This window comes from Schistocerca piceifrons, chromosome 10, assembly GCF_021461385.2.
Source record: "Schistocerca piceifrons isolate TAMUIC-IGC-003096 chromosome 10, iqSchPice1.1, whole genome shotgun sequence".
NCBI lineage: Eukaryota > Metazoa > Arthropoda > Insecta > Orthoptera > Acrididae > Schistocerca > Schistocerca piceifrons.
The window spans coordinates 110042797-110331154 of NC_060147.1; the positions used below are offsets into that span (position 1 = coordinate 110042797).

At 44.1% G+C, this 288358-nt stretch overlaps 2 protein-coding genes across 2 annotated transcripts; both read right to left on the minus strand.

Moving 5' to 3' along the window:
- Positions 1–13377: 13377 nt before the first annotated feature.
- On the minus strand, positions 13378–41591 carry LOC124718730. Its single transcript, XM_047244347.1, has 6 exons — positions 41553–41591; positions 36952–37184; positions 31227–31391; positions 22254–22564; positions 15052–15194; positions 13378–13386 (listed from the first exon to the last, which is right to left on the minus strand). The coding sequence occupies exons 1-6, from the start codon at positions 41589–41591 to the stop codon at positions 13378–13380; spliced, it is 900 nt and encodes a 299-aa protein (XP_047100303.1).
- Positions 41592–84985: 43394 nt separating this feature from the next.
- Positions 84986–238246, minus strand: LOC124718731 (synaptic vesicle glycoprotein 2A-like). The gene is made up of 12 exons (XM_047244348.1): positions 238237–238246; positions 237977–238150; positions 215777–215938; positions 212589–212751; positions 206811–206932; positions 199851–200125; positions 150460–150629; positions 133653–133817; positions 110881–111191; positions 103676–103835; positions 99863–99990; positions 84986–85082 (listed from the first exon to the last, which is right to left on the minus strand). The coding sequence occupies exons 1-12, from the start codon at positions 238244–238246 to the stop codon at positions 85021–85023; spliced, it is 1902 nt and encodes a 633-aa protein (XP_047100304.1). The 3' UTR covers positions 84986–85020.
- Between the last annotated feature and the right edge of the window lie 50112 nt (positions 238247–288358).

Consider the following 288358-nt stretch of genomic DNA (forward strand, 5'->3'; position numbering starts at 1 on the left):
TAATAAACTAACAAACACTGTTGTGCACAGTAATTCATTGTTGTGCAAGTCACTTCTACTTGAATGACTAGATGCCAGAAGGGGGCCATATTACTGAGACGCCTAATCATTGAGGGCAAGATTAGTGAGAGTTCAGTGCATTCTAATACTAATTTTATGTAAATATCTGTATATCTTTTTTAAGTATGAGAGTATATGCTGGCTCTATGGTGTAATCTAAAGGCCAACAAATTCAATCAAAACAAATGTCTCATCAAATGAAGGTAGTAGCTTTTGTTAATTTCAATAATTTTTATTTATTTTTGGATTATTTTAGTCAAAGTGTGAAAGAGTTTCAACATGCCATTGGCAGCCAGTGTCCCTAGAGGGGAGCATAAATAACAACTGATTTCAAAAGTACCCAGAGATACCCAGTTGGAGCCATGTTTTTCTTTCTCAATTTCTTTGTCTATTAACTGTTTTAATCCCATCCCAGCAAATTTTTGAACATCTTTGTAACTACTACACCCAACATCATCTTGTTTCTGTACTAAATATTCTACTATCCATCCACCCCAACTGTTTTCTCCTCTACTGTTCCTTCCAGTGGCGTATCAACTATTGCTGGATGCTGAAGCAGATGTCCGGTTAACATGTCCTTTCATTCTTATTTTTATTTTTATTTTTAATCTGACCATTTAATTTTTAACATTCTTCAATGGCCTATCTTTCAAATGCTTCTGGTTTCTTCTCCTCTGGATTTCCGATGGTCCACACAACACTGTGCAGCAGGTGTACATTTTCAGGCAATTCTTCCTCATTTCTATATGTGACGTGTGCTAATCTACATCTGACATCTTTCTTGCTTCAAACCACTATGTGTGATCATGTACCATGTACAGGAAAATTCTTTCACTCCTTCCACTACTGTGTTGTTCACAGTCACGATTTTAAACGAGTCACTGCTCTGCTTTCTACCTCTCTTCGCCTCATTCGTCTTTGCTTTGTTTCTTATGAGGCTATGTTCTACACTTAGCATTTTGTAAGTTCCTTTATGCACGTCTGCTTAATGTTCCATACATTCATCCACATTGGCTATGCCATTTATGATCATCAGCACTGGTATCTTTTCCCTGCTTTTTCTTATTGCTCTTCCAAAATTTCCTTTCACTTCCCCTGTTGCTCCTTCCATGTCAAAGTTTTGTTACTTGGACAGCTAATTTATGTTGATTACTTTCATTAGTTATAACAAAAAGCTCTTCACTGCAGCATTTGCAATCAATAACAAATAAAAGATCTGCACTTATGAAAATAGAGTATGTTACAATCTTTTTTTCTTTCAACCAAAAATTCTATGCGGGACAACAGATTTACTGATTGCAGTTAATCTTTAAAAGCTGCAACCGTGAACCCTTGATTCAATAATAATGTCACAAGGGGAGGGTCTGACATGTGTGTCACTGATTTTGGCCACGTTTTGCAAGGGTGTTCTATATCGAAAATAATCATACATGTGTTTTTGAAGAAAATCAAAGTCAAAGTCTATCATGGAAAATTCTATTTTCAGTGCATAGCATGGAAGGATAATCTAAGAACAAACATATTGTATTAATATACAAGGTGACCCAACAAGGACTTTACAGCTGTAGAATCATATAGAAATTTACTGAGATAACTGACAGAATTGGTAAATGTGTCATTTTCTAGCAAACAACCCAAGCTTCACATGAAAATGTCAAGCGTCATTTTGGATCGATGTGACTACCATTTGTGATGCAGCAAACATCCCATTGGTAATCAATTTATTCCCACATTCATTGCAGCAAGCTGGGTGTAACTTGTGCAGCAGCAGCATAGATTCGATTTTTCAGGTTGGCTAAATTGTTTGGCAAGGGAGGAACATACTCATGGTCTTTAATTAAACCTGAGTGAAAGAAGTCCAGTGGTGTCAAGTCTGAGGAGCAAGGTGGCCATGCAATTGGCTCTCCACGGGCAATCCAGCAATCTGGGAGCGATTACTGAGAAAACTTCAAACTTTCCCAAGAAAATTAGATGGTGCATCATCTTGCTAATAGTAAACCATACCATCTCATTCATCTTCATCGATCTATGGAATTAAAAAGTTTTCAAGCATATCCAGATACCCAAAATATGCACCAGCAAAGGTAGCCATTTTGACAGTGCAGTATGCTCGCATCCCTGGTGGTGGAATGGGGTACTGATGCACTACGCTAATCAAACTTTAGTTTGTTTGCTACAAAATGAGATGTCTACTAATTATGGAACTAATCTACAGGTGTTGTACTACAAAACTGCTGGTCTGTATTTGATTCATGGGTGCTATCCCTTTCTTTTTTCTTTTCCTTTTTTTCCCCCAGTGTACCTGATAATCGGACGACTTTTCTTTGCAATTTTTTTTTAAGTAAAACATTGGGATATACATTTAATAATCAAGCAAGTATATGTAATGTATTGACTGATTGCTTAATCCTCACTAACTGTCTCATTGTGAATGTTCTCACAATCAGTGGGGTGAACCTTATCATAGAAATATATTTCTCACACCATGCACAACACACAGACCAAATCTCACAGCACTGACATGTTTTATGATACAATTTTCATGGAAAAACGCATGTTTCACACTGTTAGAGTCAGATCTATTAATGATCAATTTGAATGTGTACAGACCAATGCATGAATTTAGATAGCATCCACTCTGTCTTGAAATTCTATGCTTTGCTGTGATATCACCTAACTTTGAAGCTGTGCAATGAAATTCTTTACCTGTTGAAAAATGAACGTCACACATTTGACAAAGAGAGGTACATTTCTGTGGTATCGTTTTCACAGTTAGGTCGGTTGAGCATCATTAGCTACAAAAGTCCTATCATAGTGCATCATGTAGCGTGATGAAAATAACTTATTTGATGTCATGTGACTAGGGCCTCCTGTCTGGTAGACCGTTTGCCGGGTGCAAGTCTTTCAATTTGATGCCACTTTGGCAACTTGCACGTCGATGGGGATGAAATGATGATGATTAGCACAACACAACACCCAGTCCCTGAGCAGAGAAAATCTCTGACCCAGCTGGGAATCTAACCCGAGCCCTTAAGATTCATTCTGTCATGCTGACGACTCAGCTACAGGGGGCAGACACTTATTAGATTATTAATGACACCTGATGATGTTTTATTTAAAGAAAGGGAAAGAAAGGTATTCTCATTATCAGAATATTATCAGACACACCAAAAAAAAAAAAAAAAAATATCGAATGAAAATAAATGCCATGACCAAGAATCAAACACAGACCAGTGGTTTGGTAGCCTAATGCCCTGAGAACTTTTTTTATTTTTTTATCTCATTTTGTATGTTATTGTTCGTTGCATTTGTTGTTGGCAGCATTTCCAGATGCTGCAATGGATGGGTTACTTAACAGACATATACAACCACTCGTCCGGCGAAAGATCCGTACTCAAAGACTGGAAAGGTGCACAGGTCACACTAATATTCAAGAAAGGCAGAATGAGTAATCCATTAAATTACAGGCCCATATAATTTAATGTCAATATGCAGCATGATTTTGGAACATACTTTGTGTTTGAACACTGCCAGACACTTAAGTACGATTTGCAGAGTATCCGCATACATGCGGATTATGGATTACCTCAAAGAGAACAGTCTATTAACAAATAATCAACACGGGCTTAGAAAACACCATTCTCGTGAAAGAGAAATAGCTCTTTACTCACACGAAGTGTTGAGTGCTATCGACAAGGTATGCATTTCCAGAAGGCTTTTGAAACTGTACCTCACAAGTGGCTTGTAATCAAAGTGGTGCTTATGGAATATCATCTCAGTTATCCAATTGGATTAATGATTTACTATCAGAGAGGTCACAGTTCACAGTAACTGACAGAAAGTCGTTGAGTAAAACAGAAGCGATTTCTGGAGTTCCCCAAGATAGTGTTATAGGCCCTCTGTTGTTGTTTATCAACATAAATCATTAAGGAGACAATCTGAGCAGCTGTCTTGGGCTGTTTACAGAGGATGTTGACATTTATTGTCTAGCAAAGTAATCAGAAAATCAAAACCAAATGCAAAATGATTAAGATATGATATCTGTATGGCCTGGAAATTGGCAGTTGATGCTAAATAATGAAAAGTGTGAGGTAACCACATGAGTGCTAGAAGGAATCCATTAAACTACAGTTACATGATTAATCAATCAAATCTAAAGCCCATAAATTCAGCTAAATACCTGGGCATTACAATTACAAATAATTTAATTGGAAAGGACACACAGAAAATGTTGTGTGGGAGGCAAACTGAAGACTACATTTTATTGGCAGAACACTTAGAAAATATAACAGATCCGCTATAGAGAGTGCCTACACTATACTTGTCCATCCTCTTTTGGAATACTGATGCGCGGGCTTGGATCCTTACCAGACAGGTTCGTTGGTTGTTTTAGAGAGGGGGCAGAGGGGGGGGGGGCAAACAAAAAAAATGAGGTCATCAGTCCCTTCGGATTAGGGAAGGAAGTCGGGCATGCTCTTTCAAAGGCACCACCCCAGCATTTACCTGAGGTGATTTACGGAAACCACAGAAAATCTAAATGAGGATGGCCGGACACGGGTTTGAACCATCATCCTCCCAAGTGTGAGCCCAGTGTGCTAACCACTGCACCACCCCACTCACTTTAGCAGATAATGAAGTACACTGAGAAAGTTCAAAGAAAAGCATCATGTTTTGTATTATCACAAAATACAGAAGAGAGTGTCACTGATATGATGCAGGGTTTGGGGTGGACATCATTAAAACAAAGATGTGTCTTGTTGTGGCAGGATCTTCTCACAGAATTTCAGTCACCAACTTTCTTCTCCAAATGTGAAAGTATTTCATTGATACCAGCATACATTGGGAGAAACAATCATCACAATAAAATAAGAAAAATCAGAGCTCACACCGGAAAGACATAGGTATTTGTTTTTTCTGCACACTGTTTGAGAATGTAATAATAGAGAATTATTGCTAAGTAGCTTCAGTGACTCCTATGTCAGCCACTTACGTGTGATTTGCAGAGTATCGATGTAGATGTATTAGACAGGGCCTGAATGCAAACAACTAACCAATGGTCGTCATTTACAAGTAAAACTCCCCCCCCTCACCCCTCCTTAACACACACTCAACTCTCTAGCATGGATGTCTCAAATGATGCTAAAATAGTTTTGTGAAGTCCTTACAGTGTCTGCTTTGCTGACAATGCAAGTGTTATAACCAAGCCTAACTGAGTAATTTCAACACACAAATATGTAAATAATATTCCTTTGAAAATTAATGACTGGTCCACTACAAGTGGACTGCCACTGAACTTAGATAATAAACAATACATGCAGTTCAATACTGCACAGGGCCTTACCACATTGTGAGAAATGTAAGTCATTAAATGAAACTGAGTACTCTAAGATCTTAGGTGCTTGCATTGCTAATAATGTCAACTGGAAGTCAAATGTTACAGATCATCTTAAATATGCAAGCTCTGCAACTTTCGCGCTATAGGTGATATCAGATTTTGGAGATCAAAATGTAAGTACATAGACTTAGTTCTCCTATTTTCATCCACTACTGTCATATGGCACTATATTTTGTGGTAACTCGTAATTTAGAAAAAAATGTGTTTCTTAGATAAAAGAATTTAATGAGGACATGGAATGTAGCAGAGGAGGGTAATATTTACTGTACCTACTGACACCATGTCAAATAACATATTCAATACCATAACCATATATTCTATGTGTATGTTGTGTGCACTGACTGATTTAAGTATTCATATTTTTACTGTTGTGTGGATTTTAATTCAACTTCTGTTTCTCACTTGTGCAACTTTTATACAATTATTTAATTTTGTTATCCAAATCGCCAACATGTTAATAGTGCTAAAATCTACAATTAACATTTTCTCATACCAGAAGAAATGCTTGCAACAGAACATAGTTCATACACATACAATGGAATTATGATAGTAATAAAATGTACAACGTACACTGAGGTGACAAAAGTCATGGGATACCTCCTAATATTGTGTTGGACCTCCTTTTACCTGGCATAGTGCCAGGTCTTGTGACACGACACATTGTCATCCATAAAAATTCCATTTTAGCTCGGGAACATGAAGTCCATGAACTGCTGAAAATGGTCACCAGGTAACTGAATATAGCAATTTCCAATCAATGACCAATCCAGTCGAACCAGAGGACTTAGTTCATTCCATGTAAACACAGCCCACACCATTATGGAGCCACCACCAGACTGCACAGTGCCTTGTGGACAGCTTGGGTCCATGGCTTTGTGGGGTCTGCATCACACTAGAACTCTACCATCAACTCTTACCAACTGAATTCGGGACTCATCTGACCAGCCCACAGATTTCCGGTCATCTAGGGTTCAAGCGATATCGTCAGGAGAGCAAGAGAAGCATTCCAGGCAATGTCATGCTTTAGGAAAGGCACTTGAGTCAGTCACCCACTGCCACAGCCCATTAAAACCGAACTTTGCAGCACTGCCCTAACAGATATGTTCGTCATTCATCCCACTTCGATATCTGCATTTATATCATGCAGTGGTGACTGTCTTTTAGCACTCACAACTCTACGCAAGTACTGCTGCATTGACCATGGTGAGAGATAATGCCTGAAATTTGGTATTCTCGGCACACTCTCGACTTTGTGGATCTCATAATACTCAATATCCTAGCGACTTCCAAAAATGGAATGTCCCAGGCATCTAGCTACAACGAATGTTCCATGTTCTGTTAATTCCATTCTTGTGGCCATAATCTTGTCAGAAACCTTTTCACATGAATCAGCTGAGTACAAATGACAGCTCCGCCAATGCACAACCCTTTTATACCTTGTGTAATCAATAGTACCACCATCTGGATATGTGCATATCACTACCCCATCATTTTTGTCATCTCAATGTAAGTAAGCTGTAATGTTGCTTAAAAGTACTGTTAATGAGTGCTTCAAAATATAATTTCTCACGAAATTGTAACATACGTCAAACTCAGATTATAACAATAAAAACTTAATAATTTACTGTAATTCATGATATACATAATTTTTTGCAAAACTTTAATTTTAATTTGTAATTTTGTCAATATCATCTTTTCAGTAATGTAAAAAGTACATATGATTATTGTGAAGGTATTTAATATGGCTTGGCAGAGACCACACAAGCAGTCTTTGTAAGGACACTCTTCGTACAGTCGTATTTGGAGTATGATCTGTGCCAGTCAGTATAATTTAGTTCAGTGTGAATGATTTTCTCTTGGTTTTGTCACTATATTCAAAGCTGGAAACAAATATGTCGAGTACTTAGTAGATGGACACTGTGTTCCATCACATGAGTGTTATGCCCAATTATGAGAGTTACAATTACAGTGAAGTGAGTCTATTGAGTTACATTCCTGTGACAACACATCAAATTCAAAATTAGGTTGAATTCAATTTAACAGAATTGTTAAAGACAGTGTGTAAGGTTCATGTATAAACCTCTTATAAAAGGTCTTTAAACAGTCATATGTACTGACAACAGCCTAGCAGTACATAAACTGCTTTATGAAGTTTGTTTTAATGTTGAATTGTAGGCAGAAAACAACAGTAGTGTTCATAAATATAATACTTGAAGCAGAAATGATTAATACTATGCCTCATTTAGCCTTAAAGTGGCTCAGAAAGGAGTGAGGTATTCAGCCATAAAAATCTTTGGCCATCTACCAATGATGTAAAGAATTTTGGAGATACAAACTCAAATTGCATCTGCTTTACAACTACCTGCACTCCAGTGAAGGATTTATGAACGTGAAGTAGTATGTTGTTTTGTGTGTGTGTGTGTGTGTGTGTGTGTGTGTGTGTGTGTGTGTGTGTGTGTGTGTGTGTGTATGTGTTTAAGACAGGGAGAGATGGTACATTGAACATAGTTAAGTATAAATCACCGTCTGTGTACACAAGGTCAACATTAATAAAACTGATGAACTGCCGGAATGGGTTCCTGACTGTGAGTGGAGGAAAATAGATCCTATGAACATGTGTCTGGAAAAGGATGGTGAGCATGCAATGACAACAGACCATCCTGGTACACAGTACAGAGCTGTGTCGCATCCTTGTCACAAGAGATGTTCATAGTGAGCTCTACGGGATGCAATGAACATGTTCACACATTCATTCATGGATGCTGCACTTTTTCGCATGTTCCAGTCTCTAGTATGACACATGTCACGAATGTGCAGCTGAAGGGTCTGTACACCAGGAACTAGTTCACCATACACAGCACTTTTCAGATGCCTCCAGAGGTAAAAATCCAGAGGGTTTAGAACCGGTGATCTGGCTGGCCAAACTACAGGGTTTCCGTGTCCTATCCTGTGTCTGGGGAAGATGTTGTTGACGTGCTTGCGAGCGATAATGCAGACGTGGGTGGATCTCCACCATGCAGAAACCACGTAAACTGTCCCATTGCCAAAGGCACATTCTCTAGCAGCCCAGACAGAGTATTCTGCAGCAACTCCAGGTACGTTCCTCCACCGAGGCATTGTGGAATAATAACTGGTCCAAGTATGTGGTCGCCAAGATTCCCTGCCCACACATTGTAGCTGAACCGATGCTCATAAGATGTCTCATCATTCCCCTAGGATTGTCTGTAGTCCACAAATGACGATTATGCAGATTGATGATAACAGTTCTGGTTAAGGTTACTTCGACAGTAAAGAGGATTGATGGCACAAATCCAACTATTGTGATCGCCTGGCAAAAAAACTATCGACAAAAACCCTTCCGTAGAATGAAATCGGCTGCTGATAAACCTTGCACTCATTGCATGTGATAGGGATAGTAGCGGTTGTCATGCAGGATACACATAATCGTACTTTGACTTAAAGCATGTCGGCAGGCCACTTGCCAGCAGATTGTACTGTGGTTCATCTCAATATTCTGTACAATCTGGTCCTCCAAAACTGTTGTACACACAGTCCACTGCCTCCCTTCATGTTCGTTTATCTGAAAGGACTCATGATCACACAAGTGTCCAAAAAGGGCTTGAAATGTTATCCGATGTGGTTGATGTCTTTGAGGGTACTTGTTTTGATACAATTGTGCTGCATCTCGAACGTTTCCACCTGCTGGGCCATACACAAACACCATCTCGGCTTATTTCTGACATGGATACTGGACCATTCTGCTATTTACAGTACGCTCTGCCAATCACACAGTCTGCAACACACGAGGAACACATGGCACACGGTCAGAGGAACTTGTATCCGTCAGCACCATCTACCGTGGCAATCACACATTTCCAGACAGATGTTCACACGACCATTGTTCCTCCATTTCCAGCCAGGAATTCGTCCCAGCAGTTCGTCGATTAGCCGGCCGTTGTGGCCGTCGTAAAAATTGCTGTTTTGAAGAGCACGCTGCAGTGCGTAGTGTAAAGCAGTCTCCCTCAGTTTCTGGCGGTGGCGCCGCTGTGGCAATCGCAGCTTTGGTGTCTCCGTCTGGTGTGAAAGGGGAAAGGTTGCCTGTTCACGTGCATTTAAGGGGCGCTATGAGCTCGGAAGGGGGCCCCAGGGCTCCCTTTTTTCCTCTTCCCTCCTTCTCCCACCCAGAGCGGATTTTCCTCCTTCCCCCCCCCCCCCCCACTCCCCCTGAGACCCTGCACCCCATACTTGCCTCTCTCCTTCCCACATCCCTCCCTACCTGGCCCTCTTCAGTGCGCCCCCCGCTCATCTCCCCCATCTCTTCCCCTCCCTCCCTTCTTCAGATCTCCCTCATCTCCTTGCGCCTGGCAGATCCTCTGTCTTGATCATCGTCAGTGTGCCACATCAATGTTGTGTTTAGTGCTGTTTCTCCTGTGCGTCAAGAGGTGTGATTTTAATTGTGTACTGCCTTGAGGTTCGCCATCAGTGTTTGTTATGTGCTACACCATCCATCAATACCTTTCATGCTCCAGTCATACTGTGCCTTGTGTTCTTTTAATTGTCGCAGTGTGTGGCTTTTTGTGTCTGCTACTTTTAAACAGTTTTATATCTCCATTTTACGGTCACCCCGTTTTTTGTCTATTGCCTTCCATGATGTTCCCCCTTTTTTATATCTATGTTCACCATATTCTCTCCTTTGTTCTTTTTAAATGTCTTCTACTGTTTGTTCTATGTCTTTTGGCTGAAGAGCAGTGCATATGCTGTTGCCAGCCCGCCCCGATGGGGAATTGAAATACAATAAAGAAAAAAAAATCGGAAGGGAGTCAGTCAGTCGGAGGCAGTTGGTCAGCCAGTGTAGTCTGTCAGTCTCGGCGAGTCTAGTCGGTTGGTCAGGCGGAGAGTGTCTGGGTCAGTTACTCGTCACCGGTTGCTGGTCTGTCACTCGTTCGCATTTGTGCGGCAGTCAGTGTCTGTTTTTCGTCCGGAGTGCTAGTATGTGTTAGGCCACCAGTCTACTCGAGTTGCTCAGGCAATGGTCATTGTCGGTTGGATCGGTCGGTTGGTCGGTCGCGCACTGAGACACGAGATGACGTGTCCGTCTTGAGTGTCGGCGCATGTGAGGTCCCCACGTGAGTCCAGTGGGCAGCGCCGTATAGAAAGGGGTAGTGGCTTCGCTGTTCACACGAGAGCAACAGGAGCGAAACCACGACATCGGGCTGGCCGGTGCGAGCTGCGACGCCGTGAGACGGGAGATCGGCGCGCCTTCCTGTGTCCGTTGAAGCGGCTGGAAGTGACGGTTCGGGAGAGCGTTGGGGGTGCTGCGCCATGTCTTCGCCAGAAATCGCAGTTTATTAGAAGTTAAGTGATTGGAGATATGTTGTTTCATTTACTTGTTAAACACTACTTGTTTTAAACCCCCCCTCCCCACCCCACTGTCGGCCAGGGTTGCCGAGCGGTTCTAGGCGCTATAGTCTGGAACCGCGCGACCGCTACGGTCGCAGGTTCGAATCCTGCCTCGGGCATGGATGTGTGTGATGTCCTTAGGTTAGTTAGGTTTAAGTAGTTCTAAGTTATAGGGGACTGATGACCTCAGAAGTTAAGTCCCATAGTGCTCAGAGCCATTTGAACCATTTTGAACCCCACCCCACTGTCGGTCTGCCGTACCTTAAAAGCTGCCTCTGTCAGGTCGGATTCGGTGTTAACGAATTTATTGCTTAAAGGCCGAATTCTTGAAATATGTTTTTATCTTGCCTATCATCTTGCGAGGTGGTATATGTGTAATGTAGAGCATGTTGTACATTTTATGTAAGTTTGCATTTATGGGATATATTTAAATAGTCATTTTAGGTTATAAGGTTGCCACCCTTCCACCGTAAGAGTCCTTCAAATAAAAAATAAAAAAAATAAAAAAAACAAATTGCACTTTCGGTGGCAAATAATTTGAATGTTGTACCATTTCCATCCCTCTTATGGGGCGCCTAGTTTAGGTGTTTGTGTGAGTTGTTACAATTTTTTTGTTTAAAGTAATCTGGTGTGCTGCAGATTTGCACCAGTGTACTCTTTCAGAGGTTGTTGTGAGTGGTCATGACTACGGCCGTGTTAAAAGGGAGCAGGCAAGCTTCTCAGCCCGAAGGCTCCTACTCTTAATATTGTTCTTTCTGCCTCTAAATAAAATTCTAAACTGATATTTCGAGGTTGCTTTTCTGCTTATAATTTTAAATCTGTTTTTGAAAAAGCTTTTAGGAATAAAATTCACATTTGTTAAAAGTAATTTCATTTTCCATCAGTTACTTCCTGGCAACTACTTCCACGCTCCCCTAGTGTGATTAATTGTGTTAATGTTCTTGATGAATCGCTAGTAAATACAGTAAATTCTTTAAGAAAATATTTTGGAACACAATTTACTTCAGTCTGGAACTGCGCTGCTGCTACGGTCGCAAGTTCGAATCCGCCTAGGGTAGGGATGTGAGTGATGTCCTTAGGTTAGTTAGGTTCAAGTAATTCTGAGTCTAGGGGACTGATGACCTCAGATGTTAAGTCCCATACTGCTCACAGCCATTTGAACCAAGTTTGACGATTTTGTTAATGGTCATACTGTACGTGAAAATATAAATAAACACTTTGGTAAACATGTTGCGTTATTTTCTTCTGAGAACATGTACTATATATAATTGTGAAACTAACTCATTCTCTGTTATAGTGAGAGGACACTTTTATGGTCCAAAGGACATCCAAATACTCAACTAACGTCTACATACCAACGACGTATCCTCCAAGGATGGCGATGGCGTGGACGCAGTTGGAGTCTATGAGGGCACCCAGCATGAGGGACGTGATAAAGGTGCCCAGGCGGCCGAAACACAGCGACAGGCACACCGCCATGGCTCTGCAATAAGAAAATGCACACCAACAGCTCTATAATTTTGGTAATTGAGAGGTAAAACATGTTCACTCGGTGATACGCGATAATCAGTAGAGAGAGAGGGCTGTTTATGCAGGGGAAGGCAGAAGAGGGGAGTACAAAAGGACTCGAAGGGGGGGGTGGAAGGAGATAGGGAGAGAGTAGGCGGGGAGAAAACACAGGATGGAAGGGGGGAGGAAGAGGGAGCCCAGGGAAAGGAGAGGGGTGAGGATCAGAGTTGATAGGAGGGATAAATGGAGGGAGAGAGGGCACCATCCGGGAGGGGGAGTTGATGGAAGCCACCTTGGGAAAGGAGGTGTAGGGTGTAGAGATGGAGGGTAGGGGGGATACAACAGTGAAGACGTGGCAGGGGGCGGTGATAGGGGAGGAGCAACCAGGGGGTGAGGGGGATCAAGGCGGCGGGAGGTGTAGAGGATGCGGATATGATCGAGGAAGAGGAGCAGATGGGGGAAAGGAATGAGATCATAGAAGATCCGCGTGGGGGACGGGAGGCGTATATGGAAGGCAAGGTGGAGTGCGTGACGCTCAAGGATCTGGAGGGACTTATAGAATTTGGGGGAGGGGGGGGGCCTTCCGAGCTGGCATAAAAACCTTACCGTGCGCCACTCTGACCAACCTACGTCCCACTTGCCGAATAGAGAGGCCTTATATTAAAGTCAAGTCTGTAAACTAGAACAGCTGGTCTCTAGTATTAACTTACCTTGCTATCGATTCGATAGGAGAAAGTGTATGTGCCTTTATTGCCTGCATAGGCTCAGCTTGAATTTGCAATACGATCAGTTTGTCCGATTTGCAGACTTTGACATACTGCAGTTTTAAACGATAAAATTTATGTTTGGGGCAGTATGCCGGTGCCAGCCCCATCATACAGGTCACATACGAGTAAGTATCCAAATTCCTCAAAATTTCAGTTTTGTGTTAAAATGGTTACGCAAACATCAGAATACCAGTGGTGCTCTACCCATACATGCCTCTTGCATTGGTGTGGCTAGTGGTGGCAGGCTTAGTGGTACTGAAAATACACTAATCAGCCAAAACTTAATGATCGCTGTCCACCATGACGTTGGATGCCGCATGGTGGCCTTCCAAGCACGTGACTCAGTAACGAAAGTACATAAGCAAAGCAGACATGGATAGGCATCAGCCTAGCGGAGGTATGGGCTGCAAATGGATAAATAAATTGAGCTCAGTGGCTTTGAGAAAGGGTGGGTTATTATTGTGCATAGCTCGTGAATGAGTATCTCGACAACAGCGAAGGTGGTCGAACGTTCATGTGCTGGTGTCGTGAGCATGTATAGAAAGACGTAGAACAACACTGAAACTACCACTAGACGCTAAATAGTAGGACGCCCCTGAATCTTCACGGAATTTGATGTTCGGAGAATTGTCTGCTCTGTAAAGTAGGGTAGATGGCGATCTGTAGCGTCTCTGTGGAAAGAGCACAATGCTGGTGGATGCACAAGTGTTTCAGAGCACATTTTTCATCGCACATTGTTGAACACGGACCTGCGCAGGAGACCACCCTTACATGTTCACATGCTGACTCAACGAGATCATCAATTATGACTGCAGTGGGCACAAGAACATCGGGATCCGTCCATAGATCAATGGAAACGTGTTGGCTTTTCGCATGAATTACATAATTTTGCTACACAAGTCTATCGTCGCATCCATAAACTCCGTCATCAAGGTGAACGGTGGTTCGAAACATGCATGGATGCAGGCGGGTGGGAGCAGTATTGTGCTACTGGGGACGTTTTCTGCACTTGCAAGGGACTTGTGGTAGTAATCAAAGACATGCTGACAGCTGTGCATACCTGCATCCCCTCATGCTTGATGTCTTCTCTGAAGGCGATGTCATCTTTCAGCAGTATAATTGTCCATGTTTCAGATACAGAATCGTGCTACAGTGGTCTGAGGAGCATTTCAGTGAACGCACATTGATGTCTCGGCGAGCAAATTCGCCCAATGTAAATCCTTCTGCGTGGCTATTGGGAGCCATCACCATGTACGCAAATTGGTAGCCCATTATTTACGTGAATTACATCAACTGTGCGTAGACATCTTATATTACACACCTTCAGAAACCTACCAATGGACTGTCGGCCACAGCGATGTCGCAGATTTGATGTTTTATCGGTTTGCTGATATTCACGGTACACGCGTGAAATGGTCGAACGGGAAAGTCCCCACTTCATCGCTACCTCGGAGACGATGTGTCCCATCGCTCGTTGCGCCGACTATAGCACCACGTACAAACTCCCTTAAATCTTGATAACCTGCCATTGTAGCAGCAGTAACCGATCTAACAACTGCGCCAGGCACTTGTTGCCTTATTTAGGCGTTGCTGACCGCAGCGCTGTATTCTGCCTTTTTACATAACTCTGTATTTCAATACGCATGCCAATACCAGTTACTCTGGCGCTTCAGTGTAAAGGACTTGACAATATTTATGATTAATTCCTTCCACGTTTCAGCCTTCTCTCCTTTGCTTAGTACTGCCTTTAACTCTTATTTTTCAAATGGTGATCACCGTACAGATACTTGTAAACGTACACAAAACAGTTCCTCAGTGCTTGTTGGACTGACCCCGTTCGTGTCGCTCATATGCACTCGAAGAGAAAATGAAATCTGTGCACCACATTTGGAAGTGCTGGCAAGAACTGTGGTGGCTTACCTGAGATAGGTGGGGACGGTTGACGACGGACACGCACATCCTGGAGAGCACGATGAAGGCCATCGGCAGCAGCAGCACCTCCAGGTCGGTCTGCGCCCACAGAACGGCCACGCCGCACGCCCCGGACACCGTCAGGCACACCGCTGTAACGGCAGCGGCACCCGTCAGTAGTTCTGGGGAATGGTCTGGGTGGGTCTACACCTAAACTTGTACATCACTGTGCAGCTTCCAAAGAATGAAATAATAGTGGTCCCACAATACGATGGCAGGGGGGGGGGGCGGGAGCGGCGGGGAGGGAGGCAAAAGTAATGGGAACTGGGCTGCGGTGGAGAGTAAGAGGGGGGGAACCCATTGTTCGACCAGGTGTCCGTTACCGTCACGGCACGTGAGTGTGTGTGCGCACCTGTGTCACTGTGCCTGCATTGGTTCGCCCGTGAGAGATTTTTAGTAAAGCAACTTTCTCCATTTCGGCAAAAACGTGATGGCAGATTGTCGAGAGCAACGCGTGGCTGTTGAAATTTTGTTTCCTTTTGGGGAAATCCGCCTTGGAAACTATTGTAATGCTTAAGACTGCTTGAGAGGATGCTGCCCTAAGTAAAACCAGAGTCTAAGAGCGGTTTTCAAATTTTAAAAATGGACAAATGGCAGTTGTAAACCATCCCCGTTCAGGAAGCCAGTCAGTGTCAAGAAGTGACCAAAAAGTCGTCAAAATGAATCCCCTCGTTCGTGAAGACCGTTGCCGAACCATTAATCAACTCTGTGAGATGTCTAGATTATCATGGAGTTCAACTCAAAGGATTTTGTCTGAAGATTTGCACATGAGAAGTGTTGCAGCCAAATTTGTCCCTCACCTTCTCGCAGACGAACAAAGCGAGCATCGACTTCAGGCACGTTTTGGGCTTCACTATCAGCTCAAAGAGGACCCTGAATTTTTTTTCGAAGCCACTGTAAGACAAGTGACTCTTCTCGTCCCAAAGAAGCTCGCCAATTGAAGTCAATCATCAAGAGGTTGCTCATTTGTTTCTTCGATTGCAGGGGTGTTGTGCAAGTGGACTTCATTCTCCTGGGTCAAACTGTCAACCAGGAGCTCTACTTGGAGATTTTGGAAAGGTTGAGGGCGAGTATCTGGAAGAGAAGGATAGATCTTTGGCGCACAGGCGACTGGTTCTTCCATCATGATAACACGTTGGCCCACACCGCCCCCTCCGTACAGCTGTTTTTGACCAAAAACAGCATGACACCGATTGTCAACCCCTCCCCCCCCCCCCCTACTTACCGGATCTAGCCCTCTGTGATTTTTTTTTTTTTTTTTTTTTTTTTGTTCTTCAGATTCAAAAGGGATACGAAACAAAAGCATTTTGCCACTGTGGAAGACATAATGAACATCCCAATAAGTGAATTAAAAAACTGTTCTGAATAATCGAAGCATCGTTTGAAGAAGTGCATTTTGATTGGAGAATACTTTGAAGGTGAACAAAATTTGGTGTAAAAATATTAAGAAATAAAGACGTCATGAGGAATTTCCACTCTGGTAGCCTCCTGAAGAACCGTATTATTGCTCTCCATGAAACAATGCACATGGCATCGCAAACTCAGAGGTGAGGTTTATTTTACTTAATGTGTATGTATATTCAGTCTACAGCTAAACTGACACATCAGTTGACAAACTGCCTATTGGCTTCTGTCTCGTGTTCTTTGGTCAATGCTTGTTTGATGATTTTCCTGTCGTTGTGGTCTTCAGTCTAAAGTCTGGTTTGCAGTTCTCCTCACTACTCTATCCTCTGCAAGTCTCTTTATCTCCGAGTAACTACTGCATCCTACGTCTTTCTGAATCTGCTTACTGTACTCATCTCTTGGTCTCCCTCTATGATTTTTAACACCCAAATTTCCCTCCGACCTCCAATACTAAACTAGTGATCCCTTGATGCCTCAGAATGTGTCCTGCCAACCGATCCCTTCTTGTAGTCAAGTTGAGCCACAAATTCCTCTTTTTCCCAATTCTATTTTATACCTCCTCATTAGTTATGTGATCCAGCAAGCTAATCCTCAGCATTCTTCTGTAGCACCACATTTCGAAAGCTTCTATTCTCTTCTTGTCTAAACTATTTAGGGTCCACGTTTCACTTCCATACATGGCTACACTCCATACAAATACTTTCAGAAAGGACTTTCTGACATATCTGTACTCGATGTCTTCTTCAGAAACGCTTTTCTTGCTATCGCCAGTCTACATTTTATATCCTCTCTACATCGATCATCATCAGTTATTTTGCTGCCCAAACAGAGAAACGCACTTACTATTTGAAGTGTTTCATTTCCTAATCTAATTCCCTCAGCATTACCTGATTTAATTCGACTACATTCCAATATCCTTGTTTTGATTTTGTTGATGTTCATCTTATATCCTCTTTCAAGACCCTGTCCATTCCATTAAACTGTTCTTCCAAGTCCTTTGCTGTCTCCGACTGAATTATAATGTCATCAGCAAACCAAAAAGTTTTTATTTCTTCTATCTGGACTTTATTTCCTACTCCAAATTATTCTTTTGTTTCCTTTACTGCTTGCTTAACACACAAGTTGAGTAACATCAGGGATAGCTACAACCCTGTCTCACACCCTTCTCAACCATTTCTTCCCTTTTCTGCCCCTCGACTTTTATAACTGCCATGTGGCTTCCGTACAAATTGTAAATAGCCTCCACTCCCTATCTTTCACCCCTGCCACGTTCAGAATTTGGAAGAGAATGTTCCAATCAACATTGCCAAAAGCTTACTCTAAGTCTGCAAATGCTATAAACGTTGGTTTGCCTTTCCTTAACCTATCCTCTATAAGAAGTTGTAGGCCAGGTACCTACAGAGTTACAATTATTGAACCACATGAAAATCGTCATAACTTCTGAACGGTTTGCATTAGAACGTTCAAACTGCACAGTTGGTCACGGGGCATGATGGGAATTAGTATGCACATATTTGGTTTCGCTTAGCGACGAAGCTCACTTTCAGTTGGATCCGTTTGTCAATAAGGAAAGTTGACGCATTTAGGGGACTGAAAATCCGCATTCCGCGATCGAGAATTCTCTTCGCCCTCAACGGGTGACTGTCTGGTGTTCAATGTCCAGTCACGGAGTACTCGGTGCGTGATTCCTTGAAGACGTGGTGACTACCGAACGGCCGGTGAAGGTTTTGGAAGATGGTTTCATCCCCATTAGCCAAAGTGACTCTGATCTCGACAAGATGTGGTTCGTGCAAGACAGAGCTCGACCCCATCGAAGTAGGGGAGTGTTCGATGTCCTGGAGCAGCATTTTGGGAATCGCATTCTGGCTTTGGGGTACCCAGAGGCCACTGGCATGAGACTCGATTGGCCACCATATTCTCTGGAGCTGAACACATGCGACTACTTTTTGTGGGGCTATATTAAAGACAAGGTGTACAGCAACAACCCAAATCTGTTGCTTAGCTGAGAACAGCTATTCAGCAGGTCATCGACAACTTCGATGTTATGACACTTCAACGGGTCAAGCAGAATTTCGCTGTTAGTGTGCGCCACATCATCGCCAATGATGGCAGGCATATCAACAAGACATAACCTAAATCCAAATATCTGTACTGACGTTTACATCTACATCTACATCCATACTCCGCAAGTCACCTGACGGTTGGGCTCTAATCACTCTCTAATTTTATCCTCATGGTCTCTTCGCGAGATATACGTAGGAGGGAGCAATATACTGCTTGACTCCTCGGTGACTGTATGTTCTCGAAGCTTCAACAAAAGCCTGTACCGAGCTTCTGAGCGTCTCTCTTGCAGAGTCTTGCACTGGAGTTTATCTATCATCTCCGTAACGCTTTCGCGACTACTAAATGATCCTTAACGAAGCGCGCTGCTCTCCGTTAGATTTTCTGTATCTCTTCTATCAACCCTATCTGGTACGGATCCCACACTGGTGAGCAGCATTCAAGCAGTGGGCGAACAAGTGTACTGTAACCTACTTCCTTTGTTTTCGGACTGCATTTCCTTAGGAGTCTTCCAATGAATCTCAGTCTGGCATCTGCTTTGCTGTAGATTAATTTTATATGGTCATTCCATTTTAAATCACTCCTAATGCCTAATTTCAGATAATTTATGGAATTAACTGCTTCCAACTGCTGATCTGCTATATTGTAGCTAAATGATAAAGAATCTTTCTTTCTTTCTATGTATTTGCAGCACATTACACTTGTCTACATTGAGATTCAATGGCCATTCCCTGCACCTTGACATCCCATCTGTCATTCGCCCTGTGGCTCATAGCGAAGGATTGCCAGTTCATGTTCCCCCACATGTACCACATTCAAATAGTGGTTGCGATGGAGCTGAGTCGGCACATACAGCCGAAACAGTGCTGTCATCTGCACACTGGCCCTACTTTTACGCCAACATTGTCACCTGGAGAACCACGCAGAATCACACAGTGTGAACTCAAAGCTCTGCTCTGGTTAGGGATTTACGTCGTTCAAAGCTGACCTCTTGCCTTCACGACTAGAGAAGTGGAATCTCCTCACTGACATGGCAAGGTTGAGTGTCAGTTTGATACTGAAGGTCACATTACATTCTGTAGTGACACTGACAGTTTGTTGGAAGACCTGAACCTTACATACAAACCAGACAAGTGGAGACTCATTATAGATGGCTCCTTATCTAAAGAAAGTTATACTATGTTGAAATCCATTGTAAACAGTGTTAATTATAATAAGCATGAATGGGTGGTGTGTGGAGATTCCAAAGTCATTGTGATGCTGTTGGGTTTGCAAGGAGGTTACACCAACAATAAGTATTGCTGCTGCCTGTGTGAGTGGGACAGTCGTGCAAAAGAAGACCACTACACACAAGGGAATGGCCTTCACAGACAGATCTGGGGACAGGGTAAAATATTGCCAATGAAGCTCTAGTGAATCTGAACAAAATAGTTCTCCTGCCACTGCACATTAAGTTGGTACTCATGACACCATTTGTTAAGGCTGCGCACAGAAATGGAGCAACATTTCATAATGTGTGTAAGAACTTTTCAGAACAGAAAAAATTACTAAGGCGATTTTCATTGCTGGGGCAACGGCCTTGCCGCGGTGGATACACCGGTTCCCGTGAGATCACCGAAGTTAAGCGCTGTTGGGCGTGGCCGGCGCTTGAATGGGCGACCATCCAGCCGCCATCCGCTGTTGCCATTTTTCGGGGTGCACTCAGCCTCGTGATGCCAATTGAGGAGCTACTCGACCGAATAGTAGCGGCTTCGGTCAAGAATACCTTCGTAACGACCGGGAGAGCGGTGTGCTGACCCTACGCCCCTCCTATCCGCATCCTCCACTGAGGATGACTTGGCGGTCGGATGGTCCCGGTAGGTCACTCGTGGCCTGAAGACGGAGTGTTTTTGATTTTCATTGGTCGACAGATATGCCTATTGTTGGGGGACACACACTTTTCAGTCCTCTCTCTACTCTGATGAGCTGCAGTTGTGCCATTGTTTTCGTAATGTGACAACATTATACACTTTTCTACATAGCTTCCGAAATTTTGTAGGCACTTGTCATAGCGTGGCACAAGTTTTTGTATGCCTTCTTCATAGTAGGTTGCCTCCTGTGTATTCAACCATGTGGTAACATGTTCTTTCAGCTCATCATCATCGTTCAAGTGTTGAATACCAAGGACAGATTTAAGTCTAAGAAGAGATGATAGTCGCTAGGAGCGAGTTCTGGGCTGTATGGAGGATGATCAAACGCGTCCCAGTGAAATTCCCGAAAGAGTTGTTTGGTCACATTCGACCTGTGAGATCGGGCATTATCGCGAAAAAAAAGCACCTTTTGACAGTAATTCTCGGTGCTTGTTCTGTATTGCACGGCGCAATTTCTTAATGGTCTCGCAGTAACCACGTGCATTGATTGTTTGGCCTCCTGGTAAGAAATCAAGCAGCAAATTGCCTTTTCTGTCTCAAAAAACGGTGCACATGATTTTGCGACATGTCAAAATTTACTTAGGCTTAACTTTCTTTCGGGATGAAGTGTGCCTCCATTCCAATGACTGCTGTTTTGTTTCAGGGGTGTCGAATGATACCCAAGTTTCATCTCCCATGACTATCCGAGAAAGAAAACCATCGCCTTCTTCCCTGTAGCGTTTCAAAAACTGAAGTGCACTGCCCATCCATTGTTTTTATGTTGTTCAGTAATAATTTTGGGTACCCAATGTGAGCAAAGTTTTCGAAATTTCAGTTTTTCAGTAACAATTTCATGAATTAGTGATCATGAGATTTGCGGAACTTACATAGCAAGGGCACAAAGTGTAAACTTACGGTTGTGCTTAATCTTCTGTCCAATTGTGTGAACCAGTTCATCAGTAACCACAGATGGGCGTCCACTTCGTTCTTCATCGTGCATTTGATCACGTCCTTCACTGAATAGTCTGACCCATCTTCTAACCATTGAATCACTCATAGCATTTTGTCCGTAAACCTCGCACATTTGCTGTTGAAATGCCTTTGGTTTAACTTTCTTTGCATTTAGATCTGATTTCACACGCAGCGGCATTTTCAATTACGGCTGACATTATAAAGAAGCACTACAAAGCACACGTCGGCAGCAGCGATCTGAAAAATGGCGTACATGTCTTCTCCTTGGGTCAGAGTAACAGCCGCGCATGCTCGGAACTGCGATCGTAGCGCTGCCGCGGATAGAAATAGAATATTGTTAAATAAACAGGATATATGAAAAAAGTTGTAATGGTGGGTCCTCCCTTCCACGTTTTCCTTAAGTCCAGTGATTACCGCGTCTCAGGTAGCGCTACACTGTTCATTCATTAACCAAAACCAGTCGCTACCCAGACTTTACAGACGATGTCAGTTGACATCAGGACCGTGACGACAGTGTTTTGTTACCATTTCGTCTACCACAATTAATCACTGGCTTGTGTGAAAAACTGAGTCAACATTCCTCTCTAATGAGAGGGATGTTGAGCTCAGATTGAGGATAAGATAGGTAGATATACCTTTTGCCATGCACTTCACAGTGATTCATAGATTACAGATATAGATTCAGGAGTGAACGCAGTTATCAAATAGAAGAAATACGAGACACACCAACGAAATGTACATTTGCCGTCTTGCATACCACATGGTAGAATCTTTGGTCGAAAGCTGACCGTAAGCGGGGAGTCCTGAATGGTGCGTGAAGCTTACCGAGGATGGTCTTCTTGCTGACGACTTTGATAATGGGGCTGATGGCGATGTAGCTGACAGCAAAGCCCGCGCCCGTGATGAGCGTATTCTGGAAGCTCACTGGGTTCACTGTGGCGACGCACACCTCCAGTGCTGGAGGCAGTTCCAGGGAAGCAGCCCCAGTGGTGACGTCCCCGACCCAGCTGGTCAGGTTGCTCGCCATCGCGTCCGGCACGGTGGTAGTCCAGTTGGCTCCAGGCTCTGCGCTCAGGAGCTCTACTTTCCAGTTGCTGACTATCACATCCTCAGCTGCTGTGGAGCTCTCCATCAAACTGAAATTTATTTATTATTTTCCTCATAATATTAACTAAAAAGGCTCTTATTCTAATTTTCGAGAAAACACTCTTATATAGTTTTCTTTGTTTTCCCAAAATATCACAAATAGCATACCCAAAAATTGATGACTGCCGTGAAGATTGTGTATGAGTAACCTGTGGGAGTAGTTCGTATTGATGGTGACAAATCAAGAAAATTCCCAAGGAAGAAAGGCGGTAATCTCTAACCCATATTCTTTAACGACCTTTAGATAAAATAATAAAGATATGCAAGTGTTGAACAGAACTCCACGATGGTGAGTGTTCATCGGAGGTGAGGGTATCATCTGGAGTGCCCCAGGGAAGTGTGGTAGGTCCGCTGTTGTTTTCTATCTACATAAATGATCTTTTGGATAAGGTGGATAGTAATGTGCGGCTATTTGCTGATGATGCTGTGGTATACGGGAAGGTGTCGTCGTTGAGTGACTGTAGGAGGATACAAGATGACTTGGACAAGATCTGTGATTGGTGTAAAGAATGGCAGCTATCTCTAAATATAGATAAATGTCAATTAATGCAGATGAATAGGAAAAAGAATCCTATAATGTTTGAATACTTCATTAGTAGTGTAGCGCTTGACACAGTCACGTCGATTAAGTATTTGGGCGTAACATTGCAGAGCGATATGAAGTGGGACAAGCATGTAATGGCAGTTGTGGGGAAGGCGGATAGTCGTCTTCGGTTCATTGGTAGAATTTTGAGAAGATGTGGTTCATCTGTAAAGGAGACTGCTTATAAAACATTAATACGACCTATTCTTGAGTACTGCTCGAGCGTTTGGGATCCCTATCAGGTCGGATTGAGGGAGGACATAGAAGCGATTCAGAGGCGGGCTGCTAGATTTGTTACTGGTATGTTTGATCATCACGCGAGTGTTACGGAAATGCTTCAGGAACTCGGGTGGGAGTCTCTAGAGGAAAGAAGGCATTCTTTTCGTGAATCGCTACTGAGGAAATTTAGAGAAACAGCATTTGAGGCTGACTGCAGTACAATTTTACTGCCACCAACTTATATTTCACGGAAAGACCACAAAGATAAGAGAGATTAGGGCTCGTACAGCGGCATATAGGCAGTCATTTTTCCCTCGTTCTGTTTGGGAGTGGAACAGCGAGAGAAGATGCTAGTTGTGATACGAGGTACCCTCCACCACCCACCGTATGGTAGATTGCAGAGTATGTATGTAGAAGTAGATGTAACAGAAGAAGCTTCGAATGTGGATAATGAGCTAAAGCTGCTCTATGCTGGAAATATAGCTGTAGTGTAACATCCCATTTCGTTGGGAACTGCCAAGGAGTACTCTTAGGATCTTCCGAAAATGGAAGATATTCATGTGAGTATAGAGAGGAGAACTACACTACTGGTCATTAAAATTGCTACACCACGAAGATGACGTGCTACAGACGCGAAATTTAACCGACAGGAAGAAGATGCTGTGATATGCAAATGACTAGCTTTTCAAAGCATTCACACAAGGTTGGCGCCGGTGGCGACACCTACAACGTGTTGACATGAGGATAGTTTCCAACCGATTACTCATACACAAACAGCAGTTGACCGGCTTTGCCTGGTGAAACGTTGTTGTGGTGCCTCTTGTAAGGAGGCGAAATGCGTACCATCACGTTTCCGACTTTGATAAAGGTCGGATTGTAGCCTATTGCAATTGCGGTTTACCGTATCGCGACATTACTGCTCGCGTTGGTCGAGATCCAATGACTGTTAGTAGAATGTGGAATCGGTGACTTCAGGAGGGTAATACGGAACGCCGTGCTGGATCCCAACGGCTTCGTATCACTAGCAGTCGAGATGACAGGCATCTTATCCGCATGGCTGTAACGGATCGTGCAGCCACGTCTCGATCCCTGATGGGGACGCTTGCAAGACAACTACCATCTGCACGAACAGTTCGACGACGTTTGCAGCAGCATGGACTATCAGCTCGGAGACCATGCCTGCGCTTACCCGTGACGCTGCATCACAGACAGGAGCGCCTGCGATGGTGTACTCAACGACGAACCTGGGTGCACGAATGGCAAAACGTCATTTTTTCGGGTGAATCCAGGTTCTGTTTACAGCACCGTGATGATCGCATCCGTGTTTGGCGACATCGCGGTGAACGCACATTGGAAACGTGTATTCGTCATCGCCATACTGGCGTATCACCCAGCGTGATGGTATGGGGTGCCATTGGTTACACGACTCAGTCACCTCTTGTTCGCATTGACGGCACATTGAACAGTGGACGTTACATTTGAGATGTGTTACGACCCGTGGCTCTACCCTTCATTCGTTCCCTGCAAACCTCTACATTTCAGCAGGATTATGCACGATCGCATGTTAAAGGTCCAGTACGGGCCTTTCTGGATACAGAAAATGTTCGAAAACTGCTCTGGCCAGCACATTCTCCAGATCTCTCACCAATTGAAAACGTCCGGTCAATGGTGGCCGAGCAACTTCTCGTCACAATACGCCAGTCACTACTCTTGAAGAACTGTGGTATCGTGTTGAAGCTGCATGGGGAGCTGTACCTGTACACGCCATCCAAGCTCTGTTTGACTCAATGCTCTGACGTATCAAGGCTATTATTACGGCCAGAGGTGCTTTTCTGGGAACTGATTTCTCAGGATCTATGCACCCAAATTGCGCGAAAATTTAATCACATGTCAGTTATAGTATAATATATTGGTCCAATGAATCCCGTTTATCATCTGCATTTCTTCTTGGTGTAGCAATTTTAATGGCCAGTAGTGTGTTATTTTAAGTTAATTGAGCTACAGTAGAGCAAAACCCTGTTGCCACGTTTCCGTTTGTGCAGAGCCAAGAATAAAGGTAGGAGCTGTAGCTCCTGTGAGCATTTGCCGAGGTGGGCATACTATCCTGTGCAGCCACTGATGGAAGGTGTTATGGTGGCCCGCCAAGGAATAACCAAAGAGTCTGCATTAGCAACGAACGTTATGTAAAAAGTAATTTAATGGACTTACTCTACTGTATACGGACCAGAGAGAAGGAGGAACCGTATGCTCATTGTAAAGTACATTGCGTTAATGGTTAATCTGACAATATGTGGTTGGAGTGATGGAACTCTGACTATGATGCTTTACATTGTTTAGGCAGCAAAATAAACTCTTTTTCCAGCTAATTAATGAAATCTTCAGGGAAGAGGATCCGAGCACAGTGAAGAAGATTATTAACTGGAACTGAGTAGCAGGATCAGCTCTATAAAATAGATTTACAGGCGACTGTAGTATCCAGAAGATATTAACAAACAAATCGAATCTAAAAAAGAGTTTTGTGCTATTCTGGGAGGATGTATGTATGTGGTAGGTTTGACATCTCCCTGTGGACGCTTGGTACGTGGTGGCTGGCACTCCAAAAAGACTTTAATGGTTTGTAGTGGAATGGTATGAGGAAACTGAAAAGAAGTGATAACGAATGAACACAAAAGAAAATTAATGTGAGCTTCAAAACATGACAGACAAGAAGAAAAACTCAATACACTCTTAAAAAAGTGGACAGTTTTGAACATCTTCACATCATACTAAGTAACTAATGCGAGTATAGAACAAGAGCTACTAAACAGAACTAAGAAAGAGATAAGTATGAATATTAAAATGTGTATTTAGATTGCATTTAAGGTACCAGATACAGTATATGGTATGGACGGATCAGCACCACAAAAGAAATATGTACGTAGGATTATTGCCACATAAAAGAAGTTTATGAGGAGAGCAGTAGGAAAAACCAGGAAATATGGAGCTAAAAATGAAATGACTCGAAAAAAACTGAGCAAAATAAAGCAATGAATGTGTTGGTTGAGAAGCATCAGTTGTTATCAATCAGCCACCATACGGTTCAGACTGGACCCCATCCTATTTTCATCTGTTCCCAAAACTTAAAGAACACCTTTGAGGACTTCATTTTCGTAGTGATGAAGTGGTGCAAGCAGAGGTGGTGGAACTTTGTTCATGGACAAGATGACTATGTCGAGAAATATATGTAGACAAGAAGAAAAAATATATGGAATGTTAATACAGTTTGTTTTATTTACAAAGCTTTAAAAATCTTCACGTGAGAAATTCTAAGCTATTTCTTTTAGCAAGCCGTCGTAATATTATTACATTGTAACGACAGAACTGCTGAAATGAGCCGGCCGGGGTGGCCGAGCGGTTCTAGGAGCTACATTCTGGAACTGCGCGACCGCTATGGTCGCAGGTTCGAATCCTGCCTTGGGCAAGGATGTGTGTGATGTCCTTAGGTTATTTAGGTTTAACTAGTTCTAAGTTCTAGGGGACTAATGACCTCAGAAGTTGATTCCCATAGTGCTCAGAGCCATTTAGAGAAGTTTCTGTCCATGCATCAGCACGGCTTTAGAAAGCATTGCTCCTGCGAAACGCAACTAGCCCTTTTTCCACATGATATCTTGCGAACCATCGATGAAGGGTATCAGACGGATGCCATATTCCTTGACTTCCGGAAAGCGTTTGACTCGGTGCCCCACTGCGGACTCCTAACTAAGGTACAAGCATATGGGATTGGTTCCCAAGTATGTGAGGGGCTCGAAGACTTCTTAAGTAATAGAACCCAGTACGTTGTCCTCGATGGTGAGTGTTCATCGGAGGTGATGGTATCATCTGGAGTGCCCCAGGGAAGTGTGGTAGGTCCGCTGTTGTTTTCTATCTACATAAATGATCTTTTGGATAAGGTGGATAGTAATGTGCGGCTGTTTGCTGATGATCCTGTGGTGTACGGGAAGGTGTCGTCGTTGAGTGACTGTAGGAGGATACAAGATGACTTGGTCAGGATTTGTGATTGGTGTAAAGAATGGCAGCTAACTCTAAATATAGATAAATGTCAATTAATGCGGATGAATAGGAAAAAGAATCCCATAACGTTTGAATACTCCATTAGTAATGTAGCACCTCACACAGTCACGTCGATTAAATATTTGGGAGTAACATTGCAGAGCGATATGAAGTGGGACAAGCATGTAATGGCAGTTGTGGGGAAGGCTGATAGTCGTCTTCGCTTCATTGGTAGAATTTTGGGAAGATGTGGTTCATCTGTAAAGGAGACCGCTTATAAAACACTAATACGACCTATTCTTGACTACTGTTCGAGCGTTTGGGATCCCTATCAGGTCGAATTGAGGGAGGACATAGAAGCAATTCAGAGGCGGTCTGCTATATTTGTTGTAGATTTGATCATCGAGCGAGTATTACAGAGATGCTTCAGGAACTCGGGTGGGAGTCTCTAGAGGAAAGGAGGCGTTCTTTTCGTGAATCGCTACTGAGGAGATTTAGAGAACCAGCATTTGAGGCTGACTGCAGTACAATTTTACTGCCGCCAACTTATATTTCGCGGAAAGACCACAATGATAAGATAAGAGAGATTAGGGGTCGTACAGAGGCATATAGGCAGTCACTTTTCCCTCGTTCTGTTTGGGAGTGGAACAGGGAGATAAGACGCTAGGTGTGGTACGAGGTACCCTCCGCCACTCACCGTATGGTGGATTGCGGAATATGTATGTCGATGTAGATCTGGTGGTGCACAGGCACTGCAGCAGCTGCTACCACGGCTGAGGACAACAGGCGTCACTGGGTGTGACTTAGGCATTGTTGCATTGTGACGTCAGCTGTGTTTATACACACAGTGTGCCTTGAGACCAGCCAGGGTACCCTATAAGGCTGCTTGATTAAACATCTGTCAATGCTACCACTGTTTCACTGCACGCACTCCCTCAACATTTCTCTCGCCCATCATGAGGCATAGTGACTCAGAAAGGCGAGCGCCAAAGGAGCATAAAACACGATTCATCTGCAAAGGCCAACTGTCGCCAGTCAGTGGATATCCAGTTGTGGTATTGCTGCGCAAATTCCAGCCTTCATCATTGAAGAATAGCTGTCAGCATGGTTGCATGGACCAGGCACCTGCTGCTGAGACCCATACGAAGCAACGGTTGCTCAACGGTGATTGAGGAGACACTGCTGGCATCCCTTAGGTTCATCTGGATGGCACTTGCTCAACAGTTGCGTATCTATTCGCACACACACATCTCCACAGCCGTCATTCACCTGTCGTGGCTCGCCAATTTCCTTGAACCCAGTTTTGGATAGTGCCATTTTGCCGTGCATGGTATTCTTTAACCGTGGTGACACGTGAACACTTTACAAACCAAGCCATTTCGGAAACATCTCCAACCTCGGCCAAAACGTCAACGAAGAAGCCCTTCTGGACATCAGAGAAGCCGGCCGGAGTGGCCGAGCGGTCCTAGGCGCTACAGTCTGAAACCGCGCGACCGCTACGGTCGCAGGTTCCAATCTAGCCTTGATCATATATGTGTGTGATAGGTTGGTTAGGTTTAAGTAGTTATAAGTTCTAGGGGACTGATGACCTCAGCAGTTAAGTCCCATAGTGCTCAGAGCCATTTGAACCATTTTTGAAAATCAGAGAAATCGCTGCATTTCTGCATTACATCAACAACTGCACTGTTTTCCACACAGTCCACCTGACTCCGTTTATTGACCCTCCACTGCTATTTTTGCCATCTGTGAGTTGTTATTGTACATTAACAGCAAATATAGGTGGTGGTCATGTCAGTGTGACTGGACCGTGTAGGTCGAACAAGGGATATTGAATGTATCCAGAGAAGGGCAGCATGAATGTTAACAGGTTCGTTTGGCTTTCAGAGATGCTGGAAGAACTGAACTGACATGTGCTTGAGGATTCAGTTATCCTACAACAGCCAACTTATAACCAGTTCTACGTGTATAATCTAGGAATTAGTAAAAATCCCTACATATCTTTCTCATAGCGACCATAAAAATAAGATTAAACTAATTACAGTACGCACAGAGGCATTTAAACAGCAACTCACCGAGTAATGCACAGTATTGATTTAGATACCGAAAATAATGAAAATGCTGAAACGCACCTTTGTTATGGGGTTAAGAGATTTAATATGGGGACAGGCTTCCGTACACAATGGCTAATTAATGAAGAGTGATTGTACCATACCAACTGTCAATGACCAATGACCTCAGCAGTTTGGTCCCATAGGAACTTACCACCACCAACTGTCAATTTAGAGCTGGTGTGGGACTGTAAATTTCTCTTACATGACCTGTACTTGGTCTTTTTCGTACTTACCATTTTTCAGTGCACATCGATTTGGCTGAAATCTGGATAGTTATTCGCAGAAGCTAAATTATTAACATTGTAATTACAAATGTTACTCACAACTTTTAAAAGATACAACACTGTGTTTTAGTTTACGACATCTGTAGAGCTGCTCAAATAATGTAATCTATATAAAACAGTCATTCCAGAATGAATTTTCACTCTGCACCGGTATGTACGCTGATATGAAACTGAGAGGGGAATGGAGTCAGAAGCAATGGAATCAAAAGACAGAGCACATAGTGGAAATGAAAAATACAGAGAGTGGAGACCATACATAGATTGGGGAGGCGGGGAGGGAGGTTTTGACCCTTCCAGACCTGCGAACTATAACACATAGGTATAGGGGAGGTCGTATTTTGGAGCAAAATTTTAAATACATATGTGTAGGGGTAAAAGTAAGTTGAACCTCCCAGAATTTTTGATCTCCCAAGATATGGTGGAGGCAGTGGCATTGAGAGTGAAAGACAAAAAGAGACAGGGTATGTGGGAGAGGAAACAGTGGCAGTGGGATACACTGCGAATAAATGGGAGAAAAAGGAGACTGTGGGTAAAAGATACATATAGACAGGGAGATGCTGAGTATGAAAGCGTAACTACAAAGAGAGACTGGGTAAAAGAATTTACAACAAAGTGCGGATTGTTCGCTTGCCAAAATATTTGTTAAGCAAGACGCAATCAGTAGTGAGTGAGGTAACTGGTTCCCCATGTTTCTGTCGAAGTCTTTTAAAGAGGAATATTCGCATTTTTTGTGCTCCAGCAGAAGTATTTTTCCAGTGGTAATTGATTACTTGGGTAACTTATAGCCAAATTGGGTAGGATATAAAATGCAGACTGGTAACAGCTAGAAAAGTTTTTGTATAAAGGTGATGTTTGACAACATCTATTACAGGTGTGTTAGCAAGTCTTTTTAAAACTTTTTCTGGAGTGTAGCCTTATATGGGAGGCCAACGGTTCATATGAATAGAGAAGTAGAGAATACAAGCGTTTGAAATGCGGTGCTACAGAAGGTTGCTAAAGATTTGATAGGTAGAAGAGAACGAAGAGGTTCAGTATCGAATTCGAGAAGGAAATAAATTTATGGCCCAACTTGACTAAAAATGGGTTCAACTGATAATACACATTGTGAGAGATGAAGAAATAGCCCACTTGATGGTAGAGAAAGTGTATGGGACAAAACTTGTAGAAGGAGCCCAAGGTTTGACTGTGGGTGTCAAGTTCAAATGTATATACTTTGCAGTATCTATTTAGAGATGAAGAGGCTTGCACAGGGCAGGGGAGAACTGCATCAAGCCAATATTCAGACTGATGACTACAATGTCGAGGAGATTTATGGAATACCTCAGTGGGACACTAACAGACGAGGGCCGAGCAGACACCCAACAGCTCCACTAGGGATGGCTTCTGAGCTCCTGCCTTCACCCTACGCAACGCACGCTGAGCTTACCTGGAGTAGTTGGCCTGGAGCAGTTCCACAGTGACTGGTGGTGGCAGCTGGCCCGCCAGCACGGCGATGACGTCACACACAGTGGCAGGGTGGTTGGGGTAAGCCTCACCGTACTGGCCCATGCGGTTCAGCAACTCTGGCAGCCAGATAACGAAGCCGTTGGAACTGCAGGATAGTGCACAGGTGAGAAATGATTCGTGAATGAGTACCTGCTTGTTTCTAGCTCACACTTTTCACAACTTGCTTTTATGAAGAATGGGTCAATATGAGCAGCCAGTCATGAATTATGAACTCGAAAAAATGAAAATTGTGTAATGAATCTCTTGTTTATTTGGGTGGTACACATCTGTAGTGCTGGTATGCAGTGATATCCCTGCACATTGCAAGTGGAACTGAAACCAAACACAGCAGACAAAGTTAAATTGCTGAGGCGAGAGGCTATGGTCGATGTATTAAAGTATTCCTAGATGTTTTGTCTTTGACTGCGAGAGATACCTTCAGAGTAAAACAGTGACTAGACTGTTTTACCTCTGAAGAGGTCTCCCGCAGTTAAAGATGAAATGTCAGAGAATATTATACCTTTATACGTGTTATACGTGAATCATGGTCTCTTAGCCTGGAAGTTTCACCAGATAAATATAACTTACTAAATCAGGAGGCACAGTCGCTACTCTGAAAAAAATTCTGGTTCCTAACCTATATTAAACACCTTGTGTTGTGGTAGCTTAATACTTACTTATGAAACTTCCTGGCAGATTAAAACTGTGTGCCCGACCGAGACTCGAACTCGGGACCTTTGCCTTTCGCGGGCAAGTGCTCTACCATCTGAGCTACCGAAACACAACTCACGCCCGGTCCTCACAGCTTCACTTCTGCCAGTACCTCGTCTCCTACCTTCCAAACTTTACAGGAGCTCTCCTGCGAACCATGCAGAACTAGCACTCCTGAAAGAAAGGATATTGTGGAGACACGGCTTAGCCACAGTCTGGGGGATGTTTCCAGAATGAGATTTTCACTCTGCAGCGGAGTGTGCGCTGATATGAAACTTCCTGGCAGATTAAAACTGTGTGCCCGACTGAGACTCGAACTCGGGAACTTTGCCTTTCGCGGGCAAGTGCTCTACCATCTGAGCTACCTCAGGCTGTGGCTAAGCCGTGTATCCACAATATCCTTTCTTTCAGGAGTGCTAGTTCTGCACGGTTCGCAGGAGAGCTCCTGTAAAGTTTGGAAGGTAGGAGACGAGGTACTGGCAGAAGTGAAGCTGTGAGGACCGGGCGTGAGTCATGCTTCGGTAGCTCAGATGGTAGAGCACTTGCCTGCGAAAGGCAAAGGTCCCGAGTTCGAGTCTCGGTCGGGCACACAGTTTTAATCTGCCAGGAAGTCTCATATCAGCGCACACTCCGCTCAGAGTGAAAATCTCATTCTGGTAATATTTACTTGATTATAATGGTATTTTTGAAGCAAAAAGAAACAGTATCACATTTTCGTGCCCACAGGCTACAATCTGAAAACGGAAACTCTGATGCAGAATAGAAAGGACTGCCAGGAACCGCAGATTTGTCTGTCTCTGCCTTCGTTCCAAACAGAACATTGTCTCGACTCAACATCATACAAATTTAAAAATCGCTGACATTCAGTTCTTGTGTGATCACTGTACTGGAATGTTGCACCTAAAGATCTCGCCGAAGAATTCTCTCAACACTTTGCTCCCATCATTGCACAGCAGCTGCAGCTGTAGATTTTGATGCAAAGCGCTCTGAATTTGGTTCAGGTGAATCTCTCGCATCAGCTACATTTCTCAGTTCTGTGATGATGAAGGAACAGTCAGAAGATTTAAGTTTAAATGCAAACCTGTTTGCCTGTCGATTGGAGCCAAAGTGTGAACCATTTTGTGATGTGAGAGTGCATCGTCACATCATGTGAAATCTGACACAAAGCGAACACTGCAACAGTATCAGCCAATAGCCATTTCAACAAACTCCTCGGAACTGAAACGATGACCCTTCAAAGGCCAAGGTGTGGCTGCCAGAGAAAATCGTATGTATACGTCAGATCAGTATTATTGCTGGTATCACGGTATTCCCTGTTATGCATAGCTGTGACACTTGAAGATTGGAAAGATTGGGGACATTATTGTGCTCCAACAAGAATATATGTACCGGCAGAAGTAGAGCTGTGAGGACTGGACGTGAGTCGTGCTTGGGTAGCTCAGTTGGTAGAGCACTTGCCCGCGAAAGGCAAAGGTCCTGAGTTCGAGTCTTGGCCCGGCACACAGTTTTAATCTGCCAGGAAGTTTCATAACAGCGCACACTCCGATGCAGAGTGAAAATATTCTGGAAACATCCCCAAGGCTGTGGCTAAACCATGTCTCTGCAATACCCTTTCTTTCAGGAGTGCTAGTTCTGCAAGCTTCTGTAAAGTTTGGAAGGTAGGAGACGAGGTACCAGCAGAAGTAGAGCTGTGAGGACTGGGCGTGAGTCGTGCTTGGGTAGCTCAGTTGGTAGAGCACTTGCCCGTGAAAGGCAAAGGTCCAGAGTCTTGGCCTGGCACACAGTTTTAATCTGCCAGGAAGTTTCAAGAATATATGTGTTTAACGTCCAAAACTGTTGCTGGTAGACAGGGGCTATTAGCAGGAACCTGTGCTTACAGATCCAGTGTTCACCATATGATATGAACGGTTCAATTCAGGATGGGAAGTTGTAGGGCCGAGATGCTCCATTCTTCTGGTGTGCTGGACACTAAGAAATGATTGAGTCTTGCGTTTTCTTCTGGCAGTGTCAATGTAGATGTACATGAAAGACCCTCAAGGACCACGCTCATTGATATATGTGAATACTGAGTGAATGCAGTGTTAGTGATTCTCTAGTTATGGTTATCAGCGATCAGAAGGGCTACCTGTGACCCCTTCTGTTTTCACTCTACAGGCTGTAACTGCCAATGTTTAGAGATGAGTAGTGTTTGCATCATTCACGCTAGGGTAGAGCCATGCACTGGCGACGAGTAAGAAACACTGGCAAATGTGTCACTTGCTGTGTAATCATAACCATTAAGTGCTGTCTGGTAGCAGGACTGATCACACATTCCTCTGGCCAGCCTATATGCAAGAGGACTCTGGTCATGCATTCCTCTGGCCAGCCTATATGCAACAGGACTCTGATCATGCATTCCTCTGGCCAGCCTATATGCCACAGGACTCTGATCATGCATTCCTCTGGCCAGCCTATATGCAACAGGACTCTGATCATGCATTCCTCTGGCCAGCCTATATGCAACAGGACTCTGATCATGTATTCCTCTGGCCAGCCTATATGCCACAGGACTCTGATCACGCATTCCTCTGGCCAGCCTATATGCAACAGGACTCTGATCATGCATTCCTCTGGCCAGCCTATATGCAACAGGACTCTGATCATGCATTCCTCTGGCCAGCCTATATGCCACAGGACTCTGATGACACATTCCTCTGGCCAGCCTATATGCAACAGGACTCTGATCATGCATTCCTCTGGCCAGCCTACATGCCACAGGACTCTGATCATGCATTCCTCTGGCCAGCCTATATGCCACAGGACTCTGATCATGCTTTCCCCTGGCCAGCCTATATGCAATAGGACTCTGATCATGCATTCCTCTGCCCAACCTATACGCAATAGGACTCTGATCATGCATTACTCTGGCCGACCTATCACAAGGATATCGCCGGGCACAGCTACTCTCTTATCATGAAAGAGTCAACTGGAGAATGTCATGTTGCTCTGTTGTCTTGAACGATGAGAGTAGGTTCTGCTTGTATGCGAACAGTGGATGTACACATGTATTGGGTATACCTGGGGAGCTGCCTATTCCAGAGTGCACAATGTGCAGGTTCCACACCAGGTTTCATGGTTTTACAAGTCACAGTGAGAAATGGTGTTTTCGTACGGCAAAGAAAAAATGGTAGAGATATGGTGTGAAAGTGAATCAATGAATCCTCCGCCACGCAATAATGAGTGAATTGTGGAATAGTCATATAGATATAAACTACTGGCCATTAAAATTACTACACCAAGAAGAAATGCAGCTGATAAACGGGTATTCATTGGACAAATATATTATACTAGAACTGACATGTTCATGCAGTTTGGGTTCATAGGTCCTGAGAAATCAGTACCCAGAACAACCACCTCTGGCCGTAATAACGGCCTTGATACGCCTGGTAATTGAGTCAAACAGAGCTTGGATGGCGTGTACAGGTACAGCTGCCCATGCAGCTTCAACACGATACCTCAGTTCTTCAAGAGTAGTGACCTGCGTATTGTGACGAGCCAGTTGCTAGGCTACCAGTGACCAGACGTTTTCAATTGGTGAGAGATCTGGAGAATGTGCTGCCCAGGGCAGCAGCTGAACATTTTCTGTATCCAGAAAGGACTTACAGCACCCGCAACATGTGGTCGTGCATTATCCTGTTGAAATGTAGCGTTTCGCAGGGATCGAATGAAGGGTAGAGCCACAGGTAGTAACACATCTGAAATGTAACGTCCACTGTTCAAATTGCCGTCAATGCGAACAAGAGGTGACCGAGATGTATAAACAATGGCACCCCGTACCATCACGCCGAGTGACACGCCTGTATGGCGATGACAAATACACGCTTCCAATGTGCGTTCACCGCGATGTCGCCAAACACGGATGCGACCATCATGATGCTGTAAAAAGAACCTGGATTCATCCGAAAAATGACGTTTTGCCATTCGTGCATCCAGGTTCATCGTTGAGTACACCATCACAGGCGCTCCTGTCTGTGATGCAGCGTCAATGGTCTCCGAGCTGATAGTCCATGCTGCTACAAACGTCGTCGAACTGTTCGTGCAGATGGTTGTTGTCTTGCAAACGTCCCCATCTGTTGACTCAGGGATCGAGACGTGGCTGCACGATTCGTTACAGCCATGCGGATAAGATGCTTGTGATCTCGACTGCTAGTGATACGAGGCCGTTGGGATCCAGCACGGCATTCCGTATTACCCTCCTGAACCCACCATGTTCTGCTAACAGTCATTGGATGTCGGCCAACGCGAGCAGCAATGTCACGATACGATAAAGCGCAATCGCGATAGGCTACAATCCGACCTTTATCAAAGTTGGAAACGTGATTGTACGCATTTCTCCTGCTTACACGAGGCATCACAACCACGTTTCACCAGGCAACGCCGGTCAACTGCTTTTTGTGTATGAGAAATAGGTTGGAAACGTTCCTCACGTCAGCGCGCTGAAGGTGTCGCCACCGGCGGCATCCTTGTGTGAATGCTCTGAAAAGCTAATCATTTGCGTATCACAGCATCTTCTTCCTGTCGGTTAAATTTCACGTCAGTAGCACGTCATGTTCGTGGTGTAGCAATTTTAATAGCCAATAGTGTAGATGTACTGGCTTGTGTCATAAAACGAGCGTTTGAGTCAGTGAGACACGTGAGAACATGTTCCATAATCTTGGACTCTGGAATTGCGTGCACACAGGGCTTATCACATTTGAATGAAACGTCAATGGGACACTAATATCGACCAGGTCTTCAAACTGTACTGGAGCGTAATGCACGCTACTCTTACAGACTCGAATAGTCGAGTAGCTTAAAGCCGTGACATTTACGACAAAAATTGATGAAGTCTTCGTGATGCAATAGGGCCTGTTAGTTACCTGCCCCCTGGACTGGATCATACACTTACGACTACGTTAACTGGAGGCGACACCCACCTGGCGTAGAGCCCGAACTGAATGAAGCAGGCGACGACGGTGTAGAGCAGGTACGGCGGCTTGAACAGCGGGAACGTCTGCCTCCACATGTGGCGCGCGATGGCCAGCGGCGACTTGGTGTTGACGCCCACTGGCGATGACGTCAGCGCGTCCCCCTGCAGGGCCGCCACCTGGACACAGGCACGGGCGGCGAGGTCAGAGGCGTCCCAGCGACACACGACTTCGTCTACCGGCTGATCAAAAAGTCAGTATAAATTTGAGAACTGAATAAATCACGGAATAATGCAGATAGAGAGGTACAAATTGACACACATGCTTGGAATGACATGGGGGTTTATTAGAACCAAAAAATACAAACGTTCAAAAAATATCCGACAGATGGCGCTTCATCTGATCAGAATAGCAATAATTAGCATAACAAAGTAAGACAAAGCAAAGATGATGTTCTTTACAGGAAATGCTCAATATGTCCACCATCATTTATCAACAATAGCTGTAGTCGAGGAATAATGTTGTGAACAGCACTGTAAAGCATGTCCGGAGTCATGGTGAGGCATTGGCGTCGGATATTGTATTTCAGCATCCCCAGAGATGTCAGTCGATCACGATACACCTGCGACTTCAGGTAACCCCAAAGCCAATAATCGCACAGACTGAGGTCTGGGGACCTGGGAGGCCAAGCATGACGAAAGTGGCGGCTGAGCACACGATCATCACCAAACGAAGCGCGAAAGAGATCTTTCACGCGTCTAGCAGTACTTTTTTTTTTTTTGTTCTAATAAAATCCCATGTCATTCCAAGCATGTGTGTCAATTTTTACCTCTCTGTCTACATTATTCCATGGTTTATTAATTTTTCAAATATATACTGACTTCTTGATCACGCGGTACATCTACACTCCGCGAGCCACCTTACGGTGTATGGCGGAGGGTACTTCTAGTACCAATATCTCTTCCCCTCCTTCTCTGCTCCATTCGTGAATGCTGTATTGGGAGATCGACTGTCAATAATCTCTAGTACAGTGGTTCCCAACCTGGGGCCTGATTACCTCTCCGGCCGGAGTGGCCGAGCGGTTCTAGGCGCTACAGTCTGGAACCGCGCGACCGCCACAGTCGCCGGTTCGAGTCTCGCCTCGGGCATGGATGTGTGCGATGTCTTTAGGTTAGTTAGGTTTAAGTAGTTCTAAGTTCTAGGGGACTGATGACCTCAGCAGTTAGGTCCCATAGTGCTCAGAGCCATTTTTTGAACCTGATTATCTCCTGAGGGGTAAAATGAAATTTTCTGAGGGGTAAAAACTAAAAGATTCGTTTCTGTTTCAGTCACGAAACTAATTTATTTTCAAAAGGTCGTCACAATTTTCTAAGACTCTAAAGTTATCAATAAATACTTTTTCTCAGTTAGTAGCATTAATGCGGTAGAGGTCATAGGTTTCTCATATAGTCCATCCTCTAGACACATATCTCGCATTTTGTGCCGCATATCCCTGATGATAAAAGTGAGCCATATACATAAGCAATGCTAAACATCTGAGAAAACTGTCTTCTGCAAGTTTCAGATAGTACCTGCAGTAGTCCAGAAATTGCTTTATTACTCGCTTCGAAACAGATATATAAATTAAATGTAAACGTAGGCTTCCGTTTGAGGCCGCATTGTCGTCTATAAAATTCCGACGTTTCGGCGACTGTTGCAAGGCGCCATCCTCAGGGTGTATTGCTAACGCCTGAATGAGCACTAGTTTGGATACTAATATACTATGAAGGAGTGCTGTCATTGGATGTGAGCTTGCGGAGGAAGGGTTGTGGAAGTTCATTGTATTGCCCTTTGCATTGCGTGTTGTCATTGGTGGAAACAGGCGTTTTCCGTTGGAGTTTCCTTTACTGCTTGCCCATTGGTGGAAATCGGCGAATAGGGAACTGAGCGGCGATTACAGCGTAGCGTTGTTTACTAACTGCCTGGTGTCGAGTAGGGCGCGTCAGCACTCTGTGTACCCTCCAAAGCTGTGCCTAACGCGCCCCTGTTGCTCTGCGAGAGCTGTCCTTCTGCAGAGCTGTCACTGCTGGCAGCCAAGACGCCGGGAGTCGGTGCCCGTCTTCTCTATTCACATTGTCGGGTCGCTTGGCTATTTCTATAGTCTCTCTGATCTTCCTCCTCAAGCTAAACGACTTTTTCGCCAGTACGCGGGTCTCTCGAATTTCGATCTTCATCCTGAATTGACAGTACGACACAGAAGATACTTCATAAGAGCTACTATACTGCTGTAAGCACTATTATTATTATTATTATTATTATTATTATTGTTGTTGTTGTTGTTGTTGTTATTACTGATACTATCAGTGGCTATGGTCAGACACAAAGCATTAACAGAAGAAGTCTTCCAATTTCTGCTAGTTCAGAAGTAAGGCGTGCAGCAACCTAATGATTTACGTACAGTAATTATAGTGCACACATCTCAACTTGGTTGATTTTAAATGGCATTGCAGTGTGCAGGTCCAGCAAGTGCCACAATGGAGAGGAGTAATGCAGGGGAAGCATGTTTGGTAACACGTGTCTGCCCTCACTGTGGATTTTTACCTGAGAAGGCGTTGTGGGTAGCACTAGCGATGCAGCTAGAATTCCTTCGTCGTTCATTCTAACACACACACACACACACACACACACACACACACACACACACACACAAACACAAACACAAACAAAATATGATCCATCTTTCATCATTTTAAAAATAAAAGTGTTCCAAGAAAGGTCTTTAATCCAGCAGTTTAATTAAGTGCTAAAGTTGGTGATAATGTGGGGGAGGTGGGGGGGGGGGCAGACGGAAGAGGGGGGGGGGGGGAGGATGCCGGGGGTACTAACTAATGTCTAGTTGCACTCAGGGTAAAGGTCTAAGAAAGGCTGGGATCCACTGCTCTAGTATTAGCTCTGATTTCTCCGATTCTCTCAAGGCGGTTAATTCATGAGATGTATGAGGGAGGAAATAATAAAATTACATTATGGCTGCCAGTACTGTCTAATTTGTATCCAGCTCACCATCGTCGAAAGGCAGCTCTCTACAACCATTGCCGAGTTTCTAAAAATGAATAAATCCCTCTTTGTGAAGACTTACTCTCGTTGCATAGCAAACGCCTCAAATCCGGAAGACCAACATATCAAGCAAGAGTGCAAATGCTCTCCACGGGGTTCAGCCACGATTCTTAGTGGAAATGTGTGACGTAAACCACGGAAACCCAGAACTTACTGACAACCCAACTGTCAAGGTTCCAGGCTTTCAGCGTCCTGTGGAAATGTAGGTACAGTTGAACAGCTATCAGGCTGAAGAAGGGATGAGAAGATACAAAATGCACAAGTGAGGCTTTTTGATTCATAGTATGTGTGGTGACTTTCAGACAACGAGCCACTTTAAATGAGTGTCCTATAAGATGTTTCCCCAGTGGCATCGAGAATGTGCGTGAAGTATCCAATTGGGCGCTTCACTGGATAGAGTCTTCAGACATTCCTGTGTAGTCTGAGAAATTTAATGTTTATAAACTGAAGCAGCGAAGAAACTGGTATAGGCATGAATATTCAAATACAGAGATACGTAAACAGGCAGAACACGGCGCTGCGGTCGGCAGCGTCTATATAGATAACAAGTGTGTGGCGCAGTTGTTAAAAACACGACGGTTGCCATCTACGCGGATGACACAGCCATCCTTGCGCAAGGCTGGAAACCATCAAACATTAATAACGGACTACAGACAGCACTCAGAACCGTCGAGCCTTGGTTGGAGAAGTGGCGTATTAAAGTAAACGTCGACAAGTGAGAGGCAGTTCCGTTCACTCGCAGGCCGAAATTACTGCACAAACACCAAAACTGCAGACCAATAACACTACATGCAAGCCCAATACGCTTCACTGCGAAAGTCAGATACCTCGGTGTTTGGCTAGACCGGAAGCTTACATGGGGGGACCACATACAACACATGACCAACAGGGCAAACGCGATGCTCAAACTGTCCTATGCTCAAGAGGAATAGTACACTGAATAGGAGAGTGTCCAAGACATTACACATGACACTGATTAGACCGCTGATGACATACGGCAGCTCCCGTCTGAGGATACGCAGCGTCCACAAACCTAGACCGCCTCCAGAAAATACAGAACAACGTATTACGTATCATAAGCAATGCTCCCCGATACACACGGACAGCGGACCTTCACCGAGAATACCGATTGGAGACTCTCCAGGAGGTATTCAAAAAACTCGCCAGACGACTGTACAAGAAATCAAGTCATTCGAACAATCCTCACATCCTACACCTGGGCAGCTACGGTCACAACCATAGATGGAAACACAAGCGCACAAAGACACTCCTTAGGGACTAACCTTCTAACTTCGTAACTACACAAACGACACAATGAGGCGAGCCTCTGCACATTAGCCACTGACTAGCTTGCTAGCTGAGCCTCTGCCATGAGAACTGGCAATCGCAGGGAAGCCATACACACTGACAGTTCCTTTGAGGACCATCAAACTGACAAACCTACAACGACATGGCTATGCCACAGCGGCAGCAGCAGCAGCAGCTGGCCCAGGAGACATCGTCGGCCCAGCGCTCACCTCCTCCACAGGACTGATCATTCCATGACAATCTGGCATTGCTTTTATGGTACTGATGCATGATACCCAACCGCTAACATGACCTTACCTTGCACGATCTGTCGCACATATCTAGAAACCGGTACTGCCTGTACTACCCAACCTGACACTGTCGCAGAGGTTTTTTTTCCCTTGACACTTGCCTTGGCACTTTCCGGGGTGGCCGAGCGGTTCTAGGCGCTACAGTCTGGAACCGCGCGGCCGCTAGGGTCGCTGGTTCGATCCTGCCTCGGGCATGGATGCGTGTGATGTCCTTAGGTTAGTTAGGTTTAAGTAGTTCTAAGTTCTAGGGGACTGATGACCTCAGAAGTTAAGTCCCATAGTGCTCAGAGCCATTTGAACCTTGGCACTTTTTTTCCTCTGCCCTTTAAACCGCTCTTCTTTCAAGCTTGATTCTGTCGAGCTTTTTCGACCACTTCTATCACCCAGATGCGCCCGTATTAATGGGTAACCTTACCCAGGCGTACGGATAACATCGCAGTTCCTCGCTCCTGCGATCTCCTCGATTCTAAATACTAACAATGCAGAGGTGACAGTAGACCTTTTGAGTTGGTCACCATGCTTGTGCGAGCGTGTAGGGGCTCACACCTGACGCAGTTGTTAGATCGATTACTACTGCTACAGTGGCAGGTTATCAAGGAGTTTGAACGTGGTGTTATAGTCGGCACCCGAGCGATGGGACAGAGTATCTCCGAGGTAACGATGAAGCGGGTATTTTCCCGTATGACCATTTCACGAGTGTACCGTGAACATCAGGAATCCGATAAATATCATATCTCTGACATCGCTGTGGCCGGAAAAAGATACTGCAAGAACGGGACAAATGACGACTATAGAGAATCTTACAATGTGACAGAAGTGCAACCCTACCGCAAATTGGTGCAGACTTCAATGTTGGGCCATGAATCATTCAACGAAACATCATCGATATGGGCTTTCGGAGCCGAAGGCCCAGTCGTGTACCCTTGATGACTGCACGACACAAAGCTTTACGCCTCGCCTGGGCCCCTCAACACCGACATTGAACTGCTGATGACTGGTAACATGTTGCCTGGTCGGACGAGTCTCGTTTCAAATTGTATCGGGCGGATGGACGTGTATGGACGTGTATGGACAACCTCATGAATCACGGACCATGCATGTCATCAGGGGACTGTTCAAGTTGGTGGAGGTTCTGTAACGGTGTGGGGCGTGTGCCGTCGGACTGATATGGGACCCCTGACACGTCTAGATCTGACTCTGACGGGTGACACGTACGTAAGCATGTTGTCTGATCACCTGTATCCATTCAAGTCCATTGTGCAGTCTGACAATTCCAGCAGGACAATGCGACACCCCACACGTCCAGAATTGCTACAGAGTGGCTCCAGGATCACCCTTCAGAGTTTAAACACTTCCGCTGGCCACCAAACATTATTCTGCATATCTGGGACGCCTTGCGACGTGGCATGGAAGCAGCGAGGCGTTGGTAGGTCGCTGCAGTGAGTTGGCACCAAATCTGCACACACGTAATTCCCGTAAATTACGGGGAAGGGGGTGATGAGCTCTGACGCCACGTTCAATCACATCCCAGATGTGTTCTATTGGTTTCACATATGGCGACATGGGGGGGACAGCACATCAACTGGAACTGGCCACTGTGTTCCTCGAACCACTCCATCACACTCCGGGCCTTATGACATGGCTCATTACGTTGTTGAAAAATGCCACTGCCGTCGGGAAAGGTGGTCGTCATAAAGGGGTGTACGTGGTCTGCAACGAGTGTACGATGCTGCTTGGCCGTCATGGTGCCTACTGGACCCATGGAAGCCCACGCGAATGTTCCCCAGAGCATAGCGGGACCGCCGCCAGATTGTCTCCATCGCGCAGAACATGTGTCGAGGAGGTGTTCCCCTGGAAGGCGACGGATTCGTACCCTGCCATTAGCATAATGAAGAATGTTTCGTCATCAGACCGTGCAAAGCTCTCGTACTGCGCCATCGTCCAGTGCCCATTCCAGCCGTAGTTGTCGAAGTCGTCGTGTCGACATTGGCACATACACGGGTCTTCGATTGCGGAGGCCCATCGTTAGCAATGTTGGGTGCACTGTGTGTTCAGACACACTTGTACTCTGCGCAGCATTAAAGTCTGATGTTAGTTCCACCACAGTTCGCTGCCTGTCCTATTTTACCAGTTTGCCCAGCCTACGACGTCCGACATCTGTGCTGAGAGGTGGCCACTGAACTCCGCGATGTCTGGACGTAGCTTCACCTTGGTTTCCCCACGTATTGAAGACACACACCGCAGCACTCCTCGAACACTGGACAAGTTGTGCAGTTTCCGAAATGCTCGTGCTGCTCGAACAGACTCAGATACCGGGCGCTTATAATTCTTATTGGACCAGTCCCGTACCCAGCCTCTGTGCTGAGGCTGGCGAACCGCCACTTACCATCCGGCGGCAGCTCCTGCTGGTGCGCCAGGCTTGTAAGTTTCTTGCAGCTCCCAGCTCGCCTGCTCAACGTCTTGTTGCCCATCCACCTCTGGACCGCCTTTTTTCCCGCCGTCCCCGGGCTACGTTGCCGTTTGGGATCCGTGTACTAGAGTCCCTCGGTGTGGAGTCTGTACAACCCCAAATCCAAGGTTTTAACCGCCTGCCACCCTGGTTACTGAAGAAGCCTGGAGTGATTTTAGATTTATTGCAGTACAAGAGAGATTGCACTCCTGCCACCGTTTCTAATGCAGCATTTTCTGCCATCTTATCTGAGCACTACGACTATGTAACTGTTTTTACGGATGGGTCGAAACAAGGGGATTCTGTTGGTTGCTCAGTTGTTTTTCCATATCGTGTCCTCAAGGTCCGACGGCCTCAGACTTTTACTGTCGTTGATGCAGAATTGTTTGCGATCTTGCGGGCACTGGAGCACATGAGACATTGTTCCTCTCCTAAATTTCTTGTCTGTTCCGATTCACTCAGTGCCCTTCACTCATTGCAACGTTTGTATCCGGCAGACAAAATTGTCCAGACTATCCAGGATGCCCTCCTCCGACTACAGCGACTGGGGAAGGTTGTAGCTTTCTGCTGGGTTCCGGGGCATGTCGGCATTGCTGGGAATGAAAGGGCAGATCTCGCAGCCAAGGAGGCGTGTCTCGCCCCACAAGTATCTCAGTGTGCTATCCCCTTGCACGCACTCACCTCGCTGTTGAGCTCACGGGTCATGCGTCGGTGGGAGGATGAGTGGCTGGAAGTGACTGACAATAAGCTCCGTATAGTAAAGCCCACAACGCGTGTGTGGTGTACTTCCTTTCAGCCCCGTCGACGGGACGAGGTTCTCCTCACTCGGCTTCGGATACGCCACAGCCCTATGATGCATGGCTTCCTACTCCGGCGAGAGGACCCTCCAATGTGTGGTGCTTGTGGCGTCCAGGTCACTGTGCGCCACGTTTTATTGGATTGTGTTTTATTTTCTGACCAGCGGGCCGCGGCTGACTTGCCAGCGGACCTGCCATCTCTTTTAGGCAACACTCGGACGAATGTGGTTAAAGTTTTAATGTTCTGTGCCCTGTCAAATGTTTTTACAAAGATTTTAGGGAGTGGATTTTAATTTGCTTACTGTGTGACAAGCTCGCCCATATTTTATGTAAGTGGCCAGCCAATAACAATTTCCTGTGACATTCTTGTTGCTATGTTTCCCCTTTCCTTAGGTTTTACTTTCTTATGTAGCATTTTCCTTCTTTTCCTGCTTTCTTTGAGTGTGTGCTTTAGTTTTCTTAAGTCTGTCCACATTAGTTCCTTTTAATGTGTGTCAGGGCGCTGATGACCTCGATGTTGAGCGCCCATAAGCCCCAACACACCACCACCACTATAATTAAACTTTTCTTATTCAACACGTTATAACTCGAAACCAATTACTGTACGAGGACCAAACTTTATAGCATTAATGTCAAGGACATGTCGAAGACAAATAATGCAGAATCGGTTGAATTGAAACACGCCGGCCGCGTTGCCGAGCGGTTCTAGGCGCTTCACTCTGGAACCGTGCGACCGCTTCGGTAGCAGGTTCGAATCCTGCCTCGGGCATGGATGTGTGTGATGTCCATAGGTTGGCTAGATTTAAGTAGTTCTACGTTCTACGGGACTGATGACCTCAGATGTTGTCCCATAGTGCACAGAGCCATTTGAAACACTTTTAATGTGCTGCTACGGTACATCATACCATTACATACCAGTACCATTACTGCTACAAAGAGATTCAATATGGCGTCCGTCAGTCTCCAGAAGGGCAGGATTGCAATCGGCACGGCAGAACGAAGTATGTTCGTAGGTAGACTGGCTACCTCTCTCTATATGCTGCGCTTCAGATCAGCACGTGTGTGAATGTTCCCTAGGTAAACCCTGTCCTTCAGGTGGCTCCACAACCAGAAATCACAGGGAGTGGGATCAGGTGATCGTGCCGGCCAAGCATTTGGAAAGGATCGGCTGGTAATTCGATCGTTTCCTAATGTGTTTCGGAGAAGCAGGTGAATTTCACAAACGATGTGCAGTTGGGCCCCATCTTACATGAAAACTGTTGAACGCAATGCGTCTCTCTCTTGTAGGGCGGGTATGACATGCTGGCGAAGCATATCCCACTAACGCTGGCCAGTCACACTGCACATGTTTGGTCCTTGAGCGTCAGTCTGTTCAAAAAAGAATTGGCCAATGATGAACGTAGCCACACCATACGGTGACACGTTCACCGTACAGAGGAACTTCATGCACAGTAACTGGAGGTGAAGATCCCCACACTCGGCTATTCTGTGTGTTCACTTCACCCACCAGAGAAAAATGAGCTTCGTCTGTCCATAGCATGCTCCAGGGCCAGGCCCCTTGCAAGAAAGTGCAGATCGAAGTCAACACGTCGTTGTGGGTCCTGTGGCGCAAGCTGCTGTACGATATGGATGTTGTTCGGATACCGTTTGAGAATGTTTCGAAGCACCTTTCGTACAGTGGACCACGGGATGTTCAACTGTCGTGACACAGCACGCGCACTGCCTGAAGTCGAGAATTACGCGCAGCGTTGTCTGCCACAGGAACAGCGATATCATCAACCACTTGTAGTGCAAACGGTCGCCGGCCGCGGTGGCCGAGCGGTTCTAGGCGCTTCAGTCCGGAACCGCGCGCCTGCTACGATCGCAGGTTGGAATCCTGCCTCGGGCATGGATGTGTGTGATGTCCTTAGGTTAGTTAGGTTTAAGTAGTTCTAAGTTCTAGGGGACTGATGACCTCAGAAGTTAAGTCCCATAGTGCTCAGAGCCATTTGAGCTATAATGTTCTGGGTCATTAGTGTATGTACATACAGGGTGATTCCACGACGATGTTACAAGCTTGATAGATAGGTAGATAGAGAGATAGATGACAGAGAAGTATAAATGTATCAGCTTATCATGTTGAGGTAAGGATTCCTGTACTGGAAACAAATGAGTCAAAAGTTATAAGTGAAAACTGTTACGATACCTCTGATAGTGAAATACATGTAACGGTGCTGCTGTCGCTTAGATTGTAGTCTTGTGTCTAGGAAGCCTGCCTACTCAGTTCGCTGGACAAACAATCAAACAACTCGTATTAATGAGTTTTATTACAAAAAGACAAATGCAGATACTTAACTTCGGCAATTACACAGATGTGTTGCAAGCGAAGGGCGACATACGAAATAATGTCTTTGCAGTGACTGCTGATCTCTAAATGACAAAAGTGTGTCCTGAACTGCTTTCGACGCTGCTATCCAAGTGGCTATCGTTGATGCTGCTATATAAGTGGGCCGTCATCGGTCGGGCGCAGCGCTTATGTCCTCTTCACATAGGGGCCGCTGCTGGAGCGTTGTCGTCCTGGAAGGGAGGTCGGTCAGTGTGCGATTGGCTGACTTCTTCCCACAGCCTTCTCTTCCCTGTCGTTCCCGAATGGCGTGCCGCGCTTGACTTTAAGCCGTAAAAGGTAGTATGGACGAAAATAAGAAATGTTCAGTAAACATGGTCTCTAAAATGCATACCTTATTCAATAGAGCAGATCTGGTTCATAGTAGCGAAAACTTCTCGCAGCTTTAGAGCCCGTGTTTACAGCTCTTTTTTTTCCTGTTTTGGTCCATGCTATCACCTCTGCCTGTCACACAATCTTAACAACATCAATGCCAGTACATGTACTCCATTGTCATATGTATCAGAACGGTTTTCGCCTATAATTTTCGTTTCCAGTACAGTGACCCTTACCTAAAACAGATGCATTTATCCTTTTCCATTGTTGTAGAAAGTGTGTAACGTCATCACACTGTATATGCATACATTTACAGGCGCCGGAGTCTATAGCTTTGACACTCTGTAACGTCATTGGATGACGTTTCCGGACATGGATTCCTGTGTAAAACTTTACCTACCAAGTCTCCTCCACAGCCTCTGTAAATGTGTAATACTAATTGTGAAACACCATTGTAATAGCTAAAAAAGTTTTTTCAGGGGCTTAAATTTCTGAGGGCAGTAACACTAACGAATAAAATGGGCGTATGTGTCAGAAACTTTGGATGTAAATCTCTTGAAAGCTACCAGGTACGTCAAATGTGTAGTTCCCTTGTTTCACAAACGTACCTCCACCAAAGATTTTGAATCACACTTTTCGTACAACATGTGAGTTCCTTGCTGTTGCAATTCAGTTTTAATACATAGTTGGACGCACACATGAGTCTCCAAAAATTTAGTGATGAATTAGAAACGACTATGACTGCCATATCGATTTGCTGAGCTGGAGCGTGCACATTTGCAAATGCTTAACAACAACTGTGGCACGGCTATCAGGAGCGTGTACGGTAATGAGAACATTGCGTGCAGTTCATACCAACAAAAAAGCGATTCGGAAAGAAAAAGCATACAATTTACAGGAAGCATTCCTATTCATATCCCCGTTGGGGGCACTTTCTACTTCCACAAGCAATAACATTGATCAAAGCTCCATAAAACAGAGAATTCCATTTCGTTTTAATACATAGTTGGACGCACGCATGCGTCTTCAAAAATTTAGTGATGAATTATAAACGTCCATGACTACCATGTGATGAATTAGCCACGATTATGACTGCCATAACCATGCCCTCTAGTTGATTTTTTTTTTTTTTTCTTTATTGTATTTCAATTCCCCATCGGGGCGGGCTGGCAGCAGCATATGCGCTGCTCTTCAGCCGAAAGACATAGAACAAAACAATAGAAGACATTTAAAAACAGCAAAGGAGAGAAGAAGGCGAACATAGATATACAAAAGGGAGAACATCATGGAAGGCAATATACAAAAAAACGGGGTGACTGTAAAATGGAGATAAAAAAAAAAACTGTTTAAAAGTAGCACACACAAAAAGCCACACTCTGCGACGATTAAAAGAACACAAGGCACAGTATGACTGGAGTATGAAGGTGTTGACGGATGGCATAGCACACTGACGGCGAACCTCAAGGCAGTACACAATTAAAATCACACCTCTGGACGCACACGAGAAATAGCACGAAACACAACACTGACGTGGCACACTGAGGATGATCAATACAGAGGATCTGCCAGGTTCAAGGAGATGAGGGAGACCTGAAGAAGGGAGGGAGGGGAAGAGATGGGGGAGGGGAATGGGGGTTGCTCGGAAGAGGGCCAGGTAGGGAGGGATGTGGGAAGGAGAGAGGCAAGTATGGGGTGCAGGGTCTCAGGGGAGGGGGGGATGGAGGAGAGTCTGCTCTGGGAGGAGGAGGAAAGAGGAGAAGGGGGCCCTGGGGAGGGGGGGGGGAACAAGGCCGGGTTATAGTTGGAAGGAAGGGTATATGTCACGGCGAAGTTCGTCATCCGGGAGGGGGAGGCGTTGGAAATTGCCCTGATGAAGGAGATGGAGGGTGTGGAGGTGGAGAGAGGGAGGGATACAGCGATAGAGGCGCGGCAACGGGCGAGGGGTGGAGAGGAAGGAGGAAACCAGAGGGTGGGGGGGATCAACCCTGCGAACAATGTAAAGGATGCGGAGATGTTGGAGGAACAAGAGGAGGTGGGGGAAGGGGATCAGTTCATACAGGAGCCGTGTGGGGGAAGGAAGGCGGATACGGAAGGCAAGGCGGAGCGCATGGCGTTCAAGGATTTGGAGAGCCTTGTAAAAGCGGGTGGGGGCGGAGATCCAGGCGACGCTGGCATAACAGAGGAGAGGACGGATGAGGGATTTGTAGGTGTGGAGGATGGTAGAAGGATGCAATCCCCATGTCCGGCCGGACAGGAGTTTCAGCAGGCGGAGGCGGGAATGGGCTTTCTGCTGGATGGTCAGGAGATGAGGGGTCCAGGTGAGGTGTCGGTCAAGGGTGAGGCCAAGGTATTTCAGGGTGGGGGTGAGTTGGATAGGACGACCATAAAGGGTGAGGTAGAAATCTTGGAGGCGAAAGGAGCGAGTGGTACGGCCTATGATGATTGCCTGGGTTTTGGAGGGGTTCAGACGGAGGAGCCACTGGTTACACCAAGTGGTGAACTGGTTAAGGTGGGTTTGGAGGGTACGTTGAGACCGTTGAAGGGTAGGATAGAGAGCCAGGAAGGCGGTGTCATCAGCATATTGGAGAAGGTGAACTGGTGGGGGTGGCTTGGGCATATCAGCTGTATACAAGAGATAAAGGAGAGGGGAGAGGACAGAACCCTGGGGGACGCCAGCCGTGGGATAAAAGAGACGGGAGTTGGTGTTGTGGAGGGTGACATAGGAAGGACGGTGCGAGAGGAAGGAAGCGACCAGACGGACAAAATTGAGAGGCAGGGCGTAGGTTTGGAGTTTAAAGAGGAGACCGGGATGCCATACACGGTCATAGGCATTTTGGAGGTCAAGGGAAACAAAAATGGCGGAGCGACGGGAGTTGAGCTGGAGGGACAGAAGGTGAACAAGGTTGAGGAGTTGGTCGTCAGCAGAGAAGGAGGGTCGGAAGCCACACTGGGTAAGGGGGAGGAGGTGGTGTTGAGCAAGGTGCCGATGGATACGGTGGGAGAGGATGGATTCAAGGACCTTACTGAAGACGGAGGTGAGGCAGATGGGACGATAGGAAGAGGCGGTAGAAGGGGGTTTGTTGGGTTTGAGGAAGAGGAGGACGCGGGAGGTCTTCCACAGGTCAGGGTAGAAGCCAGTAGAGAGGATGACATTATAGAGATGGGCGAGGACAGTTAGGAAGGAATAGGGGCTTTCTCGAAGGTGACGGTAGGTGACACAGTCGTGACCAGGGGCCGTGTTGCGTTTGGACTGGAGGAGAAGTTTAATGTCTTGTGCTGTGATGGGAGTGTTGACGTCGGAGGGGGGCAACTGCCCCAAGTACTGGAGACTAGGAGCAAGTGGAGCGACTGAGGTATCAGCACGTTCCATGACGGTGGGGAAAAGAGAATAATCAAAGTGGGGATCATCGGGGATGGAGAAGACCTCGGAAAGGTGGGAAGCAAAGTGGTTGGCCTTACTGAGGTTGTCTGGAAGGGGGCGATCGTTATGGAGAAGGGGGTAGTGGGGAGCGGAAAGGGAACCAGTAAGACGATGGAAGGCAGACCAGTACTTGGAGGAGTTGATAGGGAGGGTGGCATTGAGTCGTGTGCAGGTCTGGCGCCAGTCCCGGCGTTTCGTTGCTGTAATAAGGTTCCGTACGTGTCGCTGTATTTGCCGGTGGCGTTGGAGTGTATCCCTGTCACGAGTGCGGAGGAAGGAGCGATAGAGGCGGCGGGATTCACGGAGGAGGAGGACAGCCCGCGGAGGGAGAGTGGGACGGTGTGGGTGGATGGTTTTAGTAGGAACATGGGCCTCCACGGCGTCAGTAATTACCGTCTGAAGGAAGGACGAGGCGCGGATGATGTCGTCAGGATGGCGATAGGTAAGAGGGTGGCTCTCGACCTGGGTGGAGATGGAGTCCCGGTAGGCATCCCAGTTGGCACGGCGATAGTCATGGACGACCTTGGGAGGGGGTGCAGGTTGCGGAGCTGGAGGGGGGCGGTTTGCAGACGTTATGGTGAGAAGGACAGGGAGGTGATCGCTACCTGTGGGGTCAAGGACGGCGACAGTGATACGCCCAAGGAGGTTGGCGGAGGCAATGACAACATCGGGGGTGGTGTTACTTTCGGGTCGGGTGTGCTGGGGAATGGGAACAAGGTCACCCTGGATTGTGGAGAGGAACTGATGCCACCGCCGAAGGGCAGCAGGAGTGCGGCTATGGACGTTGAGGTCGGCGGCAATCACGTAGGTGGAGAAGGTGTGGTCAACGTGTGAGATGAAGTCATAAGGGAGAGGAGCAGTGGAGCGGACATAGATGGTGGCACAGGTAATGGTGAGGGAGGGGAAGAAGACGCTAAGGATAAGGTGTTCAGTGGGGTCATTGAGGAGAGGTTGTGGCCGGACGGGGATATGCTTAAGGTGGCCAATCGCGACTCCACCCTGCGCACGAGGACCAGGAGCATCAGTGCGGTGGAGGATATAGGGGGAGGAGCGGATAGAATGGTGGGGCTGGAGAAAGGTTTCGTTCAAGAGGAAGGTGTCGACCTGGTGGTGGGAGAGGGTGTGCATGAGGAGGTATTTGTTGGAGCGGAAGGAGCGAATGTTCTGGAAGAGGATGCGAGACTCGTGCCGCGCCATGACGGGAAGGAGGGGGGGAAGAGAGGGAAGGGAAGAGACTTAAACTAGGGTGTCGAGGCGGGTGAAGGTGAAGTGGGCTTGGTTGTGGGAGTAAGTGGCGAAGGTGTTCAGGTGGAAAACAGAGCGAGCAGCAAGGGATATTTGTTGGAAGGTGTGCGGGCGCTGAAAAGGGTGAATGTTTTGGAGTACAACGGTAATGAACCGGATGATGTCCTCGGCCGTGGGGGGTGGACGGAGGGAATTGTTAGGATGGACAGGAGGATCGACGGGACGAACTGGGACTGTAAGTTCAGGGGTGGCTGGAGGGGGTTTAGCTTTACATTTGTGGGAGTATGTGGGATGGGGGCCATTGCAGGTATTACAGGAAGGAGGAGCAGCGAGGTTGGGGCAGTTCTTGAGAAAGTGGGAGGCCTTGCAATGGGGACAGGTGGGGGGGTTTTTGCAGTTGGGAGTCAGGTGGTCATTGTACATCAGGCACCGTTGGCAACGGTAGGATTGGGGAGGGGATTTGGAGGATTCAACAGGGTGGCGACGGTGGTATATCAGGGCACCCTGGGTGAGGAGATGGTCTATGGACGGGGCGGACTCTGAGAATACCCGCATGAGGTAGGTGGGACCAGAGGCATTGTGGATACGGCGAGCAGAGCGGATTTCCAAGTCCGGGTGGGAGTTCAGTTCTACCAACACTTCATCCTCTGTGATCACCAGGCTGAGCTTGGTGATCACAGCGGTGTAGGTGGGGGGGCAACGGGGAGGCTGGGGCTGACGAGGAGTGGAAGCGGAAAGGAAGGGTGTCAGAGAGGCGTGGGGGCCAAACATAACTCGTGGGAGTTTTCGCAGGAGGTCTGTGTGAAATGATGGGGACGGGGACTTGATAAGGACTGAGTCCCTGCGGGGAATGAGTTGGGAGATGGGAGCACCAGGTAAGTACTTTCGTATTTCCTTGGTGAGGGTACGAGCGTCGAGGAACTTAGGATCGGGAGTGGACAGGACAAAGGTGTGGAGGGTGGGGGCCAAGGTAGGGGTGGCAGGAGGAGGGGTGGTGTCCATGGTGACGGCAGGGGGAGGGGGAGGTGGCGTTGATTTTTTGTGGGAAGTGGCGGGAGCAGAGTCGGTAAGGACGCGCTTTTGGGGTTTTTTGGAGACTGGAGGCTGGGAGGAGGGGAGAGGGACGGGGAGGAGAGGGAGGTGGCGGGTGGCAGATCCCTGTGGCGTAGTGGAGGCACCGGGAGAAGCAGCTGGTTCAGTGGTGGCGATGGTGGCTCGGCGCAACGTGATGCGTGCGGGAGATGCAGAAGACGAAGCGACGGGGTCGGTGAGAGAGGGGAAGCCAACCACCTGAGGGGCGGCAGCAGAGGCGGCAACAGAGGCGTACGTGAGGGCGGGGGTAGTAGTGGGAGCTGTTGAGGGTGTGGAGGCTGGAGGAAGGGTGTAGAGGTGTGGGTATACAGCAGGGGAGGAGATAGGGGGGTGGGTAAGTGGAGGAAGGGAAGGGGAGGTGGAAGGAGGGAGGCCAGAGGCGGCACTCCAGGAAGTGACTGTGGGAGAGGGGGAGGGGGAGGTGTAGATGACGGTGGAGGTGGGAGTACTCATTGCAGACGAACGGCGACGGACAGACGGACGTGCAGCAGGCGGCGTCGGCGTCGGCGGCGAACAGACGGACGAACAGCAGGCGGCGGCGGCGGCGGCGGCGGCGGTTGCGACGACGGCGATGGACAGCCAGCAGGCGGACGGACGAACGAACGAACGAACGAACAGCGACAGCAGCGGGCAGACAGACAGACAGACACACACAATCTTCGAAGACGGAGATTCCACCCTGAGAGTAGCCCAGGCTTTGCAATCTGACGCTTTCGAAGGAGGGGATCCAACCCTCTAGATGCTCTAGTTGACTGAAGTTGATTTTATATTGGCAACAGCTAACGCCAACTGAATGAGCACAGATTAATTTTATGATCGATAATAACTTAACACATTCCCGAGGAAACTGAGACACTTACCTATTAAGCCCTTAAATGATTTATTATAAAAATAATATCTGCAGTTACATTATGTGAGCTCTCTGATATAATTTTCTTTGTCGTCGTAGCTGGGATGTACAGCTAGCGCCGCACAGCGGTGTTAGCGCTAGTTACTTGGTTGTTAATGCAACGGGCTAACAGTTCAGTAGATCGCGTGGTAAGGCAGTTCTCGTTAGTGCCATGTAAACACCGCAAATGCGGCATTTGGCGGGGCAGTGATCGTAATACGTTATATTATTCACTTTTGTGAGATCGTAATCGATATATGATGCAACAAATTGCGTCATTACTTTAGCTTCATTTGCGTTTCACTACTCGTTATTTTCCATTAGTAATTTCTTTATCAGCCACCGTCTTTTGATTTAAACGAGTCCACTCGAGTAGACTGTATCGGCAGAGATTTTCTTTTCTTTAACCGAAATTTTATGTTGTTGACAAACAGCAAACCTAAACTTTTCACGCTATGTAAGGCCATAGAAGCATGGTCTTTTCGGAATATACTTCCGACGAGAAAGCGATTCTGGTAGCTGGAGCTCAAGTTTTCCTGTATCATGCCTTTTCCGTTATCGTGGTAGTATTTCCTTAGAAACTTTCATTTCCTAACACATATTTAATTTCAACAGAGAAGTGAAATACAAATTTTCATACATTTAGTTTTAAAATTTTCTTAAATTATCGAAATATTTTCTTAAAACTTTTCATCCTCTATTTAACCCTCGAAGGAGTCGAATTTCCAAAAACAATGACATACTTATTGTTTTATTTGTAACCGAGAAGGCCGGCCGGAGGGGACGAGCGGTTCTAGGCGCTACAGTCTGGAACCGCGCGACCGCTACGGTCGCAGGTTCGAATCCTGCCCCGGGCATGGATGTGTGTGATGTCCTTAGGTTAGTTAGGTTTAAGTAGTTGTAAGTTCTAGGGGACTGATGGCCTCAGCAGTTGTCCCATAGTGCTTAATTCGACTATATTCCATTATGCTCGTTTTGCTTTTGTTGATGTTCATCCTATATCCTACCTTCAAGACACTGTTCATTCTGCCTCGAAAGCAGGTCGAGTTCGCGATGCCGACGAGCGAGGACGATGCGCGCGCGGCCGGGGCAGCCGCCTCGGACGCGCTGGAGTCGGCCGCTAGTCGGTCGGTTGGGCCTGGCCCGCCGGACGCTCCAGCGGCCGCTCCACACAGGACGGATCCCAGGTTGACGACCCAGGCTACGGCACCGGTTCATGACAGGATAGAACGACGATCGACAGGCGCTATTCGACAGCAGAAAACTACACACCACACGACGAAACCGTATTCGGACGTCGGCCATACATCACATCACGACGGACGCAGCAATGAAGACGACCGCCAGGACTACACCAGAAGGCTCGATATAAGTCGGGAGGAGGACAAAGAAACGCTGAAGGACATACAACGCCTTATCCGCTATTCACGGGAAACACAAGAGCAGGATAACGACACCTGTCTGGCATCTCCATCTGTGGACTCTGATGTCGAATCACAGCACTCCCACCAAACGGTCGACGACGCGGAAATGGCAGCGGCCTTTCCAGCAGACAACGACAACGACTCCCTACACGCAGAGGGGGACTTTACGCTCGTACACAACAAACGGCGCAGAAGCAACGCATTAGCCAAGGACTTAGCCAACCCGGCTAAGAGACGAACGGAGACCATCCCCACAACGAACCGATTCGCCCCACTGACACCTCAAGCTGCGCCTCCATCAACCACCAACAAGCCGCAGGGACAAACTTCTAATGCCGCCGAAGCCGTGGACAGAGACAAGAATGTGCTTCGCAAAGTGCCCCCAGTCACAATTTATTACACAAAGGATTACGTTCACCTCAATGAAACGATCAACGGACTTCTAGAGGGCAACCTTAAAGCTATATACCAAAAGGACCGCATCAAATACCGCTTTGAGTCCTTCGAAGACCAAAGGCGTGCAATAAAATTCTTCACGAACCACAACTTCTCCTATTTTACACATCAAGCACCAGACGACAGGGAACTGAAAGTAGGTGTCAAACGCCTTCCGGCGGAAGTTACCGAAGAACAACTTTCCTATGGCCTCAAGGAAAAAGGCTTCAAAGTGCTACAAGTCTACCAATTTAAGGAACGCGACGAGAAGTCGAAACAATTGATACCGCAACCTGTGTACCGAGTCACCCTCCCATCCAGAAAAGACAGTGACAAAATCTATGATGTCAAATACAAGCTCTACACACGAGTGATAATAGAAACCTATAACAGTAAAGAAGAGTATTGGGACACGGCCGGCACCATTCCAAAATACCGAATGTATCCGGTACGTGTTGCCTCTCTAGTCGTTATTACCGTAGCGGGTTGCGACATAGAGAGAGTCCTTTCCTAAGCATCGTTAGTAGACAGCAACAAGGTCGCACGCAGTGTATCCGGCAAGTGTTGACTCTCTAGTCGTTATTACCGGCGCGGGGTTGTGACATAGAGAGAGAAACCCTTTCTGGAACTCGAACCCTGCTCCTCCTGGGTGGAAAGGCCAAGTGCTCCCACCTAACACAATTAAACCACCAGACACACATGGAATTGATGGGAAATTAAAAATGCCGGAGCCCTTTCTGGGACTCGAACCCTGGTGCTCCTGGACGGAATGCTCAAGTGCACCCCCAACACATGAAACCTGTCTAGATGCGGGAGAGGAAGGTTAGGTTAGTGTACTTTATTTATTTTGGTCGAGAAACTGACGCAAAGATCGATCCTAATTGCGTAATTAATCACAAAGATAGGTCCTAATTACACAACTATATGCAAAGCACTACAGAAGGACGACATAAAATCGCAATACGCCGCGGAAACTGACGATACCATACAACTGGTGTTATCCTGCCAAGAAAAAAATTCGCAGAACCACTCGAAACCAGCGACAGAAACATCGAAACTCTACCCTACACCTACAAGCTGCCAGAGTCGATATTAGCTAACTTTGAGACGGGTGTATTTCCTGCTTTGCATGTATGCGTGTTTCTACTGCATTACAGAGAAGTTATTATCAGAGTTGTTTTTTTTCCTTTGTATACGTCTACGGCATTGCATGTTTCGAATTCTTTAAGTTCAATGGGCCCCATGTACAATTAATCTTAAATAGAGTGATGGTAGAACTGCTGTCTGGACGCTTCCATATGAGGTCTACTTTTTTCGTATTTGGTCTTCGTGGTCCTTATGCGCAATTAATGTTAGCTGCAGTAGGGTCGTTTGGTAGTTACCTTGAAATGAGGGTCTCTAAATTTAGTGTTTACAGTTCCTAGGAAAGAACACCGTCCTCCAAGGACTTCTGTTTGAGTTCTGAAAGCAGCTCCATGGCACTTACAGGTAACAAATCTAGAAGCCATTCGCCGAAATTCTTCAACATGACCTGGAACGGATCAATCCCACCAGTGAAGTAAGCAGGACGATAGTAATACTTCACCTGAAAGTTACTGGTTTATTATTCCTACTCATCAGCATTAACTTGCATTTTTTCCGCATTTAAGGCTAGCGACCATTCATCACACCAAATGGAAATTTTGTCTAAATCGTCTTGTGTCCTCCTACAGTCACTCAGCTTTGATGACTTATCGTAGACCGCTGCATCGTCGGCAGACTATTGACCCGCCAAATCATTTAAGTATAAAGAGAACAGCAGCTATCCAATTGCACTGGGCTGCATATTGGATATAGCCACTCTCTTATCTCTGAGCCTGTTAAATATGCCCGTGCCTTCGTTAACGGGCTGCGATAGGAGATCGTGTCATACACCTTCCTGAAATCTAGAATATGTAATCCACCTGTTACCTTCCTTTATAGTTCTAGATATATCATGTGAAATAAAGGCATGCCGAGTTTTGAACGAATGATGCTTTCTAAAATCAGGCTGGTTCATCAACATAAACAGCTTAGCCTCAAGAATGTTTATTATATTCGAACTGAGAATACGTACAAAGATTCGGGAGCAGTCCGAAGTTAGGGATATTGGTCTGTAATTTTGCGGTCTGTTCCTTCATCTTTCTTGTATACTGGAGTGACCCGCGCTTTCTTTCTTTCCTTTATACCATTCGTTTCGATCTTCGTGTTGGACGAGAAAGAAAGAGAGAGGGAGAGAGAGAGAGGCGGGGTGATGGACCAATTCCCTGGAGCACTCCTTCTAAAATCTAACAGGAATGCCATCCGGACCAGATGATTTGTCTGTTTTTCAAATCTTGACGGTACTTCCTTATGTCAGTTACACATCTTCCATACGGGGGTCCGTCCGAAGGTCAAGAGACTGCATGTTTGTGCGGTTTTCATGCTTGAACGATGTCTTAAACGTGAAATTTTAAACTTAGGTTCGGCTTTTGCTATCTTCAACTGCCGCACCAGACTGGTCAACAAGGAACTGATTGGAATCCTTAGACTCGCTTACCGATTTTACACACGGCCTGAAAGTTCTCGGCTCCCTGCCAAATCTTTTGCTAAGTTGTGACGATGGCAGTTACGTGCTTCACGCATTAATATTTCGGCAGCCGGCTAATGGCTTACGAGGCCTCGATTCAATCTATTAAACGTGCTTGATTCGATTATTCTATTCCCTACAGCTTACAGCCATGAAATATCGGTCAAATTATACACCATCTTCGTTTTCCATTAATGTCGATGGTACTTCATTCCTAAATATACGGCTTACAAGTAGTATTGTTTAGTGCTCGTCGCAGTTATGAGTACCGATAACTACAAGCGAGGTTCATTACAAAAGCGATTCATTACAAAAGCGATACTGTCTGACTCGAAATAGCCAGGTATCTATGACAGGGTATGCTAATACACAGAAAATTCGGTGCATAACTGATTCTTTGTCTATGTGATGCACAAAACTAATTTCATTTTGTTTTGATGTTATTTATTTATTTATTGATTTTAGTTTCAGAAGCTATCCACGATAGCTCCGCATCGCCGTCACCACTACCATCACTGCCAAGATGGTACTTACTTCCGGAGGAGGGGTATGGAAAAGATGATAATGATGACGATGACGACGATGTAATACTTCTCTGTGAAATAATAAATATCGACTAAAAGCACTACATATTTTGGAACACAACCTACGAGCAGCTTAGAGACAGAAGTGATGACACTTTCTGCGGGACCTGACCATCATTTTGCAGAACAATGCTCAAGCACATAGAGTGCGAACTGTTACTGATTTGTTTGACTGATGGGACTGCTGAGTGCTGTACCACCTACTGCGGTCCCCTGACGTAAGTCCTCGTGAGTTCAACTCGATTTCTGACTGAAGGAAACACTTCACGGCATTTGCTTGACGACTGCTGCAACTCATCGATTAACAGACCGCGCCACTCGAACTGTCGACACATGTGACACTGCTAAGAGCATCACTGGCAAGGGTTATACACTATGCTGGAGACTACTTTGAAGGTCAATAAAACTTTGAAAGACATATTTATTTTGTACGAGCTGTAAGTAAATAGTTTTTCCACTGTTAAATTTCCAATCCTCGTATATAAACTCTCTCCTAGTATCCACCATCTTCTACAAGACGAGTCCCTTACAACAGAGTATACCACAGAGGTGCATGTGTGTTTGATGCTTTAGAAATACGCAGTGTGTTGCCTCTACAGTTGCTAAATTCATCATAGCATCCACAGTGAGTAAATGATACACTGTCACTGTTGCGGCCAAAGATGTCAATACAGAGATAGAATGTATTGTACTTAAACTGCCAACAGCCTTGTTCAGTCTATTTCAGTAATGTCCAGCCTCGTACCTACCCATATATCCTCAATTTACACTATAACTTTGATGCCACTGGCTGATCTCCATGACAGCAGCAATATCTCCCTCCCTGTAATACTATTACTTGGAGTGCAATAAGACTCTCTTCACCAACTGTTCGGTGTTGTAATCAACGAAGAAATTAACCGCATATTTACCTTCTCAGAGGAACCGAAAGTACAGGACCACTCGGATTACGTTTCGCAGACTCATCCATCATTCAATTTGATTTCGTTTGGCTCCCATACAGCTCAGCTGATGACGCCATTCTTACGTGCTCTCCGTCCCACTCAGCAACTTGTGTGATGAAGACGCTCGATCTGCTCACCACACAACGAATTCAACCACTGATGGTGTTAAAGATTAATATGTTTTAGAACAGTTAGCCTAATTCTGAAGACGACGCTAGTTTGACTGATTATGGCATTGGTCTTCCGCTCCTAGTCTGCTTCTGTCTGTAACGGCAGGCTCAATTCAACGTCATGCTTATCTGTTGAACAAAACAAGAGTTAGTTTTACACGCTACAACAAGTAAAAATCAGTGATAGTGGTCAAGATTCATGGCTGGACTTGAGAGCATCTATCTTTTGTGGTGACCTTCATTATCATCCTTTAAACTGACTGGCGTGTTGTTTTAGCGTCTCTGCTTAACTCACATAGTTAAGCCTAGACTCGGCTAGCGTCGCTAATACGTCTCTACAACACTCCTACGGCCCAAATCATCAATAAGCTCTGTCGATCACGCTATTGCGTGCGACCAGCCACCTGATTTACGTCTTTCTATGACGGCTCAAAACTCGTCTTTTCACACAACATCCTCATCGCACCGATTACGAATTATCCATGTTTGATGCGTCCCTATCGCCTAATTTCGATTGACTGGCCACCGGATAGTCGTTTTGATCACCGTACTCACACTATCAACACAATTGAGATAACAGGTGCGTCTCGAACACTACTGCGTCGGACAGACCACCTCATAATTATCACCCGAAACACCCACAATCACCATACGCCGATAACGCAACGGGTGGGTCCTGAACACTACCGCATCGGACGTCATACCCTGCACTCGTCTCAAGAAACGCAACACATTCGGTGGGACGCAATATCCACCTACCACATCACAACACGCTCAACACAGCCCAAATCCATCCACCACAGAGCCAGATTTTATCCTGAAAGCTCTCCTGTCCAATAGCCTTGCCATAAAATTTTGTATAGGAAGTTATCTACATAAGATAACCCCTTCTATAATTAATCTAATACTTCTAAATATTGTTTGTGTCATAGCTGAAGCAAATTTTCTATACTAAGCGACCCAGTGGTCCCCATACAACAAAATTTAACATCAAACACATAATATACACACAATCCATGCCAAAATAAGACAAGCACATGAAAATAGGAAAATAAATACACACAACATAAAACAAATAATCACAAAACACAAATAAAACAGTGCCTATACTAATACAAATAAACATCGCCAACAAATCACAAAATCTAATCTAATTATACACTACTTTGTTCCCGGCCGCGTTCTTCCGCTGCCGAGTGTGCCGCCCTAGTCATTCATGTCTGTTTCGCGCAGTTTGCATACGGCCAGGGTTCGCCGGACGTATTTTGATTATTTGTGTAGGTTCTGGATTGCGGTCTTCACTCACTCTCCAGTTCTGCACTGGTTGATCCCTTCCATTTTTATTGGTTGGTTTCCAGTTATTATTACCCTGGTTCCACCTACGTTCCTGTGGCGGATAATGTTTGTCCTCTATTATCGCGTCACTTCGGATTTTTTCTTCAAGTTGCATGCTTTGTGGGCTGCACCGCGTTCTGCACTGGTTGATCCCTTCCATTTTTATTGGTTGGTTTCCAGTTATTATTACCCTGGTTCCACCTACGTTCCTGTGGCGGCTAATGTTTGTCCTCTATTATCGCGTCACTTCGGATTGTTTCAAGTTGCATGCTTTGTGGGCTGCACCGCGGAACTTACCCGTAAGATGACAATGGTCTCTACGAGGAGTCTCAGCTTTTCTATCTAAGGCCAGCCCGCAAATATGACAATTAACAGCCTTTTCATACAAGTCATCATTTTCCTTTGATTTGGTCATGGGAATATTGATGCTGTAGAGCTTGTGAACTTGCCATGAAAGTTTTCCAAGCTCAGTGAGAAGCCAAACCGCCGGATCGCCCCCTACATAAGACTGATAGCTATTAAGTTTACAATCATATGCGCATACAACTTGGAACGCCGCCGCATAAGGTACGTGTTTTTGTGTGAAGGTTGTGTGTGAGGCTAAGGGGTTCCCTTCACAACGAGTAATAGGAGCCAGCAAGCATCAAAATCGGCGTACACAACAAAAGGACAATGCTGCTGGTGGTGAGCATTTTTAAATTTAATGAAGTTATTTTCCTCAGTGGGCATAACAACACGTACCGGGTCCATGCATGCACAATCTAATAGATGTGTCGCTTATAACTCTTGAGATGAAAAATAATTCAAACACCTTATACAAATATGTTGTTTATGTTCATTTTTACTTAACTGGGAGGAAATGAGTCGGGACATGTCTTTGATCCAGACGTAGTGATAATTATCACGTTCGGAGAAGAGCAGCATGTTGACATGCAACTCTCGCTCACATGCAAATTTTGAGAAATGGAGGGGGTCTACTACTGTGTGCTTGTTCTGCTCATCTGACTTGCTTTTCCTCTCCAGGCCACAAACGTGGACCGATATCGCGGTATTCTGAGCTTAAAACTTAGATATGTCCTGGATTCTTAAAGGGAACTCTATTCCATCAAAGTTGTACTGTCTCTTAATATCTTTGACTTTGTAACTGCTGGGACGCTCGGGATGATGTTTGTAATTGTAATTGTAATTGTAATTTCTCTCGCAAGCCAGGACTGACCATGCAAAACACGCATTATCATACTTATTTTGAACATTAATGCACGCCTGCTTTTTCTCAATATCTATAGGGAGTTTAATATAACTGGACCCTCCATTCATTGGATCATAGACATGTATATGGATGTCGAGGTGTGGTATACTGCTGAGCGCTTTAGCGGATCCACGTGCTTCCATCTCGGCTGTTGGCAGTTTAAGTACAATACATTCTATCTCTGTATTGACATCTTTGGCCGCAACAGTGACAGTGTATCATTTACTCACTGTGGATGCTATGATGAATTTAGCAACTGTAGAGGCAACACACTGCGTATTTCTAAAGCATCAAACACACATGCACCTCTGTGGTATACTCTGTTGTAAGGGACTCGTCTTGTAGAAGATGGTGGATACTAGGAGAGAGTTTATATACGAGGATTGGAAATTTAACAGTGGAAAAACTATTTACTTACAGCTCGTACAAAATAAATATGTCTTTCAAAGTTTTATTGACCTTCAAAGTAGTCTCCAGCATAGTGTATAACCCTTGCCAGTGATGCTCTTAGCAGTGTCACATGTGTCGACAGTTCGAGTGGCGCGGTCTGTTAATCGATGAGTTGCAGCAGTCGTCAAGCAAATGCCGTGAAGTGTTTCCTTCAGTCAGAAATCGAGTTGAACTCACGAGGACTTACGTCAGGGGACCGCAGTAGGTGGTACAGCACTCAGCAGTCCCATCAGTCAAACAAATCAGTAACAGTTCGCACTCTATGTGCTTGAGCATTGTTCTGCAAAATGATGGTCAGGTCCCGCAGAAAGTGTCATCACTTCTGCCTCTAAGCTGCTCGTAGGTTGTGTTCCAAAATATGTAGTGCTTTTAGTCGATATTTATTATTTCACAGAGAAATATTACTTCGTCGTCATCGTCATCATTATCATCTTTTCCATACCCCTCCTCCGGAAGTAAGTACCATCTTGGCAGTGATGGTAGTGGTGACGGCGATGCGGAGCTATCGTGGATAGCTTCTGAAACTAAAATCAATAAATAAATAAATAACATCAAAACAAAATGAAATTAGTTTTGTGCATCACATAGACAAAGAATCAGTTATGCACCGAATTTTCTGTGTATTAGCATACCCTGTCATAGATACCTGGCTATTTCGAGTCAGACAGTATCGCTTTTGTAATGAATCGCTTTTGTAATGAACCTCGCTTGTAGTTATCGGTACTCATAACTGCGACGAGCACTAAACAATACTACTTGTAAGCCGTATATTTAGGAATGAAGTACCATCGACATTAATGGAAAACGAAGATGATGTATAATTTGACCGATATTTCATGGCTGTAAGCTGTAGGGAATAGAATAATCGAATCAAGCACGTTTAATAGATTGAATCGAGGCCTCGTAAGCCATTAGCCGGCTGCCGAAATATTAATGCGTGAAGCACGTAACTGCCATCGTCACAACTTAGCAAAAGATTTGGCAGGGAGCCGAGAACTTTCAGGCCGTGTGTAAAATCGGTAAGCGAGTCTAAGGATTCCAATCAGTTCCTTGTTGACCAGTCTGGTGCGGCAGTTGAAGATAGCAAAAGCCGAACCTAAGTTTAAAATTTCACGTTTAAGACATCGTTCAAGCATGAAAACCGCACAAACATGCAGTCTCTTGACCTTCGGACGGACCCCCGTATGGAAGATGTGTAACTGACATAAGGAAGTACCGTCAAGATTTGAAAAACAGACAAATCATCTGGTCCGGATGGCATTCCTGTTAGATTTTAGAAGGAGTACTCCAGGGAATTGGTCCATCACCCCGCCTCTCTCTCTCTCCCTCTCTCTTTCTTTCTCGTCCAACACGAAGATCGAAACGAATGGTATAAAGGAAAGAAAGAAAGCGCGGGTCACTCCAGTATACAAGAAAGATGAAGGAACAGACCGCAAAATTACAGACCAATATCCCTAACTTCGGACTGCTCCCGAATCTTTGTACGTATTCTCAGTTCGAATATAATAAACATTCTTGAGGCTAAGCTGTTTATGTTGATGAACCAGCCTGATTTTAGAAAGCATCATTCGTTCAAAACTCGGCATGCCTTTATTTCACATGATATATCTAGAACTATAAAGGAAGGTAACAGGTGGATTACATATTCTAGATTTTAGGAAGGTGTATGACACGATCTCCTATCGCAGCCCGTTAACGAAGGCACGGGCATATTTAACAGGCTCAGAGATAAGAGAGTGGCTATATCCAATATGCAGCCCAGTGCAATTGGATAGCTGCTGTTCTCTTTATACTTAAATGATTTGGCGGGTCAATAGTCTGCCGACGATGCAGCGGTCTACGATAAGTCATCAAAGCTGAGTGACTGTAGGAGGACACAAGACGATTTAGACAAAATTTCCATTTGGTGTGATGAATGGTCGCTAGCCTTAAATGCGGAAAAAATGCAAGTTAATGCTGATGAGTAGGAATAATAAACCAGTAACTTTCAGGTGAAGTATTACTATCGTCCTGCTTACTTCACTGGTGGGATTGATCCGTTCCAGGTCATGTTGAAGAATTTCGGCGAATGGCTTCTAGATTTGTTACCTGTAAGTGCCATGGAGCTGCTTTCAGAACTCAAACAGAAGTCCTTGGAGGACGGTGTTCTTTCCTAGGAACTGTAAACACTAAATTTGAGACCCTCATTTCAAGGTAACTACCAAACGACTCTACTGCAGCTAACATTAATTGCGCATAAGGACCACGAAGACCAAATACGAAAAAAGTAGACCTCATATGGAAGCGTCCAGACAGCAGTTCTACCATCACTCTATTTAAGATTAATTGTACATGGGGCCCATTGAACTTAAAGAATTCGAAACATGCAATGCCGTAGACGTATACAAAGGAAAAAAAACAACTCTGATAATAACTTCTCTGTAATGCAGTAGAAACACGCATACATGAAAAGCAGGAAATACACCCGTCTCAAAGTTAGCTAATATCGACTCTGGCAGCTTGTAGGTGTAGGGTAGAGTTTCGATGTTTCTGTCGCTGGTTTCGAGTGGTTCTGCGAATTTTTTTCTTGGCAGGATAACACCAGTTGTATGGTATCGTCAGTTTCCGCGGCGTATTGCGATTTTATGTCGTCCTTCTGTAGTGCTTTGCATATAGTTGTGTAATTAGGACCTATCTTTGTGATTAATTACGCAATTAGGATCGATCTTTGCGTCAGTTTCTCGACCAAAATAAATAAAGTACACTAACCTAACCTTCCTCTCCCGCATCTAGACAGGTTTCATGTGTTGGGGGTGCACTTGAGCATTCCGTCCAGGAGCACCAGGGTTCGAGTCCCAGAAAGGGCTCCGGCATTTTTAATTTCCCATCAATTCCATGTGTGTCTGGTGGTTTAATTGTGTTAGGTGGGAGCACTTGGCCTTTCCACCCAGGAGGAGCAGGGTTCGAGTTCCAGAAAGGGTTTCTCTCTCTATGTCACAACCCCGCGCCGGTAATAACGACTAGAGAGTCAACACTTGCCGGATACACTGCGTGCGACCTTGTTGCTGTCTACTAACGATGCTTAGGAAAGGACTCTCTCTATGTCGCAACCCGCTACGGTAATAACGACTAGAGAGGCAACACGTACCGGATACATTCGGTATTTTGGAATGGTGCCGGCCGTGTCCCAATACTAAGAAGGACCAGTCCAGTGCCGACATTGCCAACGTTTCGAGCATACAGCGAACTACTGCAGCATGCCAGCACGCTGCGTCCGCTGCGGTGGATCCCATAAATCATCGAATTGTACCCATCCGAGGACGGCGCCCCCAAAGTGCGCCAATTGTGAACAAGAACATCCAGCGACCTTCCGTGGCTGCCCCAAATTTCAAGAACTCCTACGGAAATATACTAGAAGGACACCAAAGAAGTCGACCCCACAACGGCCTATAATTTTTAAGAACTCGGCCATGGCTGCGATTCCGGCCACCCAACAACAAGCGGCACCTCTCCCTGTGGAAACAATCGCCTCTCGACCACAACCGGCACCCAGAGTGACTCTACGGCAGACAAGACAACAGCGCACGTACTCCGAAGCACCACATGCCCATCCGCTGACTCCAACACCAGCGGAGACGTCATCTGCCTGGTCGACCACCTTTACACCAGCGTTAACAGATACTCTTCAACTACTCACCGCCCTAGAGCAGAAGCTGACGTCTATCCTCTCGCTTGTAGAAAGCGTACTGACAGCTTTTCAAACACCCTAAATGGATAGACGGCATCACGCGAGGAATCTTAACTTCTGCATTTGGAATGCCAACGGCCTGAAACCGAAGAAAATAGAATTCACGGACTTCTTACATCGCCACAAGATAGACGTAGCATTTGTCTCCGAAACACATCTCCGCGAGTCAACCGACCTGCGCTTGAGGAACATGCACATCTACCGGACGGACAGACGGGACCAACGGGGTGGAGGGACCGCAGTTCTGATCAAAAAATGTATTCGTCACCACCAAGATCGTTTACCTCAACTCCAGACTTTAGAGGCCACGGCAGTAACAATCCACACGACGCTCGGAAACATTACCTGTATTGCGGCTTACCTTAGCCCAAAGAAGCCTCTCCACCCAGAAGATCTTTACTCCGTTACAGAGGGTTACGACAAGATCCTCCTTGGAGGGGATCTTAATAGTAAACATGTTGCCTGGAATTCCCGTAAGACTAACCCAAAAGGACATATGTTGTTTGCACTGGCTGAGAATTTACATGTTTCCGTCCATGGACCACGAGAACCGACGAGGATACCTTACGTCCAGACACAAGACGCTGATGTTCTAGACATCGCCATAATCAAGAACATCAACCCGAATCTCCATCTGCGGACGCTGGATGATCTTTCGTCGGACCACAGACCGGTGTTAGGACTCATAGAGAGGGCTACTTTGCAACTCCCACTGCCGACGACAAGAACTTACGACTGGCAGCAGTTCCAAGCGTACCTCAACAACAATGTGCGACCAACCCAGGTTGTTACTACCAGAAGCGATTGATGTGGCAGTCGCAGTACTCACGAAGAAGATTACCAGTGCGAAACAACGAGCACTCACGGAGCACCTGCAACCGGAAGTCAATTATGACGAGTTTCCACCACCACTGCAGGAGCTTAAGACAAGGCGCAATCGCTGTCGGAAACGATGGGTCCGTTACCGCCATCCGGACGATAGACGGGAAACTCACAGACTAACCCGAGAACTCCGGCGGAAGGTTCAGGACTGGAAGCAACACACATGGGAACTCAAAATGGACAACTTTCTATTACGCACCAAAGATGAATGGCGAATAGTTAAAAGTCTCAGACAGCAACAGCCCCCCAAAAGGGCAATTCGAGGACCCCATGGCCTCTTGTACGACTCACTGGCGCAGGCGGAACTGTATGCGGATACATACCAACAACAGATGACTACGCACCCCACGGAGGATGGAGATGATGCACTCCACCGTGCAGAGGAGGACACAGCGGCGGAATGGGAAGCTATTCGGGACGCCCCGGCTGACAACGCCGGAGGAAATTCGGAGGATTATCAAGTATAGCAAACACATCTCACCTGGAACAGATAGAATCAGCAATACGGAACTGAAACACCTCCCGAGAAAGCCTGTTGTGCTTCTCACCCGGATAGTGAACAGCTGCCTCAGCACTGGATACTTCCCAGAGGCATGGAAGATTGCCAGAATAGTGCCAATACCAAAACCGGGCAAGGATCTCTCACACCCTGGCAGCTACAGACCCATAAGTTTACTGCCGACGCTGGGAAAGGTACTGGAACGTGTCCTACTGAAACGCCTGCTGGACATCCTTGTGGCACACAACATCATCCGACCGGAGCAGTTTGGCTTCCAGGCGAAGCTATCGGCTGAGTTACAACTACTGCGCATCACGGAATCTATCCAGGACAATTTCAACAAGAAACGACATACTATTGGAGTCTTTCTCGATATAGAGAAGGCTTACGATAAAGTATGGCGACGCAACTTGATCGTCAAGCTCCGACGTACCACTCCCCTACCAGACTGCTATTTAAAACTTCTCGACAATTTTCTTCAGGATCGCAGATTATATGTTCGCATTGATGACAAGAATTCAACAACACGGCCTGTCCTTGAAGGACTTCCACAAGGATCGGTCATCTCTCTACTGCTGTTTAATTTATATATTAACGACCTCCCGACGGTGCCACATGTTACTGCCAGTTTCTATGCCGACGACACAGCGCTCCTGACTGCAGGCACCAGAATGGACCACCTCGTCACACGGATGCAGGGCCAACTAGATTTAGTGGACCACTGGACCCACATGAACAAAATAACGGTCAATGCGGAAAAAACCAAAGTTATTGTCTTCACACGTCGGAGACCCATCGTCAATGACCGCCTGCGGATATCAGACCAGCCACTCCCGTGGGCAACAACTGTAAAATACCTGGGAGTGCATATAGACGCCAAACTGTTGTATAGTCATCACATTATGGAGAAGAAGACGTCTGGCCTCAAAATGCTGGGAGCTCTCCTCCCCTTTCTGAAGAGCTCATACCTCAGCCAACGCACGAAACTCCAGTTGTACCATGCCACAGTCGAACCATCCATTTTGTATGGATCGACCTCTTGGGGTACTACGTGTGCCACGAACTACAAGCAGTTACAGGTTGTACAAAGCAGATGCCTACGATGGATCACAGGAGCCCAATGGTGGATCCGAAATCAAGACATTCATCGAGCCTTAAGCGAATCTTACCTCTCAGACAAGGTCAAGGAGAAGGCACGAACCTTATTTCGGAAGTTGGACATGATACGTGACAGTACACCACAACTCACCACAGTAGGGGCGATAGAACCCTTACGCAACCACAAATATAAAGTACCGAAGGCGATAGTATTTGAGCCTCCGTAAATGATATCCCTACGTAATTCTCCATAATTTAAGGACATATCGTCCTTTAGCACTTCTACACACATGTTTTCAAACACACACCAAAACCAGCGAGTTAAAGGACCCTTCTGTGTGCCCAAACTAAAGCTGAAAGAAGAATAAATAAATAAAGAGAAAATTTTTACCCCTTCCGTTCCCTACAGAAGTAAAAATCAACAAAGTTAATCAGACTTCAGCACCACCACAATAATATAAATAAAAAAAAAATGTTCATTCTGTTCAACTGCTCTTCCTGGTCCTTTGCTGTCTCTGACAGAATTACAATGTCATCGGCGAACCTCAAAGTTTTTATTTCTTCTCCATGGATTTTAATACCTACTCCGAATTTTTCTTTTGTTTCCTTCACTGCTTGCTCAATATACAGATTGAATAACATCTGGGATAGCTTACAACCCTGTCTCACTCCCTTCCCAACCACTGCCTCCCTTTCATGTCCCTCGACTCATATAACTGCCATCTGGTTTCTGTACAAATTGTAAATAGCCTTTCGCTCCCTGTATTTTACCCCTGCCACCTTCAGAATTTGAAAGAGTGTGTTCCAGTCAACATTGTCAAAAGCTTTCTCCAAGTGTACAAATGCTAGAAACGTAGGTTTGCCTTTCTTAATCTAGCTTCTAAGATACGTCGTAGGGTCAGTATTGCCTCACGTGTTCCCACATTTCTACGGCATCCAAACTGATCTTCCCCGAGGTCGGCTTCTACCAGTTTTTCCATTCATCTGTAAAGAATTCGCATTAGTATTTTGCAGCCGTGACTTATTAAACTGATAGTTCGGTAATTTTCATATCTGTCAATGCCTGCTTTCTTTGGGATTGGAATTATTATATTCTTCTTGACGTTTGAGGGTATTTCGCATATCTCATACATTTTGCTCACCAGATGGTAGAGTTTTGTCAGGACTGGCTCTGCTAAGGCTGTCAGTAGTTCTAATGGAATGTTGTCTACTCCCGGGGCCTTCTTTTGACTTACGTCCTTCAGTGCTCTATCAAACTCTTCGTGTAGTATCATTAACTCATGCTGCTAGAAACCAGGTCTGACAAGCATTCTCTGCCATTAGAACAATATGATATATTAATACAGAGCACAAGTAGTAGCTAATCAAATACAGTATACACATTATGAAACAAATTAATAAAAATCATGCATTCAGGACGAGCTTCTAGACTCATATGATACTTTATAGAAGGCATAGCCCAGTGGATATATGAGGCATGTCTGGAAAGTACCGATTTGGAAAAACACTCATATAAACATTTTTTTAAACCAAAATTTAATTTTGCAAGAAAAAGCATTACTTAAACTGCTGTTTTATGTAATTCCCACCATAGTTCAGACATTTTTCATAGCAGGAAACCAACTTTTCTATGCCCTCTTCACAGAAAAATGACACCAATGGAGACAGCCACAGCTGAACATCACTGTTTGTGTCGTTTTCTGGCTGTCAAGTTTCTAACAAGATGTGAAACCATCAGTGTGGTATGACCGTAAAAGAATGAGAAAACTCTGTCAAGCAATTTCAAACGGAAGGTGTGGAATGCTCCATCGAGGCACAGTGTCGTTGCAGGACAACATACATCCCCATTTTGCTGGTGTCACTCAAAACCTTATTCAGCAATTCAGTCAGGAGCAGTTAAATGATTTGCCATACAGCTGCAATCTCACATCTTTCTACTACCACTTGTTCTTGAATTTGAAGTGCGATTTCGTGATAGGCGCTTTGACACCAATGAAGATGCAAAAAAGGTAAAGACAGAACTGAAGGATGTAATAAGGGAAGTTACTTATGATCTTTTGGCGGAACCAGGAAAATCGGGAGACACCGTCTTATTTGAGCTAGGACAGATAAGGCGAACTTTGGCACAAGACCTTTCTCATTGGATGCAGCAGGTCATTGAAGAGGTGCAGACACTAAAGAACAAAGTGGAAAGTCCCTCACATCCGATGGGTAGCGAATGGAATCACTCCCCATACCGAAATGACAATAGGCAAATTCATTACAGCACTCCACCTGATCACACGTCATACCACAGTCTGACAGACACAGTGCATAACCACACTGAAATGAACAGCCACCAACACTCAAAACCCAAAAGCAGGAAGAAAGTGTATTGACGCACAAAACATTTCCAACCTTTCACCCACAAAAACGTGACGTAGACCCGATCGTATTTTTGCGAAACTTCTCTGGAGTATTTCCGAACAGATGGACAGGCAAGCAAAGAATACTGTTTGTAACAGGGTATATAACAGGAGATGCCGCCTAATGGGGAATAGAAATGACAGACAAGTGCAGGACCTATAATGAATTCGAGCGGATGTTTCTGAACGAATATTGGAGTGATGGTGTTCAGTAGCGCTTAAGAAAAGAAGTGTTCAATGCCGAAATGATCAATTCGAAGCACGGAAACACGGCAGTCTCAGAAGGTATTTTGAAAAATATTTAGCAAAAATTAAATTCTGGGACTCGCCAATTACAAATAATGACGTGATCATGATTTTGAAAACTAAATTGCCCGTCTCTATAAGAGAGAAATAAGTCAATGTTTCCGAGGACGATACCGAAGCATTTCTTTACATATTGGGCTTACTGGGTTCGATTCGCGAAGACGCGGTAGCAAATGTTGGTAGCGCTCCGAATGAAGTGAGCAGGCGAAACAGTTGAGGTTACGCGGTCATTGTGGCCGTGCGGTTCTAGGCGCTACAGTCTGGAGCCAAGCGACCGCTACCGTCGCAGGTTCGAATCCTGCCTCGGGCATAGATGTGTGTGATTTCCTTAGGTTAGTTAGGTTTAATTAGATCTAAGTTCTAGGCGACTGATGACCTCAGAAGTTAAGTCGCATAGTGCTCAGAGCCATTTTAGCCATTTTTTGTTACGCGGTCAATAATGGCCGTGAGGGACGACGGCGCGGTAACGACGCTTACTACCAACCGTCCGGCGGCGACAAAAATCAACATGTATCGTACGGAAATGGGCAGTTTTGACCGAAGGATAATAGTAAACAACGGTACAGTCCAATGGATAGTACACAACGGCCACAGTACGGAAACTCAACACACAATTATCCACAAAATCAGTACGGAAACAAACCACCACAGCAAGGAAATTATCAGAGCGGGCCAGCATTAACAGGACGCGTGAGTGGACATCACATAAACGTCATGGGACAAGTGGAAGACGACAACATTTTGCTAATAATGACAACACAATACACTATATGGGCCAGAACATATTCCGACCTCCGACAAATATAAATTTTTACGGTCACTCAAATGATAATGCAGGAAATCCGAAGCCAAAACGGCAAAAGACTGCACAAATTTGTTATGCGCAAAGTGGATCGTACACGGGACAAGATCCTTCTCCGCCACCGTGCCACAGTTACAACACCAATACGAAACGGAGGAGACGTTAAGGGAGAACCACCAGTCAGGAAAAATAGAAAAATCTCTCTGAGCACTATGGGACTTAACTTCTGAGGTCATCAGTCCCCTAGAACTTACAACTACTTAAACCTAACTAACCTAAGGACATCACACACATCCATGCCCGAGGCAGGATTCGAACCTGCGACCGTAGCGGTCGCGCGGTTCCAGACTGTTGCGCCTAGAACCGCTCGGCCGGCAGGAAAACTAGAAACAGAATTTTTTAGCCTCCACAAGAATGCTGCAGAACGAGATGGGAGCACGAAATCTATCAACTCATTTCAAGTAGGTGCAATAATGTATGACAAAGGCACCGACTTACGTGATGACTTATTGCAAGAGACTGACAATAAGGACAGTGACGACATATGGGACGAACAAGTTCAGGCTTCTACCAAGACTTCAATAGTCAACATGCCCATAATCGCTATTATTGATACGGGAGCCAATGTTAATATTTTATCTTCATGTTTGTTCAAGCAAATTTCTTCAGTGAGTTAAGTTTTATCGCTTCGTATACAAGGCTGTACGGTGTCTGGAGCAATAGGGCCTATGATACAGCATGTAATCTTGCAAGCGCAACTTCAAGTAAATATTGACTATTTATGTTATGTCCAATTTTCTTGTAGTAAAGAACCTAGCGGTACCATGCCTCCTTGGAGTGGAGTTTCTCAAACTGACAAAACCAAAAATTGACATGGAAATGGGACTTGTGGATTAACGGTGAACCAGCAAGAGGTAACAATAACAATGTTTTGCAGCAAGGTGAAACCAGTGCTTAACAAGGTGCGGTACTTCACTGACAGAGAAAGTTACGGACGGGCAGACGATGAAACAACTCCTGTAGATATTTGTGAAGACGAATATGTTGACTTACTACCTGACAAGACCGAGTTAGATGACAAAGCTTTTGAAGCGACTGGTTTGGCTACGGATCAAAGGAGTGAACTTTTCAACTTGCTAGTTAGTCATGTGCAGATATTCTCCAACAAACCTGGAGTAATAAAGGGATATGAGTATCGTATGGACTTGATTCCCCATAAGACCTACTGCAAAACGAGCTACGCAGTTCCCCAATCACGACGTGAAGCTGTCAAACGTGAGATTAGGAAAATGTTACTCTGGAATGTGATCGAGCCGTCACTTTTTCCGTATTCGAGCCCCTTGTTATCAGTTTTAAAATCTGATGGAAGTGTGAGATAAGTTTTAGACGCAAAATAATACCGCCGATTCAAACGAGACCCGAAGCCCTGGAAGAACACTTGTAGAAGTTTAATGGAGTTAAATTCCTCAGCACAATTGACTTACAAAACTGTTTGGCAGGTGAGATTAGCTCCTGAGTCTAGAAAATACACGGCATTCATATTTGCAGGCCGATCTTATCACTTTACAGTCATGCCCTATAAACTGAATGTGAGTTCGGGAGTTTTTATCTCAGCGTTATAATATGTTCTAGGACCGGAATTATTGGATGAAGTAACTGTGAATATGGATGACGTCCTAATAGCTCTGAAAACATGGGAAGACCATGTGATGACACTGCAGCAGTATTTAAAAGATTTATGAATTATGGAGCTACGGCAAATCTTCAAAAGTCAAAATTCGGTAAGAGGGAGATCAAGTTCTTAGAACATTACATCACAGCAGAAGGGATTAGGCCCGATTCTGAGAAGTTTCCAGCGATTACGAATTTTCCCATACTTACAACAAAAAGACAGCTGAAAGGTTTCTTTAGGCATTGCGTCATTTTTCAGGCGTTCAGGTGTTTCATGTCGAGTCAGGCAATGAACAAAGAAGCTCTTCACAATCTGTTAAGAAAGAACGTGTATTGGAATTCGGATTCTGAGTGTCAGAAAGGGTTTGAACAAATTCAAAATAGTCTTGTTAACAGCAATATTCTTCATCATCCTAAGATGGATAAAGAATTTTGTATTATGCCCGATGCTTCGTTTGTGGGCATTTGATCCTGTTTGTTCCAAATCGACATCGATGATGGACGTGAGCTAGTTGAAGTAATCAGCTTCGCTAGTCGAGTCTTATCAGAATGTGAGAAGTCGTATTCTGTTACGGAGCTTGCCATCATCTGGGCATTTAAAAGATTTAACTACTACATCTATGGTAAGAAGATCAAAGTCTTTTCTGATCATCAGGCACTCTTTCTTCTTCAAACTTGTAAGCTTCAGCAACCCCGCTTAACCAGGTGGAGTATGTTTCTACAGAAATTTGATTTTCAAGTAGAATATATTAAAGGAAAAGACAATATCATTGCCGACGCTTTATCCCGATCACCAGAAGGATTGCCTGAAACCAGCGAGCTAGTGGAACAAATGTCTACTTACCGGATTATCTTTATGAAAGACCCGATCCACAGAGAATATTTTCTTCAGTTGTGTAAAGATATCCGAGCTCTCCAAGATACTGATCCAAAATGGAGAAAAGATCCTCACAGAAAAGCCTAATCATAAAGTGTCGAGATTTTATAAATTGCATAATCTGGTTCTATTTCACAAAACTTCCGGACCTATCGAAAGATGCTGCGTATGTATTTCAAAAGGTTTTGTTGAACATCTATTGAGGCACACACCAGAGTGCGATTTGTCCTTTTACCAGTGGGGGGGGGGGGGGGGGGGGTCTTAGGGGGTTAGTATAATTATATATGTTACTAGCTTGGACCGTGACGTTACGCATGGTTAAACAGCTATTTATAAATAGATGTTAATGTCGAAACTCACTATTGACGCGTATGCAGTATCAGAAAATCCATCCCTTGTTATATCTTTAAATGTACATTATAGGCAAAGCTTATTTACAAAATCATCTACATACGGGTACAGATATACGAGGGGATTTCAAAAAGTAGAAGCACATTTGTGAAAAGCTGTACTTATTCTGATGATAGAAAACTGAAACACATTAGTAGTATTAATAGTAAGACTTATTAAAAACTTTCAGTGTTCGGCTCCAAAAATTTAAATTATATGTAAAGTTTTACTCCAGTGCGTGGAAAATAAACATCCCAGGTTGGGATGCATAAACTGAAACCAGAGGAGGGGATGGTCTGATGCAGAGGGGGGGAAATCCCCCCCATCCCCCCCTGCAAATCGCACACTGGCACACACAAATTTTCTGGGATCGCTATGGCCCGGAGAAATGTAAAAGAAAAATTTCTTCATATTGTTATGTTCCAAATCTGCATCACGAAGTACGTAAGTTGCTAAGAGATTGTATCATCTGCCAGAAGGCAAAAGCACTAAATATTTCTAAGTTCATTCCCCTCAATCCTATTCTTCGGAAAACAACCAAATCAACTCCTGAATATTGTTATGGCTGGACCGTGCCCGACTGGACGGAGAGGTGCAAAGTATCTAATAGCCATTCTCGACAATTTCACAAAACACATTAGATTGTATGCAGCAAAATCTTCTTGCGCCAGGCCAATTTGTAAGGCGTTTAGAAAGTGATTAGCCTATTCCCCACGATTCGGCGTACCCTAGCCGATGCTGTCCGACAATGGTTCGACCTTCATTTGTCGTACTTGGCGTGAATTCCTCGCTCGCCAAGGCATTCAGCAAATTTTAATAGCCTATTACCGACCTCGAGGGATTTAATCGATTCATTAGGACCTATGTTTCTAATAGGCAGACCAAGTGGGTCGAACTTATTACTCCGTTTGAAGAGATTATTAATAATCTCCCACACTTGTCAACAGTCTTCACACGGCATGAACTCATGTCAGCCAACAAAGAGCGAAATGAATTGCTCAATCCTCTTCCTAAGGTGGAAGACCAAGAAACTAGTTTAGACACAAAAATCAGGCAGGCATTGATTTCACTGACAACGTATGAAAACCTCCGTAAGAGGGCATTTGCAAATGGGTAAATAAGGTTATTGAGTTTAGAGAAGGTGAGAGAATCTTACTAAGGACTCATTTTAAACCATCGAAGCTATGAAAGAAAAATCGTAAGTGGCAGCGCGTTTACGAAGGCCCGTATGTTATTGTCAGGAAGTTACTTGCTAGCCGACCCCGTGACAGGAAGGATTAAAAGTCTGTTCCACCATAGTGACTTAAGAAAATTCCACAATGGTAAAACAAGAAATTTACATTTGTTAGTAGTACGAGGCAATTACAAAGCACCATCAGAGAACAAGGTAAGTCGTCGACGTCGAACGATAACTCAAGAAAAATGACAAGCCAGAAGTAATAAGTCTGGCGGTCATCATACAGTGCTACCTAAAAAAGAGAGAGTAACTTATATTATACTAAAGAACACGTGTAAGATCCGATGCTTAGAAGAAGTAATTTATGTGGAAAAATTCATTAGGAACAGAGCATTAAAGTCTATGGCAGATAAGTTATGCTGACGCAAAAGTAAAAGAAGGGGTAGACATAACGCTATATTATATATTCCATGGAAATATTATAGTTAAGAAATGCATGTGTGTGATGTCCTTACGTTAGTTAGGTTTAAGTAGTTCTAAGTTCTAGGGGACTGGTGACCACAGCTGTTAAGTCCCATAGTGCTCAGAGCCATTTGAACCATTTTTGAAATAATTGGTCAAACAAGCACATGCATAGAGGCATATAAATGAATAAATTATATTTTGTAAGTGAATGACATGCAGAAATCAATTGCAGCAGCATAAGCGCTCGCTTATGAATGTTTCATGTTTAGTATGATAATTATTATAATGTCCAGATTCTTTAAATGCTGATTTTTGTGATCCTTCATAAAATCTTATCCAAAATACCGGCTCCTGATAATCCTTCAAACATCCTATTCCAAGGATCAGCTCGTTGACGTTTACTTGTACTATCTGGGCGAAGCAACTCATATGAAAAGCGCGTGTGTTCGCTACGATGCCAGTTAAATTTTACTTGTTGAAGCCAATTAGAGTCAAGCCAATTGTGTGGCATGCAATTGAGCTTGTTGTCTTTTTTGTAACGCGCAATTAGTTAGTTCAAATGGCTCTGAGCACTATGGGACTTAACTGCTGAGGTCATCAGTCCCCTAGAACTTAGCACTACTTAAACCTAACTAACCTAAGGACATCACACACATCCATGCCCGACGCACGATTCGAACCTGCGACCTTAGCGGTCGCGCGGTTCCAGACTGTAGCGCCTAGAACCGCTCGGCAACTTCGACTGGCAATTAGTTAGTCATCGCCCATATGTCTTTAAGCGAATAATATTCCGCATGGAAAAGAAGGCAGTCTCTCTGTCTGGAGGCTGTTCTCAATTAAAATAACACAGTAAACAAAAGTTAATGGACACACAAATGAAAAGAGTGATAAAAAGAGGCGTGTTCTCAATAAGGAAGTCAGTTTGTCTTTGAGACAATTAAAAATGTAACGAGAATTTGACGGTAAAGAATAAATGAAACTGGTAGCTGAGTTTATAAGAGGAGATTGAAAAATAGACTTAAGTGGAAGACGTAAATTTTAACTGGTAGGCAAGAGAGAGCCATAAATAAAATGATCGACAGCAGTTCTGTACCGGACGTGACCATTGGATTAAGAGTATGTATGTATATATAAGCAAACTATGTAAATACAGCATTATTAGTCAAGGTATCTTGTTATCCTTCTGTGAAAGTGTTATTTTTACAAAGAGAAAGTGAGATGAAGGACGACGTTTAGTTCAAGAACGCCTATCAAAGTGAAAGTGATAGACTTGTGCGTCGAAAAGTGAGTATGTGTCACTACTCTTTATACCACACCCTGTGTGTATCAGTTTCATTTTTAACGTGTGCAACGGTCAGTGAATAAGTATCGTTCGCCATGCAGCCCTCACAAGCCAGCAAAATAACTTCTTTCCACTTACCTGTGAGTTCTTTGCGGACAGTTGACAAGTGGTACGACTAGATGACTACGAGCAGGGTTCCTCGATGAAGCAACAGCAGCAATCCTCAAACAACGTGCTTTAAACGCAGCACGTTATCGGCGGACAACACAACACACACCCAATCTACCATTGCGCGCGCGATACTGGCCGATGTAGGTCTGTCAACATTGCAGCGCAGCGGCGTATGGCGAAATAATGTGCGAAACTTTAATGGCCGGGTCCGCGTGGCTCGCTCCGACAATAATTGAGACTTCATACTACTTTGAAGGACATTGTTCTGTATGTAAATAGCAAACATCATATTTTAGAGACTGAAAGAGAACGATTTGTATTAAGCAAGGAATAAAATGGTCACGACTAGAATAAATTTCGGTCACGGTCAGAACGAGGTTGATATTTGCCTTAACCGCTGTCATAAACAAGAACAGAAATCAGTGCGGAATAAAAGAAAGAAAGAAATGATCCTTACCCATCCTGAACCCATTGTAAATAAACCGATAATTTTAAGTAATACTAATGAAGAGTAATCTATATTTATGCTCCATATTCCATGAGTTGACGGAGAATGACAAATTCCATCCAGTGAAGTGGTAGAAAAGGGACTCCCATCGTGAGCTATCCTTGACAAGCAATTCGACGGCGCAGTGTGATCCACAAACCAATGTACAACGTGTGTAAAATAAGGACTATTACGATGAAATAAACACGAGCCTATCGAGCTTGTAGAGACAGTGAAAATTTGGAAAACATGTGAAAGAATAATGAAAATGTCATGACAGTTTCATAGCTTGTAAGCATTTTGGGATTATATAGGTACTTCTATGAACATGTATTTTTTTTGTTTTGTTTGCGACAATGCCTGTCATCTCCACTTACTGTACATACGAGGGACGCTTGGAAAGTCCGTGCAAAAATAAAAACTACTTACGTGTTTGGGGTAAACCTTTTTTATTTTTCGACAGTCTCCTTTTAGACTTATACACTTCGTCCAAAGCTGTTCTAATTTGTTGATCCCTTCCGAATAATAGAAATTGTCCAAGTCTGCAAAATAGCTATTAGTTGCTGCAATCACCTCGTTTGAATAAAATCTTTGACCCGCCAGCCATTTGTTTAAATTGGGGAACAAACAGTAATCCGAGGGAGCCAAGACTGGAGAAGAGGGGGGATGTGAAACGAGTTGGAATTCTATTTCCATTAATTTTGCGACCGCAACTGCTGAGATGTGTGCTGATGCATTGTCATGATGGAAAAGGACTCTTTTGTGGTCCAATCGCCGGCGTTTTTCTTGCAGCTCGGTTCTCAAACGGTCCAATAACTATGAATAATATGCACCTGTAAATGGTTTACCCTTTTCCAGATGAGGATTACTCCTTGTGAATCCCAAAAGACAGTCGCCAAACATTTCCAGCCGAAGAAATGGTCCTCGCCTTTTTTGGTGCAGATTCTCCTTTGGCAACACATTGTTTAGATTGTTGTTTGGTCTCAGGAGTATAGCAATGTATCCATGTTTCATCCACAGTGACGAAACAACGCTTGAAGTCCTGTGGATTCATACTGAACAGCTGCAAACAACCCTTGCAACACTTCACACGATTCCGTTTTTGGTCAAGCGTGAGCAATCGCGAAACCCATCTTGCGGAATGCTTTCTCATGTCCAAATTTTTTTGCGAAATATTTTGTACCCATTCATTCGAGATGCCCACAGCACTAGCAATCTGACGCACCCTAACTCTTCTGTCATCCATCTCCACATCATGTATTTTCTCAATGATTTCTGGAGTTGTAACATCCACAGGGCGTCCAGAACGTTCAACATCACTTGTGCCCATATGACCGCACTGAAAATTTTGAAACCTCTTATAAACTGTTCTAATCGAAGGTGTAGAGTCACCGTAAAACATCAAGCTTCTCTTTGGTCTCCTGCGGCGTTTTGCCTTTCATAAAGTAATCTTTAATCACCACACGAGATTCTTTGTCGTCCATTAACTGACAATCACTCGACTTCCTTGATTCACACGAATGCCAAACACGAAGAAATAGACCAATATGGCTCAAAATTGGTGTAGGTTCTTTCCGAAGATGCTACTAACTAAACATGACGTCGATACATACCGGTTGTGCCACCTCTCGGACTTTGCATGGACTTTTCAAACGCCCCTTGTAGTTCTTTATTGTGAATAGTAATACTTTCCATTTTGTTGTAGATGTTAAGAAACCCTGTGACCAAAACACAGTTGCAGATGAACTGCACAAAGACAATTTTTACTAATGGTCTTAACAATGAATATTTTCTCTATTATGGTAACTATATGAAACGTCAAGTGTATAGTACTATATGACTACTCAATTTCAGCAATAGACATGTATTGAAAGCCACCAATATTACGAGTGACATGACGACGGAAGTAATACCTCCGGTATTCCTCCCCTCCTCGCGGGAAGATATCGTCGTCGTGCAAGACAGACAATCTACAAAACAACTGAAGACGTGGAAATGACAACATCTGCTGCTGACAAGAAGAAGAATACTAGAAAATCTGTCGCTGCACATTCACTACTAGATGGACCCGCTGTCTTTTGTGGATGTAGACTGAACTTCAGTATTGATCTGAATGATACATTTTCGCATGTTAGTGGGTGGCTAACTGTCGCAATTGTACGAGGTGGTACAGGTGTACCCAATGTATCAGGACTTGAAAGCTTCGTCGACCGTGACGTCATAGCCTACCGCACATACCATGTTTGTGAAAATGCAAATAAAGACTTTGGCAAATCATCATATATGTCGCCCTCACCCTTCTCCCTCTATACTCGTAATAGACGTAAGATATCTGTGAATGAAACTGTATTTATTTGGATTAAAGGTAAAGGTACATGTGAATATGTAAAATTTGTTGGAGACTGTACTTTGTATTTTCATAAATAAATTGATCTTTAGCGTAGCTGAGACTGGGGAATGTACATCTACAATCTGTCGACATAGATGCCTTACAGAAGATACCGTCGCCGTGCAAGACAGACAATATATAAAACAATTGAAGACGTCGAAATGAGAACATCTGCTGCTGACAAGAAGAAGAATACTATAAAATCTGTCGCTGCACATTCACTACTAGATGGACCCGCTGTCTTCTGTGGATGTAGACTGAACTTCAGTATTGATCTGAATGATACATTTTCTCATGGCAACGGCTGGCTAACTGTTGCAATTGTACGAGGTGGTACAGGTGTACCCAATGTATCTGGACTGGAAAGCTTTGTCGACCGTGACGTCATAGCCTACCGCACATACTATTAGTACCTGTTTCGGTAGGTTAAATAAACTTACATTCGACAATCTTTCCATGCAGGCTCGTAAAAGCCATACAATTTGTGTAAAAATTTCTTAGATCGTCGCTGAGCAGCGACCACCTGATATTTCAAACAATATCTTACGCGCCATGGCGCAGAATACGAATTGTTCATAAATTGTTTTGATAGCGATATTTCGTTTTTCTTATTTTTTGACAGCTGAAGAATTGTAATCCTCTTCTGTTATCATAGTCTTGATATATTTTTTAAAGATGGCGGATGCGTATGTGGCGTTGTCCTCAATCACTAATTAGTTATTATAAAATATTACTATTTTGCAGTGCATGTAAGAATTTATGTGTGCATCTAAGATGAAATATTGAAGATGTTAAAGGACTTTATTTAAAGAAACAGCCAGAAAGATGGAAAATTGAAATTGTACGGAGCCTATTGTTAGCAATACTGACTAAGGTAATTAAATTGGTTATTGTGCTCTCAAATGCTGTAGTGTCTGCTTATTACTTAAAGTGTTTCCATGCTATCCATCTCCTATTAATGGCAACAGAAATATCGGTGTTTTTATAGTTTTCATACAGCTAACAGGGACCGACTGCATGTTGGCAAATGTCATAGTTAAGGCAGAAGGCGCATTGCCATTTACCTTGTTTGTGATTTAAATCCAATTTCTTTTAACGTGTGGTGTAGTATAGCAAAGAAAATTTCCAGCTCTGTCTGGTCCCTTAGGTTTCTCTGTTCCTAGTTGCTATGTCTCATATCCGGTCGTGATCGAACATGATCACGACACAAATAAATTAAGTGGCATTGTGAACTCTGTTCTTAATCTTGAGAACGCTACGCCTTCTACAAACGATTTCAGGTGACATGTAAACTATCACATACAGTACTTAAGTTTTTGAAAAGTCTTTGCTCTTCCGGCCAACAAGTAGTGCAAAACTCACAACAGATTTCTGAATCTTCACAAGAGAATAATAATTTACTCAAAACATAAATATATTTAAAAAAACACCATAATGAACATAGATATGTTGAAGGTATAATGATGCAGAAAAAGTTAGAAGAATATTGAAGAATGAAAATAATAATAATAATAATTATTATTATTATTACTATAATCACAAAAATCATATTATTGAGTTGGTGCATAAGTTTGCAGCGTTCCTCCATAAGTTTAACAAACACAACATATCCACATGACAGACTTTAGTCATCAATAATATATTCTCCCCCACTGTTTATAACAGTTTGCCAGTGCTGTGGTAACTTCTCAATTCTGAAATAATAGAAATCACGTGGTTTTGAGATGAAGAAGTTATCGAGCCATGTTCGGAGTGCATCCGAAAAGGAAGTTCCTTAATGGTTGTTTGATAGAGAGTAGAAAAGATGAAAATCTGAGAGCACAAGTTATGGTGAATAAGGTGGTTGTGGAATGACTTCCCAACCCAGTTTCTATAGAATGTTTTTTGTCAGTCTAGCAGAATGTGGAAGGGCATTATCATCTAGAAGGCTCACGTCACGCAGTGTTCCTGGTCATTGTTTTTAGATTATGCCTGCAAGATGTCTCATTTGTTTAAAAATAAATGTCAGCACTGATGCGTACACCTTGGGCAAGCAACTTTTAGTTCTCTACAGAGTTTCTGTTCCACCAGATGCGTAACATTGTCTTTTGTGGATGCACACATGTCTTTGCACTAGGAGTTGTTTGGGCTCAACCATTCCTTTCATTTCCCCACGTTACCATAAAGACACCATTTCTTGCCACTGTTAACTACGCAGGATAGAAATGGTTGGTGTTGTTCATGAGCCAGTTGATTACGAGCAAGCAGAGATGCACATATGGCCACCCACTGATTTGCATGATTTTTGGTTGAGAGCATGCAGGACCCATACACCTAATATCTGAACCTTCTTCATTGTGTGCAAATGTCACATGATGGTGGACTGATTAGAGTTTGTCACATTTACCAGTTCTCGAGTACAATGATGTGGGTCATTGTGGTTTAATGCATTTAAATGATCTTCACTGAACCTCGAAGGTCTTCCTGAACATGGAGGGTCACTATTGAAAACCGATCCTCCTTAAAAGAATGAAACTATTTTATTTCTGTGCTCTGTCCAATGGCATTATCCCTATACATGGCACAAGTGTTTCTGGCTGTCACCCCTCTACTGAACTGAAAAAGAAGAAAATGTCAGAAATGTTCCGATTTCTCCACTTGGCACTCCATTCTCTAGCATGCACATCTCCACTATCTCCAAATGACAGAATGGGAATGTGTAAACTGAAACAGCAACAGTGAACAACAAATAAAAAATGAGAATTGATAAATAAACTCACAACAACTGGAATTCCAACATGCAAAACAAAAACACTATGAACTTATGCACCAAACTGATAAGAAGAAATATATGTAAATGAAAGAGAAAGGGATTTTCACTTGATTAAAACAATGAGAATGTAACAAAAATAATATGTATAATTTTAATATAGCACTTGAGTTCACAAGATTGCAAGAAGTGTACAACAGAACTTCCGGAGAAAGAACAGCCGATGCCGGTGTGGACACCCTCAGCCACGTAGCTCCTTCAACTTCGCTTCTGATGGCAGCAACGTCGATGCAAGGCCGCATGCTGCAAACGAGGAGGAAGGACCTTCCATTAGTTCATGAAGCAGCATAGTGCAGTCGAGTGGCAAACATTGTAATGCAAGATGCACAAACTGCCATTCAGTTTGGTCACATTGCCGAGGTTGTCCTACATGAAAGGCAAAGTAGGAAATATTCTATGTATCTGCTGGGAATGGGTGACAAACCACACAACTGCAGTGGTCTGTGCCTGGAGTCATGCAACACCTTCGCCATTCTTGTGCCTTCTGCAAAGCACAATTTGTGTCAGTGTGTGTGTGCGTGTGTGTGTGTGTGTGTGTGAGAGAGAGAGAGAGAGAGAGAGAGAGAGAGAGAGAGAGAGAGAGAGAGAGAGCGAGTGTGTCTCACTAGTCGAACCATTCCCTGCACATATGGGTGCCAGACTGGGTAAGTGCTGGGTTATTGAAAGTGTGTGAAATTTAGTTTGAGTACATAGAGACTGTGCTTTACTAAAACCAAAGAAACATTCATTTTCATAGGAATATTGGTTCTTGAGTGGGTACATATACAGACAGCACTATTGTCCACTATGAAAGATTTCCCAAATTTTTAGTTGTTAGAATGATGGTACCCCAACAGTGGTGTGCTTTATCATGCAACTGGTTTACAAGCGTTAAATCGGTACTTCATGTATCTGGTTGTTGCATTACGTCTCCAGGAAGCTGTCTGTGGTTTCAGCAACAGCACTACGAGAAATTGTCATGCTGTATATGCCCTCTTCTTGATCTCTTTCATCATTACTTTCCTGCATACCTTTTAATTGTTTGTTCATCCATTAATGTCTCGGTGATAACCTTAGTGTTGAGTGTGTGTAAGCCGATGTTAATGTTCAATCTGTTTCACAGTTTTCCTTGTTCAGCCACTGTATCAATTTCCCTACCTGCTGGGACTTGCAGAAGATGTGAATATACAAAGTATCAGTAGCCAACAATTCCGAATTAACTGACTCCTAGCTGTCGCTCAGTGCTGGATCCAGACTAGCATCAATGGCTGGCTGCACTTTTCTCCCACTCTTCATTATGGTGGCATTGTCCACGTTATCCTATGCTTCTGATGTTTGGAAAATATTGTCATGTAAGTTGACTTCTTCCCACACCTTCGACGTAGAATCAGTGAATTCATTTTCGTATTTGTTCAGCAAGGAGACAAGAAGTACATGCCGATTATGATAGTTCATTGATTTCAAAATTCCATGGCCTGAATTAGGGCTGTCATGTTGGGTGGAAGAAGCACTGCTTATGTACCATTCGACCTTAGAGTTACACCAGGAGGATCACTGGGTGGATTGTCAGTTGGAAGGATAGCTTTCAGAAGAACCTTTTTTTCTTCTTCAGCTCTTTTCTCATAGCAGCTACAAATGTTTTGTGGAATCAATGATTAAATATTTCTCTGTTCTTTCATGCTTCCTTCAGAGCTCAATTTTGTACTGGTAATCTATTTCTGTCTATGTGTTGAAAACAACGTGGATGTTGAGGCTCCCAATCTTTATAACTCCCATTTGCATTGCAACGTGTCATTAATGTTACATGCTGTTTCTTTTGGGTGTACAAACTACATTGCTTTGAAGGAAGCAATTTGTAGGAGATGGCCATTTCATCGGCATTGTACAAGGCATTAGCAGGTGAATATTGTTCCTCTGATATCTTCTGTATCTTCTTTAGATACGCTTTTGTATCGTTTCCAATAGCTGACCAACTTTCCCCAGTGACTGTCAGTTGTCGCATGCTGTTTCGTTTTTTCTAGTTCAGCAAGCAAACCTCACTTGCTGCAGACAAGACACTGCCACCAAGTTATTTGTTAAATCCAACTGCTTTTTCTTTATTATCAAGAATTGCTTTAATGCATTGTTGTATGAACCATCTTTAAACAACTACAGCCAGTTCATTATTCTCACAGTTTTGCATTACCTTCCGTTTTCACAACTCGCTCTCCATTTGGGTTACATGCTGTCAAATAGCATCAACTTTCTTTCTGATGTCATAAATAGTTGCTCATCCAACACTGTACTCTGCAACCATGACTTTCTGTGAAGAACCTTGATTTAACTTATCTAAAGTTTTGAGCTTTGCTTGAGATCTAATGTAACATGTTTCCTTATAGAAGCAATGCTTCTGAAATATGAAGAAAGCCACCATTTCAAACAGTGTAGCATTGTTTAACATGGTAATAAACTAACAAACACTGTTGTGCACAGTAATTCATTGTTGTGCAAGTCACTTCTACTTGAATGACTAGATGCCAGAAGGGGGCCATATTACTGAGACGCCTAATCATTGAGGGCAAGATTAGTGAGAGTTCAGTGCATTCTAATACTAATTTTATGTAAATATCTGTATATCTTTTTTAAGTATGAGAGTATATGCTGGCTCTATGGTGTAATCTAAAGGCCAACAAATTCAATCAAAACAAATGTCTCATCAAATGAAGGTAGTAGCTTTTGTTAATTTCAATAATTTTTATTTATTTTTGGATTATTTTAGTCAAAGTGTGAAAGAGTTTCAACATGCCATTGGCAGCCAGTGTCCCTAGAGGGGAGCATAAATAACAACTGATTTCAAAAGTACCCAGAGATACCCAGTTGGAGCCATGTTTTTCTTTCTCAATTTCTTTGTCTATTAACTGTTTTAATCCCATCCCAGCAAATTTTTGAACATCTTTGTAACTACTACACCCAACATCATCTTGTTTCTGTACTAAATATTCTACTATCCATCCACCCAACTGTTTTCTCCTCTACTGCTCCTTCCAGTGGCATATCAACTATTGCTGGATGCTGAAGCAGATGTCCGGTTAACATGTCCTTTCATTCTTATTTTTATTTTTATTTTTAATCTGACCATTTAATTTTTAACATTCTTCAATGGCCTATCTTTCAAATGCTTCTGGTTTCTTCTCCTCTGGATTTCCGATGGTCCACACAACACTGTGCAGCAGGTGTACATTTTCAGGCAATTCTTCCTCATTTCTATATGTGACGTGTGCTAATCTACATCTGACATCTTTCTTGCTTCAAACCACTATGTGTGATCATGTACCATGTACAGGAAAATTCTTTCACTCCTTCCACTACTGTGTTGTTCACAGTCACGATTTTAAACGAGTCACTGCTCTGCTTTCTACCTCTCTTCGCCTCATTCGTCTTTGCTTTGTTTCTTATGAGGCTATGTTCTACACTTAGCATTTTGTCAGTTCCTTTATGCACGTCTGCTTAATGTTCCATACATTCATCCACATTGGCTATGCCATTTATGATCATCAGCACTGTTATCTTTTCCCTGCTTTTTCTTATTGCTCTTCCAAAATTTCCTTTCACTTCCCCTGTTGCTCCTTCCATGTCAAAGTTTTGTTACTTGGACAGCTAATTTATGTTGATTACTTTCATTAGTTATAACAAAAAGCTCTTCACTGCAGCATTTGCAATCAATAACAAATAAAAGATCTGCACTTATGAAAATAGAGTATGTTACAATCTTTTTTTCTTTCAACCAAAAATTCTATGCGGGACAACAGATTTACTGATTGCAGTTAATCTTTAAAAGCTGCAACCGTGAACCCTTGATTCAATAATAATGTCACAAGGGGAGGGTCTGACATGTGTGTCACTGATTTTGGCCACGTTTTGCAAGGGTGTTCTATATCGAAAATAATCATACATGTGTTTTTGAAGAAAATCAAAGTCAAAGTCTATCATGGAAAATTCTATTTTCAGTGCATAGCATGGAAGGATAATCTAAGAACAAACATATTGTATTAATATACAAGGTGACCCAACAAGGACTTTACAGCTGTAGAATCATATAGAAATTTACTGAGATAACTGACAGAATTGGTAAATGTGTCATTTTCTAGCAAACAACCCAAGCTTCACATGAAAATGTCAAGCGTCATTTTGGATCGATGTGACTACCATTTGTGATGCAGCAAACATCCCATTGGTAATCAATTTATTCCCACATTCATTGCAGCAAGCTGGGTGTAACTTGTGCAGCAGCAGCATAGATTCGATTTTTCAGGTTGGCTAAATTGTTTGGCAAGGGAGGAACATACTCATGGTCTTTAATTAAACCTGAGTGAAAGAAGTCCAGTGGTGTCAAGTCTGAGGAGCAAGGTGGCCATGCAATTGGCTCTCCACGGGCAATCCAGCAATCTGGGAGCGATTACTGAGAAAACTTCAAACTTTCCCAAGAAAATTAGATGGTGCATCATCTTGCTAATAGTAAACCATACCATCTCATTCATCTTCATCGATCTATGGAATTAAAAAGTTTTCAAGCATATCCAGATACCCAAAATATGCACCAGCAAAGGTAGCCATTTTGACAGTGCAGTATGCTCGCATCCCTGGTGGTGGAATGGGGTACTGATGCACTACGCTAATCAAACTTTAGTTTGTTTGCTACAAAATGAGATGTCTACTAATTATGGAACTAATCTACAGGTGTTGTACTACAAAACTGCTGGTCTGTATTTGATTCATGGGTGCTATCCCTTTCTTTTTTCTTTTCCTTTTTTTCCCCCAGTGTACCTGATAATCGGACGACTTTTCTTTGCAATTTTTTTAAAGTAAAACATTGGGATATACATTTAATAATCAAGCAAGTATATGTAATGTATTGACTGATTGCTTAATCCTCACTAACTGTCTCATTGTGAATGTTCTCACAATCAGTGGGGTGAACCTTATCATAGAAATATATTTCTCACACCATGCACAACACACAGACCAAATCTCACAGCACTGACATGTTTTATGATACAATTTTCATGGAAAAACGCATGTTTCACACTGTTAGAGTCAGATCTATTAATGATCAATTTGAATGTGTACAGACCAATGCATGAATTTAGATAGCATCCACTCTGTCTTGAAATTCTATGCTTTGCTGTGATATCACCTAACTTTGAAGCTGTGCAATGAAATTCTTTACCTGTTGAAAAATGAACGTCACACATTTGACAAAGAGAGGTACATTTCTGTGGTATCGTTTTCACAGTTAGGTCGGTTGAGCATCATTAGCTACAAAAGTCCTATCATAGTGCATCATGTAGCGTGATGAAAATAACTTATTTGATGTCATGTGACTAGGGCCTCCTGTCTGGTAGACCGTTTGCCGGGTGCAAGTCTTTCAATTTGATGCCACTTTGGCAACTTGCACGTCGATGGGGATGAAATGATGATGATTAGCACAACACAACACCCAGTCCCTGAGCAGAGAAAATCTCTGACCCAGCTGGGAATCTAACCCGAGCCCTTAAGATTCATTCTGTCATGCTGACCACTCAGCTCCAGGGGGCAGACACTTATTAGATTATTAATGACACCTGATGATGTTTTATTTAAAGAAAGGGAAAGAAAGGTATTCTCATTATCAGAATATTATCAGACACACCAAAAAAAAATATCGAATGAAAATAAATGCCATGACCAAGAATCAAACACAGACCAGTGGTTTGGTAGCCTAATGCCCTGAGAACTTTTTTTATTTTTTTATCTCATTTTGTATGTTATTGTTCGTTGCATTTGTTGTTGGCAGCATTTCCAGATGCTGCAATGGATGGGTTACTTAACAGACATATACAACCACTCGTCCGGCGAAAGATCCGTACTCAAAGACTGGAAAGGTGCACAGGTCACATTAATATTCAAGAAAGGCAGAATGAGTAATCCATTAAATTACAGGCCCATATAATTTAATGTCAATATGCAGCATGATTTTGGAACATACTTTGTGTTTGAACACTGCCAGACACTTAAGTACGATTTGCAGAGTATCCGCATACATGCAGATTATGGATTACCTCAAAGAGAACAGTCTATTAACAAATAATCAACACGGGCTTAGAAAACACCATTCTCGTGAAAGAGAAATAGCTCTTTACTCACACGAAGTGTTGAGTGCTATCGACAAGGTATGCATTTCCAGAAGGCTTTTGAAACTGTACCTCACAAGTGGCTTGTAATCAAAGTGGTGCTTATGGAATATCATCTCAGTTATCCAATTGGATTAATGATTTACTATCAGAGAGGTCACAGTTCACAGTAACTGACAGAAAGTCGTTGAGTAAAACAGAAGCGATTTCTGGAGTTCCCCAAGATAGTGTTATAGGCCCTCTGTTGTTGTTTATCAACATAAATCATTAAGGAGACAATCTGAGCAGCTGTCTTGGGCTGTTTACAGAGGATGTTGACATTTATTGTCTAGCAAAGTAATCAGAAAATCAAAACCAAATGCAAAATGATTAAGATATGATATCTGTATGGCCTGGAAATTGGCAGTTGATGCTAAATAATGAAAAGTGTGAGGTAACCACATGAGTGCTAGAAGGAATCCATTAAACTACAGTTACATGATTAATCAATCAAATCTAAAGCCCATAAATTCAGCTAAATACCTGGGCATTACAATTACAAATAATTTAATTGGAAAGGACACACAGAAAATGTTGTGTGGGAGGCAAACTGAAGACTACATTTTATTGGCAGAACACTTAGAAAATATAACAGATCCGCTATAGAGAGTGCCTACACTATACTTGTCCATCCTCTTTTGGAATACTGATGCGCGGGCTTGGATCCTTACCAGACAGGTTCGTTGGTTGTTTTAGAGAGGGGGCAGAGGGGGGGGGGGGGCAAACAAAAAAAATGAGGTCATCAGTCCCTTCGGATTAGGGAAGGAAGTCGGGCATGCTCTTTCAAAGGCACCACCCCAGCATTTACCTGAGGTGATTTACGGAAACCACAGAAAATCTAAATGAGGATGGCCGGACACGGGTTTGAACCATCATCCTCCCAAGTGTGAGCCCAGTGTGCTAACCACTGCACCACCCCACTCACTTTAGCAGATAATGAAGTACACTGAGAAAGTTCAAAGAAAAGCAGCATGTTTTGTATTATCACAAAATACAGAAGAGAGTGTCACTGATATGATGCAGGGTTTGGGGTGGACATCATTAAAACAAAGATGTGTCTTGTTGTGGCAGGATCTTCTCACAGAATTTCAGTCACCAACTTTCTTCTCCAAATGTGAAAATATTTCATTGATACCAGCATACATTGGGAGAAACAATCATCACAATAAAATAAGAAAAATCAGAGCTCACACCGGAAAGACATAGGTATTTGTTTTTTCTGCACACTGTTTGAGAATGTAATAATAGAGAATTATTGCTAAGTAGCTTCAGTGACTCCTATGTCAGCCACTTACGTGTGATTTGCAGAGTATCGATGTAGATGTATTAGAGAGGGCCTGAATGCAAACAACTAACCAATGGTCGTCATTTACAAGTAAAACTCCCCCCCCCCCTCCCCCCTCCCTAACACACACTCAACTCTCTAGCGTGGATGTCTCAAATGATGCTAAAATAGTTTTGTGAAGTCCTTACAGTGTCTGCTTTGCTGACAATGCAAGTGTTATAACCAAGCCTAACTGAGTAATTTCAACACACAAATATGTAAATAATATTCCTTTGAAAATTAATGACTGGTCCACTACAAGTGGACTGCCACTGAACTTAGATAATAAACAATACATGCAGTTCAATATTGCACAGGGCCTTACCACGTTGTGAGAAATGTAAGTCATTAAATGAAACTGAGTACTCTCAGATCTTAGGTGCTTGCATTGCTAATAATGTCAACTGGAAGTCAAATGTTACAGATCATCTTAAATATGCAAGCTCTGCAACTTTCGCGGTATAGGTGATATCAGATTTTGGAGATCAAAATGTAAGTACATAGACTTAGTTCTCCTATTTTCATCCACTACTGTCATATGGCACTATATTTTGTGGTAACTCGTAATTTAGAAAAAAATGTGTTTCTTAGATAAAAGAATTTAATGAGGACATGGAATGTAGCAGAGGAGGGTAATATTTACTGTACCTAAAGACACCATGTCAAATAACATATTCAATACCATAACCATATATTCTATGTGTATGTTGTGTGCACTGACTGATTTAAGTATTCATATTTTTACTGTTGTGTGGATTTTAATTCAACTTCTGTTTCTCACTTGTGCAACTTTTATACAATTATTTAATTTTGTTATCCAAATCGCCAACATGTTAATAGTGCTAAAATCTACAATTAACATTTTCTCATACCAGAAGAAATGCTTGCAACAGAACATAGTTCATACACATACAATGGAATTATGATAGTAATAAAATGTACAAAGTACACTGAGGTGACAAAAGTCATGGGATACCTCCTAATATTGTGTTGGACCTCCTTTTACCTGGCATAGTGCCAGGTCTTGTGACACGACACATTGTCATCCATAAAAATTCCATTTTAGCTCGGGAACATGAAGTCCATGAACTGCTGAAAATGGTCACCAGGTAACTGAATATAGCAATTTCCAATCAATGACCAATCCAGTCGAACCAGAGGACTTAGTTCATTCCATGTAAACACAGCCCACACCATTATGGAGCCACCACCAGACTGCACAGTGCCTTGTGGACAGCTTGGGTCCATGGCTTTGTGGGGTCTGCATCACACTAGAACTCTACCATCAACTCTTACCAACTGAATTCGGGACTCATCTGACCAGCCCACAGATTTCCGGTCATCTAGGGTTCAAGCGATATCGTCAGGAGAGCAAGAGAAGCATTCCAGGCAATGTCATGCTTTAGGAAAGGCACTTGAGTCAGTCACCCACTGCCACAGCCCATTAAAACCGAACTTTGCAGCACTGCCCTAACAGATATGTTCGTCATTCATCCCACTTCGATATCTGCATTTATATCATGCAGTGGTGACTGTCTTTTAGCACTCACAACTCTACGCAAGTACTGCTGCATTGACCATGGTGAGAGATAATGCCTGAAATTTGGTATTCTCGGCACACTCTCGACTTTGTGGATCTCATAATACTCAATATCCTAGCGATTTCCAAAAATGGAATGTCCCAGGCATCTAGCTACAACGAACGTTCCATGTTCTGTTAATTCCATTCTTGTGGCCATAATCTTGTCAGAAACCTTTTCACATGAATCACCTGAGTACAAATGACAGCTCCGCCAATGCACAACCCTTTTATACCTTGTGTAATCAATAGTACCACCATCTGGATATGTGCATATCACTACCCCATCATTTTTGTCATCTCAATGTAAGTAAGCTGTAATGTTGCTTAAAAGTACTGTTAATGAGTGCTTCAAAATATAATTTCTCACGAAATTGTAACATACGTCAAACTCAGATTATAACAATAAAAACTTAATAATTTACTGTAATTCATGATATACATAATTTTTTGCAAAACTTTAATTTTAATTTGTAATTTTGTCAATATCATCTTTTCAGTAATGTAAAAAGTACATATGATTATTGTGAAGGTATTTAATATGGCTTGGCAGAGACCACACAAGCAGTCTTTGTAAGGACACTCTTCGTACAGTCGTATTTGGAGTATGATCTGTGCCAGTCAGTATAATTTAGTTCAGTGTGAATGATTTTCTCTTGGTTTTGTCACTATATTCAAAGCTGGAAACAAATATGTCGAGTACTTAGTAGATGGACACTGTGTTCCATCACATGAGTGTTATGCCCAATTATGAGAGTTACAATTACAGTGAAGTGAGTCTATTGAGTTACATTCCTGTGACAACACATCAAATTCAAAATTAGGTTGAATTCAATTTAACAGAATTGTTAAAGACAGTGTGTAAGGTTCATGTATAAACCTCTTATAAAAGGTCTTTAAACAGTCAGATGTACTGACAACAGCCTTGCAGTACATAAACTGCTTTATGAAGTTTGTTTTAATGTTGAATTGTAGGCAGAAAACAACAGTAGTGTTCATAAATATAATACTTGAAGCAGAAATGATTAATACTATGCCTCATTTAGCCTTAAAGTGGCTCAGAAAGGAGTGAGGTATTCAGCCAAAAAAATCTTTGGCCATCTACCAATGATGTAAAGAATTTTGGAGATACAAACTCAAATTGCATCTGGTTTACAACTACCTGCACTCCAGTGAAGGATTTATGAACGTGAAGTAGTATGATGTTTCTTGTGTGTGTGTGTGTGTGTGTGTGTGTGTATGTGTATGTTTCTGTGTGTTTAAGACAGGGAGAGATGGTACATTGAACATAGTTAAGTGTAAATCACTGTATGTGTACACAGGGTCAACATTAATAAAACTGATGAACTGCCGGAACGGGTTCCTGACTGTGAGTGGAGGAAAATAGATCCTATGAACATGTGTCTGGAAAAGGATGGTGAGCATGCAATGACAACAGACCATCCTGGTACACAGTACAGAGCTGTGTCGCATCCTTGTCACAAGAGATGTTCATAGTGAGCTCCACGGGATGCAATGAACATGTTCACACATTCATTCATGGATGCTGCACTTTTTCGCATGTTCCAATCTCTAGTATGACACATGTCACGAACGTGCAGCTGAAGGGTCTGCACACCAGGAACTAGTTCAGCATACACAGCACTTTTCAGATGCCTCCAGAGGTAAAAATCCAGGGGATTTAGAACCGGTGATCTGGCTGGCCAAACTACAGGGTTTCTGTGTCCTATCCTGTGTCTGGGGAAGATGTTGTTGACGTGCTTGCGAGTGATAATGCAGACGTGAGTGGATCTCCACCATGCAGAAACCACGTAAACTGTCCTATTGCCAAAGGCACATTCTCTAGCAGCCCAGACAGAGTATTCTGCAGCAACTCCAGGTACGTTCCTCCACCGAGGCATTGTGGAATAATAACTGGTCCAAGTATGTGGTCGCCAAGAATCCCTGCCCACACATTGTAGCTGAACCGATGCTCATAAGATGTCTCATCATTCTCCTAGGATTGTCTGTAGTCCACAGATGACGATTATGCAGATTGATGATGACAGTTCTGGTAGAGGTTACTTCGACGGTAAAGAGGATTGATGACAGAAATCCAACTATTGTGATCGCCTGGCGAAAAAACTATCGACAAAAACCCTTCTGTAGAATGAAATCGGCTGCTGATAAACCTTGCACTCATTGCATGTGATAGGGATAGTAGCGGTTGTCATGCAGGATACACATAATCGTACTTTGACTTAAACCATGTTGGCAGGCCACTTGCCAGCAGATTGTACTGGGGCTCATCTCAATATCCTGAACAATCTGGTCCTCCAAAACTGTTGTACACACAGTCCACTGCCTCCCTGCATGTTCGTCCATCTGAAAGGACTCATGATCACACAAGTGTCCAAAAAGGGCTTGAAATGTTGTCCGATGTGGTTGATGTCTTTGAGAGTACTTGTTTTGATACAATTGTGCTGCATCTCGACCGTTTCCACCTGCTGGGCCATACACAAACACCATCTCGGCTTGTTTCTGACATGGATACTGGACCATTCTGCTGCTTACAGTACGCTCTGCCAATCACACAATCTGCAACACACAAGGAACACATGGCACACGGTCAGAGGAACTTCCATTCGTCAGCACCATCTACCGTGGCAATGACGCATTTCCAGACAGATGTTCACACGACCATTTTTCCTCCATTTACAGCCAGGAATTCGTCCCAGCGGTTCGTCGATTAGCCGGCTGTTGTGGCTGTGGTAAAAATTGCTGTTTTGAAGAGCGCGCTGCAGTGCGTAGTGTAAAGCAGTCACCCTCCGTTTCTGGCGGTGGCGCCGCTGTGGCAATCACAGCTTTGGTGTCTCCCTCTGGTGTGAACGGGGAAAGGTTGCCTGTTCACGTGCATTTAAGGGGCACTATGAGCTCGGAAGGGCCCCACCCCCCCCCCCCCCCCAAATTCTATAAGTTCCTCCAGATCCGTATACGCCTCCCATCCCCCACGCGGATCTTCTATGATCTCATTCCTTTCCCCCATCTGCTCCTCTTCCTCGAACATATCCGCATCCTCTACACCTCCTGCCGCCTTGATCCCCCTCACCCCCTGGTTGCTCCTCTCCTATCCCCGCCCCCTGCCACGTCTTCACTGTTGTATCCCCCCTACCCTCCATCTCTACACCCTACATCTCCTTTCCCAAGGTGGCTTCCATCAACTCCCCCTCCCGGATGGTGCCCTCTCTCCCTCCATTTATCCCTCCTATCAACTCTGATCCTCACCCCTCTCCTTTCCTCTGTCCTTTCCCTGGGCTCCCTCTTCCTTCCCCCTTTCCATCCCGTGTTTTCTCCCCGCCTACCTTCTCCCTATCTCCTTTCTCCCCCCCCCCCCCCCCAGTCCTTTTGTACTCCCCTCCTCTGCCTTCCTCACTTCCTGGCACGTCTGCTCAGCACCCCCCCACCCCTCTTATGGATCATCATCTTCCACTGACTCCTTTCTCCCCTCCCCCTTCACTTTTCCTCTCCTTCCCACCATTTTTTTCCCGTCATCTGACCAGTTTCCCACCACCTGCTCTCGGGTGTGGTATGTCATATTTGTGCCAACTTTTTAGTGCAGTGTTTAAGTGAGTGTTCAGTGTTGTGCGTCTTTCCACAGTGTTGCGAACAGAAATCATGCTGTCGCTGGGTGTGCATTTTGTATCTCTTGCGAACAGAACCCAGACTGTCGCCGTGTTTTTTAATTGTCTGTCTATTATTTTTCTGCTTCCTGTGTATTTTATAAGCATCATCAACCCTGTGTTTTATGTTTTAAGCTCCAGAATTTTCTGCCATTTTACCTTTAAGTCACCGATTTTATCGCCAACTGTTATTATGTTTTTATTATCTTCATCTTTTTAAAACAAATTCTGTAGGCTGAAGAGCGACGTAATAAGCCGCTGCTGCTGCCAGCCTGCCCCCTTTAGGGGGAATCGAAACTCAATAAAGAAAAAAAAAAAAAAAAAAGCTCGGAAGGGGGTCAGGGTCAGTCAGTCGGAGGCAGTTGGTCAACCAGGGTAGTCTGTCAGTCTCGGCGAGTCTAGTCGGTTGGTCAGGCGGAGAGTGTCTGGGTCAGTTACTCGTCACCGGTTGCTGGTCTGTCTCTCGTTCGCATTTGTGCGGCAGTCAGTGTCTGTTTTTCGTCCGGAGTGCTAGTATGTGTTAGGCCGCCAGTCTGCTCGAGTTGCTCAGGCAATGGTCATTGGCCGTTGGATCGGTCGTTGGTCGGTCGGTTGGTCGGTCGCGCACTGAGACACGAGATGACGTGTCCGTCTTGAGCGTCGGCGCATGTGAGGTCCCCACGTGAGTCCAGTGGGCAGCGCCGTATAGAAAGGGGTAGTGGCTTCGCTGTTCACACGAGAGCAACAGGAGCGAAACCACGACATCGGGCTGGCCGGTGCGAGCTGCGACGCCGTGAGACGGGAGATCGGCGCGCCTTCCTGCGTCCGTTGAAGCGGCTGGAAGTGGACGGTTCGGGAGAGCGTTGGGGGTGCTGCGCCATGTCTTCGCCAGAAATCGCAGTTTATTAGAAGTTAAGTGATTGGAGATATGTTGTTTCATTTACTCGTTAAATGCTACTTGCTTTAAACCCCCTCTCCCCACCCCACTGCCGGCCGGGGTGGCCGAGCGGTTCTAGGCGCTACAGTCTGGAACCGCGCGACAGCTACGGTCGCAGGTTCAAATCCTGCCTCGGGCATGGATGTGTGTGATTTCCTTAGGTTAGTTAGGTTTAAGTAGTTCTAAGTTCTAGGGGACTGATGACCTCAGAAGTTAAGTCTCATAGTGCTCAGAGCCATTTGAACCATTTTGAACCCCACCCCACTGTCGGTCTGCCGTACCTTAAAAGCTGCCTCTGTCAGGTCGGATTCGGTGTTAACGAATTTATTGCTTAAAGGCCGAATTCTTGAAATATGTTTTCATCTTGCCTATCATCTTGCGAGGTGGTATAAGTGTAATGTAGAGCATGTTGTACATTTTATGTAAGTTTGCATTTATGGGTTTTATTTAAATAGTCATTTTAGGTTATAAGGTTGCCACCCTTCCACCGTAAGAGTCCTTCAAATAAAAAATAAAAAAATTAAAAAAAAAAACAAATTGCACTTTCGGTGGCAAATAATTTGAGTGTTGTACCATTTCCATTCCTCTTACGGGGTGCCTAGTTTAGGTGTTTGTGTGAGTTGGTAAAATTTTTTTGTTTAAAGTAATCTGGTGTGTTGCAGATTTGCACCAGTGTAGTCTTTCAGAGGTTGTTGTGAGCGGTCGTGACTACGGCCGTGTTGAAAGGGAGCAGGCAAGCTTCTCAGCCCGAAGGCTCCTACTCTTAATATTGTCCTTTCTGCCTCTAAATAAAATTGTAAACTGATATTTCGAGGTTGCTTTTCCGCTTATAATTTTAAATCTCTTTTTGAAAAAGCTTTTAGGAATAAAATTCACATTTGTTAAAAGTAATTTCATTTTCCATCAGTTACTTTCTGGCAACTACTTCCACGCTCCCCTAGCGTGATTAATTGTGTTAATGTTCTTGATGAATCGCTAGTAAATACAGTAAATTGTTTAAGAAAATATTTTGGAACACAATTTACTTCAGTCTGGAACCGCGCTGCTGCTACGGTCGCAAGTTCGAATCCTGCCTCGGGTATGGATGTGTGTGATGTCCTTAGGTTAGTTAGGTTTAAGTAGTTCTGAGTCTAGGGGACTGATGACCTCAGATGTTAAGTCCCATACTACACACAGCCATTTGAACCAAGTTTGTCGATTTTGTTAATGGTCATACTGTACGTGAAAATATAAATAAACACTTTGGTAAACATGTTGCGTTATTTTCTTCTGAGAACATGTACTTATATAATTGTGAAACTAACTCATTCTCTGTCATAGTGAGAGGACACGTTTATGGTCCAAAGGACATCCAAATACTCAACTAACGTCTACATACCAACGACGTATCCTCCAAGGATGGCGATGGCGAGGACGCAGTTGGAGTCAATGAGGGCACCCAGCATGAGTGATGTGATGAAGGTGCCCAGGCGGCCGAAACACAGCGACAGGCACACCGCCATGGCTCTGCAATTAGAAAATGCACACCAACAGCTCTATAATTTTGGTAATTGAGAGGTAAAACATGTTCACTCGGTGATACGCGATAATCAGTAGAGAGAGAGGGGTGTTTATGCAGGGGAAGGCAGAGGAGGGGAGTACAAAAGGACTCGAGAGGGGGGGGAGAAAGGAGATAGGGAGAGGGTAGGCGGGGAGAAAACACAGGATGGAAGGGGGGAGGAAGAGGGAGCCCAGGGAAAGGACAGAGGAAAGGAGAGGGGTGAGGATCAGAGTTGATAGGAGGGATAAATGGAGGGAGAGAGGGCACCATCCGGAAGGTGGAGTTGATGGAAGCCACCTTGGGAAAGGAGATGTAGGGTGTAGAGATGGAGGGTAGGGGGGATACAACAGTGAAGACGTGGCAGGGGGCGGTGATAGGAGAAGAGCAACCAGGGGGTGAGGGGGATCAAGGCAGCGGGAGGAGTATAGGATGCGGATATGTTCGAGGAAGAGGAGCAGATGGGGGAAAGGAATGAGATCATAAAAGATCCGCGTGGGGGACGGGAGGCGTATACGGAAGGCGAGGTGGAGTGCGTGACGCTCAAGGATCTGGAGGGACTTATAGAATTTGGGGGGGGGGGGCTTCCGAGCTGGCATAAAAACCTTACCGTGCACCACTCTGACCAACCTATGTCGCACTTGCCGAATAGAGAGGCCTTATATTAAAGTCAAGTCTGTAAACTAGAACAGTTGGTCTCTAATATTAACTTACCTTGTTATCGATTCGATAGGAGAAAGTGTATGTGCCTTTATTGCCTGCATAGGCTCAGCTTGAATTTGCTATACGATCAGTTTGTCCGATTTGCAGACTTTGACATACTGCAATTTTAAACGATAAAATTTACGTTTGGGGAAGTATGCCGGTGCCAGCCCCATCATACAGGACACATACGAGTAAGTATCCAAATTCCTCAACATTTCAGTTTTGTGTTAAAATGGTTACGCAAACATTGGAATAACAGTGGTGCTCTACCCATACATGCCTCTTGCATTGGTGTGGCAAGTGGTGGCAGGCTTAGTGGTACCGAAAATACACTAATCAGCCAAAACTTAATGATTGCTGTACACGATGGCGTTGGATGCCGCATGGTGGCCTTCCGAGCACGTGACTCTGTAATGAAAGTACATAAGCAAAGCAGATATGGATAGGCATCAGCCTAGCGAAGATATGCGCTGCAAATGGATAAATAAATTGAGCTCAGTGGCTTTGAGAAAGGGTGGGTTATTATTGTGCATAGCTTGTGAATGAGTGTCTCGACAACAGAGAAGGTGGTCGAACGTTCATGTGCTGGTGTCATGAGCATCTATAGAAAGACGTAGAACAACACTGAAACTACCACTGGACGCTAAATAGTTGGACGCCCCTGACTCTTCACAGAATGTGATGTTCGGAGAATTGTCTGCTCTGCAAAGTAGGGTAGATGGCGGTCTGTAGCGTCTCTGTGGAAAGAGCACAATGCTGGTGGATGCACAAGTGTTTCAGAGCACACTTTTCATCGTACATTGTTGAACACGGACCTGCGCAGGAGACCACCCTTACATGTTCACATGCTGACTCAACGAGATCATCAATTATGACTGCAGTGGGCACAAGAACATCGGGATTCGTCCATAGATCAATGGAAACGTGTTGGATTTTCGCATGAATTACATATTTTTGCTACACAAGTCTATCGTCGCATCCGTAAACTCCGTCATCAAGGTGAACAGTGGTTCGAAACATGCATGGATGCAGGCGGGTGGGAGCAGTATTGTGCTATTGGGGACATTTTCTGCACTTGCAAGGGACTTGTGGTAGTAATCAAAGACATGCTGACAGCTGTGCATACCTGCATCCCCTCATGCTTGATGTCTTCTCTGAAGGCGATGTCATCTTTCAGCAGTATAATTGTCCATGTTTCAGACACAGAATCGTGCTACAGTGGTCTGAGGAGCATTATAGTGAACGCACATTGATGTCTCGGCGAGCAAATTCGCCCAATGTAAATCCTTCTGCGTGGCTATTGGTAGCCAAAACCATGTACGCAAATTGGTAGCCCATTATTTACGTGAATTACATCAACTGTGCGTAGACATCTTATATTACACACCTTCAAAAACCTACCAATGGACTGTCGGCCACAGCGATGTCGCAGATTTGATGTTTTATCGGATTGCTGATGTTCACGGTACACGCGTGAAATGGTCGTACGGGAAAATCCCCACTTCATCGCTACCTCGGAGATGCTGTGTCCCATCGCTCATTGCGGCGACTATAGCACTGCGTCCAAACTCCCTTAAATCTTGATAACCTGCCATTGTAGCAGCAATAACCGATCTAACAACTGTGTCAGACACTTGTTGCCTCATTTAGCCGTTGCTGACCGCAGCGCTGTATTCTGCCTTTTTACATAACTCTGTATTTCAATACGCATGCCAATACCAGTTACTCTGGCGCTTCAGTGTAAAGGACTTGACAATATTTACGATTAATTCCTTCCACGTTTCGCCTTCTCTCCTTTGCTTACAAGGGAACTTCCCCATCGCACCCCCCTCAGATTTAGTTATAAGTTGGCACAGTGGATAGGCCTTGAAAAACTGAACACAGATCAATCGAGAAAACAGGAAGAAGTTGTGTGGAACTATGAAAAAAGTAAGGGAAATATACAAACTGAGTAGTCCATGAGCAACATAGGCAACATAAGGAGCCCTGGAGCTCCGGAGCGCGGTGGTCCCGTGGTTAGCGTGAGCAGCTACAGAGCGAGAGGTCCTAGGTTCAAGTCTTCCCTCGACTGAAAATTTTACTTTCTTTATTTTCGCGAAGTTGTGATCTGTCCGTTCGTTCATTGACGTCTCTGTTTACTGTAATAAGTTTAGCGTCTGTGTTTTGCGACCGCACCGCAAAACCGTGCGTTTAGTAGACGAAAGGACGTGCCTCACCAATGGGAACCGAAAACATTTGATCGCAAGGTCATAGGTCAACCGATTCCTCCACGGGAAAACACGTCTGATGTATTCTATACGACACTGGTGACGGCATGTGAGTCACATGACAGGAATATGTTGTCGACCCACCTAACTTCTCCACTTGACGAATGGGTGAAAAGATTCTTCTACCTTGCCCGATTTAGGTTTTCTTGTGGATGTGATAATCACTCCCAAAAAAGTGAAGAAAACATAAGAGTTTGCCACATAAACTGAAAATAAAAAATTAAATATTTCTCTCGAGGGAGACTTGAACCTAGCACCTCTTGTTCCATAGCTGCTCTTGCTAACCACGGGACCACGGCGCTCCTTGCCTACCAGTGTCCTTGATGTTGCATATCTTCGCATGGACTACTCAGTTTGTATATTTTACTAATTTTTTTCATAGTTCCACACAATTTCTTCCTGTTTTCTCGATTGATCTGCGTTCAGTTTTTCAAGGCCTATCCACTGTGCCAACTTATAATTAAATCTGAGAAGGGTGCGATGGGGAGGTTCCCTTGTTAGTACTGCCTTTAACTCTTATTTTTCAGCTGGTGATCACCGTACAGAAACTTGTAAACGTACACAAAACAGTTCCTCAGTGCTTGTTGGACTGACCCTGTTCGTGTCGCTCGTATGCACTCGAAAAGAAAATGAAATCTGTGCACCACATTTGGAAGTGCTGGCAAGAGCTGTGGTGGCTTACCTGAGATAGGTGGGGACGGTATCGACGACGACGACGTTGACGACGGACACGCACATCCCGGAGAGCACGATGAAGGCCATCGGCAGCAGCAGCACCTCCAGGTCGGTCTGCGCCCACAGGACGGCCACACCGCACGCCCCGGACACCGTCAGGCACACCGCTGTAACGGCAGCGGCACCCGTCAGTAGTTCTGGGGAATGGTGGGTCTACACCTAAACCTGTACATCACTGTGCAGCTTCCAAAGAATGAAATAATAGAGGTCCCACAATACGATGGCGCGCGGGGGGGGGGGGGGGGGGGCCGTCGGGGGGGAGGCAAAAGTAACGGGAATTGGCCTGCGGTGGAGAGGAAGAGTGGGGGAGCCCATTGTTCGACCAGGTGTCCGTTACCGTCACGGCACGCGAGTCAATGTGCGCAGCTGTGTCACTGTGACTGCATTGGTTCGCCCGTGAGAGTTTTTTTTAGTAAGGCAACTTTCTCCATTTCGGCAAAAACGTGATGGCAGATTGTCGAGAGCAACGCGTGGCTGTGAAATTTTGTTTCCTTTTGGGGAAATCGGCCTTGGAAACTATTGTAATGCTTAAGACTGCTTGAGAGGATGCTGCCCTAAGTAAAACCAGAGTCTAAGAGCGGTTTTCAAATTTTAAAAATGGACAAATGTCTGTTGTAAACCATCCCAGTTCAGGACGCCAGTCAGTGTCAAGAAGTGACCAAAAAGTCGTCAAAATGAATCCCCTCGTTCGTGAAGACCGTTGCCGAACCATTAATCATCTTTGTGAGATGTCTAGATTTTCATGGAGTTCAACTCAAAGGATTTTGTCTGAAGATTTGCACATGAGAAGTGTTGCAGCCAAATTTGTCCCTCACCTTCTCGCAGACGGACAAAGCGAGCATCGACTTCAGGCACGTTTTGAGCTTCACTATCAACTCAAAGAGGACCCTGAATTTTTTTTTCGAAGCCACTGGAAGACAAGTGACTCTTCTCGTTCCAAAGAAGCTCGCCAATTGAAGTCAATCATCAAGAGGTTGGTCATTTGTTTCTTCGATTGCAGAGGTGTTGTGCAAGTGGACTTCATTCTCCTGGGTCAAACTGTCAACCAGGAGCTCTACTTGAAGATTTTGAAAAGGTTGAGGGCGAGTATCTGGAAGAGAAGGATAGATCTTTGGCGCACAGGCGACTGGTTCTTCCATCATGATAACACGTTGGCCCACACCGCCCCCTCCGTACAGCTGTTTTTGACCAAAAACAGCATGACACCGATTGTCCACCACCCCCCGTACTTACCGGATCTAGCCCTCTGTGATTTTTCTTTTGTTCTTCAGATTCAAAAGGGACACGAAACAAAAGCATTTTGCCACTGTGGAGGAGGTAAAACAAAAATCGTTGGAAGACATAACGAACATCCCAATAAGTGAATTTAAAAACTGTTCTGAATAATCGAAGCATCGTTTGAAGAAGTGCATTTTGGTTGGAAAATACTTTGAAGGTGAACAAAATTTGGTGTAAAAATATTAAGAAATAAAGACGTCATGAGGGATTTCCACTCTGGTAGCCTCCTGAAGAACCGTATTGCTGCTCTCCATGAAACAATGCACATGGCATTGCAAACTCAGAGGTGAGGTTTATTTTACTTAATGTGTTTGTATATTCAGTCTACAGCTAAACTGACACATCAGTTGACAAACAGCCTATTGGCTTCTGTCTCGTGTTCTTTGGTCAATGCTTGTTTGATGATTTTCCTGTCGTTGTGGTCTTCAGTCTAAAGACTGGTTTGCAGTTCTCCTCACTACTCTATCCTCTGCTAGTCTCTTTATCTCCGAGTAACTACTGCAACCTACGTCTTTCTGAATCTGCTTACTGTATTCATCTCTTGGTCTCCCTCTATGATTTTTAACACCCAAATTTCCCTCCGACCTCCAATACTAAACTAGTGATTCCTTGATGCCTCAGAATGTGTCCTGCCAACCGATCCCTTCTTGTAGTCAAGTTGAGCCACAAATTCCTCTTTTTCCCAATTCTATTTTATACCTCCTCATTAGTTATGTGATCCAGCCAGCTAATCCTCAGCATTCTTCTGTAGCACCACATTTCAAAAGCTTCTATTCTCTTTTTGTCTAAACAGTTTAACGTCCATGTTTCACTTGCATATGTGGCTACACTCCACACACTTTCAGAAAGGACTTCCTGACACTTAAATCTGTACTCGATGTCTTCTTCAGCAACGCTTTTCTTGCTATCGCCAGTCTACATTTTATATCCTCTCTACATCGATCATCATCAGTTATTTTTCTGCCCAAATAGAGAAATTCACTATTTTAAGTGTCTCATTTCCTAATCTAATTCCCTCAGCATTACCTGATTTAATTCGACTACATTCCATTATCCTTGTTTTGATTTTGTTGATGTTCATCTTATATCCTCTTTCAAGACCCTGTCCATTCCATTCAACTGCTCTTCTTTGCTGTCTCCGACTGAATTACAATGTCATCAGCAAACCTCAAAGTTTTTATTTCTTCTATCTGGACTTTATTTCCTACTCCAAATTATTCTTTTGTTTCCTTTACTGCTTGCTTAACACACAAATTTAGTAACATCAGGGATAGCTACAACCCTGTCTCACACCCTTCTCAACCATTTCTTCCCTTTTCTGCCCCTCGACTTTTATAACTGCCATCTGGTTTCTGTACAAATTGTAAATAGCCTCCACTCCCTATCTTTCAGCCCTGTCACGTTCAGAATTTGGAAGAGAATATTCCAATCAACATTGCCAAAAGCTTACTCTAAGTCTGCAAATGCTATAAACGTTGGTTTGCCTTTCCTTAACCTATCCTCTATAAGAAGTTGTAGGCCAGGTACCTACAGAGTTACAATTATTGAACCATATGAAAATCGTCATAACTTCTGAACGGTTTGCATTAGAACGTTCAAACTGCACAGTTGGTCACGGGGCATGATGGGAATTAGTATGCACATATTTGGTTTCGCTTAGCGACGAAGCTCACTTTCAGTTGGATGGGTTTGTCAATAAGGAAAGTTGATGCATTTAGGGGACTGAAAATCCGCATTCCGCGATCGAGAATTCTCTTCGCCCTCAACGGGTGACTGTGTGGTGTTCAATGTCCAGTCACGGAGTACTCGGTGCGAGATTCCTTGAAGACGTGGTGACTACCGAACGGCCAGTGAAGGTTTTGGAAGATGGTTTCATCCCCATTAACCAAAGTGACTCTGATTTCGACAATATGTGGTTCGTGCAAGACAGAGCTCGACTCCATCGAAGCAGGGGAGTGTTCGATGTCCTGGAGCAGCATTTTGGGGATCGCATTCTGGCTTTGGGGTACCCAGAGGCCACTGGCATGAGACTCGATTGGCCACCATATTCTCTAGAGCTGAACACATGCGACTACTTTTTGTGGGGCTATATTAAAGACAAGGTGTACAGCAACAACCCAAATCTGTTGCTTAGCTGAGAACAGCTATTCAGCAGGTCATCGACAACTTCGATGTTATGACACTTCAACGGGTCAAGCAGAATTTCGCTGTTAGTGTGCGCCACATCATCGCCAATGATGGCAGGCATATCAACAAGACATAACCTAAATCCAAATATCTGTACTGACGTTTACATCTACATCTACATCCATACTCCGCAAGTCACCTGACGGTTGGGCTCTAATCACTCTCTAATTTTATCCTCATGGTCTCTTCGCGAGATATACGTAGGAGGGAGCAATATACTGCTTGACTCCTCGGTGATTGTATGTTCTCGAAGCTTCAACAAAAGCCCGTACCGAGCTTCTGAGCGTCTCTCTTCCACTGGAGTTTATCATCTCCGTAACGCTTTCGCGATTACTAAATGATCCTGTAACGAAGCGCGCTGCTCTCTGTTAGATCTTCTGAATCTCTTCTATCAACCCTATCTGGTACGGATCCCACACTGGTGAGCAGTATTCAAGCAGTGGCGAACAAGTGTACTGTAACCTACTTCCTTTGTTTTCGGACTGCATTTCCTTAGGAGTCTTCCAATGAATCTCAGTCTGGCATCTGCTTTGCTGTCGATTGATTTTATATGGTCATTCCATTTTAAATCACTCGTAATGCCTACTTCCAGATAATTTATGGATTTAACTGCTTCCAACTGCTGATCTGCTACATTGTAGTTAAATGATAAAAAATCTTTCTTTCTTTCTATGTATTTGCAGCACATTACACTTGTCTACATTGAGATTCAATTGCCATTCCCTGCACCTTGACATCCCATCTGTCATTCGCCCTGTGGCTCATAGCGAAGGATTGCCAGTTCATGTTCCCCCACATGTACCACATTCAAATAGTGGTTGCGATGGAGCTGAGTCGGCACATACGGCCGAAACAGTGCTGTCATCTGCACACTGGCCCTACTTTTACGCCAACATTGTCTCCTGGAGAACCACGCAGAATCACACAGTGTGAACCCAAAGCTCTGCTCTGATTAGGGATTTACGTCGTTCAAAGCTGACCTCTTGCCTTCACGACTAGAGAAGTGGAATCTCCTCACTGACATGGCAAGGTTGAGTGTCAGTTTGATACTGAAGGCGACATTACATTCTGTAGTGACACTGACAGTTTGTTGGAAGACCTGAACCTTACATACAAACCAGACAAGTGGAGACTCATTATACATGGCTCCTTATCTAAAGAAAGTTATACTATGTTGAAATCCATTGTAAACAGTGTTAATTATAATAAGCATGAATGGGTGGTGTGTGGAGATTCCAAAGTCATTGTGATGCTGTTGGGTTTGCAAGGAGGTTACACCAACAATAGGTATTGCTGCTGCCTGTGTGAGTGGGACAGTCGTGCAAAAGAAGACCACTACACACAAGGGAATGGCCTTCACAGACAGATCTGGGGACAGGGTCAAAAAATATTGCCAATGAAGCTCTAGTGAATCTGAACAAAATAGTTCTCCTGCCACTGCACATTAAGTTGGTACTCATGACACCATTTGTTAAGGCTGCGCACAGGAATGGAGCAACATTTCATAATGTGTGTAAGAACTTTTCAGAACAGAAAAAATTACTAAGGCGATTTTCATTGCTGGGGCAACGGCCTTGCCGTGGTGGACACACCGGTTCCCCCTGAGATCACCGGAGTTAAGCGCTGTTGGGCGTGGCCGGCACTTGGATGGGTGACCATCCAGCCGCCATCCGCTGTTGCCATTTTTCGGGGTGCACTCAGCCTCGTGATGCCAATTGAGGAGCTACTCGACCGAATAGTAGCGGCTTCGGTCAAGAATGCCTTCATAACGACCGGGAGAGCGGTGTGCTGACCCTACGCCCCTCCTATCCGCATCCTCCATGAGGATGACTTGGCGGTCGGATGGTCCCGGTAGGTCACTCGTGGCCTGAAGACGGAGTGCTTTTTGATTTTCATTGGTCGACAGATATGCCGATTGTTGGGGGACACACACTTTTCAGTCCTCTCTCTACTCTGATGAGCTGCAGTTGTGGCATTGTTTTCGTAATGTGACAACATTATACACTTTTCTACATAGCTTCCGAAATTTTGTAGGCACTTGTCATAGCGTGGCACAAGTTGTTGTACGCCTTCTTCATAGTAGGTTGCCTCCTGTGTATTCAACCATGTGGTAACATGTTCTTTCAGCTCGTCATCATCGTTCAAGTGTTGAATAACAAGGACAGATTTAAGTCTAAGAAGAGATGATAGTCGCTAGGAGCGAGTTCTGGGCTGTATAGAGGATGATCAAACGCGTCCCAGTGAAATTCCCGAAAGAGTTGTTTGGTCACATTCGACCTGTGATGTCGGGCATTATCGCGAAAAAAAAAAAAAAACACCTTTTGACAGTAATTCTCGGTGCTTGTTCTGTATTGCACGGCGCAATTTCTTAATGGTCTCGCAGTAACCACGTGCATTGATTGTTTGGCCTCCTGGTAAGAAATCAAGCAGCAAATTGCCTTTTCTGTCTCAAAAAACGGTGCACATGATTTTGCGACATGTCAAAATTTACTTAGGCTTAACTTTCTTTCGGGATGAAGTGTGCCTCCATTCCAATGACTGCTGTTTTGTTTCAGGGGTGTCGTATGATACCCAAGCTTCATCTCCCATGACTATCCGAGAAAGAAAACCATCGCCTTCTTCCCTGTAGCGTTTCAAAAACTGAAGTGCACTGCCCATCCATTGTTTTTATGTTGTTCAGTAAGAATTTTGGGTACCCAATGTGAGCAAAGTTTTCGAAATTTCAGTTTTTCAGTAACAATTTCATGAATTAGTGATCATGAGATTTGCGGAACTTCCATAGCAAGGGCACTAAGTGTAAACTTACGGTTGTGCTTAATCTTCTGTCCAATTGCGTGAACCAGTTCATCAGTAACCACAGATGGGCGTCCACTTCGTTCTTCATCGTGCATTTGATCACGTCCTTCACTGAATAGTCTGACCCATCTTCTAACCATTGAATCACTCATAGCATTTTCTCCGTAAACCTCGCACATTTGCTGTTGAAATTCCTTTGGTTTAACTTTCTTTGCATTTAGATCTGATTTCACACGCAGCGGCATTTTCAATTACGGCTGACATTATAAAGAAGCACTACAAAGCACACGTCGGCAGCAGCGATCTGAAGATGGCGTACACGTCTTCTCCTTGAGTCAGAGTAACAGCCGCGCATGCTCGGAACTACGATCGTAGCGCTGCCGCGGATAGAAATAGAATATTGTTAAATAAACAGGATATGTGAAAAAAGTTGTAATGGTGGGTCCTCCCTTCCACGTTTTCCATAAGTCCAGTGATTACCACGTCTCAGGTAGCGCTACACTGTTCATTAATTAACCAAAGCCAGTCGCTACGCAGTCTATACAGACGGTGTCAGTTGACATCAGGACCGTGACGACAGTGTTTTGTTACCATTTCGTCTACCTCAATTAATCACTGGCTTGTGCGAAAAACTGAGTCAACATCCCTCTCCAATGAGAGGGATGTTGAGCTCAGATTGAGGATAAGATAGGTAGATATACCTTTTGCCATGCACTTCACAGTGATTCGCAGATTACAGATATAGATTCAGGAGTGAACGCAGTTATCAAATAGAAGAAATACGAGATACACCAACGAAATGTACATTTGCCGTCTTGCATACCACATGGTAGAATCTTTGGTCGAAGGCTGACCGTAAGTGGGGAGTCCTGAATGGTGTGTGAAGCTTACCGAGGATGGTCTTCTTGCTGACGACTTTGATAATGGGGCTGATGGCGATGTAGCTGACAGCAAAGCCCGCGCCCGTGATGAGCGTATTCTGGAAGCTCACTGGGTTCACTGTGGCGACGCACACCTCCAGTGCTGGAGGCAGTTCCAGGGAAGCAGCCCCAGTGGTGACGTCACCGACCCAGCTGGTCAGGTTGCTCGCCATCGCGTCCGGCACGGCGGTAGTCCAGTTGGCTCCAGGCTCTGCGCTCAGGAGCTCTACTGTCCAGTTGCTGACTATCACATCCTCAGCTGCTCTGTAGCTCTCCATCACACTGAAATTTATTTATTATTTTCCTCATAATATTAACTAAAAAGGCTCTTATTCTAATTTTCGAGAAAACGCTCTTATGTAGTTTTCTTTGTTTTCCCAAAATATCACAAATAGCATACTCAAAAATTGATGACTGCTGGGAAGATTGTGTATGAGTAACCTGTGGGAGTAGTTCGTATTGATGTTGACAAATTAAGAAAATTCCCAAGGAAGAAAGGCGGTAATCTCTAACCCATATTCTTTAACGACCTTTAGATAAAATAATAAAGATATGCAAGTGTTGAACAGAGCTCCTCGATGGTGAGTGTTCATCGGAGGTGAGGGTATCGTCTGGAGTGCCCCAGGGAAGTGTGGTAGGTCCGCTGTTGTTTTCTATCTACATAAATGATCTTTTGGATAAGGTGGATAGTAATGTGCGGCTGTTTGCTGATGATCCTGTGGTGCACGGGAAGGTGTCGTCGTTGAGTGACTGTAGGAGGATGCAAGATGACTTGGACAGGATCTGTGATTGGTGTAAAGAAAGGCAGCTAACTCTAAATATAGATAAATGTCAATTAATGCAGATGAATAGGAAAAAGAACCCTATAATGTTTGAATGCTTCATTAGTAGTGTAGCGCTTGACACAGTCACGTCGATTAAATATTTGGGCTAACATTGCAGAGCGATATGAAGTGGGACAAGCATGTAATGGCAGTTGTGGGGAAGGCAGATAGTCGTCTTCGGTTCATTGGTAGAATTTTGAGAAGATGTGGTTCATCTGTAAAGGAGACTGCTTATGAAACATTAATACGACCTATTCTTGAGTACTGCTCGAGCGTTTGGGATCCCTATCAGGTCGGACTGAGGGAGGACATAGAAGCGATTCAGAGGCGGGCTGCTAGATTTGTTACTGGTAGGTTTGATCATCACGCGAGTGTTACGGAAATGCTTCAGGAACTCGGGTGGGAGTCTCTAGAGGAAAGGAGGCGTTCTTTTCGTGAATCGCTACTGAGGAAATTTACAGAACCAGCATTTGAGGCTGACTGCAGTACAATTTTACTGCCGCCAACTTATATTTCACGGAAAGACCACAAAGATAAGAGAGATTAGGGCTCGTACAGAGGCATATAGGCAGTCATTTTTCCCTCGTTCTGTTTGGGAGTGGAACAGCGAGAGAAGATGCTAGTTGTGATACGAGGTACCCTCCACCACACACCGTATGGCAGATTGCAGAGTATGTATGTAGAAGTAGATGTAACAGAAGAAGCTTCGAATGTGGATAATGAACTAAAGCTGCTCTATGCTGGAAATATAGCTGTAGTGTAACATCCCATTTCGTTGGGAACTGCCAAGGAACACCCTTAGGATCTTCCGAAAATGGAAGATATTCATGTGAATATAGAGAGGAGAACTACACTACTGGTCATTAAAATTGCTACACCACGAAGATGACGTGCTACAGACGCGAAATTTAACCGACAGGAAGAAGATGCTGTGATATGCAAATGACTAGCTATTCAGAGCATTTACACAAGGTTGGCGACGGTGGCGACGCCTACAACGTGGTGACATGCGGATAGTGTCCAATCGATTACTCATACACAAACAGCAGTTGACCAGCTTTGCCTGGTGAAACGTTGTTGTGATGTCTCTTGTAAGGAGGAGAAATGCGTACCATCACGTTTCCGACTATGATAAAGGTCGGATTGTACCCTATCGCGAATGCGGTTTATCTTATCGCCGTGCTGGATCCCAACGGCGTCGTATCACTAGCAGTCGAGATGACAGGCATCTTATCCGCATGGCTGTAACGTATCGTGCAGCCACGTCTCGATCCCTGAGTCAACAGATGGGGACGTTTGCAAGACAACAACCGTCTGCATGAACAGTTCGACGACGTTTGCAGCAGCATGGACTATCAGCTCGGAGACCATGGCTGCGCTTACCCTTGACGCTGCATCACAGACAGGAGCGCCTGCGATGGTGTACTCAACGACGAACCTGGGTGCACGAATGGCAAAACGTCATTTTTTCGGGTGAATCCAGGTTCTGTTTACAGCACCGTGATGATCGCATCCGTGTTTGGCGACATGTATTCGTCATCGCCATACTGGCGTATCACCCAGCCTGATGGTATGGGGTGCCATTGGTTACACGACTCGGTCACCTCTTGTTCGCATTGACGGCACATTGAACAGTGGACGTTACATTTCAGATGTGTTACGACCCGTGGCTCTACCCTTCATTCATTCCCCGCAAAACTCTACATTTCAGCAGGATAATGCACGATCGCATGTTACAGGTCCTGTACGGGCCTTTCTGGGCCTTTCTGGATACAGAAAATGTTCGAAAACTGCTCTGGCCAGCACATTCTCCAGATCTCTCACCAATTGAAAACGTCCAGTCACTACTCTTGAAGAACTGTGGTATCGTGTTGAAGCTGCATGGGCAGCTGTACCTGTACACGCCATCCAAGCTCTGTTTGACTCAATGCTCAGGCGTATCAAGGCCGTTATTACGGCCAGAGGTGCTTTTCTGGAAACTGATTTCTCAGGATTTATGCACCCAAATTGCGCGAAAATTTAATCACATGTCAGTTACAGTATAATATATTGGTCCAATGAATCCCGTTTATCATCTGCATTTCTTCTTGGTGTAGCAATTTTAATGGCCAGTAGTGTATTATTTTAAGTTAATTGAGCTACAGTAGAGCAAAACCCTGTTGTCACTCTTCCGTTTGTGGAGAGCTAAGAATAAAGGTAGGAGCTGTAGCTCCTGTGAGCAAAAATGGTGAATGGAAGACGTCATTTGCCGAGGTGGACATAGTATCCTGTGCAGCTACTGATGGAAGGTGTTATGGTGGCCCGCCAAGGAATAACCAAAGAGTCTGCCTTAGCAACGAACGTTATGTAAAAAGTAATTTAATGGACTTACTCTATTGTATACGGACCAGAGAGAAGGAGGAACCTTATGCTCATTGTAAAGTACATTGTGTTAATGGTTAATCTGACAATATGTGGTTGGAGTGATGGAACTCTGGCTATGATGCTTTACATTGTTTAGGGAGGGAAATAAACTCTTTTTCCAGCTAATTAATGAAATATTCAGGGAAGAGGATCCGAGCACAGTGAAGAAGATTATTAACTGGAACTGAATAGCAGGATCAGCTCTATAAGATAAATTTACAGGCGACTGTAGTATCCAGAAGATATTAACAAACAAATCGAATCTAAAAGAGAGTCTTGTGCTATTCTGGGAGGATGTATGTATGTGGTAGGTTTGACATCTCCCTGTGGACGCTTGGTACGTGGTGGCTGGCACTCCAAAAAGACTTTGGTGGTTTGTAGTGGAATGGTATGAGGAAACTGAAAAGAAAAGAAGTGATAACGAATAAACACAAAAGAAAAGTAATGTGAGCTTCAAAACATGACAGACAAGAAGAAAAACTCAATACACTCTTAAAAAAGTGGACAGTTTTGAACATCTTCACATAATACTAAGTAACTAATGCGAGTATAGAACAAGAGCTACTAAACAGGACTAAGAAAGAGATAAGTATGAATATTAAAATGTGTATTTAGATTGCATTTAAGGTACCAGTTACAGTGTATGGTATGGACAGATCAGCACTACAAAAGAAATATGTACGTAGGATTATTGCCACATAAAAGAAGTTTATGAGAAGAGCAGTAGGAAAAACCAGGAAATATGGAGCTAAAAATGAAATGACTCGAAAAAAACTGAGCAAAATAAAGCAATGAATGTGTTGATTGAGGAGCATCAGTTGTTATCAATCAGCCCCCATATGGTTCAGACTGGACCCCATCCTATTTTCATCTGTTCCCAAAACTTAAAGAACGCCTTTGAGGACTTCATTTTCGTAGTGATGAAGTGGTGCAAGCAGAGGGGGTGGAACTTTGTTCATGGACAAGATGACTATGTCGAGAAATATATGTAGACAAGAAGAAAAAATATATGGAATGTTAATACAGTTTGTTTTATTTACAAAGCTTTAAAAATCTTCACGAAAGAAATTCTAAGCTATTTCTTTTAGCAAGCCGTCATAATATTATTACATTGTAACGACAGAACTGCTGAAATGAGCCGGCCGGGGTGGCCGAGCGGTTCTAGGAGCTACATTCTGGAACTGCGCGACCCTTATGGTCGCAGGTTCGAATCCTGCCTTGGGCATGGATGTGTGTGATGTCCTTAGGTTAGTTAGGTTTAAGTAGTTCTGAGTTCTAAGGGACTGATGACCTCAAAACTGAAGTCCCATAGTGCTCAGAGCCATTTTTTTGCTGAAATGAATTTGATGAAATTTGGTGTGGAATGAGCCTGACGCCTCAGAAAAGACATAGGTTGTCTGTGTATTGAACTGGGGACCTAGAAACGACGGAGAGGCTTCGTCCTGCCGTAGCCTACAATAATGGTCCACAACCCCACAACAGGCCACAGCAGTCCACCCACCCCAGAGCCGCTGCACACCGAGCCCAGGGTTGTTGTGGGGTTCGGTCCCCAGTCGACAACCCCCCCCCCCCCCCCGACCACCCCCCCCAGAAACGTGTCTCACTTGAGATGAGTGTAACCCCAAATATTTGCGTGGTAGTAATTGTGGTGTATGCGTACATGGAGACAGTGTTTGCGCAGCAATCGCCGACATAGTGTAACTGAGTCGGAATAAGTGGAACCAGCCCACATTCGCCGATGCAGACGCGCAACCGCCTTAAAAACCATCCACAGGCTGGCCGGCACACCAGACCTCGACACTAATCCGCTGAGCGGATTGGTGCTGGGGACAGGCACGCCTTCCGCTCAGGATGCACTGCGTTAGACTGCGTGGCTAGCCGTTTGGGCAAGACATAGCGTAGTTAAAAAAAAAAAAAACCGCACTCCGAAGAGAGTGATGTAGGGAACGGAACATCTTTTTTCACATTAGTGAACATCGACCCTGCTAAAAAGTTATTACATTTGTTGCATATTGTACATATCGTAAAATGTAAACCTACTTCAGTAGCATGATGCATAGATGCACGCTCCTGCTGCACATGCCATGTCATGTCATTGTGTGTTGGGGCAGTTGGGATGGGGGTGCAATAGTGAGCTATGCGTAGCTGAACAGGCAGAAAAGTGAGGGTATCTGACGTTATAGCACATACTACACTACTGGCCATTAAAATTGCTACACCAAGAAGTAATGCAGATGATAAACGGGTATTCATTGGACAAATATATTATACTAGAACTCACATTGGATTACATTTTCATGCAATTTGGGTGCACAGATCCTGCGAAATCAGTACCCAGAAAAAGCACCTCTGGCCGTAATAACGGCCTTGATATGCCTGAGCATTGAGTCAAACAGAGCTTGGATGGCGTGTACAGGTACAGCTGCCCATGCAGCTTCAACACGGTAACACAGTTCATCAAGAGTAGTGACTGGCGTATTGTGACTAGCCAGTTGTTCGGTCACCATTGACCAAACGTTTTCAATTGGTGAGAGATCTGGAGAATGTGCTGGCCAGTGCAGCAGTCGAACATTTTCTGTATTCAGAAAGGTCTGTACAGGACCTGCAACATGCGGTCGTGCATTATCCTGCTGAATTGTATTTGCAGGGATAGAATAAAGGGTAGAGCCACGGGTCGTAACACATCTGAAATGTAACGTCCATTGTTCAAAGTGCCGTCAATGCGAACAAGAGGTGACCGAGACGTGTAACCAATGGCACCCCATACCATCACGCCGGGTAATACGCCAGTATGGCGATGACGAATACACGTTTCCAATGTGCGTTCACCGCTATGTCGTCAAACACGGATGCGACCATCATGATGCTGTAAAAAGAACCTGGATTCATCCGAAAAAATGACGTTTTGCCATTCGTGCACCCAGGTTCTTCGTTGAGTACACCGTCGCAGGCGCTCCTGTCTGTGAGGCAGCGTTAAGGGTAACCGCAGCCACGGTCTTCGTGCTGATAGTCCATGCTGCTGCAAACGTCGTCGAACTGTTCGTGCAGATGGTTGTTGTCTTGCAAACGTCGCCATCTGTTGACTCAGGGATCGAGACGTGGCTGCACGATCCGTTACAGCCATGCGGATAAGACGCCTGCCATCTCGACTGCTAGTCATACGAGGCCGTTGGGATCCAGCACGGCGTTCCGTATTACGTTCCTGAACCCACCGATTCCATATTCTGCTAACAGTCATTGGACCTCGACCAACGCGAGCAGCGATGTCGCGATACGATAAACTGCAATCGCGATAGGCTACAATCCGACCTTTATCAAAGTCGGAAACGTGATGGTACGCATTTCTCCTCCTTACACGAGGCATCACAACAACGTTTCACCAGGCAACGCCGGCCAACTGCTGTTTGTGTATGAGAAATCGGTTGGAAAGTTTCCTCATGTCAGCACGTTGTAGGTGTCGCCACCGGCGCCAACTTTGTGTGAATGCTCTGAAAAGCTAATCATTTGCATACCACAGCATCTTCTTTCTGTGGCGTCTGTAGCACATCATCTTCGTGGGCTGCCAGGCAGTTGAGGCCAGTCCAGCTAATGTGCTGATCGAGTAAGCCATTCGACGGTATTGTTGGCATTATATCAAACAATCCCAGCCAGATGGGCTTGCTGTACTGGGACATCGTTGACGAAGAGTGAGGTAATGTTTTGTAACTCGGGCACTCGCTTGCTACCACGAAACTCCCACACCGTGAATTTAACAGGGCTGAGTAACCCGTGCTTGAGCGGTACAAAGAACTAGGAAAATCTGACGTGACAAGCAGAATGAAGCAAACTTACTCATCTCACTCTAGTATGACTCTGACAGAAGCGTAGATATAGGAGTATTTTATTTATTTTTTATTTTGCGTATGGCAATACAGAGACAATATTTTAATTAAGTACAACAATATGTAAACGAAATGTATAAAAAAAACAATGTGTAAATAGTACATGTGTAAAAAACAAGCATTAGCACAAAAGGATAAAGTACAAACACTCAAGACAAAATAACTACACGTTAAAAGCTAGGCAAGTCTGAGTAGAAACTGATTCATATGCTTAAAGCTCAATATCTAGATTGCACAGCCAATCCAAAGGAGAGCGTTTCACATATATAAACTCAGAGAGAGGTGCGGCGTATCTTTTTAACGGGCATTCCTCAATAATATGGCGGGCGTTCTGTTCTGGTGCTCCATAGTCACAGGCTGGTGAGTCGCACAGGCCCCACTTGCACTTATATGCATTGCATCTTGCATGGCCCGTTCTGATACGGTTTAATTTAGTCCAGGTGCATCTCTTCAGGTCAAAGCCTGGTAATTCCAGAGTAGGATCTTGGATACCTTGTTTATTAATTCCAGAATCATTCCAAAAGTCCCGCCATTGCTCATTTATGTCAGGTTGATGTTCTTGTGTATTAACCCATATAGGCTTCCGTGACTTCAAGCGGATCGATGGTATTTCGTTCAAAACATCATGGATTGGTAGATTCTGTGGGCAATCTGAGTCATGAATTTTTGACCACTCTCTTGCTGCTGCTTCTTGCTTTCTCAATTGTGGAGGTGGGATATTGCTTAGAGTATGCAGCCAAGGGACTGGGGTGGATTTAATAGTACCCGTTATTATCCTCATACACTCGTTCAGCTGGACGTCGATTTTCTTAGTATGAGTGCTCGAATGCCAGATAGCAGAGTAATATTCGGCAAAAGGATATACCAGGGGTATTGCGGCAGTACGTAAGGTGGATGCTTGAGCTCCCCAAGTCGAGCCAGCCAATTTTCTCAGGATGTTGTTGCGACTCATTTTGTAAGTCAGGGAGCGGTCTAGTGTTATGCCAAGGTATTTGGGGTTGACGTTGTGTTTGACTCTTTGTTCACAGAAGTTTGCATTCAGTTCCTGGTGGGCGATTTTATTGTTCAAGTGGAAAGCACACACCTCAGTATTGGTTGGATTAGGGCAGAGTCGCCATTTTTTATAATAGGAATTCAACGACTCCAGATCTTCTGTGAGTACGTTCGCTCCTTCCCCAAGTGTTTTACTTTGTACAACTAGTGTCAAATCATCGGCGTAGAGTATAAATAATCGACATTAGGGGCTCAAAGCAGCCGCTCGTGCTGCCATTCCGTCTGCGTCTTGAACTGGAGAGAATGGTAAGCAATTGAATTTCAGAAAAACCACGATTCACCATTGGTGATGGAAATCGGTTGCCAACTTGCCACTGATTAATTCATCGAGTTTCGGCATGAGGCACACAATACCTGAGGCGTGGGAGCTGCGAGACTTGGGAAAGTTTCACCAACATGGGGAGATGGGGTCTAGCTGGCCTCTGCCCTCTGACTGACTTCGGCTGGTGGACTGCAGGCTGCCTACGATTCAGCTGTGGGAGGCGCAACCTTCGTGGCCTCCTAGCTGCCTGGACGTCTTTGGCCACTGTCCTGGTCTAAGAATGTGGGGTGGTGGTGGCATTGCTGCTAGGCATCAGGGCATCTGGCATAGGCTATTGCACTTATACGCATGATTGGAGACAACGAGATGTGCGGCTGGTCCTTAGCTGACACAACTCTGAAGGATCTGGGTGGCCCAGGCTTGCTCGAGGAAAGGAGGCGTTCTTTTCGTGAATCGCGGTTGTTAGCATCCGACTTGGTAAATGAATCGACTACATTTACTTCCGGTACGATGGACGTCGAAAAATTATGGGCAAATTTTAAACACATTTTAAATCACGCATTGGACAAGGACGTACCGTAAAAGTGGGTTACGGACTGGAAAGACCCCACCGTGGTTTAACAGCGCAATTCGGAGAATACTCTGGAAGCAAAGACAGTTGCACTCGCGGTACAAGAAAGATCGGGAGAATGAGGACAGGCTAAAGTTAGTAGAGATTAGTGCTGCTGTAAAAAGAGCGATGCGCGAAGCATACAACCACTACCACCGTCATACCTTAGCAACAGATCTTGCTGAAAACCCAAGGAAATTCTGGTCTTACGTAAAATCGGTAAGCGGCTCGAAGGCTTCCGTCCAGTCACTCACTGATCAGTCTGGCCTGGCAACGGAAGACAGCAAAAAGAATAGCTCAAATTTTAAATGTAGCATTTGAGAAATCTTTCACGCAGGAGGATCGTACAAACATACCGCCGTTAGAGTCTCGTACAGATTCCCGTATGGAGGACATAGTGATAAACATTCCTGGGGTTGTGAAGCAGCTGAATGGGTTGAAAATAAATAAATCGCCAGATCCTGATGGGATTCCAATTCGGTTTTACAGAGAGTGCTCTACTGCATTGGCTCCTTACTTAGCTTGCATTTATTGCGAATCTCTTGCCCAACGTAAAGTCCCGAGCGACTGGAAAAAAAGCGCAAGTGACGCCTGTATATAAGAAGGGTAGAAGGACGGATCCTCAAAATTACAGACCAATATCCTTAACATCGGTTTGTTGCAGGATTCTCGAACATATTCTCAGTTCGAATATAATGAATTTCCTCGAGACAGAGAAGTTTCTGCTGGCCTAAGTGGCCGTGCGGTTCTAGGCGCTGCAGTTTGGAACCGCGAGACCGCTACGGTCGCAGGTTCGAATCCTGCCTCGGGCATGGATGTGTGTGATGTCCTTAGGTTAGTTAGGTTTAACTAGTTCTAAGTTCTAGGGGACTAATGACCTCAGAAGTTGAGTCCCATAGTGCTCAGAGCCATTTAGAGAAGTTTCTGTCCATGCATCAGCACGGCTTTAGAAAGCATTGCTCCTGCGAAACGCAACTAGCCCTTTCTCCACATGATATCTTGCGAACCATCGATGAAGGGTATCAGACGGATGCCATATTCCTTGACTTCCGGAAAGCGTTTGACTCGGTGCCCCACTGCGGACTCCTAACTAAGGTACAAGCATATGGGATTGGTTCCCAAGTATGTGAGGGGCTCGAAGTACGTTGTCCTCGATGGTGAGTGTTCATCGGAGGTGATGGTATCATCTGGAGTGCCCCAGGGAAGTGTGGTAGGTCCGCTGTTGTTTTCTATCTACATAAATGATCTTTTGGATAGGGTGAATAGCAATGTGCGGCTGTTTGCTGATGATGCTGTGGTGTACGGGAAGGTGTCGTCGTTGAGTGTCTGTAGGAGGATACAAGATGACTTGGACAGCATTTGTGATTGGTGTAAAGAATGGCAGCTAACTCTAAATATAGATAAATGTAAATTAATGCGGATGAATAGGAAAAAGAATCCCGTAATGTTTGAATACTCCATTAGTAGTGCAGCGCTTGACACAGTCACGTCGATTAAATATTTGGGCGTATCATTGCAGAGCGATATGAAGTGTGACAAGCATGTAATGGCAGTTGTGGGGAAGGCGGATAGTCGTCTTCTGTTCATTGGTAGAATTTTGGGAAGATGTGGTTCATCTGTAAAGGAGACCGCTTATAAAACACTAATACGACCTATTCTTGAGTACTGCTCGAGCGTTTGGGACCCCTAACAGGTCGGATTGAGGGAGGACATAGAAGCAATTCAGAGGCGGGCTGCTAGATTTGTTACTGGTAGGTTTGATCATCACGCGAGTGTTACGGAAATGCTTCAGGAACTCGGGTGGGAGTCTCTAGATGAAAGGAGGCATTCTTTTCGTGAATCGCTACTGAGGAGATTTAGAGAACCAGCATTTGAGGCTGACTGCAGTACAATTTTACTGCCGCCAACTTATATTTCGCGGAAAGACCACAAAGATAAGAGAGATTAGGGGTCGTACAGAGGCATATAGGCAGTCATTTTTCCCTCGTTCTGTTTGGGAGTGGAACAGCGAGAGAAGATGCTAGTTGTGATACGAGGTACCCTCCACCACACACCGTATGGCAGATTGCAGAGTATGTATGTAGAAGTAGATGTAACAGAAGAAGCTTCGAATGTGGATAATGAGCTAAAGCTGCTCTATGCTGGAAATATAGCTGTAGTGTAACATCCCATTTCGTTGGGAACTGCCAAGGAACACTCTTAGGATCTTCCGAAAATGGAAGATATTCATGTGAATATAGAGAGGAGAACTACACTACTGGTCATTAAAATTGCTACACCACGAAGATGACGTGCTACAGACGCGAAATTTAACCGAAAAGAAGAAGATGCTGTGATATGCAAATGACTAGCTTTTCAGAGCATTTACACAAGGTTGGCGCCGGTGGCGACGCCTACAACGTGCTGACATGCGGATAGTTTCCAATCGATTACTCATACACAAACAGCAGTTGACCAGCTTTGCCTGGTGAAACGTTGTTGTAATGTCTCTTGTAAGGAGGAGAAATGCGTACCATCACGTTTCCGACTTTGATAAAGGTCGGATTGTAGCCTATCGCGAATGCGGTTTATCGTATCGCGACATTGCTGCTCGCGTTGGTCGAGATCCAATGACTGTTAGCAGAATATGGAATCGGTGGGTTCAGGAGGGTAATACGGAACGCTGTGCTGGATCCCAACGGCGTCGTATCACTAGCAGTCGAGATGACAGGCATCTTATCCGCATGGCTGTAACGGATCGTGCAGCCACGTCTCGATCCCTGAGTCAACAGATGGGGACGTTTGCAAGACAACAACCGTCTGCACGAACGGTTCGACGACGTTTGCAGCAGCATGGACTATCAGCTCGGAGACCATGGCTGCGCTTACCCTTGACGCTGCATCACAGACAGGAGCGCCTGCGATGGTGTACTCAACGACGAACCTGGGTGCACGAATGGGAAAACGTCATTTTTTTCTGATGAATCCAGATTCTGTTTACAGCATCATGGTGGGCGCATCCGTGTTTGGCGACATCGCGGTCAACGCACATTGGAAGCGTGTATTCGTCATCGCCATACTGGCGTGATGGTATAGGGTGCCATTGGTTACACGTCTCGGTCACCTCCTGTTCGCATTGACGGAACTTTGCACAGTGGACGTTACATTTCAGATGTGTTACGACCCGCGGCTCTACCCTTCATTCATTCCCTGCAAAACTCTACATTTCAGCAGGATAATGCACGATCGCATGTTACAGGTCCTGTACGGGCCTTTCTGGATACAGAAAATGTTCGAAAACTGCTCTGGCCAGCACATTCTCCAGATCTCTCACCAATTGAAAACGTCCGGTCAATGGTGGCCGAGCAACTGGTTCTTCACAAAAGAAATATGTACGTAGGATTATTGCCACATAAAAGAAGTTTATGAGGAGAGCAGTAGGAAAAACCAGGAAATATGGAGCTAAAAATGAAATGACTCGAAAAAAACTGAGCAAAATAAAGCAATGGATGTGTTGGTTGAGGAGCATCAGTTGTTATCAATCAGCCCCCATACGGTTCAGACTGGACCCCATCCTATTTTCATCTGTTCACAAAACTTAAAGAACACCTTTGAGGACTTCATTTTCGTAGTGATGAAGTGGTGCAAGCAGAGGTGGTGGAACTTTGTTCATGGACAAGATGACTATGTCGAGAAATATATGTAGACAAGAAGAAAAAATATATGGAATGTTAATACAGTTTGTTTTATTTACAAAGCTTTAAAAATCTTCACGTAAGAAATTCTAAGCTATTTCTTTTAGCAAGCCGTCGTAATATTATTACATTGTAACGACAGAACTGCTGAAATGAGCCGGCCGGGCTGGCCGAGCGGTTCTAGGAGCTACATTCTGGAACTGCGCGACCGCTATGGTCGCAGGTTCGAATCCTGCCTTGGGCATGGATGTGTGTGATGTCCTTAGGTTAGTTAGGTTTAAGTAGTTCTGAGTTCTAAGGGACTGATGACCTCAAAACTTAAGTCCCATAGTGCTCAGAGCCATTTTTTTGCTGAAATGAATTTGATGAATTTTGGTGTGGAATTAGCCTGACGCCTCAGAAAAGACATAGGTTGTCTGTGTATTGAACTGGGGACCTAGAAACGACGGAGAGGCTTCGTCCTGCCGTAGCCTACAACAATGGTCCACAACCCCACAACAGGCCACGGCAGTCCACCCACCCCAGAGCCGCTCCACACCGAGCCCAGGGTTACTGTGGGGTTCGGTCCCCAGTCGACAACCCCCCACCCCCCCCCCGACCACCACCCCAGAAACGTGTCTCACTTGAGATGAGTGTAACCCCAAATATTTGCGTGGTAGTAATTGTGGTGTATGCGTACATGGAGACAGTGTTTGCGCAGCAATCGCCGACATAGTGTAACTGAGTCGGAATAAGTGGAACCAGCCCACATTCGCCGATGCAGACGCGCAACCGCCTTAAAAACCATCCACAGGCTGGCCGGCACACCAGACCTCGACACTAATCCGCTGAGGGGATTGGTGCTGGGGACAGGCACGCCTTCCCGCTCAGGATGCGCTGCGTTAGACTGCGTGGCTAGCCGTGTGGGCAAGACATAGCGTAGTTAAAAAAAAAAAAAAACCGCACTCCGAAGAGCGTGATGTAGGGAACAGAACATCTTTTTTCACATTAGTGAACATAGACCCCGCTAAAAAATTATTACATTTGTTGCATAATGTACATATCGTAAAATGTAAACCTACTTCAGTAGCATGATGCATAGATGCACGCTCCTGCTGCACATGCCATGTCATGTCATAGTGTGTTGGGGCAGTTGGGATGGGGGTGCAATAGTGAGCTATGCGTAGCTGAACAGGCAGAAAAGTGAGGGTATCTGACGTTATAGCACATACTACACTACTGGCCATTAAAATTGCTACACCAAGAAGTGATGCAGATGATAAACGGGTATTCATTGGACAAATATATTATACTAGAACTCACATTGGATTACATTTTCATGCAATTTGGGTGCGTAGATCCTGCGAAATCAGTACCCAGAAAAAGCACCTCTGGCCGTAATAACGGCCTTGATATGCCTGAGCATTGAGTCAAACAGAGCTTGGATGGCGTGTACAGGTACAGCTGCCCATTCTGCTTCAACACGGTAACACAGTTCATGAAGAGTAGTGACTGGCGCATTGCGACTAGCCAGTTGTTCGGTCACCATTGACCAAACGTTTTCAATTGGTGAGAGATCTGGAGAATGTGCTGGCCAGTGCAGCAGTTGAACATTTTCTGTATTCAGAAAGGTCTGTACAGGACCTGCAACATGCGGTCGTGCATTATCCTGCTGAATTGTATTTGCAGGGATAGAATAAAGGGTAGAGCCACGGGTCGTAACACATCTGAAATGTAACGTCCATTGTTCAAAGTGCCGTCAATGCGAACAAGAGGTGACCGAGACGTGTAACCAATGGCACCCCATACCATCACGCCGGGTAATACGCCAGTATGGCGATGACGAATACACGTTCACCGCGATGTCGTCAAACACGGATGCGACCATCATGATGCTGTAAAAAGAACCTGGATTCATCCGAAAAAATGACGTTTTGCCGTTCGTGCACCCAGGTTCGTCGTTGAGTACACCGTCGCAGGCGCTCCTGTCTGTGAGGCAGCGTTAAGGGTAACCCCAGCCACGGTCTTCGTGCTGATAGTCCATGCTGCTGCAAACGTCGTCGAACTGTTCGTGCAGATGGCGGTTGTCTTGCAAACGTCCCCATCTGTTGACTCAGCGATCGAGACGTGGCTGCACGATCCGTTACAGCCATGCGGATAAGACGCCTGCCATCTCGACTGCTAGTCATACGAGGCCGTTGGGATCCAGCACGGCGTTCCGTATTGCGTTCCTGAACCCACCGATTCCATATTCTGCTAACAGTCATTGGACCTCGACCAACGCGAGCAGCGATGTCGCGATACGATAAACTGCAATCGCGATAGGCTACAATCCGACCTTTATCAAAGTCGGAAACGTGATGGTACGCATTTCGCCTCCTTACACGAGGCATCACAACAACGTTTCACCAGGCAACGCCGGCCAACTGCTGTTTGTGTATGAGAAATCGGTTGGAAAGTTTCCTCATGTCAGCACGTTGTAGGTGTCGCCACCGGCGCCAACTTTGTGTGAATGCTCTGAAAAGCTAATCATTTGCATACCACAGCATCTTCTTTCTGTGGCGTCTGTAGCACATCATCTTCGTGGTGTAGCAATTTTAATGGCCGGTAGTGTAGGATTTTTTAAAGAGTTTTATTTCTATGTGCTGCCAGGCAGTTGAGGCCAGTCCAGCTAATGTGCTGATCGAGTAAGCCATTCGACGGTATTGTTGGCATTATGTCAAACAATCCCAGCCACAAGGGCTTGCTGTACTGGGACATCGTTGACGAAGAGTGAGGTAATGTTTTGTAACTCGGGCACTTGCTACCACGAAACTCCCACACCGTGAATTCAACAAGGCTGAGCAACCCGTGCTTGAGCGGTACAGAGAACTAGGAAAATCTGACGTGACAAGCAGAATGAAGCAAACTTACTCATCTCACTCTAGTATGACTCTGACAGAAGCGTAGATATAAGAGTATTTTATTTATTTTTTATTTTGCGTATGGCAATACAGCGACAATATTTATATGTAAACGAAATGTATAAAAAGCAACGTGTAAATAGTACATGTGTAAAAAACAAGCATTAGTACCAAAAGGATAAAGTACAAACACTCAAGACAAAATAACTACACGTTAAAAGCTAGGCAAGTCTGAGTAGAAACTGATTCATATGCTTAAAGCTCAATATCTAGATTGCACAGCCAATCCAAAGGAGAGCGTTTCACATATATAAACTCAGAGAGAGGTGCGGCGTATCTTCTTAACGGGCATTCCTCAATAATATGGCGGGCGTTCTGTTCTGGTGCTCCATAGTCACAGGCTGGTGAGTCGCATAGGCCCCACTTGTACTTATATGCATGAAATCTTGCATGGCCCGTTCTGATACGGTTTAATTTAGTCCAGGTGCATCTCTTCAGGTCAAAGCCCGGTAATTCCAGAGTAGGATCTTGGATACCTTGTTTATTAGTTCCAGAATCATTCCAAAAGTGCCACCATTGCTCCTTGATGTCAGGTTGATGTTCTTGTGTATTAACCCATATAGGCTTCCGTGACTTCAGGCGGGTCGATGGTATTTCGTTCAAAACATCATGGATTGGTAGATTCTGTGGGTAATCTGAGTCATGAATTTTTGACCACTCTCTTGCTGCTGCGTCTTGCCTTCTCAATTGTGGAGGTGAGATATTGCCTAGAGTATGCATCCAAGAGAGTGGGGTGGATTTAATAGTACCCGTTATTATCCTCATACACTCGTTCAACTGGACGTCGATTTTCTTAGTATGAGTGCTCGAATGCCAGACAGCAGAGCAATATTCAGCAAAAGGATATACCAGGGCTATTGCGGCAGTACGTAAGGTGGATGCTTGAGCTCCCCAAGTCGAGCCAGCCAATTTTCTCAGGATGTTGTTGCGACTCTTTAGCTTTTGGCTTACGTTCTCTAGATGTTTTTTGTAAGTCAGGGAGCGGTCTAGTGTTATGCCAAGCTATTTGGGGTTGACGTTGTGTTTGACTCTTTGTTCACAGAAGTTTTCATTCAGTTCCTGGTGGGCGATTTTATTGTTCAAGTGGAAAGCACACACCTCAGTATTGGTTGGATTAGGGCAGAGTCGCCATTTTTTATAACAGGAATTCAAGGACTACAGATCTTCTGTGAGTACGTTCGCTCCTTCCCCAAGTGTTTTACTTTGTACAACTAGTGTCAAATCATCGGCGTAGAGTATAAATAATCGAGATTAGGGGCTCAAAGCAGCCGCTCGTGCTGCCATTCCGTCTGCGTCTTGAACTGGAGAGAATGGTAAGCAATTGAATTTCAGAAAAACCACGATTCACCATTGGTGATGGAAATCGGTTGCCAACTTGCCACTGATTAATTCATCGAGTTTCGGCATGAGGCACACAATACCTGAGGCGTGGCAGCTGCGAGACTTGGGAAAGTTTCACCAACATGGGGAGATGGGGTCTAGCTGGCCTCTGCCCTCTGACTGACTTCGGCTGGTGGACTGCAGGCTGCCTACGATTCAGCTGTGGGAGGCGCAACCTTCGTGGCCTCCTAGCTGCCTGGACGTCTTTGGCCACTGTCCGGGTCTAAGAATGTGGGGTGGTGGTGGCATTGCTGCTAGGCATCAGGGCATCTGGCATAGGCTATTGCACTTATACGCATGATTGGAGACAACGAGATGTGCGGCTGGTCCTTAGCTGACACAACTCTGAAGGATCTGGGTGGCCCAGGCTTGCTCGAGGAAAGGAGGCGTTCTTTTCGTGAATCGCGGTTGTTAGCATCCGACTTAGTAAATGAATCGACTACATTTACTTCCGGTACGATGGACGTCGAAAAATTATGGGCAAATTTTAAACACATTTTAAATCACGCATTGGACAAGTACGCGCCGTAAAAGTGGGTTACGGACTGGAAAGACCCCACCGTAGTTTAACAGCGCAATTCGGAGAATACTCAGGAAGCAAAGACAGTTGCACTCGCGGTACAAGAAAGATCGGGAGAATGAGGACAGGCAAAAGTTAGTAGAGATTAGTGCTGCTGTAAAAAGAGCGATGCGCGAAGCATACAACCACTACAACCGTCATACCTTAGCAAAAGGTCTTGCTGAAAACCCAAGGAAATTCTGGTCTTACGTAAAATCGGTAAGCGGGTCGAAGGCTTCCGTCCAGTCACTCACTGATCAGTCTGGCCTGGCAACGGAAGACAGCAAAACGAATAGCTCAAATTTTAAATTTAGCATTTGAGAAATCTTTCACGCAGGAGGAGCGTACAAACATACCGCCGTTTGAGTCTCGTACAGATTCCCGAATGGAGGACATAGTGATAAACATCACTGGGGTTGTGAAGCAGCTGAATGGGTTGAAAATAAATAAATCGCCAGATCCTGATGGGATTCCAATTCGGTTTTACAGAGAGTGCTCTACTGCATTGGCTCCTTACTTAGCTTGCATTTATTGCGAATCTCTTGCCCAACGTAAAGTCCCGAGGGACTCGAAAAAAAGCGCAAGTGACGCCTGTATATAAGAAGGGTAGAAGGACGGATCCTCAAAATTACAGACCAATATCCCTAACATCGGTTTGTTGCAGGATTCTCGAACATATTCTCAGTTCGAATATAATGAATTTCCTCGAGGCAGATAAGTTTCTGCCGGCCGAAGTGGCCGTGCGGTTCTAGGCGCTGCAGTTTGGAACCGCGAGACCGCTACGGTCGCAGGTTCGAATCCTGCCTCGGGCATGGATGTGTGTGATGTCCTTAGGTTAGTTAGGTTTAACTAGTTCTAAGTTCTAGGGGACTAATGACCTCAGAAGTTGATTCCCATAGTGCTCAGAGCCATTTAGAGAAGTTTCTGTTCATGCATCAGCACGGCTTTAGAAAGCATTGCTCCTGCGAAACACAACTAGCCCTTTTTCCACATGATATCTTGCGAACCATCGATGAAGGGTATCAGACGGATGCCATATTCCTTGACTTCCGGAAAGCGTTTGACTCGGTGCCCCACTGCGGACTCCTAACTAAGGTACAAGCATATGGGATTGGTTCCCAAGTATGTGAGGGGCTCGAAGACTTCTTAAGTAATAGAACCCAGTACGTTGTCCTCGATGGTGAGTGTTCATCGGAAGTGATGGTATCATCTGGAGTGCCCCAGGGAAGTGTGGTAGGTCCGCTGTTGTTTTCTATCTACATAAATGATCTTTTGGATAGGGTGAATAGCAATGTGCGGCTGTTTGCTGATGATGCTGTGGTGTACGGGAAGGTGTCGTCGTTGAGTGACTGTAGGAGGATACAAGATGACTTGGACAGGATTTGTGATTGGTGTAAAGAATGGCAGCTAACTCTAAATATAGATAAATGTAAATTAATGCAGATGAATAGGAAAAAGAGTCCCGTAATGTTTCAATACTCCATTAGTAGTGTAGCGCTTGACACAGTCACGTCGATTAAATATTTGGGCGTAACATTGCAGAGCGATATGAAGTGGGACAAGCATGTAATGGCAGTTGTGGGGAAGGCGGATAGTCGTCTTCGGTTCATGGGTAGAATTTTGGGAAGATGTGGTTCATCTGATAGGAGACCGCTTATAAAACACTAATACAACCTATTCTTGAGTACTGCTCAAGCGTTTGGGATCCCTATCAGGTCGGATCGAGGGGGGACATAGAAGCCATTCAGGGTGGGCTGCTAGATTTCTTACTGGTAGGTTTGATCATCACGCGAGTGTTACGGAAATGCTTCAGGTACTCGGGTGGGAGTCTCCGGAGGAAAGGAGGCGTTCTTTTGGTGAATCGCTACTGAGGGCATTTAGAGGACCAGCATCTGAGGCTGACTGCAGTACAATTTTACTGCCGCCAACTTACATTTCGCGGAAAGACCACAAAGATAAGATAAGAGAGATTAGGGCTCTTACAGAGGCATGTAGGCAGTCATATTTCCCTCGTTCTGTTTGGGAGTGGAAGAGGAAGAGAAGATGCTAGTTGTGGTACGAGGTACCCTCCGCCATGCACCGTATTGTGGATTGCGGAATATGTACGTAGATGTAGATCTGGTGGTGCACAGGCACTGCAGCAGCTGCTACCACGACTGAGGACAACAGGCGTCACTGGGTGTGACTTAGGCATTGTTGCATTGTGACGTCAGCTGTGTTTGCACACACAGTGTGCCTTGAGACCATCCAGGGTACCCTATAAGGCTGCTTGATCTCGCCCATCATGAGGCATAGTGACCCAGAAAGGCGAGTGCCGAAGGAGCATAAAACACGATTCATCTGCAAAGGCCAACTGTCTCCAGTCAGTGGATATCCAGTTGTGGTATTGCTGTGCAAATTCCAGCCTTCATCATCGAAGAATACCTGTCAGCATGGTTGCATGGACCAGGCACCTGCTGCTGAGACCCATACGAAGCAACGGTTGCTCAACGGTGATTGAGGAGACACTGTTGGCATCCCCTAGGTTCATCTGGATGGCACTTGCTCAGCAGTTGCGTATCTATTCGCCCACACACATCTCCACATCCGTCATTCAAAAGTCGTGGCTCACCAATTTCCTTGAACCCAGTTTTGGATAGTGCCATTTTGCCGTGCATGGTATTCTTTAACCGTGGTGGCACGTGAACACTTAGAAACCAAGCCATTTCAGAAACATCTCCAACCTCGGCCAAAAACGTCAACGAAGATGCCCTTCTGGACATCAGAGAAGCCGGCTGGAGTGGCCGAGCGGTCCTAGGCGCTACAGTCTGAAACCGCGCGACCGCTACGGTCGCAGGTTCCAATCTAGCCTTGATCATGTATGTGTGTGATGTCCTTAGGTTGGTTAGGTTTAAGTAGTTATAAGTTCTAGGGGACTGATGACCTCAGCAGTTAAGTCCCATAATGCTCAGAGCCATTTGAACCATTTTTGAACATCAGAGAAATCGCTGCATTTCTGCATTACATCAACGACTGCACTGTTTTCCACACAGTCCACCTGACTCCGTTTATTGACCCTCCACTGCTATTTTTGCCACCTGTGAGTGGTTATTGTACACTAACAGCAAATATAGGTGGTGGTCATGTCAGTGTGACTGGACCGTGTAGGTCGAACAAGGGATATTGAATGTATCCAGAGAAGGGCAGCATGAATGTTAACAGGTTCGTTTGGCTTTCAGAGATGCTGGAAGAACTGAACTGACATGTGCTTGAGGATTCAGTTATCCTACAACAGCCAACTTATAACCAGTTCTACGTGTATAATCTAGGAATTAGTAAAAATCCCTACATATCTCTCTCATAGCGACCATAAAAATAAGATTAAACTAATTACAGTACGCACAGAGGCATCTAAACAGCAGCTCACCGAGTAATGCACAGTATTGATTTAGATACCGAAAATAATGAAAATGCTGAAACGCACCTTTGTTATGGGGTTAAAAGATTTAATATGGGGACAGGCTTCCGTACACAATGGCTAATTAATGAAGTGTGATTGTACCATACCAACTGTCAATGACCAATAACCTCAGAAGTTTGGTCCCATAGGAACTTACCACCACCAACTGTCAATTTAGAGCTGGTGTGGGACTGTAAATTTCTCTTACATGACCTGCGCTTGGTCTTTTTCGTACTTACCATTTTTCAGTGCACATCGATTTGGCTGAAATCTGGATAGTTATTAGCAGAAGCTAAATTATTAACATTGTTATTACAAATGTTACTCACAACTTTTAAAAGATACAACACTGTGTTTTAGTTTACGACATCTGTAGAGCTGCTCAAATAATGTAGTCTATATAAAACAGTCTTTCCAGAATGAATTTTCACTCTGCACCGGTATGTACGCTGATATGAAACTGAGAGGGGAATGGAGTCAGAAGCAATGGAATCAAAAGACAGAGCACATAGTGGATATGAAAAATACAGAGAGTGGAGACCATACATAGATTGGGGAGGGGGGAGGGAGGTTTTGACCCTTCCAGACCTGCGAACTATAACACATAGGTATAGGGGAGGTCGTATTTTGGAGCAAAATTTTAAGTACATATGTGTAGGGGTAAAAGTAAGTTGAACCTCCCAGAATTTTTGATCTCCCAAGATATGGTGGAGGCAGTGGCATTGAGAGTGAAAGACAAAAAGAGACAGGGTATGTGGGAGAGGAAACAGTGGCAGTGGGATACACTGCGAATAAATGGGAGAAAAAGGAGACTGTGGGTAAAAGATACATATAGACAGGGAGATGCTGAGTATGAGAGCGTAACTACAAAGAGAGACTGGGTAAAAGAATTTACAACAAAGTGCGGATTGTTCGCTTGCCAAAATATTTGTTAAGCAAGACGAAATCGGTAGTGAGTGAGGTAACTGGTTCCCCACGTTTCTGTCGAAGTCTTTTAAAGAGGAATATTCGCATTTTTTGTGCTCCAGCAGAAGTATTTTTCCAGTGGTAATTGATTACTTGGATAACTTATAGCCAAATTGGGTAGGATACAAAATGCAGACTGGTAACAGCTAGAAATGTTTTTGTATAAAGGTGATGTTTGACAACATCTATTACAGGTGTGTTAGCAAGTCTTTTTAAAAGTTTCTCTGGAGTGTAGCCTTATATGGGAGGCCAACGGTTCATATGAATAGAGAAGTAGAGAATACAAGCGTTTGAAATGCGATGCTACAGAAGGTTGCTAAAGATTTGACAGGTAGAAGTGAACGAAGAGGTTCAGTATCGAATTCGAGAAGGATAGAAATTTACGGCCCAACTTGACTAAAAATGGGTTCAACTGATAATACACATTGTGAGAGGTGAAGAAATAGCCCACTTGATGGTAGAGAGAAGTGTATGGGACAAAACTTGTAGAAGGAGGCTAAGGTTTGACTGTGGGTGTCAAGTTCAAATGCATATACTTTGCAGTATCTATTTAGAGATGTAGAGGCTTGCACAGGGCAGGGGAGAACTGCATCAAGCCAATATTCAGACTGAAGACTACAATGTCGAGGAGATTTATGGAATGCCTCAGTGGGACACTAACAGACGAGAGCCGAGCAGACACCCAACAGCTCCACTAGGGATGGCTTCTGAGCTCCTGCCTTCACCCTACGCATCGCACACTGAGCTTACCTGGAGTAGTTGGCCTGGAGCAGTTCCACAGTGACTGGTGGTGGCAGCTGGCCAGCCAGCACGGCGATGACGTCACACACAGTGGCAGGGTGGTTGGGGTAGGCCTCACTGTACATGCCCATGCGGTTCAGCAACTCAGGCAGCCAGATGAGGAAGCCGTTGGAACTGCAGGATAGTGCACAGGTGAGAAACGATTCATGCTTGTTTGTAGCTCACACTTTTCACAACTTGCTTTTATGAAGAATCGGTCAATACGTGCAGCCAGTCATGAATTATGAACTTGAAAAAATGAAAATTGTGTAATGAATCTCTTGTTTATTTGGGTGGTACACATCAGTAGTGCTGGTATACAGAGATATCCCTGCACATTGCAAGTGGAACTGAAACCAAACACAGCAGACAAAGTTAAATTGTTGAGGCGAGAGGCTATGGTCGATGTATTAAAGTATTCCTAGATGTTTTTTGACTGCGAGAGATACCTTCAGAGTAAAACTGTGACTAGACTGTTTTACCTCTGAAGAGGTCTCCCGCAGTTAAAGATGAAATGTCGGAGAATATTATACCTTTATACGTGTTATACGTGAATCATGGCCTCTTAGCCTGGAAGTTTCACCAGATAAATATAACTTACTAAATCAGGAGGCAGAGTCGCTGCTCTGAAAAAGATTCTGGTTCCTAACCTATTTTAAACACCTTGTGTTGTGGTAGCTTAATATTTACTTGATTATAATGGTATTTTTGAAGCAAAAAGAAACAGTATCACATTTTCGTGCCCACAGGCAACAATCTGAAAACGGAAACTCTGATGCAGAATAGAAAGGACTGCCAGGAACCGCAGATTTGTCTGTCTCTGCCTTCGTTCCAAACAGAACATTGTCTCGACTCAACATCATACAAATTTAAAAATCGCTGACATTCAGTTCTTGTGTGATCACTGTACTGGAATGTTGCACCTAAAGATCTCGCCGAAGAACTCTCTCAACACTTTGCTCCAACCATTGCACAGCATCTGCAGCTGTAGATTTTGATGCACAGCGCTCTGAATTTGGTTCAGGTGAATGTCTCGCATCAGCTACATTTCTCAGTTCTGTGATGATGAAGGAACAGTCAGAAGATTTAAGTTTAAATGCAAACCTGTTTGCCTGTCGATTGGAGCCAAAGTGTGAACCATTTTGTGATGTGAGATTGCATCGTTACATCATGTGCAAATCTGACACAAAGCGAACACTGCAACAGTATCAGCCAATATCCATTTCAACAAATTCCTCGGAACTGAAACGATGCCCCTTCCAAGGCCAAGGTGTGGCTGCCAGAGAAAATCGTATGTATACGTCAGATCAGTGTCATTGCTCGCATCACGGTATTCCCTATTATGCATAGCTGTGACAACAAGAATATATGTACTGGCAGAAGTAGAGCTGTGAGGACCGGGCGTGAGTAGTGCTTGGGTAACTCAGTTGGTAAAGGTGGTGGTGGTTAGTGTTTAACGTCCCATCGACAACGAGGTCATTAGAGACGGAGCGCAAGCTCGGGTTAGGGAAGGATTGGGAAGGAAATCGGCCGTGCCCTTTCAAAGGAACCATCCCGGCATTTGCCTGAAACGATTTAGGGAAATCACGGAAAACCTAAATCAGGATGGCCGGAGACGGGATTGAACCGTCGTCCTCCCGAATGCGAGTTGGTAAAGCACTTGCCCGGCACACAGTTTTAATCTGCCAGGAAGTTTCATATCAGCGCACACTCCACTGCAGAGTGAAAATATCATTCTGGTAACATCCCCAAGGCTGTGGCTAAGCCATGTCTCTGCAATACCCTTTCTTTCAGGAGTGCTAGTTCTGCAAGCTTCTGTAAAGTTTGGAAGGTAGGAGACGAGGTACCGGCAGAAGTAGAGCTGTGAGGACAGAGCGTGAGTCGTGCTTGGGTAGCTCAGTTGGTAGAACACTTGCCCGTGAAAGGCAAAGGTCCCGAGTTCGAGTCTCGGCCCGGCACACAGTTTTAATCTGCCAGGAAGTTTCAAGAATATATGTGTTTAACGTCCAAAACTGTTGCTGGTAGACAGGGGCTATTAGCAGGAACCTGTGCTTACAGATCCAGTGTTCACCATATGATATGAACGGTTCAATTCAGGATGGGAAGTTGTAGGGCCGAGCTGCTCCATTCTTCTGGTGTGCTGCGCACTAAGAAATGATTGAGTCTTGCGTTTTCTTCTGGCAGTGTCAATGAAGATGTACATGAAAGACCCTCAAGGACCACTGAAAGGTGGCTACACTGTGCCACTGCGCCAGAGATTGCGCCAAAAAGTACTATTAAGCCGCCTACACAGTGCTTGTTAAGAGTTCGTGGCAGACAGTGGTTGTTGAGAGTTCATAGCAGTCAGTGCCTGTTGAGAGCTCGTTGAAGACAGTGTGTGCGTGGGCAGAGCTCGTGGTTGTCGTGAAGTTGGAGCGAGATGTTGTAGTAAGGAGTGTTGTTCCATGTTTTATGCAGTTATTTGATGGGAGAGATAGCAGATGTTATTGTAATGAGTGCATTTCGTCAATATATATGAAGGTAAAAACTACAATGTTCTTTTATTAATTGTGTGTCTGAAATAATGCGTCACTACAGGTTCAGTCAACAAAGCATCTGGCTTGTGTTCTTGTATTAGAGTGAATTCTGGTTTTCTTGCGTAATTATAGTTTTTCTAATTTTCTTTTGTCACGTCAGTATAGTTGGTATTTAAAAATTCTTGTCTTGTTGGAAAAGAACCGTGCCAGATGTGGACGTTGAGTCACACTCCCACATACAGAACAGTGACTCTTGTGCTTATTGGTTTTGTTGGTTTTTTAGTTGCTGGGGACTTAATTAATTAACTGTGTTTACGAAAATTTTCTTACATTGTTCTTTGCAGTCAGATTGCGTAATAATTCTAGTCAGGGCCAACCGATTACGAGACCTGCGTAATCGGACGGACATACAGCTACTAAAAATCATTTTCAATATAAATTAAATTAAGCCCCCATGCACGTGGCGACCGCTGCTTCGGATCGTCCCTTGGAATTTTTCTGACTGTAAAAATAGTAGACAGTAGTATTGTTGTAGTAATTTGTAGTTAGTAATTGTAGTCTATTTTGCATGTGTAGATTTGGTAATTGGCATTCTTCTAATGGTATTGTTCAAAATTTAATTTTTATTGCCTTGTATACGCGTTTGACAATCTTGTGCAATTATTTCAATTGTTCGATTGATCGTGTTTGAGGGAGACATTGCGTGTGAATAGTATTGTTGGAGATAAGGGGTCATTGTGTGTGATTTTCGTACAGTGACGAATCTTTCGTATATTTTGTAAATGATTACGCGATCAATGAAAAAGGCAAAAATGATGAATAGTGAGAATGACGAAATTGTTCATATGGCGAACTCGCCAACAGAGGAAAACAGTATGGTGGATAATGAGGTGGAAAACAATGTGATAAGTCGGGAAAATAGTCCGGAACCATTTCAAAATTTTTCTCAATCAGAAAATTCACAGAATACGAGATCAACGATAGAAGATTCTGGAATAGTATCGAACACAGATAGCTTTATAGCCATGCAGAAGGAAGCTGGTTTTGTGGGAAATATGAGGGGTGAAAAGAATTTTGAAACAGTTACTATGGAGCAGTTGATGAGTGCTATATTAAATGTGGGATCACAGTTACGATCTGAATTAAAAACAGTTATGGAAACACAAATAGGAACAATTAAAACTGATAAAGGAACTATTAAAACAGAGATGGGAACAATGGAAACACGGATGGGAACAATGGAAAAACGATTAGACTCACTGGGATCACAAATGGGAACAATGGAAACACGGTTTGGATCTGAATTAAAAACAGAGATGGGAACTTTGGAAACACGGTTAGATTCAAGAATAGGGACATGTTTCAAAAATATGAAAGATGAATTAAAGAAAGAAATCAGAGAGGAAGTACAACCGATTCTGAATTCTCACAATAATAGATTAATTGCAGTAGAAATCAGACAAAGGGAACAGGATAGAGAGCAGGAAGAAAGAGATCGCGTGATAGTACAGAATTTTTCAGAGTTAAATTTACAACGTGCAAAGGACAAGGAAGAAATATTTGAGAGAATCGAAGGATCCGTACCAAATGACAGATTAAATAACCTAACACAACAATATGAACAGCTAACTACCAAATGTGTCAATACTGAAACCCGAGTCGCGACACTTACGGAAGATGTAAACAAACAGAAAGAAAAAATAGGTGACTTATCGGAAAGAGTTGAGGAAATTTCAGATAAATTGACAAATATTAGTTTACATGGGGACAGAGATTCGGATGATACAGCCCCATTACCATTTGCAGAAACCGAAGAATACCAGAACATAAATAAGCATGTTGAAAATCAGGGAAAATTTAATGAACGCGTGAAAAGGGAATTTGAGGCATTACGAAAGCAAGTCAAGCAGATCGAAGGGGAAATTGTAGGAAAAGATAGCAGAAGAAATTTGGAATCACAGGTAGCAGAGGGGTTTGAAGAAAATAATTTATTTCATTTACGAGAAGCAACAAGAGAGCACCAGGCGCGTGAATTTAACAATAATCGTCATTGTGACTGGGACAGACGCGGTAGGTCTTTGTCGCCACGAGGTGAAAGCTTTGATTATAAACACTTTTTGACTGTTCGGAAATTTAAGATCTTCCGCAATTCTAAGAATGACATACATCCATGTGCATGGTTAGATCAATTTACGTACGCACTTCCGCCAAATTTGTCACTAAGTCACAAACTGGAAATTATGTGCAGCCATTAATGTCCTCAGGGGATTCACTACTCCTAAGTGAATATGTGCCGTAGCGAGCATAGGGCCCCGAGCTGTAGTGGTGCTATTTCCCTTTTAGTTTTCTGTACCGCTGCCTACTCTTTTACTATTCTTTGCATCTGTCAAAACAACTCTTCGACTATCAATCTATCTAGTGAGTAGATAAACAATAACCGAATATGACTGTTTTACCAAAAAGTGACTTTGAAATTACCGTTTGGACTTACTGTACCTTCAGCAGCATTCATTCTTAGCTTAAACGAAATTTTACCTGTTTATATTCGTGACAAATTTATTTCTTATGTTGACGATATTCTTATTGCTAAACGTTCTTGGAGTGAACACAACAAAATTTTGGATTCATTATTACGTATTTTTGCAAGAGTTGGCATTACTGTGAACTTGGAAAAATCTGAATTTGGTCGTTTTCAGGTGAAATTTCTCGGTCACATTATTTCTACAGAAGGTATTCTTCCTGATCCAGAGAAATTAGACGCTATTCGTAATTATGCTGTTCCCACCACAAAACGTGATGTTCGTAGTTTTCTTGGTCTCTGTAATTTTCTTCGACGCTTTGTTAAATTGGACGATTTGGCCACACCTCGTTTATGTGAACTATCCGGAAAGAAATCTAATTGGTGTTGGGATGAGGAAGCTCAGTCAGAATTTGAACAGCTTCGTGATGCTTTAGTTGCTGCTCCACTTCTTTCACATCCGGATTTATCTAAAGAATTTTGTTTGGCAACGGACTCATCATACAAAGGCCTAGGTGCACATTTATTTCAAGAGATAGAAGAAAACGGCGTTGTAGTCCAGAAAACTATTGCATTTGGAAGTCGTGTTCTTTCTAAATCAGAAAAGAATTATTCGATTACGGAACTTGAAGCTTTGGCTGTTGTTTGGGCTTTCACAAAATTTCGCACATTTTTGTTTGGCAGACATACTAAGGTTTACACCGATCATCGAGCTCTGGAATTTCTTATGTCAACAAAATTAACTCACGGCAGATTGTCACGATGGGCGTTGTACCTACAGGAATTTGACTTTACTATTGTTTACATACAGGGTTCTTCTAATATTGTTGCCGATGCTTTATCACGTGCACCTATGGGTTTGAAACAAAGTGCTGAAGAGGACTGCAAGGAAGACAATTATTGTTTGATGTATATTCAAGGTGTTGCGTTTGAGAACTTTATTTCGTCTTCGCTCCAGGAAATATAAGGATCCTATCTGGAAGGACATTAAGGAGAAGTGGAGGAGAAAGGAAAGCGTGGCGATTAGACAGCATTATTTAGTTCGCAATGGCATTCTTTTTAAACGAAAATCGGTCGACAACTCCGTTTGGTTAGTTTGTATTCCTGATGAGTGGGTTAATAAGCTGATTTGGTATACGCATCTCAGTTATGCACACTTTGGTCCCAGAAAATGCTTTCATAAATTACGAGAAAATTGTTACTTCAGTAATATGGAAAAACGTATTCGATCTGTTCTTGCCAAATGCAAATTATGTCAAATGGCTAAGCCTCCAACGATTTCTCACAGAGCACCGTTGTTTCCCATCATTCCAGCGAAATTAAAGGAGATGGCTGCAGTCGATTTGTTTGGTCCAGTGGTTCGTTCTACTAATGGTTTTGCGTACATTTTCGTAGCAGTGGAACTGACATCAAAATATGTGTGTTTTACACCTTTACGCAAAGCAACAGCTCGTTCAGTATCTAACGCTTTCATCAAACATTTTCTTAAAGAAGTTGGTCATGTTGATAAGGTTATATCAGATAATGGATCACAGTTTCGTTCTAAAGCTTGGCTTCGTACTCTACAGCGTCGTAAAATTAAACCAATCTTCATTTCACTTTTTCACCCTCAATCTAACGCTTCAGAGAGATGGATGAAGGAAATCAATAAATTGTGCCGTCTTTATTGTCATCAGAATCACAGAACATGGGATCAGTATCTTCATATTTTTCAAAATATTCTGAATGAACTCCCTAATGATTCAACTTCTTTACCACCTCTATTGGTATTAAAAAATAAAGCACCGACAAATCGCATTTCTGAAATCGTTCCTTTTCCGCCTTCACGGAAACTGCGGCATTCTGAAGTTGTCAACCTGGCTCTGCAAAATATTGCATCTGCGGCTGCTAGAAGAGAGAAATCAGCTAAGCGTACTGGTCGTTCAAAAATCTTGTCAGTTGGTCAAAAAGTGTTAATTAAGTCCCACCGTTTGTCTCACAAAGGAAAAGGCTTGTGTCGCAAATTTTTTCTGCTTTATAACGGTCCATATAGAATTCGCAAAATTATTCATGATAACACTGTCGAAGTAGAAACTCTTAAATCTCGACGCTCTAAAGGAATACATCATATATCAAACGTTAAAATTTTTGTGGAATGACATACTTGTGAGAAATCAACAGCTAGATGTAAACATGCGGAGAGTACAAGGATACCGCGCTGTGTTTTGGCGGCGGCACATACTCAAAGCAACAGTGAAGTCTGCGCGCCGCACAAGGCAGTCGTTGACCGAAAACAATGACTTCCTACGTCACGCGCCTACAGCTGATCGAGCGCTTAGTGCGAATGCACTGACAGCCGTAAACAAATACACAGTCTAATTTCTCCGACTAAATTCAGTATAAAGCTATAGTGACTTGATGAATTATGTTATTAACATTCAGTATTTTTCAGGATACGGTTGTATAAAATATTTAAGAACTTCAGGTAAATTCTGTGCGTGTCCGACGTTAAGACGACTTGCTATCGAGAAATTTTCAGAAAGAATGTAATTTCCAAGAAGAAACTAATAAACTAAAAAGGTAACTATTAATTGAGTTCATTTTACAGGTAACCTATTTCCACTTAGGTACGTACTTTAGACGTAATTTGCTGCTCGCGATTACGTGACTCATACTTTGTGCTAAATTTCATGTTCTATGAATTTACGTGTGAAGCGGCGTGCTTGCGTACATTTACTGATTTTGACAATTATTGATTAGTGAACAAGGTTGTTATTTGTATATATTATGCATCGCTTGGCTGCACTGCTTTTTCACTGATGTCAGTTTTTTAATTATGTGCCTGCTGTGCTTATTTATTTAAATTATAATTGTAACCTGATTTATTGTGCTGACTGTGGTTATGTATGTAGGTTATACTTTGTGATTTATCTGCTTGCGCCTCCATGTTTACTTGCTAAGATGACATATGAACATTTATTTGCTTAGGCTGATATGATGCTAATGACTTGTTTATTACGTAAGATATATGTTTGCTGCTTTTTGTATGGATTGCATATTTACACATTTCTGTTTTGTTGTCATAACTACTCTTCAATTTAGAATATAGCAATGCTGATGTACAGTGTACGAACATAGAGTTTAGGTCACACTACTGTATTAATTATAGATTGTTCGCTTGGCAGAGCCTCGTTGTAGGAATTGTGCTGCATCCACTTGTTGACATTCTGTTCTCTACTGGTATATTTAATCGCTATTGCATGTTTTGCTTACGCTCAGTGCCTTATATTTTTAAGATAAGAAAATTAACTGCTATAATTCGACGAACGACATTAGTACAAGAAAGTCATAGAAGTCACATGAGCTGAGGTTTTATGGAAACTGTATAAATTTATGCTAATAGGAAGGAGGCTAACGACATGACAGACCAAAAATAGCTTTAGACCATTGACAGTATTACACTGCATTTTCGTGAGCAATTGAAATAGGAAGTGACACTTGACACAAAAAATACTCCACATGTTTGCTTCTGCTATGATTCTTGAAGTGGTGTACACACTGTGAAATATTATGATCATTCACACTCCGTAATCGTACTTAATTACTGAGAGTTATTCGAACTAAGTCTGTTAGAGGTCATGTATGCATTTCTTTGTTTATAATTTATAATGAGTAGAAAATTTGGGTCAGATGGATTACACAGAGGTTGTGTGTGGACACTGTGTCTTCGGATTGTATGGGATGCTGAATTGAAGTTGCATTAGGATTTTATCTGTACTTGTTCGAGGAGACTGACTAGAGGAAAGAGTTGTGTTGGAAGTGAGATGATATTGGCATTAAGGTTCACATTTATCGACGTATTATTGAGGTATTGAGAGTATGTGAAGTAGATGATTATTGGAGTTTTTGTGGACAAGAGGTAAGGTAAATGATATTGATGATAAGACGTATTGAAGAGGTATTATTGAGATTGTGTGAAGTTGATGATTATTGGAGTTTTGGTGTATAAGAGGTAAAGTAAGTGAGGAGCATATTTTTTTTTGTTGGTCTTATGGAACAAGGAGGATGAAGATAGCAGACTAGAACACTAAAATAGAAGGAAGATAGTCTATACACACACTTTGTTAAATCACTAAGCAGTATATACTTTTTTTTGGAGAGAGGAAGTAATTGCATATCTTGGCTCACTGACAGTTGTTCAACAACAGTACATTTTGATCTGGCTTGGCAAACATTGGTCTTGACATGATGACTATGACGTTGACTTAACTATTATTGACTGTTATACATTGCTGCCAGTACTACTTGATACACATGATGAACATCAGATTTTGACAGAATTACATTTACACAATTAACACTATTCAGTTACACAGTAGTACTTAATGTGGATGAGAGATGAGTGAGTGTGTTCTGTGTGTTTTCCTTTCCTAATCCTACCCACCTATCTCCTAAATATTATTTTATTTGTTTGTAGTGGCTTGCACTGACACTTATAAATATTATAGGTTTTCTGATATTTGAGTATTTGTAATAGTTAATATGAAAATTATCTGACATCATTTGTGTGTTTGTTATGATTTGTATGTTACTGTAAAAGCACTGTATGTGTATTCAAACTATTGTTCATGCCTGAACTGTCTGATTAGTGAAGATAAATATTCTGAACTGTTACCGGCACTTTTCAACATGATGTGTGACATTTAGTCATGTTTAATTTCTGCTGATGAACTGTGTGATCAGTGATTGTAACAAAAAAAAAATTATGGACTGTTACTTGTGCCTTTTCTTCATGATTGGTGCCACTAGGACATGTTTAATTTCTGCCCATAAACTCTGATGAACAGTGTGATCAGTGCTAGTGAGTTTGATGGAACTGCTTCTGCTGAGAGATGTGACTTTTTGCTGTCTGCACCTACTCAATATTGCTGGGTGCCACTGATGGACTGCTTCTACTGAAAAGATGTCCCCTGTTGCTGTGTGCACCTGATCAACATTGCTGATGCCACTAATGGACTGTTTTTACTGAAATGGTGTCACTTGTTGGTGTCTGCACCTGCTCTCAACATTGCTGGGTGCAACTGATGGACTACTCCTACTGAAATGATATCACTTGTTGGTGTCTGCACCTGCTCTCAACGTTGCTGGGCGCAACTGATGGACTGTTTTTACTGAAATGATGTCACTTGTTGGTGTCTGCACCTGCTCTCAACATTGCTGGGTGCAACTGATGGACTGCTTCTACTGAAATGAAGTCACTTGTTGCTGTTTGCACCTGCTCAACATTGCTGGGTGCAACTGATGAACTGCTTTTACTGAAATGAAGTCACTTGTTGCTGTCTGCACCTGCTCAACATTGCTGGGTGCCTCTGATGGACTGCTTCTACTGAAATAATGTCACTTGTTGCTGTCTGCACCTGCTCAACATTGCTGGGTGCAACTGATGGACTGCTTCTACTGAAATGGTGTCACTTGTTGCTGTCTGCACCTACTCAACATTGCTGGGTGCAACTGATGAACTGTTTTTACTGAAATGAAGTCACTGGTTGCTGTCTGCACCAACTCAACATTGCTGGGTGCCACTGATGGACTGCTTCTACTGAAAAGATGTCCCCTATTGCTGTGAGCACCTACTCAACATTGCAGGGTGCCACTGGTGGACTGCTTCTACTGAAATGATGGTCACTTGTTGGTGTCTGCACCTGCTTAACATTGCTGGGTGCATCTAATGAACTGTTTCTACTGAAATGAAGTCACTTGTTGCTGTCTGCACCTACTCAACATTGCTGGGTACCTCTGATGGATTGCCTCTACTGAACTAATGTGACTTGTTGCTGGGTGTACCTGCTAAACTTTACTGGGTGCAACAGATGGACTGCTTCTACTGAAAAGATGTCACCTGTTAGTATCTTTTTTTTGTATAAACTAATCATTGAAAGCATTTTATGTGAACATTTGTATAAACTGATTTTTTGTATATTGTGTAAACTATTATGTAAAGTCACATGCATGAAAAGAAGTTGTATTGCTTACTGTATTTCATATATTAGGTTAGTGAAAGGTCAGTGCAAAGCCAAAATTTTTAACTAATTATGTGATATTTAGGTATTAATATTATCTTTTATTTTTGTCTGTATTTTTCTGGACGAATTTGGTGGTATTTTCACCACCAATGCTGGCAAAAATACCATCAAATTCTGGCCTGTGGAGGAGGGGCATATGAAAGGTGGCTACACTGTGCCACTGCGCCAGTGATTGCGCCAAAAAGTACTATTAAGCCGCCTACACAGTGCTTGTTAAGAGTTCGTGGCAGACAGTGGTTGTTGAGAGTTCATAGCAGTCAGTGCCTGTTGAGAGCTCGTTGAAGACAGTGTGTGCGTGGGCAGAGCTCGTGGTTGTCGTGAAGTTGGAGCGAGATGTTGTAGTAAGGAGTGTTGTTCCATGTTTTATGCAGTTATTTGATGGGAGAGATAGCAGATGTTATTGTAATGAGTGCATTTCGTCAATATATATGAAGGTAAAAACTACAATGTTCTTTTATTAATAGTGTGTCTGAAATAATGCGTCACTACAGGTTCAGTCAACAAAGCATCTGGCTTGTGTTCTTGTATTAGAGTGAATTCTGGTTTTCTTGCGTAATTATAGTTTTTCTAATTTTCTTTTGTCACGTCAGTATAGTTGGTATTTAAAAATTCTTGTCTTGTTGGAAAAGAACCGTGCCAGATGTGGACGTTGAGTCACACTCCCACATACAGAACTGTGACTCTTGTGCTTATTGGTTTTGTTGGTTTTTTAGTTGCTGGGGACTTAATTAATTAACTGTGTTTACGAAAATTTTCTTACATTGTTCTTTGCAGTCAGATTGCGTAATAATTCTAGTCAGGGCCAACCGATTACGAGACACAGCGTAATCAGACTTACAGCTACTAAAAACATAAAATCATTTTCATTATATTTAATTAAGCCCCCATGCACCACGCTCATTGATATATGTAGATACTGAGTGAATGTAGTGTTAGTGATTCTCTAGTTATGGTTATCGGCGATCAGAAGGGCTACCTGTGACCCCTTCTGTTTTCACTCTACAGGCTGTAACTGCCAATGTTTAGAGATGAGTAGTGTTTGCATCATTCATGCTAGGGTAGAGCCATGCACTGGCAACGAGTACATACTCCTACTGAACAGCTTCATCCATTTGAACTGAACAGGATTACATTGTGGGCCTGCAGGAAGATGGATGGACATATTGATCGGCTGCAGCACATGTTGGGCACAATGTATAGGTGGCGTATCGTTGCTTTCAACAGTGGTCGGTGGAACACATCCACACCTGTACACAAGGCTCTGGATGACAGACACAGGTCCAGATTGATGCCAACAGCAATGGCCAACTGAACATCAGACGAGTAAGAAATACTGGCAAATGTGTCACTTGCTGTGTAATCATAACCATTAAGTGCTGTCTGGTAGCAGGACTCTGATCACACATTCCTCTGGCCAGCCTATATGCAACAGGACACTGATCATGCATTCCTCTGGCCAGCCTATATGCAACAGGACTCTGATCATGCATTCCTCTGGCCAGCCTATATGCCACAGGACTTTGATCACACATTCCTCTGGCCAGCCTATATGCAACAGGACTCTGATCATTCATTCCTCTGGGCAGCCTATATGCAACAGGACTCTGATCATGCATTCCTCTGGCCAGCCTATATGCAACAGGACTCTGATCATGCATTCCTCCGGCCAGCCTATATGCAACAGTACTCTGATCACACATTCCTCTGGCCAGCCTATATGCAACAGGACTCTGATCATGCATTCCTCTGGCCAGCCTATATGCCACAGGACTTTGATCACACATTCCTCTGGCCAGCCTATATGCAACAGTACTCTGATCATGCATTCCTCTGGCCAGCCTATATGCCACAGGACTTTGATCACACATTCCTCTGGCCAGCCTATATGCAACAGGACTCTGATCACACATTCCTCTGGCCAGCCTATATGCAACAGGACTCTGATCATGCATTCCTCTGGCCAGCCTATATGCCACAGGACTCTGATCATGCATTCTTCTGGCCAGCCTATATGCAACAGAACTCTGATCATGCATTCCTCTGGCCAGCCTATATGCTACAGGACTTAGATCACACATTCCTCTGGCTAGCCTATATGCAACAGGACTCTGATCATGCATTCCTCTGGCCAGCCTATGTGCAACAGGACTCTGATCATGCATTCCTCTGGCCAGCCTATATGCCACAGGACTTTGACCACACATTCCTCTGGCCAGCCTATATGCAACAGGACACTGATCATGCATTCCTCTGGAAAGACTATATGCAACAGGACTCTGATCATGCATTCCTCTGGCCAGCCTATCTGCCACAGGACTTTGATCACACATTCCTCTGGCCAGCCTATATGTAACAGGACTCTGATCATGCATTCCTCTGGCCAGCCTATATGCAACAGGACTCTGATCATGCATTCCTCTGGCCAGCCTATATGCAACAGGACTCTGAACATGCATTCCTCTGGCCAGCCTATATGCAACAGGACTCTGAACATGCATTCCTCTGGCCAGCCTATATGCAACAGGACTCTGAACATGCATTCCTCTGGCCAGCCTATATGCAACAGGACTCTGATCATGCATTCCTCTGGCCAGCCTATATGCCACAGGACATTGATCACACATTCCTCTGGCAAGCCTATATGCAACAGGATTCTGATCATGCATTCCTCTGGCCAGCCTATATGCAACAGGACTCTGATCATGCATTCCTCTGGCCAGCCTATATGCCACAGGACTCTGATCACACATTCCTCTGGCCAGCCTATATGCAACAGGACTCTGATCATGCATTCCTCTGGCCAGCCTATATGCCACAGGACTCTGATCATGCATTCTACTGGCCAGCCTATATGCAACAGGACTCTGATCATGCATTCCTCTGGCCAGCCTATTTGCAACAGGACTCTGATCATGCATTCCTCGAGCCAGCCTATATGCCACAGGACTCTGATCACACATTCCTCTGGCCAGCCTATATGCAACAGGCCTCTGATCATGCATTCCTCTGGCCAGCCTATATGCCACAGGACTCTGATCATGCATTCTACTGGCCAGCCTATATGCAACAGGACTCTGATCATGCATTCCTCTGGCCAGCCTATTTGCAACAGGACTCTGATCATGCATTCCTCGAGCCAGCCTATATGCCACAGGACTCTGATCACACATTCCTCTGGCCAGCCTATATGCAACAGGACTCTGATCATGCATTCCTCTGGCCAGCCTATATGCCATAGGACTCTGATCATGCATTCTACTGGCCAGCCTATATGCAACAGGACTCTGATCATGCATTCCTCTGGCCAGCCTATATGCAACAGGACTCTGATCATGCATTCCTCTGGCCAGCCTATATGCAACCGGACTCTGATCATGCATTCCTCTGGCCAGCCTATATGCAATAGGACTCTGATCATGCTTTCCCCTGGCCAGCCTATATGCAACAGGACTCTGATCATGCATTCTACTGGCCAGCCTATATGCAACAGGACTCTGATCATGCATTCCTCTGGCCAGCCTATATGCAACAGGACTCTGATCATGCATTCCTCTGGCCAGCCTATATGCAATAGGACTCTGATCATGCTTTCCCCTAGCCAGCCTATATTCAACAGGACTGATCATGCATTCCTCTGGCCAGCCTATGTGCAATAGGACTCTGATCATGCATTACTCTGGCTGGCCTATCACAAGGATATCGCCGGGCACAGCTACTCTCTTATCAAGAAAGAGTCAACTGGAGAGTGTCATGTTGCTCTGTTGTCTTGAACAATGAGAGTAGGTTCTGCTTGTATGCGAGCAGCGGATGTACACATGTATTGCGTATACCTGGTGAGCTGCCTATTCCAGAGTGCACAACGCGCAGGTCTCACACCAGGTTTCATGGTTTTACAAGTCACAGTGAGATATGGTGTTTTCGTACAGAAAAGAAAAAATAGAGATATGGTGTGAAAGTGAATCGATGAATCCTCCGCCACGCAATAATGAGTGAATTGAGGAATAGTCATATAGATATATACTACTGGCCATTAAAGGAAGAAATGCAGATGATAAACGGGTATTCATTGGAAAAATATATTATACTAGAACTGACATGTTCATGCAGTTTGGGTTCATAGGTCCTGAGAAATCAGTACCCATAACAACGACCTCTGGCCGTAATAACGGCCTTGATACGCCTGGTAACTGAGTCAAACAGAGCTTGGATGGCGTGTACAGGTACAGCTGCCCATGCAGCTTCAACACGATACCTCAGATCTTCAAGAGTCGTGACCTGCGTATTGTGACGAGCCAGTTGCTCGACCACCAGTGACCAAACGTTTTCAATTGGTGAGAGATCTGGAGAATGTGCTGGACAGGCCAGCAGTCGAACATTTTCTGTGTCCAGAAAGGACTTACAGCACCCGCAACATGCGGTCGTGCATTATCCTGCTGAAATGTAGCGTTTCGCAGGGATTGAATGAAGGGTAGAGCCACGGGTAGTAACACATCTGAAATGTAACGTCCACTGTTCAAAGTGCCGTCAATGCGAACAAGAGGTGACCGAGACGTGTAAACAATGGCACCCAATACCATCACGCCGAGTGATACGCCAGTATGGCGATGACGAATACACGCTTCCAATGTGCGTTCACCACGATGTCGCCAAACACGGATGCGACCATTACGATGCAGTAAACAGAACCTGGATTCATACGAAAAAATGACGTCTTGCCATTCGTGCACCCAGGTTCGTCGTTGAGTACACCATCGCAGGCGCTCCTGTCTGTGATGCAGCGTCAAGGATCTCCGAACTGTTCGTGCAGATGGTTGTTGTCTTGCAAAAGTCCCCATCTGTTGACTCAGGGATCGAGACGTGGCTGCACGATCCTTTACAGCCATGCGGATAAGATGCTTGTGATCTCGACTGCTAGTGATACCTGGCAGTTGGGATCCAGCACGGCATTCCGTATTACCCTCTTGAACCAACCATGTTCTGCTAACAGTCATTGGATGTCGGCCAACGCGAGCAGCAATGTCACGATACGATAAACCGCAATCGCGATAGGCTACAATCCGACCTTTATCAAAGTTGGAAACGTGATTGTTACGCATTTCTCCTGCTTACACGAGGCATCACAACCACGTTTCACCAGGCAACGCCGGTCAACTGCTTTTTGTGTATGAGAAATAGGTTGGAAACGTTCCTCATGTCAGCGCGTTGTAGGTGTCGCCACCGGCGGCATCCTTGTGTGAATGCTCTGAAAAGCTAATCATTTGCATATCACAGCATCTTCATCCTGTCGGTTAAATTTCACGTCAGTAGCACGTCATCTTCGTGGTGTAGCAATTTTAATGGCCAGTAGTGTCGATGTGCTGGCTTGTGTCATAAAACGAGCGTTTGAGTCAGTGAGACACGTGAGAACATGTTCCATATTCTTGGACTCTGGAATTGCGTGCACACAGAGCTTATCACCTTTGAATGAAACGTCAATGGGACACTAATATCGACCAGGTCTTCAAACTGTACTGGAGTGTGATGCACGCTACTCTTACAGACTCGAATAGTCGAGTAGCTTAAAGCCGTGACATCTACGACAAAAATTGATGAAGTCTTCGTGATGCAATATGGCCTGTTAGTTACCTGCCCCTGGACTGGATCATACACTTACGACTACGTTAACTGGAGGCGACACCCACCTGGCGTAGAGCCCGAACTGAATGAAGCAGGCGACGACGGTATAGAGCAGGTAAGGCGGCTTGAACAGCGGGACCGTCTGCCTCCACATGTGGCGCGCGATGGCCAGCGGCGACTTGGTGTTGACGCCCACTGGCGATGACGTCAGCGCGTCCCCCTGCAGGGCCGCCACCTGGACACAGGCACGGGCGGCGAGGTCAGAGGTGTCCCAGCGACACACGACGCGCTGCTGGGGACTTCGTCTACCGGGTGATCAAAAAGTCAGAGTAAATTTGAAAACTGAACAAATCATGGAATAATGCAGACAGAGAGGTACAAATTGACACACATGCTTGGAATGACATGGGGGTTTATTAGAACCAAAAAATACAAACGTTCAAAAAATATCCGACAGGTGGCGCTTCATCTGATCAGAATAGCAATAATTAGCATAACAAAGTAAGACAAAGCAAAGATGATGTTCTTTACAGGAAATGCTCAATATGTCCACCATCATTTCTCAATAATAGCTGTAGTCGAGGAATAATGTTGTGAACAGCACTGTAAAGCATGTCCGGAGTTATGGTGAGGCATTGGCGTCGGATATTGTATTTCAGCATCCCTAGAGATGTCAGTCGATCACGATACACCTGCGACTTCAGGTAACCCCAAAGCCAATAATCGCACGGACTGAGGTCTGGGGACCTGGGAGGCCAAGCATGACGAAAGTGGCGGCTGAGCACACGATCATCACCAAACGACGCGCGAAAGAGATCTTTCATGCGTCTAGCAATACTTTTTTTTTTTTGTTCTAATAAAATCCCATGTCATTCCAAGCATGTGTGTCAATTTTTACCTCTGTCTACATTATTCCATGGTTTATTGAATTTTCAAATATATACTGACTTCTTGATCACGCGGTACATCTATACTCCGCGAGCCACCTTACGGTGTTTGGCGGAGGGTACTTCTAGTACCAATATCTTTTCCCCTCCTTCTCTGCTCCATTCGTGAATGCTGTGTTGGGAGATCGACTGTCAATAATCTCTAGTACAGTGGTTCCAAACCTGGGGCCTGATTACCTCTCCGGCTGGAGTGGCCGAGCGGTTCTAGGCGCTACAGTCTGGAACCGCGCGACCGCCACAGTCGCAGGTTCGAATCATGCCTCGGGCATGGATGTGTGCGATGTCCTTAGGTTAGTTAGGTTTAAGTAGTTCTAAGTTCTAGGGGACTGATGACCTCAGCAGTTAGGTCCCATAGTGCTCAGAGCCATTTTTTGAACCTGATTATTTTCTGAGGGGTAAAAACTAAAAGATTCGATTCTGTTTCAGTCACGAAACTAATTTATTTTCAAAAGGTCGTCACAATTTTCTAAGACTCTAAAGTTATCAATAAATACTTTTTCTCAGTTAGTAGCATTAATGCGGTAGAGGTCATAGGTTTCGCATATAGTCCATCCTCTACACACATATCTTACATTTTGTGCCGCATATCGCTGATGATAAAAGTGAGGCATATACATAAGCAATGCTAAACATCTGAGAAAACTGTCTTCTGCAAGTTTCACATAGTACCTGCAGTAGTCCAGAAATTGCTTTATTACTCGCTTCGAAACAGATACATAAATTAAATGTAAACGTAGGCTTCCGTGGCCGTTGTCACAGTCAATAAAATGTTTCTGGGTTTGAGGCCGCATTGTCGTCTATAAAATTCCGACCTTTCGGCGACTGTTGCAAGGCGCCTTCCTCAGGGTGTATTGCTAACGCCTGAATGAGCACTAGTTTGGTTACTAATATACTATGGAGGAGTGCTGTCATTGGATGTGAGCTTGCGGAGGAAGGGTTGTGGGAGTTCATTGTATTGCCCTTTGTATTGCGTGTTGTCATTGGTGGAAACAGGCGTTTTCCATTGGAGTTTCCTTTACTGCTTGCCCATTGGTGGAAATCGGCGAATAGGAGACTGAGCGGCGACTACAGCGTAGCGTTGTTTACTAACTGTCTGGTGTCGAGTAGGGCGCGTCAGCACTCTTGTGTACCCTCCAAAGCATTGGCCTAACGCGCGCCTGTTGCTCTGCGAGAGCTGTCCTTCTGCAGAGCTGTCACTGCCGGCAGCCGAGACGCCGGGAGTCGGTAGCCGTCTTCTCTGTTCACATTGCCGGGTCGCTTGGCTATTTCTATAGTCTCTCTGATCTTGCTCCTCAAGCTAAACGGCTGTTTCGTAAGTACGCGGGCCTCTCGAATTTCGATCTTCATCCTGAATTGACAGTACGACGCAGAAGATAATAAGAGCTACTATACTGCTGTAAACAGTATTATTATTATTATTATTATTACTATCAGTGGCTATGGTCAGACACAAAGCATTAACAGAAGAAGTCTTCCAATTTCTGATAGTTGAGAAGTAAGGAGTGCAGCAACCTAATGATTTACGAACAGTAATTACAGTGAACACATTTTAGCTTGGTTGATTCTACATGGGGCTGCAGTGTGCAGGTCTAGCAAGTGCCGCTATGGAGAAGAGTAATGTAGGGGAAGTATGTTTTGTAACAAGTGTCTGCCCTCACTGTGGATATACCGAGCGAGGTGGCGCAGTGGTTAGCACACTGGACTCGCATTCGGGAGGACGACGGTTCAATCCCGTCTCCGGCCATCCTGATTTAGGTTTTCCGTGATTTCCCTAAATCGCTTCAGGCAAATGCCGGGATGGTTCCTCTGAAAGGGCACGGCCGATTTCCTTCCCCATCCTTCCCTAACCCGAGCTTGCGTTCCGTCTCTAATGACCTCGTTGTCGACAGGACGTTCAACACTAATCTCCTCCTCCCCCTCTCTCACTGTGGATAGTTAGCTTTCTTATCTGAGAAGGCGTTGTGGGTAGCACTAGCGATGCAGCTAGAATTCCTTCGTCGTTCATTCTAACACACACACGCACACAAACACAAACACACACACACACACACACACACACACAAACTAAATATCATCCATCTTCAATCATTTTAAAAATAAAAATGTTTCAAGAAAGGTATTTCATCCAGCAGTTTAATTAGGTGCTAAAGTTGGTAATAATGTGGTGGAGGTGGGGGAGGGGAGCAAAAGACGGCAGGGGGGGGGGGCAGAGGACGGGTATACTAACCGATGTCTAGTTGCACTCAGTGTAACGGTCTATGAAAGGCAGGGCTCCACTGCCATGGTTGCCAGTACTGTCTAATATGTATCCAGCTCACCATAGTCGAAAGGCAGCTCTCTACAACCATTGCCAAGTTTCTAAAAACGAATCAATCCATCTTTGCATAGCAAGCGCCTCAAATCCAGAACATCAACATATCAAGTAGGAGTGCAAATTCTCTCCACGGGGTTCAGCGACGACGCTTAGTGGAACTGTGTGTGGGAAACCACGGAAACCCAGAACCACGAACTTACTGACAACCCAACTGTTAAAGTTCCAGGCTTTCTGCGTCCTATGGAAATGTAGGTACAGCTGAACAGATATCCGGCTGAAGATGGGACGGCCGCGCGGGATTGCCCGAGCTGTCTCAGGTGCTGCAGTGATGGCCTGTGCGGCTGGTCCCGGCGGAGGTTCGAGTCCTCCCTTGGGCATGGGTGTGTGTTTTTGTCCTTAGGATAATTTAGGTTAAGTAGTGTGTAAGCTTAGGGACCGATCACTTTAGCGGTTAAGTCCCATAAGATTTCACACACATTTGAATTTGAAGAAGGAATGAGCAAATACAAAATGCACAAGTGAGCATTGCTTGTGATACCACAGTATGTGTGGTGACTTTCAGACAACGAGCCACTTTGTAAATGAGTGTCCTAAAAGATGTTTCACCAGTGGCGTCGAGAATGAGCGTGAAGTATCCAATTTGGCGCTTCTCTGGATAGAGTCTTCAGACATTCCTGTGTAGTCTGAGAAATTTAATGTTTATACACTGAAGCAGCGAAGAAACTGGTATAGGCATGAATATTCAAATACAGAGATACGTAAACAGGCACAACACGGCGCTGCGGTCGGCAGCGTCTATATGGATAACAAGTGTGTGGCGCAGTTGTTAAAAACACGACGGTTGCCATCTACGCGGATGACACAGCCATCCTTGCGCAAGGCTGGAAACCATCAAACATTAATAACGGACTACAGACAGCATTCAGAACCGTCGAGCCTTGGTTGGAGAAGTGGCGTATTAAAGTAAACGTCGACAAGTGAGAGGCAGTTCCGTTCACTCGCAGGCCGAAATTACTGCACAAACACCAAAACTGCAGACCAATAACACTACATGCAAGCCCAATACGCTTCACTGCGAAAGTCAGATACCTCGGTGTTTGGCTAGACCGGAAGCTTACGTGGGGGGACCACATACATGGCCAACAGGGCAAACGCGATGCTCAAACTGTCCTATGCTCAAGATGAATAGTACACTGAATAGGAGGGTGTCTAGGACATTACACATGACACTGATTAGACCGCTGATGACATACGGCAGCTCCTGTCTGAGTATACCCAGCGTCCACAAACCTGGACCGCCTCCAGAAAATACAGAACAACGTATTACGTATCACAAGCAATGCTCCCCGATACACACGGACAGCGGACCTTCACCGAGAATACCGATAGGAGACTCTCCAGGAGGTATTCAAAAAACTCGCCACACGACTGCACACGAAATCAAGTCATTCGAACAATCCTCACATCCTACACCTGGGCAGCTACGGTCACAACCATAGATGGAAACACAAGCGCCCAAAGACACTCTTTAGGGACTAACCATCTAACTTCGTAACTACGCAAACGACACAATGAGGCGAGCCTCTGCACATTAGCCACTGATTAGCTTGCTAACTGAGCCTCTGCCATGAGAACTGGCAATCGCAGGGAAGCCATACACACTGACAGTTCCTTTGAGGACCATCGAACTGACAAACCTACAACGACATGGCTATGCCACAGCAACAGCAGCAGCTGGCCCAGGAGACATCGTCGGCCCAGCGCTCACCTCCTCCACAGGACTGATCATTCCATGACAATCTGGCATTGCTTTTATGGTACTGATGCATGATACCCAACCGCTAACATCACCTTACCTTGCACGATCTGTCGCAAATATCTAGAAACCGCTACTGCCCTTACTACCCAACCTGACACTGTCGCAGAGGTTTTTTTCCCTTGACACTTGACTTGGCACTTTCCGGAGTGGCCGAGCGGTTCTAGGCGCTACAGTCTGGAAGCGCGCGACCGCGATGTCCTTAGGTTGGTTAGGTTTAAGTAGTTCTAAGTTCTAGGGGACTGATGACCTCAGAAGTTAAGTCCCATAGTGCTCAGAGCCATTTGAACCTTGGCACTTTTTTTCCTCTGCGCTTTAAACCGCTCTTCTTTCAAGCTTGATTCTGTCGAGCTTTTTCGACCACTTCTGTCACCCAGATGCGCCCGTATTAATGGGTAACCTTACCCAGGCGTACGGATAACATCGCAGTTCCTCGCTCCTGCGATCTCCTCGATTCTAAATACTAACAATGCAGAGGTGACAGTAGACCTTTTGAGTTGGTCACCACGCTTGTGCGAGCGTGTAGGGGCTCACACCTGACGCAGTTGTTAGATCGATTACTACTGCTACAGTGGCAGGTTATCAAGGAGTTTGAACGTGGTGTTATAGTCGGCACCCGAGCGATGGGACAGAGTATCTCCGAGGTAACGATGAAGCGGGTATTTTCCCGTATGACCATTTCACGGGTGTACCGTGAATATCAGGAATCCGATAAATATCATATCTCTGACATCGCTGTGGCCGGAAAAAGATACTGCAAGAACGGGACAAGTGACGACTATAGAGAATCTTACAATGTGACAGAAGTGCAACCCTACCGCAAATTGCTGCAGACTTCAATGTTGGGCCATGAACCATTCAACGAAACATCATCGATATGGGCTTTCGGAGCCGAAGGCCCAGTCGTGTACCCTTGATGACCGCACGACACAAAGCTTTACGCCTCGCCTGGGCCCCTCAACACCGACATTGAACTGCTGATGACTGGAACCATGTTGCCTGGTCGGACGAGTCTCGTTTCAAATTGTATCGGGCGGGTGGGCGTGTATCGGTATGGAGACAACCTCATGAATCACGGACCATGCATGTCATCAGGGGACTGTTCAAGCTGGTGGAGGTTCTGTAACGGTGTGGGGCGTGTGCCGTCGGAGTGATATGGGACCCCTGACGCATCTAGATACGACTCTGACAGGTGACACGTACGTAAGCATCCTGTCTGATCACCTGCATGCATTCATGTCCATTGTGCATTCTGACAATTCCAGCAGGAGATTGCGACACTCCACACGTCCAGAATTGCTACAGAGTGGCTCCAGGATCACCCTTCAGAGTTTAAACACTTCCGCTGGCCACCAAACATTATTGTGCATATCTGGGACGCCTTGCGACGTGGCATGGAAGCAGCGAGGCGTTGGTAGGTCGCTGCAGTGACTTGGCACCAAATCTGCACACACGTAATTCCCGTAAATTACGGGGAAGGGGGTGATGAGCTCTGACGCCACGTTCAATCACATCCCAGATGTGTTGTATTGGTTTCACATATGGCGACTTGGGGGGGACAGCACATCAACTGGAACTGGCCACTGTGTTCCTCGAACCACTCCATCACACTCCGGGCCTTGTGACATGGCTCATTACGTTGTTGAAAAATGTCACTGCCGTCGGGAAAGGTGGTCGTCATAAAGGGGTGTACGTGGTCTGCAACGAGTGTACGATGCTGCTTGGCCGTCATGGTGCCTACTGGACCCATGGAAGCCCACGCGAATGTTCCCCAGAGCATAGCGGGACCGCCGCCAGATTGTCTCCATCGCGCAGAACATGTGTCGAGTAGGTGTTCTCCTGGAAGGCGACGGATTCGTACCCTCCCATTAGCATAATGAAGAATGTGTCGTCATCAGACCGTGCAAAGCTCTCGTACTGCGCCATCGTCCATTGCCCATTTCAGCCGTAGTTGTCGAAGTCGTCGTGTCAACATTGGCACATACACGGGTCATCGATTGCGGAGGCCCATCATTAGCAATGTTGGGTGCACTGTGTGTTCAGACACACTTGTACTCTGCGCAGCATTAAAGTCTGATGTCAGTTCCACCACAGTTCGCTGCCTGTCCTATTTCACCAGTTTGCCCAGCCTACGACGTCCGACATCTGTGCTGAGAGGTGGCCACCGAACTCCACGATGTCTGGACGTAGCTTCACCTTGGTTTCCCCACGTATTGAAGACACTCACCACAACACTCCTCGAACACTGGACAAGTTGTGCAGTTCCCGAAATGCTCGTGCTGCTCGAACAGACTCAGCTACCGGGCGCTTATAATTCTTATCGGACCAGTCCCGTACCCAGCCTCTGTGCTGAGGCTGGCGAACCGCCACTTACCATCCGGCGGCAGCTCCTGCTGGTGCGCCAGGCTTGTAAGTTTCTTGCAGCTCCCAGCTCGCCTGCTCAACGTCTTGTTGCCCATCCACCTCTGGACCGCCTTTTTTCCCGCCGTCCCCGGGCTACGTTGCCGTTTGGGATCCGTGTGCAACGTGTACTAGAGTCCCTCGGTGTGGAGTCTGTACAACCCCAAATCCAAGGTTTTAACCGCCTGCCACCCTGGTTACTGAAGAGGCCCGGAGTGATTTTGGATTTATTGCAGTACAAGAGAGATTGCACTCCTGCCACCGTTTTTAATGCAGCATTTTCTGCCATCTTATCTGAGCACCACGACTATGTAACTGTTTTTACGGATGGGTCGAAACAAGGGGATTCTGTTGGTTGCTCAGTTGTTTTTCCATATCGTGTCCTCAAGGTCCGACTGCCTCTGACTTTTACTGTCTTTGATGCAGAGTTGTTTGCTATCTTGCGGGCACTGGAGCACATGAGACATTCTTCCTCTCCTAAATTTCTTGTCTGTTCCGATTCACTCAGTGCCCTTCACTCATTGCAACGTTTGTATCCGGCAGACAAAATTGTCCAGACTATCCAGGATGCCCTCCTCCGACTACAGCGACTGGGGAAGGTTGTAGCTTTCTGCTGGGTTCCGGGGCATGTCGGCATTGCTGGGAATGAAAGGGCAGATCTCGCAGCCGAGGAGGCGTGTCTCGCCCCACAAGTATCTCAGTGTGCTATCCCCTTGCACGCACTCACGTCGCTGTTGAGCTCACGGGTCATGCGTCGGTGGGAGGATGAGTGGCTGGAAGTGACTGACAGTAAGCTCCGTATAGTCAAGCCCACATCGCGTGTGTGGTGTACTTCCTTTCAGCCCCGTGGACGGGACGAGGTTCTCCTCACTCGGCTTCGGATACGCCACAGCCCTATGACGCACGGCTTCCTACTCCGGTGAGAGGACCCTCCAATGTGTGGTGCTTGTGGCGTCCAGGTCACTGTGCGCCACGTTTTATTGGATTGTGTTTTATTTTCTGACCAGCGGGTCGCGGCTGACTTGCCAGCGGACCTGCCATCTCTTTTAGGCAACACTCGGACGAATGTGGTTAAAGTTTTAAAGTTCTGTGCCCTGTCAAACGTTTTTCCAAAGATTTTAGGGAGGGGATTTTAATTTGCTTACTGTGTGACAAGCTCGCCCATATTTTATGTAAGTGGCCAGCCAATAACAATTTCCTGTGACATTCTTGTTGCTATGTTTCCCCTTTCCTTAGGTTTTACTTTCTTATGTAGCATTTTCCTTCTTTTCCTGCTTTCTTTGAGTGTGTGCTTTGGTTTTCTTAGGTCTGTCCACATTCGTTCCTTTTAATGTGTGTCAGGGCGCTGATGACCTCGACGTTGAGCGCCCATAAGCCCCAACACACCACCACCACTATAATTAAACTTTTCTTATTCAACACGTTATAGCTCGGAAACTAATTACTGTACGAGGACCAAACTTTATAGCATTAATGTCAAGGACATCTCGAAGACAAATAATGCAGAATCGGTTGAATTGAAACACGCCGGCCGCGTTGCCGAGCGGTTCTAGGCGCTTCACTCTGGAACCGTGCGACCGCTTCGGTAGCAGGTTCGAATCCTGCCTCGGGCATGGATGTGTGTGATGTCCATAGGTTGGCTAGATTTAAGTAGTTCTACGTTCTACGGGACTGATGACCTCAGATGTTGTCCCATAGTGCACAGAGCCATTTGAAACACTTTTAATGTGCTGCTACGGTACATCATACCATTACATACCAGTACCATTACTGCTACAAAGAGATTGAATATGGCGTCCGTCAGTCTCCAGAAGGGCAGGATTGCAATCGGCACGGCAGAACGAAGTATGTTCGTAGGTAGACTGGCTACCTCTCTCGATATGCTGCGCTTCATATCAGCACGTGTGTGAATGTTCCCTTGGTAAACCCTGTCCTTCAGGTGGCTCCACAACCAGAAATCACAGGGAGTGGGATCAGGTTATCGTGCCGGCCAAGCATTTGGAAAGGATCGGCTGGTAATTCGATCGTTTCCTAATGTGTTTCGGAGAAGCAGGTGAATTTCACAAACGATGTGCAGTAGGGCCCCATCTTACATGAAAACTGTTGAACCCAATGCGTCTCTCTCTTGTAGGGCGGGTATGACATGCTGGCGAAGCATATCCCACTAACGCTGGCCAGTCACACTGTACATGTTTGGTCCTTGAGCGTCAGTCTGTTCAAAAAAGAATTGGCCAATGATGAAAGTAGCCATACCATACGGTGACACGTTCACCGTACAGAGGAACTTCATGCACAGTAACTGGAGGTGAAGATCCCCACACTCGGCTATTCTGTGTGTTCACCTCACCCACCAGAGAAAAATGAGCTTCGTCTGTCCATAGCATGCTCCAGGGCCAGGCCCCTTGCAATAAAGTGCAGATCGAAGTCAACACGTCGTTGTGCGTCCTGTGGTGCAAGCTGCTGTACGATATGGATGTTGTTCGGATACCGTTTGAGAATGTTTCGAAGCACCTTTCGTACAGTGGACCACGGGATGTTCAACTGTCGTGACACAGCACGCGCACTGCCTGAAGTCGGGAATTACGCGCAGCGTTGTCTGCCACAGGAACAGCAATATCATCAACCACTTGTAGTGCAAACGGTCGCCGGCCGCGGTGGCCGAGCGGTTCTAGGCGCTTCAGTCCGGAACCGCGCGCCTGCTACGATCGCAGGTTGGAACCCTGCCTCGGGCATGGATGTGTGTGATGTCCTTAGGTTAGTTAGGTTTAAGTCGTTCTAAGTTCTAGGAGACTGATGACCTCACATGTTAAGTCTCATAGTGCTCAAAACCATTTGAACCATTTTTCTGCAAACGGTCGTCGGTCTCTTCCCAGAGCCACGCCCAGTTCTGCAGTCGATTACAACTTCTTCATCGAGCTCCGCACAGCAGATGGAGAAAGAGGACCCTTCTGTAATCCTTTCAGCCGGCGATATTCTCGAAGTGCGGCTGCAGCATTGCTGTTGTTTTGGTGACATAGCTTCACCAATAATTCCCTGCTCCTCTTGTCCAAGCTGATGCTGACACGTCAACAAGTGCACTGCGACTGCTAAGGTACGTGGGACTATGAATCACGATGACTGATCGCAGCTCCTGTTGGCCGTAGTTGGACCTGGACGGTGGCGCTGTGGCGGATAGAAATCGTGCAGCCCACACTCTGGACATCAATGCTGCCAACTTTGATACTCGTATGGTAAAACATTACTGGCCAATAAAATTGCTTCACCAAGAAGAAATGCAGTTGGTAAACGGGTATTCATTGGACATATATAATATTAAAACTGACATGTGATTGCATTTACACGCAATTTGGGAGCATAGATCCTGAGAAATCAGTACTGAGAACAACAACCTCTGGCCGTAATAACGGCTTTCATACGCCTGGGCATCGAGTCAAACAGAGCTTGGATGGCACGCACAGGTCCAACTGCCCATAGAGCTTCAACACGATACCACAGTTCATCAGGAGTGTGGCGTATTGTGACGAGCCAGTTGCTCGGCCACCATTGACCAGACGTTTTCAATTGGTGAGAAATCTGGAGCATGTGCTGGCCAGGGCAGCAGTAGAGCATTTTCTGTATCCAGAGAGGCCCGTACAGGACCTGTATCATGCGGTGGTGCATTATCCTGCTGAAACGTAGGGTTTCGCAATGATCGAATAAAGGGTAGAGCCACGGGTCGTAACACATCTGAAATGAAACGTTCACTGTGCCGTCAATGCGAACAAGAGCTGACCGAGACGTGTAAGCAATGGCACCCCATACCATCACCACGGGTGATACGCCAGTATGGCGATGACGAATACACGTTTCCAATGGGCGTTCGCCGCGATGTCGTCAAAGCACGGATGCGACCATCATGATGCTGTAAACAGAACCTGGATTCATCCGAAAAAATGACGTTTTGCCATTCGTGCACCCAGGTTCGTCGTCGAGTACACTACCGCAGGCGCTCCTGTCTGTGATGCAGCGTCAAGGGTAACCGCAGCCACGGTCTCCGAGCTGATAGTCCGTGCTGCTGCAAACGTCGTCGAACTGTTCGTGCACATGGTTGTTGTCTAGTAAACGTCCCCATCTGTTGACTCAGGGATCGAGACGTGGCTGCACGATCCGTTACAGCCACGCGGATAAGATGCCTGTCATCTCGACTGCTAGTGATACGAGGCCGTTGGGATCCAGCACGGCGTTCCGTATTACCCTCCTGAACCCACCGATTCCATATCCTGCTAACAGTCATTGCATCTCGACCAACGCGAGCAGCAATGTCGCGTTACGATAAACCGCAATCGCGATAGGGTACAATCCGACCTTTATCAAAGTCGGAAACGTCATGGTACGCATATCTCCTCCTTCCACGAGGCATCACAACAAAGTTTCACCAGGTAACACCGGTCAACTGCTGTTTGTTTATGAGAAATCGGTCGGAAACTTTCCTCATGTCAGCACGTTGTAGGTGTCGCCACCGGTGCCAACCTTGTGTGAATAGTGTGAAAAGCTAATCATTTGCATATCACAACATCTTCTTCCTGTCGGCTAAATTTTGCATCTGTAGCACGTCATGTTCGTGGTGTAGCAATTTTAATGCCCAGTAGTGTAGTTTCCGTGTTATAACCCGTTAAATAGTGAAAGCAATCATAACAACCCGGTATTCTACACGCTGGCAGCACGCTCATTGATAATATACGCACTGTGCGTGTGCATGACCAACAGTCATTCGTCGTTATATCGATAGTAGGTCATAATGTTCTGGGCCGACCTTAGTGGCCGAGCGGTTCTAGGCGCTACAGTCTGAAACCGCGAGACCGCTACGGTCGCAGGTTCGAATCCTGCCTCGGGCATGAATGTGTGTGATATCCTTAGGTTAGTTAGGTTTAAGTAGTTCTAAGTTCTAGGGGACTTATGACCTCAGAAGTTAAGTCCCATAGTGCTCAGAGCCATTTGAGCTATAATGTTCTGGGTCATTAGTGTATGTACATACAGGGTGATTCCACGACGATGTTACAAGCTTGATAGATAGGTAGATAGAGAGATAGATGACAGAGAAGGATAAATGTATCAGCTTATCATGTTGAGGTAAGGATTCCTGTACTGGAAACAAATGAGTCAAAAGTTATAAGTGAAAACTGTCACGATACCTCTGATAGTGAAATACATGTAACGGTGATGCTGTCGCTTAGATTGTAGTCTTGTGTCTAGGAAGCCTGCCTACTCAGTTCGCTGGACAAACAGTCAAACAACTCGTATTAATGAGTTTTATTACAAAAAGACAATTGCAGATACTTAACTTCGGCAATTACACAGATGTGTTGCAAGCAAAGGGCGACATACGAAATAATGTCTTTGCAGTTACTGCTGATCTCTAAATGACAAAAGTGTGTCCTGAACTGCTTTCGACGCTGCTATCCAAGTGGCTATCGTTGATGGCGCTATAGAAGTGGGCCGCCATCAGTCGGGCGCAGCGCTTATGTCCTCTTCACATAGGGGCCGCTGCTGGAGCGTTGTCGTCCTGGAAGGGAGGTCGGTCAGTGTGCGATTGGCTGACTTCTTCCCACAGCCTCCTCTTCCCTGTCGTTCACCGACTGGCGTGCCGCGCTTGACTTTACGCCGTAAAAGGTAGTATGGACGAAAATAAGAAATGTTCAGTAAACATGGGCTCTAAAATGCATACCTTATTCAATAGAGCCGATCTGGTTCATAGTAGCGAAAACTTCTCGCAGCTTTAGAGTCCGTGTTTACAGCTCTTTTTTTTCGTGTTTTGGTCCATGCTATCACCTCTGCCTGTCACACAATCTTAACAACATCAATGCCAGTACATGTACTCCATTGTCATATGTATCAGAACGGTTTTCGCTTATAATTTTCGTTTCCAGTACTGTGACCCTTACCTAAAACAGATGCATTTATCCTTTTCCATTGTTCTAGAAAGTGTGTAACGTCATCACACTGTATATGCATACATTTACAGGCGCCGGGGTCTATAGCTTTGACACTCTGTAACGTCATTGGATGACGTTTCCGGACATTGATTTCTGTGTAAGACTTTACCTACCAAGTCTCCTCCACAGCCTCTGTAAATGTGTAATACGAATTGTGGAACACCCTTGTAATAGCTAAAAAAAGTTTTTTCAGGGGCTTAAATTTCTGAGGGCAGTAACACTAACGAATAAAATGGGCGTATGTGTCAGAAACTTTGGATGTAAATCTCTTGAAAGCTACCAGGTACGTCAAATGTGTAGTTCCCTTGTTTCACAAACGTACCTCCACCAAAGATTTTGAATCACACTTTTCGTACAACACGTGAGTTCCTTGCTGTTGCTGTGGTGTCACCGCCAGACACCACACTTGCTAGATGGTAGCTTAAATCGGCCGCGGTCCATTTAGTACATGTCGGACCCGCGTGTCGCCACTGTGTGATCGCAGACCGAGCGCCACCACAAGGCAGGTCTCGAGATACGGACTAGCACTCGCCCCAGTTGTACGACGACTTTGCTAGCGACTACACTGACGAAGCCTTTTTCTCATTTGCTGAGAGACCGTTAGAATAGCCTTCAGCTAAGTCCATGGCCACGACCTAGCAAGGCGCCATTAGCCTTACATAGTTTGATAGTGATCGTATGAAATGTCTCATCAAGAACGTTGTATTCACAACAAGAAATAAAAGTTAAGTATTCGAGGAGCTGCATACGTTTCTTATAAAACATTCACTACTTATCCTGTTCCAGAATTCACGTCCGTCTGCGTTAGATAGCGTGCATTTAGGCCTCCTCTATCTACAAGGTGTTGGCACATTTACCAACACATCAGTTGCAATTTTGTTTTAATACATAGTTGGACGCACACATGAGTCTCCAAAAATTTAGTGATTTATTAGAAACGACTATGACTACCATATTCACTCCTGGAAATTGAAATAAGAACACCGTGAATTCATTGTCCCAGGAAGGGGAAACTTTATTGACACATTCCTGGGGTCAGATACATCACATGATCACACTGACAGAACCACAGGCACATAGACACAGGCAACAGAGCATGCACAATGTAGGCACTAGTACAGTGTATATCCACCTTTCGCAGCAATGCAGGCTGCTATTCTCCCATGGAGACCATCGTAGAGATGCTGGATGTAGTCATGTGGAACGGCTTGCCATGCCATTTCCACCTGGCGCCTCAGTTGGACCAGCGTTCGTGCTGGACGTGCAGACCGCGTGAGACGACGCTTCATCCAGTCCCAAACATGCTCAATGGGTGACAGATCCGGAGATCTTGCTGGCCAGGGTAGTTGACTTACACCTTCTAGAGCACGTTGGGTGGCACGGGACACATGCGGACGTGCATTGTCCTGTTGGAACAGCAAGTTCCCTTGCCGGTCTAGGAATGGTTGAACGAGGGTTCGATGACGGTTTGGATGTACCGTGCACTATTCAGTGTCCCCTCGACGATCACCAGTGGTGTACGGCCAGTGTAGGAGATCGCTCCCCACACCATGATGCCGGGTGTTGGCCCTGTGTGCCTCGGTCGTATGCAGTCCTGATTGTGGCGCTCACCTGCACGGCGCCAAACACGCATACGACCATCATTGGCACCAAGGCAGAAGCGACTCTCATCGCTGAAGACGACACGTCTCCATTTGTCCCTCCATTCACGCCTGTTGAGACACCACTGGAGGCGGGCTGCACGATGTTGGGGCGTGAGCGGAAGACGGCCTAACGGTGTGCGGGACCGTAGCCCAGCTTCATGGAGACGGTTGCGAATGGTCCTCGCCGATACCCCAGGAGCAACAGTGTCCCTAATTTGCTGGGAAGTGGCGGTGCGGTCCCCTACGGCACTGCGTAGGATCCTACGGTCTTGGCGTGTATCCGTGCATCGCTGCGGTCCGGTCCCAGGTCGACGGGCACGTGCACCTTCCGCCGACCACTGGCGACAACATCGATGTACTGTGGAGACCTCACGCCCCAGGTGTTGAGCAATTCGGCGGTACGTCCACCCGGCCTCCCGCATGTCCACTATACGCCCTCGCTCAAAGTCAGTCAACTGCACATACGGTTCACGTCCATGCTGTCGCGGCATGCTACCAGTGTTAAAGACTGCGATGGAGCTCCGTATGCCACGGCAAACTGGCTGACACTGACGGCGGCGGTGCACAAATGCTGCGCAGCTAGCGCCATTCGACGGCCAACACCGCGGTTCCTGGTGTGTCCGCTGTGCCGTGCGTGTGATCATTGCTTGTACAGCCGTCTCGCAGTGTCCGGAGCAAGTATGGTGGGTCTGACACACCGGTGTCAATGTGTTCTTTTTTCCATTTCCAGGAGTGTAGATTTGCTGAGCTGGAGCGTGCACATTTGCAAATGCTTAACAACAACTGTGGCACGGCTGTCAGGAGCGTGTACGGTAATGAGAACATTACGTGCAGTTCATACCAACAAAAAAGCGATTCGGAAAGAACAAACATACAATTTACAGGAAGCACTCCTATTCATAACCCCGTGGGGGCAGTTTCTACTTTCACAAGCAATAACATATATGAAAGCTTCATAAATCACAGACAATTCCAATTTGTTTTAATACATAGTTGGACGCACGCATGCGTCTCCAAAAATTTAGTAATGAATTATAAATGACCTTGACTACCATGTGATGAATTAGCCACTACAATGACTACCATAACCATGTCCAGTAGCTGACTGAAGTTGATTTTATATTGGCACCAGCTAACGCCAGTTGAATGAGCACAGATTAATTTTATGATCGATAATAACTTAACACATTCCCGAGGAAACTGAGACACTTACCTATTAAGGCCTTAAATGATTTATTATAAAATAATATCTGCAGTTACATTATGTGAGCTCTCTGATATAATTTTCTTTGTCGTCGGAGCTGGGATGTACAGCTAGCGCCACACAGCGGTGTTAGCACTAGTTACTTGGTTGTTAATGCAACGCAACGGCGCCAACAGTTCAGTAGATCGCGTGGTAAGGCAGTTCTCGTTAGTGCCATGTAAACACCGCAAATGCGGCATTTGGCGGGGCAGTGATCGTAATACGTTATATTATTGACTTTTGTGAGATCGTAATCGAATATGATGCAACAAATTGCGTCATTACTTTAGCTTCATTTGCGTTTCACTACTCGTTATTTTCCATTAGTAATTTCTTTATTAGCCATCGTCTTTTGATTTGAACGAGTCCACTCGAGTAGACTGTATCAGCAGAGATTTTCTTTTCTTTAACCGAAATTTTATGTTGTTGACAAACCGCAAACCTAAACTTTTCACGCTATGTAAGGCCATAGAAGCATGGTCTTTTCGGAATATACTTCCGACGAGAAAGCGATTCTGGTTGCTTGAGCTCAAGTTTTCCTGTATCATGCCTTTTCCGTTATTGTGGTAGTATTTCCATAGAAACTTTCATTTCCTAACACATATTTCTTAATTTCAACAGAGAAGTGAAATACAAATTTTCATACATTTAGTTTTAAAATTTTCTTAAATTATCGAAATATTTTCTTAAAACTTTTCATCCTCTATTTAACCCTCGCAGGAGTCGAATTTCCAAAAACAATGACATACTTATTGTTTTATTTGTAACCGAGAAGACCGGCCGGAGGGGACGAGCGGTTCTAGGCGCTACATACTGGAACCGCGCGACCGCTACGGTCGCAGGTTCGAATCCTGCCCCGGACATGGATGTGTGTGATGTCCTTAGGTTAGTTAGGTTTAAGTAGTTCTAAGTTCTAGGGGACTGATGACATCAGATGTTAAGTCCCACAGTGCTCAGAGCCATTTTGTAACCGAGAAGCCAAATTCAACCGTTAATAGACTTAGCTTAATGTTCATATATTTCGTTTTAAAATTTTTTTAAAATAGCAGAATATTTTCTAAAAACATTTCATCCCCTATTTCAGTCTGACAGGAGTCTAATTTCCAAAAACAATGACATACTTATTGTTTTATTTGTAACCGAGAGGTCATATTCAACCGTTCATTCCATATTTCACCCCTTAGGGACTGAATTTCCAAAGACATTGAACTATATATTCTTTTTAAATGTAACTGAGAAGTTAAACACCAATTTTCGTAGATGTATCTTCAAAAATACTTTGTTATTTCCGTAATAATAATTTCATTTTCAAAGAAATCTTTCACCCACTATATCACTTCCAAAGGGTTCAAATTTCGAAAAATGCTGGAACAAGTATTTCTTTGTTTCTGACGAAGTAACCAAATATCGATTTTCGTAGATCTAGCTTCAAAATAGCTTAAGTAACGACGTATTTTCAAAAAAATGTTTCATCCCCTATTTCACCCTCTTCGTGAGGAATGTGACTTTTCAGAAAACGTCATATTCAAATTTTCGGATTCAGGACCCTTTTTAAACGTCTTTGCACTGACGTGACGAAACTCATGGAATACCTCCTAATATCGCGTCGGACCTCATTTAGCCCGGAATAGGGCAGCAGCTCGACGTGTCGTGGACTCAACAAGTCGTTGAAAGGCCCCTGGAGAAATACTGAGCCACAATTGCGAAACTATTGCTGGTGCAGGATTCTGTGCACAGCTGACCTCTCTAGCATGCCCCATGAAAGTTCGATGGCATTAATGTCGGGCGATCTGCGTGGCCAAATCATTCACTAGCATCGTCCAGAATATTCTTCAAACCAGCTGCGAGCAATTCTGGTCAGTGCCATGGCGCATTGTCATCCATAACGTGAAGTCCACGAATAGCTGCAAATGGTCTCCAAATAGCAGAACATAACTGTTTCTACTCAATGATCGGTTCAGCTACACCAGAAGATTCAGTACACTCCATGTAAACGCAGCCCAAATCATCATGGAGCAATCGCCAGCTTGCGCAGTGCCTTGTTGACAACTTGGGCTCATGACTTCGTGGGGTCTACACCATATTCGAAACCTACCATCAGCTCATACCAACTGAAACCGGGACTCGTGTGACCAAGCCACGGTCTTACAGGCGTCTACAATCCAATCGATATGGTCCCGAGCCCAGGATAGGGGCTACAGGCGATGTCATGCTGTTAGCATGGGCACTCGCGTCGTTCGTCTGCTACCATATCCCAGTAAAGTCAGATTTCGTCGTACGACCCGCCTTAATTTCTGCGGTTATTTCACGAAATGTTGCTTGTCTGTTAGCACTGGCATCTCTAAGTAAATGCCGCCGCTCTCGTTCGTTAAGTGAAGACTGTCGGCCCCTGCTTTATGCGTCGTGAGAGATAATGTCTGAAATTTAATATTCTCGGCACACCCTTGACAGTGTGGATATCGGAATACTGAATTTCCTAAAGATTTCCGAAATCAAATATGTCACGCTTCTAGCTCCAACTGTCACTCCGTGTTCAGAGTCTGTTAATTCCGTTTGTGCGGCTGTAATCACGACGGAAACCTTTTCACATGAATCGCCTGACTCCAAATGACAACTACAACAATACACTATCATTTTATTTGTATACCACTAGAAGCCGTAGAAATGTTGGAACACGTGAGGCAAAGCTGGCCCTACGACTTATCTTAGAAAATAGATTAAGGAAAGGCAAATCTATATCTAGCCTTTGTAGACTTAGAGAAAGCTTTTGACAGTGTTGACTGGAATACTATCTTTCAAATTCTAAAGGTGGCAGCAGTAAAATACAGGAAGCGAAAGGCTATTTACAATTTGTACAGAAACCAGATGGCAGTTATAAGAGTCGAGGGGCATGAAAGGGAAGCAGTGGTTGGGAAGGGAGTGAGACAGGGTTGTAGCCTCTCCCCGATGTTATTCAGTATGTATATTGAGCAAGCAATAAAGGAAACAAAAGAAAAATTGGGATAAGGTATTAAAATCCATGGAGAAGAAATGAAAACTTTGAGTTTTACCGATCACATTGTAATTCTGTCAGAGACAGCAAAGGACCTGGAAGAGCAGCTGAACGGAATGGATAGTGTCTTGAAAGGACGAAATAAGATGAACATCATCAAAACAAAACGAGAATAATGGAATGTAGTCGAATTAAATCGGGTGATGCTGAGGGAATTAGAATAGGAAATGAGACGCTTAAAGTAGTAAATGAGTATTGCTATTTGGGGAGCAAAGTAACTGATGATATAAAATGTAGACTGGCAATGGCAAGGAAAGCGATTCTGAAGAAGAGAAATTTGTTGACATCGAGTATAGATTTAAGTGGCAGGAAGTCGTGCTTGAAAGTATTTGTATGGAGTGTAGCCATGTATGGAAGTGAAATATGGACGATAAATAGTTCAGATAAGAAGAGAATAGAAGCTTTCGAAATGTCGTGTTACAGATTAGATGGGTAGATGACATAACTAATGAGGAGGTATTGAATAGAACCGGGGAGAAGAGAAATTTGTGGCACAACTTGACTAGAAGAAGGGATCGGTTGGTAGGGCACATTCTGAGGCATCAGGGGATCACCAATTTAGTATTGGAGGGCAGCGTGGAGGGTAAAAATCGCAGAGGGAGACCAAGAGATGAATACACTAAACAGATTCAGAAGGATGTAGGCTGCAGTAGGTACTGGGAGATGAAGAACCTTGCACAGGATAGAGTAACATGGAGAGCTGCATTAAGCCAGTCTCTGGAGTGAGGACCACAACAACAAGCCATATGTATGCTGTAATATCGCCATCTGTATATGTGCACACCGTTGTCCCATGACTTTTGTCGCCTTAATGTACATCTTTGAAACGTAGGTAGTGAATAAAAGTTAATGACAGTTAACGAAATTTACATTTTTTAAATCTTCTGTGGAAATACGGCCCGACTTCTCTGTGTACAGATTACGGAAAATGCATTGGTATGGCTCAGATTGTGCTGAAAGAGGTTTTTAGCTTCTGGACCCTACTTGTAGTTCAGTTGCCTGATATCTTAAACATTTTGTAGCTGTGGGCTCAGCAACCGTGTATGGAATTATATACATTTTAATAGTCAGCTAACAGGACTATGTTCATCAGAATGGTAAAAGCTATCTAGAAAAATATATATAAAACTAAACTCCTCCCGTACAGGTGAGATAGAAATCAAGGACGCAGAAGGAAGGGGTGGTTTTCCCTACAATGATCGCCTGGGTTTTGGAGGGATAGTGTGCATTTTTTTTTTTTTTTTTTTTTTTTTTTTTTTTTTTTTTTTTTCTTTATTGTATTTCAATTCCCCTATCGGGGCGGGCTGGCAGCAGCATATGCGCTGCTCTTCAGCCGAAAGACATAGAACAAAACAATAGAAGACATTTAAAAACAGCAAAGGAGAGAAGAAGGCGAACATAGATATAAAAAGGGAGAACATCATGGAAGGCAATATACAAAAAACGGGGTGACTGTAAAATGGAGATAAAAAACTGTTTAAAAGTAGCACACACAAAAGGCCACACACTGCGACGATTAAAAGAAACACAAGGCACAGTATGACTGGAGCATAAAGGTGTCGACGGCTGGCATAGCACACAGCGTAGCACTGACGGCGAACCTCCAGGCAGCACACAATTAAAATCACACCTCTTGACGCACACGAGAAAAGCACGAAACACAACACTGACGTGGCACACTGATGTTGATCAATACAGAGGATCTGCCAGGTTCAAGGAGATGAGGGAGACCTGAAGAAGGGAGGGAGGGGAAGAGATGGGGGAGGGGAAATGGGGGGCGCTCGGAAGAGGGCCAGGTAGGGAGGGATGTGGGAAGGAGAGAGGCAAGTATGGGGTGCAGGGTCTCAGGGGAGGGGGGGATGGAGGAAAATCCGCTCTGGGAGAAGGAGGAAAGAGGAGAAGGGGGCCCTGGGGAGGGGGGGGGAACAAGGCCGGGTTATAGTTGGAAGGAAGGGTATATGTCACGGCGAAGTTCGTCATCCGGGAGGGGGAGGCGTTGGAAATTGCCCTGATGAAGGAGATGGAGGGTGTGGAGGTGGAGAGAGGGAGGGATACAGCGATAGAGGCGCGGCAACGGGCGGGGGGTGGAGAGGAAGGAGGAAACCAGAGGGTGGGGGGGATCAACCCTGCGAACAATGTAAAGGATGCGGAGATGTTGGAGGAACAAGAGGAGGTGGGGGAAGGGGATCAGTTCATACAGGAGCCGTGTGGGGGAAGGAAGGCGGATACGGAAGGCAAGGCGGAGCGCATGGCGTTCAAGGATTTGGAGAGCCTTGTAAAAGCGGGTGGGGGCGGAGATCCAGGCGACGCTGGCATAACAGAGGATAGGACGGATGAGGGATTTGTAGGTGTGGAGGATGGTAGAAGGATGCAATCCCCATGTCCGGCCGGACAGGAGTTTCAGCAGGCGGAGGCGGGAATGGGCTTTCTGCTGGATGGTCAGGAGATGAGGGGTCCAGGTGAGGTGTCGGTCAAGGGTGAGGCCAAGGTATTTCAGGGTGGGGGTGAGTTGGATAGGACGACCATAAAGGGTGAGGTAGAAATCTTGGAGGCGGAAGGAGCGAGTGGTACGGCCTATGATGATTGCCTGGGTTTTGGAGGGGTTGAGACGGAGGAGCCACTGGTTACACCAAGTGGTGAACTGGTTAAGGTGGGTTTGGAGGGTACGTTGAGACCTTTGAAGGGTAGGATAGAGAGCCAGGAAGGCGGTGTCATCAGCATATTGGAGAAGGTGAACTGGTGGGGGTGGCTTGGGCATATCAGCTGTATACAAGAGATAAAGGAGAGGGGAGAGGACAGAACCCTGGGGGACGCCAGCCGTGGGATAAAAGATACGGGAGTTGGTGTTGTGGAGGGCGACATAGGAAGGACGGTGCGAGAGGAAGGAAGCGACCAGACGGACAAAATTGATAGGCAGGGCGTAGGTTTGGAGTTTAAAGAGGAGACCGGGATGCCATACACGGTCATAGGCATTTTGGAGGTCAAGGGAAACAAAAATGGCGGAGCGACGGGAGTTGAGCTGGAGGGACAGAAGGTGAACAAGGTTGAGGAGTTGGTCATCAGCAGAGAAGGAGGGTCGGAAGCCACACTGGGTAAGGGGGAGGAGGTGGTGTTGAGCAAGGTGCCGATGGATACGGTGGGAGAGGATGGATTCAAGGACCTTACTGAAGACGGAGGTGAGGCAGATGGGACGATAGGAAGAGGCGGCAGAAGGGGGTTTGTTGGGTTTGAGGAAGAGGAGGACGCGGGAGGTCTTCCACAGGTCAGGGTAGAAGCCAGTAGAGAGGATGACATTATAGAGATGGGCGAGGACAGTTAGGAAGGAATAGGGGCTTTCTCGAAGGTGACGGTAGGTGACACAGTCGTGACCAGGGGCCGTGTTGCGTTTGGACTGGAGGAGAAGTTTAATGTCTTGTGCTGTGATGGGAGTGTTGACGTCCGAGGGGGGCAACTGCCCCAAGTACTGGAGACTAGGAGCAAGTGGAGCGACTGAGGTATCAGCACGTTCCATGACGGTGGGGAAAAGAGAATAATCAAAGTGGGGATCATCGGGGATGGAGAAGACCTCGGAAAGGTGGGAAGCGAAGTGGTTGGCCTTACTGAGGTTGTCTGGAAGGGGGCGATCGTTATGGAGAAGGGGGTAGTGGGGAGCGGAAAGGGAACCAGTAAGACGATGGAAGGCAGACCAGTACTTGGAGGAGTTGATAGGGAGGGTGGCATTGAGTCGTGTGCAGGTCTGGCGCCAGTCCCGGCGTTTCGTTGCTGTAATAAGGTTCCGTACGTGTCGCTGTATTTGCCGGTGGCGTTGGAGTGTATCCCTGTCACGAGTGCGGAGGAAGGAGCGATAGAGGCGGCGGGATTCACGGAGGAGGAGGACAGCCCGCGGAGGGAGAGTGGGACGGTGTGGGTGGATGGTTTTAGTAGGAACATGGGCCTCCACGGCGTCAGTAATTACCGTCTGAAGGAAGGACGAGGCGCGGATGATGTCGTCAGGATGGCGATAGGTAAGAGGGTGGCTTTCGACCTGGGTGGAGATGGAGTCCCGGTAGGCAGCCCAGTTGGCACGGCGATAGTCATGGACGACCTTGGGAGGGGGTGCAGGTTGCGGAGCTGGAGGGGGGCGGTTTGCAGACGTTATGGTGAGAAGGACAGGGAGGTGATCGCTACCTGTGGGGTCAAGGACGGCGACAGTGATACGCCCAAGGAGGTTGGCGGAGGCAATGACAACATCGGGGGTGGTGTTACTTTCGGGTCGGGTGTGCTGGGGAATGGGAACAAGGTCACCCTGGATTGTGGAGAGGAACTGATGCCACCGCCGAAGGGCAGCAGGAGTGCGGCTATGGACGTTGAGGTCGGCGGCAATCACATAGGTGGAGAAGGTGTGATCAATGTGTGAGATGAAGTCATAAGGAAGAGGAGCAGTGGAGCGGACATAGATGGTGGCACAGGTAATGGTGAGGGAGGGGAGGAAGACGCTAAGGATAAGGTGTTCAGTGGGGTCATTGCGGAGAGGTTGTGGCCGGACGGGGATATGCTTAAGGTGGCCAATCGCGACTCCACCCTGCGCACGAGGACCAGGAGCATCAGTGCGGTGGAGGATATAGGGGGAGGAGCGGACAGAATGGTGGGGCTGGAGAAAGGTTTCATTCAGGAGGAAGGTGTCGACCTGGTGGTGGGAGAGGGTGTGCATGAGGAGGTATTTGTTGGAGCGGAAGGAGCGAATGTTCTGGAAGAGGATGCGAGACTCGTGCCGCGCCATGACGGGAAGGAGGGGGGGAAGAGAGGGAAGGGAAGAGACTTAAACTAGGGTGTCGAGGCGGGTGAAGGTGAAGTGGGCTTGGTTGTGGGAGTAAGTGGCGAAGGTGTTCAGGTGGAACACAGAGCGAGCAGCAAGGGATATTTGTTGGAAGGTGTGCGGGCGCTGAAAAGGGTGAATGTTTTGGAGTACAACGGTAATGAACCGGATGATGTCCTCGGCCGTGGGGGGTGGACGGAGGGAATTGTTAGGATGGACAGGAGGATCGACGGGACGAACTGGGACTGTAAGTTCAGGGGTGGCTGGAGGGGGTTTAGCTTTACACTTGTAGGAGTATGTGGGATGGGGGCCATTGCAGGTATTACAGGAAGGAGGAGCAGCGAGGTTGGGGCAGTTCTTGAGAAAGTGGGAGGCCTTGCAATGGGGACAGGTGGGGGGGTTTTTGCAGTTGGGAGTCAGGTGGTCATTGTACATCAGGCACCGTTGGCAACGGTAGGATTGGGGAGGGGATTTGGAGGATTCAACAGGGTGGCGACGGTGGTATATCAGGGCACCCTGGGTGAGGAGATGGTCTATGGACGGGGCGGACTCTGAGAATACCCGCATGAGGTAGGTGGGACAAGAGGCATTGTGGATACGGCGAGCAGAGCGGATTTCCAAGTCCGGGTGGGAGTTCAATTCTACCAACACTTCATCCTCTGTGATCACCGGGCTGAGCTTGGTGATCACAGCGGTGTAGGTGGGGGGGCGACGGGGAGGCTGGGGCTGACGAGGAGTGGAAGCGGAAAGGAAGGGTGTCAGAGAGGCGTGAGGGCCAAACATAACTCGTGGGAGTTTTCGCAGGAGGTCTGTGTGAAATGATGGGGATGGGGACTTGATAAGGACTGAGTCCCTGCGGGGAATGAGTTGGGAGATGGGAGCACCAGGTAAGTACTTTCGTATTTCCTTGGTGAGGGTACGAGCGTCGAGGAACTTAGGATCGGGAGTGGACAGGACAAAGGTGTGGAGGGTGGGGGCCAAGGTAGGGGTGGCAGGAGGAGGGGTGGTGTCCATGGTGTCGGCAGGGGGAGGGGGGAGGGGGAGGTGGCGTTGATTTTTTGTGGGAAGTGGCGGGAGCAGAGTCGGTAAGGACGCGCTTTTGGGGTTTTTTGGAGACTGGAGGCTGGGAGGAGGGGAGAGGGACGGGGAGGAGAGGGAGGTGGCGGGTGGCAGATCCCTGTGGCGTAGTGGAGGCACCGGGAGAAGCAGCTGGTTCAGTGGTGGCGATGGTGGCTCGGCGCAACGTGATGCGTGCGGGAGATGCAGAAGACGAAGCGACGGGGTCGGTGAGAGAGGGGAAGCCAACCACCTGAGGGGCGGCAGCAGAGGCGGCAACAGAGGCGTACGTGAGGGCGGGGGTAGTAGTGGGAGCTGTTGAGGGTGTGGAGGCTGGAGGAAGGGTGTAGAGGTGTGGGTATACAGCAGGGGAGGAGATAGGGGGGTGGGTAAGTGGAGGAAGGGAAGGGGAGGTGGAAGGAGGGAGGCCAGAGGCGGCACTCCAGGAAGTGACTGTGGGAGAGGGGGAGGGGGAGGTGTAGATGACGGTGGAGGTGGGAGTACTCATTGCAGACGAACGGCGACGGACAGACGGACGTGCAGCAGGCGGCGTCGGCGTCGGCGTCGGCGATGGGCAGCGGCGAACAGCAGGCGGCGTCGGCGTCGGCGTCGGCGGCGAACAGGCGGACGAACAGCAGGCGGCGGCGGCGGCAGCGGCGGCGGCGGCAGCGGCAGCGGCAGCGGTTACGACGACGGCGATGGACAGCCAGCAGGCGGACGGACGGACGAACGAACGAACGAACGAACAGCGACAGCAGCGAGCAGACAGACAGACACACACTATCTTCGAAGACGGAGATTCCACCCTGAGAGTAGCCCAGGCTTTGCAATCTGACGCTTTCGAAGGAGGGGATCCAACCCTCTAGATGTAGTGTGCATTAATGAAATTAAGTTTATATAAGCGACAGCTGACGCCATCTGAATGGGCACAGATTAATTTCATGATCGATAATAACCTAACACATTCCCGAGGAAACTGAGACACTTACCTATTAATGCCTTAAATGATTTATTATGAAATAATATCTGCAGTTACCGTACATTACGTGAGGTCGCTGATATTTTCTTTGTCGTCGTAGCTGGGATGTACAGCCAGCGCCGCACAGCGACGTTATCACGAATTACTTGGCTGTTAAAGCAACGGTGCTTAACAGTTCAGCTGATCGCGTGGTAAGGCAGTTCTAGTGAGTGCCATGTAAACACCACAAATGCGGCATTTGGCGGGGCAGTGAAAGTGATACGTTATATTATTAACTCTTGTGAGATCGCAATTGATATATGACACAACAAATTGAGTCATTTCCTTTAGCTTCATTTGCATGCCACTACTCGTTATTTTCCATTGGTAATTTGTTTATCAGTCATCGTCTCCTGATTTCAACAAGTAATTTATTACTTGTTCAAATATACGCATACACTCCCTCATCTAAGCTCTATCCAAATCCCACAACTGCCTCCGCCACCTCAAACTCCTCTCTGGCTGGACATGGGGTTGAACCCCTCTACCATCCTCCACACCTACAAATCCTTAATTCGTCCCATCCTCAGCATGACAGTCCCATCTAGATATCCACCCCCCCCCCTCCCCCCCACATTCTGTAAGTCCCTCCAGATCCTCGAGCACCATGCACTCCACCTCGCCTTCTCTATACACCTCCCATCCCCCACGCGAATCCTCTATGACGTGATTCCTTTCCCCCATCTGCTCCTTTTCCTCGAACATATCTGCATCCACTACACCTCCCGCCACCTTGATCCCCCTCATCCCCTGGTTTCTCCTCTCCAAACCCCGCCCTCTGCCACGTCTTCACCATAGTTTCCCCTCTACCCTTCACCTCTACACCCTTCATCTCCTTTCCCAAGGTGGCTTCCGTCGACTCCCCCTCACAGATGATGCCCCCTCTCCCTCCATTTATCCCTCCTATCAACTCTGATCCTCACCTCCCCCTCCCTCCCCTTGTCCTTTACCCGGGCTTCCTCTTCTCCCCCTTCCATCCTGTTTTTCCCCTTCTACCCTCTCTCTGCCTCCCTTCTCTCCCCTGAATCCTTTTGTATTCCCCTCCTCCACCTTTCCCCACTCCCTCTCACATGTGCCCTGCCCCCTTATGAGTCTTCTCCCTCTGTCAGTTCCTCCCCTCCTCCCCCCACTTCGTTTTTCCTCTCCTCCCCCCTTTTTCCCCCCTCATCTATCCAGGTTCCCCCCCCCCCCATCTGTCCTTGGCTGTGGTGTGTCATGCTCTTGCCTACTTTTTAGTGCAGTGTTTTAAGTGATGTGTGTCTTTTCTCAAGTGTTGCGAACAGAAATCACACTGTCGCTGGGTGTGATTTTTTTTATATCTATCGCAAACAGAAACCAGACTGTTGCAGTGTTTTTTTAATTGCTGTATACTATTTTACCTGTCTGCTTCCTGTGTATTTTATTAGCATTTCCAACCATTTGTTTTATGTTTTAACCTCCACAATTTTCCGCTATTTTACAATTTAAGTCACCGTTTTTATCGCCTGCTTTTATTGTTTATTATCTTCTTCTTATGTTTTAAAAATTCTGTAGGCTGAAGAGCGATGTACTAAGCTGCTGCCAGCCCGCCACCTTCGGAGGGAATCTAAACTCAATAAAGGAAAATGAAAATAAATAAAAAAATAAATAAATAAAAAAATGCATACACACACGCACACACAAGCTTGCATGTTTTCTGTTAATTCTTAGTTGCTTCTCTATAATTTCTAAGTTAGCCCCCGCTGCTTCACTCGAGTAGACTGTACGGACTACAAAGGTTTTTTTCTCTTTAACCGAAATTTTATCTCGTTGACAAACTGTAAATCCAAACTTTTCACGTTATGTAAGGCTACAGAAGCATGGTCTTTTCCGAACGACTTCTGATCAGAAATTTATTCTGGTTGCTGGAATCCAAGGTTTTGATTAATAATGCCTTTTGCGTTCCTGAGGAGAGATTTCCATGGAAACTTTCATTCCCTCACATTCAACAGAGAAGTGAAATACCAGTTTTCATAGATTTAGTTTAAATTGTTTTTAAAAAGCAAAATATCTTTTTAAATTTTACACCCCCTATTTCACCCCTGCATTGGTTGAATTTCCAAAAACAGTGACATACTTATTGTTTTATTTATAACCAAGAAGACAAATTCAATCTTTCATAGACAGCTTTAAAATGCGTTCGTAATGAAATTTTTTATAAAACATTTCATCCCATATCTCACCCCCTTAGGGACTGAATTTGCGAAAACACTGAAACACATGTTTTGTAATTGGAACTGGGAAGCTAAACACCAATTTTCATAGATGTAGCTTCACAATTAGTTTGTTAGTTCTGTAATAATGGTTTCATTTTCAAAAAAAATCTTTCGCCCACTATTTCACTTCCATAGGAGTTAAATTTCTGAAAATGTTGAAACACGTATTTCTTTATTTGTGACGAAGAAACCAAATATTAATTTTCATAGGTCTAGCTTTAAAATTGCCTTAATAGTGACATATTTTCAAAAAAAGTTTAATCTTGGCCGGGGAATTTCCAAAAATCAGTACTTAAATGACGCCAAACTTTAGGTTTCTATTCGTAGCGATTTGGGTTCGGCAATGATGAGTCTATCAATCCGGACATTTGCTTTTAGATTATTATTACCATCTCGCTGAAGATGTGGTCCATCTATGAAACCAGATTAAAGGCTGTTTGATTTTACGCCAAACACGTTTTGCTTTCTTTTATTTACGAAGCAGACTTAGTGAGCTTCAATACATGTTTCCTGAATGCATGTAATAAATGTGTTACGCTTGCATATATGTTATTCTATTAGAACTGGTTTCCGTTATTCTGTTATTGTTTAAGAAACAATTTTTTCGTGCACCAGTTTCGTAATGTTAAATTAATGCTTAGTCCTCACCATGATCATTTGTTGGTTTTCTCATTGCCGAGTGTTCTGACCTCATCTCTTAAGTAACTGAATGTTGGACTAGACGTCTCAACCACAATGACTTCAGCTTTTCTTGATACTCGTACACCGGGAAGATGTAAGCCGGTAACCTTCTTCGTTGAGTTTTGCATGTATTGTATTTATACAAGAAGAAAATTATTTCTTGATGAGTCTATGAACGTTTGATAAACTGAATCTCGATATGGAAAGAAGTATTTATATTGTGAGCAGTACAGAAGGTGATAAGGGATGTGTCTGTTTTCGAAACAGTTCGCCAAGATACACTACTGGCCATTAAAATTGCCACACCACGTGCTACAGACGCGAAATTTAACCGACAGGAAGAAGATGCTGTGATATGCAAATGATCAGCTTTTCAGAGTATTCACACAAGGTTGGCGCCCGTGGCGACACCTACAACGTGCTGACGTGAGGAAAGTTTCCAACTGATTTCCCATACACAAGCAGCAGTTGACCGGCGTTGCTTGATGAAATGTTGTTGTGATGCCTCGTGTAAGGAGGAGAAATGCGTACCATCACGTTTCCGACTTTGATAAAGGACAGATTGTAGCCTATCGCGATTGCGGTTTACCGTATCGCGACATTGCTGCTCGCGTTGGTCGAGATTCAATGACTGTTAGCAGAATACGGAATCTGTGGGTCTCGGTCACCTCTTGTTCGCATTGACGGCACTTTGAACAGTAGACGTTACATTTCAGATGTGTTACGACCCGTGGCTCTACCCTTCATGCGGTCCCTGAGAAACCATAAATTTCAGCAGGATAATGCACGACCGCATGTTGCAGGTCCTGTGCGGGCTTTTCTGGATACAGAAAATGTTCGACTGCTGCCCTGGCCAGCACATTCTCCAGATTTCTCACCAATTGAAAACGTCTGGTCAATGGCGGCCGAGCAACTGCCTCTTCACAATGCGCCATTCACTACTCTTGATGAACTGTGGTATCGTGTTCATGCTGCATGGGCAGCTGTACCTGTACACGCCATCCAAGCTCTGTTGGACTCAATGCCCAGGCGTATCAAGACCGTTATTACAACCACAGGTGGTTGTTCTGGGTACTGATTTGTATGCACCCAAATTGCGTGAAAGTGTATTCACATGTCATTTCTAGTATAATATATTTGTCCAATGAATAGCAGTTTATCACCTGCATTTCTTCTTGGTGTAGCAACTGTAATGGCCAGTAGTGTAAGAAGGGGAAGAGAACGGACCCGCAAAATTACAGACTAATTACAGACTAATATCCCTCAGTTTGCTTCAGAGTCCTTGAACATATTCTCTAGACTGAGAAGCTTATGTCCAAGAATCAGCATGGTTTCAGAAAGCATAGCTCGTGCGAAACTCAGCTTGTCATTTTCTGAGAACCATGGATGAAGGGCAATAGGCAGAGTCCATATTTCTAGATTTCCGGAAAGCGTTTGACACGGCGCCCCATTGCAGGCGGTGAACGAAGGTACTAGCTCGTGGAAGACTTCGTAAGTAGTAGAACCCAGTATGTGGTCCTCGACGGCGAGGGTTCATCAGAGACGAGGGTATCTTGAGGAGTGACCCAGGGGAGACATATAGGATTGCTGCTGTTCTCTGTATGCACAAATCTGCGGTTGTTTGCTGACGATGTTCTGGTTTACGGTAAGGTGTCGAAGCTGAGTGACTGTACGAAGATACAAAACGACTTAGACAGAATTTCCAGTTAGTGTGAGGAATAGCAGCTAGTCCTAAATGTGGAAAAATGTTAGTTAATGCGCATGAATAGGAAGACAAAACGTGTAATGTTCGGGTACAGTATCATTAGTGTCGTGCTTGATACAGATAAATCGTTTGGCTGTCTGGACGTAACGCTGCAAAGCGACAGGTGGCTGACAGCTGAATTACGTCAAATGATGAGTAATAGGGATGCTGCCCACAGGCGTTTCAAGGCAGATCCGAAACCCGAGCGTTTCGAAGAATACAGAAACCTACGGAACAGAGTGAAACAATGCATTCGCAATGCTAAAATCAGGTACGCTCGCTCCCTTGTATGCAGCGATCTGACGCCCACGACTCTATGGAAGAATCTCCGTAGCTTGGGGGTCGGAAAGGCAAAATCGGAAACTACTTTTCATGTGTCAGCTAACGAATTAAATGAATTCTTCTCTGCACCTCTGAATACCAGCACGGCTGATAATTACCGTCCACAAGAATCCCCAAACAGGATAACTAACAACGATAGCTTCCACCTAAAACATGTAACAACAAATACGGCAAGAAAAGCAATAATGAGAATCTCTTCTGATGCAATAGGCAACGACAGTATCGGTATAACCATGATTAGGAATGTTGCCGATATCTTAGTACCTATCTTAACTGACATATTTAATTTTTCCCTCGTGAACGGAATATACCCCACTGCATGGAAAAGAAGCATAATTCGACCCATCCCTAAGATCGAAAACCCGCAACTGCCTAGTGATTACCGACCAATTAGCATACTGCCTGCTGCTTCCAAAGCACTCGAATATATTGTTCATGACCAAATCACTGAACACTTGCATGAATTCAGCCTATATGACAAATTTCAATCTGGTTTCCGTAAACATCACAGCACAAACACTGCTGTAATTAAAGTAACAGATGACCTGAAATGTGCCATCGACAATCGAAAGGCAACAATATTGACGCTACTGGACTTCAGCAAAGCTTTTGACACTGTTAACTTTGACATATTGCTCAGAAAAATGCAACAGCTTAATTTCTCTGATAGTGCAATGAGATGGTTTGAAAGCTACTTAAAAGACAGACAGCAATGTGTTGTCTGCGTAAATGAAAAATCTTCCTGGAAACATGTTTCCTCGGGAGTGCCACAAGGATCACTCTTAGGACCACTTTTGTTTTCTTTATATGTCAACGATATTTCGTCGGTTCTGTCCTCCTGTAAATATCATTTCTATGTCGACGACCTCCAGCTCTACCTAAGCGTCAGACCTGAAGACGTAAACACTGCAATCGCTCAGATGAATGATGATCTGTCTTCGGTAGTGACATGGGCGAATAGCCTGGGGCTTAAACTAAATGCAAAAAAGACGCAAGTAATCTTAATAGCCCATCAGAAATTAATAAGTTCAGATTTCCGCGAACAGCTACCTCCTATTCTGCTCGACGGTACTCCAATACCATATTAGAAAACAGTGAAGAACTTGGGTGTAACTTTGGATGAGCATCTCAACTGGGCGGAGAATACAGTCGCAGTGTGCCGAAAGACGTCTGCTTGTCTCTATGCTCTCAAAAAGTTTCGGAACATATTTCCACAGGACCTGAAACGCCAGCTCGTGCAAGCACTCGTTCTACCGAACCTCCACTATTGTGATGTGATTCAACAAGGCACGAGTAGTGAAAACAAAAGACGGCTAGAGCTAACCATGAATGCCTGTGTGCGTTAAACCTGCAACATTCGCCGATATGATCATGTTAGTGCTTCATACTCCGAGCTAAAGTGGTTGCGGCCGGACAAATTGCGTGACTACCACACTCTATGTCTACTTCACAGACTCCTCGTCGCGCAAGCACCCCAGTACCTTGCTTCAGAGATTAAAAACCTGTCGTGCCATCATAATAGAAACACGAGGTCACTCTTATTTGGTATCCTAACTGTGCCCACTCACAAAACAAAAACTTTTGCAAACTCCTTCTCAGTTGCCGCTGTCCGCCTCTGGAACAAACTGCCCCTTACCTTGCGCAAAATTCAATCTCCTGCTACTTTTAAGAAGAAGTTGAAGCATTTCCTACTATCATCCTCATAAAGTTCTCCACAAAATTAATGTACCAGGTCAATCCTCTCATCTGTCAAATAGCAAAGGTAGCGTCTCCTATCTTGCTCCTGAGATGCCTTCCCCTTCATCAATCTCTATTAGCCAGGGAATCTTCTTTTCCTTTATATTTCCTTAATTATGTTCCATCATGTCTATTCTTCTCCTCCCTTCACCATGAGTCTCCCTCATACTCCCTGCTGCCAGCACTCCTATCTAAAATTTGTCTCTTCAATAATGTCTAATTATAACAGTACTTATGATCTACGAATATAAACTCTATATGTATGTATTTTTCCAGGTGTACCTTTCTAATTGTTTATTTCACTTTTTGTACTAGATGTAGTTTAACGTGCCTACTAAAACGTATGAATGTAAAATAAGTAGAATGCCTGGTTAGATGTAAGATAGGGCCTGATGGCCCTAATCTTGCCAGGTTAAATAAATCAATAAATAAATCAATAAAAAAAATGAGGTGCAACGAGCATGTGAGAATTGTGGTAAGGAAGGGGAATGGTCGACTTCGGTCTATTGGGAGAATTTTATTAAAGGGTGGTTCACCTGTAAAGGAGACGGCATATGGGACGCTGGTGCGACCTGTTCTTGAATACTGTTCGAGTGTTTGGGATCCACATCAAGGCATATTGAAGGAAGACATCGAAGCAATTCACAGGCGGGGTGCTAGATTTATTACTGGTAGGTTCAAACAAAACGTAAGTGTTATGGAGATGTTTCAGGAACTCAAATGGGAATCCCTGTAGGGATGGCGACTTTTTTTTTTTTTTCAGAAACGCTATTGAGAAAATTTGGAGAACGGGCATTTGAAGCTGACTGCTGGACTGTTCTACTGCCGCAAACATACGGTGCGCGTAAGGACCATGAAGATAAGATACGAGAAATGAGGGTTAATTCAGAGGCATACAGACAGTCGTTTTTCCTTCACTCTGTTGCGAGTGGAATAGTGAAGGAAATGTCAAGTAATGGTACAGGGTACCCTCCGTCATGCACCGTGCGGTGGCTTGCGGAGCATCTATGTAGATGTAGATGCATGTATTAAGTCAACGTTCCTCGATTGCTGGCACCTCTCAACTTCCTCTCTGACTGCAGCTCATTCTATGCTGCCTGTTGCTGTCCAGCGCCATCTGTTCGCCGGTTTTTGCACTCGTTTTTTGGTTTCAATAAAACCCCTACGTCATTTCAGAAATAGCTATCAAGTTTTATCTCTCAACCTACATTTCTTTTTTTTGTCATCGTTCTTCTGACTGGTTTGATGCGGTCCGCCGCGAATTCCTCGCCTGTGCTAACCTCTTCATCTCAGAGTAGCACTTGCGACCTACGTCTTCTGTTACTTGCTGGGTGTCTTCCAATCTCTGTCTTCCTCTACTGTTTTTGCCCTCTACAGCTACCACTAGTACCATGGAAGTCATTCCCTCATGTCTAACAGATGTCCTATCATCCGGTCCCTTCTTCTTACCACTGTTTTCCACACATTCCTTTCCTCTCTGATTCTGCGTAGAACCTCCTCATTCTTTACGTTATCAGTCCACCTACTTTTCAACATTCGTCTGCAGCACCACATTTCAAACGCTTAGTTCCTCTTCTGTTCCGGTTTTCCCACAATCCATGTTTCACTATCATACAATGCTGTACTCCAGACATACATTCTCAGAAATTTCTTCATCAAATTAAGTTCGATATTTGGTATTAGTAGACTTTTCTTGACCAGGAATGCCTTTTTTGCCGTAGCTAGTCTGCTTTTGATGTCCTCCTTGCTCCGTCTGTCATTGGTTATTTTCTGCCTACGTAGCAGAATTCCTTAACTTCATCTACTTCGTGACCATAAATTCTGATGTTAAGTTTTTCGCTGTTCTCATTGCTACTACTTCACATTACCTTCGTCTTTCTTCGATTTACTCTCAGCCCATACTGTGTACTCATTAAACTGTTCTTTCCGTTCAGCAGATCATGTAATTCTTCTTCACTTTCGCTCAGGATAGCAATGTCGTCAGCTAATCGTATCATTGATATTCTTTCACCTTGAATTTCAATTCCACTCCTGAACCTTCCTTTTATTTCAATCATTGCTTCCTCGATGTACAGATTGAACAGAAAGGGCGAAAGGCTACATCCTTGTCTTACACATTTTTTAATTCGAGCACTTTGTTCTTGGTCGTCCACTCTTATTATTTATTCCCTCTTGAGTGTTGTACATATTGTATATGATCCGTCCCTCCCTATAGCTTACCCCTACATTTCTCAGAATTTCGAACATTTTACGTTGTCGCATGCTTTTTCCAGGTAGACAAATCCTATGAACGTGTCTTGATTTTTCTTTAGTCTTGCTCCCATTATTAACCGCAGTCTCAGAATTGCCTTTCTCGTGCTTTTACTTTTTCTAAAGCCAAACTGACCGTCAACTAGCGCATCCTCAATTTTATTTTCCATTCTTCTGTATATTATTCTTGTAAGCAACTTGGCTGCATGAGCTGTTAAGCTGATTGTGCGATAATTCTCGCGCTTGTCAGCTCTTGCTGTCTTCGGAATTGTGTGGAAGATGCTTTTCCGAAAGTCAGACGGTATGTCGCCAGACTCATACATTCCACACACCAACACGAATAGTCGCTTTGTTGCCTCTTCCCCATTGATTTTAGAAATTCTGGTGGAGTGTTATCTATCCCTTCTGCCTTATTTGACCTTAAGCCGAAAGCTCTTTTAAATTCCGATTCTAATACTGGATCCCCTATCTCTTCTAAATCGACTCCTGGTTCTTCTTCACATCAGACAAATCTTCCCCTCACAGAGGCTTCCAACGTATTCTTTCCACCTATTCGCTCTCTCCTCTGCATTTAACACTGAAAATCACGTTGCACTCTTAATGTTATCACCCTTGCTTTTAATGTCACCGAAGGTTGTTTTCACTTTACTGTTCGCAGAGTCTGTCCTTCCGACAGTCATTTCTTTTTCACTGTCTTCACATTTTTCCTGCAGCCGCTTTGTCTTATCTTCCCTGCACTTCCTATTTATTTCATTCCTCAGCGACTTTTATTTCTATATTCCTGAGTTTCCTGGAACATTTTTGTGCTTCCTCCTTTCATCAATCAACTGAAGTATTACTTCTGTTATCCATAGTTTCATCGCAGTTACCTTCTTTGTACCTATGTTTTTCTTCCCAGCTTCTGTGATTGTTCTTTTTGGATCTTTTTAGAGATGTCCATTCCTCTTCAACTGTACTGCCTACTGAGCTATTCCTTATTGCTATATCTATAGCCTTAGTGAACTTCAAGTGTAACTCATCATTCCTTATTGCTATATCTACAGCCTTAGTGAACTTTAAGAGTATCTCATCGTTCCTTAGTACTTAAGTATCCCACTTCTTTACATATTGGTTCTTCCTGACTAATGTCTTAAACTTCAGCCTACTTTTCATGACTACTATATTGTTAATTGAGTATATCTGCTCCTGGGTACGGCTTACAATCCGGTATCTGATTCCCGAATCTCTGTCTGGCCATTATGTAATCTAACTGAAATCTTCCAGTATCAAAATGTTCAAATGTGTGTGAAATCTTTTGGGACTTAACTTCTAAGGTCATCAGTCCCTAAGCTTATACACTACTTAACCTAAATAACCCTAAGGACAAACACACACACCCATGCCCGAGGGAGGACTCGAACCTCCGCCGGGACCAGCCGCACAGTCCATGATTGCACCGTCTAAGACCGCTCGGCTAATCCCGCGCGGCCCTTCCCGGATAACCCGGCCTTTTCCAAGTATACCTCCTCCTCTTATGATTCTTGAACAGGGTATTCGATATTACTAGCTGAAACTTGTTATAGAACTCAATTAGTCTTTCTCTTCTCCCATTCCTTGTCCCAAGGCCATATTCTCCTGTAACCTTTTCTTCTACTCCTTCCCCTACAACTGCATTCCCGTCTTCCATCATACACTTTCTCTATCTCTGCTTCTTCAGCTTGCGACGTCGGCACGTATACCTGCACTATCGTTGTCGGTGCTCGTTTGCTGTCGAGTCTGATAAGAACGAACTTCACTGAACTGTTCACAGAAACACACTCTCTGTCCTACCTTCCTATTTATAACGAATCCTACTCCTGTTATACAATTTTCTGCTGCTGTTGATATTGCCCTATACTCATCTGACCAGAAATCCTTGTCTTCTTTCCACTTCACTTCACTGACCCCCACTATATCTAGATTGAGCCTTTGCATTTCCTCTTTGAGATTTTCTAGTTTCCCAACCCTGTTCAAGCTTCTGACATTCCACGCCCCGACTCGTAGAACGTCATCCTTCCGTTGATTATTCAACCCTTTTCTCGTGGTAACCTCCCTCTTGGCAGTCCCCTCCCGGAGGTCCGAACGGGGGACTATTCCGGAGTCTTTTGCCAATGGAGAGATCGTCATGACACTTCTTCAGTTACAGGCCACATGTCCTGTGGATACACGTTACATGTCTTTAATGCAGTGGTTTCCATTGCCTTCTCCATCCACATGCCGTTGATCATAGCTATTTCGCCTTTAGGGGCAGTTTCCCACCCCTAGGACAAGAGAGGCCAGAATCTCTGTCCGCTCTTCTGCCCTCTTTGACAAGGCCGTTGGCAGGATGAGGGTGACTTTTTATACCGGAAGTCTTCGGCCGCCAATGCTGATTATTAACGAAAATTTAAGCAGCGGCGGTATTCGATCCCGGGACCGAAGACGTGGATTTGTTTTCCACCGGCTGCCACATGTATGCTGAGAACTGCAAAAACAAATAGACACTATGTGCTTCTAGAGAGTGTGATGCATCTACAATGGAAGTATCACAATCTAGAGATGCGTGCACCCTAAATTTTAATGACACGTTGTGTTATATTGCACGACATGACGAATGCCATGTCGGATGACATGAGTCACGTTATACGACATGACATCGTTTATTTACTCCAGCGAAGGAGAGGTTCTGTATTGTTTGGAAGGTAAGAGATGAGATACTGGCAGACGTAAAGCTGTAGGGACAGCGCGTGAGGAGTGCTTGGTTAGCTCAGGTGGTAGAGCACTTGCCCGCGAAAGGCAAAGGTCCCGAGTTCGAGTCTCGTTCTGGTACACAGTTTTAATCTGCCAGGAAGTTTCAAAGATTACTGGATTTGCATCAAGACCAGTACCTACATCCAAACGAGAGAAAATAGACGAACAGATATTAAGACTTGTTGTTAAAGAATATCTTCCGTTTAATGTAGTTGAAAGTGTAGAGATTAGAAAAATGACTTATTTATCAACTGAAAACTAAGTACCTCCCAGTAGAAAAACGCCTTCCAACAATTTACTTTCTCAAGTGTTCGACAAGACACTAGTGCGAGTAAGATCTGCAGTGCAAGCTGCATCCTAGATCTGCATTACTACCTATGGATGGACATCTATGAAAAATGAGATTTATGCTCACGTCATTGACGAAAACTGCAATCTGAAGTCATACTTGTTATTTAGTTTAAAATTCCATGACAGGCATACAGCTGAAAACAATCCCAGTAAATTACAAAACGTAACTTCAACTTTTGGTATTACCAGTAAAATTGTAGCTTGCACTTCAGATCATGTACCTAATATGGTGAAGGCTGTGATGATGTGCAAATCGTGACACGTACCTTGTTTTGCACACACACTGAATTTAATTGTGCAAGCGAGCCTTGAACCAGCTACAGACAGAAGGGCAAAAGTGATGTCAATAGTGCAATTTTTCAAAAGAAGTCCTCAAGCTCTTGAGAAACTACACAATATTCAGAAGCAAATGGGCTTCCCTATTTCAACAGCGAAACACGATTGTCCTACGAGGTGGAATTCCACGTATGAAATGTTTGACAGGCTTTTGAAAGTTAAAGAACCTTTGCAAAGCACCTTCGCCATCCTCCGAGTGGATTCACAAACAAAACCGTTCAATGAAGTATGGTCAGTTATTGAAAAATCTTGCGAAATATTATCGCCTTTTGAGCAAGTAATAGTAGAAATCAACAGCGTAAGAAGTGTAACCTTGTCAAAAGTTCTCTTATTAAGCAAAAGTTTACAAAGTCATTGTCTGAGACTGAAAATCTTAGGTTGCAGCAATGAAGCCATTAATACAGTAACTGCTAAACTTGAGGATGGAATCTGTACCCGCTTCGTTCAAAAGTCTGCAGATACAACAATTACTTGTGAAGGAACATTATTGGATTCTCGCTTCAGGGACCATGGACTTCCAAAACCTGGGCATTGGTTACAAGAAACAAAAGATGCCTTAATTAACAAGTGCTGTGCAATACTACATAAACCCACTCGGTGTTTTACAGACAGTCCACTACCAGCCAAACCAGTTGTGGTGAGCACATTCAGCTCTAGCAAATGCTTCAAATGGCTCTGAGCAGTATGGGACTTAACATCTGAGGTCATCAGTTCCCTAGAACTTAGAACTACTTAAACCTAACTAACCTAAGGACATCACACACATCCATGCCCGCGGCAGGATTTGAACCTGCGACCGTAGCGATTGCGCGGTTCCAGACTGAAGCGCCTAGAACCACTTGGCCACACCGGCCGGCTCAGCTCTAGCAGTGGCAACATTTGGCAAGAGTTTGACCAAGCTGGAAGACGGTTGATCCAAAGTATACACTGTCCACGTGCTGCAAGTATAGTCGAGCTTGATAAATATATGTATCAAGATGACGCTGACACACGTATCACAAGATCCATTGCTGTGACGGAGAGAAAACCATGTTGTTTCCTACGCTGTTTGAAATAATGAAACGACATCTTTGTATTATGGCCACCTCTGTTCCATGTGAGCGCCTATTTTCAAAGCAGGGGTAAACAATAATAGACAGACGATTCCGTCTTTCAAGCGAAAAAGCATCAAAAATGATATTTCTAAACTACAACTTCGAATAGGCACAGTAGGTCTACTCAAAAATGAAACAGTAAAATTTCAGTTGATTTTGTTCTTCTCTGGACAATGTGCCCTGAATTTGTATTTGACTGCAATTTGTTTAGTCCACTAAATCTTATATGTAGCTGCCTTCAAGCATATTTTTCTCACATTTGTTGCCCACAGAAGACACGTTTTTGCTCACCATTTAGTGACTTTAATTTTTTTGAGTATGTTTATTTATTCATGTGTTTCAGGACAATTATCTGATTTATATATGTCGATGTTTGTATGTTTATTTTTGTAAATGTGCTATGTTTGGATTTTTCTCAATACAGGCATCTTAATACTTTTGTATCATAAATAATTCTCAGGCAAATCAGCAATGGTAGTTTGATACTTCTGTTTTTGGCGTCCTGATACTGTGATAAAAACTGCAATACAACAGCAACTTAACTTCATCTCTAATTTCCAGGGGAAGTTTATAATAAAATGGTAATACATCTGCTTGCTGTGAGTACTTGAGGGAATACATATACCTGTACATCAAACAAACTTCTTTAGCAAGAATTGTAAGTGGTTTGGAGCCAGATCTGACATACTGGTATCACAAAGGCGTTACACTGTACGACTTGGTTTAAATTTTAGTCTGGATTTTATACTTCAAGGAAACATACCGATCTCTGCATTACTTTGAAATGTTTTAACATGTTTTCCAGTTCTATCAAGTGTACATAAATGAGCTGTACCCAGCCGACTTGTGAATGTTTGATGAAAAGCTGCCATACTTGACCATTGTGTTACATGCTCCAGTCTGTTACGATATTTTTTGATTTGTGTGCATGTCACTTTGCAGTCCTCTGCCTCGCGCAGTGGCTGTGCGGTTTGAGTCGCCCTGTCACGGATTGCGCGGCCCCTTCCGCCGGAGGTTCGAGTCCTCCCTCGGACATGAGTACGTGTGTCGTTCTTAGTATAAGTTAGTTTAAGTAGTTGTGTAAGTCTAGGGACCGATGACGTCAGCAGTTTGGTCCCTTAAGAAGTCACACACATTTGAAGATTTGCAGTCCTGCTCTGTGTGACAAATTAACCGTGAGTAAAATTTAACCGTGAGTAAGAAATGTGAATCATCCACAAGGAGTGCTATACTTCAAGGACCACAAGGGAATAGTTGAAAAATAATAGTGATTCAGCATTTGACTTGTGAAGTGAGCCAAGATTTTCCGGTAGGTGTATTTCATTTCTTTAATGTGTTCATTGTGCTGTTACTGATCGGTGAACATAGTGTAGACAACATATTTATCTTCTGACCAATGTCTAGAGTGATATCGAATAATCAAAATAGTTGGGAATAAAATGCAAATCACAGTTAGAGGACTTGGAAGGTTCTACAGTTGTATGTTTAAAATTAATAAATTATAAGCTTCATAAAAACATCTAGAACTTTTTAATCAACGCTATAAATAAAAATATTCAAACTGGTTTATGACGACAATTACTGTTCTAGTTCTTTTGGACTGCCCTCCAAATATTTCTCCACAATGAAGAAAACTGCTATGTTCAAGTACTCTCTAAGTTTTCTTTTGAAGTCTGGTAATGCTTCCACATACTTCACACTATTGACCTTTGAGGTATCTTTATCAGCAACTTTGTGTCTTGAAATGTTTATATAATAATTATTTTTGTTTATTGTGTGATAATTGTGCCCTTCTTTGTTTAACATAAGCACATTGTTTATTTTTAAAAACATGATCCTTCTTTATACGTACACGTAGGGAACCACTAGTATTCAGTATTCATTGAAATTATTCTTGCAAGATAGTCTGGGTAACAGCCGAGCAATACATCTTACTGATATCGTTTGATGTTTTATAGCCTGTTTCTATATGTATATTCGCTGCTCTGATCCGTATAATTATGCAGTATAACAAATGCGACTGAATTAAGACCACTGGACTGACTAAAAAAATCATTTTTCTGTCATTTAATTCCAAGTTTACAAGAATCAATTGCTTCTGGCAGCTGCCAATAGGAAGAATTTGTAAAAGCACTTTTCTAGGTATAATTCATGCTGGCAAAATGGTGCGAACAGGTATGTGACCCTATTGTCATGTTACCACCCAGCCACTAAATAAATGATGGATAAAGTATTGCAGACCTTATGGGCATAACTTCTTAATTCAGTGCCTCTATTTAGAGAATGCTATCTCAATAAATTGTATCTCATGATACGCCTTTTCAAGAGCACATGCAGATTATCTCCCATAAAACCTATCAAAATTAGGCACTAGAATACAGGGAAACGAGCTTGGCAAGATCTGTTATGTCAAACTTACAAAAATCTATCCTCAGCCAACTGGAAAGTCACATGACACGAAAGCAGTGCATTTGGTGCAGGAGGTACGAAACTGCCAAGACACCTGACGAAGTTTCATACATTCTGCGATGATTGGCGCTCTCGCACCTCATTTGTGTTCATGTGGCAATATAGACATTCAACATGATATAATCTGTAGGCCTATACGACTACAAAGGACAAGCTGTTTCATTGTTTCTAAGCACTACATTGTACTGTTTCATTTTTTTTAAACAAATACATGTTTCGGATTCCACATCTTTACTATCTTAGGCGTAGATTGCTCATCTCTACTACCTTGGGCTTACCTCACCACAATTTCAATTGCCATTTCCTCTTATGTTTGTGTTTAAATATTTCTTACAGGCAATTATTCGCCTTCTAAAAATTAGTGACGAGATAATACCAAAAATGACGATCGTTGAATCGAAGGGTTATGCATTAATGAAATTAATGTTTATATAAGCGACAGCTGACGCCAACTGAATGGGCACAGATTAATTTCGTGATCGATAATAACTTAACACATTCCCGGGGAATCTGAGACACGTACCTATTAAGGCTTTAAGTGATTTATTATGAAATAATATCTGCAATTACATTATGTGAGCTCACTGATATAATTTTCTTGTCGTCGTAGCTCGGATGTACAGTTAGCGCCACACAGCGGTGTTAGCGCGAATTACTTGGCTTTTAATGCAACGGCGCTAATATTGGGTAGTAAGGTAGTTCTAGTAAGTGCCATGTAAACACTAAAAATGCGGCATTTGACGGGGCAGTGATCGTTATACGTTATGTTAGTCACTCATGTGAGATCGTAATCGATATATGATGCAACAAATTGCGTCGTTACCTTTAGCTTCATTTGCATTTCACTACTCGTTATTTTCCATTGGTAATTTCTTTATCAGTCATCGTCTGCTGACTTCAACGGGTCATTTGAATAAACACTCGCATACACACATGCACACACAAACTTGCATGTTTTCTGTTAATTCTTAGTTGCTTCTCTATATAATTTCTAAGTTAGCGCCCGCTGCTTCACTCGAGTAGACTGTACGGACTGCAAAGAATTCTTTCTCTCTTTAACCGAAATTTTATGTTGTTGACAAACTGTAAATCTAAACTTTTCACGCTACGTAAGGCTACTGAAGCATGGTCTTTTCCGAATGTACTTCTGACCATAAAGCGATTCTGGTTGCTAGAGCTCAAGGTTTTGATTAATCATGCCTTTTGCGTTCCTGACGTGAGATTTCCATAGAAACTTTCATTCCCTAATACATATTTCTTTACATTCAACAGAGAAGTGAAATACTAGTTTTCATAGATATGGTTTTAAATTTAAAAAAAGAAATATTTTCTTAAAATAAAATTATAAACAGCCGACCAGTTGCAATGGATAAAGAAATTCTTTACCTAGGCTTCGACAAATATAAATTTGTCTTCTTCAGAAGGTAACCTAAGGTCAATGAACATCATAGCTTACATAAGAAAAGTATGAAACTTATAAGCCAAGAATAAATTTTAAGACAAATTAGAGAACTCTTGCATTACAGAAGTATGATAACGACGACTGGTACTTACAATTTACATCAGTAAGGACTAATGTACCATCGTCGTTTTTACAACTGTCGGAATAGATCCATGTGTCAAAAATAAAATATAGCCCTAGAATTAGGGTTTGTCACGTTAATATAAAATAGCTCATGGAGCTTGCAGAACTCACAACCCACTAAATGTAATCGGCCAGCGTAGTAACTCTGAAAACAGGGCAGGTGGCGCTCGCGCCGAGAAACATGTGACAATTGGCGTACAAAGGCAACGTGTAAATTATCAGTATTAATAACGTCCTTAGGCAGAATAACAATAAAAAAGGAAGGAAATTAACACTCCGTTACAACAGTATGGGAGCACTGGTACAAATAATGTAGTTATACATTAACGTGACAAACCCTGCAGGCGACGTCGTTCTGTTGGCATGGGCACTCGGGTCGTTCGTCTGCTGCCATAGCCCAGTAAAGCCAGATTTCATCTTATGTCCCGCCTCGATTTCTGCGGTTGTTTCCCGAAATGTTGCTTGTCTGTTAGCACTGGCATGTCTAAGCAAAAACCGCTGCTCACGGTCGTTAAGTCCGTCAGCTACTGCTTCGACCGTGTGGGAGGTAATGCCTGAAGTTTTTAGTATTCTTGGCACTCTGCTGACACTGTGGATCTCTGAATACTGAATTTCGTAACAATTTCCGAAGTGAAAAGTACCATGCTTCTAGCTCCAACTACTACTCCGCGTTCAGAGTCTCTGAACTGCCGTCGTGTGGCCATAATCGCGCCGGAAACCTTTTCACGTGAATCACCTGAGTACAATAGACTACATCAATACACTACCGTTTTATTTGTATACTATATGTACGCTGTAATATAGCCATCTGTATATGTGGATACTGTTGTCCCATGACTTTTGTCGCCTCAATGTACATCTTTAAAGCGCATGTAGTGAATAAAAGTCAATGACAATTAACGAAATTTACATTTTTAAGTTTATTGTGGAAATACGGCCCGCGCATCTCTGTGTACAAATTACGGAAAATGCGCTGGTATAGCTAGGATTGCGCTAAAAGAGATATTTAGCTTCTGGACCCTATTTATAGATCAGTTGGCTGATATTTTAAAAATTTTTCGTCTGTGGGCTCAGTAACCGTGTATGCAATTATATAAAATGTAATAGTCAGCCAACCGGTTACACACCATTTTTTAAAAAACACATTAACCAGGTTTCGGTAGTTCTAAGACTATCTTCATCATAATGGTAAAAGTTGCCTTGAAAAATATATAAGGTATAAATAATATACATAAAGTAGATAATATGTGAAAATTCTCAACTAAAAGCAGAAAACTGCACATACATGAAATCCCTTAACAACATTATAATTTCAGCACCAGGGCTCTCGTCAAATGACATATTTAGGTTCCACGAGTTATTTTTCATTATGATTTTTATTTTTGACTCATGGAACACAAACATGTCATTTGACGAGAGCACTGGTGCTGAAATTTTGAAGTTGTTATGTGATTACATGTAATTTCAGTTTTCTGGTTTTAGTTGAGAATTTTCACACATTTATCTATTTTATGTGTATTCTTTATACCTTATATATTTTTCTAGGTAACTTTCAACATTCTGATGAAGATAGTTTTAGAATTATCGAAATCTGGTTAATCAGTTTTTTTAAAAAAATGTTTGCATCCGGGTGGCTGACTATTACATTTTATATGATCATGCCTATTATGAAAATACGTTATTAAAAAAAGTTAAAAAACCAAGTGTATTTTCTTATCTTTTGTGGTGGGCTCTCGCAGGAGAGCTTCCGTAAAGTTTGGAAGGTAGGAGACGAGGTACTGGCAGAAGTAAAGCTGTGAGGACGGGGGCTGAGTCGTGCTTGGGTAGCTCAGATGGTAGAGCACTTGCCCGCGAAAGCCGAAGATCCCGAGTTCGACTCTCGGTCTGGCACACAGTTTTAATCTGCCAGGAAGTTTCAACATCGCTCGTGTACAACTCAGCTTGCCCTTTTCTCACATGATACACTGAGAACTGCGGATGAAGTGCGACAGGTAAATTCAAAATTTCTAGATTTTCGGAAAGCTTTTGACAAGGTGGTCTGTTGCAAACTGTCAACAAAGGTACGAGCATATGGAATACGTCCACAGACATGCGAGCGGCTCAAGACTTCTCAAATTATAGAACCAAGTATGTTGTCCTCCACGGCGAGTGTTCATCAGAGACAAGGGTACCGTCAGGTGTGCCCCAGGGAAGTGTGATAGGACCGCTGTTGTTCTATATACATAAATGATCTGGCAGACAGGGTGAGCAGCAGTCTGCATTTGTTTGTTGATGATGCCGTCGTAGCGATAAAGTGTCGAAGTTGACTGACTTTAGGAAAACAGAAGACAACTTAGACAAAGTTTCCAGTTGCTGTGACGAATGACCCTAGCTAGTCCTAAATGTGGAAAAATGTAAGATAATGCGGGTGAGTAGGAAGATCAGGTGTGTCATGTTCGGATACAGGATTACTGGCGTCCTGCTTGACAGTCAAGTCGTTTAAATATCTATGCGTAACGTTGCAAAGCGATATCAGATGCAACGAGCATGTTCAAATGGCTCTGAGCACTATGGGACTTAACAGCTGTGGTCATCAGTCCCCTAGAACTTAGAACTGCTTAAACCTAACTAACCTAAGGACATCACACACGTCCATGCCCGAGGCAGGATACGAACCTGCGACCGTAGCAGTCGTGCGGTTCCGGACTGCTGGAACGAGCACGTGAGAACTTTGGTAGGGGACGGCGAACGATCAACTTCGGTTAGACCACATATAGGACGCTGGCGCAACCTATTCTTGAGTACTGCTCCAGTGTTTGGGACCCGTACCAAGGCATATTGATGGAAGACTTCGAAGCAATTTAGAAGCGGGGTGCTAGTTTTATTGCGGGTAGGTTCGAACAAAACGTAAGTGTTATGGAGATGCTTCGGGAACTCAAATGGGAAACCATATAGGGAAGGCGACGTTCTTTTCGAGATACACTATGGAGACAGTTTGGAGCACTTCATTTGTAGCTGACTGCAGAACGATTGTACTGCCGTCAATATACGTTGCGGGTAAGGGCCACCAAGATAATATACAATAAATCGGTCTTCATACGGAGCCATACAGACGGTCGTTTTTCTCTCGCTCCATTTGCGAGTGGAAAAGGAAACTACATGTTGTGGTACATGGTACCCTCCGCCATGCACTGTACTCTAGATTGCGGAGTATCTATGAAGATGTAGATGTAGATGTAAAGTGAACATGCCGCGATTGCTGGCGTCTCTCAATTCCCCCTCTCATTGCAGCTCACTCTATGCACTATTCTCATGCTGCGTCATTGTCATGTTGCTGTCCAGCGCCATCTGTTGGCCGGTTTTTGCACTCGTTTTTTGATTTCAATAAAACCCCAAGTCATTTCAGAAACGATTGTCAAGTTTTGTCTCTCTACCTGCGTTATTACGTGAAATAATGCCTTTTCAAATGTTATCGAACCAGCCGGCCGGTGTGGCCGAGCGGTTTTAGACGCTTCAGTCTGGAACCGCGCGACCGCTACGGTCGCAGGTTCGAATCCTGCCTCGGGCATGGATGTGTGTGATGTCCTTAGGTTAGTTAGGTGTAAGTAGTTCTAAGTTCTAGGGGACTGATGACCTCAGATGTTAAGTCCCATAGTGCTCAGAGCCATTTGAACCATTTTGTTATCGAGCCTTTGGGTCACCCTGTACAACAAATAAATACGCATAACATAAGGTTAACATAAAATTCATTAGTTTACACTTTTTTCCGGATACTTTGCTAATCGCTCGTAGTTCATCGAAAGCGTCCGGCTTACGACTTGGATCTTAAAAGAGTAGAAATTTTATATGCTTATAATTACAATTTAACAATTTTAGAAGTTTTTCCTGTACTTGTACAGTGAAACCTTGCATCTTTCCAAATTTCATGACTCTAGCTGAACGTTTCAATGAACGTATTTGCGAATATCAAAATAGGCGACATAAATGGTCGTACCTGTTGACTGGATTGACTTGGAAGTATACATTTTTTACCCCACCTAGGAACCGTAGACCTTAGTATGTGGCATAAATAAAATCTGTGTGAAATCTTATGGGACTTAACTGCTGAGGTCATTAGTCCCTAAGCTTACACACTACTTAACCGAAATTATCCTAAGGACAAACACACACATCCATGCTGTAACACCCCGGTTCAGTTTGCAGTGATAAAAGCTATAGAAAGAATAATTTAAAATTAAGAATAGAATTTTTAGAGGGGAAAATAGTGTAGAATCAGAGTTCGGTAATTGCAGATCAAAATTATAGTATATCAGCAAGTAGTTTAATCCACGGAAGCTCCGTCATGGAGAAGGCAGTGATGTTAAACTCTTGTGATGAAAAACCGATAAAAAGGCCTGGTCGTCATTATTGCGGCCTTTTTTTTCTTGATTGTTTCGTTAAAGGGCGGGGAACCCGTGTCAGTCAGGAGACAATAATTATATTGGACTTTATTGTGTTAAGATTCACGATAAACTGTTAGAATGTTACGGAGATTAAAAGTGATGCAGTGTACGATCTCTGACTGTTGGTAGCAACGGAGTATTAACGGGATTTTAGGACTTTAAAGCTAAATTGGAACTTTACGGACATAGAGACGGCAGAAACTCAAATTATCTGCTGATGCGAGTGAATTCAGAGGTATCGGTATTCAGATATTAACGTGTGGACTTTTGAAAGTGTCGTGTGCCGTTAGTTGCGGATCTGGACTTAGAGCGCATGCATATCGGCATTTGCGGACTATTTAGATTCCTCCAGGCTAGGGACCTTTTAAATAGACCATCACCCATCACCATCTTAATCCTTGAATACAGAGTGAAAGTGAAATACAAGTGTGTTGTACTTATTTCATTTACCTAGTACTAATCAGTGGAGGTTTTTCGGAACCAAAGCTATTCAGCAGTAGGTCAACAACATGTAGCGGAAAGCGTAGGCATTAACTAGCACTCTAACTGAAATGAACGTTTATTGTTTTACGGACTGCTTAATATGAACTTTTGTGACTCTTTGACACCCCCACTCCCGCCGAAAAGTGGCGCAGGCTGTCTTAATCACGAAAGGGGAGAGTTTTAGCCGGACAAATTATTAAATAAAAGCGATATTTACAAGACTCGCAGTAATAGCAAAACACAAGGCCCGCACCCCATCGGAGAGTCGTCGCTGTCACATCGGGAAGTAAAGCCGGAAAACCTACCGACGATACGTATCTACGAGCAGACGTCGACGTGGAGTACCTAAAAAGAGAACCACAAGAGAGTTGGGGATGCTTCAATGCCCGAGGGAGGACTCGAACCTCCGCCGGGACCAGTCGCACAGTCCAGGACTGCAGCGCCTGAGACCGCTCGGCTAATCCCGCGCGACCATAAATTTCAACCTGATTGCCTGAGAAAAAGGATTCTGAACAGTTGGGCAGACAGACGACGGGCGGGCAGACAGGCAGGCAGACATACGGAAAACAACGATGCTATAATTTTTGCATTTGAGGTATGGAATCCTGAGAAACAAGCTGTGCAACAGTTAGGTGCCTAGAAAGTGCAGACCCGTGTTGAAACGCTTGGCTCCTATGGACGCCAAGTAATGCTGAAGCAAGGAAGGTGCTTTTAGTTTGGCTCACTGGGTACTTCTCCGGTGGGAGGCCGCTGTTGGTGGCGAACATCTTGCGCAGGACGTTGAGCGCCTCGTCGTGCCTGCCGACAGCGAGCAGGAACTTGGGGCTTTCCGGCAGCAGCAGCCACAGCCCCAGGAAGGTGGCGGCGCTGGGAACAGCGCCCAGGATCAGGAAAACCCTCCAGGACCGCATCGTGATCCACGGCAGCAGGGCAGCCCAGGGCTGAGGAATCACCGCCCAAGCCAGTCCTGAAACGTCGAGTACTGGATCAGGAAGAGGTTCTGGGATTTGCAAACACACTGACCAAGCAGTCCTTCAACACTCAGCTCTGGACCAGGAAGATGTGCCAAGAGCACAAAGTGATCTCTATCAGGTTCAGGTGATACAGAGACCAAGCCAGTCATGAAACACTCAGCCTTGAATCAGGAAGAGGCCAGACGAGTATAGAGTGATTCACAGCAGTTGGGTTGTCAATGTTCTGCAGAATCACCATCCAGGCCAGTCCTGAAAAGTCAAGTCTTTGATTAGTAAGTGGAGACATGAGCCACAGATACGCTCATGAAGCCAGTCCTGGATCAGAAACAGACCTCAGGTGTGAAGGTGATTCATGGCAGTTGGAATGCCCATGTTGTGCAGAAAAACCCTTCAAGACAGTCCTGAAATGTCACGCCCTGGACCGGGAAAAGGTGTCAGGAGTTGTGTGATTACCAATCAATGCAATCTCTAGATACCAGGATCTCTATCAGGAAGAAGCCCCATGTGCAGACGGTAATTCGTAGAAGTTGGGCTGCCGTTCTGCAGAATCACTGAACAACCAGTTCTGAAACGTCAAATGCTGGATCAGTAAGAGCTGCCAAGAGCTGCAGATACACTGATGAAGCCAGTCCTGAAACAATGAGCTCTGGATGAGGAAGAGGCTCAGAAGCAGATGGTAACTCACAGTAGTTGATTATCCTATGTTCTGCAGAATAAACACCCAAGAAAGTCCTGAAACGTCAAGTACTGGATCATAAACCGGTGCTGGGAGTTACAGATCCACTGACCAGACCCATCCTGAAACATGAGCTCTGGGTCAGGAAGAGGTCTCAGCAGATAGGTTATCCATGGAAGTGAGGCTGCCCTTGGTTGCAAAAGCACTGTACAAGCCGGTCTTGCATCAAGAAGAGATACCAGCACTTGTGTGATAAGTGATCAAACGATTACTGAAACACTAAATTGTCAATCTAGAAGAGACAACTTGTGTCCATGGCGATCCACAGCAGTGGGACTGAACACATAAATGGAATTCCGCCGAGCCAATCTGACAGATGATAATGAAGAGGCAATAGGAAATGCAGATTCACTGAGCAAATGATACTGGAACATCAAGTACTGGATCAGGAAGGGATGCCAACAACTGTGGAGTAACTAACCAAACCACTACTGGAATGTCAGATCGTGAGGTGAATTTTAAAATTTTCCCAGCAAAATGGATATTTGAAGAAATTCACGTCAGGACTTGACGTCCAAGGATCACTTGCTCAGTGAACCCCCATCTCCTACTGCCTCTTCATTATCCACGCTAGTTACGCAATGTGATCAAAAGTATCCGGTCACTGGGCTGAGAATGACTTACAAGGTCGTGGCGCTCTGTATCGGTAATGCTGCAATTCAATATGGTGTTGGCCCACCCTTAGCCTTGATGACAGCTTCCACTCTCGCAGGCATATGTTCAATCAGGTGCTGAATGTTTCTTGTGAAATGGCAGCCCATACTTCATGCAGTGCTGCACTGAGGGGTGGTATCGATGTCGGTCGGTGACGCCTGGCACGAAGTCGGCGTTCCGAAACATGCCAAAGGTTTTCTGTAGCATTCAGGTCAGAACTCTGTGCGGGCCATTTCATTACAGGGATGTTATTGTCATGTAATCACTCGGCCACAGGCCTTGCATTATGAACAGGTGATCGTGTTAAAGATTCAATCGACATCCCCGAATTGCTCTTCAACAGTGGGAAGCAAGAAGGTACTTCAAACATCAATGTAGGCCTGTACTGTGATAGTGCCACGCAAAACAACAAGTGGTGCAGACCCACACCATGCAAAACACAACCGGACCATAACACCAGCGCCTCCGAATTTTACTGTTGGCACTACACACGCTGACAGATGACGTTCACCGGGCATTCGTCATACCCACACCCTGCCATCGCATCGCCGCATTGTGTACCGTGATTCGCCACTCCACACAACGTTTTTCCACTGTTCAATCATCCAATGTTTACGCTCCTTCCACCAAGCGAGGCGTTGTTTGGCACTTACTGGCGTGTTGTGTGGCTTATGAACTGCTTCTCGACCATGAAATCCAAGTTTTCGCACCTCCCGCCTAACTGTCATAGTACCTACAGTGGATCCTGATGCAGTTCCTGAGATGGAGTTCCTGTGTGATGGTCTGGATAGATGTCTGCATATTACACATTAAGACCCTTCAACTATCGGCAGTCTCTGTCAGTCAACACACGAGGGCGGCCTTTACACTTTTGTGCTGTATGTGTCCCATCATGTTTCCACTTCACTATCACATCGGAAACAGTGGACCTAAAGATGTTTAGGAGTGTGGAAATGTCGCGTGCAGACGTATTACACAAGTGACATCCAATCACCTGATCAAGTTCGAAGTCCGTGTGTTGCGCGGAGCGTCCCATTCTGCTCTCTCACAATTTCTAATAACTACTGAGGACGCTGATATGGAGTACCTGGCACTAGGTGGCAGCGCAATCCACCTAATACGAAAAACGTATGTTTTTGGGGGTGTCCGGATACTTTTTATGTGATTGACTTGGCGCCGCCTCCACTTTATGAAGGCAGCCCCACTACCGTGGATCACCATGCACTTATGGCATCTCTCCCATCGTCTGCGATATTGTGGAATGGAAGATGTCTCTGTCAGTCTTTGATGGTTTACTTGAGGATGATTGGCAGGCGCCCAGTAGTAACATTGTGGGGTGTAGCTGACTATGTCCAGTTGTGAGTCGGAAATTTTTTCGAACACCAGGTTCCCGTATTGCAAGAGAAACCATCAACATGAAGTGCCCCATGGCTGAGGTTACACACGGCTGTGGAATCACCGCCAAATCCAGTTCTAAAACATTAATTCCTGGATCTTGAGTCCAAACTGTACACAGCTGCCCAAGAGTGCAGAATCATCTGCCAAGCCAATCCTATAATGCTACGTCCTGAATCAGGAAGCGATGCCATGAGTATACAGGGATTTACAGCTGGTAGGTTGTTCATGGCTGTGGAATAGCCCCACATTCCAAGACTGGAACACACAGTCTGGAAGTTGAAACTTCCCGCCAGCTTAAAACTGTGCACGGGACCAGGACCTTGTCCCAAATTTCCACCTCTCACAGGGAAACGCTATAGTGATGGAGGTATCCAGCCATTGACAGAAGTAGAAGTAACTTTTTGTGTGTGCCAGGGAAGTGCGTTGCGAGCATTACTGTTCATGTTCTATATTAATCAATTGGTAGATATCATTAATAGTAAATTCAGACTTTTCGTAGATAGTGCCGTTATTTATAGTGAGGTAATGTCTGAGAAAAGCTGCACAAGAATACAATCGGATCGAAATAAGATTTCAAAGTGATGCAAAGAATGGCAACTTGCTTAAATGTTCAGTAATGTAAAATTGTGCACTTCAAAAGTCGAAAAAGATTTAGCACAATATCACTATAGTTTCAACGATTCACAGCTGGAAATGGTCAACAAGCATAATTATAATGGTGTAACACCTGGCAGAGGTATGAAATGAAACGATAGCATAGGCTAAGTAGTGGGTAAAGCAGGTTGTAGACTTGGGTTTAGTGGTAGAATATTAGCGAAATATAATCAGTCTACAAAGAAGACTGCTCACGAACAACTCGACCGACCTATTGTAGAATATTGCTCAATAGTGTAGGACAAATACGAGATAGGAGTAACAGAGGATATTGAACTGTTACAGAGAAGGGCAGCATGAATGGCGACACGTTTATTTGGCACATAGGGGAGTGTCACGGACATAGCGAAAGAACTGTACTGGCAGACACTTGAAGATAGACATGAACTATCCTGAGAAAGCCTACTTACAGAGTTACAGAACCAGCTTTAAATTATGAATCTAGGAGTATGCTACAAAGCCCTCATAGGGATTGTGACAATAATATTAGATTATATTGCAGCATGCACAGATTCATTTAAACATTCTTCTCACACTCTATACATGAATGTGACGGGAATACCTGGTACAATGGAAAATTCCCTCTGTTAATGTGCTTCGCAGCGGTTTGAACAGTATGCATGAGGACGTAGGCTCACGGAAATCTATCACAGCTTTACTTCCTCCAACACATCCCTTCTGTTTTTGGAACTGCACATAAGTTTTCGTGCGTACCCTTCAGGAGTAGCGCTCCTGGAAGAAAGGTTATCGTGCAGAAATAGCTTAGTCACAGGCTTAAGGATTATTTCCAGAATGAAGTCATTTTTGATGTCCAGGATTATCAAGAGGTGCAAGAAGTGCACAGTGATCCACAGCAACAGTACTGCCAATAGCTGCGAATTCACTGCCCAGGCCACTCCTGAAACAACTGGTTATGCATCAGGAAGAGGCGCAGAATCACAACCCAAGCAAAATGGAACACCAAGTGCAGAAACATAAAGAGACATCATGAGCGCACATTATCCATGACAACAAGGCTGTCCATGGCTTCAGAGTCATCCCATTGCCACATGGGGACATCAAATCCTGCATCAGGAACTGACGACAGCAGTGCACGTAGATCCTTGGCAGGGGAGATACTCATAGCTGTGGAAATATATCCAAGCCATTTTTTTGGAACACCAATTATTGCATCAGGAAGAGGCATCAGGGTTTTACAGTGATCCTCAGGCTATGCCTGGACAGCCAAGACCTGGAACAAAAACGCAAATCAGGGAGTCAGTTCGGGTCAGGGCAGTGACTGGTGAGGATTTTCACAACACCACCGTCAGGTGTGCAGCGAGTTCAGATTCCTCAATAAAGGCAGCCATACTTCAGGAGAAACAGCTTTTGAGGGTCGACTTGTGTACATCGCGCTGACACTGCAGTATCCACGTGCGGCACTGACATCGAGAAATAGTCTGAAAGTAGCTCAGGCGCTGCAGTACAGATCCTTTGCAAGGTTCCAGTTCGAGTTTTTGTACAGCTCCTGGTAGATGTTACTGACACCACTCTAAATGACGCAGTGGCCTTCCCGGACTTCCTGTGATCTTTGACTTTTCTGACTGGAAATTGTGAAACCAGTCGTACAGCTGAGGCGACACTGCAAAGACAGCCAATCTGACTAGAGGCCGCTTGTGAGGAACTGTGTCAGGAGCTTGGAACTCCAGAAATAAGGAATCAACTTGAGATCCTCTGTCGCTAGCACTCATTGAGAATGAAGAGTCAGTTGTGTTTCACAATAACGGTATTTTCTAAATCTGGACTGCCCAAGTGTCAAAAGATCGATTTCTAAGAGGCGTTCCATATCGGGTGAACACAGTATACATTTCAAAATTCTACTGAAAATCCATGCCCGTGATATAGGATCATAATCTAGCGGGTTACTTCTTTTTCCTTTCTTCTTCTTCAGTGGAGCGACATTTGCAACTTTTCAGTCTGTATGAGACCATATTTTGTCAAGGGGGCGGTTGTATATTATAGCTAAATATGGAGCTGTTGCATCAGCTTACTCCGAAAGAAACTTCTATGATATACATTTGGGACCAGAAGACTTGCTTCACTACACAGCTTTGTCTGCAACAGGCTGCTTAGGTATTGTATGAGCGACGTTCCGTAAGTTATGCCACACATTTTTTTCTGGGAGTAGTTGACTTTATTCAGGGTTCCAATAAACCATTTTACTCCCCACTCTTTTGTCAACAAACCCTATTTTTCACATAATCTCCGTTCAGTGCGACGGCCTTATGCCACCTGTATGTGCGCGCCTGTATACCTGCATGGTGCCACTCCACTGGTCGACATTGGAGCCGTAACATTCCCATCGACCCTGTACTGCGGAGTGCATCTCTCATTGGACTGAAAGGTGAAAGTTGGAAGTCGCGAGTCAATGCGCGAACTTCTGAGCTCCTCAACTTGTGGACGAGTGTGCCAGCACTACCAGCAGAGACGTCCCGTTGAGCAACGAGGAGTCTGATTGTGATCCGTCTATCTCCTCGAGTGAGAGTGTCCGGACGTTCCAGCATTGCAGCAGAAAGCTATGTGCGGCTGGCTGGCACACGGCAGATCGGACAGGTTTGTGCGACGTCGTAGTGGCGATGACAGACACCTTGGCTAACGACTCACCGTGCTTTTGTTCACTGCCAGGTCCCCGTCGACATTCTGCAAGCGCCTATGAATATCTGCGATGCTCTGGTTTTCCGCCAAAAGAAACTCATTGATAGCTCTCTGCCTGGAACGCACCTCCGTCACGGACGCCATTTTGAAAGCTATGTATAACTCCACCACCTATCGGAACTTCATGAAACTATACGGGAAGCGGGAATATTCCACGACGTCTCACAACAAATTTAGCTTTTTTTCAACCGACACTGGCCGAGAAAAAAATGTGTTGCATTACTTTTTGAACACCCGTCGTATCTACACTCGCGCTATACAGACCAGCTAACCTCAACATTCGGCTGTACGCAACACATACGCTCGTCGTAGCTTGGGCCCACTATGTTTAGCTGCTCTGAGACCAACAGTTACGATTTAAAATTTTTTTTGCGCTTTTCTCGTAACTGGCCCGAGTGCATGATGAACATTGTTCAAATGAGTGAATCAATTAACATTGATACCCTCCATCGGTGTTGAGGGAAAATGTAGTGTTTCTACGACATAGTGGCTTACTTTTGTGTTTTCGTCTGGAGTATGGACTCGTAAGGGGCCCTATCATTAGACAGATCTCGTTGGTACTACCTGTAACTCACCTGGTTCCACGAGGAGCGCCATGGAGAGGAAGATGCAGACGTAGACGATGGCCTGGGTGCGCGTCTTGTCCGAGTGGAACTCCCCCAGGTAGGCGTACGTCACGGCAGACGGCCCGCAGATCCTGAAGATGAAACACAGAAACAGAAACACCCAGATGAAAGTGTGTAAACGCTCACCTTCAGCGACGAAGATAACTTTGTTTTAAACTAGCTGCAGTGTCCAGATTTGCCTAGGATTTTTAATATCTGACACACAAAATGATTGGCCGTGCGCATTGTTTTGCTTTATAGCGAATTCAAGCCGCATGGGAAACTGCAATCGCTTTAAATTGAAGAGCAATTTGATCATTGGCTGTCTATAGAAAGTTACGAATCAACATGTCTTCACCTGCAGCATTAATAAAAATCAGGTTCTAGGTTTTTGGTTCTGACTTTTGCAAATATTCAAAAATTTCAAAAAAGTTGATTACTGATAACAATTACGTCGTACAATATGCATTTTTTTTTCAAATGTGTGTGAAATCTTATGGGACTTATCTGCTAAGGTCATCAGTCCCTAAGCTTACACACTGCTTAACCTAAATTATCCCAAGGACAAACACACACATCCATGCCCGAGGGAGGACTCGAACCTCCGCCGGGACCAGCCGCACAGTCCATGACTGCAGCGCCTAAGACCGCTCGGCTAATCCCACGCGGCCAATATGCTTTTATTAGTTTTAAATTGCAAACTATGAAACATATCTATAATGCAAAATGCAGCTAAAATCTGACGGTAAAATAGATACTTTTATCATTTCCGTCGCTTAAATTTCTGCAAGACATATTTTGACTCTAAAAATATGTACATGTGCTTAATGAATAAATATTTTATTAATTTTTGTAATAATTTGTTCAATTTAAATACATGTTTACATTTAGCACAGGTGGAGAAGTCTAATTATTAAAATAAAGACTACCGATTTATCAACTTACTGCATTGTATTTTTGGAAAATTCATCTCCTATTGTTTCAGCTCAGTTTTCAATGTTTGAAGTAGGCCTGTGTTCGAGCATGACTCGAACTGTTTCAACCACATACTTCACAGTTCGGGAAATCTCGTGTTCTGTTTGATTTTTTGATCGGCCCGCCATCTAGTGACTGTTGTTGGTACTGTATCCGAGACCCGTCATAGCATTTGTATATCACTGTAGATTTTAATAATTAAAATCACTTGAAACACGGCTAACATTATCTTTTAGCGTAAATGGAATGTGTAACAACGGCAAGTAATCAATAAATACGAGTCTGCAATCATGTTTCTGTCAAATTCTCAGTCTTTCGCTCGTCCCGTGATCTAGTGGTGTCTCACAGTACTATCTCCGAGACTGGTATTGCTCCTGTAATTTATTTTCGGAACAGAAATTGCAATCAATTTATCACGATATTTTTCGTCTGTTAGGCATTTAATTTTCCATTAATTCTGTTCACAGTTTCATCTGAATATAGAAAATTGAAGCAAATCGGCCAAGAACTTTGAAGTAAATCAATGAAGTACTTTTGAGAACGAATGATTTGAAGTATCCAAACTGTGATACATTTAGCAACATCCTGGTAGAAATAATTGGTTTGATTTGCTAAACTGAAGTAAAACCACAAGACGATACCTCGTTTTGTTGAACTCCCTAGGTTTAGGTTGTCAGTAGCAGGGTCGTTTTAATCATTTGCATGTGTGAGAGCTCCATTACAGAGACAATGTTAGGCAACCACACATACATATGCTATATGACACACACACCACGGGGATTTAGAATCCTTTTTATGTGTTCCAGAAATCTTTTAAATTTGTGTAGCCTCTGCGTTTTCATCTGTCGCCAGCCCACACCTTACTGAGGAATTGAAATAACAATATGGAAAGAAAGAACAAAGCCGTGCAACAGTCGCATAAGAGTGGCCCCAGTAGCCCCACCACGAGGGTGCAAACCAGGTTCGCCTTAAACACACGTTGTACCGGTCGTCAGCGTCAGTTACCTTTGAATTGGACTTGGCCAGTTATTAATCAAAAATGCCTTTAAGGCAACAAAGAGAATCCTAACTGTGCCCACTCACAAAACAAAAACTTTTGCAAACTCCTTCTCAGTTGCCGCTGTCCGCCTCTGGAACAAACTGCCCCTTACCTTGCGCAAAATTCGATCTCCTGCTGCTTTTAAGAAGAAGTTGAAGCATTTCCTACTATCATCCTCATAAAGTTCCCCACAAAATTAATGTACAAGGACAATCCCCTCGTCTGTCAAATAGCAAAGCTAGCGTCTCCTATCTTGCTCCTGAGATGCCTTCCTCTTCATCTTTCTCTATTAGCCACGCAATCTTCTTTTCCTTTATATTTCCTTAATTATGTTTCATCATGTCTCTATTCTTCTCCTCCCTTCACCATGAGTCTCCCTCATACTCCCTGCTGCCGGCACTCCTATCTAAAATCTGTCTCTTCAATAATGTCTAATTATGACAGTACTTGTGACCTAAGAATATAAACTCTATACGTATGTATTTTTCCAGGTGTACCTTTCAAATTGTTTATTTCACTTTTTGTACTAGATGTAGTTTAACATGCCTACTAAAACATATGAATGTAAAATAAGTAGAATGCCTGGTTAGATGTAAGAGAGGGCCTGATGGCCCTAATCTTGCCAGGTTAAATAAATCAATAAATAAAATAAATAAATTATCAACACGTGACAGTTTGGGCAAGGTCGTGCAACAGGGCTACGAGAAATTGACGTTCCTTCTACGACACTGCAGACGTCTTTGCAGGAATATAGCACAGGTCACACCAATATTCAAGAAAGGAAATAGGAGTAACCCATTGAATTACAGACTTCAATTTGCAGTAGGATTTTGGAGCCTATACTGTACTCGAACATTATGAATCACCTTGAAGAAAATGACTAATTGATACATAACCAACACGGATTCAGAAAATATCGTTCTTGTGCAACGCAGCTAGCTCTTTATTCCCATCAAGTAATGAGTGCTGTCCACAAGGGATCTCAGATTGATTCCATATTCCTAGATTTCCAGAAGGCTTTTGATACCTTCCGACTACTGCAGTACGCAACCTCAGAAGATGTCTCCCGCAAATGGAGACGAAACGTCAGGAGGAAATTTTATACATCGACCACGGCCTCTCAGCCCGGAAGTTTCAACTGAAGTCAATACCGGCCGTGAAAGCCTACTTTGTATGCTTTTGATACCGTTCCTCATAAGCGACTATTAACCAAACTGCGTGCATATGGAGTATCGTCTTAGTTGTGTGACTGGATCCGTGATTTCAGAGAGGTAACCCTTCGTAGTGATAGACGGTAAATCATCGAGTAGAACAGAAGTGATATCTGGCGTTCCGCAAGGTAGTGTCGTAGGCCCTCTGCTATTCCTGATTTATATTAATGATCTAGTTGATAATCTGAGCAGCCCCCTTAGATTGTTTGCAGATGACGCTGTAATTTACCGTCTAGTAAAATCATCACACGATCAATTCCAATTACAAAACGAGCTAGAGACAATTTCTGTATGGTGCGAAAAGTGGCAATTAGCACTAAACAAAGAAAAGTGCCAGGTCATCCACATGGGTACTAAAAGCAATCCGATAAATTTTCGGTATACGATAAATGGCACAGATCTAAGGGTTGTCAATTCGACTAAATACCTAGGAATTACAATTACGAGCAACTGAAACTGGGAAGACCACATAGATAATATTGTGGGGAGGGCGAAACAAAGACTGCGCTTTGTTGGCAGTCCCATTAAAGAGGCAGCCTACATTACAGTTGTCCTTCCTCTGCTGGAATATTGCTGCGCGGTGTGGGATCCTTACCAGGTAGGATTGACAGAGGACATCTAAACAGTGCAAAGAAGGGCAGCTCGTTTCGTGTTATGGCGCAATAGGGGTGAGAGTGTCACTGATATGATACGCGAGTTGGGGTGGCAGTCACTGAAACAAAGGCGGTTTTCTTTGCGGCGAGATCTATTTACCAAATTTCAATCACCAACTTTCTCTTCCGAATGCGTAAATATTTTGTTGACCCCCTCCTACGTAGGGAGAAATGATCATCATAATAAAATAAGAGTAATTACAGCTCGAACGGAAAGATTTAGGTGTTCCTTTTACCCACGCGCCATTCGAGAGTGGAATGGTAGAGAAGTAGTATGAAAATGGTTCGATGAACCCTCTTCCAGACACTTAAGTGTGAATTGCAGAGTAAAGTAGATGTTAATGTAGGTGTAGATGAATGTGGCTACTGTTCATGAATGCTCGCAGTAGTCACGGGAATATGCGATTGCAAGAAGACCAGCTTCCGAAAGGGAAGAAAACCGTGTTCAGTGTTTATCTGGCGCATCGTACTGCATCTGCAGCAGCAATTTGAGCAGCAGTTGGCACCACACTGACACTGTTACAAATCGGTTACTTTAAGGACAGCTCCGACCCAGACGGCCTGTCGCGTGCATTCTACTCGTGCCAAGCCTCCGCCGTTTGCTATTTCAGTGGTGTCAAGCGAGATCACACTGGCGGGCAGAGTGGAGGGGTGGTGTTTTCCTAATGAAAACTGCTTCTGCCTCGATGCCAGTCATGAGCGTGTGTTGATCAGACAGAGTAGTTGAGGGCCTGCAACCCACCTGCCTGCGTGCTTAACACACTGGACCTACACCTGGAGTCATGGTCTGGAGTGCGATTTTGTAAGGCAGCAGGAGCACTCTCGCGGTTATCTCACTCACACTGACTTGAAATTAGTACGCCATTCTGGTGATTCGACTTGTTAAACTGCCAGTCATGAACAAGGTTCTAGGGGATGTTTTCCAACAGGATAACACTCGTCCAATTACCACTGTTGTAACCCAACATGCTCTACAGATCGTCGACATAGTGTCGTGGCCTGCTCGATCACCAGATCTATCTCCAACCGAGCATGTATGGGACATCACTGGACATAAACTCCAAAGTCAGCCCCATTCAGCATTAGCTGTCCCTATACAGACGGACGAAGTGCAAAAAAGAAAAAAAAAATTCAAATGTGTGTGAAATCTTATGGGACTTAACTGTTAAGGTCATCAGTCCCTAAACTTACACACTACTTAACCTAAATTATCCTAAGTACAAACATACACACCCATCCTCGAGGGAGGACTCGAACCACCACCGGGACCAGCCACACAGTCCATGACTTCAGCGCCCTGGACCGCTCGGCTAATCCCGCCCGGCGGACCACGTGGAACAGGCATGGAACCCTATCCTACAAACTGACATTCGGCATCTTTTCCACACAATGCATGCACGTTTTCAGGCTTGCGTTTAACATTCAGCCGGTTACACCGGTTGTTAATGTACCAGCATTTCACATTTGCAATGGCTTACCTCGCGCTCACATTGATCTGTGATCTAGCAATACTGGTTCAAATGGCTCTGAGCACTATTGGACAACATCTGCGGTCATCAGAACTACTTAAACCTAACTAACCTAAGGACATCACACACATCCATGCCAGAGGCAGGATTCGAACCTGCCACCGTAGTGGTCGCGTCGTTCCAGACTGAAGCGCCTAGAACCGCTCGGCCACGCTGGTCGGCTGATCTAGCAATACTAATTACTTCACTATATTACATAGAGAAAAATATTCCCAAAACTTCATCACTCTACATTAATTATTTTTGCGACAGACCGTGATTGTGTTGAATAAATCAATGTATGCGTCGATCTTAGTACGGAATACTTCATCATGCGACGCCGTTGGCTGCGATGGACTCACCAGACGCCGTTGAGGAACCTGAAGAATATGAGGAGGGGCAGCGTGGGCATGAGGGCGGCCGCCACAGAGCACACGAAGTTGAGGGCGAGCGTCACCAGCAGCACCTGCCGCCGGCCGCGCGTGTCCGCCACGAAGCCCCACAGGTGCGAGCTCACGATCATGCCTGAGGATGGAACACCATGTTAATGCCGAAACATGTACTAGCCGCTCAGTTCAGAGACCTTGACACTGTCATGTCATATCAGATAGCAGCAGAACGACTATACACTGTGGGCACAGAAGTCGTCGGATACCTCCTAATATCGTGTCAGATCTCCTACTGGTGCAGTGCAGCAACTCGACATGGGATGGACTCCCAACAAGTCGTTGGGAGTCACACGCAGAAATACTGAGCCTACTGATTTTGCAGACTACATAATTGCGGGAGTGTTGCCGGTGTAGAATTTTATGCACGAACTGAGCTTTCGATTACTTGTCATAAATGTTCGATGGGATTAACATAGGGAGATCTGGATTGCCAAATCATTCGCTCGAATTTTCCAATTAGCTTCAAAACGACCGGAAACCATTGTGGCGCGTAGTCATTCATAAAAATTCCAGCGTTATTTGGGCACATTTAGTCCATGAATAGCTGAAGGTAGCCGAATATAACCAGAGGGTCTAGTCCATTCCACGTAAACAAAGACCACATCAGTATAGAGAAACCACCACCTTCACGGCTCCCCCTATTGGAGGTTCGAATCCTCCCTCGGGCATATGTGTGTGTGTGTGTGTGTGTGTGTGTGTGTGTGTGTGTGTTGTCCTTAGTGTAAGTTAGTTTAAGTTCGACTAAGTAGTGCGTAAGCCTAGGGACCGATGACCTCAGCAGTTGGTCCCACAGTCCATACCAAAAATTTCCAGTTTTTCCACAACCACCACCTTGTCCAGTGCCTTGTTGACAACTTGGGCCCATGGCTTTGTGGGGTTGCTCCACACTCGCTTCTTACCATCACGTCTTACCAACTGAAATCGGGATTCATTTGACCAGGTACGGTCTTCCAGTCGTCTAGAGTCCAACCGATATGGTCACGAGCCCAGGAGAGCCGCTGCAGGCGGTGTCGTCGTGCTGTTAGCAAAGGCACTCACGTCGGTCGTCCGCTGCCACAGCCCATTACTGCCAACTTTCGCCACACTGCCATAACGCATACATTCCTCGTACGTCCCACATTGATTTCTGCTACTATTCACGCAGTGTTGCTTGTCTGTTATCACTGACAACTCTACGATAACGCCGCTGCTCTCGATCGTTAAGTGAATGCCGTCGGCCACTCGTGGTTATAATTATGTAAAGCCTACAGTTTGGTACTCTCGGCGCCCTCTTAACGCTGTGGATCGGGTAATACTGTATTTCCTAAAGACTTAGGAAATGGAATGTCACGTCCGTCTAGCTCCAACTACCATTCCGCGTTCAAAGTTTATTATCTACCGTCGTGCGCCCATAATCAGGAATCACGTATCGCTGGAGTAAAAATACCTTTTTTCGCGATACTACCGCCATCCGTATATGTGGAGATCGATATTTTATGACTTTTCTCACCTCCACCTATTACGTCACAAATCAAAAGGCAGTTCAAGAAGAGTGTGATAGATGTATTTGTGGGACGAGATCCCCTTACATGGGGTTTGGAGTATACAGAAAAGAAAGCAGACGGCGCTGCATTCGGCGCAATACTGGAACCTCGCATAAGCGAAACTATATAGCTGCTTACTACTACCGGTCTAAATGGACATTTTTACGAAACGGAAGTAATGTAACCGACGAAATGAAAACGTTTACGAAAGGGAACGCCAGTGAAATAAATTGTGATAAATCTTTAGCCAAAAACATGTTACATAAGCTTTTAAATTCATTATGTTCACATGTGTAATCTGTCAACTGCCACTACTTTTAGCTTCAGGTAACACTCAAGCTGCTTTGTTTTGTAAATATCGTTCTTTTTCCGTACAGTAATTTCATTATTTTCTTAATTTTTTTCCTGGGACTTTGAGCGCATAAATCAACTTCACTTCCAACAGAAACAGCTGTTGTAGGACACTTTGTGGAACTTTCAGTGTTTGTGCCATTGCTGGAATTTTCATTCATGTTTTCAACCTGAAAATAGCATGTGGGTATTATTTACTTCCACGTCTGGATGAACAGTCAATAATGACGATTGACAGTCGTCCGAAATTAATTAGAAATAAACTAGCGTGCTCGGATAGCTAAACAGCTTAAAGAAATTGGTCGTCGTAAATGGGATATACGGGTTCGTTTCCTGGTCGGACACAAATTTTCGTATGTCACTAATAGATACAATATCTATATCTAACACAGTTGATGCCAAGATATTCGCAGTCAGCGTATTTATTTCGAATTAAAATAGATATTATTCTGAATGAAGACAGTAGACTGCATTGATACTTAATTTATGTAAAAGTTTTAAGTTAGTCCAAGATCCAAAAATTCACTCTGGCGTGTTATGTGATATGAATCATATTCTTTTATTTAAAGACGATTCATGTGTTGCAAAGAAACTTCTGCCAAGCTTTGTCCTAAATATGATATGTGTTTGAGCGTTTCCATTATGCAACTGTTAGTGTGGAACGTGTTCTTCATGATTTTCTTCCAGCAGTAACTATGACAATAAATCGTAATCACTAATTTGAGAAACGTGTGTCTCCTTGGACGAACTGTTCACGACTGAGCTGCCGGTTGCTTGCATGTTGCGCCATGAGGTAGTACACTCGTATAAAAATATAGATATGTTAAAGAGCTAGGTAACTAAAAACACAGTCGTATTAAAATTCAGTGTTTTGTCAAAATTTCAAAACAATTGGTCAAGAACTTTCGAAGATACATCAATTTAAAAAAAAGGAACATTTACATTTTTATTTATATGTGTTACGAACCCTTCCGCTAAAATCTTTTGGGGAGGGTGTGGAAGGGGGAGCCATGATCCTGCCGCTGTGCCCCTCCCCCCCCTCTCTGTCTCTCTCTCTCTCTCTATGTCTATGTCTCTCTCTTTATCTTTCTCTCTCGGCAACGGATACGGTTCTCTCCGTGAGGACAGAGCCACATGAAAAATGTCTAGTCGGCTCATCTCGTAAGATGTGTACAAGAGAAGAAGGAGAAGGCACGACCAGCGAGACACAGTGACGTGTGTACTCACCCACGTAGATGGTTCCGCTGAGGAAGCCCTTTTCGAATGACGTCATGTCGAAGTCGCACTGGGCCGCCGGCGTGACGTAGGCCGCCGCCAGAGACTCGAAAATCATGGAGATGAGGCAGAAGCCGCAGACAGTCACCAGCACGTAATGGAAGCGGCCCACCCCTGCAACACACGCGTCCCTACCAGCTGTGATTGATCTTGCGGGCCTCCTGAAGATGTGTCTGGTGGAGGACGATTAGGACTTCACAGTGCAGTTCCTCGCATACCAGCAATATTTACTTAGGTACGCATTTCGTCTGGTAACATTACGGCCTTCTGGCCCACAAACCAGACATACTCAGGAAGTTAAGACTGCACTGCATATGGTACATGAACAGCCCATAGTTAATACATGGAATGAATGTAAATGTGGCTTATTCAAGTATGGCACTACGATACCCTCTCCCAGTCCTATGGAGATTGTACGGTGTGGCAGTCCTCCATGCCCCATCCATGGAGAAAGTTTTGGTTTGGAACTGCGGTGTTTGGTCGAAGATGTATACTGGAGAATTTTGTAAAATGTTTTAGAGTGATAAAGAATTTTCCAGAAGGTTCCAGAAATTTCTAAAATGTTCCAGAATGTACTAGAATTTATTTCGTATCCCATCACTTTCATTTTCCCTAATCTGCTTTAAACGATTTCCAAGAGTATGTTGAAGCATGGATCTAGTCATCGCCTGTATATGTCTTTCTGATCTGGACTATATCCCCACCAGAAAAGAATAATCGAAGATTTGAGAACATTCTTAAATATCCTGGAACATCTTGGGATATTCTGGAAAATTCTACAATATTCTGGAAAATCCTAGAACATTCTGGAACATTCCAGAAAACTCTACGATTTTCCCTGAAAACGCTAGAACATTCTGAATTATAGAGCACTTTTGTTTCTGGTGGTACTGATGGTTTTCTTGTAGTGCAGTATAGAGATTTTACAGTGGCAGTCGTTGCCATCACACTGTGTTGGTCACTAGAACACGTTCTGTCTCTTTCCAGTCAACATACTTTTCGAGAGAAAAATTAGATATGGTTCTACATATAATGATCTCGAGCTTTTATAAGTATTGTCGAATATCAACATACGTTTTTTCCTAGAAGATTCCAGAATGGTCTACAATAGTCCGGAGTGCTTTATGAGGGTGATTTGATAAGTCTGGTAAATTTCCATGAAAGAAGGGAACATTTTTGTACTGCCTTCATATTTTGTAACCCTGATTGTCTATGGACAGAGTTATATTTTACGAAAGTTTTGAGGTTCTAGCTAAGCTACTGTTTACTAAACATTGCCTTGGGTGATAGAAGTATTCTAAGTACGATGTACACAAATTTATTTATTTATTTTTTTGGTTACTTAGGCAGTATTGAAGTTAATAAACTAATATAACACATTTATACAAAGCAGTAATTCATACTGCTTGTATGAGAACAAAAACTGTCAGTCGACAACATGGCGGATAACGCAGTGCGCGTGTGTAAAATACGTGACAAAAACATGTTTGTGCTGTTACAAAAAAGAAGAAAAGCCAAGAAAAAACAAGGAGAGGAGAACGTAAGTAAAATCATCAACTGATAGTGCGTAACTTTAAACTCGCGAAATTGAAGTAAATGATTGGAATCGCTGCTTTTGCACAGGCCAGCTGCAGCATCCAAACTGCTGTCGATATTGTACCATTGTAGAAACTGAAGACACATGTAATTTGCCAGCTGAAGATGGGTGCAAACCCGAAATGCATATTAGCATAAATAAAGCGCAATTAAAAAAAAGTGGCTGGTCGCTGTATTTTTATAGTAAAATATCATTAGAAGAAAATCGAGATTCATGATGTTATTAAACATTTTCATTTGAGGGCTGGATTACTGTACAGATCAAAACAGAACTGGAGGAAGTTCACGCGGGCTCTGCACCACCATTAAAGACAATTTACTTTTCGATTCATGAATTTAAACGTGGTCGGTCAAGCAGCGAAGATGAAGCATGCTCCATCAATCCGATTGACAAAATCCATAATAATTCAAAAGCCAAGATTGCTTAAATACTGTTTACTGGATGACCGGTTTCAACTCACCAAAGGTGCCATCATCGGATCTGTGAAGATATAACGTGACAGGTTTGACGGAGGGCTTACATGAGTTACACTATACACATCACTATTAGTACAGTACCACATACCTGAATGTAGCTTAACGTTTATGAACCATTTGGATATAACGACACATGAGGTAGGCCAGCTGATATAAAATCATTGTCACAAAAATAAAAAACAACTGCTCTCATAGTCATTATTTTCCTTCAGATATTTAAGCCGAAGTCTCAAGATAAAACCGTTCCTCGTCTAAGAACGGTCCGCATGACACTGCCCTATTCCGCGCTGGTTTTACCTGCTGCGTTTCTAGTGGTTCACGACCGGCCACCAGATAGCGCTGTCCAGCAGTGCACACACAGGCCCACAGTGTAACCACTCATTACTACTGCAATACAACTTTCCTATTACTGATAATCAAATAGCCATGCAAAGGACACTTTCGCATACACTCACTGTACATACTATACATTCTATGCATACTATACATACTATGGAGTACGTCTATTAAAGAGTAAAAACATCTGAAACAAAGGCATTATCCATGTTAGAGCCATAAAAACTACATATTATAATTTACCCTTACTGATATATGGAAGTCAGGAATTTACACATAGTAAGCTGTTCATAACACGACTTAGATACAATGTGACGAGTAATTGAAACCTATATGCTGCGCTTTACCTGTCTGGACACTACGGTCTTAGGTACTGAAACACTGAAAAAGTACTAACGTACTATAAAAGGCTCTCATCATCTATACACTCATTATGAACGTAGTACGGACCGCCTATGAAAACCTGTATAGGCACATGTAATTAAGGAAGGCCCTGTCAGAAAAGTTTTTAGTCATACCCTATAGGTGGTTTTCCGAGCATAACAGATACACAACACCAATCATAGTTTTTGAACAGGCCGCACAGGATCTCTAGATCACCGCATCAAATATGTCAGACATTATGGTGCGCCGATTCTAATTGGTCGTCCAACAATTTGCTTCAAAACCTTTTTCTGTTTTTGTAAATTTCGACGTTTTCCAAAACGTTGAGTTTGCTTCAAATGGTTCAAATGGCTCTGAGCACTATGGGACTTAACATCTGGGGTCATCAGTCCCCGAACTTAAAACTACTTAAACCTAACTAACCTAAGGACATCACACACGTGCATGCCCGAGGCAGGATTCGAACCTGCGACCCTAGCGGTCGCACGGCACCTGACTGAAGCGCCTAGAACCGCTGGGCCACATCGGCCGGATGAGTCTGCTTCCTTTAGGTGCTTTATGCAAGATTTTCATACCTTGTTGCACATCAGTAAGTTTATGGTTCGAATCCCGCAGATGGTCACCCAAAGCGGACTTATTGTGGGCACTCGTATGCTCACGAGTGCGCGTAAAAAGCGATCTCCCCGTTTACTCCACATAAAAGCCTTCACACCCACCGCATTTTAATCTGTATACCCCTGTGTTTCTAAATTTATCGGTGCTGTCTTCAATCGTATGCCTAAGTTTCGAGTGCAAACTATTTTTCGTGCTAAATGCCAGGACTACGCCGAACTTACGAAACTGTCGGCCTATTTTGTCAGAAGTCGGGCCTTGATATGCCATTGGAACATACTTTTTACCCCTACTATTGTTAGATGACCTTTCCTTCTTATCTCTGCTTTTTTAAAATTTTTGTATACAACCTGTCCACCCTGGCCGCATCATAACCATTGATACAGGCTATATGCTTGAGAACATCTATCTCTTGAATGAGATTGTCACTCTGCAGCGGTGTGTGCGCTGATATGAAACTTCCTGGCAGATTAAAACTGTGTGCCGGACCGAGACTCGAACTCGGGACCTTTGCCTTTCGCGGGCAAGTGCTCTACCATCTGAGCTACCCAAGCACGACTCACGCCCCGTCCTCACAGTTTTGATCTGCCAGGAAGTTTCATATCAGCGCACACTCCGCTGGAGAGTGAAAATCTCATTCTGGAAACATCCCCCAGGCTGTGGCTAAGCCATGTCTCCGCAATATCCTTTGTTTCAGGAGTGCTAGTTCTGCAAGGTACGCAGGAGAGCTTCTGTAAAGTCTGGAAGGTAGGAGACGAGGTACTGGCAGAAGTAAAGCTGTCAGGACGGGGCGTGAGTCGCGCTTGGGTAGCTCATATGGTAGAGCACTTGCCCGCGAAAGGCAAAGGTCCCGAGTTCGAGTCTCGGGCCGGCACACAGTTTTAATTTGCCAGGAAGTTTCATCTATTTCTTGTCTAAGGCTGCTCCGTTGCAACGGCAGCTTTGACAGCCCATGTATCATTGAGCAAAAATAGGACTTTTTATACTTAGATGGATGGTTGGATTGAGCATGAATAAGAAGGTCTGTAGTTACTGGTTTGCTGTAAATGCTAAACGTATGACGGCCGGCTGCTTTAGTAATAGTGAGGTAGCTAATACTATTATTACTTTCAACTTCTACTGTAAATATGATCTGCTTATGCACAGCATTCAGCGCATTTAAATATTCATTGATGTCTTTTCTATCACCTATCACGAAGGCTATAATGTCATCTACATATCTCTTATAATAAACCGCTTTCTCTCTTAGCGCTATGTTATCCCTGAATAACTTACTCTCCAGGCTGTTTAGCGTACTAGCTAGGCAACTGCCCATTGCTAAGCCGTCACGCTGACTGTAATACTTGTTATTAAACTGAAAGCAGTTAAATGATAGTGACGTTTCTAGTAGATCGACAAATACCACAAGTTCGGCCTGGCTCAGCTTACAATGTTTTATCTAATTATTATTGACCACTTCAAGATACTCTTTAATTGGAATATTAGTATACAAATTTTTTATGTCAAAAGTGCCAGACGTGTGCCCTCTGGTACTGCTACATCCTGAAGGAAACTTGCCAACTCATAAGTATTCTTTAAACTGTAAGAGGTTTCAAACAAATATAGTTCTTTCAACTTACTATAAAGATGTTTGTTCGATTTGGCATTAGGCGCTTTCCTTCCATCCACAATAGGCCTCATGCTTTTTTCTAATTTGTGGGTCTTAACCTGTGCCCTAAGCTTAGGTAATTCGATCGCCATCATTTTTAAATCACACCAAGTTTTATCATCCAGCAAAAAATGCGACCGATCTATTGCTTTCCTAACTTCCGTATTGTTGTTGTTGTCGTGGTCTTCAGTCCTGAGACTGGTTTGATGCAGCTCTCCATGCTAGTCTATCCTCTGCAAGCTTCCTCATCTCCCAGTACTTACTGCAACATACACCCTTCTGAATCTGCGAAGTGTATTCATCTCTTGGTCTCCCTCTACGATTTTTACCCTCCATGCTGCCCTTCAATGCTAAATTGGTGATCCCTTGATGCCTCAGAACATGTCCTACAAACCGGTCCCTTCTTGTTGTCAAGTTGTGCCACAAACTCCTCTTCTCCTCAAATACCTCCTCATTAGTTAAGTGATCTACCCATCTAATCTTCAGCATTCTTCTGTAGCACCACATTTCGAAAGCTTCTATTCTCTTCTTATCTGAACTATTTATCGTCCATATTTCACTTCCATACATGGCTACACTCCATACAAATACTTTCAAGCACGACTTCCTGCCACTTAAATCTATAGTCGATGTTAACAAATTTCTCTTCTTCAGAATCGCTTTCCTTGCCATTGCCAGTCTACATTTTATATCTTCTCTAATTCGACCATCATCAGTTATTTTGCTCCCCAAATAGCAATACTCATTTACTACTTTAAGCGTCTCATTTCCTCTTCTAATTCCCTCAGCATCACCCGATTTAATTCGACTACATTCCATTATCCTCGTTTTGCTTTTGTTGATGTTCATCTTATATTCTCCTTTCAAGACACTGTCCATTCCGTTCAACTGCTCTTCCAAATCCTTTGCTGTCTTTGACAGAATTACAGTGTCATCGGCGTATCTCAAAGTTTTTATTTCGTCTCCATGGATTTTAATACCTATTCCGAATTTTTCTTTTGTTTCCTTTACTGCTTGCTCAATATACAGATTGAATAACATCGGGGAGAGGCTACAACCCTATCTCACTCCCTTCCCAACCGCTGCTTCCCTTTCATGCCCCTCGACTCTTATAACTGCCACCTGGTTTCTGTACAAATTGTAAATAACCTTTCGCTTCCTGTATTTTACCCCTGCCACCTTTAGAATTTGAAAGAGAGTAATCCAGTCAACATTGTCAAAAGTTTTCTCTAAGTCTACTTCCGTATTGAACTCATTAATTGGATTCTTAGTCATTTGTGTGATGATGTTTTAGCGAAAAAATCGCTCTGTTTTGGAAACATAGTGAGCTTCCCAAATGCATACAGGCCCCCACCGACCGAGCTGTCTCAATCTCCCAACCGGAGTACCTCAGTACGTCACATCGGCACTCAGATCGCATTGCAGACCAGTACGTCGCTCTGTGCTCTTCCACAGTGACAGTCGTCGCCTCGCAGCTTAGCTAGCTGTGAGGGATCGTCATTCATTGTATACGGTTGTGACGTGGACACGGACAAGGTTCAAAAATTAGTACAGACTGGACTTCATTGAAGTTAAGTACCCAGTTGGTTCCTGTAATAAAGTGTATTTTAACCACGTGTACATTTCGTGTTTTAGTGAGAGGAAACCACCCTCTCCTCATCCAGCCAGGAACAACATAAAAAAAAAACGGTCACCACCACGCGACTACACACAAATACCGTGTAACAATATCTGTAGTCTCCAATACGGTCGCCGTTCGGCGAGGAAGAGTTTTCACACGTTTCTCCTCGTATGGATTCAGATGCCATACAAATCGTGGGATGGTTCCGGTAGACAGTGTCTTTTCACGTGCCCCACAAAAAGTAGTCGCAAGCGGTTACATCGGGCGAATATGGAGGCCAATGTCTCCCTGCGCCAATAAATTAGCAATAATTCAATGCAGTGACTCTGTTCCCTAGGTATTCATGAAGAAAGCGAGACACCTCTTCGGTGCGATGAGGTTGATCCTCCAACACTAGCTGTGTGGCGACAAACTGTTCCAAAATTGTAACATAACGTTCACTGTTGATCACAGTTGTATCACTCCAAACAAATGGGGATTTTCGGAACCCCACAATCGCTAGTTTTGTTTATCCACGACGTCATTTAGATGGAAATGCGCTTCCTCTGTAAGTCAGATGCAGTCAACATCAAATCCTTCGCTATCAGTCGCTGTGAGAATATGGTTCGCGAAGTCAGTCCTCTTTCGCATAGCCTGAAATTGGATGGCGACTTTGGATTTTGAATGGATACGTGCTTAGACTCTGTCTCAGCATTTTCTGCGTGCTGAAACGTTTCTGCTGGAAATCTTCTTTATTGAGTGTTGACAATAATTCCAGAAAGCACGACGACGTTGTCAGGACTAACTACAATTTGCCTTGGACCAATATTCCCCGCTAGACCATCAGCCAGGCTGTTTGTCAGTTCGAATTTGTCGAAGAGCCTGCGAACGGTTTCCACCCTGGGTCCTTTTGAAACAGTTTGATGACTGCTCCCTGTTGCCGTAGGACTGTGATCTAGCCTGTGGTATTCAATTATCACAAAAGCAGATTGTTCAATGGAATATATGATTTCAGCCTCTTTCATACAGTATGGCAGTGCCAGTGTTATTCTGAACTACGATGCAAAGTTCCTTTGGACATGTATGCAGGTTAATGTAAGTGCGATATAAATGTGAAATGCTGGTACATTAATAGTCGGCGTAACCACTAGGATGTTGAATGCAAGCATTCAAACGTGCACACATTGTGTTGTACATGTGACAGATGTCAGTTTGTGACATGGAGTTCCATGGCTGTTGGACTTGATCTGTCAGTACAAGGACAGTTTATGCTTTTATCAAAACTAGACATGAGAAACCTGATTGGTAGCAGTAAAAAGTGCCCTCTACCTATAACGATTGTGCATCTGACGCGGCGGAAGAGGACTCGGCGTGGCGTTGTATACGTTCTGACGTAGGGAAATCCTCTCCACCACCAATCAAAACAAAGAAGAGGAAACGCACATTTTCGAAAGAATATTTACATTTTAATTATATTTTATGTTTCTTTATAAAGAGATTTTAAATTACTGTAAATTTTTTGTTTCAGGGTCCACTCAAAAAAAGATTATTCAAATGTTATTACTTTAAAAACTGTTTTATTAAAAAGAATATTCGCCATTAATATGTACGGTGAAATAATAACAGATGCACAATTGTTATAGGTAGAGGGCACTTTTTACTGTTACCAATCAGGTTTCTCTAAAACTGCGATATAAGGTTTTAACAGATTAAAATTTACTTTAGTAATGACAGCGTACCGATTGTTCTGTACTGACAAGTTACTCTGTAACTGAAATATATGGTATGCTGGCATTTAATACGTTCCAAAATTTCTTTTTGTAAACTAAGATATTTCTATCACTAACTGTATCTCACTTGTTAATTATATTTTTAACTTTGTCTAACTGATATGAAGATGGGCAGCTAGCCCGAAACCGGCAATTGAATATAAAGAATAGCGATCAAAGACTGAAACGCCATATTTTTACAGTTAATGCTCGTGTTATCGTCCAATGATGTCACACATATGCTTTATTGGAGACAGATCTGGTGATCGTGCAGGCCGAGGCAACATGTCGGCGCTCTGTAGAGCATGTTGGGATACAACATCGGTATGTGGGCGAGCGTTATCCTCTTGGAAAACACCCACTGGAATGCTATCCATGAACGGCAGCACAGTATGTAGAATCAGCAGAGTGACGTACAAATTTGCAGTCTGGGAGCGTGGTATAACCACGAGAATGCTGCTGCTGTCATACGAAATAGCAGGTGTAGCTCCTGTGTGCCTAGCATGCATGCAGGCAGGTTGGTTGGAGGAGGAGGAGATTAGTGTTTAACGTCCCGTCGACAACGAGGTCATTAGAGACGGAGCGCAAGCTCGGGTGAGGGAAGGATGTGGAAGGAAATCGGCCGTGCCCCTTCAAAGGAACCATCCCGGCATTTGCCTGAAGCGATTTAGGGAAATCACGGAAAACCTAAATCAGGATGGCCGGAGACGGGATTGAACCGTCGTCCTCCCGAATACGAGTCCAGTGTGCTAACCACTGCGCCACCTCGCTCGGTGCAGGTTGGTTGGTTGCAAGCCCTCAACTGACCTAAATTTAACCAGCACACGGCCATCACTGGCACAAAGGCAATACCAGCTTCCATCAGAAAACACCCAGCTCTCCAATGAGCTCTCGTTTGACACCACTGAAGTCTCAAATGGCGTTGTTTTGGGGTCAGTGGAACGCACGCTACATAGCGTCTGTGTCGGAGCTGTTCTTGAAGTAACCAATTTGCAAGAGTTCGCTCTGTCACTGTGGTGCCAACTATTGCTGCAGATGGAGTACGATGCGCCACCGCCATACGCCGAGCACGACTTTCTCTCCTCTCGGAAGCTGGTCTTCTTGCAACCGTACTTTTTCGTGGCCACTGCAGCCAGCAATCACGTACAGTGCTCCATTCCTGACATGTCTTTGTGAAGTATCGCAGAAGCAACATCCAGCATCTCATAGCCCCAATACATGACGTCGTTCAAAGCCATCGATGTGCTGATAATGGAGTCCTTGTCGCCTTAAAGGCATTTTTGTCCAACAGTTCGCCAAGTGCAATCTCAAAGGTATGTAGCGTTTACGACCGTTACATATGCATCCTAATAGTGGTGCGATTGGGGCAAACTTTGAATAAATATCATCTTTTACATGTAGAAACACACCTATCAATTGTTGTTTATATCGAACAACTCTTTCTTAGTGTTGTGCTTTTTCCCGTCAGTGTATTTGGAACTGAGTGAAGGTTATCTGCCAGCCGCTGTGGCCGAGCGGTTCTAAGCGCTTCGGTCCGGAACCGCGCTGTTGCTACGGTCGCAGGTTCGAATACTGCCTCGAGCATGGATGTGGGTGATGTCCTTAGGTTGGTTAGGTTTAGGTAGTTCTAAGTCTAGGGGACTGATGACCTCAGATGTTCTGTCTCGTAGTGCTTGGAGCCATTTGATTTGAAGGTTTTCTAAGGGTCTGCAAATCATGTAACTGAGATGGGGCTTGGGTACCAGCCAGGCATTCACGTAGTAGTATGTGGGAAACTGCCTAAAAATCACTTACAGGCAGGCTGGCACACCGATCATGGACAGTAATGGACGGCAGATTCGATCCAAGGCCAGCGCACTAAGTGGTGGTTAAATGCACACAGTTACCTGGGCATGCAAATAATAAAATTTTTATTATTTTCTATTTTTTTTAAAACTAAAAGTGGGAGGGCACCGTTTTGGGCACATTCCTCTATTAACATCAAGGAAAATATGGAACACTGGATGAAACCAGCAAACAAGTTTCTCACCTTTAGTAGCACTACGGGATCCATCAGTGGATGATTACCTTCAGCTAGATATGCTGCACCTCTAGAAACTCATGGATGCTCATCCTTGCCATATTAAGACCGTTATACATGTTATTGGTGGTGTTAAACGGTATTTAGCTTGATGTGCATATGCACACACGCTTGTTCCAGAGTGACTCTCAGCTATACTGTGTGCATCATAAGAATCAACCTTATGTAACCATTACATCATGTATTCCTCCGCGTGTGGCTTGAATTTCATTGTGTTTCTCTCCACGTGGAACGGAAGGCGAGCTGTGTACAGTACAGTCACGTACGACCATAAGCACCCGTTTTATGCTGTGTTACACGCACATAGTCTGAGCGATAATGCGGCGAATTTAATTCGGACAGCACTGGCAGCCAGATGGTCCTACTAACCTGTAATTATGTGAGCTGTTGCAGTTCAGATGTAAAAAGAGACGAACAGAGAAACAATATAGCTTCGAACGTCATTTAACTTTTAAAGAGAATGAAATAACATTCGACAAAATTCCGGCAGTACCGCGTGCTCCGTAGGTGACCAGACGGAAAGCATAAAATGCTCTCGTTCTCACCTAAAATAGTATTCTAATTACACTACCGGCCCTTAAAATTGCTACACCAAGAAGAAATGCAGATGATAAACGGGTATTCACGGACAAATATATTATACTAGAACTGACATGTGATTACATTTTCACGCAATTTGGGTGCATAGATCCTCAGTATCCAGAACAACCACCTCTGGTCGTAATAACGGCCTTCATACGCCTGGGCATTGAGTCAAACAGGGCTTGGATGGCGTGTACAGAACAGCTGCCCATGCAGCTTCAACACGATACCACAGCTCATCAAGAGTAGTGACTGGCGTATTGTGACGAGCCAGTTGCTCGGCAACCATTGACCAGACGTTTTCAGTTGGTGAGAGACCTGGAGAATGTCCTGGCCAGGGCAGCTTTCGAACATTTTCTGTATCCAGAACCTGCAACATGTGGTCGTGCGTTATCCTGCTGAAATGTAGGGTTTCACAAGCATCGAATGAAGGGTAGAGCCACGGGTCCTAACACATTTGAAATGTAACGTCCACTGTTCAAAGTGCCGTCAATGCGAACAAGAGGTGACTGAGATGTGTAACCAATGGCACCCCATACCATCACGCCGGGTGATACGCCAGTATGGCGATGACGAATACACGTTTCCAACGTGCGTTCACCGCGATGTCGCCAAACACGGATGCGACCATCATGATGCTGTAAACAGAACCTGGATTCATCTGTCGGGTACAGCTAAACTGGTGGCTGTCCGACCTTTGCTTAACGTGATTCGGAAAAATGAAGACCTTCAGTTGAGTAACAATAACTTTATTGCGAGCGCGTATCTTGCGACGCCCGGCATGCATGGACAGATCGGAGCTATAAAATTTGCTTCCGGCCTATACAGAGTATCCTTAATCCTCGGAAAACTTCCGTGATTAGGAGAGGAAACAGTACTCGTCCACACAAGTCAGGAGGCAAGGAACTACTACTAACTCAAAAAAAACAAGGAATAATAACAATAAACCGAACGTATATAAAAGATAGAAAACACAGCGCCTCTAGAGGCTGGGCGCGGAACTACACCAACGTCGCGTAAAGTAATTGCGACCGCACACCACTGCACTGACACACGCGCACAGCACACACACACACACGGCGAGCTTGAATTAGCGCGCTGCAGCGTCGCTACATCAGCCCCCCGGGCGGAAGCGGAGCGTCGGCGTCGAGATACCGCGCCGGAAAGTGCACCCGACGTCCAGAACGGGTCGTCCTCGTCGGAGGAGGAGGAACAACGTCAGGAGGTGGATGTTGTGCTGCGTTGGGCGGCGGATGTTGAAGAGCCGGCGCCGGAGATGTGGCGTCAGTGTCTGGAACAGCGGTAGGTGAATGCCTGCGACGAGGTGCTGCTAGTGGGGTGTCAGGAAAAACATACGCAGGTTTAACCCGATTCAACGCGACATTCGTAGTTTTGCCGTTCACTAGGATATCCATGGTGTGGGCACCGCGCCGTAGCACTTCATATGGACCAGAATAAGGAGCTTGTAGAGGTGGTTTAACGCCCTCAGTGCGGAGCATGACGTGACGACATTGTTCCAGGTCCTGGTGCACGAAAGTGGGCGGCTTGCCATGACGTGTGGCTTTCGGAGGGCGAATCTTTGATACATGGTCCCTCAATCGTCGCAAGAAATCCGACTGGCCAGTAGACACTGTCTCTGTGGCATCAGCGTCTACAAAGTCACCAGGAAGGCGCAGTGTTTCTCCATAAACCAGTTCTGCCGCTGACGACCCCAGGTCTGGTTTGAAAGTCGTCCGTAAGCCTAACAAGACCACTGGTAGTGCGGTTGTCCAGGTTTCTTCGTGGCACATCAGCGCGGCCTTCAAACAACGGTGGCAGCGTTCGATCATTCCGTTGCTTGCTGGGTGATAACTTGTGGTCTTATGGTGGGTGTAACCACAAAACTTGGCCAGCTGTGAGAACAGGTCTGATTCAAATTGCCGTCCGCGGTCAGTAGTGGGCATCCAAATCTTGCCAACCAAGTCATTGCAAAAGCGGAAGCTAATGTGTCTGCTGTGATATTATCCACCGGCACTGCCTCCGGCCAACGTGTAAAACGGTCGATCATTGTAAACAGATATCTTTGCCCGTTCGAAGGTGGAAGTGGTCCGACTACATCTAAATGAACGTGGGCAAAGCGGGCGGTGGTATCCGGAAAATCGCCGATCGGTGCGTGTACATGGCGGTTAATCTTGCAGCGTTGGCACTGAAGACAAGATTGGACCCACTCGCGGCAGTCTTTTTGCATGCCTGGCCACACGAAACGTTGCGATACTAGGCGGAATGTCGGGCGTACCCCGGGATGGCACAATCCATGTACTATATCAAAGGCTTGTCTTCTAAAAGCCGGCGTCAGAAAGGGACGAGGTCGGCCGCGAGAAACGTCGCAGTATAGCTGTGTATCTTCCCCCGGAACATCAACGAGTTTCAGTTGCAATGCGGAAGCCGTGTCTTTGACATAGGCAAGGAGTTCTTCGTCGTCTCTCTGTGCCTGTGCCAGTGCAGGAAAGTCTATGGTACTGGAAACACTGCTGATCCGTGAAAGGCAATCCGCAACAATGTTGTCGATCCCAGAAATATGTCTAATGTCGGTAGTAAACTGGGCCACGAACTCAAGGTGATGAAATTGACGGGGAGAGCAGTTGACACTATTCCGACGGAAGGCGAACGTGAGTGGCTTGTGGTCTGTATATATCGTGAAAGTTCGCGCTTCCACTTGGGGGCGAAAATATTTCACTGCCTGGTATACTGCCAGGAGCTCACGGTCATATGTGCTCCATTTTCTCTGTGCAGGCGAAAGCTTGTGGGAATAATACGCCAGTGGCTGCCATGCGTTGTCGGACCATTGTTGTAACGCGGCACCGATCGCCGTCTGGCTCGCATCTACGACAATTGCTAATGGCGCGTCGAGCCGTGGGTGTGCGAGAAGCGCAGCGTCGGCCATGCTCCTCTTTGTTGCCTCGAACGCAGAACACATGTCCTCTGTCCACTGTACCAGAGACTTGCCATTTACTTTAGGGCCCGATAATGCCGCCGTCAAAGGTTCCTGCAGCTCCGCAGCGTGAGGAAGGTGTCGTCGATAAAAATTGAGCATCCCCAAAAAACGACGTAATTCTTTGATCGTAGTTGGTCGGGGTAGCTGCAAGATAGCGTCCACCTTCTCGGACAGAGGAAGAGAGCCTTCAGCAGAAATCTTATGGCCAAGAAATGTCACCTCTGACTGCCCAAAAACACACTTGTCCACGTTCAAGACGACACCGTAACGCTCCAACCGCTCGAAAATCTCTCGCAGATGTTGTCGGTGTCGATCGTGGTCAGCAGAGAACACTAACACATCGTCCAGGTAGGCGAAACAGAACAGCAGCCCCTGGAGAACCGAGTCTATAAACCTTTGCCAGGTCTGAGCGGCATTGCGTAAACCGAAAGTCATAAATTTGCTTTCAAATAAACCGAAAGGCGTTATTATTGCAGTCTTTGGAATGTCGTCATTGGCCACCGGAATCTGTGTATACGCTTTAGCGCAGTCCAGAACTGTGAACACCGTGGCACCATGTAAAGCGTGATTATAATCCCTCAGTAACGGAACGGGATATCTGTCCGGCACTGTTCGCGCGTTAAGCGCACGGTAGTCACCGCATGGGCGCCAAGCTCCACCCTTCTTCGGAACAAGATGTAATGCGGAGGACCACGGGCTCTTAGATGGCCGCATTATGCCCTCGCGAATCATGGCGTCAAATTCTGCCTTCGCTATCTTCAATCGGTCCGGAGCGAGACGCCTAGGTCGGCATGCTACTGGGGGACCGTCCGTCGTTTGAATGTGATGCACCGTGTCATGTGGTATGAACCTGGGAGCGCCGGGCGGCCTGGTCAAGTTCGGATAGTTAAGCAGTAATTCAGTGTACTCACCCTCCGTAGCATGGACCAACTTGGCACTGTGCGTTGCGGTGTCGCGACGGAAACCCGTGACTGCTAAGCCAGTGACGCTGTCTACCAAGCGTGCGTTCGCGACGTCCGGCAGCAGGTGGCAGTGTGCGAGAAGATCAGCCCCGACGATCGCCTCCGTGACGTCAGCCACTGTAAAATTCCACCCGTACGCGCGACGTAGGCCGAGATTAAGCTCCATCCTCTGTGTGCCATATGTTGCGATGGAAGAATTGTTGGCAGCCGTCAGACGGAAGGCAGTTGGCGGCCGGCAACGATGTATGGCTGTTCGTGGTATGATACTCAGGTCCGACCCCGTGTCTATTAAAAACTTAACGCCGGAACTCCTATCGGTAACGAACAGGCGCTTGGAGGATAACTGGCAGTCGGTTGCGCCTATTGTCGACCGCCGGTGGCGTTTGGGTGCGAGCATGGCGATGTGCACTTCCTTGCCTGATCGCCGAATCGTCGGTGGTACCAGCACAACGGTACCTCGCCTTGCGGAGTGGTAGTACCGCCGGAAGATCTGCTTCTCGAACGCCGCCGTCTGTATCGGCTTCTTCTATTATTGTCGTCGTCACGTGCCAGCAGCGCACTGACCTGGGTGCACAAAAGCTCAACCTTGGCAGCGAGAGAATCATGGTCGGCTCGTGCTACAGACGCGGTACTGTTTGCACTGTTGTCCAACGCCGCGACTGCGCTGACCGGAGCCGGTGTGATCGCGTCCTGAATCCGGTCTGCTAGCTGCGCCACATCATCCAGCGGCATGTCCGTTTGTGAGGCGATTATGGCTTTTATTTGCGGCGGCAACCTACTGCTCCACAGTGTTCTGAGCAGACTGTCTGGCACAGTAACGGTGTCAACTTTGCTGCGTAGATGTCGCAGGTATTGAGAAGGCTTCCTGTCGCCAATTTCTTCCTGTGTCAGAACCTGACGTATCCGGTCCTCTTGTGACGCGGCCACCCGTCGAATCATCTCTGATTTTAGCCTGGCATAAGCTCCAGCCTCGGGTGGTGCTGTGATTATGTCCTGCACCTCGGCTGCATAACGTTGGTCGAGTTGGCTCACAATCAGCGCAAATTTAGTTGCTTCGACCGTTATTCCAGCGCAGCTAAAACTTGCCTCTGCCTGCGCGAACCAGAGTACCGGGTTGTCGGGCCAGAACGGCGGCAAACGGACTGCAATCCTGGAGACGGCCTGCTGTTCGGTCATTATGTGCTCGTTACTTACGTAGCTCGCGGCTGCTTCTTCTTAATCACGTCGGTCTCTGCTTGAATCACGTCGGGGTCACTACTTGTCGGGTACAGCTAAACTGGTGGCTGTCCGACCTTTGCTTAACGTGATTCGGAAAAATGAAGACCTTCAGTTGAGTAACAATAACTTTATTGCGAGCGCGTATCTTGCGACGCCCGGCATGCATGGACAGATCGGAGCTATAAAATTTGCTTCCGGCCTATACAGAGTATCCTTAATCCTCGGAAAACTTCCGTAATTAGGAGAGGAAACAGTACTCGTCCACACAAGTCAGGAGGCAAGGAACTACTACTAACTCAAAAAAAACAAGGAATAATAACAATAAACCGAACGTATATAAAAGATAGAAAACACAGCGCCTCTAGAGGCTGGGCGCGGAACTACACCAACGTCGCGTAAAGTAATTGCGACCGCACACCACTGCACTGACACACGCGCACAGCACACACACACACGGCGAGCTGCAGCGTCGCTACACATCCGAAAAAATGACGTTTCGCCATTCGTGCACCCAGGTTCGTCGCTGAGTACACCATCGCAGGCGCTCCTGTCTGTGATGCAGCGTCAAGGGTAACCGCAGCCACGGTCTCCGAGCTGATAGTCCGTGCTGCTGCAAACGTCGTCGAACTGTTCGTGTAGATGGTTGTTGTCTTGCAAACATCCCCATCTGTTGACTCAGGGATCGAGACGTGGCTGCACGTTCCATTACAGCCATGGGGATAAGATGCCTGTCATCTCGACTGCTAGTGATACGAGGCAGTTGGAATCCAGCACGGCGTTTCGTATTACCCTCCTGGACCCACTGCTAACAGTCATTGGGTCTCGACCAACGCGAGCAGCAATGTCGCGATACGATAAACGGCAGTCGCGATAGGCAACAATTCGACCTTTATCAAAGTCGGAATCGTGATGGTACGCATTTCTACTCCTTACACGAGGCATCACAACAACCTTTCACCAGGCAACGCCAGTCAATTGCTGTCTGTGTATGAGAAATCGGTTGGGAACTTTGCTTATGTCAGCACGTTGTAGGTGTGTGATTTCTCTGAAAAGCTAATCATTTGCATATCACAGCATCTTCTTCCTGTCGGTTAAATTTCGCGTCTGTAGCACGTCATCTTCGTGGTGTAGCAATTTCAATGGCCAGTAGTGTACAAACAAGAGTGATGAAAATTGCTGCTTAAACACAGGGTAATTTTTCTGAGCGAGCTTTGTGTGATGCAATAGCATACTGCACGGATTTCACCGTACTTTTGAATGCCAACGCCACTCAAGGTATTAATTACATCAGTCGTCTGGTGATCCATTAGCGTCTTCCTTATGTGAATCGGAAAAATAGATTTTATATCTGGAACTGTCACCTGCTACGTTGATAACGAGTCCATCAACAACAGAAACCACGAAGCCACAAATGCGCCGTATTTTCCCTTCTTTTTTTATGAAGAAACGTTCTATATACCACTAGCGTTCTTCAGTGACATGTAAAAAACCTGCTTGGGTTAGTACCAGTACATCTGGCAGTTTGACGGTCGGTTATTTCTCACGACAAATCCCTTAACTTCGTTCGATATGAGTTCTGTTGGGATCATATTGTAATGGTACAGTAGCAAAAGTAAAAATGCAGCATTTGTATGGCGTACTCGATGCTGAGAAAATGATCGTTTTTAATGTTTTTACGACATTTACCACTCTGGTTTGTGTGAGACTACATCTGCGGTATAAAATGGTCATAGCCCAAATAAAGAATATTTGGTTTTATATTTTTGTCCTAAAAATTAATTTGTTATGTTTTCTTAATTTAAGCAGGCCTTTTTTAACAATCTTTCATAAAATATCGAACGTTAAGAATTTTTATTTGAAATGAAAACAGAACTTTCGCGTGCAGTATGTAATTAGAAACAAGAAGAGTGCATTATTCATAAAGAGATGATGATGAAATTTACAATTACGAGATTTTGGTATTTCAAATTGAACGAAAAACGAAAGGTAACCAAGGTGAGATTTTAACCAGCGATACATGAGCTTCACCAGATTAACACCCCACTACGATACCGATTCCGTGTTATATCCATTGACTATTTGTACCTCTGTTGTTCTGGTCTTCAGTCCTGAGACTGGTTTGATGCAGCTCTCCATGTTACTCTATCCTGTGCAAGGTTCTTCATCTCCCAGTACCTACTGCAACCTACATCCTTCTGAATCTGCTTAGTGTATTAATCTCTTGGTCTCCCTCTACGACTTTTACCCTCTGCACTGCCCTTCACCGCTAAATTTGTGATCCCCTGATGCCTCAGAACATGTCCTACCAACCGGTCCCTTCTTCATGTCAAGTTGTGCCACAAACTCCTCCCCAATTCTATTCAATAACTCCTCATTAGTTATGTGATCTACCCATCTAATCTTCAGCATTCTTCTGTAGCACCATATTTCGAAAGCTTCTAATCTCTTCCTGTCCAAACTATTTACTGTCCATGTTTCACTTCCATACAAATACTTTCAGAAACAACTTCCCGACACTTAAATCTATACTCGATGTTAACAAATTTCTCTTCTTCAGAAACGCTTTCCTTGCCATTGCCAGTATACATTTTATACCCTCTCTACTTCGACCATCATCAGTTATTTTGCTCGCCAAATAGCAAAACTTCTTTACTACATTACTAATCTAATTCCCTCAGCATCACCCGACTTAATTCGACTACATTCCATTGTCCTCGTTTTGCTTTTGTTGATGTTCATCTTGTATCCTCCTTTCAAGACACTGTCCATTCCGTTCAACTGCTCTTCCAAGTCCTTTGCTGTCTCTGACAGAATTACAGTGTCATCGGCGAACCTCAAAGTTTTTATTTCTTTCCCATGGATTTTAATACCTACTCCGCATTGCCGCGCGGGATTAGCCGAGCGGTCTAGGGCCCTGCAGTCATGGACTGTGCGGCTGATCCCGGCGGAGGTTCGAGTCCTCCCTCGGGCAAGGGTGTGTGTGTTTGTCCTTCGGATAATTTAGGTTAAATAGTGTGTAAGTTTAGGGACTGATGACCTTAGCAATTATGTCCCATAAGATTTGACACACATTCTTTCTTTCTACTCCGAATTTTTCTTTTGTTCCTTTACTGCTTGCTCAATATACAGATTGAATAACATCGGGGGTAGGCTACAACCCTGTCTCAATCCCTTCCCAACCACTGCTTCCCTTTCGTGCCCCTCGACTCTTATAACTGCCATCTGGTTTCTGTACAAATTGTAAATAGCCTTTCACTCCCTGTATTTTGCCCCTGGCACCTTTAGGATTTGAAAGAGAGTATGCCAGTCAACATTGTCAATAGCTTCGTCTAATTCTACAAATGCTAGAAACGTAGGTTTGCCTTTTCTTAATCTTTCTTCTAAGATAAATCGTGAGGTCAATATTGCCTCACGTGTTCGAACATTTCCACGGAATCCAAACTGATCTTCCCCGAGGTCGGCTTCTATCAGTTTTTCCAGTCGTCTGTAAAGAATTCGCCTTAGTATTTTGCATCTGTGGCTTATTAAACTGATAGTTCGGTAATTTTCACATCTGTCAACACCTGCTTTCTTTGGGATTGGAATTATTATATTCTTCTTGAAGTCTGAGGGTATTTCACCTGTCTCATACATCTTGATCGCCAGCTGGTAGAGTTTTGTCAGGACTGGCTCTCCCAAGGCCATCAGTAGTTCTAATGGAATGTTGTATAATCCCGGGGCCTTGTTTCGACTCAGATCTTTCAGTGCTCTGTCAAACTCTTCGCGTAGTATCGTATCTCCCATTTCATCTTCATCTACATCCTCTTCCATTTCCATAGTATTGTCCTCAAGTACATCGCCCCTGTATAGACCCTTTATATACTCCTTCCACCTTTCTGCTTTCCCTTCTTGCTTTGTACCTCAACTGTATCAAATATAGTGCCTCGGAAACCTTCAATGCCGATTTTTCCTGTAAATTTATGAAAAAAATTAAGTACAACCTATTTCTCGCCAGTTTTTAACTGCGTTCGACACGCATATTTCACTACGGAGCAGGAAACAGCCTCAGCCATTTTCATACTGCGTTTTAGCAGCGCGCAATTCGGAGCACAACAGTGTGTCTGTACACGATTTTTGTAACAAAACCTACACAGTTAAAGCGTGACTAAGAAAAACATTGATGGCTGTGAATATATAAGAATGTCTTAGTTTCGTTTAACGTAACTTAGTAATAAGATATCCTGCACATACAGAATATAGGCGAAATAATGTGAACACCTGTACATACTTTGGGATGGTTTATTAATAAGGGGTTGGACCCCCATTTGCCCGTAATACAGCTGCGATTCTCCTTAGAATACTGGTATATAATGATTGTGTAGTTTCCAGTGGAATGTTGTGCCAATCCTCGATTAGAACCTCTTCTAACCCCGGTAGTGACGAGGGAGGCGGAAATCTGCTCCGGAGTCTGCGCTCCAATACCGACCACAAGGGTTCGATAATGTTCAAGTCTGGGGACTATGCTGGCCAGGGAAGACGCTGCAGTTCAGCTGCATGCTCCTCATGCCACACTGTACCGTCCTGGCTGTGTGAATGGGTGCATTATCGTCCTGAAATGTGGCATCACTGTTAGGGAACAAAATTTGAATCACCAGGTGCATCTGATCACCTAATGTGTTCATATAATTGTTGTCCGTAACACGGCCTTTGAGAGTAATGGTAGGGCCAGCAGAATACCATGATACGGCTGCTCCCACCATCATACTTCCACCTCCATGATTAAACGTTGGAATCGAGCAGTCAGGGTTGTAGGCTTCTTTTGGCGCTCTCCAGATTTGAACCCGGCCTGATGTTGTAAATGACGCAAACGTTGATTCGTAGAAGCATAAGACGTGTTTCCACTGATCAGCCGTCCAAGATTTATGCTCCTGATACCACGTTTTACGCTTGCACTGGGTATCGTCACTGATGGTTTCGTTATAGCAGCTCGTCCACGAATATTCGATTTATGGAGTTCTCGGCGGACACTGTCGATAGATATGGGGTCTGGATGATGGCTATTGAGCTCCGCAGTCACTTTAGCAGCAGTTGTTTTGTGTTGTTTTGAGACAAGACAATTCGTGTTAGCGTACGACGATCTCTGTCATTTAGCTTTGATTCGCGTCCAGTATTACGTTTACACGATGATATCTTCCCACGTTTTATCTAGGCCGTCATGACTACTGCAACAGTTGCTCTCGAAACATTCAATAAGTTGGCTGTCTTGGTTACTGATGCTCCAGCTAATCGCGGCCCCACAATCTGCCCTCTTTGAAACTCTGTTACATCTGTCATTGCACGTGGACCTCGGTCTCTGAATGCAGTTACGAATGATGATGATGTTTGCTTTGTGGGGCGCTCAACTGCGTGGTTATGAGCGCTCATACAAAGTCCCAATTTTTACACTGTCCAATTTCTGCACAGTCCAGTCTAGCCACTGTCACCATAATGAAATGATGACGACAACACAAACGCCCAGTGCCCGGGCAAAGAAAATCCCCAACCCGGTCGGGAATTGAACCCGAGACCCCGTGAATCAAGAGGTAGCAACGCTAGCCACTAGACCTCGAGCTGTGGACGCAGATACGAAGTGTGCAATACCAGTAAACGACATGCACTGATGCCTGGTCCGTACTGAACACGCGCAGTCCAGCACGACATGTACCTCATCTGCGTTGTTGCCCGTCAAACATAACTATTCCATTACTAAGAATGTTCACATTATTTTGCCTGTCCCTGTAACTAGGACCTACTTCCAAGAGTGTAACAACACTAGTGTACGTGTGCTACGGCTTCTGACCAATCATGCCGTTTGTGTTTGTTTACATCATAAGGTGTATTCTTATGGTGAATGTAGTTTGGTCCCACAGTGTGTGACGCCTGGCGCTGCACCCACCTGTCAAGGCGACGGCCTCTTCGAAAGGTGTGGCAGTGCCCTCGGCTGGCCCCACTGCGCCGCCATGTTGCGCCCCGTTGGACAGCCGCTGCCAGTCCTTCCCCGACCCCAGGTCGGCGTCATCTTCGGAACGTATCTTGTACACCCCTGCGCCAGTCTCCCCGCGTTCCTCGTCTGCCGATGCAACAGACGGCGAGCATCACATGAAAAATGACAACTTCACAAATGGAAAGCATCAAAACGTGGATCATCGACAGTACCCAAAGACATATTTTCAATCTACCACCTTGAGGGTAGTGCTGATAAAAGTATCCCATCTAAGTAAAAAGCAAATGCTGTGAAATTACAGAAACAAAGAGCGGCAGTGGACTTAATCATTTATTTACGCTGAAAAATTCAATGAAAAATACATTTCTAGAAGACGCTGGAACTGAACCACAGCAATATCAAATACATAGAGGGTGACAATTACTGAACTACATTGAAGAGCAAAAGAAACTGGTACACCTGGCTAATATCGTTTAGCACGCAAAAGTGTCGGAACACATCGTGGCATGGACTCGGCTAATGTGTGTAGTACCGCAGGGAATTGACACCATGAATCCTTCAGGGCTGTCCATAAATCCGTAAGAGGGGGTGGAGGTCTCTTCTGAACAGCACGTTGCAAGGCATCCCAGATACGCTCCAATCCAAAGAAGAGCGGCGCGTTTCGTCACAGGGTTATTTGGTAAGGGTGATAGCGTTACGGAGATGTTTAGCAAACTCAAGTGGCAGACTCTGCAAGAGAGGCGCTCTGCATCGTGGTGTAGCGTGCTGTCCAGGTTTCGAGAGGGTGCGTTTCTGGATGAGGTATCGAATATATTGCTTCCCCCTACTTCTACCTCCCGAGGAGATCACGAATGTAAAATTAGAGAGATTAGAGCGCGCACGGAGGCTGTCAGTCGTTCTTCCCACGAACCATACGCGACTGGAACAGGAGAGGGAGGTAATGACAGTGGCACGTAAAGTGCCCTCCGCCACCCACAGTTGGGTGGCTTGCGGAGTGTAAATGTAGATGTAGATGATGTAGATGTACGCTCAATAATGTTCATGTCTGGTGATATTGGTGCGCAGCGGAAGTGGACTGTTCCTGGAGCCACTCTGTAGCAACTCTGGACCTGTGGAGTGTCGCACTGTTCTGCTAGAATTGACCAAGCCCGCCGGAGTGCACAATGGTAATGAATGGACGCAGGTGTTCAGACAGAAGAGTCGTATGTAGACGTATGAGATGTCCCATATCACTCCAACTGCACATATCCCATCCACCAGGTTGAACAATGCCCTGCCAACAAGCAGGGTCCGTGGATTCATGAGATTGCCTCCATAGCCATACACGTCCATCCGCTCAATACAATTTAAAACGAGGCTCATTCGACCAGGCACCATGTTTCCAGTCATCAACAGTTCAGTGTTGGTGTTGATGGGCCCAGGCGAGGCGTAAAGCTTTGTGTCGTGCAGTCAGCAAGGGTACACGAGTCTGCCTTCGGCTCCAAAAGCCTATATCGATGATATTTCATGGAATGGTTCGCACGCTGACACTTGTTGATGGCCCAGCATTGAAATCTGCAGCAATTTGCGGAAGGGTTTAACTTCTGTCACGTTGAACGATTCTCTTCTGTCGTCTTTGGTCCCGTTCTTGCAGGATCTTTTTCCGGCCGCAGCAATGTCGGAGAGTTGACGTTTTACCGGATTCCTGGTGTTCACGGTACACTCGGCTGGAATGGTTGTAGGGGGAAATCGCCACTTCATCGCTACCTGGGAGATGCTGTGTCTCATCGTTCGTGCGCCGACTATTACACTACGTTCAAACTTACTTAAATCTTTATAACCTGCCTTTTTAGCAGCAGTAACCTATCTAACAACTTTCCCAGACACATGTTGTCTATATAAGTCTTGCCGACCGCGGTGCCGTATTCTGCCTGTTTACAAATCACTGTATTTGAAAAAGCGTGGCTATACCAGGTTCTTTGGCGCTTCAGTGTATACAAAAGAACCGTAGATTAGTACATGGACACACTTTATTCAACATATAAAAATCACTACATTTATTCAGATTTAGGTTATGACATGTTCGATATACCTGCCCTCATTGGTAATGATGTGGCGCAGACGAATAGCGAAATTCTGCATGACCCGCTGAAGTGTCGGAACATTGATGCTGTCGATGAACTCCGGAATGGCTGTTTTCAGCTCAGCAATGTTTTGGGTTTATTTCTGTACACCTTATTGTTAATATAGCCCACGAAAAGGAGTCGCATGTGTTCAGAACCGGAGAATATGACAGCCAACCGCAGCCCATGCCAAACGGCCTCTGGATACCCCAGAGTCAGAATACGGTGCCCAAAGTGCTCCTCCAGGACGTCCAACACTCTCCTGCCTCGATGTGGTCGAGCTCCGTCTTGCATGAACCACATCTTGTCCAAATCAGGTAATGGGGACGAAATCAACTTCCAAAACCTACACTTAATGTTCGGAAGTCACCATGCCATCATAGAATATCGCACCGGTTATTGTGTCTGTGAACTCTGCGCACTATGAAGTCACCCGTTGAGGGTGAAGAGACTTCTCTAACGCGAAATGTGAATCCTCAAGACCCCCAAATGCGCCAATTTTGCTTATTGACGAACCCATCCAAATGACAATGGACTGGAACGCCCTGCTTAAATCCCCAGGACAGTTGGAATTGTGGAAAGGGGCCAAAAGGGGCTTTCAGTTACACTCAAACACCTATAACAACATATTTAGTTGTCCAAACAATACAGCAAAATTTTTGAACAGGCCACACTATTTTAAGCATTAAGGGCACAACAACTTGAATTTAAAAACGGCTGAAAGCCATTAACTTAAAATTCAGACTGAAAACAGTATATTTAGAAGGCAGAAGGCCTCACGTAAGTCGGTTCTATAACTTGGCTGAAGGCCCAACAAATCTAACATTGGAAAGCAAACAAGTTTAGTAGACGGCTGAAGGTCCATGATTTAAGACTGCAGGTAATATTAGCTGTAGCAACTCTGGACCTGTGGAGTGTCGCACTGTTCTGCTAGAATTGACCAAGCCCGCCGGAGTGCACAATGGTAATGAATGGACGCAGGTGTTCAGACAGAAGAGTCGTATGTAGACGTATGAGATGTCCCATATCACTCCAACTGCACATATCCCATCCACCAGGTTGAACAATGCCCTGCCAACAAGCAGGGTCCGTGGATTCATGAGATTGCCTCCATAGCCATACACGTCCATCCGCTCAATACAATTTAAAACGAGGCTCATTCGACCAGGCACCATGTTTCCAGTCATCAACAGTTCATTGTTGGTGTTGATGGGCCCAGGCGAGGCGTAAAGCTTTGTGTCGTGCAGTCAGCAAGGGTACACGAGTCTGCCTTCGGCTCCAAAAGCCTATATCGATGATATTTCATGGAATGGTTCGCACGCTGACACTTGTTGATGGCCCAGCATTGAAATCTGCAGCAATTTGCGGAAGGGTTTAACTTCTGTCACGTTGAACGATTCTCTTCTGTCGTCTTTGGTCCCGTTCTTGCAGGATCTTTTTCCGGCCGCAGCAATGTCGGAGAGTTGACGTTTTACCGGATTCCTGGTGTTCACGGTACACTCGGCTGGAATGGTTGTAGGGGGAAATCGCCACTTCATCGCTACCTGGGAGATGCTGTGTCTCATCGTTCGTGCGCCGACTATTACACTACGTTCAAACTTACTTAAATCTTTATAACCTGCCTTTTTAGCAGCAGTAACCTATCTAACAACTTTCCCAGACACATGTTGTCTATATAAGTCTTGCCGACCGCGGTGCCGTATTCTGCCTGTTTACAAATCACTGTATTTGAAAAAGCGTGGCTATACCAGGTTCTTTGGCGCTTCAGTGTATACAAAAGAACCGTAGATTAGTACATGGACACACTTTATTCAACATATAAAAATCACTACATTTATTCAGATTTAGGTTATGACATGTTCGATATACCTGCCCTCATTGGTAATGATGTGGCGCAGACGAATAGCGAAATTCTGCATGACCCGCTGAAGTGTCGGAACATTGATGCTGTCGATGAACTCCGGAATGGCTGTTTTCAGCTCAGCAATGTTTTGGGTTTATTTCTGTACACCTTATTGTTAATATAGCCCACGAAAAGGAGTCGCATGTGTTCAGAACCGGAGAATATGACAGCCAACCGCAGCCCATGCCAAACGGCCTCTGGATACCCCAGAGTCAGAATACGGTGCCCAAAGTGCTCCTCCAGGACGTCCAACACTCTCCTGCCTCGATGTGGTCGAGCTCCGTCTTGCATGAACCACATCTTGTCCAAATCAGGTAATGGGGACGAAATCAACTTCCAAAACCTACACTTAATGTTCGGAAGTCACCATGCCATCATAGAATATCGCACCGGTTATTGTGTCTGTGAACTCTGCGCACTATGAAGTCACCCGTTGAGGGTGAAGAGACTTCTCTAACGCGAAATGTGAATCCTCAAGACCCCCAAATGCGCCAATTTTGCTTATTGACGAACCCATCCAAATGACAATGGACTGGAACGCCCTGCTTAAATCCCCAGGACAGTTGGAATTGTGGAAAGGGGCCAGAAGGGGCTTTCAGTTACACTCAAACACCTATAACAACATATTTAGTTGTCCAAACAATACAGCAAAATTTTTGAGCATTAAGGGCACAACAACTTGAATTTAAAAACGGCTGAAAGCCATTAACTTAAAATTCAGACTGAAAACAGTATATTTAGAAGGCAGAAGGCCTCACGTAAGTCGGTTCTATAACTTGGCTGAAGGCCCAACAAATCTAACATTGGAAAGCAAACAAGTTTAGTAGACGGCTGAAGGTCCATGATTTAAGACTGCAGGTAATATTAATTAAAAAAAACAAGGCAGAAGGCCTTATCTTCAATTAAGCTGAAGGGCCCACACAGTCTGATACTTGAAAGACAAGAATATCAATTTAAAAACGGCTGAAGGTCGATGACTTAAAACAACTAAAATAAATTTTAGTAGGGAGAAGGCCCAAAGCTTTATCTTTAAACAATATTTTACGCAGGATGAAGGCCCATTATTGAAAAACACAACTACAATGAATTTTAAGAAGAGAAAAGGCCCAAAGCTTTATCCAAAAAAATATTTTGAATGAGGCTGAAGGCCCAAACAATGCAAGACTTTACAAGTAAGGAACTTTCAATTTTAAAGCGGCTGAAGGCCCATTATTTAAAACCCAACTAATAGCATACAAATTCAAACCATCGGCTATGAGCCATTACAAATACACCATCAAACGCCAATAAGTAAAGGCAGTACAGCCAGCGGCGCTCAGAAGTTTCCGGGGGTCGGTCTGCACTTGAAATATTAACGTTCTCTTAGGGGAGACAGGTAGTCGGCCCAAGTACATCTGATCCGCCGGCAACCCAACCAAGAGACAGTCGACGGACCCACCGACAAGACGACTTGCTTTCCACCCGACCACTGCACAAGGAACTCCAAAGCCAAAACGTAAAAGGCGTAGCCGCACACAACCAAGTATGCATAAGTTGTCAAAACTACACACACGTGTTGGACGGCGACAACACGGTGAGGAAAGGACACTGCCTGAATTTTACGTCAGTGGCCAGGGCAGGTAACCGGAACGCTAACGGCCACAAGGCAGAAATTTCCGCTGGTGCACCTGGACTTGAAATAACCAAAATACAGCTAAACTCCACCAGATTGTGGCCAAACTTTCGCCCGCTCTAACACTCTCTGTTGCTCACGGGAATACCCCCAACAGCCAACCATGAAAACCAACGGCACAATGTGAACAGACTGGCTTCGGTAATTAAATCGCCACTCAACTTTGATGTCCTGGGTCCGTGAGCCACGAACCTCGTAGCAATCGGAACAGATCTCACACACTCCGACACTGCGTAGAGACTGCCAGCGGACCCGGCCCACTGCACCGCACGGAGACTTCCTGGCTGATCCACACCAGCCGACTGACTGCCGCGCACCGGCTAGCTGGAAACTATCAGCACCAGACCAAAGATAGTACAAGGTGCGAATATCGATATACACCGCTGCTGCCACACGTAGAAAGAAGAAGAACCTTGGCATAACAGCAATAACTGCGGGAAACCAGACGCAGAGTAACAGTCAAAGCTTAAGCCGACACATAAGCCGGAGCTAGCACTGCTCATAAGCTTCGTCGCTAAACCATGTATCCGCACACTAATTCCCATTACGCCCTGCAGCCAACCGTGCAGTTTGAATGTGCTAACACAAACCGTTTAGGAGTTACGGTTCAATAGTTGTCGCCCTGTAGCTGTGCACATCTAAGCATATCCAGATACACCCGGTGCGAAGTTCGGACATCGATATCGGCATCATATCGGCTGATGTTGTCTTTGAGCCCCTGCATTGCGTGCCCATTTGTTTCCTCACCCGCAGGAAATGAATCACATGTTGTTAGATCCGATGAACTTGGTGGCCATACATGTTCGCTGACATCTCGTTCCTCAGTGAAAGCAGCGTGAACATGTTCCTGGGATACCTTAGTTGCGTAGCAGTTGCTCCGTCTTTCTGGAAGAAACGGTATTGTCTTTCATATTCAGTGAGTTGACCACAAAATGTATCAACAACTTCCATACATGCAACCGGGTTGAGGATGATGTCAAAAAATATCGGTACAATGCTGCGCTTTCCTGTTGCACTACACGAAACGCCGATTGTTTCTTCATGGAGTGCTCCTTGACACACGATGTTAGGGGTCCTCGTTGAGCAGTATCTCGTGTCCTGTGAACTCAAGTGACTGAAAAGATGCTTCATTACTCATGATGTAATGGAAGGGGCTAGCAAACCATCGCAGATGTTATTCAAAAGCCACGTGTGGTAACCCACACGTTTATGACCGGCATCCTCCGGTAATTGCTACACAACTGTTACACCAAATGACCTCAAATTAAGACTTTGCAGTCAGTATCCACTGAATACAGAAGTACAAGTCGCTAAGGAATGAAATAAATAGGAAGTGCAGGGAAGCTAAGACGAAATGGCTGCAGGAAAAATGTGAAGACATCGAAAAAGATATGATTGTCGGGAGGACAGACTCAGCATACAGGAAAGTCAAAACAACCTTTGGTGACACTAAAAGCAATGGTGGTAACATTAAGAATGCAACGGGAATTCCAATCTTAAATGCAGAGGAGAGAGCAGATAGGTGGAAAGAATACATTGAAAGACTCTATGAGGGTGAAGATTTGTCTGATGTGATAGAAGAAGAAACAGGAGTCGATTTAGAAGAGATAGGGGACCCAGTATTAGAATCGGAATTTATAAGAGCTTTGGAGGACTTACGGTCAAATAAGGCAGAAGGGATAGATAACATTCCATCAGAATTTCTAAAATCATTGGGGTAAGTGGCAACAAAACGACTATTCACGTTGATGTGTAGAATATATGAGTCTGGCGATATACCATCTGACTTTCGGAAAAGCATCATCCACACAATTCCGAAGACGGCAAGAGCTGACAAGTGCGAGAATTATCGCACAATGAGCTTAACATCTCATGCATCGAAGCTGCTTACAAGAATAGTATACAGAAGAATGGAAAAGAAAATTGAGAATGCGCTAGGTGACGATCAGTTTGGCTTTAAGAAAAGTTAAGGGACGAGAGAGGCAATTCTGACGTTACGGCTAATAATGGAAGCAAGGCTAAAGAAAAATCAAGACACTTTCATAGGATTTGTTGACCTGGAAAAAGCGTTCGACAATATAAAATGGTGCAAGCTGTTCGAGATTCTGAAAAAAGTATGGGTAAGCTATAGGGAGAGACGGGTCATATACAATATGTACAACAACCAAGAGGGAATAACAAGAGTGGACGATCAAGAACGAAGTGCTCGTATTAAGAAGGGTGTAAGACAAGGCTGTAGCCTTTCGCCCCTACTCTTCAATCTGTACATCGAGAAAGCAATGATGGAAATAGAAGAAAGGTTCAGGAGTGGAATTAAAATACAAGGTGAAAGGATATCAATGATACGATTCGCTGATGACATTGCTGTCCTGAGTGAAAGTGAAGAAGAATTAAATGATCTGCTGAACGGAATGAACAGCCTAATGAATACACAGTATGGTTTGAGAGTAAATCGGAGAAAGACGAAGGTAATGAGAAGTAGTAGAAATGAGAACAGCGAGAACTTAACATCAGGATTGATGGTCATGAAGTCAATGAAGTTAAGGAATTCTGCTACCTAGGCAGTAAAATAACCAATGACGGACGGAGCAAGGAGGACATCAAAAGCAGACTCGCCAAGGCCAAAAAAGGCATTTATGGCCAAGAGAGGTCTACTAATATCAAATACCGGCCTTAATTCGAGGAAGAAATTTCTGAGGATGTACGTCTGGAGTACAGCATTGTATGGTAGTGAAACATGGACTGTGGGAAAACCGGAACAGAAGAGAATCGAAGCATTTGAGATGTGGTGCTATAGACGAATGTTGAAAATTAGGTGGACTGATAAGGTAAGGAATGAGGAGGTTCTACGCAGAATCGGAGAGGAAACGAATATGTGGAAAACACTGATAAGGAGAAGGGACAGGATGATAGGACATCTGCTAAGACATGAGGGAATGACTTCCATGGTACTAGAGGGAGCTGTAGAGGGCAAAAACTGTAGAGGAAGACAGAGATTGGAATACGTCAAGCAAATAATTGAGGACGTAGGTTGCAAGTGCTACTCTGAGATGAAGAGGTGAGCACAGGAAAGAAATTTGTGGCGGACGGCATCCAACCAGTCAGAAGACTGATGACAAAAAAAAAAAATCCACTGCCAACTCCTCCTATTTACTTGCGCGTCTTGGGCCAATTCATCTTGGGATCTGAATAATTCTTCGGCAAATGTTTGCAATCACTTCTGGGGTGCTAACTGAAGGAATTCTTTGTAGTTTTACATTTTGATCCGTAGGAGCTTAAGTTTTCTTACAGACTCAGTATTGCTCTCTTTACTGGAAGTCCTCTATGCTGTTATTTGACCCCGAAAATTTCACGAGTTTGCTTAATCGAACCTGTTTTCACAATATGCTTCCACAATTTGAATTATTTATTGTGTAGAGAAAGTCACTTTTGCCGATCGGCAAGAGAAAATAAATTGAAATACTGGCAGGAGAATCCTAACAATCGATTTTGTATAAGACTGTCCATTGTTATACCTGTTTATTTCCGATGTCGAAATATTGTATTCGCATTCAAGGAGGAGGCGAGCAACTTTCAACGGTGCCGTCACGTATATTTCAAAAATATGAGAAGGTTTTTGAGAGACAGCTACCATTCAAAAATTTTTCTTGGTGTGGTTAAATGATTTAACCCTTCATTGCTAGTGTGGATGACACTCGTGATCCACATGATTCTCCCGCTCTATTTTGTCTGACTGACAATGAGCTGAATTGGGTTCGCGCCATTTTCAGTATCTTTCCTTTCATCTACATCGATAATCCGCAATCCAACAGACACAGCGATGGAAAAACGACTGTCTATGTGCCTCCCGTTGAGCCCTAATTTCTCATATCTCATCTTCGTCGTCCTTACGCGCAATGTATGTTGGCTGGGATGAAATCTTTCCGCAGTCAGCTTCAAATGCCAGTTCTCTAACTTTTCTAAATGGTGCTTCCATCTGAGTTCCCAAAGCTTCTTCATAACAGTTACGTGTTGTTCGAACCTACCGGTCACAAATTTAGCAGCCCGTCTCTGAATTGCTTCGATGTGTTCCTTCAATCCAACCTGGTAAGGACTAGAAACGCTCGAGCAGTACTAAAGAGTAAGTCGCACCAGTGTTCTATAGGAGGTCTCCTTTACACCTTAACCACTCTTTCCTAAAATTCCCCCAATAAATTGATGTCGACGATTCGCCTTCCCTACCTCAGTTCTCACATACTCGTTCCATTTCATATCGCTTTGCAACGTTACCCCCAGATATTGAAACGACTTGAGTGTGTCAAGTAAGAGACTAGTAACACTGTATCCGAACATTACAGGTTTGTCTTCCTACCCATCCTCCACATTTACAGCTAGCTGCCATTCATCACACCAACTACAAATGTTATCGAAGTCGTCTTGCATCCTAATACAGTCACTCGACATCTTACCGTACACCACGCTATCATCAGCAAACAACAGCCGATTGGTGTCCACCCTGTCCGCCAGAGCATTTACACTTAAACGCCAAAGCAACTGGTATAGGCATGCACATTCGAGTACAGAGATAGGTAAGTAGGCAGAATACGGTGTTGCGGTCGGCATCGAAGACAACAAGTGTCTGGCGCGGTTGCTAGATTGGTTACTGCTGCTACAATGGCAGGTTATCAAGATTTGAACGTAGTGTTACAGTCGGCGCACGAGCAATGGGACACAGCATCTGCGGTAAGCAACGAAGACAACAAGTGTCTGGCGCGGTTGTTGGATTGGTTACTGCTGCTACAATGGCAGGTTATCATGATTTGAACGTAGTGTTACAGTCGGCGCACGAGCGATGGCACACAGCATCTGCGGTAAGCAACGAAGACAACAAGTGTCTGGCGCGGTTGTTGGATTGGTTACTGCTGCTACAATGGCAGGTTATCAAGATTTGAACGTAGTGTTACAGTCGGCGCACGAGCGATGGGACACAGCATCTCAGAGGTAGCGATTTCCCCGTACGACCATTTCACGAGTATACCGTGAATATCAGGAAACCGGTGAAAAATCAAATCTCCGGCCGGAAAAATATCCTACAAAAACAGGACCAACGATAACTGAAGAGAATCGTTCAACGTGAAAGAAGTGCAACCCTTCCGCAAGTTGTTGCTGATTTCAATACTCGGCCATCAATAAGTGTCACCGTGCGAACCATTCAATGGAACACCATCTATATCAGCTTTCGGGGCCGAAGGCCGACTTGTGTACCCTTGATGAATGCACAACACAAAGCTTTACGCCTCGCCTGGGCCCGTCAACACAGACATTGAACTGTTGATGACTGGAAACATGTTGCCTGGTCTGACGAGACGCATTTTAAGTTGTATCGAGCGGGTGGGTGTGTATGAGTATGGAGACAACCTCATGAATCCATGTACCCCACATGTCAGCAGGTGACTGTTCAAGCTGGAGGAGGCTCTGTAATGGTGTGGGAGGCGTGTGCAGTTGGAGTCATATGGGACCCCTGGTACGTCTAGATACGACTCTGACAGGTGACACGTACGTAAGTATCCTGTCTGATCGCCTGATTCCATTCACGTCCATTGTGAATTGCGACGGAATTGCGCAATTCGTGCTGGACAATGCAATACCCTGTACATCCAGAATTGCTACAGTGTGGCTCCAGGAACACTCTTCTGAGTTTAAACACTTCCGCTGGCCACCATACTGCCCAGACATGAAGATTATTGGGATGCCTTGCAACGTGCTGTTCAGAAGAGATCTCCACCCCGTCGTACTCTTAAGGATTTATGGACAGCCCTGCAGGAGTCATGGTGCCCCTCCAGCACTACTTCAGACATTAGTCGAGTCCATGCCACGTCGTGTTGGGGCACTTCTGCGTGCTCGAGGGGACCTAAACGATATTACTCACTTGTACCAGTTGCTTTGGCTCTTCAGTGTATGTATATCGACTATAACAGTAGTCCTGTCACATGATACTGGCGGACTACTGACTATATCTGGGTCTGTGATGAACTTTCCAGTCGTTACCTTCGGCTATTATTGATTTGATGTTAGATACGTTGCTTGTTACATATTTGGGCTTTAGTTTGGATTTGACATTACAGATATTGGCTGTTAATAAAGTTTTAATCATGAACTCCATGTGCTGATTCCCAGGATGGATGAACTACATATATGTACATGATTCAGTTTGCACAGGACCCCTCAGAGTTTTGCTAGCACTTAGACAGTTTCTTAAAATGAACTTTCAAATTAGTACTTTTCAAACATTTTATGTTCTTTTGGTCATTGCCTGAAAAGCTCATCCCATTACATGGTCAATACAAGTAACTCTTTTAGCGTTTATCTTCGCTCCAGTAGCGGTTAACTGAATATGTACAACAGTTCAGTTTCTTTTCAGATTCACATTTCTCTGCGTGACAGGGTCTTTCACAGCTCTGAAACTTTTGTGTCCTACATTTTCTTTTCCAGTATTCCCGATCTCATATTTCACATGCACATCCTTGAACTGGTTCTATAAGTGATTTGTAGATGCATGTATCAGTTTTCATAGTGATATTATGTTATTTAAGATACCTTTACTACTGTTTTGAATTCTAATTTCATTTGCTGTACTGAAGATGGTTTCCAAATACTCAAACTCATCTACTTGTTCTGATCCTTTGCTTTCTGCTTTGGACTTCTCATTGTCTTCGAAAGTAGGAACGAACTCAATATACAGTATTCTGCTTTATTGTCATTTAAGTACTTACAAGTTACTCTGAGGACTTTTTTAAACTGTTACATTACCAACCCTTTCCGAAGTAAGTGAACTCAGTTAAATTGGTCTCTAATACAGTTTGGTCGTGCAGTATTACACATTTTGGACTTTAGTTTGGATTTGACATAAAAGATATTGGCTGTTAATAAAGTTTTTAATCATGAACTCCACGTGTTGATTTTTTACTGTCGTTTCTTTAATGCCACTGTGCGTTATGGAGTTACAGTTCCGTCAGCCGGGCTTCCATCGTTACATAAATGCTTCAGCTGCGTAGTCAGCATGCCACGGGCGTGAATCTGTGATTACCGCTATTTTTTGGTATTAGTAAGTCCCCGATTCCTTAAAGAATCTCCCGTGTATGGGATTCAAACGTTTGATTACTTTACAAACGCAATAAACGCCACTACGACTGATTTACTTTTTACTACTTGTCTTTACAAATAAGCTAATGTATTAAATATCTGACTTTAAACACGTTAGAAAGAAAGATTGGAAAATGATATGAAAGTTAAAACACCTCCAGATGTCTCTTTTGCATTTAATTTATTTACACAACCAATTCTGGTGTCCCAGGAGCGGAAGTACTACTTGAAGTGATGGTTTAGCCACAGCTTGGGGGATGTATGCTGGCGGAATTAAAGCTGTGCTTTGGGGGATCATGTGGCTAGGGCTTCCCATAGGGAAGACCATTCGCCGGGTGCAGGTCTGTCGAGTTGACGCCACTTCGGCAACCTGCGCGTCGATGGCGATGAAGTGATGATGATGAGAACAACACCCAGTCCCTGAGCAGAGGAAATCTGCGACCCAGCCGGGAATCGAACCTGGGCCCTTAGGATTGACATTCTGTCTGCTGACCACTCAGCTACTGGGGGCGAACAAAGCTGTGCTTATGGGTCGTGAGTCGTGTTTCAGTAGCTAAGTGGCTGAACACTTGGCCGCGAAGTTAAAAGTCCCGAGTTCGAGTCTCGGTCCAGCACACAGCTTTAATCTGGCAGCAGGCTTCAGTTTCTAGCATACTTCACAGATCTATCGCTTGGTATCTGGAACATATTTACTGTGACAGTAAGAGACCCGTAGCACCCCTGTGGGGCCGTGGGGTAACAAGAAGGTGACATAAAACCATAAACTATAACACAGCAACGACAGGAGCAATCTTAGCCAAATTTGGTATACATGTGACTTGTTATTTGCGTAAAAATACTGTGGGAGTAAGGCAGCATTATTACACCTAGGGGTTCAGGTACAGTTTGCCATGTACAAATGTTCGAATACGACATGGCTTTTCCTCTGTTTAGTTGACGTGGAATACTTCAAATATATGAGGAGCAGCCTGTTTCTTTTTTCTCTTGTTCAGTGCGTCAACAAGGTCACAAGAATGAACCAGCACTGGCGAGAGCCAATAACTTTTCCAGCCAAAGACTAAGCTTCACTTCCTAAAAGCCCATGTATTAGTTCTACACCTTTGCTTCCGCCATTTTACAAGAGATGGCAGTAGCAGCAAGTGGTCGTGCAGATGGCAAGTCGAAGTGTCGTACAACAAGTTTAGACTTTTGTAACCATAACACCATCAAAATATTAGTCGATTTGTGGTTGCATCATACAATTATTCTCGATTGAAAATGTCGTTTGCGGGAAGTTTTTATTTTCTGCTTTAGCATGAAGAAGTCTGCTAATGAGGCTTATGAAATGCCGGGAAGGACCTATGATGAGGCGACTATTAGTGAAATAACGTGCATAGAATAATTTCAGCGCTTCAAGAAAGGCGACTTTGACGCCGAAGACCGGCGTGGCGGTGGGAGGGAGAAGGTTCTGGAAGCTACCAAAACGAACAGAAACAAACACAGAACATCATTATCAAAAGCAGTTGACATGTTTGAGTTGAGCACTGAAAGACAAACGGCCATAGTACGGCGAAAGACATGAAAAGGTGATTTTTCAGCATGACAACACTCCACCCCATGTCAAAAATGGTTCAAATGGTTCTGAGCACTATGGGATTTAAAATCTGAGGTTTTCAGTCCCCTAGAACTTAGAACTACTTAAACCTAACTAACTTAAGAACATCACTCACATCCATGCCCAAGGCAGGATTCGAACCTACGACTGTAGCGGTTGCACAGTTCCAGACTGAAGCGCCTAGAACCGCTTGGCCACACTGGCCAGCGACCCCATATCGCAAACCCCATCAAAACATACTGGGACAAGTTAAATACACCACTTGCCGTCTTCTCTAGACATTGCTCCCTCAAACTGTCACATTTTTTGATCAAAGACGCATGGTGTGGTTGACCAGCAATCCTGGTCATGTGAACAGGTGAAAAATTGGATCAATTCCGCCGCGGGATTCGTATGCGGCGCGAGAGATGGAGGAAAGCAGACACTTCCGTTGGCCAATATTTCGAACCATACTTTGTTTTCTTCACAATAAAGCCTAGAGCTTCGAGGTAAACCGGCGGAAGCAAAGTTGTAGACCTAATACACTTAATGTTCTGTCTTAGGTTGCTTAGAATTGACAGTAAAGAAATGGAAACGTAATGATAATGCACGAAATACATTCAGTCCCACAACCTTAAGTTGAAACTTTGTGAGGGTACAATGTAGGGGAACTATACCTAAGAGTGTGCAGTCGAGAAATAACTGTACATTCCTGTTTATTATGAATAGGGAAGCAAATCATTTTAGATTTATATTTATCAACAAAAAATCTATATGGTCAAAAAACTACAGCATTGGAAAGGTAGGCATTTGCTGAACATTTCAAAAATTACAAAAACGGAAAATGTGTACTCTTTCGTTCACCGTATATTAAAACAAATCAAATATTTCATTTAAGATTACCTAAAAAAGAATGTTTTTATTCGAGGGTTAATAAATAAAATATTTCAGATGAAGATTATAATCATATTAAAAATTTTGGGAAAAATGCGCTATCAAAAATTTAGATGAATATACAAAATTATATAATAAATCGACATTTTAATTTCAAATGATGTTTCTGAAAATTTTAGAGATACGTTATGTAAATCTTGTAAACTCGATCCATATTGGTACTTTGAAGAGAACTACAGCAGTCGAGAGGTAAACAGTTATTGAACTTTTAAAAAATACAAAAATGGGAAATGTGTACTCTTTCATTCACAGTATATTAAAAGAGGTCAAATATTTCAATTAAAGATTACCTAAAAAAGAATGCTTTTATTCAGGAGTTAATAAATAAAATGTTTCAGATGAAGATTATAATCATGGAAATAAAGTTTGCGAAAATGCACTATTTAAAATTTAGATGAATATACAAAGTTATATAATAAATGCGACATTTTAATTTTAAAAGATTTTTCTAAAATTTTAGACACACATGTAGTAAATCTTGTAAACACGATTCATCTTGGTACTTTACAGCTCCTTGTTTATCTTAGGAGTCTATGTTAAAACTGACAATAATTAAATTAGGTTCACTAAACTAATATGATTTGATTTTAATTCTTGGAAAGGGAAATCAAGGTGGAATTTCTCAGTGTATTAATAGATATGTTAAATTAACTAATAAATATATGAAAAATTTTGAGCCAGAAAAACAATCAAATTATATTGCATATTTAGATGCAAATAATTCATATGGTTGGTTATTATTAACCTTTTAAAAACCGACATTACTTTTATTTACCCAACTATAGTGTGAACTGTAAAACCTAACCATTTAACATATACTTTATTACCTTTGTTATTTAAAACTTTATCAACTAGATAAACAACTGTAAAATTCAAACCTTTAGTTCTTGTTCATAAAAATGTTCTTTTATTTTTTCATCATTTCAATCTTTCAATTTATATGTGATTGGATTGGATTAAATATCATCTTCAATTTCAAAAATTTGTGTTGCTTTATTTGCTGTATATCCTTTTTCGAAAATTCCTTTAAATTTACTTATTCTTACTTTAACAGTAATTTTATAGTTAGTGTTAGTATTTAATAGATTAGTTATATAAACAGTCTACAATAACATTTCGCTTTCTTTGTTAACATGTTCTACTTCTATTTTTATTGTTGTATGTTTTGTGTAATTATATTCATCAGCTAATTTCGATACTTAAACCATTTATATTTTCCTTGCTATTAAAATTTTTTCCACCTGTTTTTCATTTGATGTTCTATTACATTGTTCAGCAACAGATTTTTATAATTCCCTAAAAGTTGAATAATGATTAACATTAAATTTTTTCATTCATTCTTGAAATTCTTTATAATCAAATTCATCCGTTTTTAAATTTTTTGGTTTTCTCTGCTAGAATAATTATTCCAAACCATCAACTATGTTTTTTTCTGTTTTATTATTACCTGGAATAGCCCAAACAAAGTTTGAAAGAAAACAACTATAAATGTTAGTTAAAAATTTATATCTTACTATTTTTGAAATTCCCAGAATCCATTTCAACTAAGTCAGCTTACCATAAATTATCTACTCTGAAAAAAATTTTATTTTCTCTTTAAAAATTTTTTCTCAATAGTTAATGTAATATTTAATCCAGTACCTACAATTTTTTAACAAATTTGCTGTTTTTAGTTTTACAAATTAAAAAAAGACTTCAATTCTTTGTTTTCCTTATTTAGTTGTTACTCTATGAGGGTTAAGCGTTACAGTAAGCATTTTATATTTCAAATGGTAAATATAATTATGATTCTCTATTTCTATAGAATAAAAAATAATTTAATTACTTCATCAAATATAATTAACTTTAAATCGACAGGAACAGTTTTAACAGAACCTTTTAATCTCATAGTTTGAAAATTTGATTTGCTCACTCGTTTTGTTGATTGGAGGTCAGGAGTTATTTTGTACAGTTTGTCAAAACACTCAACAAGAGATCAAAATCATTAATTGTTAAATCATTCTATCTATTTCTACCCAAAGAAACAATTTTTTAAGAATAAGATCACATTCATTGAAATTGTGCACTTTTTGTTCACCTCAGTCATAAAAGTAAGTTCAATAATTTGTTTATACTACACTTTATCTTTAAGATTAGTTAACAAGCTGAAATATGCAGTTAAAGCTTTTCTTATAGAAAGAGTCAGAAAAATCTTTTTCTGTTTCCTTTTCTGTAAAGTAATTAGATTAGTTTTATGGAGCTGATTAAAATCCATTTTATTGACATAACTGCTCAATTGAGTTAAAATAGTTGCACAGTAAGCTTAAGTAACAAGATTCTTAAATTCATTAACTAAATATTATTCGATCACTGCAGTTTTAACATCAACAGTATCATTTATTATTTTTACGGTTCTTCTAGCTTTGAAACTAATATACAACCTAGTTACTTCAGAATGGCATATAATATTTGAAATTGTTTAATTGAATGATCTATTATTAAATTTACAGATGATTACATATCTTTAAATTTAGTTTCTAATGGCTGTAATAATAGTTATGTTTTTTAAATTCTGACATTAATTGTTCTGAATTTTTGTATTTGTTGTTGACTCAATATTTATAATTTTTGATTGAAAATAGTAGATTGCTGATTTAATATCTTTAAATTTTATAATTAATTCATTATTAATTTTTGGTTCTTATGACTGAAAATCTTGTAATTTTTAAATCGTTGTTACGTTTAGCATATAACTTATTTCCTAAAACGTTCATTTCCTTAAATTCGAAATATCATTAAACTTATAATTCATACATAATAGTTTTCAAAGAAGTAAATGCAAATGACCAAGAAAAAATTCGCCGTAATTTGGTATACCCTCAAATAATATAAATAAGTTTTTCCTAAATAATTTACTAGTTGTTTTGGTATATTTCCTCCAAATTAATATAAAAATTTGTATTTCTATGCTTAACATAACAAATCCAATGAGTGCCAACATGATCAGAAGTATCTAAATCTACAGATTAACATTCTAAATTTTTTGGTTTATCAGGTAATTCATCAATTATAAAAGGGTCATATAAATAATTAACCTTTAATTGTTTGACTAATTCTTCAACAGTAATGGTAAAAGTTCACTTTTGTGCTTTGTTTCTTTCTCACTCATTACATATCAAACAATTTTTTTCACAACAGGAATACCAAATGTAATAAGCAGATGTCCACCAGAGTTTACTTTTTTCTATTTTCTACATCAGTCCATAACAGTAATGCATTTTGGCTTTATTTCACAGTTTAGAAGTTTAGTATAATCAATACTTAAGTTATTCATTCATACAGATTAAAAACTAATAAAGAATTTTTTAAATTGATATCTGTTTTCATAAACTTTTGATCCAAGTCCTAATTTTCACTTCCCATACAGTATTCCTCTAACTGCAGTTGTAGCTCATTTTCATCTATTGAAACTTCTGAAGCATACATTCTATTTCTACAGCTAAGTGAAGTTTTTTATCATCTTTCTTCCAATTCTTTATTATCTCTGTAAAACATATTATGTTCTTTAAACATTCTTCATCTAGTGGATTTATTATTTCATCTCCACATGCTAATATTTTATTGTAGTTTAGTACCAGGGTCACACCAATTATAAGTAGATAAATGCATTTCAAATGGTATATTATTATATGAATTATTAATTAAGCCTTTCCCATATTATGTTTCCCAAAATGTATATGACAAATTATTCAAAATTCTATAAAAATATGGGATGCCTTATGGATTGTTAATTATAAATCATTATGTTTATTAGTAAACTTTCTTGCTGTTCTGACTTATTTATTTATTTGCAGCTACTTCTCCACCATGTATTACTCCTAATTTAGGAATTTGTTGAAAACATCGTTCATCCATATATATTGAACTGATTTTTCTTAATTTGTTTTCACTAAGCCTTCACTATCATTTTGAAGTGAATTAGTAAGATTTCATTCTGAAAAACTAGGAAAACAATTTTCGAAATTTTTGTTTTATCAAATAATTTTATTTATTTCTTTTATTTGATTTAATTTTATTTGGAGTATTGTCAGAATATACACATTTGAATCGAATAAAATTCTAGTTAAATTTTCTAAATCAAGAGAATCAAATGCTCTACCAGACTCATCCATAGTAATTTGTTTTTTTAGTTAAAAGCTTCGCTAATCTTTCAGTACCTTCTTACTCTTTTTTTAGTTTATCACCATCGAATTCAACTGGGTATTTACAAATATCTTTAAAATTATCAACAGGTCTTAACCCAAAAGCAGTATCTTCATTATGATTGATAAATTTTATTACTCCTTAACTTATATTTATTTTTTAACATCTTTGTCTGTTGATTTTTTTCTATTATTAACGTTTTCTTCATATTTATTCAATAAAAAATTTGTATTTATGTTCACTTAATGTATAACCACTTATCACTATCATATCATTTAATTGTTGGAATATCGTTAAATTCTTCTAAATAATGTAGATTATTCAGAATAATTTTATTTCATCTTCCCTATTTTCCTCAACACCTTTCAAATCATTCTCACTGAAACCTTCAATTCTTTGTTTAGCTTCATCAATTGCATCTATAAATAGTTGATCTCCTTTTTTAAATTTATCATAATCTGTTGTTGGTTGGTTTTTCGATTTTTGAACTCTTCTTTTATTTATTCTTCTACTTTTCTACTTTGTTTAGCTTTTTTTAACAACTTCTCAGTCATATTTTGAAAACATCTATTAAGGATCAAAATACAAAAATATTTTTTTTATTTTGTTTCATTGTTTATGTTTAAGTTTTAATATTCAACATTTTTGTGTTTAATGCTTACATTCAACGTTTTTATGTTTAAAGTTTTTATGTTTATTGTTTAAAAACTCCTTAATCTCTTCTCTGCATTAACTAATTTCATTTTTCTTATATCTATTCTTATGAAGGAAAATATGCCTTTATTCCAACAATTACTACAAATTTCCTTTAAGATTGTCAAATTTTACATCACCTCCAACAGACTCATGATAAATATGATTCTAATTTGTGTCATCTTGTCTGAAAATATTTAAAAAAGTTAGATTATCGCTGACTGAGCGTTTAGGGATTTCAGATTACAGCTAAGGAAAAAAATCCATTCTTTTATATCTACATGTAGTAAAATATCCCTAACTATACCATGAGTTTAAAGAATGAATTACAACTGTATTATTTCCACATTCATCTAATGAAATAATTCCATCATTATTTTCAATAAAAGAAGCTATTTTATCATTAGTTTTATCATTAACTTTATCACATTCTTCTTGATTTTTTTGTAGATCTAAACTTTTAGAATTAACATACAAGTGGTTAGGTTTTTCTAATTTAACCATCTTGGAGCTAGAATATAATTATCCATCATTAAGTTGATCTTCGTCCTATTGTTGAACATCGAATAGAATTTCTTGAAAATTTATTATTATTTTATTTTAAATTTTTTCAAGAATTCTTATTTTTGGTTCCCAATTTGATATTAATTTACATAATTTTACTAACATAAATGAGTAGATTATTTCAACTGAGCGATAGTTTATCTGCTCTAAAGAAAGCTTAACTGTTCCAATAAAAGAAACTAATAAAAATATTTCACTAGTTGGCTACTATTCAACTCTTTAAAGTACAAAAAACAATAAATCCAGCACTATCGAAAAAACACTTGAAACTCGTGTTGGCCAATATAGCTGGAAAAATTTGATAAGTTTTATTCAGTCAAGAACACCTAAAAGATGCATTAAAGAAGAAAAAATTTTAAAATATTTTTATTGAAAGTGATATTAAATTATTCCTAGATAAAGAAGATTTTATTGGAATAATTTTAGTAATTGAGTTATTGAAGCTAATGGAAAAACAATTGCTAGTAATATTCCTAAAATTATTCAAGTTGAATTAATGAATACAACTTTTAATCTAGGTGATGGAATGTCTGTTAAACATAATAGTCACTTTCATAGAGAATCTATAATTTATAAAGCAAATTATCATGTAAATATTCCAATTTTTGATGCTATTCAATATTTGATGAATATGATAATTTGGTTGATTTCAATTTTGCTCCTGTAACACTAATTTAAAAATGAATTAATAAACTTTTTTGTAATTAATTGTGAATCAAATCAAAAGTTATCAGTTTTACTCATTTCATATTGATGAGAAAAGAAACTAATTTAAACCTTCTAAGAACAAAACAAATTAAAATTAATATTGGCAATGGATGGATTCATCCAAATTTCCCAAATGTATATGTCATTTGATGTTATTCACAAATCTGGAACAAATTTTTGAGCATATGACGGTAAATTTTATATCAAAGTATGTGATAATTATGTGTGAAAATTGATTGATGTTATTACACTTGCAAAAGGAAACAATTTTTTATCTAGAATGGAGCATCCATTTATTTCTTCAGCATCTCTTACTTGACTAACTTCATCTCTATGAAATGAATTAACTATAGAAGGACATATTCTTAACAATGATAAAATTAATATAAAACAAAACGAAGTACTTTATCCATTAGAATTAGTTGGTGTTTTTTTTTAAGAATTTTGAAGAAATAATTTAGGAAGGATATTCAACAGTAATTTTCTCTTGGAGTTCAAGAAAAGATCAAGAAGCTTCTATTCTTTGATGGACAACTAATAATGCTAATAGTACACTTCCGAAAGAAGGTAAAATTGTTCTAAAAAGTATGAAAACTCGTGTTCCTGTTGTTCAATATGAGCCAGAATGTTCTCTTGACTTAGAACAAGAAAGGCTGAAAAACTCAAAAATTTCAATTATTTTCTTTCAACTACAAACAGTTGAATTTGGTGGATTAAATAGAAAAAGAAATATTAAATTCGATATTAGTAAATATTATCATTTTCATGAATTTAATATGCCTTACTTTATTTTATTGTTTTCTAAACTAATCGAAAAAGTAAGCAATTAAATGATTCTTCTTTATTAGAACATGTTATATTACAAAATATTTATGTAAAATGGATGAATTAAGGTTTTTCCTCAAGAATATGGAATCTTGATCCCCAAACAATTCTTTTAGAGATTTTAAAAGAACACAGTTAAATTATGATGTAAATGTAAATCCAATAAGTTTTATTCAAAATTATCCTATGCATCTCATAAATATGACTAGCAGAATGAATGTCTTATCTACTCAAAAAAGAACAACGAAATTTTGTGCATTTTCAAAAATATGCCTAAGGATACAATTGTATATATAAATACATGTGGTAAAAAAATAACTTAGGAATCACAACATAGAATTTAACTGAAAATTTTATAATTATATAAAACAATAAAAAAATTTAAAACATTGTAAAAATGTTATCCTCATTTTTATATTTTCTTTTGAAATATTTTCAGAAACACACCGAAAATAAAAACGGAACAAATTTAGATTTTCAAAAATTAAAACATTTGATAACTGTTTTAGTTTTCGAAAACCTAAATTTTTTCTATATAAATAAAAGCAAAGCAAAATGAACATGAATGGTAGTGTTGAAAATCTAGTAAGTGAACTTAACAGTTATAATAATGAGTATGTGTAAGTGTTTACTAAATTATCAGAATTTAAAAGAAATAAATCTTACAATATTTCAAAAGCTAAAATTTTAATAACTAGATATTACTCTTAGATGATAAATACAAAATTACTCATCCAGATAAATACACTAAAATCGTTTCAGAAGAAGATGATTAATTAGAGAAAATTGATGGATCACATTATGTTTGTTGATGTATAAAACAAAATAAAGATCGTTTGGTTCATGTTATTGAATTTGAATATATTTTATAAATTTGTATTTTATAACTTTAGTTTTTTTGAATAAATGGGGGAAATGACAGAACTAAAATCTTAGTTTTAAATCTGAGAATTTTTTAAAAAATGTGCTCTTTGGTCCAGTATCAGCATAGATATATAAACTAAAACAAACCCTCAGGTTTTCACTTTTTCCACTCCTTATCGAGCAAACTTCAATGAAGTTCCTTTCTGGATGAAAATGCGCTGAGAACATGACTCCACTTCTTCGTATCAAAACCACGCGATTTCTACAGTCGTGGAATCAAAAAGGTACTCCAGCGCTGGCAGACTTGTAAATCATGAAGGTGTTTATATTATTGAAGACATAAGTCTGTGTTATGTGTATCTGTTGTGTGTATTAAATTTATGGAAGAACACTACGAGCTTATGCACCAAACCAACAGTTGCCCCTAGTGGCATGAAACACAGCAGGAGCGGTCGACGGTGACCCCATAAGCCCGTTAATATCACTTTCCTGTCAGATGGCACATAATGGAATTTTTTTTGTCACAGGCGAACCCCAATGTGTTGGGAGTACGCTGTGCTGCTTCGACTCAGCGTTGAAATAGTCGTTTCATCGTCAGTAACAACGTGGTCCAGGAGACTGCCAGCCTTCTAGGCACACAGAAGCAGATGGTCGAGTTCTGGAGTTTATGTCACATCACAGCCCACGTATACTACATTTTTTGTTGCTATGTTTTAATGCATACCATAAGCGGATTCTGTCACGGGAGGCTAACGAGTAGGTAGGACCACAAGGCAGACTCACCGGACGACGCGCCAATTGGTCGCATAACGTGAGCACGGCCGGACTAGGGAGAGAGAGCAGCAGAGAGAGACAGTCGGGACTTACTCACCACACTGGACGCCAAGAAGTGAACATTTGTCATTTTATATTTCCTGGTTAAACATACAGCTCCAACTATGCTGACGCCGTTCCGTGCATTGAGCACTTGTTAATAATAACTTCACTGGAAACGCTAATTACAAATTTTCCTGACTGTCTGTGCTTATTGGCGGAAAAGATGAGCCAGTCTTAAGTGCGCCCTCAGAGGGCAGGCGCCAAACTGCTAAGACGGCTCACGACTCGTCTACGATCGGTTCCCGAACAGGCAATACACGGGTCTGTGTCTAAAATCTGATCTCATGTGAAGACGGAAAAGTTTGTTGAAAAATTGTCTCGGATGACGTACTTGTGTGCTGCTGTGTTAATCCAGGGCTGTCTGCGATCATTTTTCGAGGCGGCAACACGCAAAGTAGTGTGTGAAGTGCCACTCCGCATAAAACGAATTAATTGTTAAAGTTGCCGCGGAAAACATATTTGTGCGATGCCATGTGGACTCTAAGATCGTGTGAAGCATTTTGTGACTTTTGCGGTCCTCGGGAACTAATGATTGACAACTGGGAGTCTTATTATGAATACTAACGACAGGCTGGCTCTAGAAATCGTTTTACGGATTTTGCGATAGGAGAAATATTAGAAACTTAGTTGGTATTCGATTCTCATTATGCTCTAGCATTTACCCCACTGGCCATTAAAATTGCTACACCACGAAGATGACGTGCTACAGACGCGAAATTTAAACGACAGGAAAAAGATGCTGTGATATTAAAATGATTAGCTTTTCAGAGCATTCACACAAGGTTGGCGCCGGTGGCGACACCTACAACGTGCTGACATGAGGAAGGTTCCAACCGATTTCTCATACACAAACAGCAGTTGATCGGCGTTGCCTGGTGAAACATGGTTGTGATGCCTCGTGTAAGGAGGAGAAATGCGTACCATCATGTTTCCGACTTTGATAAAGGTCGGATTGTAGCTTATCGCGATTGCGGTTTATCGTATCGCGACATTGCTGCCCGCGTTGGGCGAGATCCAATGACTGTTAGAAGAATATGGAATCGTTGCGTTTAGGAGGGTAATACGGAACGCCGTGCTGGATCCCAACGGCCTCGTATCACTAGCAGTCGAGATGACGGGCATCTTATCCACATGGCTGTAACGGATCGTGCAGCCACGTCTCGATCCCTGAGTCAACAGATGGGGACATTTGCAAGACAACAACTATCTGCTCGAACAGTTCGACGACGTTTGCAGCAGCATGGACTATCAGCTCGCAGACCGTGGCTGCGGTTACCCTTGACGCTGCATCACGCCTGCGATGGTGTACTCAACGACGAACCCGGGTGCACGAATGGCAAAACTACGTATTTTGGGATGAACCCAGGTTCTGTTTACAGCATCATGATGGTCGCATACGTGTTTCGCGGCATGACAGTGAACGCACATTGGAAGCGTGTACTTGTCATCGCAATTCCAGCGTATCACCCAGCGTGATGGTAGGGTGTGCCATTGGTTACAAGCCTCGGACACCTGTTGTTCGCACTGACGGCACTTTGAACAGTGGACGTTACATTTCAGACTTATTACGACCCGTGGGTCTACCCCTCATTCGATCCCTGCGAAACCCTACATTTCAGCAGGATAATGCACGATCGCATGTTGCAGGTCGTGCACGGCTCTTTCTGGATACAGCAAATGTTCGACTGCAGCATGGGCAGCTGTACCTGTACACGCCATCCAAGCTCAGTTTGACTCAATGACCAGGCGTATCAAGGCCGTTATTACGACCAGAGGTGGTTGTTCTGGGTACTGATTTCTCAGGTCTATGCACCCAAATTGCGTGAAAATGTAATGATATGTCAGTTCTAGTATAATATATTTGTCCAATGAATACCCGTTTATCATCTGCATTTCTTCTTGGTGTAGAAATTTTAATGCCCAGTGGTGTGTATACCTGACTGCAAATTTGTAAGTCAGTGTGATGATTCGACCTGTTGTGCAGTGAGTCATGAACAGCATTCCAGAGGGCAGTTTCCAACAGGATAACTCTCGCCTACATGCAGCTATTGTAACCCAACATGCTGTACTGTGTGTTGACATGTTGCTTTGCCCTTTCTGATCACCAGATCTGCCTCCAATCGAGCACGTACGGGACACCATTGGACGACAATTCCACCGACATCGGCAACGGGCATTAACTCTCACTGTATTGAGCGACCAGGTGCAACAAGCATGGAACCCATCCCACAAACTGACATCCGGCACCTGTACAACACAGTGCATGCACGTCTACACGCATGTTTTCAACATCCTGGCGGTAACATCAGTTGTTAATGAACCAGCACGTCGCATTCTCACTGGCGTATCTCGCTCTTAAACTGACCTGTGGTCTTCCAGTGTTTATCACTAAAATATGTACAGTATGTTACGTAGACAAATACATTCCCAAAATTTCGTTACTCTACATTAATTATTTTTTGATGTTGCGATTTTTTCGCTTCAGTGTATTTGGCGTATACCGGCAAAAAGGTAAGTAGCTGTATTAGTAATCTTTACAGGCGTTCATGTTCTCACTTAAACATGATTTTATTTGTGTTGAATTGTGCAATATCACAGAATTCAGGGATTTTTTAAGCCATCCTTATGCACCAGCACCTGATAATAATGACCTCATCTATAGTTATATGATCTTCCAGTCATCTTGCATACTCACTTAACGCTTCCGAGAGATATTCTCTCTCCCGTTAGGAACAATGGCTGGTTGGGTCTTACTCAACGAGAGGGGCCTTATCCTCTGCTATTATGCGTGCTCGTATTGTCCTCCGGGCATGACGCGACTCCTGTGAGCTGCTTACATTGATGTTTCACAAGACGACGTCAGGGCAGCTCCGTACGATGCGACTTGACAATTTTATGAACAATAGTGTAACGTCAGTGACTTGTTTTGGATGCCTCTTAATTCCCGTTGCTCATTTCTCAGCGTCAACAGTTCTGAAATAATTGTACACGTTCGTACGCACGGTCCAGTCATTATAATGTGACCAATCCCTGACGCCAACGTGCAGTAACTACTCACAGACAGGAGGTGTCAACACTAGCAGTGCAGGTTATACAGGGTGTCACAAAAAGGTACGGCCAAACTTTCAGGAAACATTCCTCACACACAAAGAAAGAAAATATGTTATGTGGACACGTGTCCGGAAACTTCTCTTCAAATCACATTAACCATGGATTGGAAACACACAGCAACAGAACGTACCAGCGTGACTTGAAACACTTTGTTACAGGAAATGTTCAAAATGTCCTCCGTTAGCGAGGATACATGCATCCACCCTCCGTCGCATGGAATCCCTGATGCGCTGATGCACCCCTGGAGAATGGCGTATTGTATCACAGCCGTCCACAATACGAGCACGAAGAGCCTCTACATTTGGTACCGGGGTTGCGTAGACTAGAGCTTTCAATTGCCCCCATAAATCAAAGTCAAGAGGGTTGAGGTCAGGAGAGCGTGGAGGCCATGGAATTGGTCCGTCTCTACCAATCCATCGGTCACCGAATCTGTTGTTGAGAAGCGTACGAACACTTCGACTGAAATGTGCAGGAGCTCCATCGTGCACGGAACACGTGTTGTGTCGTACTTTTAAAGGCACATGTTCTAGCAGCACGGGTAGAGTATCCCGTATGAAATCATGATAACGTGCTCCATTGAGCATAGGTGGAAGAACATGGGGCCCAATCAAGACATCACCAACAATGCCTGCCCAAATGTTCACAGCAAATCTGTGTTGATGACGTGATTGCACAATTGCGTGCGGATTCTCGTCAGCCCACACATGTTGATTGTGAAAATTTACAATTTGATCACGTTGGAATGAAGCCTCATCCGTAAAGAGAACATTTGCACTGAAATGAGGATTGACACATTGTTGGATGAACCATTCGCAGAAGTGTACCCGTGGAGGCCAATCAGCTGCTGATTGTGCCTGCACACGCTGTACATGGTACGGAAACAACTGGTTCTCCCGTAGCACTCTTCATACAGTGACGTGGTCAACGTTACCTTGTACAGCAGCAACTTCTCTGACGCTGACATTAGGGTTATCGTCAACTGCACGAAGAATTGCCTCGTCCATTGCAGGTGTCCTCGTCGTTCTAGGTCTTCCCCAGTCGCGAGTCATAGGCTGGAATGTTCCGTGCTCCCAAAGACGCCGATCAATTGCTTCGAACGTCTTCCTGTCGGGACACCTTCGTTCTGGAAATCTGTCTCCATACAAACGTACCGCGCCACGGCTATTGCCCCGTGCTAATCCATAAATCAAAGGGGCATCTGCCAATTCCGCATTTGTAAACATTGCACTGACTGCAAAACCACGTTCGTGATGAGCACTAACCTGTTGATGCTACGTACTGATGTGCTTGATGCTAATACTGTAGGGCAATGAGTCGCATGTCAACACAAGCACCGAAGTCAACATTACCTTCCTTCAATTGGGCCGACTGGCGGTGAATCGAGGAAGTACAGTACATACTGACGAAACTAAAATGAGCTCTAACATGGAAATTAAGCGTTTCCGGATACATGTCCACATAACATTTTTTATTTGTGTGTGAGGAATGTTTCCTGAAAGTTTGGCCGTACCTTTTTGTAACACCCTGTATAAAGCGAGTTGGGGGGTGGGGGGGTGGGGTGAGCCAAAAACAGTGCTATCTATCTCGTTATGATAAAAGGGAGCAATTGATCTAACATCCAAAAGGGTGGAAGCATTTCCGAAATTGCTCAATTTGTAAACTTTTCGTCTACGAGGGGGGGGGGGGGGGGACGAAAAACTCCTAGCCTAACAAATAAAGAATGTCAGAAATTTCATAATACCAATTTATTTTTCAATGTAATACCCGTGCACACTTACACACTTGCTGGCACGTTCAGGTAGCGTCTGCAAACCAATCAAATTAAAGATCTTCAATTTCGACTCTAACCAAGCTTTCACAGCTACAATCACTGCATCGTCATTTTCAAACCGTCGTCCTTTAAGGTCTTTTTTTAAGTTTGGGAAAAGAAAAAAGTCTGATAGAACAAAACCTGGAGAATCTGACGGATGACGAAACAATTCGAACCCGCATTCACCCAGAGCTTCTGATATTGCGATGGCTTTGTGCGCCGGTGCGTTGTCCAGATGCAAAAGAACTCCGCGAGCCCATTTTCCGCGCCTTTTTTTCTCTATCTCTTCTCTCAAAGGGCGCAGGAGGGTGCAATAGTATGATGCATTTATAGTTACGCTCTTTTGCAAGTAATCCGCCATAATTACGCCTTCTGGATCCCACAATACCGGTGCCATCATCTCACCGGCTGATTTTTGCACCCAGAATTTTTTGGAGTTGTGGGGTGAGCAGTGTTGTTTTGCCCCAGGATCACAGTGGTGAACCCACGTTTCATCCGTGGCGGACGATTTCTTCACAACATTGCACAGCTTCCCGTATCTGACCTGCATTCAAGTCTTTCGGGACCCACAGAGATAAAACTTTCCGCATGCGCAAAATATCCACGACAGTGTCATGAGCACGCCCATGTGAGATTCAAAACGTGGTTTCACTGTGCTGCAACGTAGTTCGACGATCCTGCAAAGTCGTATCGTCGATTGCAGTCGCTGTTTCACCAGTGGCAACCGTGACAGGCCTTCCGCTCCTTGGCGCATCTTCCACACTCATTCTTCCACGTTTGAAGTCGGAGACCCAGTTTTTCGCTGTTGCATAAGACGGAGCATTGCCCTTCAGTGTATTCCGTATCTCCTCCGAAATTTCCTTGGGCGTCATTCCCTTCAAATGAAGATATTCAATCACATCACGGTTCTTGATTCGATATGCGCCATCTTGCTTACTCTACGGTATACAACGCATTCGTAGTTCAAATATAATAAATTTCCTTGAGATAGAAAAAGATCCTGTCCACAAATCAGCACGGTTTTAGAAAGCATCGCTCGTGAGTATCTCACATGAGATACCGCTAACTACGGATCAACGGCAGCAGGTTCATTCCGTAATCGTACATTTCCGAAAATAATTTCACTCGGTGCCATATGCCTACTGTTAAGGAGGTTACAGGCATACAGGATAGGTTTCCAGATATCTACATCTACATCCATACTCCGCAAGCCACCTGACGGTGTGTGGCGGAGGGTACCTTGAGTAATTCTATCGGTTCTCCCTTCTATTCCAGTCTCGTATTGTTCGTGGAAAGGATTGTCGATATGCTTCTGTGTGGGCTCTGATCTCTCTGATTTTTTACTCATGGTCTCTTCGCGAGATATACGTAGGAGGGAGCAATATACTGCTTGACTCTTCGGTGAAGGTATGTTCTCGAGACTTTAACAAAAGCCCGTACCGAGCTACTGAGCGTGTCTCCTGCAGTCTTCCACTGGAGTTTATCTATCATCTCCGTAACGCTTTCGCGATTACTAAATGATCCTGTAACGAAGCGCGCTGCTCTCCGTTGGATCTTCTCTATCTCTTCTATCAGCCCTATCTGGTACGGATCCCACACTGCTGAGCAGTATTCAAGCAGTGGGCGAACAAGCGTACTGTAACCTACTTCCTTAGTGTATGTGTATGTGAGTGGCTCGAACACTTCTCAGGTAACAGAACCCAGTATGTTGTCCTCAACAGCGAGTGTTCATCAGAGACGGGGGTATCGTCAGAAGTGCCCCATGGAAGTGTGACAGGACTGCTGTTGCTCTCTGTATACATAAATGATTTGGCGGTCAGGATGGACAGCACTCTACAGTTGTTTGCTCATGATGTCGTGCTGTACAGTAAGGTCCAAATGGTTCAAATGGCTCTGAGCACTGTGCGACTTAACTTCTGAGGACATCAGTCGCCTAGAACTTAGAACTAATTAAACCTAACTAACCTAAGGACATCACACACATCCATGCCCGAGGCAGGATTCGAACCTGCGACCGTAGCGGTCGCTCGGCTCTAGACTGTAGTGCCTAGAACCGCACGGCCACTCCCGCCGGCTGAACGGTAAGGTGTCGAAGTTGATTGATTGTAGGAAGACACAAGACGACTTAGACAAAATTTATAGTTGGTCTCATGACCCATATACTACCAAATGTGGAAGTTAATGCAGATGAATAGGGAGAACAAATCTGCAATGTTCGGATACAGTACTACTAGTGTACCGCATGACACAGTTAAGTTGCTTAAATACAGGCTGTCAATTCTGAACCAAATGAAATGAAATCCTCAAACTTCTGAACGGTTTGCGATAGGACGTTCAAACTGGGCGGTTGGGCGCGGAGCTTGATGGGAATCAGTATGCGCATGGGCACGCGCCTTGTTGTAAGTTTAGCGACGAAGCCCACTTTCGTTTGGACGGGTTCGTCAACAACCACATTTGGCACTTTTCGCTTACTGAGAGTCCGCATTTCGAGATCGAAAAGTCTCCTCATCCTCAGCAGGTGGTGTGCAATGTCCAGTCACGGAATAATCGGTGCGATGTTCCTTGATGGCACGGTGACTACCGAACGTATGATGATTTCATCCCCATTAATCAAAGTCTCATTTCGACAAGATGTGGTTCATGCAAGACGGAGCTCGACCCAATCGAAGAAGGATAGTGTCTGATGTCCTGCAGGAGTACTTTGGTGACCACATTCTGGCTCTAGGGTACCCAGACGCCACTGGCATGGGTCTCGACTGGCCACCTTATTCTCCGGATCTGAACACATGCTACTACATTTTGATGGGCTATATGAAAGACAAGGTGTACAGCAATAACCCCAAAAGCACAGCTGAGCTGGAAACAGCCATTCAGGAGTACATCGACAGTATCGATGTTCCGATACTTCAGCGGGGCCAGTGATGGTATATATATCGAACATCCCATAACCTAAATCCGAATACCTGCAGTGACGTTTACGTGTTGAACAAACTGTGTGCACGCCGTATTTTGTAACTAATTTACATTTTTTTCATATAGTTCAATAATTCTCACCCTGTATCTAGGCCTAACAGTGCAAAGCGATATGAAGTGGAACAAGCCTGTAAGAACTGTGGTAAGGAAGGCTAATTGTCGACATAGGTTTGTTGGGGGAATTTTAGGAAAGTGTAGCTCATTTCTGAATGAGACTGCATGTAGGACGCTGGTGCGGAAGCTGAAGTGGGAATCGCAGGAGGAAAATGAAGTCCTTTTCGAGAAACGCTATTGAGAAAATTTAGAAAACCGGCATTCGAGGTCGACTGCAGAACGTTTCTACTGCGAGCAGCGTATATTGTGCATAAGGGCCGTGAAGATAAGGTGAAAGATTCTAGTACGGAGGTACCTACGTAGATGTTTTCCCCTCTCTGTGTTTGCCCGTGGTACAGGAAAGGAAATGACAAGCAGCGGTACAAGGTACCCGCCGCCACACACTGTACGGTGGCTTGCTGAGTATGTACGTAGATGTAGGTGTATGTTACGGATCGTTGTCCCCATATACTTTAGTCTGCCTTCCCCCAGCATACTTTCGTCCCGCTATTGAGACGCAGAACCAGCTGCTCCTGGGGAGGAAAAAATGACTGAAGTGGAACACGCAAGTGGCCGAGGTGTGTCTCCTTCCTGCCATGCAAACACGTTGAAGTCCTCCTTACTGGCCTTCACATAGGACACATCCTTCTCTTGCTCCGGCGACAGGACTCTCCATTGTGAGATGTTTGTGGTGTACAGGCCTTTCTGTCACGGATTTTACTAAGCTGTGCTTTGTATTCAGACAAGAGGCCACCAGCTCATCTGTCATCAGATTTTTCCTCTGTTTTTAAGCCCCAACGCAGGCGTGGGGGGGGGGGGGGGAGGGCCTAGGGGGGGGAGGGGGTTGGAGGGGGGAGGGGGGGAGGTTTGTGTTACAAGTCTAACTTGTGTATCCGTGTAACTGTCTGTGACATCGTAACTCCCAAACGATAGGTCCGATTTCAATGCAGTTCTTTTTATTTGACAGCTGGTTTAATCAGGATACCTCTTGGCTATGTTCCATGAAGGTCTGTTCAGCCCTTAAAATTTCATAGGATAAATTAACTGTTTTCCGCCATCGCGCTTTCCTGATATACTCTGCATAATACGAGGGTCTTTCAATAAGTAATGCCCCACATCTTTTCTAAAAAGCCATTAATATACACAGACAAACGTCCTTTTCAGTGCTTCACATTTGATGTTTGTTCTGTGCGCCAGAGAAGTTTCGAACCGTTCTGGTAGATGGCAGAGTCGTAGTACAGCGTCTACAATACGACTCACGTTACAAGCAGCGTGCTGTTATTGAATTGTGAGCAGAAAAAGAAAAAAAATGGTTCAAATGGCTCTGAGCACTATGGGACTCAACTTCTGAGGTCATTAGTCCCCTAGAACTTAGAACTAGTTAAACCTAACTAACCTAAGGACATCACAAACATCCATGCCCGAGGCAGAATTCGAACCTGCGACCGTAGCGGTCTTGCGGTTCCAGACTGCAGCGCCTTTAACCGCACGGCCACTTCGGCCGGCAGAAAAAGAAACCGATTTGAACATCCCATAGCAGTCTAAGGCGCTGCAGTCATGGATTGTGCAGCTGATCCCGGCGGAGGTTCGAGTCCTCCCTCGGGCATGGGTATATGTGTTTGCCCTAAGGATGATTTAGGTTAAGTAGTGTCTAAGATTAGGGACTAATGACCTTAGCAGTTAAGTCCCATAAGATTTCACACACATTTTAACATTTTTTGAACATCCCATAGACATTTGCGTGCAGTGTATGGCGATGCTGCAGTTGATAGGAGTACAGTTGGACGATGGGTAAACAAAGTTACAGTCTCACGAAATGCAGAAACAGAGCTCCATGATCAGTCACGCTCAGGAAGTCCTGTCACAGCCACTGCTCCGGACATACTGAATCGTATGGATGCCATTATTCGTGCCGACCGGCGCACCACAATTCGACAGTTGGCTCTACAGTCGTCGGTCAGCATTGGAAGTGCGTCTGCAATGGCCGAGATTCTCGGGTATTCAAAGACGTGCTCACGATGGGTTCCACGAATGCTCACAGCGCACCACAAGATTCAAAGAAAGGCCATTTCATCTGATTTGTTGGAGCGTTCTGAGACGATCGCTGCGGACTTTCTGTCACAGGTCTTTATGGGGTACGAAAGCTGGGTGCACCACTGTTCGCCGGAAACACGATAATGCACGCCCACACACAAGTCTGAGAACCTGGGACCACATCGTCACATTAGATTTGGACATCATTACCTCATCCACCCTACAGTTTAGACCTGGCACCCTCGGACTTCCATCTCTTTGGGCTTTGGGCCGCTTAAAGACTCTACGGGGAACACACCTTGAAGATGACGACAGTGTCAGTCATGAAGTGAAAACGTGGCTACCCCCACAGGACAGGAGCTGTTACCAGCAGAGAATACATGTTCTTCCACAACGTTGGCGTACGGCCATAGAACGAGATGGAGACTACGTAGAAAAATAGGACATAGACAAGACATGTTCATGTATATTATCACTTAATTCTAACTCTTAACAATAAATATGCTCTGAGAAAAAAATGTGGGGCATTAGTTATTGAATGACCCTCGTACATAAGAGCTACACAAAGTTACACACAACCGGGTTGTAGAGCTGTAAAAGAGCTACATAGAAGTCCCCGAGACCGTGTGTTTATCTTTTACTATTGTATAATATACTATTGTATAATCACTGATGATTTTTGTCTTTTGAGGTCGCCTGTTTCAACACCTAGAAAGCAGAAAAATGGTGATTGTGACTCAACTGTAAAAGATAAAACATGTGCTCGCCCAAACTTTTTTTGTAGTTCTTTTTGAGGTCTACAGTTCAGTGCTAAACCAAATGATTTCGCCCTAATAACTTAGCCTATTGCAAGAGCGCCCAATGCCAGCACATTTTCTTCCGGCTTCGTTTAGCGTAATCGCCACTATTTACCGCTTATGTTACGTAAATAAGCGATATATACACTCCTGGAAATTGAAATAAGAACACCGTGAATTCATTGCCCCAGGAAGGGGAAACTTTATTGACACATTCCTGGGGTCAGATACATCACATGATCACACTGACAGAACCACAGGCACATAGACACAGGCAACAGAGCATGCACAATGTCGGCACTAGTACAGTGTATATCCACCTTTCGCAGCAATGCAGGCTGCTATTCTCCCATGGAGACGATCGTAGAGATGCTGGATGTAGTCCTGTGGATCGGCTTGCCATGCCATTTCCACCTGGCGCCTCAGTTGGACCAGGGTTCGTGCTGGACGTGCAGACCGCGTGAGACGACGCTTCATCCAGTCCCAAACATGCTCAATGGGGGACAGATCCGGAGATCTTGCTGGCCAGGGTAGTTGACTTACACCTTCTAGAGCACGTTGGGTGGCACGGGATACATGCGGACGTGCATTGTCCTGTTGGAACAGCAAGTTCCCTTGCCGGTCTAGGAATGGTAGAACGATGGGTTCGATGACGGTTTGGATGTACCGTGCACTATTCAGTGTCCCCTCGACGATCACCAGTGGTGTACGGCCAGTGTAGGAGATCGCTCCCCACACCATGATGCCAGGTGTTGGCCCTGTGTGCCTCGGTCGTATGCAGTCCTGATTGTGGCGCTCACCTGCACGGCGCCAAACACGCATACGACCATCATTGGCACCAAGGCAGAAGCGACTCTCATCGCTGAAGACGACACGTTTCCATTCGTCCCTCCATTCACGCCTGTCGCGACACCACTGGAGGCGGGCTGCACAATGTTGGGGCGTGAGCGGAAGACGGCCTAACGGTGTGCGGGACCGTAGCCCAGCTTCGTGGAGACGGTTGCGAATGGTCCTCGCCGATACCCCAGGAGCAACAGTGTCCCTAATTTGCTGGGAAGTGGCGGTGCGGTCCCCTACGGCACTGCGTAGGATCCTACGGTCTTGGCGTGCATCCGTGCGTCGCTGCGGTCCGGTCCCAGGTCGACGGGCACGTGCACCTTCCGCCAACCACTGGCGACAACATCGATGTACTGTGGAGACCTCACGCCCCACGTGTTGAGCAATTCGGCGGTACGTCCACCCGGCCTCCCGCATGCCCACTATACGCCCTCGCTCAAAGTCCGTCAACTGCACATACGTTCACGTCCACGCTGTCGCTGCATGCTACCAGTGTTAAAGACTGCGATGGAGCTCCGTATGCCACGGCAAACTGGCTGACACTGACGGCGGCGGTGCACAAATGCTGCGCAGCTAGCGCCATTCGACGGCCAACACCGCGGTTCCTGGTGTGTCCGCTGTGCCGTGCGTGTGATCATTGCTTGTACAGCCCTCTCGCAGTGTCCGGAGCAAGTATGGTGGGTCTGACACACCGGTGTCAATGTGTTCTTTTTTCCATTTCCAGGAATATATATATATATATATATATATATATATATATATATATATATATTTATATAAAATTTATTTACTGACCTCTGCAGAGTATTTGTGTGAGTGCTGGGATAGAGTGTCAAACGTATCGTGTCTACTAGTAAACCATGGAATAAAACTCAAAAATTGAAAAAAAGACACAAAAACTCTTTAAAAAGCAAAAAGAAGTACTGTCCCTTTACGTTTAACATAAGTACTAATATGCTGATCCAAGCATCGTCGCATCGGGGAACCGCTAAGTAAATAAAATAAAAAACAGGAACCTCTAAAAATGATAAAGTATGAAATTTAAGTACAAATAACGTACCTAGGCAACGTACTTCAATATCAAAACAACAATATCTAATCTCTGAGTCTAAGTCTTCATTAATTTACTCTGAAAAATTCACAATACAGACACAGCCGCCAACGACGCCTGTCCTCACGCGACTCATTGTTCGAAACGCCGCACTTGGAGCCGTAACGGCGCACGAGACGTGCCTGCTGTTTAATGAAGAGTGAGTGAGTCAGTAGTGATTCACCTGCAACTGATTTTTACATCTTTTACCACATTTTGTACGTTTTAGCCACATTTGTTTCTACTAATTTCGTATGGGCGCTGATAACATCTTCGTTGAGCGACAGTGTTTCGAGAGTGTCTGTGAGTTGTTTCATCTTTCCTGTCTTCATCAGTGTGTTCAGTTGAGTGTGTCGATGTAGTGTTTGCGTTTGGTCCTGAGGGTGTTTGAGAAGCTAGAAGCTCCGATTCTTCTCATGATGTCACACACACACATTATATATATATATATATATATATATATATATATATATATATATATATATATATATGTGTGTGTGTGTGTGTGTGTGACATCATGAGAAGAACACTACACAAAAAAGGTGACAAGACTGACCCGAACAGCTACAGACGAATATCCCTACTGCCGCTCACATACAAGATCCTCTCTAAAGCTTTACTAAACACACTAGAATGCCAGACGGACCACTTGATTGCGGAATATCGAGCAGGCTTCCGTAAAGGGCGGTCTTGTGAGGAGCAAATTTGGATCCTGAAAACGATTTTACAACACAAACAGAACCTGATCATTACCTTTGTCGACTTCAAAAAGGCGTACGACTATATCGACCGGAAAACTCTCCTCAAAATTCTAGCAGAATACGAAGTAGACAACAAAACACGGACTGTCATAGAGCAAACCTTGACCAACGCGACCTCCAAAGTAAAGTTCTGTGAGGAACTACCAGAGCCGTTTGAAATTCGCACATGTGTCCGACAAGGCGATGGCCTCTCACCTCTCCTCTCCAGTCTAGTCTTGGATGAGGTAATAAAACGATGGGAAATATCACAGCAGGGGATAACCTTAGGAAACCTACAGATTAATTGCCTGGCCTTTACAGACTATTTGGCGAGTGTCACGAAAGGTATAAACGAGACAAAAGAAGCTATTGAAAAACTACACGAAATCCCTTCCAAAACTGGACTACAGATCTCTTACGAAAAGATACAGTTTATGAGCACAAAGAAACTCTCATCTTGGAACACAAAGTACGGCACGATTTACAAAACGCAAACTTCAAATACCTCAGTGAAACACTACAAATGAGCGGACATGACAGAGACTGAAACGAAGATAGAAAAACTAAACTGGACAAGGCATACAAAGTAGGGTGGAATAATTACAACAAGAAGTCTATCTCAAAAAAATCCAAATTACGCCACTACAACACGGTGGTGCTCCCCGAAGCACTGTATCCAGCAGAGACCACACTAATCCTAGGGCATACACTTATCAGACAACAAGAAAAAGTACGACGGAAAATACTTAGGAAAATATTTGGCGCAACTAAAACAATGGAATCAAGAAACCTACAGAAGAACTATACAAACATACGGAGACAATCACAGAAAAGATTATAAAACGCAGACTACAATTCTATGGACACCTATGCAGAATGCCATCACACAGACTGACCAAACAGATCTTTGACTGGCTAACCAGTAGAAACAACAGATGGGTGGCAGAGGTAGAAAACGACCTGAACCAACTCAACATCACACCAGACACAGTAAACGACAAAATAAAATTCAGAAACATCATTAAGAAAAGTAAACTAAATGAGATACACTGTGACAAACGAACAGGCGTAAAATGGACCGAAGAACGCAAACAAGATCACAGCCGGAAGATGAAAGAAATATGGGCAACCAAAAAGGTAAGCAAGATGAAGCCGAAGACACGAAGCCGACAAGAAGCATGGACAGAGGACCGGGAACAGAAACACAGCGAGCGAATGAGGGAAGTTTGGGAAGGAAGGAAGGCAGCAGAAGGAATTGGCCATGTAGTTTAGTCTAACTGTGCGCCCTTTAAGGGCAAAATACCAGGAATAGTAATAGTATGTACATATACAAGCATGCACTCACTGAATATAAAATTTTAAAATACTGTCACAGTGTACTCGTTAAAAGGTGTGTATACAGTATACAGCAATGCATTAAAGTTAGAAGTAGGTAGAAGCGTAGGTCTATAAGTCTCGAGGCAGCGAAACTCACATCCCGCAAATTAGCCAGATTATATTCATCTAACATTTGATAATAACAGCAGGTAGCAACTTCTAACAAATTACACACATACTTCAAAACGTTTCTAAGGTTTTTCTTGTTCATACCCCCAACAAAATGATGAAAAGAAAAAAAACATTATCGCTTATTACATTTTCGTTGTTCATGCAATAAAACTTCACCATCAGACATGACGTTTTAACTTATTACTTATTCACTACTAACTTTATTCGCAACGTATACTGCTGAATTTACCTGAACAGTTATATCACTGTACGACACATAATTTGGGAGTTATCACCTCATAAACAGTAAGATGCGCGAAAAACTGAGTTTGCTTAAAATGGAGTGGCAATTACGCAGACTGTACTGATTCAGTGTTTTATAATGAGAATACTTAGTGACTTTCAACAAAACATTAAACATAATTTCAAGTCTTTGCTAAACATTTTCTCAGTTTGTAGGTTAATAATCTAAACAAGACCAGCATAGAGTTTTGCGTGCTCAGCCACAGAGGTCTTACATGCTCAACATCAAATGGTTCAAATGGCTCTGAGCACTATCCGACTTAACTTCTGAGGTCATCAGTCACCTAGAACTTAGAACTAATTAAACCTTACTAACCTAAGGATATCACACACATCCATGCCCGAGGCAGGATTCGAACCAGCGACCATAGCGGTCGCTCGGCTCCAGACTATAGCGCCTAGAACCGCACGGCCACCCCGGCCGGACCAACATCAAATATTCAACATATTAGCTCACAAGTAAGAGAATTAAAAGTTTGCTACATGGAAGTTTACTGGTTCATATTGAATACAGTCATGATTAACAGCTTTTAAATAGTAAGATTGTCAGGAATAATAACACAGATTAGCAACTCGTATACTGCTAGTGCTGTAGCAACGATTGGCAGGCGGCAACACGGGTAATTAAACAGTAACTGTGTTCTTTCGGTACTTGAGGACGTCTGAAAAATTGTGACTGGCGTGGAACTAACTTGCAAGTTTTGATATCGACTTCCGGGCGTGGACATGGTAGCTACACCCTGAGGTTACAAAGGTCATGCGATACCTCCTAATATGGTGTCGGTTCTATTTTTGCAGCCGTAGCGTGGCAACTCGACCTGCTATGGACTCAAGAGGTCGTTGGAAGTCCTCTACAGAATTACTGAGCCACAACTGCGAAACTGTTGCCTGTGCAGGATGTTATGTACGAACTCACCTCTCCATTACGTCCCATAAATGTTCGATGGGATTCATGTCGGGCAATCTACGTTACGGCATCATTTACTCGAGTAGTTCAGAAAGTTGGTACAACTGATCGTGAACAACTGTAGCCCAGAGACATGCCACACAGATTCCATCGTTGTTTGGGAACATTAAGTCTGTGAATGGCTGCAGGTGGTCTCCGAGTAGCCGAGCATAACCACTTCCAGAGAACGATCGGTTCGGTTGCACCAGAGCACCCAGCCCATTCCATGTAAACACAGCGCACACCACTATAGAGTCACCGCCAGCTTGCAGAGTGCTTTGTTGTTGTTGACAACCTGGGTCCAGGGTTTCGTGGGGTCTGCACCACACTCGAACCCTACCAACTGAACTCGTGGAACATCTGAACAGGCCGAGGTTGTCCAGTCGTCTGGGGTCCAACCGAAGTGGTCGCCAGCCCAGGAGAGGCGCTGCAGGCGATCTCGTGCTGTTAACGAAGGCACTCGCGTCGTTTGTCTGCAGCCATAGCCCATTAACGACAAATTTCGCCACACGTTCACCGTACGACCCCCTCTGATTTTTGCGGTTATTTCACGCAGAGTTGATTGTCTGTTAGCACTGACAACTGTATGGAAACGGCGCTACTGTCGGTGGTTAACGTTGTCCGTGGTGAAAGGTAATGCCTAAATTTTAGGAATTTCTGCTCGCTCTTGACACTGTGGATCTCGGAATACTGAGTTCTCTAACAGTTTCGGTAACGGAATGTCCCATGCGTCTAGCTCCAAGAACCATCTCGCGTTCATAGTTTGTTAATTCCCATTGAAAGATCTCTGTTGGATTCCTTTCATGTTAATTTCTTAAAACTGTTGTCATTTACGGCATACATTCCACTTCTAAATTTACTGTGGTGTTTCTATCTGGGAGGAAACTGAGCAATGGAACGTGTTACTTTTACACATAATCAAGAACGATCTGTCACACTACTACACTTTAAAACACATTTTATATGTAATTCATGTTACACAGTTTCATACAGAACCTACATCCGCTTTCTTTTAAATACTGTATATGATAAGATACTGTCATCCACCTTCCCTTCTGTGTGAAAGGATGAATGAGCAAATGTGTTTCTGGTTGCATGCTTGGTGGTAGCAGACAAGCCTGTCTGCTAGAGAACAGTAGGACCAACGTCGGAACAGGTAGCTACACTTTCTAAAAGCAAAGACGTTTCTACTCTTAGTATGGTTCTGTGCGTCCCTTGTCATGTTGGTGTAGGAAGCTGCCTCTCTGGTCACTTGCGTTTGTATCTGTGACACACCCCTGGTAGGGGCGCACGGGCAGTCGGTCCGCGGCGAGCGTCTGAAGTGGTGAGATCTCCGGCTAAGCGCGTGTCTGCTAAGTCCGTAGGACAATGGATTTCCTAAGTTCAGCCTAACTGAAAATTTAATCACCTTTATTTTAGGTTTAGATCTAAAATATCTAATGTTATATTAAATTGCGACGCAGTGTAATTCGAGTGTGAAGTTCAGAATATCGTCCAGTAGTAGCTTTGTCACTACTTTGTGAGTAAAGTGGAACCACGTGTTGACGCTCCGTAACTCTAACTAAGATCATCAATCTTAAATGCGAATGTGCGTGAGATTATAACGTCTCGTCTTGACAATATTTTTCAATATAGCAACTTTTCTTTATGTTCAACTCACGTGGGGTGTACTTTTTGAGACCAGTACCTCGTGCTTATACAATTGTTTGACCCATCAGGTTAATAGTAAGATGATAGTAACCAGTTTGAGGTTTTTCTTTTGTAATTTGTCTTTCGATGTAATTTATTTTAATTATCAAAATTATTGTGGAGTTACACTCTTTGTGTAAACCAAGTTGACCATGTGAAGCATGTAGTGTAATCATCAAAGTAGCCCTCAGCTATTCTTTTCAGGAAGATTTCACAGAGAGCTAGTATGAATTTAGTATACCAGTGTGTGGTAATTTCATGACGGACAGGATTGCTCTACGAACGTAACTTCTTTCGGTGAAAATTGAATCGGTTGGTTGTGCTTAATTTCCTCTTGCATATGTTTCAATGTTCTTCGTGTGTTATTTTATGAATGCAGTGTTGTATGCAGTCTCCCAATCTTGGCTCCATATTTGATGTGTTTCGTAAGATTACAAACTCACATTTTCACAATCCTAAATAAGGCACCAGTTTAGTTATGAATCAAGTTTAATATGCTGAAATTTTAAGGGAACAATGTCTGGTGTCACCGCCAGACACCACACTTGCTAGGTGGTAGTTTTAAATCGGCCGCGGTCCATTAGTACATGTCGGACCCGCGTGTCGCCACTGTGTGATCGCAGACCGAGCGCCACCACAAGGCAGGTCTCGAGATACGGAATAGCACTCGCCCCAGTTGTACGGACGACGTAGCTAGCGACTATACTGACGAAGCCTCGCTCCTTTGCCGAGCAGATAGTTAGAATAGCCTTCAGCTAAGTCCATGGCTACGACCTAGCAAGGCGCCATTAGTAACATTGCATGTATCTATGGAGTCTCACTTATATCGTCAATAGCGATGTACCAAGGATGGATTAAAGTTAAGTATTGCAGAAGCTACGTACTTTTCTTTATAGCATTCATTACGTATCCTGTTTCAGACCTCACGCCATCCTGCTTTAGCTTAGCGCGTGCCTTTCGGCTCCCTCTCATTGTGTCTAGGCTGTCTTGTCTAGACACAACACAATGATCAATATTAAATTAAATGTCCAAATATGAACTGATTTCTTTATACAGGGCTATTACAAATGATTGAAGCGATTTCATAAATCCACTGTAGCTCCATTCATTGACATATGGTCACGACACACTACAGATACGTAGAAAAACTCATAAAGTTTTGTTCGGCTGAAGCCGCACTTCAGGTTTCTGCCGCCAGAGCGCTCGAGAGCGCAGTGAGACAAAATGGCGACAGGAGCCGAGAAAGCGTATGTCGTGCTTGAAATGCACTCACATCAGTCAGTCATAACAGTGCAACGACACTTCAGGACGAAGTTCAACAAAGATCCACCAACTGGTAACTCCATTCGGCGATGGTATGCGCAGTTTAAGGCTTCTGGATGCCTCTGTAAGGGGAAATCAACGGGTGGGCCTGCAGTGAGCGAAGAAACGGTTGAACGCGTGCGGGCAAGTTTCACGCGTAGCCGCGGAAGTCGACGAATAAAGCAAGCAGGGAGCTAAACGTACCACAGTCGACGGTTTGGAAAATCTTACGGAAAAGGCTAAGGCAGAAGCATTTCTTAAACAGGAGATTGGAAAACCGATGGATCGGTCGTGGTGGAGATCATGATCAACAATTCATGTCATGGCCTCCACGCTCTCCCGACTTAACCCCATGCGATTTCTTTCTGTGGGGTTACGTGAAAGATTCAGTGTTTAAACCTCCTCTACCAATAAACGTGCCAGAACTGCGAGCTCGCATCAACGATGCTTTCGAACTCATTGATGGGGACATGCTGCGCCGAGTGCGGGAGGAACTTGATTTCGGCTTGATGTCTGCCGAATCACTAGAGTGCGTGTGCAAAGCATTGTGAAAATATCTCAAATAATAAAGTTAGTGAAGAGCTGTGAAATCGCTTCAATCATTTGTAATAACCCTGTATATATCACCGGTTATCGTAAGATGACTACTAAAAGATTATAATTAATGTTAGTCTGGTTGGGAATTTAGGAAGCTAGACTGGATACCTGGTGAAACAGTTGCTCAGTAATGCAAGGTTAACTTCCCCAGATAGCTCACAGCTTTTAACCCGCTTTTATTGTCTTGAATATCAGCACCGCTTTCAGAACAAATTAATGCATCAACATTACACCATCGTGCGTCCATAATCACGTCAGAAACCTTTTCACATGACTCACCTAAGTACAGATGACAGCTCCGCCATTGCGCTTGCTTTTTATGCCTTTTTTAAGAGATACTACCGCGTTCTTTATATATGCATATTGCCTTCGTATCAGTTTTGTCACCAGTGTAAACGGCTCTCTATCATTTCGTCCAATGTGTTTATGAGTAGGCCTATGTGCGTGTCTCCTGGGAACGAGATTAAAGTTTGTGTGTGTGTGTGTGTGTGTGTGTGTGTGTGTGTGTGTGTGTGTGTGTGTGTGTGTGTGCAGTTCCAGCGTGTGCGATACTAACCTCTGCGCATGTCCACCGCCGGCCCCTGCACGCTTTGTTGTACCCGCCTGTCTCTTCAGCGGCGGACTGTTATCTGCATAAGGACCCTGGGGCACATCCTCAGATAACGGTACGTCTTCTAATCCGACTCTCGTCTGCTAGCAAACTCTGTCAAGGTGATGACGCCCTCGTTTACTTGCCCTGCCATTTTGTATCGTCATCCCACGTCAAAAGACGCGGTGTCGCAAAACTTACCTGTCACTTCGTCTATCCTGTACCTTTCTGACGCTATTTCCTCCGCGTGCAGTCAAATTTCAGCTGGTAACTTCCCATACTCCCATCACCATTCTGAGTATTAACACCTAATTAAACGTTAGAATGAAAATGAATGTTCTTTGAACGTTTTAGTCTGAGATGTGTGAGAAAAGTAATGAGACTGTTCTTTTTTACCGACCGAAGCTTTTATTTTCATAAAAGCTATAATATTGTCCCCTTCAAAGTAGATCTCTTCGGCAGCTGTACACCGGCGGAGTAGGAATGGTCGCTGTCGCTGAATCAACCGGTTTCGGTTTTTCACGCCAGTTTAACCAGAGCGTTAAAACCTCTCAAGGTAAGCGGTTTCTGAAATAACTGATTTTCGTTTCTTTTGGTGCTATTAATGCCTGAAATAAACGTAGAAATGGAACAAACGTAGAAAATGTTCAGTCACTCAGTTTCAAAACACATGCAATCGAAATATTAAATTAAGTATACTAATAAACGAAAGCAGTCCGTGCACCGTTCGATTCCTTTCTGGACAAGCGGTAAATGGTTGAATATTACAACAAACCATCAGTATTCTCCTGTTGATTCTAATTTTCTGAAACTCGGCTCAAAAGTCATGTAGTCGTTGGGGATCGTATCGCTATTCGGATATTACGAACAGTCAGGGCTGCAGTTGAAAACTGAGATTAAGGAATTCTGTTTTTCATGTTGATTTGTTCTTTTTCAAGGACTACAGTCAGATAAACGACTCTGAGTACTATGGGACTTAACAAATGGTTCAAATGGCTCTGAGCACTATGGGACTTAACATCTGAGGTCATCAGTCCCCTAGAACTTAGAACTACTTAAGCCTAACTAACCTAAGAACATCACACACATCCATGCCCGAGGCAGGATTCGAACCTGCGACCGTAGCGGTCGCGTGGTTCCAGACTGAAGCGCCTAGAACCGCTTGGCCACACCGGCCGGCCTACAGTCAGATAAAGCCATATTATACAGGTCGCAGGCAACTGGTTAGCTAGTTTCTATTTTTATTGTTTTCTATGAATGAAGTTTCTAATTTATTACTGATACTATAATTTCCTACCCCTTTTATTACTTCATAGAAATGGCAGGGAAATCTCTTATCTTTTAAAGCAAATGAAACATTATCCTTCACGGTTACGTCATTTCGTAAAAATATTTCCAGGCTATGTCTGGTGTCATACTGCAACACAACGGATGTCTGGAGACGACAGCGCGAAACTGCCGTACAGACCAGGTGGGGGACAGGCTTGCACACGGCACTTGCACAGACGTACCTTAAGCCACGACACACGGCAACACGGACATTATTGTCTCTGCAGTGCTGTACCAAGTCTTATGTCTTTCCGTCGGCATTGTTATTAAAATAGCACTGATTGCTTTTCTTATTTTCTATAATAATACAATATTTCAAACCAAACAAATTTTACGAACAAAAATTACATCCTTCTTTTTTTTTTTTTTTTTTTTTTTTTTTTTTTTTTTTTTTTTTGTCTAGGGTATATTTAGGGGAAAAAATGTTCAAACGTGTGTGAAATCTAATGGAACTTAGCCGGCCGGTGTGGCCGTGCGGTTCTAGGCTTTACAGTCTGGAACCGCGTGACCGCTACGGTCGCAGGTTCGAATCCTGCCTCGGGCATGGATGTGTGTGCTGTCCTTAGCTTAGTTAGGTTTAAGTAGTTCTAAGTTCTAGGGGAGTGATGACCACAGATGTTAAGTCCGACAGTGCTCAGAGCCATTTGAACCATTTGTTATGGGACTTAACTGCAAAGGTCATCAGTCCCTAAGCTTGCACACTACTTAACCTAAATTATCCTAAGGACAAACACACACACACCCACGCCCGAGGGAGGACTCGGACCTCCGCCGGGACCAGCCATATTTAGGAACAAAAAATTTCAGCGCTGCTGCTATGACCAATTGATATTTCCTTTTTTTACTCGGTTGTTAGTAATAAATAAAATAACCTGTTATAACTAAAATCAAACAAACACCGTAAAAGGTAGATAATCAGAATTAAATACCGGTTTTAAATGGTCGGTTTTTCCCGTCCCTACGGGGGTGACGTTGTGTCCAGCCTTGGTAGCAGCGCATTCTTTTGAATGTTCTCCAGAGTGCCAAAATGACGACCTTTTAAGACATTTTTTAATTTCGGGAAAAGACAAAGTCACAAGGACTCAGATAAGCTGAATAGGGGAGCTGCGGAATAACAGAAATACATTTTGAGGTCAAGAATTCCGTTATGGAAGTGGCCGTATGAAATGCAGCATCCACTTTCCTGCCATGTCCGGTCTAACTCGGTTCATCCTTTTCCTAAGCTTTTCAAGGACATCTTTCTAAAGTTTAACGCGTCACCTATTTTCATTCATGGTGCTAAACATCGGTGTGATCTCACAAGGGCTCCGACGCACACGTTCGACGCTTCAGTCGGTTTTTGAAGGTCTTCACGAGCGAGGTTCGTCTTCGCCTTGTTCCCGGCCTCTCAAAAACGATTTGTGCCACGCAAAAATCCTTGTGCTCTAGATAAGGTGTTCACCACAGGCCTGTTTCAATTTTTCAAAGGTCACACTCGTGCGTTGCCTAAGCTTAACACAAAACTTGATTGCATAACGTTGCTCCAAAGTCCGCTGTTGAATTCAGTAACCGTAATACAAACCTCACTGAAACTCGGACTGAGCATCTGGAAAGAATGAACACACCGGTCTTCGCAAGTAGAACGACACAGCGCTGCCATATCGCTTACAGTATTGCCAGTATCATTACTTACCTCATGAGCCGGCCGGTGTGGCCGTGCGGTTCTAGGCGCTTCAGTCTGGAACCGTGTGACCGCTACGGTCGCAGGTTCGAATCCTGCCTCGGGTATGGATGTGTGTGATGTCCTTAGGTTAGTTAGGTTTAGGTAGTTCTAAGTTCTAGGGGACTGATGACCACACATGTTAAGTCCCATAGTGCTCAGAGCCATTTGAACCATTTTTTGAACTTACCTCATGTACCTCGTATTTAAAATGATGAAAACTAAATTGTACATCTACATCGACATTTATACTCCGCAATCCACCCAACGGTGTGTGGCGGAGGGCGCTTTACGTGCCACTGTCATTACCCCCATTTCCTGTTACAGTCGCGTATGGCTCGCGGGAAGAACGACTGCCGGAAAGCCTCCGTGCGCGCTCGACTCTCTCTAATCTTACATTCGTGATCTCCCCGGGAGGTATAAGTAGGGGGAAGCAATATATTCGATACCTCATCCAGAAACGCACCCTCTCGAAACCTGGCGAGCAAGCTACACCGCGATGCAGAGAGCCATTCTTGCAGAGTCTGCCACTTGAGTTTGCTAAACATCTCCGCAACGCTATCACGCTTACCAAATAACCCTGTGACGAAACGCGCCGCTCTTCTTTGGATCTTCTCTATCTCCTCCGTCAACCCGACCTGGTACGGATCCCACACTGATGAGCAATACTCAAGTATAGGTCGAACAAATGTTTTGTAAGCCACCTCCTTTGTTGATGGACTACATTTTCAAAGGACTCTCCCAATGAATCTCAACCTGGTACCCGCGTTACCAACAATTAATTGTATATGATCATTCCACTTCAAATCGTTCCGCACGCATACTCCCAGACATTTTACAGAAGTAACTGCTACCAGCGTTTTTTTCCGCTATCATATGATCATACAATAAAGGATCCTTCTTTCTATATATTCGCAATACATTACATTTGTCTATGTTAAGGGTCAGTTGCCACTCCCTGCACCAAGTGCCTATCCGCTGCAGACCTTCCTGCATTTCGCTGCAGTTTTATAAGGCTGCAACTTCTCTGTATACTACAGCATCATCCGGAAAAAGCCGCATGGAACTTCCGACACAATCTACTAGGTCATTTATATATATATTGTATTTAGAGATTGTGAATGTTTTATTAAACCACGAGCTAATGAGTAAATGAGTGAGTTGCTGCTGTTTATTTATAACAACGTTTTAATAGAATTATGGGTCAATTTTCAGTCGGTCCCAACTGCTACCTTCAAATAAACCTCAGAAAACAGAGAGAGTAGACACTCGTCACACTGAGCGAGGTGGCGCAATGGTCAGCACACCGGAGTCGCACTCGGCAGGACGACGGTTCAAACCTGCGCCCGGACATCCTGATTTAGGTTTTCCGTGATTTCCAGACCGAGTAAACACCCTTACGGACACACCCGACACACCACCAGCATGCACAGTGCCTTGTTAAAAATTTGGGTTCATGGCTAAGTGCGGTCTGCGACTCACTCGAAAACTACTGTCAGCTCTTACCAACTGAAATCGGGACTCATCTGATACGTTAAAAGCGGTGGCTCGTTTTATTATTTCACAGGTTACTTCCTTGCTGTAGGGGTTGTGATTTTTGAGATTTTTTGTCTGAACCAGCAAGGTAAAACAGAGGCCACTACTTCCACCACATCAAGTGGATTTACTGCTCACGTACTCACACTGAGCCGTGAACACTTCGCAGTTTATCAATGGGGAAAAGTTGAACATGATTACCACTGTTATCGGTGCCATGCGTGCAATGGTCGTGCCAGGCGCGCGATATTGAATCTTTATACTGTCGTTAGTGGCGCGAGACCTTATAGCAACCGTTATAGTTCCGCATTATTCTGTTACACTAGGGGAGAGTTCACGTAAGGAAAGAGAGAGAATGTAAGATTTATGGACTCATTTATTAAGCAGTTGAGAATCGAACAATAATACAACAAAATGGGGGAGGGGGAAGAAAGATTCGAGTTCAGCAGCCTGCCCTCACGTACGTTCATAACAAGCTACGATAGCAGGAGGAAAGGAATTTTAGTAACGATCGCCGTATTATCGAATAGAATCCCATTTAGTAAAGGAGGGGGTTGCAGGCGTGCAACGACCACCACCAGGAATTAGCCAAAGACTAAGAAGATTCTACCGTGCGTGAATCGCTTGGTAGCCTCCCGTAGCAAAGCAATAAAACCCGCAAGACGCGAAACTATTCACAATGACCTATAAGGTTTCCTCTGGGCCGCAGGGCGCGAATCTACAGTGCACGTCGGCGCTCATGCTTACCGAACTTCATCTCCTGGAAGCGGCACCTCCGGTCTCCAGCACGGTCACACTGGAACTGCCCTACTGGCCCTTTCTCCACCACCCATGCACGGAGGACGGTTGGCGTCCGCCCGCGAAAGACGGGCGCGCACCTGAACTGGCCAATCATAGCGCCGGAATTTCACAGGGAGGCGATCTCCCGACGTTAAAATCGAGCAGAAATAGCGTTACAATGTTGGTAAGGCAGGTTGGGGAAATGAGAACAGGAGAAACTTTGGCCACTACTGAATGTTGAAACGACACTACGTGCTAGCCTGGCGATCGGAAAAGGGATGTGAAACGGGAAGCCATTATGACTGCTCGGAAGACTGCTGCCCTCGCCCATAAATAAAGAAAATTTCTAGCGCCAAGCTCCTCTCACAGATCAGTGTGAGACGAGCTGTAAAAATCGTCAAATAAATCAGGCAACCCATACAAATTATTAATATTACCTGAATTATTATTTTACCGAATACCAGAATGCTGGGATTAGAAATATGAAATACGAGCACTGAATGGTGAATGAAGTGAACGTCTTTCAAGGGTAAAGTTTTCCAGTTGTCTAGGG

What these genes read in the sequence shown, in the direction of transcription:
- LOC124718730 (XM_047244347.1), bottom strand. Translation starts at nt 41,591, where the DNA reads ATGCCAGATTGTCATGGAATGATCAGTCCTGTGGAGGAG. An exon ending in CAGTTCGGGCTCTACGCCAG is followed by an intron (nt 31,392 to 36,951) that starts GTGGGTGTCGCC and finishes ACTATCCTGCAG; the next exon opens with TTCCAACGGCTTCGTTATCT. An exon ending in CAGCAAGAAGACCATCCTCG is followed by an intron (nt 15,195 to 22,253) that starts GTAAGCTTCACG and finishes CTGCCGTTACAG; the next exon opens with CGGTGTGCCTGACGGTGTCC.
- LOC124718731 (XM_047244348.1), bottom strand. An exon ending in CAGCGGAACCATCTACGTGG is followed by an intron (nt 212,752 to 215,776) that starts GTGAGTACACAC and finishes TTCCATCCTCAG; the next exon opens with GCATGATCGTGAGCTCGCAC. An exon ending in CTCCAGGCCAACTACTCCAG is followed by an intron (nt 111,192 to 133,652) that starts GTAAGCTCAGTG and finishes AATAAATTTCAG; the next exon opens with TGTGATGGAGAGCTACAGAG.